A 288,358-nucleotide genomic window follows, 5' to 3' on the forward strand; every position below is an offset into this window, starting at 1 on the left:
GGCTGAGAATAGGGTCATGGGCATTATACTATGTACCAGAACCCTTTAGAAGAGATTTTTTGCCATTGCTTACTAATCTTATTTCCAGATCCTCCCAGCCACGATTCACTCAACCCCTGTAGCTGGCTTAGTTTTCCTAAGCATATCTCTGATCAGATTTCTCTTTTTTTCTGCAAAACTTCAACAACTCCCCATTCCTTCAGTGTCCTCCAGAGCATGGCTTGATTTCTTCCGCTGTCATCTATGCTTAATCAAATCAGATATGTTTCTGTATTTTAGCCAGTGAGGCCTCATTTATTAAAAACATGGTATGTGTTTGTTTTGTTTTTGAGACAAGGTCTCCTTATGTAATCCCTGGCTGGCCTAGTTCTTGCTATGTAGACCAGGATGGCCTCTAACTTACATTTCTGCTAAGATTACAAGCCTGGATATAGATTAGATTCTTATTGTGGAATGATTTATAGTTTCTTAGTGGAATTCGTCATTAGAGCAAAAGACGGAGACAAAAATGTGCTCTCTCATAGAGGAAGAATTCTGTACTATCTAATGTAGAACAAACTTCCTGGTAAATAAAAGCCCTGGGACTGTTGGTCATGAGCATCTGTAAGTGGGGTTTTCCTGTTCTGTCAACCAGTTTCCAAATAGCCACACAGAAACTTAATACTAGTTATAAATACTCGTCTGCTAGCCCCTGCTTATTACTATCTAGCTCTTACAACTTAACCATTTATATTAACCTACATTCTGCCACATGACATTACTTCACTTTCATCCTGCACCTCCTGGTTCCTTTCTGTGTCTTGCTGGTGACTCCTCTGATTCCCCCCTTTTTCCCAGTGTCCTTAGTCTAGTTCTCCTGCCTAACCCTATCCTGCCCAGTTTTTGGCCTGTCAACTTCTTTACTAAATCAATCACAGTGACGTATAGTCACACAGTGTAAAGGAGCAGTCCACAAGCATCCTTCCTCCTGATTGTTCCATTCTCCCTCTACCTCACTGACTGCCACCCGACCTGAGACTCAGTCCTGACTCCCATGCCCAGTCCCTCTGTTACCCTTTCTTCCCATGACAGACTCCCACTAATGCTTTGGATTCTTGTTCTCTCTGAGTAATTTTTCCATCTCAAACAGTGGCCAGAAGGATCCTCCTTCAACTCCACTTGGATCCTGTAATGGCAACCATGAAGCTGTTGCCATAGGGCCAGGCAGTGGTGGCACACACCTTTAATGCCAGCACTTGGGAGGCAGAGGCAGGTGGATCTCTGAGTTTGAGACCAGCCTGGTCTACAAGAGTTAGTTCCAGGACAGTCAGGACTGTTATACAGAAAAACCCTGTCTTGAAAAAACAAGCAAGCAAGCAAACAATCAAACAGAGATTTGTCTATATCGGACAGTATGTTACTGCTGTGCCAGGCCTGTCGCTACCACAGCCTGCTTTGATTCTGGTGCCCCTGTGTCCCTTCACCCTGGATTTTGGCAGTGTCTCATCTTGGCCTGCTGGGGTGTAGCCAGCCTGAGGAGCCATATTGGTATCTCCCTTAGGCCATGCAGTGGTCCAGAGAAGGTGGAGGTTTCTCTGGAGCCCTGCTGTACTTAGCCCAGGAAACACAAAGGAAGTCAGCTCCAGGGTTGACTATGGGTTTTCGTGCCTGGCTTTTCCTAGTTCTTTTCTGGGGTCTTTTTTTTTTTTTTCCGGTTTGGGACCCTCTCCTTGTCACTTGGCCCAGCTTATCTACCTTGTTTAAACTCGACAATGGAGCACCTGACATGCCCTTTCAGCTGTCTGCAGGTGTTGCACCAGGAAGTGCCCATGAAGCACAGTTTGAATACGGGTCCTTCTCCATAAAATCCATAAGGCTTTAGGAAGTAGCAAGAGGCAGGAACTTCTGGAGTAAATTAATCTACACATGCAATGAACAGGTTAATGGACTACCGAGGCTGTGAGTTGCTAGGCTCCCTGGATGTGTCTTGCTATGGATGCTCCATACCTCCTCCCAACCCTGCAGCAAGTGAGCCACCACCAGATGTGGTCCTTAACCTGGACCAACCAACTACCAAAGTTGGTCTCTCTCCTTTGCAACTTGCCTAGCCTGTGCTACTGTGTCGTCAGCAACAGAGAACAGACCAAGGCAGAGAGAATCATAGCCTCTTGCTACATGCAAAAGAGCTTAGACTTTATCCCCAGCCATGAGGTTTAGGGTGGAGAGGTGCAGGTGGGCAGGAGGGGAGCAGTATTTTGGTGGGGGATGTAAAAAAAACAATTAGGTTTGTCAGAAGCTGTGGGTGTGAGACTGAGGACCGAGGTGAGGGAGGGCAGTCGGAACTGAGTCCGTGACCTTCGCGTCACAGGTGAGCAGAGCTGAGTCCTGGCCTTCAAGTCACAGGTGGGCAGATAAGAGATGTAAGAAGATCCAGGGCCGGAGAGACGGCTCAGTGGTTAAGAGCACTGACTGCTCTTCCAGAAGTCCTGAGTTCAATTCCCAGAAACCACACAGTGGCTCACAACCATCTGTATGAGATCTGGTGCCCTCTTCTGGCCTGCAGGCATCCATGCAGATAGAACACTGTATACATAATAAATGAGTCTTAAAAAAAAGAAGAAGATTGGGTTTTGGGACTACACAACCAAAGCTCACCGACACTTGTGGGACTGTGGACTGGGGGGGGGTGTGTGTGTCTCAAACCTGGCTCCCCACAAATCCCCAGCAGTGGCCTCATGCAAATAGGTGTCCTTCTCTTCCCGTTCTCATCCTGAGGTGGCCATGGAGAGAGCACTGTTTTGTGCTGCCTTAAGCCCAGCATTTTCATAAGCCCGGCTGCGTATGTAAAATAAAAGGCCAGAGGACATGGCCGTTCCTGAAGAAGGTCGCCATTTATCTGTGGAAGGAGCTGTCTTCAGATAATGTGCGGCTGGAGAGGCTGACATCACACCTCGCCGCATCCTGAAGCAGACACAGCCCAGCACACAGGGAGACGCTGCCTTAGCTTTGCTCACACTGGAACCTGTCGGCCTCTGAGCTGCAGCCTGTAGCTCTGCCGGTGCGAGGTCAGGCCAGGCACTTTCTCTGCCAGTCTGGAGAGTGCTCTTCCATCTTTTAGGAGGTGACAGGAAGTGCAGTTAATTGGTGTTTGTGGAGTGCTAGGAAGCCCCCAGACAAAAGCCGCTGCAAGCTAAGGGTTGCTCGTTCAGAGTGGGGCCTGGGGGAGCTGGAGAGATGGCTCAGAGGTTAAGAGCATTGCCTGCTCTTCCAAAGGTCCTGAGTTCAATTCCCAGCAACCACATGGTGGCTCACAACCATCTGGAATGAGATCTGGTGCCCTCTTCTGGCCTGCAGTCACAGAGTGGGGCCTGATGGCTGAGTGCGAGTGCTCTGTCGCAAAGCCACATGAAGATGCTCCTCTCCTGCCAGTTTCTTCTCTGGAAATATCATTTAGGAAAAGTTTAAAATATAGAGCTACACAGAGAATAAAACAATGAACAGTCATGGTACCTTCAACCAAAAATGAACAAATACCAACAATTTCATAATTAACATCTTACTAGAATTTTAGAGAGAAAGAGAAGGGAGTGCGGAGAGAGTGAGCAGTGGGTTAAACCCAGGGCCCTGCAACTTTTGGGCAAAGGCTCCAACCCTGGCTCTTAAAATATCTTAAAATATCTTCTCCATTCCACCTATGTGTTTGGATTTAAAAGCTAATTCTTTTTTTCTTTTCTTTTTATTGATAATTTTTTTTTAAAAAAAGCATTTATTTACTTATTTACTGGTTTTTCGAGACAGAATTTCTCTGTGGCTTTGGATCCTGTCCTGGAACTAGCTCTGTAGTCCAGGCTGGTCTCGAACTCACAGAGATCTGCCTGCCTCTGCCTCCCGAGTGCTGGGATTAAAGGCGTGCGCCACCATCGCCCGGAGGATTTATTTATTTTATGTGTATTTTATGTACATGCTCTATCTGCATGTACACCTTTATGCCAGAAGAGGGCATCAAATTTCACTAGAGATGGTTGTGAGCCACCCTATGGTTGCTGGGAATTGAAGCAACCTAAGGACCTCTGGAAAAACAGCCAGTGTGCTCTTAACTACTGAGCCATCTCTCCAGCACCCTAAAAAGTAATTCTTTTTATGATTAAATTTCAGTGTGTGTGTGTGTGTGTGTGTGTGTGTGTGTGTGTGTGTGTGTGCTGGTACCTGCACAGGCTAAAGGAGAATGTGGGATTCCCTGGAAATGTAGGTACAGGAGGCTGTGAGCCAGCCAGTGTGGGAGAAGCCCATTCTGGTCTTCTGAAAGACTAGCAAGCCACTCTCAGTGGCTGAACCATTTCTCCAGCCCTGACCCTTGTTTGTTTTTTTAAAGAAAAGAGACAAAGCATTTGCACATTCCTATCCTGCTCTCCCCTGCTACCCACCTATCCCATTCTACCCTGCTACCCATCTGGTCCACTCACCAGCCAGCCCCTCACCCTCAGGGTGACCACTGTCATAGCTGTGTATCCCCTGTGTCCACCTTCCATGTGTATAACAGGATAATGTGAGTGGATGGTGCAGGGTTGGAGTCAGTTAGCCAGGTCTGGAGACCCGGGGGCTTCTGCTTTTAGCTGTGTTCTTTGGTCTCTGTGAACCTAGGTCTTCCCCATCTTTCCTGGGGCAGTTTTGGGCCAATAACATTGCTGTTCTTCTTGGAGATACTGGCAAATTGCTGGGCTCAATAAATGTTAGCATTTCCCTTCTCTCTTTTTTTCCTATATGGAAAGGTCGTGGAGAACTTTCTGTAACCTGTAGTTCCAGGGGTTCCCAGGCTACTGCAAGGCTGAGTGACTGTCCCTTAAGGAATGTTTGGACACCTCCATGCTTCAGGTCAGGCTCACCTAGGTTTAGCGCAGAAGCTAATTCTGCTTTGGGGGCACCCCTAGAACGGTTGGGGTGTCCTGAGAGGAGTGGCTGCCATGAGAAGAGGTTTGGAGTCTTCCTCCCTCCCAGGTCCTGCTCCGTTTCAAGCATCAGGTGAGCTGTGCCGTGGCATGGGAGGCAGAGAGTCAGAGCTACGTCGTTCACTTTGCTTTCCTGAATTCTACTGTTGAGGGTTCAGGTGCTTTTCTGGAGCTTGCTCTAACCTGGCAGCCTCCAGCCCTGAACCTCCAGGGAACGGATGTCTGTCTCCAGAAAGAGACAGTAGGGGGCGCCAAACCCGCACAATTTGGCCCGCGGACCATGCCTGGCAGTGGCTGGGCCCCAAGGCACCCCGTTTTCTTTCCGATATCTGGACACTCGTCATAGATTCCCACAGCGGCGCAGCAGAGAACACACTTTGTGCCAGCGACAAACAGCCCTCTTGTCCCAGCCGTTGCCTTACAGAGTCACAGAGGCCTTCACCCCACAGACAGAACCATCATTGTTAGCTCTTAGGGCAGGTCCAGCGCCCAGGACCACGGGGATGATGAACCAGAACGCGGGCATGCTTGTCCAACCCCTACAGTTGTTTCAAAGGCTTTGCAATGTTTTCATTTGTACACAAGCTGGGAAAAGCTGTGGAGTTTTGGCCCCAAGCGTTTAAGGCCATCTAGTCCAGGCTGTCCTTGGTCAAACACATTTCCAGTTCATCTCCCCAGGAGTTGACACACAAATCTACTTGCCAACCATACTATGTTTGCTTAGTAATTTATCTCCCAGGCTTGCAAAAGTTATATAAAGACGCCCACTACCCCGGGTGAGACTTTTATGTTTTTGGAAAAAAATATATATATATAAAATATTTTTTATTAGCATTGGGACAGAAGAGACGGTTTAGCTTTAAGTGCCAGCATTTAAGAGTTCTTGCAAGCATAGGACCCAGTACTCACAAGGGGAGTTCACAGCTGCCTGTAACTCCAGCTTTGGGGTTATCTGAATTCCTTTGATCGTCACAGGCACCTGAGCTCATATGCACGTGCCTACCCCTCTCTACACATAATGTAAACAAATCTTTAAGAAAAGAATCAGCATCAACATAGAAGCCCCCACCTCATCCCCCTCCTCTGTACTGCTTTCTACAGCTTTGCTTTTCTCCTGTGGGGCAGAGGCCGGAGGACTGAGGCGGAGGACTGAGGCGGAGGACGGAGGCGGAGGACGGAGGTGGAGGACTGATGTGTCTCTAGTTCTCTCATGGTTCACATTTCAGTGAGTCACAGATCTGAGATCTGGCTGGAGTCCTTATGACTCCAGCAGGATCAAAGTCCAGTTGGACAGGCAGGGTTTTGACAGTTCTGAAGTAGCCATTGCCCAGACTTTGCCCCCTTTTGCAGTGTTGGCGGTAACTGTTTGGACAGATAATAATTGTTCCTCTTTATGGGAAGAGTTTGATCTCCCAGGATATTTATGTTCCTTATGATATCCATTCTTTTTTTTTGATATCCATTCTTTTTGTGAAAAGAAATTCAAAATATCTCTAGCTATTTTGAATCCTATAGTAGAATACTGCTCTCCTGCCATGTGTGACTCGATTCCAGAACCTTTTTCTTTTTCTTCTGCATTCTCGGCTCATGCTGTATTGCTAAAAACACATCCGTACAGGTGCAGAAACTCTCACATCAGGTTTCTTTCCCAAAGAGTCAGATTTCTTCCAAACTCCCAAGAATGCAGAGATTAAGAAGCTGCCTTTTGCAGCGCTTCAAACACTCAGTGCGGCTCTTTTCACATTGCCTCACACTCCAGGGGAACGGAAGGTTCATGGAAAAGCGGGTGAACAGCAGCAACTGTGCTTGAAGGGCAGAGGAACCACTTTCTGGTAGATCACTTGCGTATTCTTAGTCCTTTTTAATTATAGGGATGGGTGGGTTTAAGGTTAATGCCCAGACTAGTCATGTTTAAAGACTGATAACGTGCTGACGAAGAATCAGTCTGACCCTCGGGACAGGGTATCAGTGCTGAGGACTGGCCCCAGGGCCTAACTACATGTTCAAGAGCTATATCCAAAGGAAAATAAAACATTTAAATTAAGTACACAGCACACCATTACCAAAGGTATCAAAATGTTTTGGAAATCATCAGTAATCATAACCATATCCTGACTTTAAAGGTGTTTATAAGTCTGAGCTCTACCAAATACATATTTAATTTTCCTGTGTGATGTTTTAATTGACTTCAGGAGACTATTAGGAAGAGTGTGAGGATGAAGAACTCTGACCTTACGTCTTTATTGGCCAGCAGAGATGTCGGTAAGTGGCAAAGAATGTTTCTATTTGGGACACATCACAACCTTTTTCTTTTCTTTTATGGGGCTGAGACTGTATCCACTAGCCAGTCTCTTTTTATCTCCCCCAGTCCCTTCCTGACCTCTGGACCACTATTCTGTTTTCTGCTTCTGTGAGCTCAGCGCTTTCAGAGGTGTGAAGAATGCAGCATTTATCTTTTCGTACTTGGCTTAGTTCACTGAATATTATGATCTCCAGGTCCACCTGTAGCCCGGGTCACAGGATTTTATTCCTTTATTACAGCTGGATAGTTATCCCTTCCTGTGCGTGTATGCAGATGTGTGCATGTGGGCCTTGTTGTTCATTGATTTGTTATTAGACAATTCAGTTGATTCCAGGCCTTTGCTGTTGCGAATAGAGTTACGGTAATGCAGGTGTTTCAGGTATTTTTCTAGAGCGATTCATAGCTCTCAGCTATAAATCTTATCGTGGAAATGCTGCACCATGCGGTACTTCTATTATTAATATTTTTTTTTAAGCAGGATCTCACTGTGTAGCCATGGGTGGTTTGTAACTCACTATGTAGACCAGGTTGGTCCCAAACTCACAGAGATATGCCTGTCTCTGCCTCCCGAGTGCTGGGGTGTTTTTAATATTTTGAGCAACCTCCTTGTTTTTGTAGTGGCTGTACTGGTTTATCTCTTTCTCCACATTTTTACTAACATTTGTTGCCTGATTAGATCCATTCTAAGTGGGGGGAATGATATCTTATTGTAGTTTCAATTTGTATTTCTATGATGATTAATGGTAAATTTTTTAAAAATCTTGGCCATTTGCATGTTTTCTTTGAGAAATTTCCATTCAGATAATTATCTATCTATCTATCTATCTATCTATCTATCTATCTATCTATCTATCTATCTGGTGGTATTAGGGATTGAACCCAGGCCTTGTGAGTGTTAGGCAAGCAGTCTGCCACAGAGCGCTATTCCCAGCTCTTGGGCCCACTTTTATTGATTGATCGTGCTTTGTGACTGTTTTTGAATCTTTGCACTCTGGTGCGGTCTGGATAGCTCACAGATCTCCGTCTCCAAGTTGCCTCTTCACTCTGTCTATTGTCTCTTTGCTGTGCAGACGCTTTCACTGTGATGATGTCATCCCATTCGTCTATTTTGTTTTTTGTTGCCTGCACTTTTATTTTCCTGCCTAACAAAAATACTTGCCCAGACTACTGCCATGGGGCCTTTGCCATTTTTTTTTTTTTTTTTCGAGACAGGGCTTCTCTGTGGTTTTGGAGCCTGTCCTGGAACTAGCTCTTGTAGACCAGGCTGGTCTCGAACTCACAGAGATCCGCCTGCCTCTGCCTCCTAAGTGCTGGGATTAAAGGCATGCGCCACCACCGCCCAGCTGCCATATTTTTTTTTTATTGGTTTCTATGATTTGGGGGTTTTTACATTTAAGCCTTGACAACACTTTAAGTTCTTCTATCTTATGCTGGGGGGTGGAACCCAGGGCTTTGCCCATGTTAGGCAAACATTTTACCACTGAGCTACACCCCCAGCCTATTGGTTAGATTTTTGTATGTAGGGGTCTAGTTTCATCTTTGTAGCACTATTAATAAAAACCCAGAGACAGATATTGGGGTTCAACCTGAAGGTCAGAAAAGCAAAACAGTTGGTCACTGGCTCTTACCTCTACCTCAGTCCCAAATGGTGATCCCGCCTCCAGGAATCTCAGATGAGACTGTGTGAGCTGTCTCCTCCCATTTTATATTCCTCTCTAGGGCTGAGATTACTACAGGCATGCACCACTACCACCCTGTTTCTATGGCAAACTAGTGTGGCTACTGGGATTAAAGGTGTGTGTCACCATTGCCTGGTTTTTAAGGCAGCTGTTTCATTCTCTGATCTTCAGGCAAGCTGTATCTATTAAAATACGAATGAAATATCACTACAATCATGGCACCATTTATTTAAATATGTTATTGCGAAGGGAGTGTCTGGGCACCTTTGTTTTGTTTTTTTTTTTTTTTTTTTTTTTTTTGGTTTTTTGAGACAGGGTTTCTCTGTGGTTTTGGAGCCTGTCCTGGAACTAGCTCTTGTAGACCAGGCTGGCCTCGAACTCACAGAGATCCGCCTGCTTCTGCCTCCCGAGTGCTAGGATTAAAGGCGTGCGCCACCACCGCCCGGCTTTCTGGGCACCTTTGTTAGAAATATTTGGCTGTGTGTTTTTTCTTTCTGGGTCCTCCCTTACATTTCATTTGACAGTGTATGGATATACTAATGTCAGGATGTTTAGATCACTGTAGTTTAGGAATTCAGGTCATAAAATTCCTCTATCTGTATGTTGCTTTGCAAGCTCCTCCTTTTTTTCCAACTTCCAAAGCTTTTTTTTTTTTTTTTTTTTTTTTAAATAACAGTAAGATCCAGGGTTAGTTTTTGTAGTTGCAGCTGGCCCTTCTGCCTCTGGCACGTTCAAACTTCAGGCCATTGGAGCAGACATAGAGTTTGTTATGGCTGCGTAGAGTTCCTGGGGCCTTGCCAAAATCCGGTACACAAAATCCGCTACACATCTCGGGGGCTCTTCCAAGGTCCAGACAGTAGCATAGTGCCAAGGCCCTTAGGAGACTCGAAGGTCAGCTGGTCAAAGGTGAGGATCTTACCCCTAGCCTTGAGGATGTGACTTTGGGCCCGGCTGCTCACCCGCAATGCACACACCTTCTGTTTGGGCACTTCAAGAATCCTCATATCATCTGTGACCGTCCCCACAACCACATCTCTCTTGTTTCCTTGGCCAGGAAGCTTCATCTTTCGGATTATCCGGGATAGGGACAGAGATGGCCAGTTAATACACTCATAAATAACCTTTTCAGCACAATCTGATTGAAGATGGAGTTGGTTCGCCTGGCCAGAAACCTGTATAGCTTGGCTAGCAGATGCAGGTAGATGTCTTGGCTCTTGGGCTCCTTGCGCCGAACCTTTTGGTCCTTGTTGTGGCGAATGTCAAAACCCATGATGGCGTCACCTGCCCAGCCAGTCCGGAAAGACAGAACTCCGCTGGAGTGGGCAGGGAAAGGGCTCTCAGCGAGACTCACTTGTGACACAACACTGCAAGCTCCTCTTTTAAATAATTTTCTTCCTGTTGCTCAAGATGGCAAAAAGGTTCCTGGCAAGAATGGGAGGGTTTGGCTGGGCAGTGGTGGTGTGTGCCTTTAATCCTAGCACTGGTAAGGAAGAGGCAGGCGGATCTCTTTGAGTTCAAGGGCAATCTGGTTTTCGTTTAGGGGTGGCCCCATGAGATTTCCCCCTTCCGTGTGAACACGTGTTGTCATTGTTTGGATCTTGTTTAGGAGGCCATATTGTTATGGTGTCATAGATGTAGCTGCCCTGTCATTTCTAGGAGGCAAGATCAGCTAACAGACTCCCCGTTCCTCTGGGCCTTACAATCTTTCTGCTCCCTCTTCCTTGATGTGCGCTGAGCCTTAGGTGTAGGAGTTAGCTGTGCTGTAGGCGTACCTGTTGGGTTGGACACTCTGTGACTGATTGTTCTCTGTGTTTTGACCAGTGTGGCTTTCTGAGATGGTCTCTATCTCTTGCAAAGAGAAGCTTTTTGGATGAGCTGTGAGAGCTACATCAATCAAGAAAAGGAGGCTCATAGACAAGAAGAAATCTTTTAGGATTTCCCCGTTAGTATAATTTGGCTTTAGTTTCCTGGTATACAGTCCTACCATGTTGAGGTCTGTTCTTTGTATCCCTAGTTTCTATCATGAAGGGATAATGAACTTTGTCAAGAACCTTTTCTCTGTTCATAGAGATGATTTTGTGATTTCTGCCCTTGAGTTTATATATGTGCTAGATTACATTTATTGATTGTGCACAAACTGAAATGAAACCAACTTGGCCATGGTATATTATCTTTTTAATAAGTAGCTGAATTCATTTTGCCAGCATTTTATTGATTTTTTTATTTATATGTGTGCTCATCAGGGGAATTGGTTTATAGTTTTCTAATTTTTTTTTGTGTGCTATATCCTTATCCAATTTTGTTATCAGGTAATATTGATTTCATGAGGTGGGTTTTGTGTTGTTCTTATCCTTTCTGTTTAGTCTGGCAGCAAGTCCATGTGATCCGGGCTTTTTTTTGCTGGGTGACTGGTTACTGCAGATTTGTTCTTGTTGCTCACTGTAGGCCTTAGGTTGTTAACGTCCTCTTGATTTACTTTTGGTTGGTCATAATGTATAGAGGAGCTTACCTGTTTCTTCTGAATTTTTTTTTTTTTTTTTTTTTTTTTTTGGTTTTTCGAGACAGGGTTTCTCTGTAGCTTTAGAGGCAGTCCTGGAACTAGCTCTTGTAGACCAGGCTGGCCTTGAACTCACAGAGATCCACCTACCTCTGCCTCCTGCATGCTGGGATTAAAGGCATGCGCCATCACCTCCTGGCCTCTTCTGAATCTTCAGCTTTTTAGAACACACAGTTTTGATCTTCTGGATTTCAATGGTATTTACTGTAACACAACTCCTAATTTATTAAATTGGTTTTTCCTCTCTTTTATTTGGTTAGAATGGTTAAGACTTCATTAATCTTGTGTATTGTCACCAAGAGTTACCTATTTCGTTTTATTTTGATTCTTTGTATTATTGTTTTAGTCTTCATTTAACGAATTTTTGCCCTGATCTTCATTATCTCTTTACAGTCACTGAGTTTGGGTTTGACTCATTCCTGTTTTTCTCAGACCTTGAGTTGCATCTTTCAGTTACTCACTTGCGTTTCCTCTGATTTTCTTCAGTGTTAGTATTCCTATCCATGAACCCTCCCCTCAGAACTGCCTTTATTGCATCCCAGACATTCTAGCTACACTTTCATTTCCATTTGGTTCTAGGAATTTTTAATTTCCTCCCGATTTCTTCAATGACCCATTGATCATTTAAGAGTGTTTGTTCAATTTATATGTGTATTAGTCAGGGCTCTCTAGAGGAACAGAACCAATAGGATGAATTTATGTAAAAGGAGATTTATTAAATTGGCTTATACAGAGTGATCTGGGTAGATAAGTAATGGCGGTCTCACCCTGGAGAAGTTGAGAACATAGCACTTGCTCAGTCCACAAGGCTGGATGTCTCTGCAGTTCCAATCTCAAACCAAAGACCTCTAGGGTTCCTGGAAGAGATTCTGGGTTTGAGTCTATGCTGCAAACTTAAACACGCTGTTTCTAATGTCAGAGAAGGAACAGTGACAGAAACAATAAACTTGCCAGCAAGAGTGTGAGCAATCAGGAAGAAAACAGCTTTCCTTCTGCGTCCTTTTAGCTGGACTGTCAGCAGAAAGTGCTACCCACGCTTGGGCTGGGTCTTTCCACTTCAAATAGCATGACAGAGAAAGTCTCTTATAGGAGTGCCCAACAGCTTGGTTGTATCGATCCCAGATGCACTCAAATTGACTAACATTAGCCATCACATTGTGTGTTTGTACAGTTTCTTCTGCTATTAGTTTATCCCACCGTGATCTATTTGATAAGATACAAGAAGCGATTTTGTCAGGCTTAGTGGTCACACCTTTAGTCTTATGCTTGGGAGGCTGAGGCAGGCAAAGTTTCTCGACTTTGAGGGCAGCCTGAGCTATGTAGTGAGTTTCAGCCCAGTCAAGCTACACAGTGAGACCCTGTGTCAAAAAGAAAAGAAAAAATGTTGAGTCTTTTGTATTTGTTAAGATTTGCTAGCTTGATTTAGAGGCCCAGAAATTAGTCCTAGTTACTTGGGAGGCTGAGAAAAGAGGCTTGCAAGTGCACACCTTTCTGGGCTACAAAGAGAGTTCAAGGCTAACCTGGGAAAGTTAGTAAGGACTTGTCTCAAAATGAACAGTAAAAAATGCTCTGTGGAGTTGGGCGGTGGTGGCACACTCCTTTAATTCTAGCACTCAGGAGGCAGAGGCAGGTGGATATCTGTGAGTTCGAGGCTAGCCTGGTTCTATAGAGTGAGTTCCAGGACAGCCTGGGCTGTTGCACAGAGAAACCTGTCTCTAAAAACCAAAAAAAGAAAAAAGAAAATTCTGTGGGTATAGCTGAGGTCTACAGTGTCTTCACACACACACACACACACACACACACACACACACACACACACACTGAGTGAAGTGAGAAAGAGAGAGGAGAGAGAGAGAGAGAGAGAGAGAGAGAGAGAGAGAGACTCGTGGCTCAAGGTGTGGCCTGTTTTAAAGAAGCTCAGTGGGCTTCTGGGAAGGATGTGCTGTCCAGCTGTCGATGGGCATGTTTTACAGATTCCTGTTGTCTGTTTGGTCTCTGTTGTAGTCAAACTCCGAAGCTTGTAGATTCTTTGGTTTGGATGATCTAGCTGTTGATGAATGTGGTTTATTTATTTAATATTCTTGAAGGCGTAAGTCATAAACAATGCCACACCAGTTTGGAATTATGATTAATAGGGTGGTATTTATTTAAAGGGGAAAAAACTTACAGATCACCGTCAGCCCTCTGAGCAACCAGGAAGGGAGTCTAGTCGCCGGTGGAGCAGGAAGTGAAGAGAGAGAGGAGAGGGAAGTGGCCGCTTTTTTAAAGAGAGAGACCACGCCCCAGTGGGCTGGTATCTCTGCAGCTATAGGGTGGAGGAACGGGAGGACCTCCCACAACATATTCTGAAGGTAGAGTTTATTGATCTAGTATTAGTTAATGAAGATAAGCATGAAATTTAATATAATTTCTTCCAGACCCAAGGCTTATTTCCTACCTTCCATGCTTAGAAAGATACAAAATGAAATTCTGAAGGCACAGAAGGGGGGAAGAGCATCCCTGACACCTGTGTGCTACAGCAGATCAGGCTGATTCTGTGGTGTGGCGCTTTCTCCTGGGAAGAGGAGTTTTTATTTATTTTTATTAAAAACATTTATTTTTAGTTTTTGCATTTAGATGCTTTGCCTGAATATATGTCTATATGCAGTGCCTGAGGAGGCCAGAAAAGGGTGTTAGATCCTCTGCAACTGGAGTTACAGATGAATGTGAGCTGCTCTGTGGGTGCTGGGAACTAAACCCCAGTCCTCTACAAGGGCTGGAGAGATGGCTCAGCGGTTAAGAGCATTGCCTGTTCTTCCAAAGGTCCTGAGTTCAATACCCAGCAACCACATGGTGTCTCACAACCATCTGTAACGAGATCTGATGCCCTCTTCTGGCCTGCAGGCAGACACACAGACAGAATATTGTATACATAATTAATAAACAAACAATTAAAAAAAGAGCAGCTAGTGCTCTTACCACTGAGACATCTCATTTGTTCCCAGATTTTGCTTCTTTTTATTTTATTTTAAAAAATTTTTTGAGACAGTGTTTCCCGTGTAGCCTTGGTTGTCCTGAAACTCACTTTATAGACCGGGCTGGCCCTGACCTCATAGAGATCTGTCTACTGCTGCCTCCCAAGTGCTGGGATTAAAGGCGAGCACCATTACCGCCTGGCAGGTTTTGCTTCTTAATCTAGTCAGATAGTATCTTTTAGCTGGTGTACTAACCCTATTTACATGTAGGGCTGTGATTGACAAGGGCTTGCTGATCCTGGAATTTTGGTTAGTTATTTCCTGATTCATATATGGTTATTTTATTTCTCTTTTATTCATATTATGAATTTTATTTACTGAGTTAGACATAATTATTCCTGTCTAGTTCTTATTTATTCACATATTCCTTTCATGACATTTATTCTTTCCTGTGCTCTCATAATTGAGACGTTTCTTTCCTCCTCTGTGTGTAGGATTCCTCCTAGTATCTTCTGTAATGCTGGTTTGGTGGCCATGAATTCCTTTAGTTTATTCTGTCTTGATATGTCTTTGCTTTTCAATATATATATTTTTTATGGCTAGTCTTTCTGTGTATCCCTGAATGGCTTCTATCTCAATATGATGCCCAGAAGGAAGTGCTTTTAATCACTGAGCCATCTCTCCAACCCTAAAGTCTTTGATCATTTTTAAAGTAGTCTTTTGAATTCTTTGTTTGGCATGCCATCCCCTTCAGTATATCTGTTTCAGTATTTGGGGATCTGAGCTTTGTAAGGTATAGTGTTGGGGTCTGAGCTTCGGAAGGCATAGTGTTGGGATCTGAGCTTCGGAAGGTATAGTGTTGGGGTCTGAGCTTTGTAAGGTATAGTGTTGGGGTCTGAGCTTTGTAAGGTATAGTGTTGGGGTCTGAGCTTCGGAAGGCATAGTGTTGGGATCTGAGCTTCGGAAGGTATAGTGTTGGGGTCTGAGCTTTGTAAGGTATAGTGTTGGGGTCTGAGCTTTGTAAGGTATAGTGTTGGGGTCTGAGCTTTGTAAGGTATAGTGTTGGGGTCTGAGTTTGTAAGGTATAGTGTTGGGGTCTGAGCTTTGTAAGGTATAGTGTTGGGGTCTGAGCTTTGTAAGGTATAGTGTTGGGGTCTGAGCTTTGTAAGGTATAGTGTTGGGGTCTGAGCTTTGTAAGGTATAGTGTTGGCATCTGAGCTTCGGAAGGCATAGTGTTGCCTTATTCTTTCATGTTTCTTCAGTTTCTGTTTGTGATTTGTGTATCTGTTGGCATAGCCATTTTTTTCTAGTTTATTTGAGGATATTTTCAGTGGGAAGACTTCTCGTTTTTGTTTAGAACTAAGTTAAATTCTTTTTTAAATTAATTTTTAAATTCTCTCATACATGACACCCCATCACAGTTTCCCCTCCCTCCGCTCTTCTCAGCTCCTCCCCCACCTTCTTCCTCCCCCAGATCTGCTCTTTCCATTTCCCTTAAAGAAAAAAGCAGGCCTCCAGGGATAGCCACTAAATGTAGCATACCACATTACGATAAGACTAGGCACAAACTCTCATATCAAGGCTAGATGAGGCAACCAGTAGGAGGAAAACTGTCCCTAGTGCAGGCAAAGAGTCAGAGACATGTCCCACTCCTATTGTTGGGAGTCCCACAAGAATACCAAGCTACACAACCATAAGTATATACAGAGGATGAGCAGGCTTTTCTTGGGGGTCAACTCATAATACAAGTTATAAAGAAGAAAACAGCTCATCCAGCTGAGCATGATGCTCCAAGGAAAGAAGGTCAAGGGGAAAAGGTCCCCGCCATTGTGAAGAAACAGGAGGCCAAAAAGGTGGTAAATCCTTTGTTTGAGAAAAGGCCTAAGAACTTTGGCATTGGGGAGGACATTCAGCGCCAAAGAGATCTCATGTGCTTTGTCAGATGACCCTGCTACATTAGGCTGCAGCGGCAAAGGGCCATCCTCTATAAGCGGCTCAAAGTTCCTCCTGCCACTAACCAGTTCACCCAGGCCCTGGACTGGCAAACAGCTACTCAGCTGCTTAAGCCTGCCCGCAAGTACAGGCCAGAGACAAAGCAGGGGAGGCAGAGGCTGCTGGCAAAGGGGATGTCCCAACTAGGAGACCACTTGTCCTTCAAGTGGGGGTCAATACAATCACCATCTTGGTGGAGAACAAGAAGGCTCAGTTGGTGGCGATTGCCCACAATGCAGACCCCATTGAGCCGGTGGTCTTCCTGCCTGGTCTGTGTCAGAAGAGGGGGTTCCCCTAGTGCATAATCAAGGGGAAGGCCAGGCTGGGCAGCTGGTCCACAGGAAGACCTGCAGTGCTGCTGCCTTCACAAAGGTTGACTTGGAAGACAAGGGTGTGGCTGCCTAAGCTGGTGGAAACTGTTTTAGGACCAATTACAAGGGCAGATATGATGAGATCCACCCAGCTAGGCAACGTCCTGGATCCTAAATCTGCGGCTCAAAATGCCAAGCTGAAAAAGGCAAAAGTCAAAAGACTCACCACTAAACCGCTAAGTTTTCTGTACATTAATTATAATTACAAACTTGAAAAAAAAAGAAAGAAGAAAGATAAGCAGTGGTTACAGCAATAACACCAAATAGATAAAAAGTTCTGATGGTGCAATAAAGAAGAAAAATACACAAACATTAGATAAAATTTAAGATGATTAAAAGCAAAGTCTTTTAAAAAAGCAAATAAAAATAACAACCAAAGTTTACTAAAGGGGAAAGGGGGAAACACAAAGGCAAAAAAAAAAAAAAAAGGAAAATAAAAATAAGACAGAGTATCTTCTTAGGTCTTCCAGGTGGATGGGGAGTGGGCTTCAGTGGAAGTTGAAGTCTCTTGTCTTTCCTACCATTTAGGTTGGTGCTCAGCCAAGCTTGGCTAAGTACCAAAAGTCCTTAAGGGCTGTGTTTCCTCTAGCGACTTCCCTTCTTTTCACCCCAGGAGCCTCTGTTGGCCACACTTAGCTTTGCATCCTATGATGAGGTGGGTTCTCCCATGCTCCCATGCTCTAGAGTCACCCCCCCACATCAGTTCATATGCACCAGGTTGGCTAATGGTGTCTCTGAGTGCTTTGGGGACCGGGGAAATGAACTAAAGTGTTGAGATCCATACAGGAGAACTAACTGCAAGTGATTTCCAACCCCAGGCATCGTTAGGCATCCATGGGAGGAAGAAGACTGCAGAAGTCAAGGGCTCTGGGGGAGTGTCAGGTTCTCAGTCTAGCTGGAAGTGAGCCGCAGTGGGCGGTGGCTCCAAGTGTGGAGTACCTGCTAAGCTCATGCTGGGGCTTACCAGGTTACCCAGCCACAAAGGGCAAGGTTTCTGGTCAGCAGCCTTCTGTCTACGTGTAACCTGCTACCTGAACTTCTTGGCATGTTTGCATCCAGCCTTCCTCTCCACAATTGTCTGCTCAGCTGTCTCACCCAGAGGCTGTGTCAGTTTGTTCCTAGGCCCCCAGGTTTATGATTGATTAGATCTTCTGATCCATTAGATCTTGTGATCCATTAGATTTTGTGATCAGGCCCCCTCTCAGGATGTTCTCTAAGTATAGCTACCTGAGACACCGCAGGTGGAAAGCGACCTCGCAGGAGGTGCTCTGTCTCCCCAAATCCCTCCATGGAATTAGAGGGTTGTGAGAGCCATGGCTTTGTCCTATGAGTAGGACTGCCAGTTTCTGTTCACCAGGGACTCTTGGTTTGCTTTTATTCCTGCTGGGGAGCCATGGCCGGGGCGGATGCTGTCCACTCCTCTGCTGCACCTGTGTGTTCATCCTTCCACACTCCCCAGCTGTCTTACCAGCTCCTTTGTGGTTTCCGATGCTCTTCCAGTCTTGCATAGGAACAACCTAAGCTCTCTGCAACACATGAAGCAACTTCCAATCTGCACATCAGCCTGGAATTTCCTAGACTGAACTGTCTAATTTGTTTTTTTCCTCTTAAAAGAGTTTTTCCTTAATGAAACAAAACACAAAAATATGGAACGCTTCATGAATTTCCGTGTTATCCTCGTGCAGGGGCCACGTTAATCTCTGTGTCATTCTAATTTTAGTATATGTGCTGCTGAAGTGAGCACTGAACTATCTAATTTGTTACGCATTTAGTTGCATAGAAATACATAATTTTTAAAAAAAAATTATCTAGGGCTGGAGAGATGGCTCAGAGGTTAAGAGAACTGACTGCTGTTCTGGAGGTCCTGAGTTCAATTCCCAGCAACCACATAATGGCTCACACCGATCTATAATGAGATCTGGTGCCCAAAATGCTATATACATAATAAATAAAATTAAAAAAATTATTTATTTTTATCTTATGTGCATGGGTGTCAGGTCCCCTGGAACTGGAGTCACAGACAGCTGTGAGCCACTATGTGGGTGCTGGGTATTGAACTCAGATCCTTTGGAAGCACAATCAGTGCTCTTAACCACTGAGCCGTCTCTCCAGCCCAGAAATACAGAAATTTTAATGTTTTCTTCCTATGTGTCTGGATCAAGTGTAACCATCAAAATAGAAGCCATGGATGAAGAGATCTGTCCTAAGCCCTTTGGCTTGGTGTGCGAGGCCCTTCACAGTCTAGCCTCAGTTTGCCTTTCTAACTTCATAGTCAACTACATTTGGTCAATCTGTGGGCTTCCCATGAGACTGTGAACTTGGGGAGCACAGGACTGGAGACTGGAACCCTGAGATCTCAGCATGAAAGTGCTAACGTGTAGGTCAACGGGCATTCTGCCTTTGGGTTGGATTGTGCCAGGTCAGTGAGACCCCAGACAGCGAGACTGACCCTCCTTCTATCTATAGACTTTTCCAGACAGCCTGGTCTCCACATGGGTCTGTTTGGCAAGGGCAGACAAGCCGTTCAGTACTTGCACGGATGGAGCAGCACAGAGCAGATGGGGGCGGATTGCAAACTTTGCGGTACGTTTCCCTACCCTCTGCACTGTGTCTTCACTGCCAGACACTCTGTCTCCAGGCGGTGCCATCACGAGGCCTCCCTGGGCCTTGTCTCATTTACTCAGGAGTCATTGGCATAAAACAGAATGGCGCTCTCCCCGCCCCCAGCCGTGCTTCTTCCTCATTGTTGAGAGAGTGAAGGATAATTTCGGGTGGTGTGGGGATGCTTCAGAGGACCTGTGTGTAGTGACAGCCAGGCTGTACTGGCTGCAGGATGTTTGATTTCTCTATTTCATAGTCTCTAATGCTGCCCCCCATCTCTGTCTAGTCTGCTCTCCTGACCTGATGGAGGTTGGTGTGCTGGTGGAACATCCATGAGCCCTGCAGACATGAGCTGCTGTGGAGAAGTGTGCTGCTGTGTGGATCTCAGAGAAAGGCTGCCCGCAGGGTGTTGGCTCTGGTACAGGAGTTGTGGACTTGGGTGCAGGAGTCGTGGACTTGGGAGCTTCGTGCTGAGTGGTCTCATAAACCAGGCCACTTCTACATAGTGTGTGCAGTGTTTCTGTGGACAAACCAGGGCTTGTCTTGTCTCACCAGGCTTATTTACCCCTCCCTGTAGACTGACATTCAGTGCCTTGTCTCTCTCAACCGTTTTCTCTAAGGGAAAGTGGATGTCTGCTCAGCAAGTCTTTGCTGTGGATGATGAACACTGTGGACATCACTGAGAAGATAAACCTGGACCATGGGTCTGGGGAGTGGGTTCAGAGAAAAGCGCTGCTTAGTTGTTACTATGAGAATGGGCTGGTCAGCTTGATTACGGATCCCTACTGCACTTGCAGTCTGGACAGCTCAGGGATGCTTGCTTGTGAGCGGTACTTGGGGGTGTAAGGTTTGTTCACCCAGGAAATGAATGCACAAGCTAGCTGTGGGGAGCTTTACAGCAGAGTTGGCTCTGACCATCACCTCCCCTGGCCCTTGGGGCTTCTCAGCCTCCACAATCATTGTTTCGTGTTACCAGTCTAACGGTGAGCGACAAGGGTGACAGAGTCCGAAGCGGGAAGACCATCCAGGTTTGTGCCCTTTCTTAGGCCTGTGGGACGGTGGAGGGTCAGATGTGCTTGCCTTAGCAAAGGAAGATGGACAGAGCGCAGACTGTTTCTCGCTTGCTGCTCTCTGTGAGGAGACGTGTGTTTGTGGAGAACGGCTGTCGAAGAGGTAGGGTGTGTCCAGATGAAAGAAACAGACATCCAGTGGATAAGCAAGGGCAGAGCTGCTTGTGTTGTTTGATTTTGCCAGAATTCTAAGCTAACGTCTTTTGCCGTTATCTCGGCTTTCCCCACACTGCTCATAAAATGGCGGCAGCTCCAACCTTTGCATCGCATACGTCTAAACCCAGGCACAAGAACTGGGAGCGAGTTCAGAGTTGTCTGGGCAGCAGCAGGCTTTGTACACTTTCCTTGCTCTTAGTAAAGAAAATCACCTCCCCAGACTTCTCCTCCATCTAATAGCCTGGGACCTGTTATGAATCTACCAAGGAAATAATCTGGAGGATGGAAAGGATGACTGGGTGAGATAAGTAAGGACCAGGTAAGCAGCTAAGCACACAAAGGTGAGATTCTGTCAAGAGTCACGAGGAGGAGAAAGGGATGGGCAGAGAGTGGTGTACAAATTCTTGAGATGCTTCTGAGTCATCAATGACTGTTGAGACATCTTTGGTTTCTACCTGCCCACCTGCCATACCTTCTTCAGAAGTAGACTTTGTGTTCCTTTGGGCGTGGAGGGGACTCTATCTTCATCGTTCCAAGGTAGACAAATGACATGAGTCAGACCCATGGGATCAATTTCAGGGCTCCTGTTTGAAATACCGGGAATAAGTTCTCCTTACTCCATGGTGTCTGAGGAGATGACTGGCCAGCCTGGAGCTCTGGTGCTCTAGTTTGCCTGCCTGGATGAATAAATGATCAGATGAAACCAGCAGAAAGGAAAGAACCACGAGCGAATGAGAAACATGGGTCCAGATGAAGACCCAGGAGCCCGAAGGCAGCGGTGGCAGACAGACTCATGCCAGGTGGTCCAGTGGTCTGATGTGGCGTAGCTGCAGCCTCTTTGCTTCCTGCTAGGAATCAGAAACAAGTAGGGAGATGTAACAGATTCTAAAATCGGAACTGGTTGACTCAAGGAATTCCATCCTGGGCTAAGAAGACCGCAGCCATGTTATATTCTTATAAAGCAGCTAGTTAAGTCATTTCCTGTCCCATCCTGGGCTCTTCAGCCAGGGTAGACTAAGGTAGGATTGCTGAAGTGCTTGGTGGAACTTTCCAGGCTGTGCAGAACACGAGCTACTTCCTGAAACTCAGGTTCTGGGGGCAAGAGTCTAGCTTCTGTCAAAACGGGGCTACCTGGAAAAATGTTTGCATGTAAGAGGCCCACCCCCTTTGCCTTTGGGTGCTGAAGTCAGGTGATGCTGTGCCTTGAAGGGCTAGAGCACATGAGTTCCTTGTCAGGTGATGTGACTGGTAAGAAAGATTGGAGTGAAATCAGAGAGGGGTGTGGGTTAGACTTGCATTCCTGCAGGGTGGGAGGTAGCAAGCTTCTTCTGGGCAAGGAAGGTATTCCTGCAGCAGAATAAGATCACTAGGCCGGGTGGTGGTGGTGCACACCTTTAATCCTAGCAGAGGCAGAGGCAGGCAGATCTCTGTGAGTTCAAGGTCAGTCTGGTCTACAAGAGCTAGTTCCAGGACAGGCTCCAAAACCACAGAGAAACCCTGTCTCAAAAAAAAAAAAAAAAAAGATCATTAGCCACCGGTGGAGATACATAGACACACAGCACCTATGCACAAGGACTGGCTCGGAACCAGATGATGCAAAGAATTATAGGTAATAAGTCATAACTAAAAGACAGTGGATCTGGTTGAAGGCAGCATGATAATATTGCTCTGTCTTCTCACTCTCGTGTGCCAGGTGTGTTGGTGACGCTCACATTCATCATTTAGCGTGTAGGCTGTCCAGCTATGAAGTTGTATACATAGAGCTCACTGAGAGGTCCCTCATCTTGGGACTGGGTGTAAAACAAGACATCGTTATGGGCTACCTGTGACTGAAGAGGAAAGGAACAGACTCTGAGATGTGTGTGTGTGTGTGTGTGTGTGTTATATGGTGGCGGAGGCCACGGAGATTGTGTGGCTCAAAAGAAGGAGGTATGCAGAAGAGACACTGCAGCGCCCGGCTTTGGGGGCACAATTGTTATCTTCCCCTTTGCCAGTCAGCATCTTCCTCTTTGGAAACAGCACCCTTGTTATCATTTGAGGGAACAGCTTCTCACTGACTAAGCTCAGACTCTGAGGTGAGGCCTTTCCCGCAGGCACGGGAGCCAGTTCACAGCAGGCAAAAAGCCCAAGCCCAGCATCTATGTAAATGGATTTCAGTTCCTGAAGGATTGAAACCCGCTGAGAGAGAAAAACCTTGTTCTCTAGATACTGTTGTCATGAGGCATGGGGTAGGGTCACTGGGACTTCCTTCCCAGTGTGGGGGAAGTGAGGAGCTGCAGGGAAGCATTTGCCTATGTTTAGCCAAGAAAAGTGGAAATGGGGAGAGGGATGGAAAGAGGTGAAGTGGGGTGCCTCATTCAAGCTCTGGAGATGACGATACCCCTGAACTTGTTAGTTACATGAGCCAAAAAACTTCATATATATATATATATATATATATATATATATATATATATACACACATATATATGTATATATATATATATTCTGCGAGCATCTGGGATTTGTAATTGAGAACCCCGTGGCCACAGGTAAATATGATTCCTTGTGCTTGAGTCTGTTGGACACTCTGTGGTTCTCCAACAAGCAACCAATCAAGGAAAGATGGATTCCTTCACGTGTGATAGGAGGAACCAAAGCAAGAAAGTGTAAAACTCAGAGTCAGGAGACAGAGAAGCTTGCAGGAGGCCCTGGGGAGCCTGCCAAATCTCCTGGGAGGGGCGTGTGCTGTTCAAGGCTATTTTGAAGGATTGTCCAAGCCACCTTCTGCCCTAAAGCAGCACCCAGTGTCTGGGGAGTGCTATATTCTCCGTCTTCTGCTCCTACATGGTCTGGGTTTGACACACACAGGGCTGTGGGTCAGAGACCAGGGTGGGCATAGTAGATTGATATAGCTGCAGCTGTGTTTATCGCTGTGGTTTTGCTATGAGGAATTGTATGCTGTCTTAGGGTTTCCATTGCTGTGAAGAGACACCATGGCCAGGGCAACTCTTTTAAAAGAAAACATTTAATTGAGGGCTTGCTTGCTTGCAGTTTCAGAGGTTAGTCCATTATCCTCAGGGTAGGGAGCGTGGCAGTAGGCAGGCATGGTGCTGGAGAAATAGCTGAGAGCTACATCCTGATCTGCAGGACTAGAAAGACTCTGGACTTGGCATTGGCTTTTGAAGCCGCAAAGCCCACCCCCTGTGACCCACTTCCTCCAACAAGGCCACACCTCCTAACTCTTCTAATCCTTTCAAATAGTGCCACTCCCTGGTGACTAACTAAGCATTTGAAAATATGAGCCTCGGGGGGCCGTTCTGATTCAAACCACCACACATGCTTTTTATCTTCCCATAATATTTGATTTCGGAACTCCTGAGCAGGTGTCACATATAGACAGACCCAGAGTAGGTGCTAGTTATGGTTTTGTGTCTTCAAAATTGATGTGTTGAAACAATCCCCAGTGTGATGGTATTACTAGCTTATGGTGGGGCCATTTCACAAGAGAGCTCTATCTTCATGAATAGACTAATGTCCAAATGAGGTTGGAGGAAGTGGGCTTCCCCTTCCATCAAATGGGAACATCAAGAAGGCACCATCTTTGAAGCAGGGTGCCTCACGAGACACTGCATCTCCTGACACTGTGGCTTGGTCTTCCAAGAACCATGGGTGATATATTTTTGGTGTTTGTAAGCTCACTCTGGTTATGGTCTTTGGTTGTATCAGCACAAATGGGCCAAGACAGTGCTAAAAAGGGTCAATGAACTTGGGTACTCACTGAAGGCACAGACATACGGGGGCTGATACCTGCTGGACAGAAAGATGAAATCTGCAGATCTCATTGGTGGCTTCTACTGCTCAGGAAAGGCACAGCAGGGAGGAATCTGAATTTGAATAGCACTAGCCTGCTGTCATTCCTGTCTGAATGACACTGTAAACAACCATGTTTATTTATCAACCATCTGTTCAAGGAATGGCATAAACCACCAAGAAAATTCTAATCTCAAACAAGAAAGATGTTTCTTTCCACAGGAGCCCATACCTTCTGCATTTTACAGAAGCCCCAGCGAAGTGCCTGTTGGATCCATTGGGAACTTTGCCTGGGGGTTGTCACTGAGGCAGCAAAGGCTGAAATGGGCTGGCACATGCTCATGCCAGGCCCTGTTTAAGGAACACACTGTTACCAGGAGCCCCATTCTGTATTTATAGCACAGGACTTTACTAAAAGCCTAGGATGAAACATTATGCAGAATTTCATGCAAAATGTTTCTAAAAGGACTTAGTTATGGAAACTTGACACTGATAAAATGACAGGCAATAAAAACAGGCTGCAACACATAGAAATATTTTCACACAAACATGTACACATGTCTGTGTTTGTGTCTTTACACGCAAGACTAAAAGTCTGGCAACTTTTGGATCATAGACTTGTAGGTAACTTGGTGTTCAGGACTCTAAGTCTGGCTCCCAGGAAAGTTGGACATGCAACACCTAGGAAGCTTCTGGAAGCAGTAGCCCAGACCATTACTCTGACATTCCACATGTCTTTCTCTTTTTAAAGATTTCTTTATTATGTATACAGTGTTTTGACTGCATGTATGCCTGCATGCCAGAAGAGGGCACCAGATCTCATTACTGATGGTTGTAAGCCACCATGTGGTTGCTGGGAATTGAACTCAGGACCTCTGGAAGAGCAGCCAGTCTTAACTGCTGAGCCATCTCTCCAGTCCCATCCCATGTCTTTTGAGTCTTGATCTGTCATTCTTCTTCCAAGACCCTGCCTCAAGCACAGGTCACCATGTCTCTTTCTCTCAGTTTGCCCCACACCTGACTCTCCAACGCGCCTTTACTTCCTTTATTTCCCAACAGTCTCCACTTCCACTTCCTCCGGGAAGTTTCTGGCGCTGCTGCTTTTTGCACCCAGGCTTTTTATTCATTTGTATTTCATACTTTTTTACCATGATCATGTAGTGGTTCTCTGTGTCACTGTATCTTATAATCAGAATATAAAGGCATAATCACCTTTAAAATGACTTCTTTCTGTCCCCAACTTACTGCGGGATCATAGTAAGGTGCCACTGTGCCTGCCTATGCTGTATCTGATCATATGTCACCTGTGGGGTTTGTCACAAAAATGCCACCTTTTAGAGATTATCCAGTTTGTTAGTGGTCACCCAGAGACCTGATTGTAGAACTAAGAACCAGACTTTTGGTTTGAAAGGGGAAGGTGGGTGAGCGTGGTAGTCAGAGGGCCTTCTGGATTTGGGGTGCCAGTGTGTCTTGGTTCTGAGCAGTTCTGCTTTGTTCTGGCTTCCTTTGTGGTACCCTGCGATCCTCCAGGCACTAGCAGAGAAGCCCTCCTTTTGATGCAATCGAGTCAACCCGGCAGTGTGCTTATTTATCAGGACGCTGTCAAGAAAGGGTGGAGCCAGGAGTGAGAAGTGGGGAAAAGCATAGCATAATTATTTTTCTTTTTCTTTTTTTTTTTTTTTTTTTTGGATTTTCAAGACAGGGTTTCTCCGTAGCTTTTTGGTTCCTGTCCTGGAACTAGCTCTTGTAGACTAGGCTGGCCTCGAACTCACAGAGATCCACCTGTCTCTGCCTCCCAAGTGCTGGGATTAAAGGCGTGCACCACCACCGCCCGGCTGCATAATTATTTTTCTTGTGCCATACTGGCTAGAGTGGGATCAAAGGGTACATACCAGCAAGAAGCAAAGGTTGTCCGAGGGACAGGAAAAGACGGAGTTTCCGTCAGGTTCACACAGAGCCTCTACTGACATAGTCAGTCTAAGTGAGGCTCGCATACTACACAGAGTGCAATTCCTGGGGGACGGTAGACGGCACTAGAGGTCACAGGTGGGAGGGAGGCAGAGAAGAGAGATCCCTTTTCAGCGCTCACATCAGTGGGACCAATAGGGTCTCCATAGCAAAGGAAAGGCACACTTTGCTTAGTTCTTTGAACTCTGCAGTTTGGCCTCCCCAGCTGAAGGTAGGATATTCTTTCTGATGTTGGACTATCTTCATGGCAAAGGCATTGGGAAGATTAGAAGGCATCATGGCAAACAGGAAGTCCTCCCCCAGCCTCATGGGTTTGCTCATTTGGTCCTAGCCAGTGGCACAGTTGTGGGGCCTCTAGGGTGGGAGGCATAGCTGGTGGAGTGGTGGAGGGAGATCACAAGGGGTGAGCCTGAGAGGGTTAGAGCTTGGCCTGCTTCCTGGCCAGGCTGGCTATTTCCTAATCAACACCATGTGAGAACCTGCTGCTGGAGACTCAGTGACTATAGCCACCATGCTTTCTACACCATATTGGATCATATCATTTGAAGCCTGAGCCCAAAACAATGTCTCATTCTTTAAGAAATAATGGGCTGGAGAGATGGCTCAGTGGTTAAGAGCACTGGCTGCTCTTCCAGAGGTCCTGAGTTCGATGATGGCTCACAACCATCTGTAATAAGATCTGGAACCCTCCTTTGGCATGCAAACATACGTGAAAGCAGAACACTATATATAATAAATAAATAAATTTCTAAAAAAGAAAAAAACAAAACCAAACAAACCAAGAACTAACAAGAAAATCTAACACAGGCACGTCATCCTAAATCCCTAGAGGATGATATAGGTATGGCAACCAAGACTGCTTCAGGTAAAGTAGACATCCACTGGCCATATTGTGCCATATGGAAAGACATGGAAAGCAGTCTGTCTTCTGGGGTGGGAAAGGGTTATACTTCACTAAGGGTAAGTTGGGGTAAGTAAGTCCTTTTAAGGATGCATCCCCCAAAGTTTTCCAGAGCCAAGAGTAAGGCTCCTTGTAGGCCAGAGGATAGGTTAGAAGGTCATGTTTGGGTAACTTAATTATGCAACAGTATGTTTTGATTGTTATGATTCTATGTGATTTTTTTTCCTGAAGTGATTATTCAGTTACTTATTGTTTATTGAGTAAATGAGTTTTCACAGGTCAAGTTTCAAATTGCTTTTGACTGTTTAAATGTAACTATTATAAAAAATTGTTATTGCTGGGTGGTGGTGGTGCCTAGGAGAGGCAGGCGGATCTCTGTGAGTTCGAGGCCAGCCTGGTCTACAGAGTGAATTCCAGGACAGCCAGAGATACACAAAGAAACCCTATCTCAATGCCCCCCCCCCAAAAAAAAGAAAAAAATTGTTATCAATATCAGTTAGCATTCTTATGTTACAGCTATTGAGCACTCGGGCCATTTTCACTGTAAGGATCACATTTACTGTGATATCAGAATTTTCTCCCCATACTGACGGATGACAAGAATGAGGTGAGACACATCCAAAGCTACACAGCCACCAAGGTGCAGGACTGGGACCTTTTTTTATTTGAAAGTTAATTTTCTTAGCATGCAAAATAATGGGGTTTATTAGGACATTTACACACATAGACCGTTCTAGCGTATTCCTGTTTGCACCCCACTATCCTCGCCCACATGTCTTTGCTCTGGGCCGGCACCCTCCTCTCACGGCCGCTCCTCCTTTTGCTCTCTTGTCACATGTGTTCTAATCCAGTGTCTGTCCGTGGATGAAAACCAAGATGCTTTGTCTCTTGTGGAATTAGACTTTTAAAAATGTGCATTTAATTAATAACTCATTTAGTATGTATGTTGTTTGTGTGAGTCTATGTGTACCGTGTGCATGCAGGGGCCCTTGGAGGCTGGAAGAGGTTATCAGGTCTCCCGGAACTGGTAGTTGTGGGCTATTGTGTGGATGCTGAGAGCCAGTCAGGTCCTCTATGAGAGCAGCCAGTGTTCTTAACCCCTGGACCACCTTTTCTCCCTGGGGTGGTTTGAATAAGAATGGCCCCAATATGAGGAAAGGAGACAGAGACAGAGACCCACATGGGAGCACCGGACAGAAATCTCAAGGTCCAAATCAGGAGCAGAAGGAGAGAGAGCACGAGCAAGGAACTCAGGACTGCGAGGGGTGCACCCACACACTGAGACAATGGGGATGTTCTATTGGGAACTCACCAAGGCCAGCTGGCCTGGGTCTTAAAAAGCCTGGGATAAAACCGGACTCGCTGAACATAGCGGACAATGAGGACTACTGAGAACTCAAGAACAATGGCAGTGGGTTTTTGATCCTACTGCACGTACTGGCTTTGTGGGAGCCTAGGCAGTTTGGATGCTCACCTTACTAGACCTGGATGGAGGTGGGTGGTCCTTAGACTTCCCACAGGGCAGGGAACCCTGATTGCTCTTTGGGCTGACGAGGGAGGGGGACTTGATTGGGGGAAGGGGAGGGAAAGGAGAGGCGGTGGAGAGGCGGTGGCGGGGAAGAGACAGAAATCTTAAATAAATAAATAAATAAATAAATAGGGGGAAAAAAGAATGGCCCCAATAGGCTGATATATTTGAATGCTTGGTTCCTAGTTAGTGGAACTGTTTATGAAGGATTAGGAGGTGTGGCCTTGTTGGAGGAGTTATGTCAGTGGAGTTGGACTTGGAGGTTTCGAAAGAGCACACCTGGCCCAGACTCTCTCTAACTTAGGGATCAGATGTGAGTTCTCATCTGCTTCTCTAACTTAGGGATCAGATGTGAGTTCTCATCTGCTTCTCTAGTACCATACTTGCCTGCCTGCCTGCTGCCACGTTCCCTGCCTGCATGCTGCCATGCTCCCTGCCTGCATGCTGCCACATTCCCTGCCTGCATGCTGCCACGCTCCCTGCCTGCATGCTGCCACGCTCCCTGCCTGCATGCTGCCACGCTCCCTGCCATGATAATAGACTCACCCTCTGAAACTGTAAGCACGCCCTCAGTTAAATACTTTCTCATCTGCCGGGCGGTGGTGGCTCACGCCTTTAGTCCCAGCACTCGGGAGGCAGAGGCAGGCGGATCTCTGTGAGTTCGAGGCCAGCCTGGTCTACAAGAGCTAGTTCCAGGACAGGAACCAAAAGCTACGGAGAAACCCTGTCTCGAAAAATCCAAAAAAAAAAAAAATACTTTCTCATCAAAGTTTGCTTGGCTGTGGTATTTCCTCAGAGCAACAGAACAGTAACTAAGGCTTTTTTTATTCACTTCTTTTACTCCTTGGGATGAAATGGTTTCCTCCCTGGGGAGCCAGAGAGGGCAAAACTTCTACTGATGGAGTCAACACGGAGTTTACAGTATCTGTGCAGATTCTACTTCCTCCTTCTTATCACTGATTCTTAATGACCCTAAAGGGCAAGATCCAGGACTGCATGAATGGAGCCTTGAGCACAGTGTTCCCTGCCTGAAGACACATTGGTCTCTTCATTCATTTAATAGATGCTTACTACATACCTGCTGCGTGCTGAGTGTGAGCCAGGCACTGGGGTCCAGGGGACCATGAGATTGGAGTGGACCCTGTTGTCACAAAGCCCATAGAGGAGACAGGTCGGGGGTCAGTGAGTCATGACTGATTTCGGTGATGAGGTTTGGTGTGTACCTTTAGACAACATGAACATCTAAACCAGAAACTCAACCTGGGGGATTCTGGAGTTGTTTTCTGGAGAGAGTCATGTTAGGACCGAGAGTAGAATAAGCCAAGCGAGCTTTAAGTCCCATGAAACATGAACTTCCGGAGAGCTAAGAGGCCTGGATACCCTGCATGAATGAAAGGGAGGAGGCTGCACTGATGAAAGTGATTGGGGATGGATGATGCAGGGAAGATGAGGGCTTCTATCTTTAGACTAAGAGTGAGAAAAACACCAACTGAAAAAGGAGGTAAATGATGTCATTTATAGAACAATATTATAATAAATATATTGGTCTGTTCAGGAGAGGTTACGTGGGCTGGAGTCTTTCAGGGAATGTGAAGGAACAGAAGCCCCATTTAGCCTGTGAGCAAAGGCTAGATTTGGCTGATTCATACAAACAGAAGGGACTGAAGAGGGCATTCCAAATAGGAAAAGGTAGCGTTCCAGCCAGAACTCGCACAGAAGTGAGCTGAGACATTTTGCCCTACAGACCCAAAGCAGCCGCACTAGGAAGCCTCACCCAGAATGAGGTGATGGCTTCTCACAGCTGCATAGCTGAAGGTCTCTGTCTCCCACTTCTCTCTAGTTACTCTTCCCTAGCCTGTGGATGCTAGCACCCTCAGAGACCGTGTGCGTTTTCTTCGTCATGTGACATGTCTTTCCATGTGATATTGGCCAGATAGTTTTGCTTTCTCAAAACCTCTGGCCAATGTACCTGGTCCACTTCCTTGTTCTGACTTTAAGGCTCTCTAGGACTTGGTCCTAAGCACCTTTCGCCTTTCTCATGCGCAGTGCCCATTTCTGCTCACACATTTTCTACATCCTCCCCTGATCAGGCCACCTCTAAGGCCATCTGTGGAAAGTAATCCTGACGGCTCAGCCCACCTCTTCTTCTGGCTTCTCTGACCCATTCCCACTTCAACCATTCTACTTACTTCTCCACTACAATGGTTCTCCCCACTCACCAGTCGATGGCCTTCATCAGGGCGACCACTGGATGCTGTCCCCTCCCACATCCCTGCCTTGCAGCCTCCGCCACACAGGGTTTCTTTCATAGTAGCCTCTGGATTGCTGTCTGCAAATGAGTGGAGACTATTCAGATCACACAGTGTGGGTAATTTGGAAGTTGGCTGGGAAGTCTGCGGTAAGAGTTCCAGAACATCTGATCTTTTTCACTGCCACAAGTTCAAACCAAGGTGATCGGGAGGCTGGGGAAGCAGTCTGCGGGAAGTCTGAACAGAAATACAGCATCTCTCTCTCTCTCTCTCTCTCTCTCTCTCTCTCTCTCTCGTTCCCTTTTGTGCCTGTGATTTTTGTCTCATGGCCTTGAGTTGAAATTTCTCGGAGACTTGAAACACAACCAAAATAGCTTCTTCTGTGCCGCCCAGTAATAAGGCTTTCCAAACCCTTCATTTTCCTGCAAACGTCTCCCTTGAAAGTCAGCTCCGTGCAAAGTGGGGCTAATTCAGCTGCCACCCATGCGGATGCCGTTGTGAGCAGGAGTTTAAATGGGACATTTTTAGCCTTTCCAATATGTCAACAAGCTAAGAGTTTCATTCATTTAAAAAATGTAAATAAATGCAGCTGCATCTGGCCGCGTGGACGATAAAAGCGAGGCAGCAGCGCTAAGCTAAGTACGAAGGGCGTACCCCGACAGAAGTGCCTGGCTTTGTGGAGACCTAGGGAACATTAGGGCGTACCCCGACAGAAGCGCCTGGCTTTGTGGAGACCTAAGGAACATTAATAAATATATTCAGAAAACTCACGTGGTAAAACGCATATCTCTAGCTCATCTTTTCATTCGCGGTGGGAGCTAGCAGAGTTCATAATGCTTGCTTAAGAAAAACAAAGAGTTGGCCACTTACCAAAACCAAGGAACAGCGACAAAAGGAAACTCCTATATATCAAACTGGCACATTCTAAGTCTCCATCACTATGCTCGAAATAAATAAATAATCTCGAGTTTCTCATTGGAATACTTTTATTAAGTGTATTAGCTCGAAATAAATAAATAATCGCAAGTTTCTCATTGGAATACTTTTATTAAGTGTATTAGTTAAAGTTCTTGAGAGTAAAAGAACTTATAGACAAATCTATACATATAGAAAGGGGATTTATTAGAATGGTTTACAGACTGGTCCAACTAATCCAGAAATGGCTATGAATGGAAAGCCCAAGAATCCAGTAGTTTCTCAGACCTCAAGGTTAGATGTCTCAGGAGACGACACTGGGATCCTGAAGAGGTAGGCTGTAATGCCAGGGAAGGAATGGGCATGCTCGCAAGGTGAGGGCAGGCAGGCAGGCAAAGAGAGCAAGCTTCCTTCTTCCATGTCCCTATATAGGCTTTCAGCAGAGGGTGTGGCCCAGATTGGAGCTGTATCTTCCTACCTCAGGATCTATATTAAATGTGTCTTTTCTCAGCTCAAAAGACCCAGATTAAAGGTATGTCTTCCTGCCTCAAAGACCCGCATTAGAGGTGGCTCTTCCTATTTCAAATTAAGCAAAACCCCTCACAGGTATGCTCTCCATGTTTGGGTTTTAGTTTCACACGTAGTCAAGCTGACAACCAAGAATAGCGAATGCACTAAGTTAAGCAGTGTTTGAGTTTCAAAAACTAGATTACCAGAAATCAGCTTCAAAGTCTGTTTGTTTGAAGACATAATACAATTTTTCATAAAAGTGTCGTTGGACTAGAAAGATGCCTTTGGCTGGGCGGTGGTGGCGCACGCCTTTAATCCCAGCACTCGGGAGGCAGAGGCAGGCGGATCTCTGTGAGTTCGAGACCAGCCTGGTCTACAAGAGCTAGTTCCAGGACAGGCTCCAAAACCACAGAGAAACCCTGTCTCGAAAAACCAAAAAAAAAAAAAAAGAAAAAAAAAAGAAAGAAAGAAAGAATGATGCCTTTGTAGGTAGAGGTACCTGCCATCCTGATTACCTGAGTTCCATCCCTCGGAACCACATGGCAAGAAGAGAAAACCAACTCCTGCAAGCTGTCCTCTGATCTCCATGCATAAGCCCGCCACAATAAATAGGTAAACAAACAAACAAATAATAAGGTGTTTTTTTTTAATTATTTATTATGTACACAGTTTTCAGCCTCCATGCCTGCAGGCCAGAAGAGGGCACCAGATCTCATTACAGATGGTTGTGAGCCACCATGTGGTTGCCGGGAATTGAACTCAGGACCTTTGGAAGAGCAGGCAATGCTCTTAACCACTGAGCCATCTCTCCAGCCCCAATAAGGTGTTTTTTAAAGAATGCTGTGTAGCCGTGTAGAGCTGACCCACTACAATTGTTTATACTCATAATATTAATTCCATATTGTGTATTTACAGTAAGAGAACATTTTCATTGGCATATTTGCATTTATATAAGTAATTTGATCTCCTGTTGCTGAAATATATTGACAAAGGTTTTTATTTTTACTGAAAGATAGTATCTGTGGAAAAGTAGACTTATTAAAGGCTGAGACACACGTGGGTATGGTGGTGGAAATTTTAAGGGAAAATTTATGCCCTTTCCAAGTCTTGCTAATATGTTGTTATATCTTCCTGTTTGTTTTTTATGACCAATACTAAGTCACACTTCGAAATATAAAGTATCCCTTTCCTTCTACGGATGTGTCATTGAAACTACTTTATACATATCATTCGTGATAAGGTCATTTTTTGCTTTGGCTTGTAAGTAGGGGAGATCAGGGATAAAAAGGTGGGACAGTGTACTGAAATAATTGAGCAAAAATGAGATGAGAGGAAAGAGGCCTTAAAAGGGGCAGGCAGCACAGGAAGATTCCAGAATTGCCTGGAAACTGAGCCGGGTCAGCAAAAATGCATGAAGAAACAGCTTTTGGTTAGATCCCAGAGACTCCTGCAGACACAGCCCACACCGTTGCCCCGACGGGCATGGTCGACAGAGGAACAAGTATGGACAGCCCGCAGGTGGTGCAGACTCACAAGCTGGGTGTTTCCAGATTGCTGACTCCGTGGCATCCTCACCAAGAAGTTTGAATTTTGTGAGTGTAATTTTGATTTTTTTTCTTTTTCATCTTCACACTCACTGCTCATCCTATCCAGGAAACCTTTTTAGGTTTTCCTAACCTTCTCCCTACTTCGTGCTCTAAAATGCTTGGCACCTTCCTTCTGACTTGATGCCTTTGTTTGATGAAAGATCATCAGAACTTGCCCACCATCAAAACCCAGTGGTTCCCAGTTTCTCTACACATGGAAGCTTCCTTCCTGTGTTTGGGACTTCCTAGTCCATTCCCCTACTTCCTGCCAATCCTTCACCTCTTTCCCCAGGGGCTGCCTAGAACCCTTCCGAGGGTCCAGAACACCATAGCCACCTCAGGGTCTGTGCATCCTCAGCTAATGTTTGCCTTCTTGGCAACCGTGGTTTTCCTTCCTGCGTGTTTAATTCCATTTATTTGTGGGGGACAACTTTTGAGGATTCTATTTTTAAATTGTCTTAGATTTGTGCAGCCCTGGCCACCACACTATGGTTCAGTGTCATTGTCCCAGATACATGGTGTTGGACTGACAGAGGGTGTGCAGCACCAAGTGGGAAGATGAGATTTTTTCTTTCTTTCTTGGGAATTCAGAAATGGAACTGAAAACCAGTGTGGGCTGAATACATCACTTAGGAACTCAGGTCAGCCACAATCCATTTTATGGAAACTAAGGGATACAAAGGAAATAAGAAAGCAAGCCAGTTCTTGGTAGAAAACAGAGAAACCAATTCTAGATAACTTAAACAAAAAAGAAAACCCAAAAACAATAGCAAAGACAAAAATAACATTGTCCAGCCTTGATATAAGTTTTGTGTCTACTTTTACTGCATCTTGCTATGCCATGTTTGTTTGATATCTCCAGGAGGCCTGCTCTTTTCTGAAGGGAAATGGAGGCGCAGTGGTTCTGGGGGAGAGGGGATGCAGTGGGGTGGGGGGTGGCACTGGGAGAAGTGAAGGGAGGGGAGGCCAAGATAGGAATGTATTGTATGAAAGAAGAGAAACAACAACAACAACAACAACATATTTTACAGCAAAACCAGACTCGGAAAAGGCAGAGACCAGATTTAGGAAAGGGACCAGGGGAGAGGAGGCAGGAAGGCTTTAGTCAAGGCTTCTATCTCCCTAGCGGCGGTTCACTAGGAGACACCTAAGGTGGCATCCGTGGGTCCTCCTGTGGCCACCTCTCCATAGAGTAGCTCCAGCAATCCTCTGGCCGCTGTGTTGTAAAGAACCCAGTCTTGTCTTGGGGTCCTGGCGTGAAGTTTGTGAAACTACTGCAGTTTTCCCAGAGATCCCCAACCCTGCCGTGTATGCTAATGAGATGACTAAGCACTTAAATCCAAAGAGAGCCATCTGTGATTGGAGGGCTGGGGCGAGTTGACCTCAGGGAAGGGGAAATTTATCTTCCCTGAGGTCAGTCAGCAGAAGCCTGGGTGCCGACTACCCGACTGTGTCTGAGGCTGTAACGCCCACTGTCCTCCAGTGGTTCTCACAGATGAGTTAAATCCGGCACAGGGCACAGCAGGGTTCTGGATAGAGAACATATTTTTAGCAAAAAGCCCGTGACAATCATATTTGAGAAATGAGACATTCAAGCACTTAATGAGAACTTTGGAAGCAGCGGCAGGAAGACCAGGGAATCGCCAGCGGGTCCACCTGCATTCCGGCCTGCCAGCTTGTCTCCACACTGGACTCTAAGTGAATGAAAGGACTTTGGTCCCTGAGGGTGAAAGATTTTCTAATGACGGGAGAGGTTTGAGAAATGACTGGGAGAGAACAGAAAGGGCCTCACCACCCTGGGCTTGTCTAGAAGCAATGGCCGCTTTTTCCGATGTTAAGAAGCTCTGTCCTCTTCCTTCCCTTGCTTTGCCTGCTAGCTTTATCATAAATGCAACTTGGCAAAGTATTCTAAAGGAATTGATGCTGAGAGCAAAACAACTCTATAATCCAGAGGGGTTTCAGGGCACAGCGAGCGGGGTCCCTTAGCCTGAATTTCATACTGAATTTTTGGGGGTTTAGATTAGTTGTTCATGGTCATTTTTAATTTTGATTTCCATTGATCTCTTATTAATTACTGGTTATTCAGAGCTCCCATTCACCCTGTGTATATTGTTAGCACTCTTAGAAGGCAAAAATCCTTTGTTGGTACATGCCAGTGGTTACCAGAAGTCCCTTAGTTCTTTCTCAGAATACCTTAGCAAGATTCAATGGAGCTTCATCCATCTATTTGCCCATATGTTCGTTCGTCCGTCCATCCATCCATCCATCCATCCATCCATCCGTCCGTCCATCCAGGATTATGTTCTAAGATCTGTTCACTCACTTAATCTGTCCAGAGAACTGTGATAGGCACTGTGCCAGAATAGGAAGATAGTCATTTAAAAGAAGACAGATGGGATGTCTGTAGATAGTGCTACGGTAGTTTGAATGTAATTGGCCCCCATAATCTCATAGGGAGTGACGCTATTAGGAGGTGTGGCTTTGTTGGAGGAAGTGTGTCACTGAGGGGGGCGGGTTTTGAGATTTCCTATGTTCAGGATACCTAACCCAGTGAGTCAGTCGACTTCCTGTTGTCTGTAAGATGTGGCACTCTCAGCTCCAGCACCACCCCTGTCTTCATGTCACATGGCACCATGTTTCCATCACGATAATGAACCTCTGACACTGGAAGCGTGCCACCCCAATTAAATGTTTTCTTTGTATGGGTGGCCATGGTCATGGTGTCTCTTCACAGCAATAAAAACTTAAACTAAGACAAGAGCAATCAATGCATTGATGGGAGCTGATGAAGGCTAGAGGTGATTAATCACCAATTAAAAGCCAAGGGTAAAGCTGCAGCCAGATGGCAGGAAGACTGGAGGATCAGACCCAGAATGTAATTACAAGAATAGCTATGTCCCAGAGGAGGCTGATCCTCAGTTTGAGTGAGTTTTGCTGTTTTGAGGTCAAGGCCTTGAGTCGGGCAGAATTGAATCTTGAGATTTCCAGACTGCTGGCATCATTTGAGTAAACAGAGAATTTCTCAATCTCTCCAAGTCCTCACAGGCCTGTTGGAGGCTCCTAGGAGAGGCTGGTAGCCTCTCTTGCTTTGAGACAAGGTCACTGGGCCAGTGAGTAGGATTGAACCGTAATACTGTGATCTGGCTGGGAAGTTCTCGGGCTGCTACTGGGGGAAAGGGAATGGGGAGGGGGCAGAATCAACAACTTGCCAATGGAGCTGGGAGAGAACACACAACAGGATTCTGAGGGAGCCACATCAAGAGAGCGCACAAAGTTGGATAACTGAAGTTTATCAGTAGGGACTGCTTTGCCACAGTGTAGAATTAACAACTTGGCAGAGACTCTGGCAAGTGGATCTACTATGTATGGTGTAGAAACAAAATGGCTCATTTTAAGTGAGGTAGAAATGTCAGAAATGCTGTTGCCAAGAGTGGAAGAATATCAAAGCACCCAGGGAAGTTGGACATGCAAGAGGGAAGACTGTCCAGAGCTGGGATGCTCACCAAGCACTACATTTGTGGCAAGTCTGTGATTATATTTAGTGGTAGATCTATGGCCATATTCAATGGCAGTTATGTGTCTATATTTGGTGGCAGGTCTGTGGTTATATTTGGTGGCAGGTCTGTGGTTATATTTGGTAGCAGGTCTGTAGCTGTGTTTGGTGTAAGTCTGTGGACAGATTTGGTAATCAAGTCCATGACTATTTCTTCCTTACTATGTTTGGAGGGCAGATCTCCATCTGCTTACCAAACTAATATAGAGTATGCTAGAGAGGGGAGTCATCGAGAAGCTCAGTGTGACTTTACTCTCCAGGTTGGGCTGAGGTTAGGTGCTAGCTTAGAACTGGGTTTTCTTATAGCCATGATACGATGAGACCCCACAGTCATAGGGGCCAGATGCTGGCACCTAACAGAAGCCAGATGGAACAAAATTATTACTATAATGAGAAAGTCGGAGTGGTACCCATGGAAACCTGATGTTTATGGGATGTGGATGGTTAAAGGAGCATACTGTTTCTAGAGACATTTGGCTCAGGTTATACAGAGAGAATCAAAGCTGAAGGCTACTGTCCTTATATATAAAGTCACAATGTTTTGGCTCTGGGGAGACAGCTCAATGTTAAGAACACTGGCTGCTTTTCTAGAGGACTTGGATTCGATTCCTAGCACCTATACAGTGTCTAAACAATCATCTATAACTCCAGTTCCAGGGGATTCAGCACCCTCTCTAGCTTCAGAGGGCATTGCATGTGGACAGTGCACAGACACACATGAAAACAAAATACCTATACACCCAAAATAAAAATAAATACCCCCCCCATCAGAATCTTGTCCAGTTTTCTAGATGAGCCAGTTTTCAGACGTAAACTTGAGTAAAGGAAAGGCAAGGTACCCACGGTCTGTGTCAGGGAAAGACCCCGAAGTGCCATGGCAACAGGAGATGGTTGCAATTCTCACAGTTCCTCAAGAGACCCGATTTCATGTACTTACTTGGGCTCCTGTTTCCTGGGAAAGGAATCCTGACATTTCAAGGAACACTTCATGTTATGTTTAAATGTAAATGTTTCTCACTGGCTCACCCATTTGAACACATGGTCCCCAGCTGGTGGCACAGTTCTTGAGGGTTGTGGAATCTTTAAGAAGTCATGGTTCGTGGAAACAGATCTCTGGTGGTGGCCTGTGTGTATTATTGTCTGGTTTGGGCTCCTACCTGAGTCTTTTTCTGCTTCCTGTCTGTTGACATGATGTGACCAGCTGCAATGCTAAGGCCAGAGCCCCAGCTGCCACACCTCCCACCTTGGCACTGTGCACAGAAGAAATCCTTCCCTCTTGAGTTACTTCCTGTCAAACATTTGGTCACAGAGTCAAGCAAAGTAACTAATGCATTCTGCATATGGGAGAGCAGACATTTGTTCTTGGGAATCCAAAGTGTAATCAGGGCTCTGTGTTAGGTCAAGGGTCACTTGTTAGGTCAGCGGGTCAAATGGGAGCCAGCAGCATCTACTGTAGGAGAGGCACTAAGTACCATGTTGAGTAGGGTGATTGGCAGGTGACTTAAGCTAGCCTCTTTGACTGACTTCCCCAGTGCTGGCACAGTGGAGTAGCCGCGATGGCATGATGAAGACCTATTAGAGCAATAGGATGGCTTTTTAGAGGTAGCTGGGACATACTGCCATGGAGATGACACACTGGGAGGGCAGGATGCCCTGCTACAAGGAATATACCCTAAACGAGTACGTGATCTAGCACCTTGTAGGACACATGGCCTTGGGAACTGTGAGTCAGGCAGGACTGGCACCATTTATGTCTCAGGCTGTGCTTTCAGACCATCTGCAGTGAACATAGCACCATTAAATGCTTGTTTTTAAATTGCATAGCTCTTCTCTGAATATTTGTGATGATTTCATCACTATTTTAAAACATGATTTTATTATTATATTTATTTATCTGTATGTGTGTGTCTGTCGGTCTCATGTGTGGGTGACCATGCAAGCCAGGAGATGGTGTCCGCTCCTCTGGAACTCTAATTACAGGCAGTTGTAAACAGCCATATGGGTCCTGGGAATTAAACTCGGTCCCTCTGGAAGAGCAGCAAATGCTCTTAACCACCGAGCCATCTCTTCAGCCTCAATTTCATCATGTTTTATATTACAATTACCAGTTAAGTTTTTTTTGTTGAATTAAATTTGTATTAATAACCATCTTAAAAACCTATGCCCCAGGGGCTGGAGACGGCTGAAGGGTAAGAGCACTTGTTGCCCTGGCAGAGGACCAGGCTTGGCTCCCAGAACTCACACAGTAGCTCACAACCCAGCACCCCCATAGTCTCACAACCCAGCACCCCATAGTCTCACAACCCAGCACCCCATAGTCTCACAACTCAGCACCTCCATAGTCTCACAACTCAGCACCTCCATAGTCTCACAACCCAGCACCCCATAGTCTCACAACCCAGCACCCCATAGTCTCACAACCCAGCACCCCATAGTCTCACAACCCAGCACCCCATAGTCTCACAACCCAGTACCCCATATTCTCACAACCCAGCACCCCCACAGTGGTCCACAACTGTCTGCGGCTTGCTCCAGGGGATCTGATATCCTCTTCTGGGTGCTCCACGCATGTTGTGTACGACAAACAAGCAGGCATATGCACATGCACATATACAGACATAAGAATCAATAATTAAAAAGCAAAAGCCATGCCTCAGCTTCTCTATCCATGATCTGATGAATTTTCTTCTTTTCATTGCACCATCCACTGTCGAGGTCAGTATGGCCTTGGTGAGCTTGACTTACCCCATAACCGCAGCTTCCTAGGCGCAGCCCACCCAGAAACAGTTTCTCCAGTGCCTCACTTTTGGGGAATTTCTAAGGACTACACGTTGCTATTTAGTTAATATATCATGAAAAAATGTGACCACCTTCAAGGCCAAATACTTACATTTTCTAGTTAGCATGTGGTGTCCGTAAAGGGAAATCTACACGTGTAGCTGACAGCTTCTGTTCTTGAGAGCTCACAACAAGCTAGGCGACATTCCCCAGATCTGTGAAGATGCCAGTGCAGCCTCATCCCCTGGTAGAGCCGCCCCTGTGCTGTGCCACAGGGTCCTTTCTGCCCCTTCCTGGACATCCCAGGTAGATCCTGTGTCACAGGGTCTGTGCCACCCCTTCCTGGACATCCCGAGTAGATGCTGCCCATAGTTTCCAATTGTTTCGTATTTGCATTCTAAACTGGATCCTCCCTATGTCAATGCAGAATCTTACCCACTTCAGCATTGGGTTTGTGACAACAGAGCCAGGACTTTTTGTTTGCCTAGTGTTTGGCCCTAGAAATGTTTATTTTTCATTTTTTTGTGAGGGAGGGGAGACTGAAGGGGTTGAACCTAGGGCTTCATACATGCTAGGTAAGCACTGTATCTACACACGCACACACACACACAGGTGCATGCGCACGCATGCACACATGCGTACACACACACACACACACACACACACACACACACACATTCTTTTGAGATCTAGTCTCACTAAGTTGCCCAGGTTGGCCCTGAGCATATCCTGTGTTATCAGACCCGGCTGTCTTTGATCTTTTATGCATGTCAGACTCACCATTTCAAAGATAGCTTTACTCCTTCAGTGTAGGAGGGACTTTGCAGTCACCCCCTGACATGGATCCCTCCTGTCTCAGCCTTGCTCTGCTTGCTTCTTTTTGTAGGAGTGGCCTCATTGTCTCTCACTGCTGGTATTGTGAGATGTCCCAGGTACAGGTACATTCTACTTGGTGTTCATCAAAGCACTTTATACATGCAGTAGGTACTTGCTAACGGACACAAATCTCTGTTCTCCTTTGTCACCTAGCTGCCAGGACCCAAGCTCCTGCCTGTGTATTGTCAAAAAGAAGGGTTTAGGAGCCCGTTTGAGTCTGCTCAGCATCAGGAAGTATGAATGGCTCAAGCTACTGCAAAGGGCATCGGTGGGAAAGGAATGGCTGTGTTAAAGGAGAAAGATCCGTTTCAGGACATGTTTAATGAGTGGATCAAATATGATGGCTGTTTTAGAGCCTAGCTGAGCACTAGTTTTCATGACAAATGAAGACTCACAGACAGCAGAACTCTGCTAGTTTGGCTGCCTGTAGCTTCTCAGAAGAGCTGGACGGCAGCCACTATCAGAGACTAATCGTTTGCGCCCGAGTCCCCATCACAGATTTCTGTGCCGAAGCATTGTGAGGTCATGTCCATCCTTGTGTATGATAGAGAGATTGGTCCTCAGGAGTAGTGGCTACAGGACCGTCGGGTGTGTGGACATTTATCTGGGCTCATCCATCCAGCCCAGCTGTTCCCCTCCTCAACCATTTTCAGCTTACAGCTCCGCTCAGAGCTATTGCCCTTGATTCTCCTTCTCTGCTTCCTTTAGCTGGAGGCTGGAACCTATAGAATAGTGACTGTCTTTCCGTCTTTGTCCCTCCCAAGATCAGTGAGCCCCTCAAGGGTAGAGATTCTGTGTCTTCAAACATGGTATTGAAGGCTCGATGCACGCATGCGCGCGCGCGCACACACACACACACACACACACACACGACTGGGACAGACAGTGGCATGTGACCCTGATTGCCTGGCGGCACATCGCTGACTCCATCTTGGTGACAGGATGCTTTAGGGCTTTATCTGGCCCTCAGATGTGTCACAGCAGGTCACAGCTGGTTGGCGTGCAGACTTCGCTGACATTTTTGCCACCGCAGCTACTCAGGCAGAGAGAAATATGAAGGCATGTTTGCCTCCCAGGAACTCTCATAAATTGGCATGGTCTCTAGCAACTGACTTATTTCTGGACCTCTTTGCTTGGCGATGCTACTAAATGTGTAGGATGCAGACCAGTTCTCTTCTTCCCAGTGAGAATTCCTTGCTGCTCGCTCTCATGACCCAGTGTGTTTGAGAGGCCTTGAGGGGAGCAGTCCCTGGTTATGGCATTTCTCCAGGCTGTTAATACCCTCTGCCTCCTACTGCCCTGCTTTGGCTCCTTACACAAACCCGCTGTCCCATTAGAGGCAGGTGTCAATCCCTTGATGACCACCTTCCTTCTTATGAATTTACACATGTAAACATGTGATAGCAGACATGGGGTTTTCTTACTTTTTTTATTCAAATAAGATTTTATTCCAGAGTCTTTGTCTCTGCATTTCTTCCTTCCATCCCTTTCTTCCTTCCTTTACTATGCACACTCCACCAACATCTTTATAAAGAGACCTTGGTCCTCTGAGCCTGTGAACCTCTAGGTTTCCGTTCAAGTACTTCACTCATTCCTAGGAAGTGTACACTTGCCGCAGCTCGACAATTCAGTTTGTGGAGGAATTAATCATCCAGTTTTACAAACATTCTCTATGTCTATATCTATGGGCATCAACCGTCTAGAGCAGTGGTTCTCAACCTTCCTAATGATGCGACCCTTTCATACCGTTCCTCAGGTTGTAGCGATCCCCAACCATAAAATGATTTCACTTCTATCTCATAACCATAATTTTGCTAGTTATGAATCATGATGTAACTATCTGATATGTAGTATATCTGACATATGACCCCTGGAAAAGAGTCCTTAAAAAGGACTCATAGGGTCATGGCCCACAGGTTGAGAACCACTGGTCTACAGAAAGCCGTGCTAGACCACTATTTTAGGACTTACACAGACAAGAAACTTCTCTCTGATAGTGCTTTTGCCCATGCCCAGCATGCCCAGCTCTTTACCTACTATTGCCTGTGCAGTGATATTTCATTTGTATTTTGATAAATATAAATTTTACATATTTTAATAAATACAAATCAGAGAGTAAAACAGCCGCACTGGTCAACCTTACAGACCAGGCGGTGGTGACACAAACCTTTAATCCCAGTAGCCACACTAGTTGCCATAGAAACCAAGCAGTAGTGGTGCATGCCTTTAATCTCAGCACTAGAGAGGAATATAAGACAGGAGGAGACAGCTCTCACACACAGTCTCTTTCTGAGATTCCTGGAGGCAGGGTCTCCAGTTCGGACTGAGGTAGAGGTAAGAGCCAGTGGCCGGCTGTTTGTTTTTCTGACCTTCAGGTTGAACCCCAATATCTGTCTCTGGGTTTTTAATTAATCGAGCTACATGCCTGCCTCTCACTTTACACCCTTCTCATGAGTCTTTTGCCTGGCAGATGCACCTTAGCCATGATCCAGGGAGGGCTGGTTGAAGCAATACCTCTGTTTCTGTACACACTCGCATTAGAAAGATGAAACTAGTGATGATGGCCCAGTAGTGAGGGTGTGGGATGATGTTCACTTGGCAGATCTGTTTCCACAAACATGCTAATGTCATCCTCTGTACCAGACACCGTGTATGAGCCTTAGATGTATCAGTTTGGTTAATTCTCTCAAGCTTCTCACGTGGCTTCGGTTAATGTTTTCATGTTACAGATGTTGAAAACAAGGTTCAGAAAGGTTGGGACACTTGCTTCAGAACACATAGTTAAGTATAGGATAGGCCTTGAGTGGGGTGGTCCTACCCTGTATCCTCTGCTCATGGGCACAAAAAGCTTCCTTCTCAAAGTAGTTAAGAGTTGGTAAGGACCAAAATTCCAGTGCGTGCCTGCGCGCGTGTGTGCGTGTGTGTGTGTGTGTGTGTGTGTGTGTGTGTGTGTGTGTACTAGGAATCAAACTCAGGGCCTTGAGCTTGCTAGTCAAGTGCTCTACCCCTAAGCCACATCTCTGGCATGTTCAACAGGGCATCGTTCATGACCTTGGATGCATCAGTACTTTTCACCCCCTCTCCCTCCTTTGCTTATTCAACATTAGCTGGTCTGTTCACAGATTCTAGGAGCAGTTCTTTTTGAAAGCCCCCACCCTATCTGGCTAAAAAAAAGTTCCACATTAAATATAACTTTCTTTACTGTAAATATTTTGGAAGACTTTTTAAAAATAATCTTGCCTTTGCAGTGATCTAGCTATGAAGAACTTATTTAATTCACAATTTACTGTGATTTCTCATTCACACTTGGAAATTCTTGTGAAGTAATTACAAAACCTAAAATACAGATTGTTTCCAAATGTAATGGAATTCCTGTGAGTAATAATTTAACAAATGAGGTTGTCACGTCACTTTGTAGGCATTTAATTAAACATTTATTGATTACGAATTTGCCATATTCTTTTTATAGTTTTGAGCTAGACATACACACAGATGCACACACAGCTTCTCTCTCTCTCTCTCTCTCTCTCTCTCTCTCTCTCTCTCTCTCTCTCCAAGTCTCAAACCCTTCCCTTTCTCTTGAATGACTTTTGGTGCATGGCTGGGCTTTGTAGGGACTTACTGGAACGGCCATGTAGCTATATGGAGTCACAGTTGATTCTCTAGAAGCAGAATGTGGACTCTCTCACTAGGTAGGAGGTTGTGAGACTCCTCTTGCCCCAGATGACTTTATTCATTGGTTTCTGTGGGTGTTAACTGGAATCAGTTGAGTAGGTGTGATGTGTTAGGGCTATGGTGAGGGGTCCCCTATTCAGAGGCTGTCCTCTGAATACTGCCTGTCCTCATGGGCTGTCAACTTCCTTCCTGGGATGAGGGAGACCCTGACATGTCTCCTTCCCTCACTGTTGTATGTTTTTAATGTTTTCTTCCTCTTTATCCTTTCGACAGTACCTTGCTATATACCCAAGATTGGCCTTAAACCTGCAATCCTCCTGCCTCCACTTCCTGAGTTCTGGGATAACAGATATAAGCTACACTGCCTGGCTTATACGTTAGCATTTTGGCCTCTGTGTCATCTGGTCTCCATCTTGTGTGGCTGTTTGTGTCTTTCACTATGCAGGCTACCAGCAACCGGAAAGAACCTGGAGGTGAAGAATCCATCTGGGAGTCACCCGTGTTGGCGTTCTCATCCCAACTGGGGCGCTTAGTGCAGTTTGACTTTAGGCAAACCAGTCAAGCTCCCCGGGTGTTCGTTTCTAGTCTGTAAATGATAATAGCAGCATCCACCTCACGGGTACTAGTCTGGGCTGGCTGGCTTTGTGCTCTGTGGAGCCTACAGCTATTTAAACCCATTTTTTATGATATTCCCTCAAATGCCCCTTGGGAGGCAGGATCTCTGGTGTGGAGCAGCTCTCTCTCAGGACCTCCAGCTGCCATAGGCCCCATTCCTTACTTCTGGGGTATCCTTTCCACCTGGAGATGAAGTCACCTTCCTTATACTGGGCAGAAGCTGAAACAATTCCAGGCCAGCCGTCATTGTCTTCACACGCTTTCTGCTTCATTTAGAGAGGACGGGCTTTAAGGCCCAGTACAGCCCCGCCCTCTGCTACCCTTGCTGGCTTTCTTAGGCACCAGTGAGATGTAGGGACAACCTGGAGTGTGCACACTGGTGCTGAGAAGGTCTGGCCCCAGCAGGTGTGAGGAGAGAGGGATCACTGCCCCTCCCCTGCACAGTGAAGTTCAGGCAGTGCTTTTGTGTGAGACATCTCTTCATAGAAACTCTTCTCTCCACCCTTTGGGTAGTGTAGAAGGAGCTGCGGGCAGGCCTGCTTTTCGTCCCACCCGGCTCCCACATGGTTAGCTTATGCCCCGAAATAACAACACACAAAGTGTTCTTTTAAACACTGCCTGGCCCATTATATCTAGCCTCTTCTTGGCTAACTCTCATATCTTGACTAACTAACCCATTTCTAATAATCTGTGTAGCACCACGAGGTGGTGGCTTACCGGGAAGATTCTAGTGTACGTCCATCTTGGGCTGGAGCTTCATCGCGTCTGCCTTGGAGAGGAGAGGCATGGCATCTGCCTCACTTCCTTTCTTCCCAGCATTCTGTTCTGTCTACTCCACACCTAAGGGCTGTCCTATCAAATGGGCCAAGGCAGTTTCTTTATTAACCAATGAAATCACCTACATCAGGGTCGGGTCCTCAACCAATTCTCAGCTGTCTACTGGAGTTTAGCAGGACTGGTATCTTTCCATCTGAACAGTTGTATCCCATACATGGTGGCCATAATCCCACCCAATCCTTGCCGTAGTCAGCATGGAAAAGTGCTGCCATGATCCCCACTCTTTATCTTAGGAAAGGGACTCAGGACTGGATGGTCTCACCGCAAAGCGGCAGGGTTAGAATGAGAACTGCTCATATGGATGAAGTCATCTGACGGTCACCCATGTCTGGTAGCAGCTGCTGATGGTCAGGGGAACCCTCTCTGTGTGTTCTTCCATCTTCTAGGAGCCTGGGCGAGCTTCCCAGTGTGATAGTCACAGATTCTGAAAGCACCAGGGCAAAGCCCACAAGCTCTAGGACTGGAAGCCCCCAGTTCTCCTTTTACATCGTAGTGGTTGGAGCAACGGACAGGCACACCCAGATTCTAGAAGGGGCACAGCTCCAGTTAACGGAAAGTATCACGTGGTTGGGAAACCTAAACCATGCTCTGAAGTGCTTGTCCCTGATGGAGTGTGCTCTCCCCCTGGAAAGGCCCTGGTGAGAATGACACCCCTCTCTTATGACAGTGGCAGGTGGAGAGAGGTTGAACTATGACAGCGCTCTGATGTCCTTACTAACTTACTGGCTGTTGCAGTTTCTCCAGGAGGCTGGTATCATTTTCAGCTGTTAAAAGTCAGTTAATTATACTGCTGCGAACGAGTAAAATAATTAATAAATGTTAACATTTGCATGTTGTTTTAATTAAGAAATAAATGTCTCTGAATGAAAAAGTGCCTGCTGGCTTACCCGGTAATTATCAGCGTGCTAAAAGCACCCTTTAGAAGGCAGTCTCGAAAGAGCCCTGGCACCAAGGCCGCTGCCTAGGTGAGTCACAGTGACACCTTTCTTTGTAATCCCCAGTGCCCAGCAGGTGAGGAGGTGGGGTGGGGGTGGGGAGGAGAGGCAGCCTTCACCTCCCCTCTTGGGGCAGTAATGTTACCATTATGTAAGATGGAGTTCTAGGTAGACAGTTCTGCTTCAAAGCCTGTCTCTAACAATTCTTTAGATGTCTAGTTCATTTTAAAAAAGATAAACATGGCTTTCATGTTATGAAATTAACCTGTTTGTGACTGACCACCTATTATCTGTGTTGGAACGTGAACTCTTATGGCCAGGAGCCAAATCTTCTGTCTGCCTACCTCCCCCTCTGGTTTCCTTGTTCTCTCTCTCCCTCCCTCCCTCCCTTCCTCCCTCCCTCCTCTCTTCCCTTTCCCCCTTAAAGTTGTAAAACATATCACAGTTGAGAAAAGTGTACCAAGTATAATGAGAAGGTTTTTGACATTATTGTAAGATAAACAGAACAAAACCAGACTCTTGGACTCGGTAACAGAGCATATGACTATAGTGCCTGAGGCCCTGGCTTCAGTCCCCAGCACCACAGACACCCAGACTCTGCCAGCATCCTGAGCATCGCCCCCCTAAAATTCGCAAATATCCTATCTTAAATGATCACCATATGGTTATGATTTTCCCCAGTAGTCCCACCACTTAAGTGCACCTCCCTAAACATCACAGTTTTTGTTCCATCTGGTTTTGAACTTTGGTTACAGTACTGTAGGGTATTGTGAAATCCAACCACCTGTCAGGTCACCCTTAGTTCACCCATTGTCACTGTTGTGTGCCAGGGAAGGAACACACAAGTGTCTCTCTCGGTTGTCCTCTTAAGAGCGGTGATGGATCACCGATGGTGGCGTTCTTGCACACATCTTTCCTGGCTGTTAGAGGTTACATACCTCTCAGTACCGCCACACCCAGGAGGAGGATTTTCCGCTACAGGCGGGGAGGAGGTATTCAGCTTAGTAGCTGATACTGCGAGCAGTTTCCTGACTCTTGGCACACTCTTCATTTGCACGTGGAAACTACTGTTGCGCTCTTGAGGCATTTTGTGGCATGGGTGTTTGATGTCAGCCCTGCAGGGAGTGTGCAGTGCACTCTCACTGTGGCTTGAGTGTGTGTCTTCCCAGCCACAGATGGCGCTCAGCTCCTCCTTATGTTTAGTGGTCATTTGTGTGTGTTCTCCTGAGGAACATCTCTTCAACTCTCTTGCCATTTTTGATATTGGGTTCCCTCTCGTTTCAAAGTTTTAACTGGCATCTATTGGATTTTTAAATGTGGGCTTGTTGTGAGCCTCTTTGAGTTATATGTCTTAAAATCAGCTCTTGAACTTTTAATTATCTTTTTCTCTCCCTTATGCTGATTGAAATAGGTTTTTCTAAAATAAAATATTTATTTTTATTTTGTCTATGAGTATGTGTGTGTCTGTGCCTTGTATACGCTGGTTCCCAGCAAGGCCAGGAGAGAGCATCAGATCTTTCAAACTCAGAGTTTCGGGCAGTTGTAAACCACTTGTGGGTGCAGGGGATTGAACTCAGGTCCTCTGGAAGAACAGCAGCTACTCTTAACCACTGAGTCGACTCTCCAGTTCCCAAACAGAGGTTCTTAATGTTGTTCAATAAAAAAAACCTTAATTTGAATATATTCTAGAACATTTCTCTCTTCTTTGTGGCAGTAGGATTTGTTTTCCATCATGAACTCTCCTGTGTTGTCGGAAGACTTTACAGTCTTTGGCTCTCACTTTTGGGCTATAGTCTAGCTGGATCTGGTTTTGGGGAATGGCATGGGCAGGAGCCAAGCTTTGATTTCTTCCTTTGTCTCTTTGACCCAGGATCTATGTTGCAAAATCTGTTTCTCCATTATTCTGGAGGCTATGCTTCCCCCAGACTGTCTCTGTCCCACCCACTTCTGCAGGCCATGGGACTCTCTTGGATCCTTCCCATCAACCCACCGACTGCCCAGAATGGAGAGTGGCCCCAGGCTCTTCGGAACCAGCATCTCTCCTTTCCTTCCACAGGGCACACCAGTGAGGTCTGAGGACTCCCCCTGCCTTCTCAGGCTCTCCTCCCCATGTCTTCATGTCATAGCACCCAAAGAGCACCAGGCATGTCTGATCCTATCTGGCTCCAGAGTGACAGAGTGGGCAGGTCTTAGGATGAGAGAGCGACAAAGGGTTGAGCTGACTTCATGGCAGGCATAAGGGAACCCATGAAGAGAATGGCTGAAGGATGCTCTTAAAGGAGAGGAGCAGACACTTGTGTTGAACATGGTGGGGGCAGGTGGTGACTCCAAGACTAGACTTAGTGGCTGTGCCAGTGGGGTTCCTCATTTGGCAGCATCACTGGGGACATTATTTCTATGAATCTAGGGTGTACACTTACTTGGTAGAGACACTATTTTGTAACGCTTAGGTGACTGCATAGGGTGAATGATTGATATTTTATGGATCACAGATGATTGTGTCAGTGTCAGAGCGAGAGAAGGGAGGCTGCTGGTCAGTGGGGAGATGTAGGACATTTTAGAACATGCGTATGGCATGTGTGTATGCTCCTGCATGTGTGGTATCCCCAGACTTCAAACAGAGTGAGGAGAAGAACAACAAGAGACGAGTCAGAACGAAAGGGTTGCCAAGACCTCTGAGACCTTTGGGAACTATTGGTGTGGATTCTTAACCATTGCTAAGCCCCTCCTCGGCCACAGGGCACTAAGGATGGCCCAGATGCTGCACTTGGCGGGGAGAGGAGCCAGACTCTAAGTCCCTCCCCTTCTGGGATTGGACAGACAGGTGTTTATGTTAAAAAACCAGATGGTTCAAGAGAATTTCTAAATTTACACCGTCGGGCACCAGGTTTCAAACTAAATTTGGTCTCTGCCTTCCAGCCTTCCTGTTGCCCTGGTTGAGAATAGTCTCCATTTCACCAGCCATATGCTCCCTTCACGTCTCTGAGACAAGCGGCATCTCCAGTGTCTTCCCACAGATCGGACAGAATCTTTAACAAAGCCTGTGGCGTGACTGCGTGCCTTCTGGCTAGGGGCTCCCAGGTGGACCCCAACGTGAAGAAAGTAGTCATATTTACACTTGGTCTGATAGAATGGGAGCCCCAGACACTCATATGTTGAGCTGTGCCTTCTTCTGGACCGGCCAGGCCTGTGCATCTAGGGATTTGACTTCTTGGAACTCCCTTTCCAAACAAGCAAGCTCTGATGATAGTCAGCTGTGCCTCACCATCAATCAAGGCTTCCAAAGCACTCTGTGCCCTAGCTACAACTGGCAGAGTGTGGTAGAAGAAACCATCTTGACCATGTAGAGATATGTCTTTGCTAGTCATCTTTCTTACTGTAATGAATATCCAATTTATGAAGAAGGAAGAGAGGGAAGGTTAATTTTGCCTCACAGCTTTAGCGGGGGCTCAGTCGGTGGTTGTTGGCTCTTGAACCTGTGGTAATGTAACACATTGTGGCAAAGAAAGCTTTTTAGAGCAAAGTTGCTCGCCTATAGTCAGGGTATGAAAAAAAGAAAGGAAAAGAAAAAAAAATAAAGGGCTAGGGTTCCCCTCCCCATCTTTTTCAAAGACATGCCCTTAGTGATCTGAAGGCCTCCCACAGGGCCCTCCTCTTAAAGACTCCAGCTCTTGCTACCCTGGAGCCAAACCTTAGAACATGGGTCTTTGAGTGACATCCCAGACTCCACATCATAGCAGTATCTCTTATTGTTTTTGTTTTTGAGATAGAGTCTCATATTGTCTAGATTAGCCTTGGATTGACCATCCCTGCTTCAGCTTCCCAAGTGCTTGGATTACTCTGTCTCATACAGCATCTTATAAATCTCTCTTTCTCTCTCTCTCTCTCTCTCTCTCTCTCTCCCTCCCTCCCTTCTCTCCCTCCCTCCCTCTCTCTCCCTCTCTCTCTCTGCATGTGTGTACATACATATTCACAGATGTATGTGAGTGTGTAGGTGTGTACACATATAGCAAGCTCATAGAGACTAGGGGACAACCATGAATTTAAGTTCTCATTTTCCACCTTATTTGAGACAGGGCCTCTTATTGTTTGCCTGACTCACACCTTCCAGGGTGACTCACACCTTCCCGCTCTGCCTGCCTCCCATCTCCTGCGGGCGGGTTGGGGTTGCGATGGCGCTAGTCCTCCTGCTTGGATGGGAAGAGTCTTTTCCACCGGGTGTTTCTCTGGACCTCTTTTTCTTTCTCTAAAGACGACAAAAATAGAGAATGAGTCTGCTGCAGCTGCAGCTTTGGTACTAGTCTTTTGATGAAAAGACTCCATTATTGTTTCTGCAGCACTGCCCCTGAGCCGGATAGGTGAGGTTGAGACCATCACCAGGGCTTGTCGAGGCCCCGAGGCAAATCACTCTGTACACTTTCTTGGCTTCCCACTCCTCGCTTCCCTTTGACAGCCCAGCATTTTTATCCTGGTGAGATCAGGTTAGAAGAGAACTTTAAGACCAATTTGAAGAGAGGAAGAAGGCACACAATGGACCCACGTGACCAGAGGCGCTGAATAGAGTTGTGTAGGCGTTGCCATTTGGTTTGCCTTGGTAAAGTCATATTCAAGGTTGGAGGGTATATTGTGAGTCCCAAGCCTTGTGTCTAAGCAGCAGATGGCAGGGCCACCTCACTGTTCCCCACTAGCCGCTTAGCTCGTGTGCTAGGTGGGATTGCCCTACTTTGCTTGACACCAGCCTGGGTTCTGGCTGCATGAAGGAATAATTATAGTTGAAATGAATGTGTAACAATGCCTAGATAGATGCAGTTCTGTTGGCTCCCGACAGATTCTGTTAAGAGAGCCAGAGCAGCCGTCACAGGAGCAGACACCCCTCTGCCAGCCCTGTCCCCGTCCCTCTAGCCTTATGTTATAAATGACCCTGAGACCCCGTGTGAGCAGATTTGGAAATCTAAAAAGTCCAGCTGATTCATCTCATCAGAGGTTTTCTCCATAATGGTCAGGCAATAAAACAGGCCATGTTTCCCCAAAATAGTCTGCCACGCTTGGGGGTACTCCTTAATCTGTCATAGTGGGTTTGTAGGGGTGGAAATATGGGATGTGGAGCAGGTCTTTCCCTGGTGTATTTCTTCTTGTAAGGAATATTGTAATGGGGGTTTAAGTTTTTGCTGTCTGATTGTGTGCCCAGAGCCACCACCCTATTAGTGCCAGACCTCACAACCTGAACGGCACTGGAAGGGTGCAATGCACTATGGAAAATGATTGAGGTGGGTACATCTTTAATTTTGTTTCAAAGGAAGGAGGCTGCACATTTATTGGGTTTGTTCGCTGGGCCTTAAGTCAGGCAGCTATGAATCCCAAACTGACTGTTTTTGCAATCTGTGTGTCGGGCCTTCTGTTCTAGCTGTCTTCCTAGGACTGTGAGCACCAAGCCTCTGAATCTGCCATTGTCAAGTCTAGATTTTCTCCCCTTGCTGTCAACACTTCCTAGTGTGGGGTAGACAATGCTTCCCTTGGAAGGTTTTCTTGAGCTCTTGTGGCAGCTCCTGCTTCTCTCTCACATCAGGCAGCACCAGGGTGCACTTTGCTTTTCCTTATTAAGATGCATTTCTCCAAGCCTGACACACAGTAGCTGCTTATTCACTGAGCTGTAGAAGGTGCTGTCCTGTGCCTCATCCTCCTGCGCCACTGCCACCGTCACCGGGGTCAAGCCAGCACCTTTCCTTTCTCTTCTTTCTCTTGTCATTCATCAGTTTAGCAGAATGCCAGCAGCAACCTAGTGCTTGCCTAACCTTCTGCCTTTAAGAAAAGAAAGTAATTTCAACTGACTTAGGAATTGACTGACTGCCACTTCTCTGAAGTCTTCTCAGGTGAAATAATACAACTCTGGATGGTTTGCTTATCCTTCTGTCTTCCAAGCATCTTCAAGAAAGAGAGAGAAACACTGCAGATAGATCAGAGCCAGACCCCCATGGCCACAGTGCCAGCCCTGCCGTGATACTCTTTGGTTTGTGACTCTTTTTGTGACAGATGTTTTCAAGTTGGTTTGGGGTTGTATTTTATCGGACCCAGCACATCCTCTAAGAGTGGACACTGAGACGATCCCGTCTCGCTCCTTTCTTGCCTGCTATGTGGCATAGTCGGTTACGCGTTATATGCACAACCATGACCAGGCAGAATATGCTACATTGCAAAACCCACCCCTGCCCCTGCCCCATTGCTAGTCCTTTCTGCATAGACTTCCATTTGTCCCAAGGTTTTCACAAAACTTTCTAGTTAGAGGCAGAATCCCACAAGTGATCTGTCGGAGGGAGGGAGCAACATCCAGAAGTCTCTTTTTAGCTGTGTTGGTCTAATGAACCTGGTAGCAACCAGGAGTGGGGACCTTGCCTGTCCTTGACCTTGAACAGACCTTGAATCCTATCCTGTGGTGATATTCTCCAGCCTATCAACTATCATTTGATTTGCAAGAAAACCACGACTAGCTTTTGCTCAAATTTATTTTAAAATATTTATAGGGAAACAAGAGTTAGAAGAACGAGCAGCTGAGGCATGCCAGTCACCATATGTGTTTCCCTTAGTCACCATCCCTTTTAACCGCTTTGATGAGATATTCACAAAGAACAGTCATAAAATGCAGTATGTGTGGATTTCAAACGGAGGAGACCAGCGCTGGGCTTTCCCCTCTGTCCCCGTGTCCTTCAGAACTCTGTCTTCTTCTCAGATACTGCCAGTCTCCTGAATTTTGACTTCACTGTTCACTCCCTTCCCAAACACCACTTTTTTTTTGCTATATTCCTGAAATAATCTGTGACTTGGCTTTGTGTGTCTTTGGACTGTGCAAGGTAGAATCATAAGGTCTGTGCTTTCTGTGACTTACCTTTTCCACTCAAATGTTCTACCTTGGGATTTATCTGGTTGTTGTGTGTCACTGTCACAAATTCCTGTTCATCACGATGTGGTCTTAGAGCATGTGAATATACCATAGTGTTTTTATTCATTTCTGTATTATTTCTATTGAAAAATAATTACAGATAAGACTTTTGTGGCTGTTTTATATGTGCCCTCTCCTTAACATGTACTAAAATTATATTGGTTTTTTGGGGGGTACATTCTAGTAGCATGTTTGACAATATTATTAGTCTCTCTCTGGGATTCATGATTGGGAACAGCTAGCCTGTGGGTTCCTGGCCATGGCAAAAGGAATCACCACTTTGTTCTTTAGAAACAGAGTGATTTCTGATCTCCTGACTTTCCAAGTCTAAATCAGATAGGAATCCCTTTCATTGTATTAGTATCTTGAAGTTGTGATTAGAAACCAGTCATTTCTATAGCCAGAACTGTCTAATATCATAACGCTGTCCAAGGAGTTTCTGAGGAAAATTATGGGTATATAATAGGGTAGCGTATGGAACAGGGGTGGGACCTGCCACCAATCTTATCTCTACTGTTTTACAAGTGTACAAATACGGAACTTTGTGGAAAGCACACATCTTCCACAGGGCATGTTTGCTAGTTAAGTTAGTGCACACAAAAGGTACCTAATCAGAAGAATATTAGTTACTTTTCTATTGTTGTGAAGAGAGGCCATGGTCAAGGCACCAGATAGAAGAGAGAGTTTAATGGGGCTTACTGTTGTAATATGAGCGGCGGGGCTGTGTCCCCAGCACCCTGGCCGCCTGCTAGCTTATGCCGCGAAATGATTACACAGACGCTGTATTCTTTTAAACACTGCTTGGCCCATTCTGCTTGGCCCATTAGCTCTAGCCCTTACTGGCTAATTCTGATATCCTGATCAACCCATCTCTAATAAACTGTGTAGCACCGGTCTTACTGGGAAAGATTCAGCATGTCTGACCTGGCGGCTTGCTTCATCGTGCGTGTCTGCCTGGGAGAGCAGAGCATGGCTTCTCTGAGCTCACTTCCTCTTCCTCCCAGCATTCTGTTTTGTTTACTCCACCCACCTATGTTCTAACCTATGAGGGCCAGCCAAGCAGTTTCTTTATTACTTAACCAATGAAACAACAGATAGAAAGATGACCCTCCTCCATCAGCTTACAGTTCCAAGGGTTAGCATTTAGGGTCATCATGGCAGGGAGTATGGCAGCAGGCAGACAGTAGCTGAGATCCTGAGAACTTACATATTATCTGCAGGTAGAGGAGAGGGAGGAAAGGAGGGAGGGAGGGAGGGAGGGAGGGAGGGAGAGAGAGAGAGAGCGAGCGAGCTGGAGTTAACTCAGAATTGGGGTTTTCCACAATGATAACTATGCAAACTTGACTAAAGCCTTAAAATCACTTCCCCAGGGATTGGGAAGTTATTTATTTATTTATTTTTTTTGAGACAGGGTTTCTCTGTAGCTTTGGTGCCTGTTCTGGAACTAGCTCTTGTAGACCAGGCTGGCCTGGAACTCACAGAGATCTGCCTGCTTCTGCCTCTCAAGTGCTGGGATTAAAGGTGTGCCTGGTGATTGAGAAGTTATTAGACATTATGATCCCTAGTTTAGTCACATAATTTTTTTCCTTTCGAAGTTAATGTTTGCCTTTTCTGTTTGGTTGGTTTTCTATCTTCCTTCCTTCCTTGCTTTCTTTCAAAAACACATTATTCTTTCATTTATTTTTTATTACTAATTATGGGTATGCATGTGTGTCTGTGTAGGTATGGGCTCATGAGTGTAGGTACTTATAGAATCCAGAAGAGGGCATCAGATCCCCAGAGCTGGAGTTACAGGTAGCTGTGAGCCACTGAGATGGATGCTGGGAACTGCATTTATCTCTCCAGCCCTACGATTAGCTTTTTTTCTTTGTTTTTGATTTTGTTTTTCGATACAAGGTTTCTCTTTGGGGCTTATCCTGCAAATTGCTCTGTAGACCAGGATGGTCTTGAACTCCCAGAGATCCAACTGCCTCTGCCTCCCAAGTGCTGAGATTAAAGACACACACCACCACCACCCAGCAAGATTTATTTATTATAAATACAGTGTTTCTGTCCGAATACATGCCTGTATGACAGAAGAGGGCACCAGATCTCATTATAAATGGCTGTGAGCCACCATGTGGTTGCTGGGAATTGAACTCAGGTCCTCTGGAAGAACAGTCAGTGCTCTTAACCCCTGAGCCATCTCTCCAGCCCCATGATTGCCTCCCTCCCTCCCTCCTTCTCTCCCTCCTTCCCTCCCTCCCTCCCTCCCTTCCTCCCTCCCTTCTTTCTTCTCTCTTTTCCCCCTCTCTCTCCCCCCTCACTCCCTCCCTCCTCCTTCCCCCTCCCTCCCTCTCTCCTTTCTCTTTCTTTCTTTTTCATGATTAGCTTTCTTTATGCTTTCCACTAATTCACCCCTTAATGCCTGTCTTGGTTTGGGTTTTTACTGAGGAGGAAAGGGTTTATTTTTGTTTACATGTTCTAGTTCATTACTGGGAGGCAAGGGAGGGAGGCAGAAACTCAAAACACGGACATGGCTAGTTTAACCTTCTTTCTTATATCATCTAAGATCCCCTGCCCAGGGGTAACACACCATTGCCAGTAGGTAGGCTTTCCCACCAATTATTAATCAAGGAAATGTCCCATAGACCTTCCTACAGGCCTGTCTTATGGAAGCCTTTTCTCAGTTAAGATTCCCTCTTCTGGGCTGGAGAGATGGCTCAGTGGTGGGCTGGAGAGATGGCTCAGTGGTTAAGAGCATTGCCTGCTCTTCCAAAGGTCCTGAGTTCAATTCCCAGCAACCACATGGTGGCTCACAACCATCTGGAATGAGGTCTGGTGCCCTCTTCTGGCCTGCAGGCATACACACAAACAGAATATTGTATACATAATAAGTAAATAAATAAATATTAAAAAAAAAGATTCCCTCTTCTGAGAAGTGTCTAGGTTTGTGTCAAAGGTGACGAAAGCCAACCAGGACCCTGTCTGAACTGCTCTTAGTGCCGAAACGCATTGCACATTTCTATTAATTTTATCTTAATGATCCCAGAGCCTCTTGACCAGCTCTAGCCTGGGCAAGTGACAGAGCACTGTGTTAGTCAACTTTCCATCTCCGTAGAAACCACGCAGGGCGATCAGCCTCTGCTGGGAAAGAGCTTACTTGGGCTCACAGTTTTGGTGGTTCTAGTTCACGTGTGCATGGACTTGTTGTTTCTAGACCTCTGGTCTGGGGCGGATCATGGTGAGCGTGTGTGACAGAGCAAAACTGTTCAGATCATGTGTGAAACCCGGAGGAGGAAGGGGCTGGGGTCCCGCTATCCCTCTGAGGGCCCCCAATGACCTGCAGACCTCTCCTTAGGCCCCACCTCTTAGAACCTCTACCATCTCCCAATAGCACTGACCTGAGGAACAAAACTTTGGCATGGGGGCCTTTAAGAACATTCTAGACCTAGGCTCCAGTAAGCTTCCCCCACCATCCCTCAGTCAGTCCCTTCCTCCCTCTTGTGCTCGGCTCCCTGTCTCCTGGATTCAGAATCTTTTTCGTTGCCAGTTCTCTTATTTTGGTGGGACACATCCTTTAATACTTAGCACCGCCTTCAGAGAGGTTGCATAGGAAGTGTTTTGAGATCTTACATGTCTATAAATGTCTTTGTTCTACCCACACACTTTATTTTAGTTTGACTATATAAAGTTCGGATTACAAAACATTTTTCATGCTTCATTATTTTCTAGTCCCCAGTGCTGCAATTGAGAAATCCCAGTGTTTCTGATTTGTTTGTTTTGAGGTAGGGTTTTGCTATGTTGTTCAGGCTAGTCCAGGCTTCTGGACTCAAGGGGTCTTTAGCCCCACCCTCTCAAGATTCTGGGTCACAGGTCGGTGCCACCAGACATTGCTCTTCTCTCTGGGTTGAAGCTTGCTGACCCCCCCCCCCCCCCTCTGTGGCGTTCTCCCTTGTTCACAGTGGAGTAGAATTTCACAGTATATGTTTCTATTTTCATCGCTGTGCTGGGTTCTCACGGGGCTCACCCAGTGTTCAACCCCATGTCTGCTATCCCGGGACCTCTCAGCGATGCCTTTTCTGCACAAAATGAGGAGGGGAACAAACCCACTATTCCAAGTCTTCAGATGGCGGAGTTTGGGAACAGTTTTGTTTTTGTTTTCTTGTCTTTTTTCCCCTTCTCCAGTTTTCCATAAATTCTTTGGCTGTGTTTTTGAGAGTTTTTTTTTAATGTTAACTTGTTACTATTGAGATTTTCTGTCTGCCATCTTATTTTAAATTCCTAAGCACATGGGATTGTTTTAGAATGTATTTTTATCTTCCCATGAGTCCTGTTCCCTCTTGGTTGCTGTTTTCTGCTTGTTTGTTTTAACCATTATTTCCCTCACCTTACCCAGCGATCCCGGCCTCTTTTGACATGTCTGAGAAGGGGTTTTGACATGTACAGTTAGTGGGGATTTTTTTTTTTTGAGACAAGATTTCTCTGTAGCTTTGGAGCCTGTCCTGGAACTAGCTCTCAGAGATCCGCCTGCCTCTGCCTACTGAATACTGGAATTAAAGGCATGTGCCACTACCGCCCGGCAGTTAGTGGGGATTCATGTGCGTTGGAGGAGGCTTGTTGAAGGTGACCTCACTGAGGTGATCTGGTGGCAGCAGCTCTGTGGGGACCTTCTGTTGTCAGTATCCTTAGGTCATTTTCCCCCTTTGGACAAGCTTCTATGGTGAATATGTTTCCCATGGCCCACAGGATACTATCTAACAGTGTGTCAAAATGAGTGGGAGTAGGAAAGGTAGTGGGCTCTCGGGGGTCGCCTGTGGCCCCCTAGTAACCTCCCTAATAGACCTGATTTGCATGTTTTAATATGCTGTCCCTCTCTATCACACCAAGTGCCCCGATGTCTTACCCCCAGATCAGCAGCTAGCCTTCAGCAGAGGCAACTGAGGGGCGGTCCTGAGAAAAGGAAGGACTGGGATCCAGCTGTAGCTTAGGCTTCCACCTGCACCCCCGTGCTTGTCCTGCGTTCAGCCTCCTCCCAGGACCTTGCTGAGGTTTCAGCTTTCTTAGGTCATCCTCCTGCCTCCCAGTCTGTCTCTGCCCTGTTCTAGCTTCTTCATGGTTGTGTGGGGCTTACAGGGAGGAAAGGAGCTGATTTTAGTCTGCCTTTGCTTGTTGGGTCTTTCTATAAACCCAAAGGGGGTTTGAGACTCACAGTCCTCCTATCTCAGCACTGGAGTTACAGATAAACTAGTAAACATAAAAACATACCACTAGTATGTCATCTTCAACCATACCCCCAAATTTCCTTTGTTCTCCATTTAAAAATGAAGGTAGCATATGAAGTAATAGATTTCATTGTGACATTTCATACATATATATTATTTTACTTTGCTCATCTCTACTCCCCACTTTCTTCCCCATCCCTCCTCCTGCTTCCGATGATCCCCTCATCCCCAAATGGTCCTCCTTCTGTTTTCATGAATGCAAGAGAAAATGTGATATTTGGCCTTTCTGACACCACGATCCCCACTTTACCCCACCTCCAGCTCTCCTAATACCCTTCCCCTCTTCTCTACTTCCACATCATATCCAGATTTGTTGACATTAAAAAAAAGCTTTTTAAAATGTATTCATGATGGAGAAAATACCACAAACCATCACTCCCTTCAGCCCCCACTTTTTGCTCTGCTGCATGGGTCTCTTTTTCTGCCAATTAGCCTGGCTGTGTATTTAGACTAACTGACTGGTCACACCCTACCCAAACACATACGAGCTCAGTGCTCTTGAGAAGGGATATGAAGAGCCACACTCACATGCTCCCTTTAAGGCAAGAAAATGATGGCTCTTTGGAAGGTGGTGTTATGGCTTACATCATGGTGGAACAAAGGAACTGTCGTTCTGTGTGTTCAGTATCTTTTGTTGTCCGGCTGGCTTTCTCGAGGCGGCAGACATCGTTTTTCTCGGGGGATGATTTGGGAAGGCCGTGGTTAGTGAGTGCATTTGCTAAGGACTTCTAGGGTGGCATCTAGGTCACCCATACGTTGAGAATTTGAGGCATGGAATGTTCGTATCCAGTTTTGAATAGGTTGAGGAGGACTCTGGGAAACTGAAAGGAGCTGGCTGAAGATGCTTTTCCTGGGTCCCTTTTCACATGTTTGGACTCAGGTAGCAGTGTGTGCCTGTAATATTAAATATTTATCTCTATAAAGGATGGATGAACATGCATCATATAGAGTCGATGACCAAAAACAGTAAATATAAAAAAAATCAGAATACTGTGGAGGCCAGGGAAGGCAGTTTTTATTTCAGGCATCTTTGCTTTATCATTCTAAAGTTAACCAAATTTGACCATTTGGTTTTGGCATTCTGAGACCTTGAGATACCCACTGTCCTGTCTGTGAACCTCTTCTACCTGATCCCAAGTTTATTTACTTCTTTTAACTTCCAGGAGGCCAGGCCTTCAAGTCTTTTAGTGTATTAAGGAGTTTACAGTGAACATTTTCTTATAATGTGTAGACAGTGGTGGTGGTGAACATTGTCTTATAATGTGTAGACAGATGTGGTTGGGATTGTTCTTTTGCAGGGTTTGTTTATGGCAAGCATATTGTATAAAGACGGAGAACAACAGAAGCAGCAGCAGCAGCAGTAATCTCTCTCTCTCTCTCTCTCTCTCTCTCACACACACACACACACACACACACATACACACACACACTTTCTATTCCTAATATACCAACTTGTTTTTAATCCATCTCTAATGAGTCTTCTCTTGATGTCACACAGTCATGTGACTTCAACTGATGTGTTTCTGAGGTTTGCAAGTGTTAAAGGTGACAGCTTCAGACCCCACACGGCACACCTCCCTGGAGCATCCGTGGGCTCTATAAACAGATTATAGAGAATCAAAATCCATTTTTAAAAGCCTTACACTCTATAGAAATTACTCAAACCACTTGAGTGAGTCCATGCAGGCATTCTCTATATCTTCATGTTACATATGTAGCATCAGTATTGTTTTTCTCTATATCTTCATCTTACATATTTAGCATGGGTATTGTTTTTCTCTATGTCTTCATGTTACATATGTAGCATCGGTATTGTTTTTCTCTATGTCTTCAGGTTACATATTTACTATCGATATTGTTTTTTTGCTGTGATAAAATATGTTGACCAGAAGCCACTTATGGAAGGATTTATTTTGGCTTAAAGTTCTAGATCCTGAGAATCCACCATGGTGAGCAGCAGGCCTGGTGACAGGAGCAGGAAACTGAGAGCTCACATCCTCAGCTGTAAGCATGAGGCAGAAAGAGTAGGCCGGAAGTGGTATAAGGCTTCTTATCTCAGAGCCTGCTCCCAGGGACAGTACTTCCTCCAGAAAGGCCATACCATCTAAACATTCCCAAACAGTACCACAGCTGGGGAACCAAGGGTTTGAGTCTTGAGACTCTAGGGGACAGTTTCCGTTCAATTTGCCACACCATCCCAGGTACCCAACTCAGAGTTTGGGAAACACTTCTGGCAGTGACCAGAGTCACAGTTGACCAGAGAAGGCAGGGTATGAGCAGGATATGAGTTTTAGAAGATCTCAAGTGTATGTCACAGAGGAATATGTGTTTGGGGAGGTTCCGGGGGAGAAGATGACATCAAGCCTGGCTGGTGGATGATTGAGGACTAGAGGGTCAGCTAGAGAATGGGCCAAGGATGCAGACTTTGGTGGAGGTTGAGCTTAGAGACTGGGTTGTTTGGTTCAGGGATGCCTGATAAGAGCGTTTTTAAGCTACCTTTGTTGGGATTCCACCTCTGGAGATTCTGGCTCAAGAAGTCTGGTGTGGTGTCTAAGGATTCTGTGCTTGGGAAAAGCTCTTCAGCTAATTTCATTGCTTTCAGTGCTTAAATCCCCCAGAAATAGGAGGCGATCACAACAGCTCATTTTGAAAGTGATGGAACTGGGATAAAAAGAGTTAAGCGTGAGAGAGATTATGTAAAGCAAGAACAGAAGAACATCAATAGGGCACAGCTCTCTACTCCAGCATGCCTTCAGACTGGACATGCTGGGTGTCCACCCTACTGGCAGCCGCATCTGCTTCTCTTCCCAGTCCACCCCAGGAAACAGTATCACTCACTCCATGTTTCTTTGAGAAACTTGTAATAGTTTTTGAAAAGAGATGTTTTATGCACATTATTATTGCTGATGTTATTTTTGTTTGCAATGCTAGAAAAGCTATTATAATTTATCTTCTTTATCTATATTCAATTATTCCCTTTAAGAGAGAGTTATAATACACAGAGAAAAGACATTAGGAAAAGAATCTTCAAGTTTCTGTTGCATAGAGATGGACAATCCCCATAAACAACACAGCTCTAACTTGTCCTTGAACGTCTTCAGAGTAATGGGAGATTCAGAGATATTATTATGCTCATCATATTTAAGACAGCTAGGTACTTCTTAAGTGCATTTAAGTCTTGTTTGGAGACTAGAAAAAAAATAATGGGTTCCATCACAAATCCTTTATGTCGCAGCACAATGTTTCATTAAAGGCAGAGAAAAGAGCTGATGTAGGGCCTTCCTTTTTGGGGAGGCTGATTCTTTTTGTGATTCTTTTTGTCAGTTTAACAAAGACTGACTTGTGGAAATATTCACATATGCAGCCATCAGGATAGCAAAACTTGAATTTGATGAACAAACATATTTATCATTTGCTATATTTTATTTTGTCTCCATGACTCAGCATCAGTAATTTTCCTTGAAAAACTGAAAACAAAGTTTTCTTCCTTGTGAAATACTTTGTTCTTTGGAACAGTCCTAGTATGTGGCTTGTTGAGTTACTTTTCTATTGCCCTGAAGAGACACCATGAGCAAGACAACTTATAAGACAAAGTATTTAATTGGGGGCTTGCTTACAGTTTCAGAGGGTTAGAGTCCATGTTCACCATAGTGGGGAGCATGGCAGGCAGGCAGGCAGGCATGGCAGGCAGGCAGGCATGGCGCTATAGAAGGAGTTGAGATTACATCTGATCTACAAATAAAAGGCAGAGGTGGGTGGTGGTGGTGGTGGTGGTGGTGGTGGTGGTAGTGGTGGTGACTGGTAGTAGCTTGGGCTTCTGAAACCTCAAAACCCACCCTCCAGTGACATCCCTCCTTCAATAAGGCCACACCTCCTAATCCTTCCCAAACAGTCCACCAGCTGTGGTCTAAGCATTCAAATATATGGGCTAGTGGGGGTCATTCTTGTTCAATCCACCATATGGCATAATTAACTCTGTGACATTTTCTTCACTTAGTGTAAGACCATGGAGGTCTCAGAAATGCCATGTAGCCTGGCTCTGTACTGGTCCTATGAAGCTAGGGTCAAGGAATGTCACAGAGAACATGGCTTATGGGCTGTAAGATACAAGACAATTAGGAAGCCCACAGAAGACTTGTCTTTCAAATACGCTTGGTTTATTCACACAAACATTCCTTATAATATCGTGTTAGCATACAAGTTAAACAGCCATCTTACCAAGTGGGGAACAGCTGCTTGTTGTTCTTCAGTGAGGACTTTGGAAGTGTTCAGGCTCAGCCCACATCCACCGTGAAGTCCTTTAGCTATGGCAAGCCTGGGAGGACGGTACTGATTGAGGTGCCAGGGGACCCTTGAGAATTAGACGGACAGCTAGGTTAACGCTGACAGGTGGCCCCGTGTGGGCTCAGCCACAGTGCCATTGAAGCCAGGGCCACCCGCACAGCCTCAAGTCCTCTTGTAGATCGGTATCAACACCAAGGCCACAGAAGCCCTGTCTCAGGAGCTTGGCAGCATGATCCTAGAGACCATTACCAAAGTTTCAGTTTTCCTGTCATTTTACTGGGCGGTAGCTTTGCCTATCAGGACTGACAGCTTGGTGCTGGCTCACTGATCAGCTTCGCCTAGGGGTTAGCTCATTAGCATATCAAGGCCTGTCCTGGCTAGGCTCCTAGCTGCACTGCCAGGTGGCCTGCCAGGGGCTTGCTTCTGAGGCCCATCTCTTATCAGAGCTACTTGGTGGTTATTTCAAGTCACACAAAATGGCCTTTGAGATATAGAAAATGATTTTTAAGTTCTGTTCCTAATCGGTGTGTTTAGGAGTGGGAGTGTTACCAATCAGATGGCTGGTGTCCTTATTCTCCACCGGGCTAAGAATCGCCAGGAAACAAGGAACAGCTAGCTCTTCAAGGACCTGGCTTTGGGGGTTTCTGTATTCTCTGGCATTTGGCAGCAGAGAACATGGCGGCAGGCCAGCAAGAGCTGCAGCAGGTGGCGCCCTCTAGTGTCACAGCCCTCGGGCTGACCTAGGGTACTGGGACCCTGAGCTCTCCAAATTTTACTGCACAGGGCCAGGCCTGGGAAACTGGGATTCCTCAGCTCTCAGCAGAGTCTGGTGTTAGAGCTTCAGGTGGGCCCGTGATGACAGCTCTCGTGGTGGGGTGTCCATGGTCCTTGATCTCAGAGATCTGACAGCTCTTTAGGGTTCTCCTGGTGACTGGGGTATGCAATTTCTCTTCTCTGGCCCCTTGCAACTTCCCATCCCTCTTACGCCTCTGTCTGCTTCTGCGATCCTTGTTTCTTTCCCGGCACTCTCTCAGAATGTCCGGTTGTCTCTTGTTGCTATGGCTGCTCTCTTGGTTGGTGCCATTTGGGAAGCTGCTACCAACACTCCTTTTGCCGCTGTGAAGTCTGCTATTCTTAGCAGCTGGTCTTGTGGCTCCCTCTCTTTTACATCTGCCCAGGAAGCCGGCTGACTGTTCTGCCACTTTTGCAGCTTGATTTGCTGTCCACTCAATGCTCCCTCTGCTCGGATGTCAAGCCGTGGGCTGCTCCACTGCCACAGGCATGCTGACTGCTCTGGCATTGCGGCCACACCACAGTTTCTGCTGATTTTGCCGTGTGCGGTCCTCTAATGTTACAGCTCTTATACCCGGCGGCTGTTAAGAGGCCACTCATTAGAGAAACCATTGATTCGGCCCATTATGGCAATGCTAAGGAATGCCACACAGGAGGGTGCTCCCCAGTGAGGATAGAGAGGGGGTATTTGGATCAATAATAGGAAACTCTCATGCGAAAGAAAGTTTGTATTTCTGTCAATCACACTATTGTCTCTTCTGCATCAGTCACAGCTGTCTCTCTCTCAGAAGTATTCCTCCCCTCTGGCCTGGGTGGAAATGGATAGAGCTTGGGATAGAGGAAGGTCGGGTACAAACTGTCAGTCCTGGCTGGGGCTACATCTCCAGCTAGAGCAAGCAGCTGTAGTTGTTGTGTGGCTTCCTTAAGACACTCATGGAGTGATCAGAATGGCTGGTGCTGGCATAGGGATACTCCATTGACTCCTTGGCTGACAATCCTTTTGTTCAAGGCAGCCAGGGCACCAAGGGAGAATCTTACAGCTGACAGAGGTCAAATTGCTCCATCCCTCATCCCTCAGAGTTTTTATTTATTTACGGGCATATTTACCGTAAGAGCTTAAAGAACTTATCCTTATCACTGGGGGTGAGTTTATCAGTGTGCTAACAGTCTGCTCAGGACCCAGGGGAGAGATGGGGCTTCCTTATCTGGCACAGGAAGTCTGCCACTAGCCTCCAGAGGGCAGGTGTGAGCCCTAGACATGCTGTCCTCTATCGTGACAGAGAATAAAGCATGCATTTACGTGAGGCACTCTTGAGGCATTTTGTGTTTTAGTCTGAATCACAGCGTTCCCTTTCTCTTCCACGGAGATCCTGGAGGATCTCTCACAGCCTTTAGGGATTACTCAGCTCCTGCTCCCACTGTTGCCCAGCACTTAACTCCTCAGCAGTTTTGAAATTCGTGTCTCTTTCCCCTTCACTCCCTTCCTAGCTCAGGACGGCCTCAAACTTGATATCCTCAGGCTTCCACTGCTCCGGTGCCAGAATTATAGGCATTCTGCCACACCTCCCCCGCTTTAAATCACACTTGTTTGGCCCACTTCCCTTAGTTACTGTTCTATTGCTGTGAAGAGACCACATGACCAAGGCAACACTTTGAAAACATTTAATAGGGGGCATGCTTACAATTTCAGAGGTTAGTCCATAATCATCATAGTAGGAAGTATGGCATCAGACAGATAGGCATGGCACTGAAACAGCAGCTGAGAGTTTTATATCGAGAGAGAGAGAGAGAGAGAGAGAGAGAGAGAGAGAGAGAGACTAGGTTTTGAAACCTCAAAGCACACCCCCAGATATCACCTTATCCAACAAGGACACACCTCCTAATTCTTCCAAACAGTTCATCAGCTGTTGGCCAAACAAACAAATCCATTCTCATTCAAACCATCACGCCCCTTTATCAAAATCCCAGACATTTATTTTTCAAAGATTCATCATGAAGGCTGACAGATACCTAGCCATTCAACAATCGTGTAATGAACATCGACTCTATGTTGTATTGAAGCCATGACTCAAGATAGTCAGAACACAGTGCCTGAGGGGTCACACACGCACTTCCATAGTCCACATATAAGTATCCCCGGCAGTGTTCAACTACAACCCATTCCTTTACTCTGAACCCCCAGTTCTTGGTTGTTCTGCAGCTGTGCAGCTGCGTAGGGAAGGTGGAGATAGCCTGGGTCATTCAAGCTAGATTAGATTGAAAAAAAAAAAAAAACAGGCTATCTTAGTCTTGAAAGACAGTCTTTCCAGAGACTTGCGGCTTACATAATAAGAGCAGAGCTGGGTCTTCACAGTTTATAGAATTTCTACTGTGTGTATAAGTGGTAACTCTGGGTATGACGCAGGAAAAAAGAGAGCCACCTTCTCCAAGAACTGGGGGAGAAAGAGGCAGAAAGGGACATCTTCAAGGGGATGACCTATCTTTTCAGTGGCATCTGGGTGCCAAATGAAGCATGATTAATAAAAGCGCAGATCTCTACAGGGTCCAGTAGCATTGCTGAGGATGCTGGGAACTCTAGGGTGTACTCTCTGCTTCCCTGGGAAGAAAGTGACAGCAAGTGTGTGCTGTGGGTTAAATAGAGACTCTCAGCACACATTCACCTGGAGCTCTGAATGTGGTCTTCTTTGGGAGCAGTTAACACTTGGTTAAGGATCTTGAGTTGTATTCACCCTGGATTTTGGGTAGATCTAAACCCAGTGATAGTGCATTCATTTGAAAAGAGGGGAAGCAGAGACACTGGAAAGGGGCCATATACGGATGGTGACAGAGATTGGCTCGATGCTACTGAGGAAAGCTAAGAGCTTGAAAAACAGAAAGAGTCCCAGAATGACCACCACTATAGACTCTGGCAAAGGTGTGCCCCTCCTAACCTTGACTTTGGATTTCTAGCTACCAGAACAACGAGAGAATAAGCATTTGTCAGGTGGCACCGTGTTTGCAGCACTGGCATGAGAACGCGGTGTGGGAACAAAGGCCATGCTTTTGGTGGTCTAGGCCTAGGACTGTGTATAGAATCTACACAACCCTCCTAGGAATGTGCGTGTCGAAGGGATGAATTCTGGAGAAGAGTCTGAGACTGGATAAGACCAGCAAAAGCCATGAAGGAGGGCCAGAAACCCAGGATTTCAGCCCCAGGGGCCAACACAGTATCACAGACATTAAGGGGCAGCACACACCGGTGTGCAGATGTGATCATGAGTATCTCAGAAAGATCCTCAGACAAGCTTTATCTGTTAAAATGCAAATGAAATGCTACTACATCCCCCCTTTTTGTATAAAATAAAAAAGAAGGCTATAACTAATATAAGAAAAACTATATACAATAAGTACAATAACTATATACAATATATACAGGCAATAAATGCATCAACAGCCGGGCGGTGGTGGCGCACGCCTTTAATCCCAGCACTTGGGAGGCAGAGGCAGGCGGATCTCTGTGAGTTCGAGACCAGGCTGGTCTACAAGAGCTAGTTCCAGGACAGGCTCCAAAACCACAGAGAAACCCTGTCTCGAAAAACCAAAAAAAAAAAAATGCATCAACAATGTCGAGTCCATTTGCATTTGATAAATTCAGAGAAGATAATCTATATCTGTCGTACCTTGGTGACTCCAAAGTCTTGTACCTGACTTGGAGTGTGGTTCCAGGGCTCATGCTCAGTGCCGGCAGCATGGGAAGGCCCCTGCCAGAGGTGCCGTCTCGAGAAGTAAGAGTTGTGGCCACAGAAGCTCTGAAAAAAGAAGCAGAAAAAAAAAGAAAGTAGGAGATTTACATTAAAAAAAAATGGGTCTAGCTTAGTAGAGCCTGCTTTTTAAAAAAATAAAACTCTTTAAGCTTTGTGTGTGTGTTTTCAAGATAAGAATAGTTACAGAAAAAATATAGTTTTTGTCCACATCAATTATCATATATAAATTCCGTGCCATTCCCGTATTTCCTATGCTCAGCTGGGGACTTCTGTAGATAGGGATGATGGCATCCGTCTTGAGCACATCTTTGGATATTGGTGTCCCCAAGATCTGGTGGGGTGGCCCTGACTCAGCCTGTGGTCTCACTGAGTGTTTTCTGGGAGAGTGAAAAGCCTTAAATGTTTAACTAATATTATTTTTTGTTTTTTTTCTTTTTGTAAAAATATTTTTTAGTGGGGCTTGGGAGATGGCTAGGTGGTTGGGAGCACTGACTGCTCTTCCAGAGGACTGGGGCTCAGTTCCCAGCACCCACATGGCAGCTCACAACTGTCTGTAACTCCAGTTTCAGCAGATCTGACATCTTCATACACACACACACACACACACACACACACACACACACATATACAAAACCACTAATGCACATGAAGTAAAAATAAATAAATTAAAAACTGTTTTTAGCTGAAATAGAATTACATTACTTTGTTCTTCCTTTTCTCTCTCCAGCTCCTCCCAGCTATTCTCCCTTGAGTATCTCCCATGCTCCTCCACTCTTGAGTTGATAGCCTCTTTTGCTTTGATTATATTTGTTACATGGTGTGTGTGTGTGTGTGTGTGTGTGTGTGTGTGTATGCACAAATATATACAAATAGAATCTTCTGAGTCCAGTTTCTGTTGTCTGTGTATATGGTCTCAAGGATGCCCACTCTGGGCAACCTGTAAAATGACTCATCCCTAGAAGGGGCTAATTCTCCTCCTGGCAGTCAGAAGTTTCCTGTAGTGTTTTGTCTATAGGTGGGACCTCACGCAATTTTCCTCCTTCTACACGAACACGGCTCTGGGATGGAGAAATTGGAAGAGCCAGGAAGTCTTTCTCAGAAATGGTTGAAGAGCTGAACAACGACAAGATCAATGACATGTTAATGTGGAAGGGGGAATATTCTTGGGATCCCACTCCTAGATAAAGAATTATAGGCAGCCTTTTGTTTTTTCCTTGGGTATCTTTATTTCAAGTTTGATAGAGTCCTGGATTTTTCTTTTTAGGGCTTCTGTCGCAGACTAGTACGCTGCGAGGATGTAGGCAAAAGGCAGGTTCATTGTGGTTCACTGTGGGGAGCCAGGAGGTGGCAGTGGCCCCAGTTATGAGTCTAGTGCAAATTCCCAGTCCCAGTTAAGAACTTTCTAAGTTCAAGTATTCTGGCTCCATGACAAAGTCTCCTTCCTGAGCCTGTGAAGATATGAGAGGTTAAGGCGTGATGCTTAGGAAACAATATAATATTTGCTAGGATCTTTGCTTCTCTTTAAGACAAAAAAAAAAAAAATTCAGACACCCACAGTGTAAATTAATTCAGTTGTAAATAACCCTCGAGACGCCCAGGAATCTGACGCAGAGGTGTCTGACAGCACGTCCTGAGTAATTAGCCAGGTTTCTGCACAGTTTTTGGTCTGTAGCAACACAAGGCGACACGCTCTTATTTCTTCTCTCTGACTTCATGGTGCTGAGTTGTGGAGCTGGAAAACAGCTTTGGACTTGGGCGGCCAAGGTGTTGAGCTTTCGACACCTACAGCAGGAGGAGGGATAGTCCTGGAGGACCCCTGCTCTCTGCTTCAAAGGTGACTTAGCATCCAGCGTGAGATAAGACACAAGCTGAGCTCTGACCCTTTAAATAGTTAGATTCATTTTTTACCAGGGATCATAATATCCAATGATTTTCCAATGCCTGGGGAACTGATTTTAAGAATTGAGCCAAGTTTGCATAGTTTTTGCTGTGATGAAAATCCCAGATGTGAGAGTTGGTTGCTGAGTTTGAGCCTGTTGGAAGAGCTCACCATACCCCAGCACCCCCTTGATCAGTTTCCAAACCCATGTTATGTGTGCATTGCTGTGATGAGTGCCTGACACAATTTAAGGGAGGAAAGACTTATTTTGGTCCACGGCTTCAGCCCACCATGGCGGGAAAGGTTCAGTCTGTGGCAGCAGCAATGTGTGTGGAGGCTGTTCACATTGGAGTGGACCAGGAAGAGAAAGGGGCGAGGCCAGCACCAGGGTCTGAATTCTAATCTTCTAAAGCTTCCCATTGAATGACCTACTTCCACAGGTTAGCCCTATCCCCTTAAATTCCTGTTTCCCCGAATTGTTCACCAACTGGAAAATGGGTATTCAGAACACCTGCCTATGGGAGACATTTCAGGTTCAAGGCATAACTCCGTGGGGATGATGTAACCCACTATAGGAACACAGGTATCACTGTTGTAAGTATATGAGCTGAAACAACAACACTTGAATCTCTTTGGTGATGTTAACTATCTGGGGTTAGATGAAGGCAAGCCACACATCTTTCTCTGGGCAAGCAAACCAGTTCTGTTCTGTGTGAGCTGTGAGCTTCAGCCTCTTTCAGGGCCAGTTTCTGGGGTATTTGGTCAGGGCTGCTTGCCAGGTCATTGACAGCATCTGGACACCTTTGTCTCTAATCACTGCTTTGTGTTGGAGTCTTTTTGTGCTATTCTGTTTTCTTTTTAATTTTTCCTGTTGTAACTGAATGTCTGAGAGCAGGTAATTTATTTTTTATTTTTAGATTTTATTGCTGGTGACCAGCAAGATGGCTCAGCAGTAAAGGTATTTGTCACCAAGCCAGATGATGTTGGGTCCCTGGGACCCACATGGTGGAGGAAGAACCGACTGATTCCTGCACGCTGTCCTCTGGCCTCCACACATGGTGGAGGAAGAACCGACTGATTCCTGCATGCTGTCCTCTGACCGACTGGTTCCTGCACGCTGTCCTCTGGCCTCCGCACATGGTGGAGGAAGAGAACCGACTGATTCCTGCACACTGTCCTCTGGCCTACTGATTCCTGCACGCTGTCCTCTGACCGACTGATTCCTGCACGCTGTCCTCTGACCTACTGATTCCTGCACGCTGTCCTCTGACCGACTGGTTCCTGCACGCTGTCCTCTGACATACTGGTTCCTGCATGCTATCCTCTGACCTACTGGTTCCTGCACGCTGTCCTCTGACCTACTGATTCCTGCACGCTGTCCTCTGACCGACTGATTCCTGCACGCTGTCCTCTGACTGACTGATTCCTGCACGCTGTCCTCTGACCTACTGATTCCTGCACGCTGTCCTCTGACCTACTGATTCCTGCACGCTGTCCTCTGACCTACTGATTCCTGCACGCTGTCCTCTGACCTACTGGTTCCTGCACGCTGTCCTCTGACTGACTGATTCCTGCACGCTGTCCTCTGGCCTCCACACATATATGCATGTGCACGCACACATGCAAAATAAACAAAATGTAATGAACTTTACTTATTTGTGTATTTTAAAATTAGAATGAGAAATGGCAGGTTTCCTTATTGCTGCTCATGCACCCACGGTTTTGGCTGACTCTCCCACCTCCTCTTTCACACTGCCCTGTCCTCCCAATCCTACTGTACACCTCCATCCCCAATATCCCTCCTTCCAGTTTCATATCATATGCATTCTATTACCCTCTCTGCTTCCCTCCCTAGGAGTCTCCCCACCATGAGCCCCTTTCTAGATTTTTTTAGCCTGTACCCACACTCTCTTCAGCATACTTATAAATACATATATGTGACAATTAGAATCCAGCATCTGCCTATGAGAGAGAACATGTGGCATTTGTTATTCGCCTGGGTTACTCAGTTAATACAATTTCATTTTTTGTTATGGCTGAAAAATATCCCATTGTGTACCTGTACCACAATTTCATCATCTGTTGATTCAATTTCCTTCCGACACGAAGAGTATCAATAAACATGAATGGCCAAGCGTCTTGGTGGTGGAGATAGAGCTCTTGGGGTGTGCCCTGGAGTGGTGTGGTGAGGTCGTACATAGTCCTAGCTCTAGCTTTTCGTGATGCCTCCGTACCAATTTCTGTAGCGGTTGCCCTAGTTCTCATTCTTACCAACGGTGGATGAGAAGAGCCAGAATTAGGTGCTGTTTATTTCCTTGATGATGACCACTCTGCCAGGGCTGAGATGGAATCTCAGGGCAGTTTTCATTTCCCCATGGGCTAAGGGTATTCATGCTTTTTAAAAAATAACTTATCAGCTGCCTGTCTTTCTTCTTTTGAGAAATATTTATTCAGTTCATCCATTTATTCACTTCTTGGCAGCTTTGTGTTTTGGGTAGGTATATCCCATCCCAGGTAACCCTCTCTGGAAATGCTCTCTCTCTCTCTCTCTCTCTCTCTCTCTCTCTCTCTCTCTTTCTCTCTCTCTCTCTCTCTCTCTCTCTCTCTCTCTCTCTCACACACACACACACACACACAGAGCTGTGTCTCCTAGGTTATTCCAGTTGTAGTCAAGTTCACCATGATGATGGATCATCAGAGTTCAAGGGCAGCTACTTCAGGGGTCTTGGAAAGGGGCTATCATACTCCTGGGCTCTAGACACAAGGGGACTGTTACAAAGGGCCACAGGGCAAAGCACCAATACCAGCAGGCAGAAGGAGTTGGGGGGAGGGGAGTCTGCATTTAATGGAGTTTGCAGGGTTAGTCTGAATGATACATGGGGCTTTGGATGGATTGGTTCCTGACTGGCCTGTGATCACGTCTGTGAGAGCTTGTCTTGATTGACGATTGATGTGGGAGGTGCCACTATGGGTGGTACTAGCCCAAGGAAGGTGGGTCTGGGCTGTCTGAGAGAGATGACCATGAGCCAGAGAGCGAGCCGGTGTGAGCAGCCATCTTCCATTGCTTCTGCTTCGGTTCCTGCTTGAGTCCCCACTCCGACTTCCCTCAGTGATGGGTTGTGACTTGGAAGAGTAAGAGAAAATAAACCCCTTTCTCCCCATGTTGTTTTTGGTCTTGGTGTTGATACAGCAGCAGAAAGAAAAGTAGAAGCCCGAGTGAGGGAACCCAGGCCCAGAAAGATAAGTGTCACAAGTTCTCACTCACTCGTGGATCCTAGCACTGAATCTTGGGATTGGTGTAGTTAACTGGGAGTAACAGTAGAACTGAGGAAACTAGAAAGGGACCCTTGGTTTGGAGGGGAACGAAAGACTTTAAGGGTGTGGAAAGCTCCACCTGAGCCCCACTTCTTTCATTCCAGACCCTGCCCCTGAGATAGCCCGCCATTAGCGGCTCCACCTCTTAGGGTATTTAGAGCCCCTCTTGTGGCTCACCGTCGTGGTTTCACTTCTTCACTGGGACTGCCCAGGAATGCTTTGATCAGATTAAACCTAGGCTTATTAATTGGGCTTGGTTTGATTGGTTGTGTTGGTGGAGAGGCCTAATATTGGGTACAGAAATTTTCAAAGAGGGAGGTAGACCACAGGTGATATGAAGAGGGGAAGGGAGTAGTGGAGAGAGAGGTCTAGGTAGGAAGAGTGATGGGGGTAGGGTAGCGGAGCAAAGGGAGGCTAACTAATATGGACCATGTTTGAGACAGTCATCTGGATGCCTACTACTTCATAACCCTCACATCTATTTAGCATAGTTTATTTGGGGTTACCTTACATGGGGGTAATACTCCTCCAACATGCCATAGGTTGCTAAATAAAAAGCCTAGTGCCACATGAAGGATATCTCACTTGATTGTTTGGTTGGGTGTCCCGGAGACCTCCTCACCAATGCAGGTAATTGCTATTGCTCCTGGTTGCCCTCCAGAACACAGTGATAAGACCTGATTGTTGAAGACACCACACAATTTGGTCACAGAACATGGAGAAATTAAATTGGTCCTGACCAGAAAGCTCCCCACCTCCTGGCTAGCTTTCATAGTACAGAAGGTGCTATGTAGGCAGCTGGTGGGGGTGGGGTGGGGAGGTCATTAATAGTCAGTCCTACCCAGCTGTGAACCCTGTCATATATACACACACATATATATACATATGATGTAGAGTTATAGTTAAATTTATATATTATAGTGACCCACTTCCTCCAACTAGGGTCCACACTTCAAGGGTTTCACAGTCTCCAAAAACAGCACAGTGAATTCAAGACTAAGTGTCCAAATGCTGAGCCTGTGGGGGCTACTTCTCTCTCACGCTGTAGCTGTGGATTTCTGGTTGACCAGATGGCTTTGGTCTAAGAGCTGACTTATTTCTGGCTCACTGTGACTCATACAGGACAGTCTTGTCTAACCCATGCCAAAGAAGGGGCTTCCAGAGCACTAAGTCTGGTGATTCGAGGGTTCAGATTTGGCCCTCAACCCTGTTTCTAGTTCACGCCTGCTCCAGCCCAGGCTCACACACGTCAGGGAAATGGCCAGTGCATAAAGGGGAATGTTTTGAATACATGGCAGCTTAGTTCAGTGGGGGTGTATGTCTCCTTCCCCCATTAGAAACCCCATTCCATGCACAGGGAAACCTGACCAGACACATCCTTTAGCTTGGAATGCAAGCCTGTTCCCTGAGTGGCATTAACTCAGTTTTTGGTGCAGATCAGATACGTTCAATTCTTCCCTTGCTTCCCTGTCAAGCCTCGTGGGAGTGCCAGCAACTCTCTAGCCTTCAGCTTAAATCCACACACTACATTCTCCAGTTCCACCACTACTGGTTCTCAGCAGCCATCCAACCATTCCCCGAGTCCCAACCGTAGACTCTGTCTAGGTAAGACCTTCCCGAAGTCTGTTTCTCTCTCCTGGTGAGTTCAGATATGTGGAGTGTCTTAAGAACTGAGCCTTTAAAAGTGACTATTCATAAAAATTCAAGCAATGCAAAACAGCATCAGAGTTTTGCAGACGTTCCTCTGTTCCTTATCAGACTCAACAGCAGGTAGTGTCTTGCCATGAGTGCTTTCCAGTTGTTCTTATTTGATAACTGCTTCCTAACAGCCTGGATTTACAGGTTTCCCCCTTCATCCCTTGATGCTCTACAGGACACTTTATCCCCTTCTCTTGCACACAGTTGATTCAATAATAACTTTTCTAAAGTTGGGAGCCTGACACCTCCAGCTCCATGCAGAGCTGGTGCCTTTAATTCACTATAACCTGAGTGCTCTGCTTGCTCTCTTCTGCCAGGCTGGCATTGGTTGGGTTCGGATACTGTTTCTTTAGCCTGCTCAGCCCCCATTCATATGTGGAAAGTCTGCAAAGTGCTGGTTCACATGAGCCATACACATAACCTCATGACTTTCTTTAAAAGACTTTAAATCTGAGTCCGAGCCCCCTTGATGCTCGACTGAAAGGAAGTTTGTTATTGGGAATGCAGGAGGATCCTCACAACTTTGGGCAAAGATTCTGGGGGATGGTACCACACTGAAGCACCAGGAGCTTCTGCTTCTGCCGCTGGGTACAGGTCCTCACAGGGTCTTCCCAGTCTTGATCCTTTTACTTCTGAACTTCTCTTTGCTAGCTGGAGATCCTTGGATGCTTAGGCCTGGCCTCTGCCTCCCTGGCATCACACAGCCACAGCTGTATCTTCTACAGCACTGGCTTGATGTAATATGTACATCCTCTTTTTTCTAAACTCTTGGCCTTAGCCTCTCCAGGCTGTAGAAAATTGCTTCTTGCTTCCCCCTGGATGTTGACAGAATCATTTTGTCTCCTCTCCCAACTCCAGGCACCCCCCGATGTCTTCAGAGAGACAAACCTTTCCACCTGATACTTTATTCAGCCACCATTCATTAGCATAACTGCCTCAGCTCTTAACTAATGAAAGATTTCTGTTCTGATTGGTAAACAGTATGGTGGCAGAACATGGTAGAAAAAGAATCAATTAATAATTAAATTCTAAATTAAACCCATCAATTCAGGCTAACCATGATAGGATGTCACAAGGGCCATTGATAGATGGGCCTCCCATGTACTTATTTATTACAAAGCTCCCCCTGCAGTGTGCCTCTCAGTGATACCACTATATTGAAATCGTGATTGTCCCCTGATGCTAATAATCACTACTTTAGATGTATTGCATATACACTGAAATTCTTGCATACATTGTAAACACAGTGTTTCACTACTTACAAGTTTAAGAATTTTTCAATAAAGCAGGAAAATCTACACTTATTAGCATTCTATTAACAGCCGTATACCTGTGTCATCTGCATCTGTGGAGGACACAGCGATGATGTGGGATTCCCCTCTGTATGCTGTGAATACCATCGACTAATAAAGAAACTGTCTTAGGCCTGTGCAAGGCAGAACTTGGGTAGGTGGGAAAAACTAAACTGAATGCTGGGAGAAAGGAGACAGAATCAAGGAGAAGCCATGTAGCCCTGCCAGAGACAGACGCTGGAACTTTACCTGATAAGCCACAGTCTCATGGCAATACACAGATTAGTAGAGTAAGAGTTAGCCAATAAGAAGCTAGAGCTAATGGACCAAGAAGTGATTTAAATAATATAGTTTCTGAGTGATTATTTCCAGGCTGAGCAGCCGGGAACAAACAAGCAGCCTCCTACAACAAATTGGTGTGCCAATGTGGGGCTGACTATATCCACATAAAACCCGAGAAAGGTTGGAAAGGAATTCTAGACACAGAAAAACAAAGTTTAGCCACATTTTTTTTTTTGTGTGTGTGGGGGGCTGGTAGTGTGTGGCAGCTCCCTTAAGAGAATTTTTCTGATTCAGCAGTAGCAGAAAAAAAAAAAGCTGTGTGGTTTTGAAACGGGCCATGTTGCCAGTGTGAACTCTGGCTCTTTCAGGAGGCTGAGCATTTAAATGGGGTTTCTGTCCAGAGTGCTACAAGTTACTTGTTAGCAGCATGGGCCAATTTTTTTTTTTTATCAGAATTGAGGTAGTAAGGATGGCTCCCACCCAGCAGTCTCAGAGTCAGTGAACAGACTTCCACCATGTTGGACTTGGCAGAGCAAGCAGGCAGGGCCGTATTTACTCTAGTAATGCTGCCGCTTGGGTTTTTAAGAAGTGCTTAGCATATTAAGAAGTCAGCCTGGTCAGAAAAGGATTACAGATGTACAATAAAGACAGACTCAGATAAAGAAGACCTCTAAATGAGTCACAATGTTGGATAAATGTATGTAGGCTTGGGAGAGAAAAGAAAAAGAATATAGACAGTTATAGAAAGAAGCAAATGGGCCGGGCGGTGGTAGCACACACCCTTAATCTCAGCACTTGGGAGGCAGAGGCAGGAAGATCTCTGTGAGTTCGAAGCCAGCCTGGTCTAGAAGAGCTAGTTCCAGGACAGGAACCAAAAAGCTACAGAGAAACCCTGTCTCGAAAATCAAAAAAAAAAAAGAAAAAAAAAGAAGCAAATGGTTTTTTTTTTAAAAAAAGTAAAGTTTTTGTTTTAAAGTGACTGAGTACAGACAGTTATAGATTAAAAGGAATAAAGAAAAATAAGCCACATAAAGATGGAATATACACAGAGAGTCTGGATTATGTATACTATTGTGTTTTCTTTGAATTTTTTTGACTGCAGAGAGACATTCGATTCTGGGAACTTCTAAGCTAAGCCAAGCCAACATATATACTTTAAATGTATCTTGATTTCAAAATATGGGTCTAAGGATATGTTGCTTTGGAAAAGAGGTGCTTTCTTTGTTTCCACAGAGGATGAGGACCTGTGGAATCCTTCCAGACTAACATGGTTTGATGGACCAAGACCCCTCCCTGAAAGGTCACCGTGAACACCCCCCAAAATACTTTGCCCAACAAAAAGCAGGAAGCAGTTTGAAGAGAACTATGCCCAAATTCCCAAATACTGTTTATAAATGTTTTTTTCACATTTAAAGGGAGATATGCTATAGATGCTTGCTTTGGTATGGATCTTGCTTTATTGATACAAATTTAAGGTCAATTTTGTTATATGTATATTTTTACTCTTGATTAAGATATTGTGATTTGTGCAGCTCATTTAAAAATGTAATGTATAATTAAGAAATATAGGTTAACAGATAATCATCTATAAAAGTCAAGCATGTAGTCATGTTAGTTAGATTTTCTAGATATACAGAGATGTATTTCAGATGAGTAGGATTCTTCAAACCTTTCAAAGACTACAGAATATGGCATTTAAAATGTTTTAATAACTTAGGACTTTTCATGACAGTGAGACACATCTGTTCCCATAAGAACCAATTACTTTAAGAGGAAGATGGGCATTGAAGAGGCTCCTTATGGAGTCTGTAAGCCATTTGGGCAAGAAATTGCTCTTGCATGGACTGCTTGATGTTATGCTGTGTGAGCTGGACATGCAGGATCCATAGAGAGATAACTGCTAAACTTGCCTAAGGGTGAGATGGTCCTTTGGGGTTCCTGCTTCATAAAAGAATCTGCCAGACATTCTATAGGACACAGAAAAAAAGTGACTGACAAACTGCCAAGATAGGCAGACTGTCTTTGAGATTTCCTGATTTATGGGAAAGTCTTCTGGATTCTATGGACCAGTAGGCTGAAGATGGGTTCCCCAATGATACAGAAGAACTTTGGGTGAATGTCTAGGCAGCAAGATGTCTGTCATTTCTAGAGTTTTGGAAGTTGCTTACAATGCACTTTTTGTTTACTTAGGTAATATTATATCCTTCTGGAGTCTTTGATGAAGTTGAAGAATAGATAGTTATAATTAGTTTTCCATAGTTATGATAAAAGATAAAGTAGATATAAATATTGTAACTTTAATTCTTCCTTGATACCTGTTTTGTTATATGTAATTTTACTATGTTAAAGTTAAAGCCTTTTTATTTAAACAGAAAAGGGGAGGTGATGTGGGATTTCCCTCTGTATGCTGTGAATACCATTGGTTAATAAAGAAACTGGCTTGGCCTGATAGCATTGAGTAGAGCTAGGTGGGGAAAACTAAACTGAATGCTGGGAGAAAGGAGGCAGAGTCAAAGAGAAGCCATGTAGCCCTGCCAGAGACAGATTCCGGAACTTGACCTGGTAAGCCACAGCCTCGTGGCTGTGCACAGATTAATGGAGATGGGTTAATTTAAGATATGAGTTAGCCAGATATACACTTAAGCTATGGGCCAAGCAGTGATTTAATTAATACAGTTTCTGTGTGGTTATTTTTGGGAGTCTGGGCGACCAGGAAATGAACAAGCAGCCAAGCAGCCTCCTACAACACAATGAAGTTTATAATACACTGCATCAGGGAGGGTCTGTCACATGCCCCGAATGCCCTCTGAGGCATTACACCGAGAGAACAAGGACAGGAAAACACACTTCCCATGTCTTCAATACAAAATAATTTGATGATTTTTTACAAAAACATGGTTTTCCCGCCATTGCTACTGACATAAATGCATGACACTTGAAATTAATTCTTAAAAGTTTGTGTGGGAGACCCAAATATGTCACCCCCAAACAAATGATTGCTGAGCCAAAAGCAGTGAAGATGGGGTACATGCAGGAGAGCTCTGCCCTCCCTCCACCTGCCTAAAGACAGGATACACTCAGAAAGACAGAAGACTCCCCCCCAACCAACGTGAACAAGCTCACATTCTCCTATCATGAGAACAGGTTGACCACATATTGCAAGTTTGGACCTTAGGCCCATCTACCCAAACTGCCTCATTCTGCCTGTTATTTGCTCTCCTTCAAGTCACCACACCTGGATACTCCTCCTCCATTGCCTAGCCACTTCTCAAGATGTGATTCAAAGCTGGAATTCAAAGCCACTTTTTTTTTTTTTTTTTTGGTTTTTCGAGACAGGGTTTCATTGTGGTTTTGGAGCCTGTCCTGGAACTAGCTCTTGTAGACCAGGCTGGTCTCGAACTCACAGAGATCCGCCTGCCTCTGCCTCCCGAGTGCTGGGATTAAAGGCATGTGCCACCACCGCCCGGCTCAAAGCCACTTTTTTGAGAGCTCCTCATTCTCTGTGTGTCTCCCATGAGTATATGAGATATACATGTTAGTAAATTTCTATTTGTCTTTGCTTGTAAATCTCTCTTTTGTCATACGTGTCTCTTGCAAACTAAGAATCTACAATGGTTGAGAAAACGCTATTAATCCTTATAACTCACATACACATTCACCAACATGTCAAGCACAGTATATCGAAGCTTAGGGTTTAATTTCTTAAATTATAATTATTAATCAAAAGATAGATTAAAAATCAGAGGATAAATTTTTATACAATAACACCCTTGAAAAAAATTCTGAATTAAGATGTTGATATAAAACAATTTAAAATTCTAAGAAAATATACTTCAAATGTTAAAACTGCCCAACATGTACTTAAGCATAATCAAGCATTTTCAGACATGAAGTATTCAATAGTCATTAAAAAAATAATGGTATCTACATAAGCATACATTCATCCTAAATTCATGGTTTTGCTTATTGGAAAACATTCCTACTTAAGTGAGAAAGCAGCTTATTTGACAAGTTATAAATCAAGACAGTAAAATATTTATTTTCTAGGGAACTTTCACATACAGCTTCTTAATAATTTATTTAAAATGAGAAATCTAAGCCTTTTTGATCTTGTTCAGTTGAGAATAACACCTTAGCCAATAGACTAGCTTTATTGTTCATACTTTAGAAAAATGGTATCAGTGAGAAACATGTCATAGAAATCCCCTCTGCAGACTGTCCTTACATCTACTAGAAAGTCCGGCATTGCAGCCAAAACTTTAAAAACATCTGGAAATGCTTTCTGTTTTTTGTTTTTTCTTTCTTGTGTGTGTGTGTGTGTGTGTGTGTGTGTGTCTGTGCGCGTGCGCGCGCATGTGTGTATTAAGTGTTTAGAGTAAGGGGTTTCCAGACACAGAAAGACAAACATTGCATGTTTGCACTCCTAGCGAGTCCTAATATTTTTAGATTTCTGTGTCTAACTTGGAGGGTCTGTGGAATTTAGGGGTGTCTCAAAGAATCCCAAAGAAATGTAGGATACTGTCTTTTGCTCTTGGTTGCCTACTGGAACTTGATGATAAGACTCTGTTGCTGAAGAATCTTGGGTCACAAGACATGGAGAAATCAAGTAGGCACTGACTAGGGAGGTTCCTCCTTGCTGCCTGTCTTTCATAATGCTAGAAGTTGCTATGCAGGCTTCTGGGGTGTCTGTCACTCATCAACAGCAGTGAACCCAGTGAGCTACTGTATCGAGTGCCACGGTGAGATGTGCCCACGGATGCAACAGCAGCATGAAGGTTTTGGGAGCAACCAGCTGCTTTCTGCTTTGTTTTAAGGCTTGAAACAGGAGAAAACTCATGCCTGCTACAGTAAACCTGGCTAAGAATCCATGGTTGGGGAATTGTTAATGCCCAGAGGACGACTTACTACAATCATTTTGCTAAATGGAAATAGTATCAGATTGCCCTCTAACTTTGTATCTCTATACCTAGATTAGTGCAGTTCTTAGATCTCCTGAGGAAAGTTTCTTTGTGCAGTGGAGGACAGCTAATGAGGAAACACACAACCTGTCAGTGTGCAGTGGAGTGTTCAACCAGCCCCAGGTGTGACAACTATTATCACACCCTTGCCAGTCATCTTCCAGGACATTTCTTTTTGCCTTCTGGACTGACTCACCTGAAATTCAAGTTCTATCTGCAGGATTGGAACATTTTTCATTGAGTGATTATGATACAAACGTTTAAGATGCTTAAGCCCTGTGGTGGAGTGTGCAGTCCCTACAGTTTACGGATTGACTGGGTACCAAGTGCTCCCTGCTAGGTCCTGTTTAGTTTGAAGGTACTCATTGCTACTTTTCTGATAAGGAAAGCAGGTTTTATTTGAGGCTAAGAAAGTTGGAGGTATGAGGGAGTCTGCCTCCAACAGTACAAGCTCGAGACAATGCCATAGAGCAACATGGAAACACTTGCTACTGCCTTATCTATGGCACCAGGTTCCTTCAACCCCAAAGTCAGCTGGAATGAGATCGTGTAGCATGCCAGGGGTGGGCTCTAATGCAGGATTCTGCCCGGTGGGGGAAATGCGGGGGGGGGGGGTAGGGGGTACGGTGCTCAGGTTGGGTTGAAAAGGCACTTCCAGATCAAGAGTACCTTACAATCTGAGAAATCTGCCATGGCTGGACCCATCCAACAGGAGCCAAGCCACTCCCGTGTCTAAGTCCCCTCACTTCCCGCTCTAAATGTGCACAAAACTGCTGGAAGCCTAGGGGCGGCGGGCGCGTCATCGCCATAGCCTTCCGCCTTCCCACTCGCTCTGGGCGCACGTGCTTAAAGAGTCCCTGCCCCTCCCGCCTCCGCGCGCGGGGCCGCAAGTTTCCTCCGAGAGGCGGGCGCGCACCGCGTCTCTTCGCCACCGCCTCCCCGGCCCCCAGCGCTGCAGTCTCCGCCCGCGGGGAGGGCGCGCTCCGGAGCCGGCAGGGTGGGGCGCCTCGAGGGAGGGGTCCCAGCGCCGCAGTCTTCGCGGCGCCCGCGACAGCAGCAGCAGGTGGAGCCCCGCTCAGTCGCGAGCAGCACTTGGCCGGAAACCCGCGCCACGGCCGCCCGGCCGGGAGCTGGCCCGCTAGGCTAGAGCCCACGCCGCCCCGGTCCGACCCAGTTTCCCAGGCACCGGGTTACGGAAGCCGGCGGCCGGGGGACCGCGGTTGGGGCCGGGGCCGGATGCATCTCCGTGCGCACAGCTGCGTTGGAAGACCCCAGCCCAGGGTGCAGGACTAACGGGACCTGGCTCACCTCGGCCGCCACCTAAAGACTTGTGTTGGGGGACAGATCGGCTGTGGGATTGAGGACCTTGGAGCCCCCGCATCTGGTCGGACGCTCCCGGAGTCTGGGTGGTGCGCTCGCTTCACCGCTCTAGAGCGGACAGAGAGGCTCTTTCCAGGGGACCGGACCTCCTTGACTGGTCCTCTCTGAAGTCCTCGCACCCGATGCCTGTTGGTCTCAAGAGCCTCCCTAGTTGACACAGGTCTGCAGGTGTTCTCTACTGGTTAGATTTCCTCTTTGGCTAGGGGAACAGTTGCCGCCAGCGACATTCTGTGCCAGTGGCCGCTCCACGTCCTGGGTCTCCCGTCCTGCCCGTATCTTGCCGGCTTCACTGACCCTCAACTCTGCCTTTGCTTGTTGTGCGTGCTCCTAGCCTTTGGTTTTACTGGGAGTGTGCAGACGTTTTCCTGGCTCCCATTTGGGAGGGCACTGGTCTCCAGGGATCGGCTTTGTGTGTGGTGGGATCGGGGTCCTCAATCATGGCCTTCACTTTCGCTGCTTTCTGCTACATGCTGTCCCTGGTGCTCTGCGCTGCGCTCATCTTCTTCGCTATCTGGCACGTGAGTAACCTGCTACCGGCTTTTAACTCTTTTGCCCCAAAGACCCCCTCAACCCCACCCAGGCCCACTTCGGTTCCTCATTTCACCTGCCTTCTACACATCGCAGGCGTGGGCGGACTGTGAGGCCAGATAGAAGCATTTGTTGAGCAGACCTGTCTATCTCCCTTGTCCCGGGGCAGGAGACACAATTCTTGGCATCCCCGAGGCCAGGCAGTACAGGTACTGGGCGGGCGCACCTTTGCCCTGGCTGGAGCTTGTGACTTGCGGATCCTCTGCTCGGGGCACTCTCCTGGGCGTGGCAAGGTGTCCCGGGCCGGTTCCAAGTAGTGGCTTAAAACCCTATCTGCCGGGCTGCCCCCTCCCCACCCCCTCCTGCAGAAAAGAAGAAGCGCTGCTGGTGGCCCAGGCAATTAGTCAAGTAACTATAACAACTAAACATTTAAAATGTCAGCATCTGTGGTGGGTTGCGTTCAGACATAATTGGAGACAAAGTGGAAACACAACCAGAGTGCCTTGTAAGAGGAAGGAGGGAGAAGCCAGGCGGGAGGGGAGGGAAATCAAGAGGGATGGGAGTTAAGAAGAGAGAGGGAGGAAGACCAGGATAAATAAGGTTCCAGTGTGATCTGGTCAGGCCCATCATCCCTGGGACCCTGGCTTCCTTCCAGTATGGAGAGCAGATGGGTCGTAGGTCATCAAGTGTGGTGTGGCGTAGAGCCCAGGACTCCGGAAGAGGAGTAGGTCTCCTGTGGACTGAGCCACATTTCACAAGCCCTTGACCCCTTAGCTTCCTTCTGAGGCTGGTTAAGGTCCCCATTCTCATCCTGGGGAGGATGATCAGAAGGGGCCAAGGTCCTAGTGACTGATAACCGCTGTTGGCAGCCTTGCCCTTCCAGCAAGGTGGGGCAATAGGAGGGACCCTGAGACCAACTCCTGGAGGCTCTGGGGAACCTTGGAGAGCTTGTGTACAATAGATGACCCAGAAGGGAGAAGACTGGGGAGTAGTTGAGATGCTGGTGTTTTGTCTGAGTGGTTTCTAGTGTGAGAGGGTTTGTCTTAAAATAGAACCCTGCATCTCCTGCCATAAGGGCTGTGGCAAGGAACAGAAAGAGAGTGTCTGGGGAGGAGGAAGGGGCTTCTAACCCCTGGACTCTGAGAAGACCCTGAAGAGCACATCTAAATGTCCACCTCTTTCTAAGATTGTGTAATCACTTATCAGTGGTTTAGGAATGGATTCCGATGCAGGAACTTGGGGGCTGATATAAAAAGTCCTGTTAGATGTAATAGGATTTGTCCTTTCTGCCCTGGAATGCTGGGTCTATTCTACTGCAGACAGGGGGATTTGAGGCTGTTGGCAATTGCTAAGAAAAAAATGAAACCGTATCAGGTTTAGGATAAAAAGGGGTTCAGGGTAGCAAGTGCCTAAGTGTGCAGCAGAGATCTGCTTCCATGTTCTAAAGGAACTTCCTCGGCTTCTTTGGATATGGAGAGGGAGCCACTTTCTTGAAGGCTAATACTTAATTTGCTGTTTCTTTCTGGTTTTGCTTTGTCTGGAGGGTAGCAGATCCTGAGAGCATCCCAAACTCCTTCAGACTTGGCACTCACTGCTTTGGCCCCTGAAGCAGGGTGGGTCCCAAGAAAGAATTCTCTCCTCTCCCTCAGGGTGCATGTGGGTGAGGTTGGGGAGGGGAACAAACACTTCAAGAACAAGTTAATTAAGTGGATGATTTGTGCAGCTAAGTTGACCAAGTGACGTCTGAATGTCCTAGCGATCCTGCGCTGGCCTCTACCCCCAACCCTCATGGCCCAAACTGAGGGAGTACAATGTAGTCAAATCCCAAGTCAGGTCCTGTTGGCACAGTTAGAGGAAGTGACATGGTGACAACAGGCACAGTCCCTATTCCCTAGTCCTTTCCTTCTCTCTCTGAGTCAAGCAATCCCATCCCCACCGGTGATTTGATTCCTGAACACCGAAAGGAGCACTCAGATATGGTCTGATTTCCTCATGCACACACTGTGTGTTTGTGGGTATTGGTTGAATGGTGGTAACTATATCAACCTAATATTTAGGAGAGTTAGTAGATGGTGCATTTGCCTTCTTTCCAGCATCTTATATTTCTATACATTTCCTGGTCTGATGAGTCATATTGATTGCTTAGCATATATTGGCATCCCAAACAATGAATCCGCATTTAATACGCAGTGGTTAAGATGCCTGCACCCCCTGGGCCAGAAGAGATGCAGGCTGTAGGTTTTCCCCCTTCTGTTTATCTGTACACGCACATGCCTATTTAAGGGAAATAACGGAAGTTCCTGTTTACCCAGTAGGTAGTCCTCCACCCTCGGACCTGTGTAGTTTGGAGAAGACCTCTCAGGAGTACCTCCAGTTACCCCCACCTCCCCTCCTCGGCCTCCCTGGATATCTAGAAGCAAAGATGGATGTGGCTCGTCATAAGCACATTTAAACATTGATTTTTGCCTTGGAAATCTCTCTGCACTGTTTTCACATGAAACTATTTCCCATCAGCCACTGCATTTGGGTACATTTGTCATGGTTTGCAGAAGCCGAGTGAGACTGAGCTCTTTGTTCGTTTGTTGGAAACCATGGCTTTGTGTTCTTCGTGGATATTGCCTCTCACATGCCAGGGCATCGTTTAGTCCCCACAGATGACTTTTTTGCACGGGAAGAAACTATAGTTCTGAAACTTCCCAAGCGTGTGCAACTTGGCTTGTGTTGGACCTGGGATTTGATTTGAGTCTGTGAGCGTCTTACGCCCAAGCCCTTTCCCCAACTGTAATCACTGGCTTTGAATTATTGATTTAATAGTCATTTCTACCCAAAACATTACCTTCTATGTCAGTAAGATATTTAGAATTGGAACTTCTGATTGGAGTACAGTAAAGTTCAAAACAGTACACATCTTCCCCGTCCCTTCTCCCTTTTGTTTTGCTTTGTTTGCAGTCAGAGTATTGATATGTAGTCCAGGTTGGCCCAGAATTCACCCTCATCCCACCTCTGTCCCCGAAGTGCTAGGATTACAATTGTCTACTACACACCCAGCTCTGTGCATTCTTCTTTAAAAGAAGAAATTCTACTCCACCTTCTTAAAAAGTAGACTTGCTTATGAAAGTCAAAGGGTAGAGGTTCAATTCCAGAAAGTTTGAAAATACAGCCATATGCAAGGGAACAATAGTCAAGTCACCCGCACCTTTCCATCCAGAGAAGACTGGGTGTTTTTAAATGCATTTAAAAGGCTGCATGTGGATGCAGCCCACAAGAGTCTTGAAAGGTTTGCTCCATGGAGCGATGTCTGTTTCCAGCCAGCCTGAGATGAACAGTGTTTACTCACAATTCAGAATCTTCTCTGCTCCAGCTTGGCCGAGCCTGTTTGCAGACGGTCTCATTACATAAACACAGATGAAGCTGTTCTGTGAAAAGATCAAAGATGCATTACCGCTTATTTCAGGCTTTTAGTTTTCCAGGTTTTTAATGTCTAGAGTCCCCCTGAACTTCCGCAGTTAACAAATAAAATTAGTCCCCAGTGACGCTCTCTAGAAAGGCTTGATGTATCGCCCCGTTTCGAAATGGCTTTGGGCTTATGCCGGCATTTACCCTTAGAGTTTGAGTATGCCTCACGGGTGATAATGAGTTCTAGTCGGCTGAAGGGAAGTTTTACTAGACAGTCTTCATGGCTGGACCTTTCGGCCAGTTCTAACCTGTCAGACCCGGCCACTAGGAACACGTCTCACTTTCCCCAGTTATCCATCTATAAGAAGAAAGGCGGGAGTGTTTTGTGGGACTCATTGTAACCTTTTTCTTGGACATCTTTTTTGACCTGCTCTGAGCCAGGGGCAGCACAGCCCCTGCCAGCCCTTCCCTGGCCTCCACTGCTGGTCTGTTTAGATCAAGCCATCCTCTAGTGTTCAGAGCCAGCCACCTGCAGCTGCTGCCTGTCCACTCTGTCCCCGGCCACCCCACAGACTCTCTCCACCCACATAGAAAGAGAAGGGCCTTTACTGCCCATCCCTGTTGTCTGCAGCTGAGGATGATCCCGGGGCACGGAGGAGCTTCATAAGCTTTATACTGGATTCTCCTGCCCTTCTGCCTGGCCCATTTCTGACTGCCCTTGGGGACCACACCCTAGGTAGCCAGGGGCACACATCCTATTCTGGACTTTGGTGCTTTGGAACCTGGAGAACTACAACTGATGCCAAAAATGACCAACCATTCCGGGAGACTCAGAGTCCTTGATACCAGTGGCAGTTCTCCTGCAAGGGCAGTGGAGGAGGGGGGAAGGGAGAAGACAATGGTGAATCTGGTGGGCTCCCTCTGTCCAATGTGATGTTTCCTCTTGCCAGGGGCTTGGGAGCACTGGTGAACCCGGAGGGCTCCCCCTGTCGGTTGTGATATTCACTTCTCATTTCAGCTTGTGTTGAGTGTTGGCTGGCCACCTCCCAAAGCCAGTCTTGTCATCATCGTATCTCCATCAGTCATGCTGTAAGAGCAGCGGAGGGAATAGAACTCAGAGGCTCTGGAAACAAGCCAGTGCTGGCTGGCAGAGCCTCATCAGTTACTGATGTTTCTAGGCTTCCTAAGCTTGGATGTGGCAGAGGCCCCAAGGCAGGTTTTCTCTAACTCTCCCGTCTCCAAACAAAGGCAGGTGAAGCCGTGTGGCCTTGCCATGCAGGTTTCTACCTGTCCCAACCCTGAGAGCACATCTGACTTCACTTTCCTCCTGTCCCCTCCACTCACTGCTCTCTGTTGTCTGCTGTGTGTTCATGTGACTCTGCCCTTCATTCTCGGGGCCAGTTTTCTGCTATTGACTTTCTTCCCACAAGGTGAGAAGTGCCTAATGTCCCCGTCAACGTGCTGTCTGATGGTGCCTTCTCTATTCTTTTCTGTCACTGTCTTTTACCTCTGTGGGCCACTCCCTGCAAGATCCACCAAGGATTTGGGTCTAGTTGTGGTCACATCCTCACGGACCTGTGTAGTGCCTGGTACTGAACTGACCTAATGCCCTCAGTGAATACTGAGCACTCGCTGCCCTGCACTGATCAGGAGTACTCACTGCCCCGCACTGATCAGGAGCACTCACTGCCCTGCACTGATCAGGAGCACTCACTGCCCTGCATTTATCAGGAGCACTCACTGCCCCACATTGATCAGGAGCACTCACTGTCCCGCACTGATCAGTAGCACTCACTGCCCCACATTGATCAGGAGCACTCACTGCCCCGCACTGATCAGGAGCACTGACTGCCCCGCACTGATCAGGAGCACTCACTGCCCCCCACTGATCAGGAGCACTCACTGCTCCGCACTGATCAGGAGCACTCACTGCCCCGCACTGATCAGGAGCACTCACTGCCCTGCACTGATGTGACAGAGGCCGTTGTCAGGAGCACTCACTGCCCTGCTGTCTTGGTCTTTCCTGTTGCTGTAACAGAACATGGTGCATCATTTAGCAGGAACAAGAGAAATTTATTTGACTCACAGTTAAGGGTTCTCACAGGTCCCGGATCTAAGGGCTACACCTGGCAAGGCCTTTCTTATTGCTTCACAACATGATGGAAGGCACCACACGGCATGAGAGCGTGTGTTCCGGAGAGGGAAGGGAGGCTCCACACCCCACCTTTAGAGCTAATTCTTCCTATGATAACAGCTTTAATCCATTCATAAAGGTGGTATCCCGTGACCTCGTTGTCTCTTAAAGGCAGTTTTTCTCTTCATACTATCACAATTGCAATTAAATTTCAACATGGTTTTTGATGAGACAGTCAGACCATAGTACCCGCCCTCCATGAGTTTCTCCACGTATGCTCTGGCAAATCCATTTCTTCCCTGGCTCAGGTCATGATCTCCCTTTTGTTGAAGCTGATTTCTTCCTTGAATATTGATTAGATGTGTTTCCCTGTATCCTTAGTGCCTCACCCCACAACCATGTCTCAGGTCTCCAAGTCTCTTCTCTTTGCAGACTGGTTTTGCCCCCTTTCTCTTTAAGTTCTTCTCTCAGACACATAGTATGCCAAACGCTCTGCATCCGTTATCTAGGCCTGGACAAGGTCGGTGTTCTCCAGAGGCATTTCTTCCCTGATTTTAAGATATTTGTTGACCGCCTTTGACCCATGCTCTATGCCCACAGTGCTTCTTCGCTCAGTGCCTGCCAAGGACACTGGCAGACCTCTGCTGGGCCATCTCTGGGTACCAGTTAGTGCTATGGAGGCCTTTCTGTGGTCTTGCCATCGCTGCGCATGTCTTCCTTGTGGCTGTATTCTCGTTATTCCTTGGACCTTTTAATTTTTTTTTCTCTTTCTACCCTGGATGCTTTCCCATGTTTCTAGCTGGTTGTTTTCTTTCTGCCTCTTAGTCCTGCCCTTAGGCCAGGCCTGCATCTGCCCCTGTGGACTGCCTGCCTCATGCCCATTTGGTTCCACACTGAACCCATGTGCCTTCATCACTCAAGGCTTCAGCGGACCTGGTCCCCACCTAGGGACCGTTCCACTCCCCCTTTTTTAGTTACCGTTAGGTGTTAGTTTTCTGTCACGAAGAGAGTGAACTATAAAAGATTCTCTTGGGCTCATAGATCTGAAGTTCTAGTTCATGATCCTGCGGCCTGATGGTGTTGGGTCTCTACTGAGGTAGTCCATCATGGGTATGAAGCAGAGAAAAATCATAAATCATATGAACCAGGAAGCAACAAGAAAAGAGAATGAAGAGATTGGGGTCCCTTAATCTCCTGTAAGGGCACACCTTAAGTGATGGAATTATGTCCTAAAGGTACTGCCTCCAACTGTGTGGCTCCAAGACTAAGCCTTTCATCTGTGCCCCTGGGAACATGCACCCTCCCAACCTGGTCACACACACACCTGCACCAGCTACCTTGCCTCATGACCCTGCTTTGGGCCAGGCTTCATTTGTTCTTCCTTAGAGTATAATATCCCTTCCATGTTGTAATATGAGCAGCGGTGCTGCTTCCCTGGTCTTCCTCCATCACTTCCATATTGGCCTCCTGAGTTTTCATCTCACTTGAATGAATCCACCTGCTGCAACCCCCACTCCCCCAGAAAGGTAGTTCCAGCATCGGAAAGAATCTCTGCATGTCATCCGCATACTAAAACCCCTTCTGGCTTTTACTTACATACCTTAGAGGACTTCCATGACTAGGTCCAGTTAGCAGTTTCCTCTCACTTGACACCTTCTGTGCTTCAGCTAGTTCCCACGTGGGCCCTCCTACATCCGTGAAATGCTGTCTGCTCCCCTCCGTTCCTTATTGGGCTGGCTGAGTTCCAGCCTCTGCCCACCCTATCCATTTCTCCCGTCCCTTGCCTTACATCCCATGGTTCCACTGGTCATGCAGCCCTAGGCTCCTGGTTCACGGGGATTGGAACTGCTGCTGTCTGCTTTGTCCTCCGTATCCAGTGCATGGTGGTGCAATGATTAGAGCCGCTACAGCAGAATAAGTCCAGCATCCGGCTAATGTGCTGGATCAACCAAGCTTGACAAATTCTTCCTTGATGAATAGCTTTCTAGACTTACAATTGTCATAGGGAGGGTTTCTAAAATTAGACATTTCTGGATCTGCAGGAGGCCTGCAGCATCCCAGACATGGTGGCTCTGTGAGGGAAGGTTGTCCACTGTTCTATTCTGTGAAGAGACACTATGACCAAGGCAGCTCATAAATGAAGGTGTTTAATTGGGGGCTGGCTTACAGTTTCAGAGGGTTAGTGCACGTACATCATGTCAGGAAGCATGGCAGCAGCAGGCTCTGTGCCGGGGCAATAACTGAGAGCTTGCGTCTGGTCCACAAGTACATAGGAAGTGAGTAGAGAGTGACACTGGGCCTGGCAGGAGACCTTGAAATCTCAAAGCCACCCCAGTGACACACCTCCTCCAACAAGGACCAAACATTCAAATACATGAGCCTATGGGGTCATGCTTGTTCAAACCACCACAGCAGTGAGTTTTATAGTCCAGCATCTCTAGGCAGAGGGGAGATGCTCAAAGGGACAAGTCAAGGGGGGAGGTCCTTGTACTTGCAGAACAAACATTCTTACTCATTGAGCCATCTCATCAGCATCTGTGATACCCATGAGAATTTTATTACATTTATTATGTGTGTTTCTGTGTCTGTGTGTGAGCACACGCGCACACTCATGCACAGCCATGGTGCAGGTGTGGAGGTCATTGTTCTCTCCACCGTGTGGGTCCGGGAGATCATGCTCATGCAGTCAGGCTTGGTGGCCAGTGCCTTTTCCTGCTAAGCCATCTCCCCAGGCCCCGTGAGACCCATTTTTTGGTCATAATTGTGAAATACACCATTCTCTCACACCACTTGGCAACCATGTAGATAGTCTCCTTGTGGCTCAGAAGACACAAAATATTAAATTCTAGCTCATATGTTTGCAATTCAGGTCGCTTCTTCTTACGGTGACTGAAGGGACCTCAGAAAGGAAGCTGAATTGTGCAGCTTGGAGGAGAGGCACCAAGTGAGTCCTGCTACAGACAGGGAAGCTGTGCCTATGCATTCCAACCTCAGATCTGGGGGGCTAGGGTGGCTGCTGCTGGGGGGGTCATTTATGTCCGGTGTCTGAATCTTCATGGGTGACTGAGATTTTGTATGCTTGATAGCGCTGGGATTCTGATTAAATCTCTTAAAGGTCATGAAGACTCCCAAGTGCACAATTAAGTCCTGAGTTGGTCTGTGAATAAGTAATGTAGAACTTAATAATGAGGCTGGCAAATATTTTTAATTTAGCATAGGGTGAGAGGCAAACATGAGACTTTCTTACATATGCCAAAATAAAGCCAAACAAAGAGAAAGGTGTCTAAACCGAGGGTAGGCTCGAGTGGAGCCACTGGCATTTCTGTGTACACCGTATGGTACCTGGGATAGGGAGCTTAAAGCCGACTTGGTGAGAACTAGAATTACCTAAGTGTGTTGTCAACCTTGGGTTGGCCTGTGGGCGTGTCTGTGAGGGCTTGTCTTAATTCAGTTAAAGAATGTGGGAAGATCCCACCCACTGTGGGCAGCACTATTCTTTAGCCAAGGTTCCTGAACTGTTAAGAGTGGAGAAGTAGAACCTACCACAAGCAAGCAAGCAAGCAAGCAAGCAAGCAAGGGACAGGCAAGCTTTATTTGTTAAAACACAGACAGAATATCACTGCAGTGAGCATGAATACATACATACAGTTTCTCACTATAGTGGAAGTAATGTGACTGGCTGTTTGAAATTCTTGCCTTGACTTCCTCACGAGGAATGGTCAACTGGAGTTGTAAGTTGTCACAAACACTTTCCCCTGCAAGTTGCTTCACGTCAGGGTGTTTGATCACAGCCACAGAGATGAAACTCAGCACCCTAGACACTAAAGCATGTGACAGGCTTGAGGAGTTGCCCCTACAGCAGGGTGGAAGACTAAAGACTCTGCTTAGGATCCCGGGGTGGATGAAGATGCTGTAGGAAGATGTTCGAAGTCCTGCCTGCCTTTGCACCCCGTCTCCCACCAGCCACCATCTCAGGCCCCCAGCACCACACTTAGACTGCATCGGCCTTTGGGTGTGTTTGTTCGTTACTCTGGCCACAAAGGAAAAATGTCTCTCCCGAATCTAAATTCCCCGTGTTCTTTCCCACGGGAGGCCTCTGTTCTTATCTCAGCTCTTCTGTGCTTCAGTCTGTTGCCAGCTCCCACGACACTGACAGACTCAGGTGGTTCATTGGGACCTCTGTGTCCATGCGCACGCCCATGTCCTCACACACTTTAACATGTGAACACATGCTGTGGCTGGTGGGTGGTGGCTCTCCGACTATTGACAGGGATAAGTCATCTCTGGCAGCTTCATTTGGTCTGTGAAGCCAGAAGTTTACATGTTTCATCATTGGGAGAAGAGGGAGTCTGTGGCTTTGGGGATAGTGGTGACCCCTGTAGAGCGGGGTCTAGCAATTGGCCCTGCTGGGTGGCGTACTGCAGATGCTGAGCACAGCATCCACTAGGATGCTTCTGTGTCTTCTCTGTGGCTACAAGAAGGACCAGTGTGGTATAAAGGCCTGTTTGGTACAAGGTTCAAGTGCCCAGGAAAGTGTAGTCTCGGTAGAGTGCCTCTGTGGCATTTGCCAGGCCCTGAGTTCAACTCTGGGCACCAGAGAGCAATCACAAACACAACACAACTGTGCCTCTGTAGCTGCTATGGCCTTCCTTGCAGGCACAGGAAGGGCAGGCGCTGGCTGCTTCCGTCTGTCTCCAGAACTTGTGCAGATGCTAATCAAGTGTGTGTGGAACTGGATTGTTTTCTGTCCAGCTGTCAGCTAATTGGTCTCGTGCACAACTAAACTTAGACTGGCTCCCCTGTTGCCTGGTTCCTCTAGTTTGGTCCTGCTCCTAGCCTTAGCTACATCTCCTCCGACTACCTGGGAGCTACTACTCTGGGGGTCTGTGTAGGTTCTCTAACATTTTTTAAAATTTGATTTTTTTAAAAAAATATACAGAAGATATTGTCTTAACTATTTTAATTCCCCTTTAAACACACCATGGGTACATTGAGTGTGTTCATGTTTTTGCATCCATCCACCACCTATCTCCAGAGCTTCACCTCTAAACTGAAATCCACCCTATCAAATAGTAACTTCCTGATCCCTTTAGTCCTGGCATCTGCTCTTCTACTTTCTATGAATTTCACAATTCTAGGTACTTTATTTATATAAATCGAGAAAACAGCATTTTTTTTTTCTTTCTTCCTGGCTTGTTTCACTTGATGTCATGCCTGCAAGTTTCACCCATGTGATGGCATAGATGACAGTTGGGTTCCTTGTTAAACTGAGTACCGTTCTATTAGGTGTTTATGCCACGTGCCACATAGCCACCCGTCTGTCAATGAGTGCGCAGTCGGATGCCGAATCTTGGTTGTTGATTGGATTGGGAGATGCCTAGTGAACTGTCAAGGTGCGTTCTGGGTGTGGCTGTGAGGTCATTTCCAGAGATGACTCATTCACGGGTAGGCAAACCCTAAAGACTCACCCTGAATGTGTGTGGCCTCATCGAGTAGCATGGGACATGGATGGAACTAAAAGCAAGAGGAAGAGGAAAGAGGGAAAGAGTGTACACCTGCGTTCTCGATTCTTCTAGAGTGAGCATATATCCCATTTGTTTTTTTCTGTGGTCCCGATCTTGGCTCAGCACTAAGATGATTCCGGGGCCTTTGAATATCAACTTACAGTGAGTCTCTAGGGCATTTTATGCCTCTAACCTCGGTCTCTAGGGCATTTCATGGTTGGTTTTTCTTACTGAATACTGCCAGCCTCTTGGATGGAGAAGCTGCTGGCTTTCCCAGCTGGTGTAGAAGGTCCTTCTGTATTTGTGTTGCTTTCATTGGTTATTAAAGAAACTGTCTTGGCCTAGTTGATAGGGCGGAATTCAGGTAGGTGGGGAAGACAGAACAGAATTCTGGGAAGAAGGGCAGAGTGGCAGACACCATGAATCTCCGGCCTGAGATGGACTTAAGTTAGAATCTTGCTGGTAAGCCACAGTCACGTGGTGATACACAGATTTAATAGAAATGGGTTAATCAAGATGTGAGAGTTAGCCAATAAGAGCCTAGAGCTAATGGGCCAGGCAGTAATTTAATTAAAACAATTTCTATGTTGATGGAGGAAGGTCATTGGCTAATAAAGGAACTGCCCTGGCCCATTTTATTGGTTAGAAGATAGGTGGGAGGAGAAAACAGGACAGAACACTGGGAGGAAGAGGAAGTGAGGTCAGAGTCTCGACAGCTTTCCTCTCAGGAGCAGACGCCTGAGAGAGACGCCATGCCCCACTCCCGGGATGAAGCTCCGACCCAGGATGGACTAGGCTAGAATCTCCCCGGTAAGCGCACCTTGGGGTGCTACACACAGATGATTAGGAATGGGCTAAATTAATATGTGAGAATTAGCCTAGAAGAGAATGGGCCAAACGGTGTTTAAAAGAATACAGTGTCCGTGTAATTATTTCGGGGCATAAGCTAGCTGGGCAGGCGGCTGGGGTGTTGGGGACGCAGCCCCGCCGCCACCCTTATTACTTCACTATGTGGTTATTTTAGGGGTTAAACTAGCAGGGTGGCCGGATGTGGCCCGAGCCTCATACTACACCCAGCTCTCTGAGCCGCTGAGGCCATTGTGGGGCTAATCAGCCTCTGATTGTGTGAGTCAACCTAATGAATGCCCTCTTGTAATTATGCATATTCTCTTGGTTTAGGTCCTCTGGAGAACCCCGACTAATCCTCTTGACTTATTTCTGTCTTGTCATTGTGAATGACACTACAGTGAGCACCATACACAAATGCCTACCCAAGACCAGCTACCAGTTCTGTGAAAATAGTAAAAGTAGAATACCCAGATCACATGATCATTTTGTGACTCCTCTAATCTTACACAGAGAAACTCTCTGGGTCTCTCATCTCTCTTCTCTGTCTGCTCTTCCTTGTCCCTTTGGCCCCTGGCAGGTACCGTTCAAATTAACCATACTTCTCTTTCTGTGATCAAATGACCGAGAGAAATAGTTTAAGGAAGCAAAGCATTATTGCCCCCTTTCAGCCTGCCATGGCACAGGGGGTGTGGTGGAGCAGAATGGCTCACATCGTGGCAGCCAGGGAAGCATGAAGAAGGGAGAGGGACCCAACACAAGCATATCTCATAAGAAGCAACTTCCTTCTGCTAGGCCCCAACTTCCTAGAGTTTCCAGAACTTTCCAGAATAGTATCACTAGGGATCAGGCTTCCAATAGCAGACCTCTGGGACATCCCAGATATGTGCACTGAAATACCTGGCACGCTGGGTGGTGGTGGTGGCACAACCTTTAATCCCAGGACTCTGGAGGCTGAGACAAGCAGATCTCTGAGTTCGAGGCCAGCCTCATCTACAGAGAGAGAGTTCCAGGGCTGCACAGGGAAACCCTGTCTCAGAGGCTGAAGGGGGTGGTGGTGAAGAAGAAGAAATTCCTGGCCAGGTTTATTGCATTATTTCTATTCTATAAACAATTATAAGATCCTTACTTAAATCTTATTAAGCTTTAGTTGCCAGAAATTATAAATGGTCCCATAATTTTAGGGTGGAGAAAGTTCAAGGCTGTCTGTGAACTGACAATTGCACCTGCTATTAGGAGATAAAAAGGGTATCTTGCCAAAAACATTTTGTACTTCATTAAAACCTGATTTGCATTTCTCATCTCAAGTCAGTGGAGAGGTGCAGGAGACCCTTAGGCAGTCCTGGGGTGAGAGGAGGGGGAGGGGTGGGCCAGGCAGGCAGCCTTGCATGTTTTCTAATGGGGGGGGGGCAGAGACAGGACTCGCACACTCACTGCTGCGCTATGTTGGGCGCTGCTGTGGGCACAGACATGGAACATCTGCCAGTTCACTGGGAGATAATTTGGAGGCTTACTTCATTTTTTTATTCGTTTTAATCCTGCCTTGAGTCATTTGAGTCATGAAAGTTGGTGTGTGTGTGTTTTCAGTCAGATTCTTTAAAAGATAAAATTATGGGCTGGAGAGATGGCTCAGTGGTTAAGAGCGCTTGCTGCTCTTGCAGGGGACGTGGGTTTAATTCTAGGCACCTACATGGTGGCTTGCAGCATCTATTATTCCAGTTCCCAGGGATCTGACACCTGACCTGTAGGCATCAGGCATTCATGTGGTGCACAGACATACATGCGGGCAAAGCATCCATTCAGATGAGAGAGAGAGAGAGAGAGAGAGAGAGAGAGAGAGAGAGAGAGGAAAAAGAAATGGTAAGACCAATCGCTGACCACCACTACTAAAAATGTCATAGCAATGTAAGCCTGTGCTTACCCAGACACCTGTCTTGTGTGGATAGTTTGTTCTTTCCTCCTGTGGCAGAGTGAGGTGAGGAGCAGGTGGAGAGACTTATGTACCCTCTGGTGTAACTGGTAGAGTATGGGTCGAATGTCCCAGTGGAACAGCAGCATCGTGATGCCGGGGTGGAGGACTCCCATCCTTGTATGCTTACTCTCCTCCAGGGTGTGAGCAGCTTCACTTCCCTGAGACTGTCTGACCAGAGGGAGCAGAGCTGATTATCTATCCTTTGAATATCCACACTATCCACAGATAGTGTGCTTAAGATGGGCTTTCATTGACCCATTGGTTCCCATTCTCTGTGTCTTTTTCCCTCTCACAAGGCAAAACCACAGACAGGTACTACACATGTCTCCTCTCTCATTTCACCAGCTATCCATTCCTAGCCTTTCCAGGCATAGCTCCCACTTACATTGTTTACATTGTATCCAGTGATAGATTAGGTAGAATTCATATTGTTTACATTGTATCCAGTGGCAGATGAGGTAGAATTTAGCTCTCTACCACTGTCCTGGAGCAGCTCTGGGCTGGCTGATTTAGCTGTCTGTGGTTGTTGTATGGTCCTAGAATTAGGGACTCTGGTTCCCTCCCCCTCTTCCTTTCCTTTCTTGTTTTATTTGTTCTGTCTGCTTCCCTCTCTGCTCCTTTCTCCATTGCTCCCAGGCTCCTTTTATTTCTTCTCTGTGTGTGTCTCCGATCTATTGGAGGCTGCACAGTATCACTTAGCCCAGCTGGTAGGTTCCAGGGCTGGGAAGTAAGCTGCCACCACCTCCCACCGCCATGATGTCTAGAACCGTGGGCTGACATTTCCAGCGCATCAGTTTTCAGCATCTGTGTTCACATGGTCCATTTGGACTCTGGGATCAGCTTCTCCTGCTGGGGAAAAGTGCAGGGGAGGAGATGGAGTCTTGGCACCAGCTCTTTTTTTCTTCCTTATTGGCAACTGATTCATGAACTCTAAAAAAAGAGTTGATAGCAACATGGCTGGCTAGCCGTGGCAGCCCAGATGGCCCCCTATATAATAGAGACATTTGTATCTTGGATTAAAAACTATTTAAATGTGTTCTGCAAACCTTATCAGGAAAAGGAATTAGTAGCTTCTCTGAAGGAGTGTCAGTATGGAAAGGGTTAAATGATGAGCTAGTTCTTTGGGGTGGTAAGATGAAAATAGGATTGGGAAGTTTAGAGCCTGGATATGGGGTGGATTCTGAGGGTACTACTCTAGTTCATGGGGAGCCTTAGATATAAGAAGAGAGGTCCAATACAAACCTTGCATATATGGACTTTGTGCTACATGTTTGGCTGTTGTGCCTGTAAGCAGAAATTTCTGTCCTGCCTAGTCCTGCAGCCATTCAGTCCCACATAAACACACAGATGCTTATAATAATTATAAACTGTTTGGCCTATTAGCTTAGGCTTATTATTAACTAGCTCTTACAACTTAAATTAACCCATAATTCTCTTCTATGTTTAGCCATGTGACTTGGTACCTTTTTTTGTGCAGCATTTTCATCTTGCTTCCTCTGCATCTGGGTAGCGACTATAGACTGAGCCTTTCTTCTTCCCAGAATCCTTCTAGTCTGGTCACACTGCATATACTTCTTGCCTGGCTACTGGCCAATCAGCATTTTGTTAAACCAGTAAGAGTGACAAATCTTTACAGGGTACAAGAGCATTTTTCCACAGCAGTGCCTGTGTTGCAAACTGCTTCACACTGTTCACAGACAGACCAGGACCCAAAAGGACCAGTTTGGGAGTTGATGTGTCCATTCCCCAGCTCTGTGTCACTGGGAAACAACCATGATGGCCATTCTATTACAGTGATTCTGTGGGACTGCCTGAAATCTGGAACAGACTTTCATTGTCCTTATTGTCATGGGTCATTGGTAGGACACTGGGTGGAGCAGGGAACCTTCATTTGATGGGGATTCTAGATTGCCAGGGCAACAAACTGTTTCTGTGGACTCACAAGGGTTGGAGTGGAAGGTAAGGCTGGAAACAATTTTTTTTTCTGTTTTCTTTCTGTCTGTCTTTCTTTCCTTTTTTTTTTTTTTATTTTCGAGACAGGGTTTCTCCGTAGCTTTTGGTTCCTGTCCTGGAACTAGCTCTTCTAGACCAGGCTAGCCTCGAACTCACAGAGATCCACCTGCCTCTGCCTCCCAAGTGCTGGGATTAAAGGCATGCACCACCACTACCCGGCATCTTTCCTTCTTTTTAAAGAAGGTATTAGTACTGTAGCCCTGGCTGTCCTGGAACTTGCTCTGTAGACCAGGCTGGCCCCATACTCATAGAGAACCACCTGCCTCTGCTCTCTGAGTCCTGGGATTAAAGGCGTGTGTCACCACTCCCAGTTTGGGAACAAATTCTTTTTTTTTTTTTTTTTTTTTTGGTTTTTTTCGAGACAGGGTTTCTCTGTGGCTTTGGAGCCTGTCCTGGAACTAGCTCTTGTAGACCAGGCTGGTCTCGAACTCACAGAGATCTGCCTGCCTCTGCCTCCCGAGTGCTGGGATTAAAGGCGTGCGCCACCACCGCCCGGCTTGGGAACAAATTCTTAAGAGCTATGGAGATGAAGTGTGTTGAATGGTGGATGGGGAGAGATGGTCTCTTAGAGTATGGAACCATTATCTGAAGACAGGACAGGACTTGAAGCAGATATCGTGTCCCCCGAATTCACTCCATCATCGCTGGACTGAACCATTATCTGAAGACAGGACAGGACTTGAAGCAGATGTAGTGTCCCCCGAATTCACTCCATCATCGCTGGACTGAACCATTATCTGAAGACAGGACAGGACTTGAAGCAGATGTAGTGTCCCCTGAATTCACTCCATCATCGCTGGACTGAACCATTATCTGAAGACAGGACAGGATTTGAAGCAGATATGGTGTTCCCTGAATTCACTCCATCATTGCTGGACTGAGACTGAGCCTGGAATACTTTTTCTCAGAGGTGACAGGAGGCTCTAGAGACCAACTGGGAAGTGAGCAGAAGCCAGCACCACATATGTGCTGACTGGAGAAAATTCTGCTGTTTGGTCCTGACACGGTTCTCTCCCATTGGTTGGCAGTTTTAAACATATAAAATCGTGGCCTAGAAAGGGACCGGCAGCTGACAGACTGTGCACTCTCAGCAAACCTCCTCCTGACCTTAGGCAGGCCCTGCACCCCCAGAGTTTCTATTTCTTTGTATGTGGGGTGCAGGTCCTGGAGGAAGCAGCCTGAGACCTGGTTCTGGGTCCCACACGCTGCCTGCTTCCTTTCTTTTCTCCTCTTCAGTTTTCCTTCTCCCTTTTATAGCCTCAGTTCTCTGTCGGGTGTGGATCATTACGGTTCTAGGAAGTCAGTCTAAAGAGGGATTTCTGGAAAGGAGCCAGATTACTGAATGGAGGAAGAATAAGGAAAACCAGCTTTTGCTCTCTGCTCCACAGTCACTCTCTCTCTAGGATATTGTGAGCATGGTTACCTTAGGCCAAGTGTGACAGGTTCTCAGGCATAGGGGAAGGACCAGGGTCACCGTCCCACCAGGACTGCGCTAAGGGGGCAGAAACAGAGAATTCTGCAAAGTTCAGACTGTAGGACAGTGGTGTAAGTGTGGGTGACCAGAAAATGCCAACGTTCACTGCCTGGTCACCTAGGTTTTGTCTTTCAGCCTGTCATATTACCCATATTTGAGAAAAGCAAACATTTCTCTAAAACAAGGGATCCACAGATCCCTGAATGTGTTGCCTTCCCATGGAGCTGTGGGCAAAGAGCATATTTAGCTTCATTTTCAGCTTGATGAGTCTGGGGTCTGGCTAGCAGGACTGATTTCCTGGGCTGATAGCCCTGAATGTATTCCTCCCCCAGGTGATGACTGTCCACTGGCTCTTAGCAAAGGGCTTAGCTTCTCATCATCAACACTTCCAAGGCCTTGGAGGCAGCAGCATGCTTCTGTGACAGGCATCATCCCCCACCCCTGCAGCTCCCCAGCAGCACAGCTCATAGCTACCTAGATGGGAAGAACAGCCATTGTGTAAATCAAGAGTAAGAGTAAGATCTGGGCTTAGAGAGATCTACTCAAGCGCAAGGACCGGAGATGGATTCCCACAGCCCACATAAAACAGTTAGGTATGGTGTCACGTGTTTGTAACCCCGGAGCAGTGGAGGCAGAGGCAGGCAGATCCCTGGGGCTCATTGGCCATGACCTCATCCACCTGTGCTGAGAAGTACCCTGCTACACACAGCCAGGCAGGAAGGATCTCTTCAGCCCTGTCTGTGCCACTTACTATGACCCCCACATCTCCGCCGGCCCACTGGCTTGCAGAATTGCAGAGTCAGCCACTTTTGTCATTGTCTGGAGTTAAGTGATTTTACTTCGTGAATGGGAAGGAGGCAACCTCATTTACCTCTTAAGGGGGGCTGTGATATTGTGCCCCAGAGCTTTGGATTGCCTGGCTCTTCTGATAAAACCAGTTCTGCTCTCCATTCTGGGATGGTTGCCTAGAGGTCAGAGGAAGTTAAAGCCACAAGAGAATAGGCTCTGGATGCACGGTGCTGATTAGAAGTAAATTCTACAAGGAAGAGAGTGAGTTCAGGGGTCTGGAATGCACATTGATTCAGATGCCTTGGGGCAGCCCAGCTGGCTATTGTTCGCACTCATGAGTGCCCCACTCAAGCCTGTTCACACCCCACCCAAACCTGCTCACACCTATGAGTGCCCCACCCCAAACCTGTTCACACCCCACCCAAACCTGATCACACCCATGAGTGCCCCACACAAGCCTGTTCACACCCACGAGTGCCCCACCCCAAGCCTGTTCACATCCCACCCAAACCTGATCACACCCATGAGTGCTGTACCCAAGCATGTTCACCCCCATGAGTGCCCCACCCAATCCTGTTCACACCTACTAGTACCCCACCCAAGCTCATTCACACCCATGAGCTCCCCACCCACCCAAGTCACGTGAAAAGCTGAGCTGCAGAGTCCGGCTTCTTGATCCGTTTCCTTATTTAAATTTTCCCTTCTCCTATCAACACACTAATCAGCGCTTCTGTGTTAGGGGAGAAAACATAACCTCCAAACCCCAGGTAGTGAGAGGCTTGGGGTTGGGGCTGAGCCAGGAGCAGGGTGAGTGTGCTGCTGCTGGACGTGCAGAGCCCTGCGGGCACTCCATCCCGGCTGTGTCCTGTGTTGGGCATTGTTGGGTAACTAGGGTGTCTTCTCCACTGCTCTGAATCTAGCCTTCTGGAACCATCTGGTATGGTCTTCTCATTTGAAACAGAGTCCTTTAACCCGAGTGGCCAGGTGATGTGGTTGAAGCCACAGTTATGGGAAACAGCCTTGTGGGAGCTCAGAGTTTCCTATGTGCCAGATTCCTGTTCCTTTTTCATACATGCTTTGTAGCTATGCAAGTCAAGAGTATGGACACGTGTCTTTGGTCCTTTCAGTTGTATGTGCCAAGTAGTCACACCTCCTTCACTACTCACAACTGGATTCGGTAAGTTAGGTTGTTTTCTAGATGGGATAATGAGAAATGTGTTAATTAGATTAAGACGTACATAGTGGTGTGCACCTGTAATCCCAGAACTCAAGATTATGGTCAATTCATGTAACATGGAGGGCTGGCTTGCTGGGGTTTCTGTCCCTCCCGGTATCCCACAGCCGGCAAGTCCCAAAGAAAACCACACAGAGATCTTCATAAGTTATAAAACTGATTGGCCCATTAGCTCAGGTTACTTATTAGCTCTTGTAGCTTATATTAACCCATTATTCTTATCTACCTTAGCCACGTGGCTCAGTACCTTTCAGCTAGGCAGGTTACATCTTGCTTCTTGGTGGTCTGGGCTGGAATGGGAGGAATGGGCTTCCTCCTTCCCAGCATTCTCCTGTTCTCATCGCCCCGCCTCTACTTCCTGTCTGGTTGACTCACCTATACTTTCTGCCTGGCCAATCAGCATTTATTTAAAACATGATTGACAGAATACAGACAATTCTCCCGCACCAAATTCAAGGCTGGCCTGAACTACATAGTAAGACCCTGTCTCCAAACAAAAACAGAACCCAAAAGACAAAAAACAGAACAAGGGCGGGGGCGGGTGGTGCTGGGGAGATGACTTTGTGGGCAAAGTGCTTGCTGTGTAAACGTTAGGAACTGAGTTCAGATCCTCAGAGTCCATGTGAAAATCTGGGTACGGTGGTGCACACCTGTAATCCCAGTGCTGGTGGTAGAGACAGGTGGATCCGTAAGGCTTCCTGGGCAGCCAGGCCACCAGGCTAGCGAGCTCGCTCCAGGTTTAGTGAGATGTCCTGTCTCAAAAAATGGAGTGGAGAACAACGACAGAGAAAGATACCTGACGTTGACCTCTTGTCTAAACACACACACACACACACACACACACACACACACACACACGCATGCACACACACACACAGATACTATATAACAAATATAATATTAAGCTAATCCCCATATTTAAGAGATTACGTAGCCAAGAGGAAGATGTTAGAGGGTTTTGAATATTTCATTTATATATCATCATCTCCCTTTATCAACCCTTGACCTATCAATCAGCCTGTTAAAAATCACATATCTATCATCTATTCATCTATCCATCTTTCTATCATCTATCATTCATTTATCTTCATCAGTCTACCTCTCTATCCACCTTTTAGCTACCTAGCCACCTACTAACTTTTCACCTGTCCTTAGGTGAGATCTTCTCCCCTGAGGAGCAGGCTTGCAATCAAGAGGCAGATGTATGATCTCCAACTCTAACCCAGTCATGCCGCAGCTGGGGGCCTGGCTCAGAACCACTCCTGAAAAGCAGCCCCCCTCCCTCTGGCTTGTTTGGTCTTTAATAATCAAAGACAAGACGATTGCTTCGGTTTCCTGTGTTCTGAGCTGGTTCTCATCTGCTTCTCTGCTTTGTGTGTGGTGTAGAAACTGTGTTTTCAGGAGTGGGTCACCCTGGTGTGAAGGCCATGTGTTTTCAGGAGTGGGTCGTCCCTGGCCCTATACACCATCAAAGAAGCCACACCCTTTTCCTCTTTGGCAGTGTCATTTGATTTCATATAACCTTACATGCTACAAGGCTGAGCCAGGTTGTGACAGAGTGTCCGCAAGTGGTAACTGAGGTGTCATTGCTCACACTGTCAGCTTACCATCTCTGCCATCTCACACAATAGGGACAAAACACCATGATGTTGTGTTGTGATCTCTGAGGCCCCTCCTCACCTCTCTGTCGTCCTGATACCTGCCCTGTGTCCCTTCAGCTGTCCCCACTTTGCCAGTGGTAGCTGCCACCCTTGCCTGCAGATGGATGAGTAAGAAAGAAATAAAAATTAAGCTAGCAGCATTTCCTGTTTAAAGTCTCCAGGATGGAAACCCTGCTTAGCTTGTTTTCAACGTAACGATACAGGAGAGAAAAGTCTCACAGCGTGAGGTTCAGAAACATGGCCATGGGAAGGCATGGTCAGCCTGCAGAGGGCAGGGAATCCTGCACTTTAGACCCCACACTTCTGAGTGTCAGAGCAGACTTTGAGGGGCTTAACAGCCTGTATGGCCCCCGAGAGACCTCCCAGGTGAGATGCTGCAGTGGGTAGGCAAAGGATTCTGGTCAAGAGTTAAGAACAGTCAGAGATCCCCAGGCTCAGAGGACTTGGGCAGACTTTGACACAGGCCCTGTCCCCCGCCCCAATCCTCCCCTGATTTGTCTTTTCTGACTCTGCTAGATTATCCCCATCTGACTGAGTCTCAGTTTCCTGCTCTGTAAGGGTGAGGTTGCAGGGTTAGTGGTTTGCTCTTCCCCTTCTCCCGCCCCTAGCATCCTTTCTCAGAAGGCTTTGGTGTGTTCAGGACTCCAAGTCTGGCTCTCAGGAAAAGTCAGACGTGTAGCACTTAGGTAGCTTCTGGAAACACTAGGCCAGAACATCACTCTGACAACCCATGTCTCTTTGAGTCTTTCTTATTCTGTCATTCTCCTTCCAAGGCCCCCGCATCAAGCACAGGTCACCATGCCCCTTCCTCTCAGTTTGCCCCCACACCTGACCTCCAATATGCCATTATTTCCTTTATTTCCCAACAGTCTCCACTTCTACTTTCCTTCCTCCAAGAAGTCTCTGACGCTGCTGCTTCTTGCGTCTAGGATTCCTGTTTGCCTTGGGGTCCACAGAAGGTGCTGTGTACCCCTCTCAACAGGCAGGGAGCCTTTCTGATCAGCTGATCGGTGAATTCTTTCTTCTTTAAGGAGGGGACTTCTGTATAGTTCCTCACATCCCTTTCCCAGCAGGAGTGCAGGGGGCTGGGGGCTCCTGAGGCCTGCCCTTCCAGTAGTCCTGCTTGGGAACTTGGCAGCTGCTGCCCTGACGGTTCCATTTAAGCTTCCTCCATGATGATGATGATGAGGAGGAGGAGGAGGAGGAGGGGGAGGAAGAGCAGGAGATGATTTAAGGATCCCCATCTTCCTTCTGCAGCAACGTCCAGTGCCTGTCCCAGGACCTTTCATTCGCTCCTCCTGCACTTGAGCGTGCAAGTGTGTGAGCAAACCCTAGGCTCATTGCAGTGTGTACTCTCTGCCCAGCTTCCTGCACTTGTCTAGACCAGGCCATCCTCTTCTAGAAGGCAGGGCTGAGAAGCCCAGACTTCCTGGGAGCTCTGAGTTGAAGAGTGCTCCTTAGAAAGTCCTTTCTTTGCAAAGGATGCTGGTGTCATTTGTCGGGAGAAGCCACGTGTACTCCAGGGTGACTCAGAGCTCCCTAGACTCTATGTCTCCCCTGATCCTGTGATCACTGAATAATTTATTTACCCCTCAGCAGCCCCCACTTGCCTTTCTAGCCATTCTCTGCTCATTAGTGCCGCACCCAGAGTGGGCAGGGGAGGAAGAGACCTGATGGTAGGGGTCCATGCTGAACTCTGGCACAAGGAGCTGGGTGGTGCTGGGGGACTTTGCCACCATCGGCTGAGATAGCTTTGTGTGTGTCACCACCCTGCAAGTGGCTGAGTGATTGGATGATATGGGTCGGGGCAGTTTGAGGTTGCTGAACGCAGCCACTGGTCCTTTCCTAAACAGCAGATCTGAAGGTGAAGGGGGAAGGAGCATTTGACCAGGAGCAAGAGTGAAGGTGCTTGCAATTCTGGGGAAGAGCTGACATTCAACAAAGATGAGTTTTTTTTTTTAAAAATCATGTTTATAAATACTTATTATGTATATGCATGTACATAAAATAATATGTATTTATAGATACATATTCCCTAATGGGGCATATGGTATTCTCTAGGACACTGAATTTTATTTTCTGTATAATTGGTGTGTGAAGATGCTGTGGTCAGTCTCCCAGGCTTCATGTGTAGAAGTGTGGGTGTTGCAGAGATAAAAAGGGAAGGCAGCTAGGCTGAGCCTCCCAGGCAGTGCATCCATTGGGTGGCAAGTGGTCCAGCCCTAGCACAGGAGGCAGGAGCCCAGAGCGGGGACTCTCTGATGAGATGTGCATCTCTTCACCCACTGATTATCTCCCTGGCTGTGCCTAGTAGAACTGGGAGCCCTTCTCATCTTCCCTGCTGAGCCCTCTGGACTCTCTGCTTGCGTCCATGACTGCTTTCCTGTCCCCTACACCCTGGTACGATGTTCTGGGCATTTCCAGAGAGCTCTTCTGGTGCAGAGTCAGCTCTTGTCTTTGCCTTCCTTCCTACCTTTGCTTCCCAGTCCTGCCATGAGCCCAGGCTCTGAAGGAAGCTGTGATTAATCACTACTGTCCTTATCAGTGTCATGATAAGTAGCAGGGACTGTTGCTGAGAACACAAATTCTGCAGGCAGGAAGAAACTCTTCTCAGCACCAAGTACCTTCCATCAGAGAAGAACAGCAAACTCTTCCCCTCCCTCCCTGGCTTTCCCCATGACACACATGCTTTTCTTCCTGTTCTTTATCAAGGCCCTGCTCCTCATCCTCTCCTGTCATTGGATGGGGATGAAAGCCGCATTCCTGAGTCCTCTCAATTACCCAGTCATCCATCTTCCCATTGGCTGTTAGCAGAGAAGGAAACTGGTTGTCTATCAGAAGACTGATTCTTGGGTCAAGAAAGATGAGACTTGATGTGTCAAGAATGATAAAGAAAATGTGATGTCTGAGTCCCTTGTGTATCACATATGACAAAAATGTGACCTTCTCTCCATTATTCCTCTCCTTTCTGGTGCTGGTATCACTACTGGTGAGTGACAGACACGTGGGTTGCCTTTGTGAAGTTGGTGAAAGCTGAAGTTTTCTTCCTTGCTAATCTTAAAACTCCTTGCAGGAATTCATCGGCTGGATGCTTGCTCATTTCAGTGCGCATGAGAACGATGAGGAATCAGTTGCAGCATCGGGGTTACTGGTCCTACCTTGGATCTCTTGCTTAGAAGGTCTGGCAGGCACAGTGTTGGTGTGGAGAGAGCTGCTAGCCAATACTGCCTCATTTACACTGATGCTCTCTTTGGAGGCACGAGGAACTGGCACCCTCATAGCGACGGCTGGTGTCGGCAGATCACAGACTCCAGCAAGCTCTGTTCTAATGAGAGCAACTCACCAAATCTTAGCCTAATCTGCTGATGCCAATTCCAGGGTTATGCCCATCTTTCAGAAAGGGAAGCACAGACAGGGAGTGATCGAACCTGGCGTCATGCCTGGTGAATCAAAGAATGGCACCAACCACAGGTCGACCTTACTCTGCCAGGCTCCCTTCCTTCTGTGGAATCCCCAGAGCTTTTTTCCAGGATCTGTTCAGTAGTCATGATTTCTCAGTCTTAGGACCATGTTTATCAGTGTAGTTCTGATGACAGAAGAAAGCCTGTGATGACTGGGTCTGCCATTTGGGGGTAGGAAGCCCCACCATCCTGATGTCGGAGACTAGTGATCTGGACAGAAGGAAGAGATGGGCCACTGTGAGCCGATGACATCTGAGCTGGGAGCACCCCACGAGCTCCTTAGTGAAGCCTATAGTATTGTGGAAGTCTGTTATGCTTAAGAAAATGGAAGGAAACCCATTGAAAACCTAACCAGAACCACACTGGTCCTGTGTAGACCATGAAGGTCAGTTAGCTTGACTGGAATGACCTGGTGGGTGGGGCACCTAGGGTGGCTTGGTGAGTGAGTGCTTGCCATAGCGAAGGCTGGCATCTCCGTATAGTGGCCCTGGAATCTAGGAGAGAGACTGGTGCAGGCGGGGGCTCTGGTGAAGTTCCTGGGGCATCTGAGTGAAGCTGGCATCCCTTCAGACTGAGGGGTTCACGAAGCAGGCATTCAACAATGCCAAAGAGATTTGAGGTATCTCTGGTGGATGGGCTAGCACTTAAGGTGGTCGCTATGGAAATGGGCTATAGAGTGTCAGAGAGCGTGGCAGCACTAGATCGTGTGTGAGGGGTCTTTCTGTTCTCAGGAAAAGCACCTGCCAGGAATGCTCACCTTGCTTTGCCCTCACGCATCTTACTGCTGTAATGAGTGTCTTGTATCTGGCTATGCAGCCTTCTTTCTCTTTGGGATAGTTTTCTCCTCCAGAATACTGTAATGCTCATCCCTTGCCACTAGAGGGCTGAGGTTTTTGCACAATGACAGGACACTTTCAAGTTCACGGGTCTTCAGAGGATGGAAGAGACCAAGCAAGGAAGACTCTGAAAATCGACTTAAGCAATAGATACGGTAGCAAGATGTCTGAGTAGGGGTGTGGGAGGAAGATGGCTTCTGTTGCTTCCACACCCCTCTGTGGACAGTGGCTGAGGTCTGTGCGGCTTATGCGGGCAGTGGAAGTGTTAGATCATGGCAGGGTGGTTGTAGTTGGTGGTGGAGCAGGAGGCATATAAACCTGCACTCTTTTTTCTCTTTTCAGGAATGGCTTGCTTAATTTTAGTTTTAAAAGCAGACATTGTTAGGGAGAGAGAGGTCTCCACCAAGGAAAATTGGTTTCTCTTTCCCTGCTCCATCTTTCTCCTGTCTTCACCCCCAGCTTCCCTTTGGGCTGTTTGTTTGGGTCTTGCTTGGCATCTGGTCACTTCTTGATGTTGCAGTGGGTTCTCAGGATCCCAAGGTAGACAGCCCACTTCTAGAAGGCCAATCCGAAAGAGTGACAGAGAGGCTTGTGTTGTGCCTCCTCAGGCCATGCTCTTGTCCAGCACTGTACTGGGTCATGTCCTGCTGCAGAGCCTGCTGTGACAGACAAAGATGGAATTTCCATGGTCCAGGACCCTGTAGTTTCCCCATGATGGCGTGGTCTTAGTGTCCCTCAGTGTATGGAGGCTGATGAGATTTAGGTCCCGTTCTGGTTTAAGGTATGTGTTAGCTGACTCTCCTTCACTGTGACAAAGGACCTAGGACAACTGGCTTAAGGAGGAAGAGGTTAATGGGGTTATGGTTTCAGAACTTTCAGTCCATTGCCACTTGGTCCTCGTGCTTTTGGGTCTGGGTGGCAGAGAACACTGTGGTGGGAGCATGTGGCAGAAGAAACCCATGTGCCTCATGGAACAAGAAGTGCAGGTGGACACAGGAAAGAACTGGGGTCTCAGTATCCCCTTCAAGGGTGTGTCTCCAGTGACCTAAGTCCACTGTCGTGAGATGTGCAGAGAGGTGAGGGTGGGGGATGGAGGGGATGGAGGGGATGGAGGGGATGGGGGGATGGGGGGATGGAGGGGATGGGGGATGGAGGGGATGGAGGGGATGGAGGGGATGTTGGATGGAGGGGATGGGGGGATGGAGGGGATGGAGGGGATGGGGATGGAGGGGATGGGGGATGGAGGGGATGGGGGGATGGAGGGGATGGGGGGATGGAGGGGATGGGGGATGGAGGGGATGGAGGGGATGGGGGGATGGGGGGATGGAGGGGATGGAGGGGATGGGGGATGGGGGGATGGGGGGATGGAGGGGATGGGGGGATGGAGGGGATGGGGGATGGAGGGGATGGAGGGGATGGAGGGGATGGAGGGGATGGAGGGGATGGGGGGATGGAGGGGATGGGGGGATGGAGGGGATGGAGGGGATGGGGGATGGGGGGATGGAGGGGATGGAGGGGATGGGGGGATGGAGGGGATGGAGGGGATGGGGGATGGGGGATGGAGGGGATGGAGGGGATGGAGGGGATGGAGGGGATGGGGGGATGGAGGGGATGGAGGGGATGAAGGGGAAGGAGGAGATGGAGGGGATGGAGGGGATGGAGGGGATGGAGGGGATGGGGGATGGAGGGGATGAGGGGATGGAGGGGATGGCTTTATGGAATAAAAATAAACTCGCAGCCTTTGAACTCACAAAGCACAGCCAGTCTCACTTAGCAGTCACGGTCAGGGGCACTCACAGGCTGTTTTACCCCCATATTAATTATTCTCAGGTCATCCATCACACTTTACACAATGATATATACGCGTGGGTTACAGAATGGCCAGGAAAGAATTAAAAGACTCTGGCAGATTCAAAGAGGCTGCAGTGAAGGCACAGGCAGAGAGCTGGTTTAGACCGGGAAGGATCTCCATGGGGATTCAATAGTTTCATGAACCTTAGGAGTGGAGCTGCTCAGGCACCAAGTTGTCAAATGGAGGTTGGGATGAGGGCAGTTCCAGTAGACTGTGTCGAGCAGGGAACCGAGCCGAGCCCCTGGGCTCAGAGTCAGGGGTTTATCGCCTGTTGGTTCCGTGACACAGGTCCTGATGATCTGATGCCAGGCTGCTGACTGTGCTCCCATGTGAGGTGTTGCTCCTCACACCTAATTCACTTGAGGGCGTTGCGTTTTTTTCCTTGGTTTGGTGTGTCTGATAAGTTCATGAGTCAGGTTTTTTAAAATACAGTTTGGATATGCCCATGTGTTCCCAATTTAATACTTCTGTTATATAAATAAGTTATTAGTCTGTGTCTCACAGACAGGGGACGGCTGTTTCCTCCCATAAACACGGTGCAGAGCGGATCATCTCGGCATTTGCATGCAGAGTGGAGCTCTGGTGAGGCTCTTCCATGGAATGGGGAGTCAGTCTGAGCAGGCCACAACCTGGTCTCCACACCCCTAAAGTTTCCAGCGCCTCCCAACACTTCACAGACTAGGGCCAAGTGTCTAACAGATGGGCATCGAGACTCACCCGGATCCCAACCCCAGCTGAGTGGAACGTGTGAAGCGAGCGCAGGCTTGGAAGGCATGCGTGGTGGCAGGCACAGCTGTCTCTGTGGCTAGTGCAGGTTTCCATCTGTCGTCGTCTAGAAAGCTAAAGACAAGCATGTCTCAAACACAGTCACTTTCCCCAGTCCCCCACACCAGGTTCCCGGCCCCAGTGGGGGAGTCTAGGCTGCAGAAAGTTCTCTCTGTAGCCTCCTTTCCCCGGAGGAATGAATCAGGACTGAAATGGCCAAAGGGCAAGAAGCGCCAGGGAGAATGAGAAAGGAAGCATGGGCCATGTTTAATTCATAAATCAAATGATCTCTCACCTTGGCAGTGTGCAGGATTCTTCTCAGCCTGTGCTCGGCAGCCCTTTGGGGAAAACAAACTGTGTTTAATTGCATCTATATTTACTGAGCACCCATTTGTCAGCCACTGTGTTGGGGATTATAGAGCCTATAAAGACTAAGATAAAGGCCTAACCTTCAGGGATCTTACAGTATAAGATGCTCTTGAATATAAGACAGCAGGGCCCAGCAGCGCAGGTTCAAAGCAAGGTCACTTTTTTTTTCATTGTTGGGGATATAGGCATTCCACTACTGAGCTGCATCTCCAGCCCCAAGGACACATTTGAGGGGGGCAACCCACCAGGGGGCTTAGGCTTGTCTGTGGAGTGTGAACTTTAGGAAATGTGAAGGTTTTCTGAGCTCCGAGGCTAGCCCCCTGCTTGGGCTGACAGGGGACTTTCTCAGGTGAATACTGAGAAAGCTGTTGCTGGTAGGGACTGGGGTCTTCGTGTCCCAGGGAGTGGCAGGAAATCCTCACCCAAGACCAGAGATTATGATATGAGTTGAAACAGTGAAGTAACTGGGCCTGCGCCCCGAGGAGAAAGTGATCACACAACTCGCGTAAATATGTTTAATCCTACTCACGGGGACAGAGCCGGAGCGGGGAAGGACTGGAGGAGCAGGAATCAGTATCTAGGCGGCACAGAGGTGAAAACAGAAGTGGATTGGGAACAACTGAGGTGCTAGAGAGAAGAGGACGTGCCCCAAGTGTGTCAGAATAGCCTGTGGCTCCATGTTTGCGTAACAAGTGGCAAAACCGGGATGTGGCTTCACAGGTTGGCTGCGCGGAGGCGGGGCAGAGGTCACAGCTAAGAGGGCGTTGGGTTCTGCAGGTGGAGGTGTTTGTGGGAGTCTGTTGATAGGTTCTGCTCTGAGTGTCTGAGATTGAGCCTATGCAGGGACTGGGGAGGGGGCCATAGGTGCAGCGGGTTGGAAGAGGAGAGCATGGGGGCTTAGCCTATTACCAGACTTCCTGTCCACAGGAAGGTTGGCCCAGCATGCCCCCAGCCCTCTCTTCTCTAATGTGCCTAAGGCAGTGTGGGTGGGAGAGGGTCTCGTCAGCCTTGTTATATGGGTACTGAGAAGGCTAAGACGGTGGGAAGGAGGTAGAAATTGGGCTCCCCTGAAATTTCAATATTTCTCTAATAAATCTCTCACACACATATACATATATATACATATATATACATATATATACGTATATACATATATATATATATATATATATATATATATATATATATACACACATACTGTGTGTGTAAGTTCTTATATGTGAATCTGTGTGCCAGAGGTCAACCTTGGGTGTCATTCCTCAGTTTTTTGATACTGGGTCTCTCACTAGGACCTGGGTTTTGTTGATTAGGCTGGGTTAGGCTCACAAACCCCTCTGCCTCTCCAGTGCTGGGATAACTAGCATTTGCCGCCATTCCTGGCTTTTTGTGTAAGTACCCGCGGATCAAATTCAGTCCTTTCTCTGTATTGATGAATCACCTTTCCCCATTCTTTCAGGAGCGAATCTTTTAAGGAAGCATGGCTTTGCCATCTCGCTCCTATTCGCCCTATAGGCTGTGGGGCTTCCCAGTGACTGATGCCTAGGATCCAGCTCACACTGGGTACCACACTGATGATCTGCACCCAGTCCTGGCTGCTGTCCTCTGACATTCCTGCTAGAACCAGTCTGCTGTCCCAGTGGGTCAGCTGTGCTGCCCTGACAAATGAGGGCAGAGGTGTCGCCTTTCAAACCCAAGCTTTCAGATTCCAAATGACTTTGGGATGATGCCTGAGAGTTTATTTTGGTTTGGTCTGATTTGAATAAGCTGGTTTTATTTTTTTTATACATTGACTATACAGGGTTCTTTCCTTTTTATCTTAAAAGAAGGAGGAGCCTCAAGAGACAGTTATTTTAGACTCTGTGTGAAACCTGGTTCTAAAATAAGAATCCGCCAATGTCCTGCAAAATTTAATTGGTTAAGCCCAATAACTCTATCCAGCACGGCAGGCCACTTCCTGTAGTTACACTTGGGGTCTCTCGTCAGACAATTCATTCTGCAGAATTCATTAGTAAGCACTGTTGTTCAAACCTAGATATTCTGCAGGTGCATTGCTGAGATTTATTTTTCTGTTAATACCTCTGCCAAACGACCATGTTGCAACAAAAAGCATTGTTTGGAAGTTTTCTAGGCCAAGCTAATTCCATTCGTGCGGTCAGTCAAACACCGAGACTTGATCCACCAGCCATCTCTCTTCATGGGCTAGGTTGTATCCACAGTATTTAGGGATGGTAACTTGAGCCCAGCCTTTAGTCCCTTATGGGCTTGGGACCTAGGAGAAAATGGGTACCACACACAGAGGAGTAACTGGGGATTGCGTGGTGATGGACTATTTAGAAAAGAGCTAGGAAACTGTTGTCATCCTGGTTGCCTTCGTCTAGGAACAAATACCCTATAATCTCAGGGAGGAAGGATTCCTTTCGTTCACAGCTTTAGAGGGTTCAGTCCATTGTCACAGGGAAGCCAGGGTGACTCAGAGTGATTCACATCATGGTGGTCAGGAAACAGAGAGAAAGGTTTTCTGTGTGGTGGCACCTTCTGTTTCCAAGCTTAGGGAATGGTGCTGCCCACATTCAGGATGGGTCTTAGTGGATCTTCTCTGGAAAGGTAGCCATAGACACACCTAGCATCTGTTTTCATTACTTGTCTCATTGCTATGACAAAATGCCCAATAAATGCAGCCTAAGGAAGCGAGGGTTTGTTTGGGCTCCCAGTTTGAGTGTGCAGTCTGTCATGGTGGAGGGGTCAAGGTCTCAGTAGCTTGAGGTGGCCGTCATGTGGTTCACAGTCAGGAAGCAGAGGAAGGTGAGTGCTAGTTTGCTTTCTTCTTTTTATTCAGGTCGTACCCTGGCTGGTGGGAAGAGCTGATCACACTTAGAATGGGTCTTCTCACCTCGATTAACCTAGTCTAGAAATCCCTCACCGGCATGCCTAGAGATTTGTCTTTTAGGTGACCTCAGATTCAAACTGACAGTAGTAGTCATCACAGAGTCTTAACCCAGTCATTCTGACAATCAGGGTTAGCTGACATACCCTCATAGGTGAAAGAGTTGTCACAGAACTAATTTAGTGTGTGTTGTGTAGGGGAGTCATCTCCTGAAGGAGCCATAACTTCATCTGAGGGGCAGATACTGGAGTCCACAGCCCAGAAACAGGCCACCTCAGGAGACCCTCCTGTCCACTGACCTAACCTGATGAGATGCACAGGGCATGAATGGCCACTGGGTGCATTCTCAGCAGTGGTGAACAGGGACCTCGAGGTCCCAGAGGGGAGATTTTTCACATCTGAAGGATTTTTGCATTGAATGTTTATTCCACATTTGGGTTTGATGATCCCAGTGTTATAGCCAAAAAACTGAAGCCCTTGTACAAACTCTAGACTGGAAGGGAAGCATTCGGAGGATGACATCTGGGCCCTTGGGCTGCCCTAAAGCTTGCACCATGCCTACTGAGATACTTTCCATGGAGAACTTCATTCCTTACACCCCAGGCTGCCCTTTCCCAACTCCTATTACCCCAGACACAGAGTCCTTGCTCTACTCCCCTCACCACCCAGGAGCTTTGTCTTATCACGGCCGCTCTGAGCAGCGAGCCAGCACATGTAAGTGCTCACTCAGCACACAGAGGAACAAGTGACGTCTGGAGGTGACATAGCGTGGCTGCGATGCCTACATTTGAGGACAGGGAGGGCTAAGTGATGTCTTCCAACTTCAAAGCAAAGTAGAAACTCGTGTGTAAGAGGGTCTCTTCATGACCCAGGGCCGAGGAAGCCAAATTTACCCAGAATGTACAGAACATGAGGCAAAATGAAAGAGTCTGATTTTTGTTCTGTGAAAGACACCCAGGTGACAGGTGAGAGAAGGCATTTAAAATGTCCAAGACTGAAACCGGACCCACACCCACAACACACAGCCCTGAAACACAAACAGAGAAAAGGGGCGGCCATTGCAGAATGTCCTAGTGTAACTGTTATCACCGTCTTCTCTGAGATGCTGTGACGGCTCATGAGAGACCCTGAGGTTGGCCTGTTGACATCCCCTCATAAAAAGGAAGGGGTAGGAAGGTCATCAGACCCTCACCTGAGATCTCAGTCACTCTCTCCCATGTCCCCCTCCCCAAGTTCTACATAATTTTTGCCTTAAGTATATGTGATCTTGTGGTCCCCAGAGGTGCCAGAGTCGTGTTGAGTGTGGAAGATTAACAGAAGTGGAAGCTATGGAAAGTTATTGTTCATGTTGAAGAGAGACTTTCCAGTGATGAAACTGTTTTGGGGTTGCCCACACTCCTCTCAGTGACCCCTCACCTGTGTTCTGAAGGTCCAATAAGCTTGTCAGTTCACCAGGTTGGACCTGTGTGGGATGGTTTGCGGTCTGTTGGTGATGCCATATCTGGGGTGAGTAAGCACTGGTTCACAACTTCCTGGGAGAGCACTTGCAACTGCAGTCTTCCTGTTGGAAACCTACAGAGGGTCTGAGCAGGAAGTTTATGGAGAAGATCCCCAAAGGCTAGCTGCTGCCCCAAGGAGCTACAGACTAAAGCAGCAAATGGTTAGGGGGACTGTGGTAGGGGAACTGGTCAGTGTTGATAGAGACATGGACACAGGTCCTGTGGAGAAGGCAGCTGGCCACCATGTGTGGCAGCTAAGGACTTTTTGTAGTCAGAGGCCAACAGCTCCATTCCTAGATAGATGTCCCAAAGAGATTGCCAGCATATCCTTCTGTGGGACAATGGTCTTGTATCCTGTAAAGATTTGTCATTTGTATTGGTTTAATATAATGCTGGTTGGCCAATAGCCAGGCAGGAAGTAGAGGTGGGGCAACCAGAACAGGAGAATTCTGGGAAGAGGGAAGACACAATCTGCAGTCATCACCCAGACATAGAGGAAGCAAGATGAGAATGTCTTGCTGATTAAAGGTACCAAGCCATGTGGCTAACACAGAATTATGGGTTAATGTAAGTTATAAGAGTTAATAAGAAGCCTGAGCTAATAGGCCAACCAGTTTATGATTAATGTAGACATCTGTGTGTTTCCTTGGGACTGAACGACTGTGGGACCAGACAGGATAGAAACTTCTGTAAACAGTATCTCTCAGGTGGCATCTAAAGTGACAAATGTTGAGTATTTTTCTTGTTGGGAGCATGGATAGTGTAGCATTCACTCCTAGGATAGCTCTGCTACTAAGGACAATGAGTAAGAAAGGGTGAGAAGCAAGGATAGATATGGATGCAGACACACAGTGCTTAAGAACACCCTGAGCAAAAATGTTAATCACTGATTGCCTGGATTGCCAGGGAGAGCTAGCAGCATGAAAAGCATTGAATGGGCACTCACATAAAGAATGTAAAAGAGAGCCTTGCTCAGATCAGTGATGATAATGTGTTGTGAACACAGGACAGTAGTAATGCCTTGTCAACCAGGGTCTCAGATCAGCCCAAAGCAATCCACTACCAATGGCTTGCAAATGGCAGTCCTGGCCACAGTGGGCTGTACACTCTCTGCCACACCTCATCTTCAATTTTGATGGAAGACTCCTATTCAGGTGGTGAACTGAAGCCTGGAGCAGTGGGTTCCCACCCCCAGAGGTCACTGTCGTTCCAGGTCACTGCAGAATGATTAGGTCAGTAAAGGTTGGCTTCTGTCCACCTTGCTTCTAGCACTGTCCCTGGTGCATGGTCACGGCTCAGCAAGTACCTGCAGGAGTAAACAGTGCAGATTCTTCATGGATGACTGGTGCTACAGGTTGGGGTATTGGAGAGGGACTTGCTTAGCCAAATAACAGAGCCCGCAGAAACCAAGAGAGGAGCAGATATTTGCCCTTCTCCAGTGGAGAGAGCTCTAGGTACCAGAAAATGCATGAGCCCGATTAGACAGAGGGTCATCTGGGTTGGGGACAGTTACCCAGAGCCCAGCCTCTGGCTGTAGTGTTGGGGTTGGATGGAGAGAGGCTTCTTAGCCTGGCAGCATGGTAGAGAGGCTCAGAGTGCTACAGGATGTTGTCCCTTCCCCCACTCCTGCTGTGCAGTGACCAAGTCACCTCTATTAACAAGTCAGTGTGCACAGCTACTCTCATTATCTGCATCTCTCTGGACTTTCTCTGACCTGGTTGCTGCTGGCTGGAGGCAGGACAGCTCTGCAGAATGTCAGCAAATCAGCCAGGCTGGGCACAGGCCATGGTCCTGCTCCCTTGGCGTCTATCCTGGACATGTAGGCTATGAGCTGTCATTGTCTGCTAGTCCCTGGATGACCAGAACACAGCCTTAGAACTAGCTGCACCTGCAGATTCTGGCCCGGACAGTGCTTGAAGATGCCAATGTGTTCTGTTTGCGGTTTATGTTCGCCATGTGGGTCCAGGACAGGGCAGCTCAGGCCGCCTTTGCAAGTGTGCCTGCTGATTCCAGTCCTCACCTGTGACAGGGTGGGCAGTCTCTCTCGCTCACTTGCTTTCCATCCATGCCTTTGCCACAGAGACCTCTTCTACTGAATTCATATTAAATAGCTGATGACTCTGCCCAAGACCAGGGAGGAAGGAGACATGGTCAGGGGCATGGAACAAACATCTGTGTGACAGTAACTAGTTAAAAAAGTGGCATCATTACCTACTGAGCACAGGCCCTGGGTCTCTTGCTTTATGTAATTCTTTTTTCCCGTGTGTGTGTGTGTGTGTGTGTGTTATCATGTATATATGTGTGTATATGTGGGTGGGTGTGCATGGGTGCACATGTAGACATTTTAAGTGTGCCCTCAGGCTTGCACGCAAGCACTTCAGTATGGCAAGCACTTCAATATGGCGAGCACGTTATTGACCCAACCATCTCTCTAGGCCCCACTGTTTCTTTTACTGTTTGCAATGGTCGTGAAGTAGGAACCATTATTGTCCTTTCTTTATATTTGAGGTAACAGAGGTCTGGAAAGGTTAATAAAACTTGTCTGCGGGGTCACACAGATCAGGGAGGCAGAGATTGATTTCCAGCAGGGACCCTGTGACTCACATAGTGTGCCTGAGCTCCCTGTGGAGTTGTCCCTCAGTGTGGTCGCAGTGGGAGTCTGCGCTCCCGTCCTGCTGAGTCCTCCTTTCTACACTCTGTGCCACAGGCTATGCCACCTCATCACACTCCCCACAGCCAGTTGAGGGGGGAGCATCAACCGTCCTAGTTTATAAAGAGAGAAGTCACAGTCTGGGGAGGTGAAGGGTGTTTCAAGGTCACAGAGCTAGTGAAGGGCAGGTGGAGACGTAAGGAGGACACTTCTTTGGGCCGGCAGTGCCTGTGGAAATGGGAGACACAGGGGTTGAGTGTAGCTCAGCTTGTAATGACACGAGGGGCGAGAGGGGCGTTTGGGAGGTGTGTCTGAGAGAATGGTAGATGAGGGGACCGTAGGATGACGGTGGCTGTGGCAGCTGTCTTTTGCTGTGATACGATGCTTGGCAAGGTTGGCTTCAAGGAGGCGAGTTTTTGACACACAGTTTGGAAGTTTCAGTCAGTGGTTAGTGGCGTTGTTGTTCGGGACCTGAGGATGTACGAGGTCATTATAGGGAGGGTGTGGGAAAGCAAAGCTGCTTGCCTTGTAGGAAAAGAGAGGAAGAAGAAGAGGGATAGGGCGAGAGAGGGAGGAAAGAGAGAATATAAAGGGTTGGAGTCCCAACCAATATATTCATAATGACTTTAACTTCCTCTCACTAGGCCCCACCTCCTCAAGGTCTACCACCTTCCAATGGCACCACAGCCTTTAACAAAGGGGCCTTTGGGGCCATTTAAAATCTATACTGTTTTGGTAGCATAAGGAGATCAGGGGATCATGGGCTGAATAAGGGGTATTGGTGGGGGTCTGATATAGAGGAACAAGAGATAGAAGTGTGGGTTCCATTTTCTTCCCAATCATTGCCCCATTCCTGCCATGTCCAAGTGCCCCCACCTCTTCAGAGTCTGCAATGGAATTGACCTGGCCCCATCTTCTTGGCAGGCCACAGCACAGGGATCCCTGGTCATGATGAGAGTGGGTGCTGCACCGTGACAGTAGTAATAAGATGTCCCATGTGCGCTGCCCAGGAGACACAACTCTTGATTTTGCTGTTCCAAAGGGCCCCAACTAGATGAGATCCAGTGGAGTTAGGATAAGACTCAGCTCCCTGTGTTGGTTCTCAGCTGCCTTCTTTGGTATCATTTGTTCTCGGTCATGTAGGGCTAAGCAGACACATTGTTTGGGAATCCTTAGATGACAGTGCTGGAGTCCAGCCTGCTGGGTCAGCCCCTTGGTGATGCCCAAGGGTGTATTATGAAGTATTCCTTGTTCCCTCTATAATGGGAAGGGAAACCCACTAGCAAAGGTCAAAGATGACAAAGGGAGAGGGTTAATTCTGGACTCCAGATCTGCCTCTTCCATGGGTGGCCCTGGGCATTCTGACTGACCTCTAGTTCTTCTCCGTGCTTCTTGTAGGAAAAAAGGTACCACATCTGTTACCTGTCGATCTGAAGCACCGGCTTCCCGGTGATGGTAGGAAAGGTGTGAGCTGCGTCCAGGCATGAGAGAGAGCTGCTTTGATATGTTTCATTGTCCTTGATGGCTGAGCGAGAACCTGGAAAAATGCTCTGCACCCGCATACAGCCCCAAAGCAGCCGAGTTTGGAGCGGCTGCTCCACTCTTCCCAGGAACGCATGAGACACTCCCAGAGCAGTTTAGAACCAGTGAAGAAAGAGATGGTGCGTGCAAGCTGCGCTCATTTCAGACAGAAAACTCTGTACCCTAATCAACCAAAAGCTTCCACAGCCCACCTTCCTCCAAAATGTTGGAAATCTTGCATCTGACCCAAAGTTTAGGGTTTTCTTGAAGGAACTGATTTTGCATGGAGAGGAAACGAGGCACTGCGGTCTGTGTCTGGATTGTCTGTGCACAGGTGTGGGAACTTACCAGAAGAAAGCTGCTTTCCTGGGGAAGTGTTTTGGGTCAAGAATATCCTGACTTGTTCCTTTTCTACATTCTCAGGCAGCACTCACGGCCATTTTTCTGGGACACAGAATCAGATTACGGAACAACACTTTTGGTCCTTTGAAAACAGGTTCATTAGTTCCTTAATGCTGCCTAGCAAAGCACTACTTCCTCATGCGTAATAGTAGGGTGTAGTCTCAGCTCTGGAAGCTCAATGTATGAAGACAAGGTGGTGCAGGGCCATAGCGCTAGGGGAGAGCCCTTCTTGGCTAGTGGCGACTTCTAGCCATCCTTGGTGTCCCTTGGTTGACAGGTGTACCATTTTGATGACTATATTTGCCATTGCATGGCCTTTATGTGTTCACTTCTGTCTCTCATAAGGATACTCTTATTTGGCTTAGGGCTTCTGCTCTAATATGACGTCATCTTTTCTAATTAAATGTATAATGACACTAAGTAAGGTCCTATATTGAAATTCCAGGAGGACATGAATTTTTGGGGTGAGGATTAAGTCCATAACATGGAAATCAAGGGTGTGTTCTTGATGACACCCAATGTACATAGAGTTCAGTTCTTCTGGGCCAAGTGTCTAGAGGTGTAGGACCCAATTGTGTAGGCAGAGTTTTCCCATCCTGGGAGCCTGCTCCCTACCCTGGCAGCTGTTTCTAAATTACTACACAGAGGCTTAGTATTATTTGTAAATGCGTGGCGAATAGCTCAGGCTTATTACTAACTAGCTCTTACATTTACATTAGCTCATTTCTATTCATCTATGTTTTCCCATATGGCTCATGGCTTAACCTGTCCTTTGGTTTGTCTTGTTCCCCTGGTGGCTGACTGGCATCTCCTTCTCTGCCCTTCTTTCCCCCAACATTGTCAGTCTGATCGCCCCACCTATACCTTTCATCTGGCTCTCAGACAGTCAGCATTTTATTAACAGTGAGCATAATCCACAGCCCAGGTGCATGTGTCAGAACTCTTTGGCTGTCGTTTCCCAGTGCCCAGTTGCCCTCTGAGGTGGGCTAGTCCAAATCTGTGCTCTGGTTTCCTGAATCTGACTTGCTGGGGTCATGATGTCCTTTCTGTGTGGTCTCGGTTCATCGACTTTCCATTTAGGTAAAAAGATCTAAAAGGTCACTGCTCACCTCTGCATAACCTGTCCTGGTTTCATTCTTGCTGACCTGTTCTCAGGGCTTCCCCTGCCCTTTTTCCCCAGGTTCTATTTGTGCAATTCCTTTTCAAATGAGGCAGTGTGAGCAGTCAACATAACCAGCCCTGCAAGTCACCTGAGGGCCACATCCCACAGTGGTCTGTGTGAGGGCTGCAGTAAGGCCCCTTCCTGGTTTGTTTCTGCACCAGGCTGTGGTTTTGATTTCTCATCACAGCCCATCTTGTTCCCTGCTGGCCCTTCTTTGTCTCCCACTGCTAAGCTTTGGCCCCCTTTGCAGCAGAACTTACTTCTCTGGAAAATTCTTCCTCATTGTCAACTTGACACAACCTAGAGTCTTTAAAATTTAGTTGGTTTTTTGAAGATGTATTTATTATTTCTATTGTATGTGTATGAATGTTTTGCCTACATGTATATCTGTGTACCAGCTGTGTACTAGTCCTGTAGAGGTCAGAAGAGGGCATTGGGTACCCTGGAACTTGAGATACAGATGATTGTGAGCCACCACAGGTGCGTCCCCTGGAAGAGCCACAAGTGATCTTAATGACTGAGCCATCTCTTTAGCCCATAGCCTAGACTCTAGGTCCTAGAGTCCTCTGAGGGATCACTTAGATCAGGTTGGCCTGTGGTCTTGATTGTTGTTGTGGGAAGACCCAGCACACTGAGAGGGGTACCATTCCCTAGGCAGGGGTCCAGAACTATATTAAGAGAGGAGAAGGCTACATAAATAGCCAGCAAACAAGGATCCATGTGTGTATTCTCCCTCTGCTTTTGACTGTGGACGTGGGGCTTCAAGTTCCTGCCTTGAATTCCCTACAACCATGGATTATAAGCTGCAACTGTGAGCCAAATAAACACTTCCTTGCTTATGTTACCTTTTTTGGATAACACACACAGCCACAGGAGTGAAACCAGATCACCAGCCCTTTCCATGGCTGACTTCCTGGCTGCTCAGTTCTCTTTCTTGGCACAAGTGATGCTTCCTCAGAGAACCCTCCTTGACCCACCCACCCCACTCAGATTTCTTCATATCAACTGTTTCATGGTTGTCACCTAACCGACCATTTTCTGGTATCTTCTTATCTATTTGTTAATTATCTCCCTGCCCCGGATGATGATCTTGGTGCCCACGAAGGGTCTCATCTTCATCAGCGCCACTTTTCAGAGCCAAATAATGGTGCCAGAGAATCCTGGGCATCCAGTCAAGAATTCTTTTTTTCGTCTCTAGTAACTCAACACTTTCTTTTACCCTTTCAAGTCACAGAGTGGGCATGGTGTGGCAGATAGAGCGCTGGCTGGCTCAGAGCTCATGTCTAGGCATGTGCCGACTGTGCCTTACTCATCCTGTGATAGCAAGAATGTCATTAAAACTCTCACTGGGCCTGTATTTCCTCCATTAGATCCCAGAGGAAGTCCTTGTCACATCTCCAGAGTTTTCCTGCAGATTAAACTGTGTCAGTAAGATGAATGCAAGGTAGGGTAGCTTCAACCAGAATAAGGGACATCACAGTAAACACAGGGGAGAGAATATTCCAGACTCATCCTCCAGATGCCAACCTCTAATGGGCAGCATGGGAAATCATCAGATTATGGAGGGTGAGATGCTGGTCACTTCGCCACCTTCTTGCAAGGCTTTGTACTGGTACACCGTGACTATGTTCAGCAGATTGCCTGTTTCACGAGGTATGTTCTAAAGGGATTGTGTTTTCCCACCTCACAAGCTGCTTCTGAGATGCCTGCCTCCTGAGGCTGGACTGGATGGAGGACAGCTAGACTTAGGGTAGACATAAACAGGGACTGAGAGTGTGCTGTGGTTTCTGGAGAGGCTCCTCACATGGGTGCCATCTGGCAGCCATCTTTGTTTGATCATTATCAGTGTGTTGGGGGCACTTGGAGAAGAGCTAACCTGACTGGGGTGGTGGGGTCTGGGTCCAGCCCTGAAGAAAGGGCTCCAGGGTCAGTGTAGTACCCCTTCCTCCCTGTGATTGTACTTCTGTCCTTCTCCATGCTTGCCCTGGACTGCAGCTGTGATTCTTCTAGAGCTCAGAACTGCACCAAGTCCCAACATCTACTTTTCTCTCCTCCCTCATCGGTAGCTCTGGAGAGGCCTTTGCTTGCCTACCCCAGAGCCTTGCTTAATCTTGTGCTCTGAGTCAGAGGTCAGTCTCAGGGAGTCTTACACAACTTAGCCATCTTGGATCTTGGGGACTTGTTTCTCTTCTCGGTTCCCACTGTTGGCCCTTCCTGTCTTTTCGTATACTCACCCAAATCCCCATTTCAAATGTCTTATGAGAAAAAAGTAGGGGTTGGTAGTGGCTGGATAGTAACAATTGAAGTTGGCTTGAACAGGCTAAATTTAACAACTTGGATGAAACAGGCCAGTTCCTGAAGCAGGAAGTACACAGAGTTCACATAATAGAGGAAATACTGCCAGAGTAATCTTAAACACATTTTGAAATTAAACTTGAGTTTAAACTGCCCCACAGGCAAGGAAAATCTTTGTGGTCTCAAGGGTTTTGATCCATGTGAGTCTTAAGTCCAGGACCAAAAGTGCGATACACAAAAAAAAAATAATTGCCAAGTGTCACAAGAAAAAGCTTTTGCTCTGGTCATTCAAAGTCAGCCTAGGAAACATAGCAAAACCCTATCTCAAATGTTTTAAAAAAGGAAAGGAAAAAAAAATGGGCTAGGAATGGACTCATTAGTAGAGTGCTTGCTTAGCGTGTGAGAGGCCCTGGGCTCAGTCCCCAGTGCTGAAAAAAAAAAAAAACCCATCAATATGAAAACAGATTCTTATTTTTATTTTTACAAAGGGGGCCAATGATTTAAACACATGCTTCACCAAAGAAGACACACAGATGGTGACTGAACCGTGCAAAGATTCCCAGTGTCATTACTCACTGGAGAAACGAACATTGAAACCACAGTGGCTTCATCCACACACCTATTGAAACAGCTAGACAGAACCAACCATAGTAATTTTTGACTTGGATGTGGTGTTTGGCACAGTGTTACAGATACTTTGGAAGTTTATCAGTTTCTTACACGCCTAGACATACACTTATCAACTCATCCAGCAATCTCTCCCCTGTCACCCAGGGAAGACTGATGTCTCTATGCAAGTGCTGACAAATGTCAGAATCTAGGCACAACCCAAGCATCTTCAGCAGGTGAACTGGATAGGGGAACTTTAGTGTATCTTTGACCTGAATACATCTCAGCAGTGAAAAGGTGCATGTTATTGGTATGAGCAACAACGTGACTAATTTCGAACACATTGTCACATGAAAGGAAGCCTCCCGAAAAGTCCACATGCTTCGTGGTTCCATTTCTGTGATGTTTGGACAAAGGCGAAGCTTTAGAGATGAGGCAGACATTGGTGATTGCTGGGCAGGAAGCGGCGATAGGGGTGGGAGAGCAGTTGACTGCCGGAGTCAGGAGGAGGGGGTGGGGTAGCACTAGATACAGTGTATCATCAACATAGCGCTGGTGTGCAATTAAAAACAATGTATCACCCCCACGGCACACAGCACAACTCCGAAGGACTGTGCATTATTGAGATTTAAGGAATTTTCACTATAAGAGTGAGCTTTACTATATTACATTTTGAGAAATGAGTGTGAGGTTCGATGTGTGTCTCTGGGCCAGGAGTTCAAGTTCACCTAGTACTTACTGTTTGGTGCTGGGCTACACTGTTCAGTGGATTAGTGGGATTCATAGGAATCTCAAGTGTGCGTAACTGAATCTCAGCCATTTGTCTTGCCACCTTCAATCATAGTGGCATCCTTGTGCCTCTCACACTCAGGTTCGGAGCCTAAGGATTGCCCTCTGCCACGCTACCCCTATTCCCAGAAACAAGCAGGAGGCAGGACCGAGGAGTCTGCTTGCGATCTGGACAGGCAGAGGATGACCCAAATCTGTCCCCTGGGAGACTGCACTCTGTTTCCCTGGCAAGTTGCTCATCCTTCCCTGTAACTTAGAGTCCCCACTTCCTCCTCCATATGTATTCTGTGGAACAGCCTGTGGGTACTTCCTGGATTTGTGTCTTGGTGTCTAATCTGGCACTAGCGTCATCAACGACATTTGGCTTCGCTCTCCATCTCTTCGATGGGGGCAATAACAGGCCTCTTTCATGATGAGTCCAAGGACTAAATGACGCAAGTTTGTGCAGTACGTGGCCTAGCACCTGACATGGTGACCCTATGAGGAATATAGTGATTGTCTTGGTCCTGGCCCTGACTACACTGGTAATACATTGATCTGTTTGTGTGCATGTCCCCTCCTGCTGCAGGCAGGCACATCATGAGGTCAGGAGCTGTGTCTTGTGGAGTTTAGTATCTCCACGTGACCGTCACAGGACCTGAGTATAAAAGATGCCTCCCGAAGCTTTCCGACTGAGTAGACAGTTCAGCTGTGACACTGGAATGGTGGGGATGCTGAAGACCCTGACTGTCACAGGAAGCAGCCAGGTCATAGCTCACATGGGGTGGAGCTCACTGGCATGAACTGCACCCACAACCTTCCCGCCGCCACCACCCTCCTCTGGGTTGGAGCCCAGGCACGGGATGAGTGTCTCAAGATCCCCAGCAGCTCATCTGTCTTGCTTTAACACTGGCCGCTCCTGCTCCAGTAAGCCCAGGCTCGCCTGCCTGTGCTCTCTTGTATAGGGACAGAGATTCAGGCATGGGGCTGGGTGGGAACAGGATCTTTCTAGCAGGATAAATATCAGGCCCAGGAAGCACTAAAGTTAGCCTCCCTGGTGCTGGAGAATGACAGGGGGTGGTGGGGCGGGGGAGAAGGAAGGAGGATTTCTCTGTCCATGGTCCTGTTCTGAGTACACAGTGGGTGGTACAGATGGGGATACTGAGGACATCACATTTATCAGGATGTACAGTTGGGAGACAGGCTGTGTCTCAAAAGATTGGACTGGGGAATTAAGGAAGAGTGAATGGGGACAAAGGTCACTGTCTGCTCTCAGGCTCCCAAAGCCAACCATACTCATGTAGAATGCGGTGGACTGAGTTTAACTGGAGCACAAGGAGATCCAGGACTGGTACAGCTGAAATGCATTTACAGAGGTGTGGGGGGCAGAGCAGAGATGGTGACCAATGCTCTTGCTCTGTGCCAACCAACCTCACCTTGGATACAGTGTTCAGTTCTGACAGGCGCACTTTAGGGTGGACATGTCCAGCCAGTCATTCAGTGGATGGTAATCAGGATGATTAGGTGACCTAGCACTGGTTTGTGTAAACACTGGGTGGAGAGATTTTGTGTAGGGAACAGAGATGTGCTAAGGTCACACTAGTGGCAGCCCCTAACAGACTCTGTGTAGGGGAGACTGAACTCGTTCTATGTGTCTCTCCTGTAGCACTGCCCTGTAGAAATTCCTGCAGGAATTGAACTTTTTTTATACATGAGCTGTGTGATATATAACAGACTTATGTGGCTGTGTGTACCAACGTGCATGTGTGTGTGTGTGTGTGTAGTGGCGGTGCATGATCATGTGTGTATATACATTTGTGTCTGCATGTGTACAGATATATTTTTAGTTGTTCTCCACTTTGCTTTATGAGACAAGCTCCCTCACTGAAATTGGAGCTCACAGATTTGTACAGTTTGGTTGGCTAGTCAGCCCCCGGGATCCTCCTGTTTCTGCCTTCCCCGTTCTGGCATTACCATGTTCCTCAGCTGTTACAGGGATACTGGGCATTAACTTCAGCCCCACCCCCATGCTTGTGTGGTAAACATGTTACCACCTGAGCCATCTCCCCAGAGCCCTGGTAGTTTTATTGTTTTAACAATTAACCAATAACTACAGATTGAATTTTAGACAGCACAACTGAAGTATTGGCCCACATGGTCAGTGGCTGTTACATGGGATACCAACCCTGGAGCAGTGGTTCTCAACCTGTGGGATGCATCCTTTGGCAAACCTCTGTCACCAAAAATGTTTACATCATGATTCATCACAGTAGCAAAATTGTGTTATGAAGTAGCAACGACAATAATCTTATGGTTGGGAGGGTCACCACTACATGAGGGCTGTATTAAAGGGCTGCAGCATTAGGAAGGTGGAGAGTCACTCCTCCAGAGGACACATGCAAGAACAGACCAGGGGTCAACAATTTTCTCTAAGACACATATTAGCAGATATATTTGTCTCACCCCTGCCTTAGAATTTTCAAAAGTAGCATACAGCAAGAGAATTGAACATGGCCAAGCACCAGTAAAACTCTCTGTCTGTAGACACCAAGGTTTGAATTTAGCATATTTTTTACATGTCACAAAAACAGTATTTTTCTTTTGATGATATTTTTCAACTCTTTAAAAAAATGTGAGAGTCATTTTTAGCCGACAGGTTATGAGAGAGTGGGTGGGTGGCAGGCTGGCCTGGCCTGCAGGCTGCAGCTCAGTGCTCTGACCTTGGCTGTGGGTGGATGCTTTAGGGGGAATCAGATGATGCTCAGTTTGATGGAGCCAGCAGCACAATGATCACCCCGAGAAGTCCTGGCTAGATAGACCAATTGTCCATCAGAGGTGGTGTGGGGATATTCTCTTGGCTCAGGTTATGCTGTGTGTTCCCCAATTCTGCAGAGATGTTGAAGTTAAGGGGACATCTCCATGCTGTAAATACAGTCGCCCACCCTCACTTGGCTCTTAGTCTTGGCCACATAGGACTGGGTTAGGAGCTGCTCGGGTGCTAACCTGGTTTCCTTGCTTCATAATTTCTGCCACATATTCAGGCTTCCCCAAAGTGTACCTTAGTGGACAGTAAGTTCATTTATGCTCAGTAGGTATGGCAATTATCTTTCTCTTACTGTGGCAGAATACTTGGGATAGACAATTTACAAGGAAGAGGGTTTGGGTTAACGCTTGGCGTCATCAGATGATTCAGCTTGTGGTTTACTGGCATGATTTTGAACCTGTGGTCATACAGAACATGATGGAAAGGGAGCCATGTGGTAGAGGAGGCCTGTTCACCTCTGCACTGTCAAGTGGTCAGGAAGAAAAACAAAAAACAAAAACAGCCCAATAAAACTTAAAAAAAAAGTCTTACGTCACTACGCCCTAATTCTTAAAGGTTTTCACTACCCAATATGTCAATGGTCTGGGCCATAGCTCAGTTAGTAGAGTGCTTGCTCTCAGTTAGTAGAGCCTGGAGCTCTGAGTTACATCCCCAGCATTGTATGAATCAAGTGTGGGACTACACATACGCATTCTCAGCATTTAGGAGATACAGGCAGGAGAATCAGAAGTTCAAAGTCTCCCCAGATATATAGAAAGTTGGAAGTCAGTCCAGGATACATGGACCTCTGTCTCAAACATACAAAAAAATCTCATCTCACCCACACACTCGGCCACCCACCCACCTAACCAACCAATCAAACAACCTAACAAAAACCAAACCAAGAATGCCACGGGCTGGGTCCTAATCCCTAACACATGGACGAACCTTCAGATAACATTCAAGATCCAAACTACAGCTCCGAAGAGACTTTGCTTTGCTGAGAATACCCAAAGCCTGTCCCCAAGAAAGGAGAGCCCCTGGGTCAAACAGCTCTGCATTCTGCCACTTAGCCCCCTGTAGGGGTACGGATGGCTGGGTTAGGATGAGGCCTCGAGAGCCTTTACCCTCATCTGGCTCCTGCTGCGGAGGGGACATGCCTCATCCTGTGATAGCAGAAGGTCCCCTCCCTATCCTCCTCCTCTGACAAATGGGGAACCATAGCTCCCTAGGGAGCTTGGAGCGTATGCCCAGATGAGCCTCCAGAGACCGCAGTAGTGGGCCTGGCCTGCCTGGGGCTGCTGATTCAGTCTTTGGACATTTAGAGATGGGATTGTTTCTCCTTGTGACAGTTTAGCTTCCCTTTTCTTCCCTTCCTTTCCCCTGACTTTTTTTGACTGACAGTTGGCATTTCTGCCAAATAGAATACAAACAAGCAAAGAGACAAACAACCCGGCTGCAGTGCCTGTCAGGGACGATGCTAAAAGTGCTGGTTGGAAGTTTTACATTTTTATGCCTTTACCAAACTTAGCTCCATCAGAATAGTTTTTCCACATCTTTGTACAGGCTGCATAAGGAAAATAAAATGTTAAAAAATAGTTACTTGGGAAGTTTCAAATCAAGCATCATAGACAGAAGACAAAAAATGTATGTGCCCATTGCCAGTTTTGACAGTGGCCAGCTCCTGGCCAGCTTTGTGTGGCCTCCACCCCGTCCTCTCCTCCTAGGGTGTCTGGCGGCAGAGCCGCAGATAGGTTTTGGTAGTGGCACTGACCGCATGTGCACAGTATCCTGATTGTATGTGTTTTCTTTCAGATAATCGCCTTTGACGAGTTAAGGACGGATTTTAAGAGTCCCATAGACCAGTGCAACCCTGTCCATGCGGTAAGTAGTGGTGCCAGTGGTGGGCAGGGAGTGTCCCCACATGTCCCCGGGTTTGTGAAAGATGGGGGGAGGGTTAAAGAGCAGAATATACTGTCCTGGTCCTGCCTATACTCCTTGCTGATAGTTACTCCAGGGTCTCCTTGCTGAGGTCTGTTGAGCTCTTGCAATACATTGCTAGTCAAGTGTGGCAGTTCCTGTAGCCTGGTGGGGGGTGGGGGGATCTGCTGGATGGTGGTGCTGAGTCCTCAAAGCCTGATGCCAGTGATTTTTGGTTCCTTATCTATGACCATAGACAAAGGCTCTGTGTTGGCCAGCATGTCTATAGGGTGTGCAAGTATCGTGTATGAACCTTGCTCTGCGGGAGGTGGGCAATAGTTGGATTTCTCATGGAAGGTAAATGGATGGGTGCAGCACTAGGTACAGTCCCATTATCTGGTGGACTTTCATCTCTCATGCCTGAGTCTTCGGGTCAGCTCAGGCACCAGGGAATCTGGTGCAGTCTGGTTTAGGAACTCTGGGTTCTGCTTCTGGGTCTCAGGTCTGGAACTCCACTCTACTCAACTCCAAAGCCTGTCTCCTGACCACCAACTCAAGATGGTTTTGGAAATGACTTGACTTTATATCTAAGCCCTGCTTTGGCATCACAGCCTATGATTCTATAAAGTAAAGCCGAACTCTTTCAAAGTCAGCTATAAAAAGCAAACTGGGTTAGTTGAAAGTACCCTTAAGAACCACTTGAAAGCTTAGTGTACTTCATAAAAGTTGTAATTTTTAAAACCCACTTTATTCTCCTCTACCAGCCTCACCACCCACCTGTGATAACTTGACTCTGGCAGGCCTGATGGTTTTTGCCCAGGGTCTCATGTCTTTCTGGACACTGAGCTTGGCATCAACAGCACACACCTGCTCATCAGTACCCATAGGTTCTCAGACTGGCTTGAAGCCAAGCATGTTCATTTCTCAACGCCAGGAAGTTAGGAGCCTGAGCCCTCCTCCAGCTTGTCTAGAGTTTTTCTGGTAGGATTCCCAAGAAGAATAAGTGGGGAGATCTTCCCAGCCCCCTTTTTCCATCATGCCAGTTTCGTGCCAGGTTGTGGACACCTGGTGAAACCTGGAGATGCTTTTGTGGAGTCTGCTTTTGGCTCATCAGGACAACTCCTTTATTTCGGCACTATGTTAAGACTTGCATACCTGCCGCCCCTTAGGGAGTGTGTGTGTGTGTGTGTGTGTGTGTGTTTACCTGCCGCTCCTTAGGGAGTGTGTGTGTGTGTGTGTGTGTGCGCATACCTGCTGCTCCTTAGGGAGTGTGTGTGTGTGTGTGTGTGTGTGTGTATGTGTGTGTGCATACCTGCCGCCCCTTAGGGAATAGGGGGGCTTGCTTCTGGAAAGACAGTGCAGAAAAGCAGTCACTAGGAGCATCCAGAACTACTTGCCAGAAACAGAAATGGGTACCACAGGATGAAGGTATGGACCTCTACCCCTTTCTCTTCCTGTGGTTCTGGGATGAGCCCAAGCCTTTGCATATTCACAAGACAAATGCTTCACCACTGAACTACGTTCCAGCTCTGTTTATTTTTTTTTTGTAAACTCCTATTATGGCAACATTTCTAATTAGTTATCAGATTAATTTAGGAGTGGAGTTCTGTGAAGCCCAGACATGGACAGACCAAAGCCTGAGGTGTCCCTGGGGGAGAGGGATTAAAAACAAAACCGAAAAATCTTGAAAGCTGTAATTAGGCGAGCATGTAGACACGTTACGATTCTCCCTGTTGTTGGGACATTATTTCCCAGCAGGGAATGGAATGCTCCAGCCACTTCATTGAGCTGTCGCCAGCCCTCTGGCCTCCTGGAGGCCCCCAGAGGAGAGCAGCATTCAGTCTCTGAGACTTACAGACCTCAGATCTTTGGGCATTCCAGGGAAGTCCTCTACCACTGAGCTACAATCCATGTTCCTTTGATTTAAGGTGCTCTAAATCTTCTAGTATTGGCGGAAGTTTTGTTGGACCTCTTCCAGGGGCACGGAGGCGGGGGGAGTTCCCTTTCCATCTTCCACCCCCACTAGGAAGTCTCTATCACAGGAGGGTTGGTGTTTTCCTTCAGGGCTCTGACTTGCTGGAGTATGTATAACTCTTGGTTGTGTGTGCATCTGTATGAACTCTCTCACGTGTGTAGCTTGTCTTCCCCGACATGTGGGCAATAGCTCGTCTTGATGTGGCTCCTTCCTCTAGGTTTACGGGCTACACAGAGATCACTGTATTATGATTCAATTAGGGAAACTGAAGTGTCCCAGCCACCTGTCCTCTCCTGATCCACAAGGAAACTCATTACCGTTATGTCTACAGCAGCCAAATTGCTTCAGTAATGAAGCACCAGAGATGCCACAGCTGTGCTCAGCGTGGCTCAGAAATCTTGACAGAGCAGAGAAAAGAAGCTGGAGCATTGAACGTCTGCTGTGGGCAGCATCCTCTGTTCAGCTTCATAACATCTTCCCCTGGGAATGAGCCAGTTCTTGGAGACAGATGGACTTGATATCTAGAAAACTCATAGCCTGGGGCACAGTTGGTAGCCTGACTCTAGGGAGGGCTTGCTTCCTCCAAGTGCACTCACATGGAAAAAGTGAAGCCAGGGAGCATCCCCTAATGAAGATACAAGCTTGCTGCTCTTTGAGATCCAGGAAGGTGTCCTGCGCCTGAGATACATAGTAGCATATGGTGCCCACCCTGAATGCAGATCATCTGTGTGTGCATGAAGACTTGAATGCTGGATGGGAAAGAAGAATGCATGCTTTTGCCACGAGTGTTTTTTTTAAAGATAGAGGTATACTGTGTGTATACATGTTCATGTGTGTGCCCATGTGTGCAAGTACATTTGCACATATATGTTGAGGCCAGAGGTTGATGTCATATGTCTTCCTCTGTTTCTCTGCACAGTTTTGTTTGTTTGCTTTGTTTTTGATTTTTTTTTTGTTTTGTTTTTTTGAGACAGAATTTCTCTGTACCTTTGGAGTCTGTCCTGGACTAGCTATTGTAGACCAGGCTGGCCTTGAACTTACAGAGGCCTCCCAAGTGCTGGGACTAAAGGCGTGTGCCACACTTGTTTTTCCTTTTTAAGGTGGGCTCTGTTATAGGACTGGAAAAGTGGCTCAGTGGTTAAGGGTCTGTCCTGCTCTTGCAGAGGACCTGAGTTTGGTTCCCAGAGCTCACATAGGTTGGAACTCTAGCTACAGGGGATCTGATGCCCTCTTCTGGGCTCTGTAGATACCTGCACTCAAGTGCATACACCCGTACTTTCACACACTCATGCACACACACACATCACACAATTAAGTCATCATCATAATAAATGACAGGGTCTCTCAATGAATCTGGAAGTCTTAGATTTGGCTAGACTGTCTGGTGAGCAAGTCCCAGGGATCCTCTTGTCTGTGCCTCCCTGGCACTGAGATTACAGGTTCATGCCATTACAACTGGCTCATTACATGGGTTCTGGGACCTGAACTCAGGTCCTCAGGCTGCAGTGGACACTACCCCCTGAATCATCTCCCCAGCCCGCCAGCAGAGTTCTTTTAAGAGCAAATTTCTACCAGGTAAGGTGGCTCATGCCTGTAAAGCCAGCACTTGGGAGACTGGCACAGGAGGAGTGTCACGAGTTTGAGGCCAATTGAGGTGACACAGTGAGCTCCAGCATAGCCTGCGCTGTAGCCCTGTCTCCAAAAACAACAACAAAACAAAACAGAATAAAAGAGCGAAAAGCAAGTGGCTCTGAAAGGGTAAAGTAAGAGGCTCAGACTCTGCCGGGGAGAGCCGCTAGCCTGTGCTTGGGATGTGTCTTCCTCTGCTGGGGTAGGCTATGCGCGCTCACACTCTCAAGTCACCCTTAACCTCCTGTTTCCTTTCTTTCCTGTGCCTCCTTAGAGGGAGCGACTGAGGAACATCGAACGCATCTGCTTTCTCCTGAGAAAGGTCAGAGGGGTCCTCCAGGTGGATGGAGGGAGGGTCATGGCATGGCGCGAGGGGACATTGGGTGAACGGCAGCAGGGAGGGCAGGGTGGGAGCAGGCTCAGCTCTTTGAAACCCTCAGAGGCAAATAGGAACTAATTGCAGGAAGTTGTTCAGCTGGTGTCAGCAAGACACTGGCCATGTCGGGGGCTCTCTGGTTGCAGTTGAAGGGTGTCCCTTTTCCGTATGATGGTGGCTGACATTTAAAGCTCCTGGCACTCCCCAGTCTTTGTTCCTGTCTGTGCTGGGCTCTGGATTTTAATGGCACCTCCTGACATAAGGAAGATTTTAACTAGACGCCTTGTGTCTTGAGGTTTGAACCTGTCACTCAGCTTTGCAGTCTGGCCTTTTGACAGGATCACTGAGTACAGTGGAGGGGTAGGCCAGGAACGTGCTGTCAAAGGGGGACAGTAGACCACAGCTGTCCCAAGCTTCTTCTGGAAGCACGTGTGCACACATGCCACCCAGGCTGGGAGTTTGGCATTGTTCAATTCCGCCCTCCTCCAATCAGGAAAGTCAGTCAGCAAAGCTTAGAGAAGAGGGGCTCATGGGTGAAGTAACCAAGGTCCATGGCCTTGAGCCAATGGCTGTCCCCAACCTCAGTACAGAGTGGAGGGTAACTGTCCACAGGGAAGCCATTGTCTTCCCAAATACAGCCTTTTGCAAAACGAAGAGCCCTACCAACACTGGCACTAGTTGAAGACTTTTACAAAGTTGTGAAGTTCTCCATCTTTTGTTGGAGGGAGCTGAATCTAGAAGCCCATCATTTCTCTAGCTAATAACTTGCCCTTTAATGTTAGCTAAGAAACCCAGTATGTTAGAATCCTGCCTCTTATTTGTCTCAGCAGGGATGCATGCTCAGATAAGAGCATGCATTTGGAAATACTAGTGATCCAAGGAATAAAGAATGATTAAGAAAATAGCATATAATTTGCATTAAAAATGTGCAAATTACTTCCTAGATAATATCACAGACACCAGCAGCAGACTCCAGCCATCAGCTCCGTGTCCTCTGCTGTGCTCGTTAAGATAATGCCTAAGTGACACAGGCCTGAGGGAGACAAAAATCAAACTGCTGTCTCTCAGGCGCCCTCCCATCCTGAGTGCGTCACCCCTTGTTCTCTATCACATGATCACTTCCAGTCACATCCCTTAGCCTTGCTCAACCTTCTGCTGCCTGGCTGCAGACTGACCACAGGAGGCAATGGCCACCCGTTGCCCCATCGAGGTCCTGCTGCCTACAGTCTTATGCTCTAGGCATTTCCAAGGTCAGAGCGAGGATGTGATGCAAGCTATCCATGGCTTAGCTTTGACATAGGCAAATCTGCATGTGGTTTGCATCTGCCCCGCTAAGCAGCAGAGGAAAGTGGTTTACATGGCAAATACTGTATTCCAAGTGCCTTTTCCTTGCTCCTTCCTTTCTCGCTGCTGCCTCCAATGCTAGTTAGACACAACTGCTGCTCGCTGCAGTGGGCAACACCAGGGAAGACAGTCCAAGCTAGCTAGTCATCAGAGAGCTGATGGACTCAGGTGCAGTAGCTATGCAAGATCATTCCCCTGCGGCCTCATGGTTCTCTGGTTCCATGGAGTGGCCAGCACTATGTGGCTAACAAGGCAGGTACCAGTCAAGTGCCCACCATGTTATTCCTTCCAGGAGTCTCCCTTTTGCTCCATACTCTTGCCCCAAGCCTGGCTTTTAGCTTAAGATGCTACTGTGTATCCTTTGCCATTGTGTCTGCCTGCCCTGGGTACCCAAGACCATTTTCATTAATGTCAGCAGAACACAGTTTCTTTCTGGGTGCAGTTTGAGTTGTTGAGACTTCTGCACCTAGCCTTTGGGAATCTTCTTTAGCTTAACGTGGTAACTTTATAGGCTATTCCCACAGATGTGTGCAAGTGTTCTAGGCATGAGGTCTGTTTCTGCTACTGGAATGTTTGGAAAGGTCGGAGATGTTGAGTTGACCATCGGATATGGTGACAGTGAATGCTTGGGAAGGTCGGGTGATGTTGAGTTGACAGTCAGATATGGTGATAATGACTGAAAGGTGGTATGCAGCCTATTGAAGATGCTCACTCTGTGTTTACTAAGTGAATGAATAATAGATGGTTTGTCCCTCTTGTTAGGAGTGCTGCCACAGTCTTCATTTGGGGATGCTAGGACCAACTATCTATGATGTACTGCTCTTGCCCCTTAAAGATGGCATTTATTCTCTCTCTCTCTCTCTCTCTCTTCTCTCTCTCTCTCTCTCTCTCTCTCTCTCTCTCTCTCTCTCTCTGTGTGTGTGTGTGTGTGTGTCTGTGTGACAGGGTGACAGGGTCTCATGATGGAGCTTAGGCTAGTCTTGAGCTCACAATGTAGCAAAGGCTGGCCTTGAACTCCTCATCCTCCTGCCTCCACATTCATATTACTAGTGCTGGGATTACAGGTGTGTGCCACAATGCCCATTGCTAATGACATACTTTCTCCATCAGGGACACACCTTTTAATCCTTCTAATCCTTTCAAATAGTGCCACTCCTTGGTAACTAAGCATTCAAATATATGAGCCTCTGGGGCGGGGGATTCCTATTCAGACTACCACAGTGACGTGCAAACATCACCTCCCAATCCTGTCCCTACCATTAGCATTTCTGTGACCTGTGGGGTATGACCCAGGATGACCCTCTTTTCTTTCAGGAGGGTGACATTGAGTATTGAATGTCATGAGTATTGTGCCTCAGGCATGCAAGGCAAGTGTTCTACCACTGAGTTACATCCCCAGGCCTCAGGGTGACTCGTAAGTAAGAGAACAATAGCACTTCATCCTCATGGCGTTATCCTGAGGATTCATTAAATTACACACACATGCAGTTCACATGTACTTAACACTACTAAATGTCATTGTTAGTGACCTGCCCTTCATTCCTCCTAAAATCCTATGACATCTCCATGGGCACACAGGCTGAGAAGAGGCTTTGCCTGATGACATTCTCCCATCATCTTAGGTAAGTAACGTTCAATGTTTTGGAGACAAGGTTGTGAACAAAAGTGGTATAGCCTGGGCTGCTCCCTGCTATTTGTTCATGTTTCAAACAGGCTACATCCAGATTCCCAAGCTGCGAGCCCATGCTAGGGATAGCGTGAAGGCCCTGTGGATCTAGTTAGCATCACCACCTTCTGGGAATTGTACCTTCCAAGAAATTCCTTGGAACCAGCTTCCCAAACAGCTCACAATGGATGCGTCTCTGCGCTGATCGCTGCTAAGCCACCTCCTCGGCCTTCTTGCAAGAAAGGAAAGGGGTGCAAAGTGGCTCCATTTTTAGCTCTAGAATTATCGGAAAATGTGTTCCTTGGGTAGTTGTCTGAACTGCAGGGTGCTGGTGTTGACTGTGCGTGTGATTCATGCTTTGTGGGTGCTCGTACAACTCTCTCCACCCGGCGTGTAGTAGGCTCCGTGGGCTGTGACACACTCTGTTTGGGAGAGACATCGTGGAAGGTTTGGTGGCTGTTCCCAGGTACACATAGGCTTCTTGTGGCAGGCAGACTTGGGAGGGGCAGCCTGCTGCACCTGTGAGTTCAGAGTGGTCTCAGGGAAGAGCTTAAGTGGGAACCAAAGAGTTGGGATGAGAATAAAGAGGAACTTGCTTTATCGGCAGTGATCCCCAGGCCTCGGATTTGGTAGTCCTGAGGTTCCTTTGGCTAGTAGAAGAGCCAAGGCCACGATAATTGTGTGTTTGGCTGATCTTGCCCAAGGTGAGGGATTTAACTGCTTAGTTTGGGACGTCTCTCTGGGATCCTTCTTCATGTCCTAGTTTCTCCAAGAGTGTGTCTGGTTCCACGGCTGGTTTTCTGGTGTCAGTGGATGGAATCCCCTCTTGTGTGTAGACAACTTCAGTCTCCTCTTGAGGATTCTCACTGAGAGGGATAGGAGTGGGCGGGGCTTGTGGAGGTAGTGGAGCTGATTTCAGGGGGATAATGGGAGAGATGGGTGTTCTGGGTTCAACACTGGGGCAATCACAGAGACAGTGAGAATACAGGTACTCCCCCAAATGCTCCCCGTCCCAAGCTTCCCAGATGGCACCTCTGTCACAGGGAAGAGCCCAGGTATGAAACAAAGCTGCCAGTATCAGTTGAATCTTTTGTAGAAACTCCATAATGTGGCTTCAGTGGAAGTCACTTCTGTTAAATGAGAAGTCCCCGAAGTCTCAATTTGCCACACACGTGGATGCACAAACACTTATACACTGTGTCCCAGGGCTGACTTCAAAGTCTTCAGGGTCCAGTGAAAAATGACAACATAAGACTTTATGTAAAAAAAAATGAGAATTTCAAGAATTAGATAACAGAACATTCAAAGAGGTTCTTTTCTGAGCCCAGTGTCCTGTGCCACCACATGGGCCACATGTCCCTGCAGTGGGCTCCACCTGTGTCCATGGTCTATAATTCTTTCTGTTATAATAGAATATGTCTGCTCTCTGTTGAAGATGGGCTTTATCACAGGACCAGATTTGTGCACCGGGATATGGCTAGATGTTTGCACATATTGAAGCTAAGAGAGTTGCTGGGAAATACCCTCTCCCTCTGTAAGTTCTGATGCCTCCAAGGCCAGCCCAGTGTGTGAGGAGACTGTGACCCCGAGGAAGTCACCTGAGCTATCTGAAGTTCAGAGTCAAGCCTACTAGGTCTCACACACCTACCTACCTATTAGATGCAGGAGCAAATGTAAATTACTCTTGTTTTGCCACCTGAATTTTAGAATGATTTATTGTATAATACTATGTGGCAATAGCTGTATTAGTCAGCTTTCTGTCGCTGTAATGAAATACCTGAGGCAGTTCATGCATAAAGAGGTGACGGTTATTTTGGCTCACATTTTCTGGAGGCTCCAGTCAGGTGGCCTCATGTAACCTTTAGCATCATGGTTAGCGCATCATGGTAGCAGTACATGGCAGGGAGAACTGCTCACCTCATGAACTATGAAACCAAGAGGAAGAAGAGGAGGCTGGGGTCCCTCAGCTCTTTTTGAGGAGCATCCCCAGTGACCTGAGAGCCTCCCCCTGAGCTCTGTCTCTTTGGAGCTCCACCACCTCCAATGGCACCACTCAGATGACAGGCGGGTCCTTCAGGGACAGTGAGGATCCACATGAGAGCACTGACCAGTGGACACCATGTGTATGTGTCCTTTGTAGTGGGGAAATCTTTTCATTGCTTACTATTATTGCTGTTGTTGTTATTTGAGTATGATGTGTATGTGGGCATGCCATAGCACACATGTGGGGTCCAGAGCATGCCATAGCACACATGTGGGGTCCAGAGCATGCCATAACACACATGTGGGGTCCAGAGGACAGCTTTGGGGTGTCATTCTTTCCTTTCCCCTTCATATTGTTCTGGGGCTTGATCTCAGGTCATCAGATTTGTGTGACAAGTTCTTTACCCTCTGAGTAATTTCACCATCCCACCTTTCTTTCTTTCTTTCTTTCTTTCTTTCTTTCTTATCTTTCTTTTGAAAGTGGTTCTTTTCTGTGCCAGAGTTCTAATTTGCTAATTCTACAAAGTTTCAGATAGAGGGTTTCAAAGTCCATCCAATTTCTCTTCCTAAAGTCAGTGGCTAAACACTCAGTGAGATCACAAGCCAGAACCCTGAGAAAGACCCACGTTGTTTTGGTGCATAATACCTGCTGTGCACTGACTAGTCGGGAGAATGGAGAGGATGCGACCCCCTCTGATCAGGGACTCTCTTTGCTACAGGGGCTGCCTTGGCTTCAAGTTTTTTTTTAGCTATCAATGCTATCTTCTTGCAGGGCCCTAGGGTGCGGTAGGCTGGTGACTAGATATTTTAATTGTGGACATAAAGCAGTGAACAGGGACACAATAAACTCAGAGGCTATTGTGTGAAATGTCTCAGATTTCCAGACCAGAAATACCCATGGCTTGGGGACTTCTAAGGTAGAACAATAGCATAGTTACTCTGTCTTTGAATCCCCAGGGCAACCCTGCAAAGTAGGCACTATGGCCCCACTGGGCAGATAGAGAGATTGAGGCCTATGGGTCTCATAGTCCCTAAGTGAAACCAAAAGGCAAGTCCATTTGAACAGACGCCATAGTTTGAACCTCTACACTGTAGGGCAAAGTCATTAATTTGCTTCAAAATGTAGCCCATAAGGGCCACCTCTACAGTAATACAGCTCATCTATTCTAAAGGGAAGATGCCAATCCTGAGAGCCACACAGGGCCTGAGGGATCCTTCCTAATACCATTTAACTTCGCGGTGGGGTAGTTCACCCTGAAGGGAATGCTTGAAGAAAAGTAAAAATATCCTGGAACAAAACCTGCAAGTAGTGCCGACACCATGTCTCATGAATAATTCATCTTCAGGGACTCTCTGTGGCAAACTCCTTGTGAGTCAGAGGGAGAGACAGAACATTTTACTCACCATGTAAATAGTGCTGTCATGAGGTCCCTGAACCAGAAGCTGGAGGCACAAGGAATGGGCCTGTCCTTATCTCACTCCTGCTAGAGAGCTGCAGGGTTACACAAGGGCCCGATAGCCATGTCCATGACAAATGTGTTGACACTGGCTTTTCAGGGGATTCTAGGCAGCTGCCTAATGCTTATGGATCGGTTCTCCATGGCCATCATCATGAAGAACCAAGCCAGTATACTGTGGCTGCCATTTGTATTGCTCATGACTTCATGGGGCATGTGCTGGCCTCTGTGGCCTTGGTGGGGCATGGCAGGGAGGGAGCATTTGTCTTCATGAGGCTTCTGGCAGCTCACAGGTCATTCACTCCTCATTGTCAGTCACCCCTGGAATGGTTGACTCTGCTCCACATCTCATCTCCCCATAACTACCAGGGTTCATCCTCGCGATGGCATTCTATTTCCTGGAACGCATCTTGGGGCCAAGTCAAGGACAGACTTGGAGGGACAAAATCACAGGGCAAAGGGTCAGTGCTCTCCAATGATCCCTTGGTGCCCTTATGTAGAAATCGTATGCTGGTATAGGCCTGGAAGGAGCAAATGCCTGAGTCTGTTGTCTCTATTGTTAGTGCAACTGGAGGTTTCCAAAGTCCCCAGTGGAGACATTTTGACACACATCTTTCTGGATGAACTGCATCCAGAAAGTTTTCCTCCAGTAGGTCTTGAGAGGGTCCCGCTGCCTGCATTCTTTTCCGAGCCCTCTGGGTGTCCAGAGTAGAGAGGCATGGTGGGGGCTACCTGGTGATTAGAACGGAGGGAGTCACCAAGGTAGTACCTGGGGCACGTGGGGGAGGTTACTGAAGAATAAGGGACAGAGAGAACATCACCAGCCTAGAGAAGCAGATAGTCAACAGGTGTGGCTCACTGCCAACTCCAGCAGAAACGGTCTAGGATGAGGAAGAGTCCCATGCTCAGCTGGGTCAGGTGTCTCCAAGCCTGCTCTGTCTTGGCTGTGTATGGACAGAACGTCTTCCTCGCTCAACAGACAGTTGCACTGCAGACTTCACGCAGGGAAGGAGTCTAGCAGCTCCCAAAGACTAGGGTGGGGGTCAGTGGCCTTAGGATGCCTCACTGAGGGTAGTCACAGCCCCTGACTGTGCCTTGACATCAGGCAAGTTTAGTACATCGCTAAACAGAGAGATCTCCGCTCCACCCGTGATGCTTAATTGTATATATCAACTAGGCTAGACCATGGTGCCCAGTTGGTGGTCCTACATGATCGTGGATGTTTCTGCAAGGCTAGATTTTGGGTGGGATTCACCTTGAAGTGAGAAAACTTGAGAAAAGCTGATTGCTTTTGGTCTTAATTTATTTTCTGTTGCTATAACAGAACACTAGAGACTGGATACTTCATAGAGAACAGGAGCATTTGAGCTCATGGTTATGGAGGTTATGAAATCCAGGAGCTCAGCAAACATATGTAGAAGAGTGGACAGTCTTGCTTTATAATAACCCACTCTCTGGGTCACTAATGCAGTCCTGGAGGTTCTATAGCAGTTCATGAGGACTGAAGCCCATGATCCAAACACTCCTTAAATGTCCCAATTTATGTGTGCCAATTCTGTAAAGTCAGCCCTTTCTCTTCCTGTTTATCTTCATATATGCCATTCATGCAAGAGCTTGTGTGTGCGCACATGCGCGCGCGCGCACACACACACACACACACACACACACACATCTACATCTGCACAGGTTTCCAAGGAAAGTCCTAGTACTCTCCCTAATCCTGGCAAGTCAGGTCTACTAGGTATGTTGAAGGGCATTCTTTGATCTGTGCTGAATCTTCAGAGTGGCTGTCGTATTGGCTAAGTCTCTGCTCACTGAAGCAAGCCACCTGGTTGGCACATTTGCCTCCAGAGTCCCTACTCCTCCCATACCCAGCTGTTTCATGAGTGTCCCTCCAGGGGAGCTGTTATTTCCCAAATCTTTATGGTACTTCCTTCCTCTACCCTAGTTCCAGGCTTTGGGGACCAATGAAAATAACTATGCTCAATCAAGTGCCTTAATAAGGAAGGAGTCAGCTGGCCAGTGTGTCGCCGTCATGAGGAAGCAGATCCCCTCAGGCTGGCCCACAGACTGTGAAGATTTACAGACTCTTGCTCCCTGTGCTGTGAGAATCACTACATCACTGACCAGTCTGCTAGAAATAATTGGGGTTTTTTAATAGCTTATCCTTCTCATTAGTGTGCAGAGGAACTCCAGGTATTTATTGCAGGACACGTGGGACATGGAGACATGGATGGGGTGTAAAGGACTCAATATAGCTGGACCTGGGACATAGTGGACCTCATTCTGAAGGAAGCCCATCCAGGTCCCCGGAGTCCTCTGCCGAAGACGATTAGGGACCTGGATTCCTCCCAGCTCTTGGTTTCTGCAATGATGTTTCCTTGTCCATGTGGCCCGGGAGTGGGGGTGTCTCTCCATGACCTTCTTCAAGCAGCAGGATGGAGAGAAGAAGCGAGGTGGGCCATTTCCTTCAAGGACACAGCACAGAAGTTAGCACTTTGCTTCTCCTTGATTCATTGGCCACATCATCTTTATTTGGGGAGACTGCATTCTTAGCAGAAATGGGGAGTGGGTATTGGGAGATAGCTTCTGGCCTCAGTCTCGGGGTGGGGGACTTCCCCTTCACAGCTGCTGAGGAGCTGCAAGGGCAGTGGGCAGGTGAGATAAAGTGCCACGGGTTGAGAAAAGTTGGAGGGTACCAGATGGAATCTGGGCCTGGGGGGAGTGGGAAGGAGGGAGCCAATAGGGCCCAGAGATGGACCTGATGGAGCTAGTGAGCACCAGGCTGGATTTCTCCGTCCAGGTGTAATTCATCCAGAGCCTACCCAGTTTATGGTCCTGAACTGTGTACTGAGGTTGGTAAGTGCACGTGGAGCCCCGTGTGTGTGTGTGTGTGTGTGTGTGTGTGTGTGTGTGTGTGTTTGTGTAAGGGAAGGGTGCTGTTGTGAAGACCTGTTTAAGCTAGCCAAAAGAGAGCTCACTTTTTTTTCCATCCCTTCCCAGAGTCCCTCAAAGCCTTGATCACACAAGACCTTATATCATGGTGCCTTGCACATGTATTTTACACACTTACATCCTTCAATGCAAGGATCACGGCTCCTCTTTCTGCACCTCCTGCAGCGCCCAGCAGGGATTCTGTTTATGTTAATTAGCTGAATGGATTAGTTAATTATCTGAATGGGTAGGGAGGGCAGCCACCACACACTGCCACGATAACGATTTCCATAATTCATGAGGCAAAGAGCTCACCAGGAAGCATGAGAGTGAGACACGTGGTGGAGCCCAAAGAGTCCAAGGGCAGGTTAGACATGCTTTGTTAGGAGAGCATCTCCCACCGCCCAGTGGGTGAGCATTGTAAGGGATGCTTTGGTACTCTGGCATTCCACCTCGCCTACACTCAAATGGACCAGGAAGCTGAAGAAAATAGGCTGCCGCGTCCCACTCCATGGTTTCTGGTTTAGTTGGTCCGGAGCCCAGCTTAAGCCTTGGGTTGTTAGCAGCTTCCTGGATTACTCTAATGGGCAGTCAGGCTGTGAGCCCTTGAATTGGGAGGGAAGCCACGCTTTGGCAATGCAGGTGGGCGGACATTTCCACTCCCTGGGTCCCCAGGTATGATTTAGAGAGCCACAATTTTCTAAATGGCACTAGAATAAAAGCAATAATTTGCCAACGGGTGCCCAAGTAGATTGAAGGCGTTGGGCTCCTAACTTCCAAGTGACGGCAGCCCCGCAGGGTGACTCATCTCAAATAGTCCAGGGACAACTTGTTTTTTTTTTCTCGGTACAAACTTTGTAGATGTTCCCCTTTCCAAAATGTGGCAAGAGTTAAACATTCTGCTTTTCAACTCCTGAAATGCTCACCCTTCTAGGCCCTCATTCCAGCCCTTTTCCAAATCGCTGAAGGAGCAGGAAACATTTATGAGCTGTGTTTCTAGGTCACAAAATGGGCCAGCGTAACCAAATCTAATGACCTCTTGTTCTCAGTAGCACTGTCTCCCCAACGTAAACCCAGCAGCATTTCTACCTAGGCAGGGGCAACAGGGAGCCCATGGCTACAGATGGAAATTCCCGGGGGCTCCCAGCTTGAGGAAGCTGACTGGCTGGCTCCAGGTGTGTCTTTTCCCCAGGGAGAAGCCACATCTCTGAGCTGCCATGCTGGCTCCCTTTGCAACTTCTGTGCGGCTTGGGATCTTGAAGCAATTTGGATCCTTGGTCCTCCTCCAGCTCCCAGTTTCATTGGCTCTCATCCCTAAGCTGTCTCTACGGCACAGACAATTATACAACACATGGAGTTTTGTTTGACTGGGATAAGACTCTGCAGTAGACTAGGAAAATGCCCTGGATAAGTTAAATGTGAAATACCAATGCAAAATGCCATTATTACAAGGGGACAAAAAACCCACACGGTCTCCTTTCTGTATCTGCCAAGCGGTCAAAGCAGTGATGGAATTCTGGACAATGTGCGGCAATTACAGCATAGAGAGGTAGGCGGGGAGCACACAGCAAGCACAACTTCCCTGTGATAGCCTTTTCATGGTGACATCTCTGCCATTGCGATCCGGTGCACCAACGGAAGGTAGTGCCAGCACCACCGTGTCCTGGTGGGAACCAAATAAAAGAGCCGGTCAGGATAGTTCCTGCTATGGGGACACACAGTTCCAGTCCTCCCAGTGGGATGCACATGAGATAGCATCTGAGAGACTCTGCAAGATCCTTTAATAGTGGCCATTGTGGTACCGCATGGGGGTTCCGATTGCGGCCATGCCAGCTGCTTACAGAATGCCAAGAGTAAGGGACACTAAGCTGTTTACAGCCACTGATAAAGGATTTCAAACATAGATATTCCAGGCCTTGGTGTGGAAGGAGGTCAGAAGGTATAAAGTGGGTCAGTGTTGTAGTTAGGCATTGTGTAGTGGCCAAAGTTACCTGACAGAAACCACATAAGGGAGGAAAGATTAATTTTGTTCATGGTTCCAGAGGCTTCAGTCCATCGTGGCCGGGAGGACATGGCAAAGCAGCTCTCATCATGATGGCTAGGAAGTCAGGGCGAGTCCCAGCAGAAAATGGTCAAGAGTAATGTGTAACCTCTAAGGACACGCCCTTAGCGGCTCTGCTTTCTCCAACCAGCCTTCCTTTCCACAGCCCTACCACCTCGCCAGTCTCCCCTCATTGTGTATTGGTCAGTAGTCTAGCTGATTCGATGTGAGCCCTCACGACACATTGGCTTCTGGAATCACCCTTGTAGACCTAGCCAGGAGTCTCCCTTACTACTCCTTTAGGTGTCTTTCGCTCCAATCAAGATGAAAATCAAAATTAACCATCACAGTTGGTGAGCAAAGTGGACGTACAGTGCCCACTGTCTGATGCAGCACACAGCCAGTATGGTTTTAGCATCTGCGTGACTGACTGACACTGACTGGCAAAGGAAACAAACTCAGTGGTAACCAGACCAGATCTGCTGTCGTTTTCTTTCCTTGTTTGCTCCGTGAGGTAGAGATTGGGAACTGGGGCTCATGGGCTTTTCTGGGTCCTTTAGTGAGTGGTCACCGGATGTCAGTTCAGACTTGCCCTGGCTCCCCACCTCAGCAGACCTTAGTTTACACACACAGATTAAAGACAATATATTACATTTTGGAGACACTTCCTCACCTTCCAGTCTTGCAAAGCGTGCTTGGAGCCCTTCACATTTTTTTTTTTTTTTTTTTTTTTTTGTCCACGGGATACACCATTAGCCACAGGCCCCTGTGGCCTTCTCTCCCCTGTGTGGCCATACCCCTCAGCTGACTTCTGTCCTCAATGTCCAATCTAGGCTATGGGACTTTGAACCAAGAAGTCCTTTCAGTTCTGAGGGACTGTTGGGAAATTGGTGGCTTGGGAGAAAGCCTTCTGAGGGTGCAATGGTCCTTACCTGCCCCCCTCAGGAACTAGTGGAGTCAGCCAGGGCTACCATGATGCATTAGACATGTACTGGAGCCAATAAGCATCCGGCCAGGGTAACTGAAAGTTGGTTCCTCTGGAGGGCCCTCTCCTGAACCTGCAGATGGCTCCCCACTTCCTGTGTCTTGTGGTGGAATCTCCATTGTGTGCTCTGTGTCCTAAAACCCCCTTCTTATAACGCTTACAACCATGCTAGGCTAAGGCCCATGTTAGTGATGTCATAACTTTAATTCCTCTTTAAAGACCTTGTCAGCAAATGCTTATCACAATAGGACCTCAACATGAGTTTGGGAAGGGTAATGAATAGTCAACCCATAACACGTCAGGGAAGAGATGTATGAAAACAAGCAACCCTCGATGAGAGGGCAAGCGATTGGTTGCATCCCTTGGCGACTAGCCGGTAGCGAGTCCCCGGGCTTTGCTTTTCTAGCATTTGCCCATCATCACGGGGGAGATCTGGAAAAAGAAGTGGTCTTATCTTTGTCCGAATGAAAAGTCAACTTACTGTGAGCAGAACTTGTGACATAAACGAGTTGTCTCAAAGGGACCTGGCCTCATCCCTCCAGGTAGCCATGCTTCTCACAGGAAGCAGAGTTCAGATCTGTCACCGAAGCCTCGACTATTAATCACGCACATAGGGCATGGGTCCTTTATCTTTCCAATTAGCTCTCGTTCCTGCCTGCCCAGAAGATACGGGTCAGAAGCTGATCTATATAAATGATGCCCACACCCTATAGACGTGATTGCTGAGTGGGGCTGGAGTTGTGTAATTACCCTATTTTTGTTTATAGAACACTCCTTCCCAGGAGACCCAGGCATGTTCCTGGCCAGAAGCTGTCACTTGGTAGAAAGCCAGCTTGAGCCATTCTGGGGCTGAAGGAGATAATAAGGATGTCAGACCACTTATGGTCATCTGCAGGCTGTGCCAAGAGGTAGTTACAGGCACCAGCTTCAGGGAGGCCGGTGTGAGCTCGTTGCTCTCTGCTTAGTCTACAGAGGATACATAGCTTGTTTCCTTTGCTGGAGGAATTGAGGTTGCCCAGATGTGAAAGATGAGCCCATACTGGCTGTCTTGGCCTATGTGTTCTGCTGTAATAAACCACTACAGCCCAGGTGGTGTCTATGTTCACATTTCTGGGGCTGAAGAGTCTAAAATCCAGGGATCAATAGATTGAGAACCTGATGAGAGTGGGCTTCACGACCCACAGGGAGCTGTCTTCTTGATGTGTCTTCATCGTGGAAAAAACGTGCTGGCTGTGGAATGTCCAGTCGTAACATCTCCACTTTCTTTAGCTCGGCTAATCCTAATCATTTCTCAAAAACCCACCGTCCGGCACCACTGCACTGGGGCAGTGTCTTCAGTATGTGACCTGGGGGAGAAGTAGGACAAGCCGTCACCACGCCACTGTGGCTCAAGTGATGTTTTCTTCGTGGTGGCCTTCACTAAGTTATCCTGTCTTCTATCTGTCATGCAGGCATTGTCTTCTGTGTATAGCTGGACTGTCTAACCTGAGGCAACAATTCTGACGTCAGTGTGGGTTCCTCTATATGAAAGAGGAAAGATCACTTAGGTCTACACAATAGCCCATAGCGAACACTCTTTAGTCTTTTCCATATTTCTGCTTCTGGTTTTATTTGTTGTCAATAACCGAACCATAATTTGTGAGCTTCTATCAGAAGGGAGATTGGAAGGCCAGGTAATTTGGATATGTACTTCAAACAAATCCTGCCAGGTTACTTTTCCCAAAAGGTTGAAGCACTCTGTATCCTACTCAGTGGTGGCAGAGGGCTTCTGGGAGCTGGACATGATGGTGTTTAATCCCCCTGTGCTGAGCTGAACTGAACAAGTGCTTAAAGCCCTGCACTTGGCAGGCAGAGGCAGATGGATCTCTGTGAGTTCCAGGATAGCAGAGTGACACAGTGATACCCTGTCTCAATGCCCCAAGCCCCACTAAGAGGGTATCTGTTTCTCTAGGCCAGTATTGCCTTGACTCAGTGGCCTTGGGGACCCTCGGGCCAGCTTGTCCCAAAGGGACCCATCCCATCATCTGCTCCCTAGGGAGATGCACAGCTCAGCAGTCAGGATTGTAGCCAGCATTTCTGAACCTCAGGGACACAGTGGAAACCCCTAGGGGTTTAAATCCCAGGGCTCCAAATGACTCCAATCCAAAAAGTTGCACTTCATTTTCCCAGGCTTAGCTCAGACTACAGTGTTTTCTAAAGACTCCCTGGGGGCTGCTTGTCCTGCCTGGGTGGGAACTGTGCCAACATGGACCTCAGTCCTTTTCCTCCCTCTCTCCCTTGCTCCCCCCCTCCTCCCTAGCCCAAGCCTGTTCTGGAAATCAGCAAAAACTTGACTGCACAGCTTCCTCTCAGCAAGCAGCCTTTCCCTGCGCTGTTCTGGGCCTGTAGAAACAACCCTGTCAGGGTTGGCTTTTAATTTCCGCTCCCAAACCTCTTCACAGAACTGAGAACTCGGGCCTGAACGCAGTATTTTGAGATGCTGCCAGCTGGCTCTGAGGAGCAGATTGGCAGAGTTGGACCCCCACTCCCTAACCTGAGGGCCCCCGACTGTACCAGGTCAGCACCTCTGCTTGTTGGAGGGGCAGGAGATTTTTATGAGACAATGATCTAGTGTCCACACATCCCATTTGGCTGTGCACTTGGGAGGGGAGAGGGCTCACCAAGGTTAAGCATGCTAGCCGCCCAGATGAACCACCCCGGGAAGTGTTTAATGAGAGTAAATTATGGGACTGGCCTAGCAGAGGGCCTCCGACCTTGCAGTATATTTGGGTCATCTGGGAGAAAATAAAAAATAAAAAATCCTGATGACCAAAATTTTACCCAAACCCACAAAGTCAAAATTTCTGAGGATGGGACCCAGCATGAATAATTTTAAAGCTCTCCAAATGATTGCCGTGTGCAGCCATGTTTGCAGAAAAACACCCCAGAGGGCCCCTGGCTCTCACGTCTCACCACGGTTACTAACTATGTGGGCCTGGCAGTGGCTGCACCAAGTCGTTCCCTGAGTTTCTCTGTGCCTACCCAGTTCTGAGCTTAGAATCATTTCTGAAGCAATTTGTGCTCTGAAAGATGGGGATTACTGCCTTTTTATTTTATTCAGAGGCAAAAAAGTATAGTCTCATTATTTTATACATAGAATTGTTCTCACCTTCCTAGATATGGACGGAGGTGGGAGGTCCTAGGTCTTACCACAGGGCAGAAAACCCTGACTGCTCTTTGGACTGGAGAGGGAGGGGGAAAGGAGTGGGGGGAGGGGGAGAACGGTGGGAGGAGGGGGCGTAGGGTGGGAGGAGGGGAGGGAAATGGGAGGCTGGGAAGAGGTGGAAACTTGTTTTTTTTTTTCTCCTTTTCTCAATAAAAAAAGAAAAAAAAAAAAGAATTGTTCCCTGGTTTTTTAGGACCCCAGTATTATGTGGCCAGCTAACCCGGCACACAGTGAGGGTTTAAACAGAACAGGTGAGCGCCTGCATGGTGCTCCCCTCAGCTCACCTGGGTGCTGCTCTGGGCTTCCCCACATCAGCCCCCAACACATGCTAGTCAGAGCGAAGAAAGGGTGGCGATAGATGACAGGGTGCCATTGAGGTTGTGGAGAAGGCCACTGTCCATGGATTGGCCAATGTCCACAACTCCTGTGCTTTCCAGGGTTTCCTGAAGTGGGGTGAGGGCTTGGACTGCTAGTCAGAAGGCAGTCGGATGGGCCACACCTAGAGTGCTCAATGGGTAGAAAGGGGACAAGGTGGCAGATGGAAGGGTGGATGCTGGTGTATAAGAGTTCTCAAGAAGAACTGAATCTCTCTCTCTCTCTCTCTCTCTCTCTCTCTCTCTCTCTCACACACACACACACACACACACACACTATTATATTGTTTTATGATGATAGGGGCTGGGTGGTTCAACAATGGCCATCTGCCTGTTGGGAAAGCAGAGAACCTAATTGCCTCTCAGGCCAAGAACCTGGATACCTTAGCAGCCCTGACCTGGTGCAGAAAGGCCACACGCTCCCTGGACAGTCGCTGGTGTGTCAATGCTCAGATGATGAAAGAGGCTGAAGCTTTGATGCCAGCAGAGGGGCAGCTGTAGTGTTAGATGGATTTACTCAGAAAGAAAAAGGGAGGGAAAGGCAGGGGCACACAGTTTTACCCTGGACCTCTTTATATCTGAGCCACTCACTGGAAGTTTGACACCCACATGGAGGACAGGTCATTATCCCTCAATTCTGTCTGGAAATACCTTCACAAACACATCAAGAAATGTGTTTTCTAGATGATACCGTTGACAGTCACGACCAGCTTTTATAGATAAGTCAGCTGACGTCACCCACAGGATACGGCTGGGACTCCTACAAGACCTTGGAGAGGAGCAAGTGTAGAGCCCCATTGTAACCTAGAAGTGGCAGCTTGGGGGACAAGAGTTGCTCTGTCAAGGACAGTAGAGGGCTGAACACACTCCCCCCAATCTCTCCAGCAAGCAAAGGCTCTAAAAGCTGACCAGAGGCTTTCTTCAGGGGCTGAGGTCTGCAGTGGATGATAGGATATAGGGCTATATGTACTTGAACCCTGAGAGCCTCTCCTAACTTTTGCTCTTGAAGAAATATCAGGCAATGTTGAAAGGGTGTAATGATGAAGTTTGGTACTGCTTCACCAGGAGACCTCGCTCCTTAGCAACAGCCACACCTGCTTCGTGGCTCTCCCCTGCTCTGACACCCTATATGTTCAGCACACATTTTTTTTTCAATTTTTGTTGGTTCATTTCATTGTACTGGTGATGGTTTTTTATCCTGACATGCCTTCTCCAGGATAACAGAAATATCATGATCACACTGAAGAAGTTAAATTAAAATGTCACCAAATTATGCCTCTTAATTCATAGTCTACTATTTTTCCTGATAATTTTCTTTCTAGTTTGTTTAATTGACGGTTCAATCAAGAACCGCGCATGGCATCGAGCTGTCGTATTTCCGTGGTCTCCTTTAATGTAGAACAGTACATGCCTCTTCTTGACGTGCCTTTCCAGCCTGTTCTACCCCAGCTCACAGGCACTGATGGAGAGCGCCTCAGTCCACTGGGCTTCCACTCTCTGACTGAAGCAGGGTCTTCATGTAGCTCTTCTCTGTCCCATCCCACCCACCTCTGTCCCTGTGCCTCCCTTTGCTGACTCCCTCTGCCTTCTGAGGCTTCTCAGCAGTTCTGTGTCTCCCATCACCCAGTGTCTCAGTACTAGAGCTGTGGGTAAGTGAGGTGGTGCCAAGTCCCCCATCTCTTTCCCCTCCTGCATGTTCCTCCTCTCCAGACATTCTCAGGGCCCCTTTTATCCCATTCTAGTGGCTGTCATTCTGACTCTCTGGGAGCCAGACCACCAACCCCTGTCTAGAGCCTCTCTCCCCCGCTTCTCTAGCACCTAGCACGTCCCTCCTCACCTTCACACCCCACCTAGCTTTCTGTTGTAAGAGGGGGATCTCTTTGACCTGGTAACCAACCCCTCATGCACTCTCCCACATTTTCCTTCTGCTGTGGGCTGCTGAGTTCGGGAAAGTCATTTACAATCCTTGCCAGCTGCTCTTCCTCCTCATCCGGGGATCTCTGCAACTGAGTGGGTCTCCCTCTCATTCTGTTGAAAACAAAGCTCTAAAGGTCACCAACAGTGTTCTAATCACCACAACCAAGGGGCTGTCTTCTTCGTTTAATGCTCTTTTGACTTGGGGATGTGACTCTAGCTACCGCGTTCATTTTGACTTCCCAGGTACGAGGAATTTGGTTTCCTTTCTGACTTGTGTTCATTTAGCTTTCATCTCTGTCCTTTGCCTCACTCCCCAGTTATTCCTCTCTCTCTCTCTCTCTCTCTCTCTCTCTCTCTCCCTCCCTCTCTCTCTCTCTCTCTCTTCCGGTGCTAACAGTTGCAACTGATGGACTATTGGTCAGGTGTGACCTGAGAATTTGTTTTGTTGAACCCTTTTAATATTTTTAAGACTGAAAATATTGCAGAAAATTCTGAATTTCAAGATTTTTTTGAAAAACAAACAAACAAACAAACCAGCATTGGATTTTACAGTCGCCAATTCCTGTTCCCCAAGACAGCAATCAGCTGGGGTTTCTTAAAGATAGGACGTTTGTCCTTCAGATCACCTCTGTTGTGTTGCTCTTTGTCTGCTCAGCACATGTAATGTACTGCGCATCTCCGGGCTCCAGATCACATCACCGCACCAGTGGCTCTTCAGTCACCACCATCTCCAGGCTGTACCCAAATCTCTGCTGCTTGCTCTGCTCTCTCTGCAACCCCAGGGATGTGGTTCTTCACCATTAATGGAGCATCTTAGCCTCCCTACTTCCTGTCCGTCAAACTCAGTACCAGGGTGAGGGGTGCCAGGGAACCATACTACTCCACGGTTGAGTTTTAGCCCAGTTGAGGACAGGAAGAGTTTAGAATATGGTATCACATTCACTTCACTGCATGGAGGGGGATGGTGGGGAGCTGGCATCTTTGGGTACAAGGGAAAGAGTGGCTCTAGGCTGGTGTTGCCACAGAGGCAGGTCTGGACCCTTACTGCACATTCACCTACTGGCTGGGGTGGGACTGGGGAGGTGATGCTTGCTTCGCATGCCCTCATGTGTATGGAGGATACATGCTGAAGGGTTTACCCACTTCTTGTTTAAATCCATGCACCACCGGCCTGCAGGAGTGGAGGGGATGTATGCATGTAGTAGGAGAGGGGCCAGACCACAGGCGCCCTCCTTATCATTTCCCAGGATGTGGGAAAGCTGGTGGCCATTGCTTTTTGGAGGGTTGGAAACAGGATTGAAGAGAGGATGAGAAGGGCCTGGGTCCTCCCTTCGCTCCGAGGTCGGAGCTCACCCCTGTTTCATAACTGCGCTCTTCTGCTCACTGGTTGGGTGAGAGCATCTCCCATGTTGCCGGTGTTTAATTCCATACCCTCTGGACTCTGTGCTCTGCATATGACAGTCCCTCTCTTCCAAATCATTGCCGAAAGGACGCAGGCTCTCATTTCTTTCATCTAGAGTTTTATAGTCATTTCTCGTGTTTTGTTTGCTGTCTATTTTGTCCCCTGGCTTTGGGTCTGTACCTTTGTCCTCCTTCTCCATTCCCCCTGCCCAGTGGTGTCAGATGCATGCCAACCTTATGTGCAATTTTCTTATCCATAATCTCTAGATTCCAGTTTTGGAGAAAGGGCTATTGATAAAGGACGTGCATCTCCTCTAAGACCTTCTGTGACTCCCGGTTTTAAACCTCACTGGTGTCTGCTTGCTTGTAGACATGCATTTTCTCACACAGCATTTATTGAGCACCTGCTGCATACCAGCCACACAAGAAAGACACACAGGATGCAGTCTTGCCTCCATGATTCCTATTCTTTGCACAGTTTCTTACTCGATTCTGTTCTCTGGAATGTTCTTCTTGGCTAAAATATTGCTTTTAAGTTCTTCCGGGGTTCGGATCAGAGCCTTGCGTGTATGATTTCTGTGCTGCACCCCCAGCCTTTGCTGTCCCTTCTTACACAAAGCCTTCTCTCTTCCATCACTGAAGAAATGCTTCTGGCCCTCTTTCTCCTTTGCTGGGTTTTTAAAAGCAGTCCTCCTATAAGATGACGTCTTGTTTACCGGTTTGATCTCCTGTGTCTGGCTATATTCTTCTTGAAGCCCATGGCTGCATCTCCTTCAACCTTGCTCCCCATAGTGCTGTGAAGTCCTGGCTCAAATGAAGAGCTTTCTAGGTGCCTGTCTATAAACCTTCATCTTCTTTGAAGTAAAAATTGAGAAAAATCCAGAGACAAAATTTTTAAAGCACAAATAAATTGAGTATGATCCCGTCTTGCTAAATATAGCTGCACAGGGACAAATATGTCATAATTAATTAACTGCACATCGTGAGCCTCCTACAATCTGCTTTAAAACAAAACACTATTTGATAGTTTTAAGAAAACATTTCTTCACATCCTCCTTCTTCATTTCTGTTACTCTCAGGAACCAGTTGTTTTTTTTTCTTATTGATTTTTCTTTTCTTTTTTTCTCTTTCTTCTTTTTAACGATGGCAAGAAAACACCTAAAGCCAGAGCTTCTGAAAGAGCCATTTGTTCTCACCCACTTAGATTGCTCTTCAAACTTGACCTTGGCTTCTCAGCTAACCTTGGATTTCAGAGCCGAGTCTCTAAAGACAACCTTGTTGATGATGGTTTTGTTGAAGGGAATGTCCACAGAGGACCTTGTGGGCATGAGGAGATTGTAATGACAAACTTTCACAGAAGGCTTGGTCTTTGGTCTCTTGGCGATCAGATCTGTAGTGACTACTGTCATCCTGTAGAAACAGTGATCAATTCCGGCCACCAGAGCATGGCTATAGGGCTGGTTTGAGGTGCCACCGTCACGATGACAGCTTTGCATTCAGAATGGAGATCAACCAGGACCATCATCACTTTTCTGGGTTTCCTGAGCTTGCCCATTTCGACCGCAACCAGCAGGAACACAACAGACTTTGTTCAGATGCCCACTTTTTGCCCATGCATCCATCATAGTCCTACTGAATTACTGTTGTAAAGACTGCTGTATGTTATTCCCAGGCCCACAGGGCTCTGATAATTGCATCAAGTCTCTCTCTGGTCCTCTAGTGACCTTCATAGTCTTCTCCAGTGACCTCTCTCTCCCAGGCGATGCATGGTTCTGCCTCCCCTCAGCATAAATCCAGATCAGTTGGACAATGCCCTCACTCTAGCTGAGGGGCTGTCCATTCTCTAGGTGGGAAAGCATCTTTGAAAGCCTCCACTCCAACTCCTTGCATGGATTTGTTAACCACCTTTTCAGAATGAGATCTTTCCCTCACCCCTAGCATGCTCCATGTGCACAGCCCCAGGCACCCAACTTTCTGGACATGGAGGTGATGTTTGGAAATCTGCATTTTGATAATGATCTACCAAAGGACCCACATATGCAACAGCCTATTAAATAATGTCTGCAGGAGACTCTACAATCATATGGTGCGGTCTCATGATGCTGGGTGGTTATGTTTGTCTTCTATGTCCATCCTCTAGTCTGTACTTTGCCTAAGGGCAGGGCTATATCATTAGTCCATCTCCATTGGGGTTCAACCAGCAGGGCATCTTATACAGTAATAAGGTGAATTATTTAGCAAGTGTTCGTAGAGTAGATGAACGCTCATATGCCTTCCTGCAGGGGTGACTTTTGAGGAGATGAGACTCAAAAGGTCACAGGAGCCTGTCATGCAGGCTGAGAAGAAATTCATATGGAAAAAGCAGCTTTTAATTCCAGCATTTTGTGAAAGATACGGGCGATAATCAGACCTCTGTGGAGTCATTTTGCTTCCAGGGTCAAAATATTCCTCTTAGAGTGAACTGTTTCCAGTCTGAGAAAATGCTCATTTTTATATAAGATATTATAAGAATTCTCAGTACCTTATTATTTGGTTGTTTCCTTCTGGCTCCGATGATCAACTGGGTGTTTCTAAAATAGAACGCTTCAGTTCTTCCAGAGACTAGTCCCTGAGGTTGCTCTGGCAACCACCTCAAAAACTCTGGAGTTTTAGCCCAAGTCCCCCAACTTCTCAGGTTCTGGCTGCCGTGTTGTTTGCTGGCAGAGCTCTGATTGAAAGGCTACCATTAAGTCACATTAATTACCACGCCACATCACCTAAATTGCTTTCAGAAAAGCCCCAGCACGCTTAGCACCTTTGTTACATATGCTCTCCTTGACCATACTGGTGTGAGGTTCAGACACAGGCAAATGCCATCTTTTGAGTGGTCAGGACTCATACACATCACCTGGGAGGCCTTCCTTGTTCTGGTCATTGATTTAAACTATAATCACCGTACACATTACTTCTAGAAAGTGTCCCTGGCTTTATTGAAAACCCAAATAGAGGAAACAGCACACATCTTTTGGGAAGTGTGTATAGTTTTGACTGTCACAGACAAATCTTTGCACAGATCCTATTTTTGTTACTGACCTCTGGCCTTGCCTTGATTGTTGGGTATCCTGTCCATGTATATGTGATGAGTGCCAGCCCAAGAACTGATTAAATCATTCTGTGTAGGCTATGGGCCCAGCAGACCATTCTGACCAAGTCAGTGGGCTATGTGACCTTGGGAACGAGACGTCAACTTCCCTGAACTTCATCTCCTAGAACATGACGTGGGGGGCATAAAGCACCTGTTTAATTATTGCAAGGAATAGACAACAGAGAAAACCACTCAGCAGCGAAAGGTACCGAACATAATCACTACTATTATTATCAGCATAATACACACTTAACCCAGTTTTATTGAAAGGAATGAGAAGAGCTTTAGTATTGTTTTCTTTTATCGGCACTGGGTGCTGAATCCAGAGCCCAACACATGCTAAGCCAAAACTCTACCACTGAGCTATTTCTCCTCACTTGTGAAATGTTTTTGTTTGGAGACAGGGTCTCACTAAGTAACCCAGGGTGGCCTTGAACTCACTCTAACAGGCCTTCTGGGGGCATTATCTATTTTATAGTCAGTGTGAAATATGTCTGTTTTTGTTACTATGGTCTCTCTGGGTTCTGTTCCTCTAATTAAATGCAATTTTGAAAAAATGGGTCTATAGCATATAGACTGCATGATACGTCTCCTACGAAACCTCAGCCTGACCTGGTCTCCCTGAAGCAAAAGCTCCAGACACCAGCTGAGAAGTCACATAGAAATCACATGAGCTGCTCTCATCACCGATATCCTTACTACTTCTGGAGGTGTCTATAGGAAGAATGTCACAAAAGCAGACTTTACTTGGACTCCTTAAATTCCTGAGAATCAGCTTCTTAAGGGACAAAATTTCCTTGGGCACCAGGGAAGGTATGGAGCATGGTGAGAGACTGTGGGGGTTAAATGACCAAGGACAGGTACTGGCAGATTCTCTTCATCCACTTCCCAAGCTGGGGTGGGCTGGGGTGTTGCCTGCTTTTGCGCCCCGGTATGTATGGAGGATACGTGCCAAAGGACTTGCCTGTTTCTTGTATACATTTCCAGGGTGTGGACTCAGGTCGCATGAATTCCTCCTGGTCCAGGATTCTGGCATCTGTGGGTAACTGAGAAACATTTGGAGGAGTTTGCAGATCATAGGATGACCTGGGCATGATTGATATTCCATGGAGAAGTGATTACTTGGATGTCGGGTCATCCCATGAATCACTTGGTTGATTATTATTGGACACCCACCCTCTGACTGTGACAGCGTTGACCCCGAGGGCTGTGGGTGCCACAGGAGTCTCACAGACTGTCGCTAACTTCTGATTACACTGTTAGCATGCTGACATTTCGCTTGTAAGCGGGTCACGTCAAGTGCAGACCTAATTTTCACCCAGCATGATGTCACCTAGACAGTGACAGTGGGCCAGGTAGTCCAGAGCATGCCTTCACACACTGCTGCTTGTCTTGCATGCATCCAGCAAGGGACTCCCTGGCTCCCATGCACCTTTCCAACCACTGCCTCCCACCAGCCTGTGTCCCAGCATTCCTTGAGACAGTGTGGGAAGTGAAAGCAACTCTGGTGTCATAGAAAACATGACGTTTTGGTTCCCTATGTTTCTTGCCTCCTTTGCAGCTTCTGCCTGGCCACATCTTCTTTGTCTTAAGCACAAGGCCTGGCACACACCCTCTGTTTTCCTTCTGCCTGTGTGGCTGGTCTTTTCCCGGTGTCTTTTCCTGTTTTACTTTTTCCCTTGTTTCTCCAGTACTGGCCACACTGAGGACATAGCCCTGGGCTTGTTCTCAGCCTTCTTGCTCTCCACTCCCCCAGACATCAGCTCTAAGCCCAAGATCTAAGACTTCATTTTTATGACTCCCCCACAACCTCCAAAGCTCTCTTCTAGAACCGGCTTCTGCATCCCACTGTTCTGTGTGTCTTCCACGCACTTCAGACCCTGGCCTGTGCTGAGTGCATACATTTCTGTAAAAGTGTTTTTCCTCCTAATATTGCTCAAGTTTCATGAAGCTAACCAGGCATCTGCCCCGACCAGGCAGGCTTCAGGCTGCTGAGTGAAATCCTGAATGCTCCTCCCCAGTTCTTCCCCCCTCTTCCTCTCCGGTAATCAAGGAAGATTTCTTAAATGTCTTCCACTCTATCGGCGTGTGTCCAGCTACCTGTCCTGACCATTGCTATCTCTTGCCTGAACTTCTGTGAATGACAAGTGAGGTCAGAGCATTAATCTTCTCAAGCTTTGATTTTGGGGGCAGCATTTCCAGAGAATACCAACCTCCCAGCCCCCAAGTCCCCCAGATCCTCAGCTTTCCAGTCTCCCAGTTCCCCAGCCCCCCAACCTCCCAGGTTTCAACTCCCTAGCCCCCCCCAGTCCCCTAGCTCCTCAGTCCCCCAGTCTCCCAATCATCTATTTATTCCTTATGGCACCACCTCAAGCATGCCTTCCACACTGGGACATATGCCACACACAGGCAGGATGGCGTGTCTTTGTAGCACACAGCTTGCAGACCTGGAGCAACAGTAAATCCTGCGTGAGTGGGTGAGGTGGTGAACCTGTGTCCTGAGCTTTGCTTGGGATCAAGATGGCTTCTGTCCTCTGTATTGAGACCTCCAAGAAAAGCCAGTATCACTAGCTCCAAGAGTGGGGGGGGGGTGTTGGTGACTGAGGAAGACATAGAGGGGACGGGCTTCTTGGGGTAAGTAGCAGGATGAAAACCCTGGGAAGAACACAGTTGCCTGAGAACTCTCCAGGGTTGATACCTGCAGGCGAGTGGGACAGTACAATGACTTCGGGGATTTGAAGAGCTTCCTGGGGAGTTAAGAAGGGGATTCTGAGAGTCAAGTTTAAGCTTGAGTTGTGGAGGCAGGAGGGAAGACTCCAGGTAGCCTCCCTCTGCTATTGCAGTTGATGCCCCCGTGAGAAGTGGAGATGGAAGAGGAGAGGGATGGTTCTTTCCTGAAACACTTCAACATGGGTCACTGCTGGCTCCCTTTGGCGTGGCTGTTTCTGCCACAGGAGTGATGCTGGCTTTAGGACACTGGTTTATTCACAAGAGCGCCACCATCATGACCTAGTTACTCCCAAAAACTCCCCCTCTGAATATGGGCTCATTGGCCGTTAGGATTTCAGTGCATGGAATTGGGGATGGACACACTCCATCACAGTGGGTTTTCTGGCCAATGCCCACGTTAGGCCTTTCTTCTTCGAAGCTGCCATGCTTGTACTGTCTTGCACTTTATCACATTCTTCCTTGGATGGTATGTTACTTGTGTGCTCAGCTAACCTTCCTGATCAATTGTAAGGACTCAGGTCATGTGTGTGCCTGGCTTCCTGCTACATCTCTGCCAGTGCTTTAGGTGCCCAGAGCTTGAAGTCTTGAGCCAAGGCTCATTGAATCTACTCATATTCTTCCTTGTCCAATGACACATGTCTGGAAAGGACCAGCCAGGCTAGGGCTACAACAGTCTGTGGATATAGGACAGATAGGCATTAAAATAGGACCGGGCCTACTGACCCCGAGACTCACCAGCTTAGTCTTGGATTGGCCTCAGGCTTCAGACTGATGAAAGAGCTGGTAGGATTTTTCACGCTTCTTGACCATGAGAGGTACGTTTGGGAAATGACCTAAATATCTCGCTGTTTTCTACTCTTAAGATGGAGAAAAAGCTCTCAGTTACTGTTCCAGGGCCATGCCTGCCTGCCAGACACCTGCTCCCCGTAATGATGGTCAAGGACCCCAACCCTCTGGAGCTATAAAATAATAAGTTCCCTTGGTCATAATGTTTTGTCCCAGCAATAGAAAAGTAGCTAAGACAGGGCTCTTAGCCTAGTGTTAGGACCTGATCAGTTCCCAAAGGCTCCAAATAGTGGAGTGGGTTGTGGTTCCACCCTCTGGATGCCATTAACAAGACTCCAGAGACTAAATTCTTGCAAAAATTCGAGGGAACAATCTGTCTTCAAACCAAAGCGGCATAGCTATTGCCGACACCCAGATGATCAGATTCCCCTAAACTCACGGCAGTTTTGAGGACAGGAAGTGGTGGAGGAAGAAGGCGTAGATAACTCGCAAGCCCTGGGAATAGGTTAGAGAGGGAAGATACATTGGCTTTATTTTTAAAGAGAGTTCACTTGCTATTTTTTTACAAGGCGGCTGGAATATTTGAGCTGGAAAGTTCTGTGGAGATTGTGTGGGTCAAATGGCTCGTCTTCTAGGCTCATCATCTGTGACTTATGGAGACACCGTGTGGCACACGCCGCTCTAAGGGTCACACACACATTTACGCTAAATACTCGTTATACTCGCATGAAACGGTTCCAGCCATTTTCACAAAGAGGCTGCCAGTCCTGCTCATTGCGGAAGCAATAGTTACAATATTATGTGTTTTCCTCGAAGTGTGAACTTAACAAATCAGACTCCCAATAAAGCCCGCTCTCACAGTTTACATGCACAGGGCCAGATTTCGAGTCAACACTTAGGGAGGCGCTCAGTCTTGGACCACCTGCTCTACCCAGGCTCTGGGGGCGCTGGCTCATCGGCCTTGTCTTTGTATTTCAGTGAAGGGTAAGAAGGCTTTCCTGGATGTAAACCATTAGGTCAGTTCATAAATATTCAATGTCTTGGGTATCTTGGCATTACCTGAAATTCTAGTTCTTGGGAGCTAAAGCTAGCAGAGTTGGAGGTCAGCCTGGGCTACAGCCTTGTCTCAAAACAAGACTGAAGGACCGGCAACTGGTTCAGTGATAGATGGGACCTGGCACGATCAAGGTCCTGGGTTTGATTCCTGGCACTGGGGAAAACAGACAAACAAAGCACTAATTGATGAACAACAACCGCCTGTGTTTTCCTGTCCCAGATGTCCATTCTCCCTGCTTTGTACTCTCTACCCTCTTTCGTTTGTTTTGAGCAAAGTTCTACCAACCTGCTGAATCTAACAGGTAATTAACACTGTTTAATAGCTGTTAAGGGGGACAGTTGGCTGTCTTTATCCTAGAAGAGCTCTCCTTTGGAAGGCAATGATGCTATTGAAGGCCAGGCTGGCTTTGTGAAGGCACATACTTGAAGCATGTGCCCATGCTGGCCCTCTTTCAGAAGCCTCATTTGGAGGAAGACTGGGAAGCACTGGGCAGGGAGGGTAGGGACAGGGTTTGATGCCTGCTTTCCTCATGCTGGGATGCATCCTTTGTGGACTAGGAGGCAGCTGGGAAGGGGGAGGATGGCGGGTGTGTCCCGGGAATCTCACCATCGTCTACCGTGTAGTGTAAATGCAGGTGGAAGCAGGGAGGCTGACAAGATGGCTCAGTGTGTCAAGCTGCTTGCTGTACAGGCCTGACAGCCTAAATTCAATCCCCAGAATCCACCGAAAGGTGGAAAAGGAGACGCAACATCACAAAGTTGTTCTCTGCCCTCCACATGCATTCAGTGGAATAATACATAAACGAACGAACGGAAACCGAGGCGGGAGAGAACGGCTTCCCGCCCGTGGTTCTGTCCTGTCACCGAGGGTTCCCCTGGTCAGATGCAATAGTTGGATTGAATCCTTGGAAGTCTACTGTGTTTGAGAAGAGGTCAGCTGAAGGGTTTTCAGTTTCTACCATGGAGGATTTGTAGATGAAAACCTGCACAGTGGAGCAGAGTTCCTCTCCGGGACCCAGAAACGCGTGCTTATCTCTCCCATCTCCATGGAAAGACACCCTCTACTTCCATAAGGAAACCAGCCCCGTAACCCTGTCTCATGCTGTCTCCTCCAAGTGCCCAGCTTCGTTTCTCCAGTCACCATGAGTGGTTTTTTGCTCTTCTTTCCCGTCATGCTGTTTTTGGGTCACTTGTTTGTTTCTGAGTTTCCATTTTTCATAATTGTGGACAATGTTGTCTTCATAGTGCCCTGTCCCTGATGGCATGCCGTAGTATGAGCGGGTCAGGACCAAGCTAGTAAAGTCCTTTGTTCCACTGCTTTCTAGAACATTCCCTTTGGTTCCTGCCTTTCCCTTCACACAGACACATTTACCAGTGGTTTCTTCTAGTCTGAACACAATTCCTCTTCCTCTCATTACCAGCTTAGATTAAAAAAAAAAAAAAGAGTGGGTAGCTAGCTAGCTACAAGTGCTAACTTCAGCTGTCTGAATTGCCAGCGAGTTGTAGGAGAATTCTGTTCCTCTGGAAATGTGGCAGTGTGTGAGGGACTGCTCCAGATCTCACCTCCCCCTGCATGGTTCTGAGGTGGGCCAGTCTCTCAGCAAGTGTGTGAGGGAGCTGGCAGGAGGGTTATTGAATTTAAAGTGTGCCTTGTCGCCTCGTGCAAAAAGTCAGACGCAGCAGGCTTAAAGGAGGGAGCAAGGGCTGGCCAGAGTCTAAAGTTTGGTCTTCAAAGGAACCAGTCACCTATCTTGCCTAGCAAGTATCCAGTGAAACACGAAGACAGATGGATGTTGCTTGAGAGGGTGAGGAAGAGAAGAGATGGACTTCAGAGCACAGAAAAAATGCAATGGGAATCTGAGGGAGACTCTGGAGACAGGGGAAGCCAGAACACTTACTTCCATACCAAACAGATGCCACCAGCCTTGGGCTTGGGAAGCCTTGGACTGGGGAAGCCTTGGACTGGGGAAGCCTTGGAATGGGGAAGCCTTGGATTGGGAAGCCTTGGACTGGGGAAGCCTTGGACTGGGGAAGCCTTGGATTGGGGAAGCCTTGGACTTGGGGAAGCCTTGGATTGGGGAAGCCTTGGATTGGGGAAGCCTTGGGCTGGGGAAGCCTTGGACTGGGGAAGCCTTGGATTGGGGAAGCCTTGGACTGGGGAAGCCTTGGACTTGGGGAAGCCTTGGATTGGGGAAGCCTTGGACTTGGGGAGCCGGAGCCTTGGGCTGAGGAAGCCTTGGGGTCTTCTCTCACAGAAGTGCTAGCCAGCCTGGGGCTAGACTCACTTGCTCCTGACTGTACACGCTCCCCACCAAATCCCAGTCCTCAAGCAGTGGTGTGAGGGTTCTGAGCTTTCAGTCTGCCCAGTGAAGTACTGGAAGAACCTTTGACCACATTAGAGGGCTGGGAGTCTGGTGAGACCTTTGAGGGGTAACCTTGGCTTAAACATTCTGACAGAATCACCCCAGAAGTGTCTAAAACTATAGCCTCTGCCTGTCCAGTGTCTGTTCTGGCGTCTAGGGTGGGACCCAGAGACCTGCACTTCTAACAAGTCTGTGAGCTATTCCCAGGCGGCTCAAAGCTATTTTGAGAATCAGTGTTAAGAAGTTTTTCAAACCTTGATGTGCATATCAACCACCTGGGACCCTTCCAAGGCAGGTTCTGCTCTAGCAGATCTGGGCTGGGACCCAAATTCTACGTTCCTAACAAGCTGCCAAGTGCCAGGGGCTGTGCTGGTCCAGGGCACACACTCGGAGGAGCACCTTCCTCATGTCGCACAGGGAACTTGTTAGTCAGAGCTCAGCATCCCTGCCCCCAGAACTGCTGGATCTGAAGCTCAGGTGTGTGTGTTGGGGGGCAGGAGGCAGCCCAGCAACACCAGCACCCTATTTTAGCAAAACCTCCAGATGATTCTGAAACACATAAAACCTGGGAACCGCTGAGTGCTGCTGGAGCTCACGGAAATGTGACCCATTTTGTCAGGGAGGATCAGGCGTGCCTGACACTGAGACTGTCTTCCCATCGCCTCACCCCCCCCCCCATTACTTTCCACTAACAACCAAGTCAACCCCACTTCACCTGAGCACCTCATGGTGTCGTGTGTGCTTTATCTCACGGGTCAGAACAAGAGAACTTCCTCGGTTGGCAGCCTGAGGAAAACCATTTTATAAAGATAGTTGGGCAGTATGCTCAGTGCATGGCAACAGCAGTGGCGAGGGTCCCAAGAGAGATGGCAGTGGGACCGGAGGTGCCCAAGTCAGTCATAGACATTAAGCCAGGATGCAGAACCCAAAGAGCAGGGAATACCAGAAGGGACAGGCCATACCCAGGGCGCTGGGCGGTGGAGGAATAGAGACCTCAGGAAGAGGAGGACCCTGTAGGCCCAAAGAACATCTGGAACCTTCAGACCTGTGATGACCATTGGGCATCCATGGAGGAGGAGAGATAATTCTTGCTTTTAGTTCCTGAACCACTCAGGCAGGCAGCATCTTTCCTTGCCTTTGTGCCAAATTCCTCCTCATGTTCCAGGTTCAGAGGGACAGCGGGGAAATGACCTATCTGCTTTCCTTGAAGACTGTCCCTATCTTCAGAGGTCAGTCATGTGGGTCTGGTTTTGGCCAACACCAAAACAATACTCGATGTGGGCATTCAGGAGAATTCCTGGAAGTGATGGGCCCTGAACCACACCTGTATTCATGGGTACAGATAAAATTGGCAGTTATAATTCTCGACTGTAGCTCTGTGCTGGTTTGCTTAGAGACACTGGCTTGCCATTAAAAATAGCTGGCAAACCTTCATGCAGATTACAGGGGGTCAAAACATTTAACAATCCCATGCCCTCTAATAAATAGACAAGACTCAAGTCAGCTCAAGCTCAGGTCTCAGCAATTGGTCCCTCAACACCACCTGAGGCTGGGATCCTAGTTCCTTAGGTGACAGGGATAAAGGCTGGAACGACCTCTCCAGGGTCAAACGCCTTCCCCAAGGCAGTTGTCACTCAGAGTAACCACATAGACATGGCCTCTTCAGAGCAGACAGCTTCAGAGCATAGCTTCTTGACAATGCTCAGAGACACTTTTATCTCCTCTTGTAGTTTAGCAAAATCCTAGTTCCCTAACCACATGGGCCATTCTCACTTAGCTCTCCCCACTGTGATGAAACACTTGTGATGATCGACATTTGAGGAAGAGAGGTTATTCTGGCCCACGGACTAGAAGTTTCTGGTCCTTCATTGGTTGTCCCTGTCAACTTTGGGTCTATAATGAGGCAACACACCACAGCAGGTATGTGACAGAGCAAAACCGTTCACCTCACGGCCAGGAAGCAAAAGAGAGATCAAGGAAGGAGCAGGGCGGGGGTCCCATGCCCCCCTTCAAGAGCACACCTCCTGTCATATAAAGACCTCCGTCGAGGCTCCACCTCTTCCAATAGTGCCACCCTGGACATCAGGCCTTAACACAGTCCTCTGGGGGACGTTCAGACCGTAGCATCATCCTGCTGTCCCCTTGCTCAGATAAGACAACGAGAGCCCTGGGCTTCTGTAAATAACAGCTTATTTGAGCACACACAGGGATGGACTCCATGCCACAGGTGTGTAGGAGTAGTGTCACTTCACTTCTGGATAGCCCAGAAGGACATTGTCCTGGGGTCACATGCGCTGGTAGACACACAGGATCTGGATCACCGGGGACACAAAGGACCAGCACTCTGTGGCTTGAGAAGCAGGCCACTAAGCAGCCCATGGTTTGTCTGCCTTCCCACCTGGGGATGTTGGAAGGTGACATGGGTCGGAGAAGATCGAGGAGTCTAGATTGAGAGCTAGGAAACCAGATCTGGTTGTGGGCTGTGTCATCAACTCTCAGAAAAGAAGGGCAAGTTACTTCCCAAGTAGGGAATCTGCCAAAATGTGAAGAGCATACTTGCCGTCCGTAGTGGCATCGTCCTCTAGTTGGTGCTGGCTCACCTCTGTAAGCACTGGCCTTCAGAGTCCGGCCAGCATCGCTCACCAGCAGGTGTGGTGCCTTAGAGATAAGGGAAGTAGAGCCTGTGGTTAGCGGCTGTTCTTCACGTCACATGGTTGGTCCTTATATAACAGGGAGGGATTTACATAATGCTTTTCATTTGAGTCCAATGTGATTATAGCTGGGAAGCTTGTTGTCTGAGCTGACAGGACACATTCGGAGCTGGGGGAGATGAGTCTTGCAGCTTGCACAGTCTTCGAGCTAAACTCAGGCCCAGCTCTTCTGTGGCCATGGGCCTTCTGTGGCGGTGGACTTCCCATGGCTGTGGCCTTCCGTAACTGCGGGCTGTGTTTTTTCCTCTTAGAGATCTGGTCCTCAGGCTGGGGCAATGACTCGGTGGATGAGAGTGTTTGCCTCAGTGAGGGCCTGAGTTCAGATCTTCAGCAAGCACAGAAAAAGTTGGGGGTGGCTATATACAATCGTAACCCCAGCACTGATAAGGCAGAGACAGGAGAATTGCTGTGTGTTACTGCCTGCCAGCCAAGCTGGAAGAAAGGTGACTCAGAGTTGGATGAGAGACTTTGTTTCAAGCGAGAGAGCGATAGAGGACGCCAGTGTCCCCATCGCGCCTCTGTATGCATACATGCGCGCACACACACACACACACACACACACACACACACACACGTATACACCTCCTCCCAGGAATCCTACCCTCTGGAGGCTCATGGCCAATTGGTTACCTCTCACCATTTGCCCCATTCCCTAGCTTTAGGGACCCCGCCCCCATCCTAAACACATCATTCCTGCACTTTCAATACAGGACATAGCCATGTCCTCTCTACTTCCTCTTCCTGTGAGGCTAAGAAAAGTCTCTCCTCGCAGACCCACTTCCCGTCTCTACAACCATCGAAGAGAATCCCAAAGACATTATTCTCCCAAGACACACGAGGTTACTTACAACCTGTATCCTGGCAACAAATGGATGAATGGATGAATGAGTGAGAAACTGAGTGACAGAAAATATTTAGGTCACAAAAACAAATTTAAATCTTGTTTAAAAAGGAATTTAATCGGAGACAGTGATTCCTTCCCTTCCAGAATCTAACACCATGTACATGTGTGGAATTATCTAAGAATGAATTTAATCAAGGAAAAAACCAGACAACAAAGACTTTTAAATTCTGGATTATACTTCTAGTATGTTTTGGTATTAATTTTTATGCAATATATTTTAAAAGTTTGGAACTGCTAAAACCAAGTATTCAATACTTTATTTTAATTACCAATAAAATTACACACATTTAGGCATACAAAAAATGAATTTAATTAAAAAAAATTCCTGGGAAAACAAGATTGTGGATGGATGAAGGCTTAGAGCTGAGCCATACATGGAAGATGCCAGGGAAAGGAGATGTCACTCTTCTGGGCAGAGGGATCCCGTCCCTGGGATAGAACTCTGCTAGAAGGTTCTTGTGGTAGCTTTTGGGGGTGTACAGGTAGATACCCAGGTCTGCAGGGGGCAGTAGAAATAAAAAAACAAGAGCAGATCAAAGTGCTGCTGTAGAAAATGAATGATAGCAGATTTGGAAAGAGTCCCCATGAGGGCTGAGAGAAAGAGATAGCAAAGAGGCCGGGACAAACTAGAGGCTCAGGACAGAATGTTGGCAGGGAGGATGTGAGGATTTAGTTCAGAGTGGCCCAGGTACATCCAGATGGGAATATTTGCCAGCAGATGGAAACTGGCTACTAGAATCTGGGCAGGAAGTCAGGAGCAGAACGGGTTTGGCAGGTACTCCAGGCTCAGCCTGGCATCAGGCCAACCTAGACACCACAAAATAAGCAGCTCTTTTGGCGGCTGTGAAAGAGCGACCCAGAGCAGTGGTTCTTTGCTTTGTTGTTGTTGATCTTTCTTTTTCCATCGTGTGTGTGTGTGTGTGTGTGTGTGTATGTGCTTACACATATGTGAAAGAATGTGAGTGTATGTGTGTGCATGTGTCTATGTGTGTGTGCGTATGTAGAGAGCCAAGACTGATGGTAGAAATCGTCCCCAATCTTTTTTCTTAGTCACTTGATGTGGGAGTGTCATCTATCTGTTGCTTTCATTGGTTAATTAATAAAGAAACTGCTTGGCCTTTGATAGGACAGAAACTTAGGTAGTCGGAGTAAACAGAACAGAATGCTGGGAGAAAGAAAGCCAAGTCAGGCAGTCACCATGATTCTCCCACCCAACACAGACGCAGGTTAAGATCTTCCCTGGTAAGCCACCTCCTGGTGCACCACACATTATTAGAAATGGGTTAAAACAAGATGTGAGAATTAGCCAATAAGAGGCTAGAACTAATGGGCCAGGCAGTGTTTAAAAGAATACAATTTGTGTGTTGTTATTTCGGGTAAAGCTAGTAGTGTGGGAGCTGGGCGGCGGGAAGTGGCCCACAGCTCCTTCTACAGTCACTGAGGCAGGATTTTTCAATCAAGCCAGGAGCTTGTCTCTTATGGCTGGTCTTGTTAGCTAGCTTGCTCTGAAGATCCCTTGTTCCTTCCTTCTGAGACAGAAATTACAGGTGGGCCACCATGACTACCTGATACGCATGTGGGGTTCTGTGGATCTAAGCTCTAGTTCTCACATATGTGGCAAGCTACCTACCAAGTCCCTATCCTTGGTGTTGCTAGCTCTGACTTCTAGAATGCTGACCTATGGTTTCCATGCACAGTTAGGTCTATTCTGTCTTTCAACAGTGTTTGGTCCTGCAGTGATCACACAGCCTCAGCATTCCTAAGTTGGCATGCATTGCTCTCTTTTGCTTGTTAGATTTTTTTTGAGACCAGATCTCACTATGTAGCCTGCCCCTTTAGCCTGGGATCATAGATGTGTACAGGAAAGCCCAGCTTTGGCTGCCATCTTTATAGCAACCCTGCAATATCTATAGTGAGACCAGTTTTACTATTTATAACTACAGAAAGCAGGGCATGGGGTCTCAGCAGACTGTGGCCTGCATGAAGTGGTTTCTATTTATAATTCATTCAGTGAATCACAGCGATTGGTGCCATTCAACAATCCTGTTACAGAAAACAGTATCTGCCAATGCTAAGGGATGATACTGGCTGGGGGTATGGTCAGTTTCAATCAACTTTTTTGTACTTTCTCTGGTAGGTTAGGGTTGGGGCATCTTTCTCTAACCATTATTCTCTTTGAGCTGGGAGGGAGCCACCCAACTAGCTGCTCACTGGGATGAATAAGCATTATGCCTGCCTGGTGGCCTTTTGCCTGGTGCTCAACATGCCCAGTGACAAGAGCATGTCACACCATCCCCAGTGGCTTATTAAACAAAGGTCTAGAAGGATGCTCAGGGAGGATGAAGAGGGAAGAAGAGTACAGCTTCGGTTTTCTCATCGATTTCTCATTCTGGGGCTCTGACTACATCAGACACGAAGGATCAAAGTGTGTCATAGTGAGAAGCAACAGATGACTCTCAGTAGCTCAGAACAACAAAAGTTTATGTCTTGTTCTCAGTCTGCCCATCACAGGTTGCCTTGGGGCCCCTCTCCTTGTTTACAGTGTCAGGATGATGGAGTATACCCATTGTCGTAACTGTTCTTTACTTTGTCAAGAGAGAACAAAATAGGACTTTGGGACATTTTTCATTGGCTGTTAAGTGTTCCAGGCTTCTCGTATAGTTTCCACTCACAGCCCATGGGGCCTCTTCCAACTGCTGGGATCTGGGACACAATGTCTTATGCTCCAAAGGCCAAGGAGTAACAAGGAGGGGTGGTGCAGAGGCCCATGGTGCAGACCAGTGCAGGTGGTCTGGTTAAGCTCCAGCTGGTCTGGAAGGAATAAGATCCTTACATCGTCCATATCAGTGTGACAAGGGGTACTGGAGAGGCAGGAGGGATAGTAAGTACACCACAAGGGCATTGCTGCTGCGTGAAGTCTCCTAGGGCTAAGGGGAGGAGCCTGCTCAGTGTTTTAGATACTCAGAGGCGGTTGGAAGAACAATGCAGAATACTGAAAGGATTTGCTAGCTTTTCTCCTTACTTCTAAAAGGTGAGCTGGCCTTTATTAAGCAGTTTCCTTCACACAGGGACTAGTGACAGATCCTTCCTGCTTGTCACAGCTTCTGCTATCAATGAAGTCCCAAAGAAAGAGGAGCCATGTGATTGATAGAGGGACATGAATTCTGAACTGTCACCATTCATAGGTTTGTCATTGGCCTTGGAGATGGGAATAGAGCTGTAATGGATGATTCAGCCCAGAGTAGCTGACTCTAAACATGCTAATTACTTGGCATAAGTGCTTGGAAGTGACGGTTACAAAATTTAGAGATGTATATGGCAGAGCAGGACTGGCATGGTAGCTCCAAGAACGTGGGCTTTCTCTATGCGTGGGAGGCAGCTGGGTGATGCCCTGCTGGGTACAGATAAAGCTGGTAAGGACAACTTTGAGGTTCTCTAAGGAGAAATGAGGAGACATGCCTCCCACCACACTATTGAGATTCATAGGTGCAGGGTGTGCCTGGTTCACCCCCTGAAGTCATGACTCTGGAGGAACAGTGCTTGTGTCTGAGTCTAAGCTCACAACCGAGTAACTTCAGGTTAATGTGCTTCACTCTCCACCAGATAACAAAGATGGCCCCCAATTACAAAATACGTTTCTCACACGTGTGCCTGTATGTACATTTGTTTTAATGTGTGAATATGTCCTCATTTTCCACAGGAGCCAGACTGGTCAGGTAGCTCATCTCTCTACAGTGAAAGGCTAAAGTCAAGTTCTGTACCCAAGGAGAGTGATCTGAAGCAGCTGTTCCCACCCACAGAGATCTAGGTCTGTAACCACAGACTGCATCTCATGGGTCACCTCGCCGTGCTATAGAAGTATGGGACAGGTCAGGCCAGTACATTTGGTCACATGTGTTGGAAGACATGCAAAGCACATTGCAAAGGGAGACTGGAATAGAATAGACCCTGGCCGAGTCAGACTGTGGAGTGTGTCAGGCATGGGAGAGAACCCATGTAGACAGATCATGGGACGGTCTCTAAGGCTGGGTCAGAAAGCATGTCATGACAGGGTTGGAGAGATGACAGCAGGTAAAGACATTTGCCACCAAGCCTGATAACCTGAGCTCTATCTACGGAACCCACGTGGTGGAGGGAGAGAACTGTTTCCCACAAACTGTCTTCTGACCTGCATGCACGTACTATGGCACAGATGCGAGTGTGCAAATGTAATATTCTTTTTCACCTCCTAGACAATAGTCGGTGAATTGAAACTTGAGTATTTCTCCTCTTCTGTAAGTTTATGAAAGGGATCAGGTATGCGGATGAGTGGTGCAGGAGAGGATGGGCAGGGCTTCCTTTAGAAACAAATTTGAGATGGCCCTTGAAAGAGAGTGTTTGTTGGCAGACCAGAGCATTCGTGATGATGCATAGGCCATGCACATGCGTGTTTGTGTGTGTGTATGCATTCTGCCTGCATGAGTGTGTTTGTATACCTATAGCTTTCCTTACTGGAAGGGGTTGAATTTCCACCTCCCAGTCATCTTTAGCTTACAGTTTTCATTTATGTCACATGTACCCACCCAGAAGAGATGCCCCTCTTCCAGTTGGCTGCTCTTCCATCTGGCCCCTCTGAGTCTGAGCTCATCTCTCTCCTTTCACATAGAGGTGACCTATCTTCACCATTGCTACTTGGCATTACTCTCAGGGTCTTCTTGATCTGCCTATCGTCAGCCATTGCTATTCTGTATTAGGAACTCCTCACCTTCCTGTATTGGGAATAAACACACCTATTAGCTAGAGAAGGGCACAGAGGAGCTGGAAACACAGGTAGCAGGTAATACAGAACACTATTCGCTTTTCCAGACAGCCCAGGTACTGGGTAAGCTCCTCCCTGTTCCCAGGCAAGGACAGAGGGCCTGTGTCCACTTGGGATTGGGTCCCAAACACGGAGCATTTTCCCAATGTGGTCAGTCACAGGAAGTGGCTGTGCTATAGGCCGACCTTCGCCTGGGAGGCAGTGAATGGGTGCCGAGCTTCCTCGCTCTGACCAGGCCTGTGTGTGTCTCTGCTTCCCCTCCAGCTGGTGCTGCCGGAGTACTCCATCCACAGCCTCTTCTGCATCATGTTCCTATGTGCGCAGGAGTGGCTCACCCTGGGGCTGAACGTTCCCCTGCTTTTCTATCATTTTTGGAGGTAGGTCTTTGGGGACTGGTCCCCCTCCTTCACCTTTCCACCCAATGGCAGTGTGCCCAGATAGATCAGCCACTAGCCTGCCTTTCATCTCGTTCTTTTAGAAACCTTGTTATGAACTCTCTGACCTAAGGACTTTAGAGAAGAAACAGGCTAGAGGTCACAGCCCATTATTGAGGGGCAGGAACTCAAGCAGAAGCTTGAAGGCAGAAACGACGGAAGACTTTCTTGCTGGCTCACTGGAAGACTCCTGTTCACTAACTTTCTTACGTAACTCAGGGCCACCTGACCAGGGAATGGCACCACTTACTTACAGTGGGGTGGGTCCTCCTACATCAGTCAGCAGTCAAGACAATCCCTCATAGACATGCCCATAGGTCAGTGTGATCCAGGTAGTTCCTCAGTTTAGGGTCCCCTGTGAGATGACTATAGGTTATGTCAGACTGACAAACAAAGTCACCTAGAACAAACTTACTCTCCAGAGCTGGAAGTAAGTCCTCTTGACTCTGTTAATCAACCCCAACCCTGCAGGTAAGTGTGAGAAGCAGCTGCAACATTAGTCACTGTATCCAACACATGGAAACAACATTGAAGCCTCTTAGCTGATGAATGGGTAGAGAAAATGTATATCCATACCATGGAACATTATTGTACCACACCCAATGAATACACATTATATGAGTCTGTTGATAGGAGATTTCCAGAATTTTCAAATCTATAGAGACTTAAAGTAAACTAGTACTTTTTAAGTGCTGAGGGGAAATAGGAAATGACTCCCAGTGGGTAATTTTTTTGAAGGTAAGGGTAATGAAAATGCTCTGAAGGTTGATAGTGGCGACAGATGTACAACTCTATAAATATACTAAAATTCATCGAATTGTATATACACATTAAAAGGGCAAACTTTATGATGTTTAAGTTTTCTCCTTTTTAAAAAAGCACCTACTAGTTGTGCCAGATTTCCTGGGACAGTTATGTTGTTAAATATTCTCTTCTAAGACTGGGCTTTGGATCACACGGTGTAGGTTTTCTGTAGGACGAATATGGAGCAGAAGTGGGCACCAGAGAAGTGGAGATTGTAGTTGTGTGAATCAGGTTCCTGCCTTGAACTCTTTAGTCCCAGAGCTCTGGAACCCCAAGCCAGTTGGTCCATCATTGCTGCTTTCCCATAAAATACAGCCTTGAATTGGCCATACCTAGAACTGTCCACTCTGTCGCTAAGAAAGGTATGGAGCACACACCACTTGCTAGGCATTGAAGAGAACTCCTAGATGGAAATACGTATGAATCTTCATCCTAGGTCCATCTTAGCAGCAGAAGGAATTGCATTTTTAGCAGACATCTGAGGATGATGTGTAGGAATGCAGGGAAAGAAACACTTAAGTTATTCTGAAGAGTGCAGAAAAATCCAGAGACGCATGCGTGAAGGTCCAGACATGAGAGAGCCCTTGGCAGGCTCGGGGGACAATTTTATCTTTCCACATGGTTGGAGAGGGGCTCTTGGAGGGTGCAGTTGATGAACAGCTGGAAATCTCATGTGGGGAGTCCAAGAGGATTTGATGGAGAGCTCGGGGTCTGTAGGGGCTGGAAAGCCATGAGAAGTTCTGGAGGAGGAAAATGACTTTGCTTTAGAGCTCAGGAGCTGATCCTGGCAGAGTGTGAAGGATGGACCAGCAGAGATGCGTCGAAGTCAAAATCATAACTAGGAACACAACAGAACTCCAGGTGAAGACATAAGGAGCTGAGATAACGGAGACGGGTCCTGGCCAGGGAAAGTTGTCACGGCCTGGATATCTCCAGTGCTGAAATTAAACCTCACATCACCACGCCCAGCATTAACATGAGCTTTGGATGCTGGACTGAGGTCCTCCGCTTGCAGCACTTCACAGACTAAGCTAACACCCCTGGCCTGTCTGCCTCCTTTCTGTCAGGTCGATGCCACGGCATTTCTCTTGCAGACAGGTCTACCCTGGCATTCACTTTGCTTCAGTCAAAATGGCCTGGCCACTGCCTTTTAGTGGCTGTTTGGGAGGCTGTTTGAATACTCACCTTACATCAGCATCACAATTTGCATCTCCATTTTCTGGCTGAGCCCAGGATGGGTTCCTGATAGATCCAGGGAAGGACAGTCTGGTGAGCAGCAAGCAAAAGAGTCGGTCCTTCCCACCCAGCCATTTGGTCACCCTGATGCTCTGCTTCCATTTAATGAGGTCACCTGGGAACAAAGCCACAGTGACAGCAAATAGGTTTGAAATCTGCTCTGGAGAAGAGGAGACGCGAGTGGCCCAGGGGCTATGAGCTGGCAGTTGTCATTGAATCTGGCTTCTGATGTCCTCTTAGCATAGTGTTGATGACAGATAATGTCGATGCAATTCTCTGAAGGGGAAGGACGAGGTGACTGAGATGCCAGCTCTGCAGGTATGTGCTATCATGGCAGCCTTCAGGTCAGGGCCGTGCCTGGTGCTTCAGGATGGAGAATCACTACTATTCCAGGCCTGACAGGAGAGGCAGCTTGGGCCCCTGCCTCCCAAGATCCATCCCCGCTGTGATCAAAGAGCAGCACTGGGCCATTCCAGCTGCACTGGGGTCTTGGGCTCCACAGGGAAGATATGCCCTGCAGATGTCGGTGGGACATGAACTGAGAGATGCAGACATGGACAAGGGCCCCATTTGTTGTACGAGCTCTCTGGGCCTTGGTTTGCAGCTGTGGAGTTGATGTGGCTGTGACCTTTGGTGAGGACTCTTCCAATTACAGTTCTCTTTCCCAGCTTCCCCAGAGATGGTAGATGTTCAGTTTGCTCTTCCGGCCCCTCTATCAAACAACAACAACAAAACTCCCATAGCCTTTGAAATGACTCTATAATGTTTCCCTGTAGTATTTAGGGGTTTAAATGAGAATCTGGGGAGGGGGAAATAGCCCAAGGCACTATGTAGACAGATTGTAGACACCGAGGAGGTGGTGATACAATTCTTCCACCATGTCTTGACCCAAAGGGAGCTCTTGGAGCTTCCCAGGCTATCAGAGTCATCCTCAAACAGAACGGCGTTGTTTGGGCTCATAGTTAAGGGAATACAGCCTGCCACAGTGAAGTTGTGGTGGCTGGGACTCTGTCTGCGACAGCAGGAACTTGCAGTGTTATTTGTTACATCTCAGAAGATGGAAGCAGGGAGCTGGGAAGTGGGGCTGTCCTATAACTTTCTTTACTTCCTCCAGTGAAGCCCTACCTCCTAAGAGTTCCATACCCTCCACACACACAGGACAACTAGCTTGGTACCAAGAGTGCCCACACATGAGCCTCTGGGGGAGAGTTCACATCCAGACCATAATACTGGGTGACATGTTTCCTTCTGTCAGAGCCCCATCATATGATACCAGGGATCCGTTGGAGGACTTAAACACCCACCGAGTTGTGCTATGGCAATGGTTGGAATCTGACTTTGGCAGGAAGTACAGATTTTCAGGGACAAGTCTGATGCTAGGGGGCCTTGGTCTGACAGCATGAGAAGTCCCAAGCCTCAGAAACATCACTGTCGTGTCCTCTTTCCTGCAGGTATTTCCACTGTCCAGCAGACAGCTCAGAACTAGCCTATGACCCACCGGTCGTCATGAACGCGGACACCTTGAGCTACTGCCAGAAGGAGGCCTGGTGTAAGCTAGCCTTCTACCTCCTGTCCTTCTTCTACTACCTGTACTGGTGAGTCCTGTCTCCTTCTGGCTTTGGTCTCAGCAGCAAAGGGAAGGGATTTCAGTCTGGCCTTGGAGAGGCAGCTTTTGGGGAAGTGGCCCTTAACAGCAGATCCTGGCCAGTTGAGACTGGTCCCACTTGTCTAACCTTGACTCAGGAGCAAGGGTTTCTGGGGAAGGAAGATGCCTCCGCTCACATCTTAGCAACTCAGGGAAGCATCTAATAACATCTCTTAGGAGGCAGCGGAAGGGAAGGTCTGTCAAGGGCTTCTTCCCAGCAGGGCTTCCTGCCCTTCAGAGCCCAGCAGCTCAGCCCATTGGGGTGTCAGTGAACTGAGGAGCCAGCCTCATTATCCTTTGCCCTCCGCTTGTTTGTGAAGGTTCTTGGGTACTGTAACAGTGGGCTTTCTCCCTCCAGTGGCAGGCACACCCCGCAGAGTGGCACATTGGGTCATTAAGTGCTTAGGCTGCAATTCTTCCGTGTTTCATAACACCGTCCTAATTGAGCAAATCCTGCCGACTTTGCAGCTCCACTTCCGGGTCCCTCTCTTCACCTCATCCCTTGAACACCCTAGCTCAGCAGAGAGCCATGAGCTGTCATCCTGTGGTCTGGACTCCTGAGGCTCCTCGTTCTGGAAATATCTCCTGCTCCCTTTTGTATTCATTTCTGGGGCCTTTCCCTGATCACCTTGCTATCCTGTTCCTCCTTTTGCAGGGTCATGGATGTCACCAAACACCCCAGTGCTATTCTGCAGAGGCAGAAGAGGGTGGGGGTGCTAAATTCACAGCCAACCCTGGGTTCAGATTGGGTGTTGCAGGCTGGGGAGTTACATTGCCCAACATTCCAAAACAAACTCCATATACATTGGCACATTTATCAGAAACATTCCATCCTTACCCACATATGTAAAAGGAGGAAGCTGGATCTGTGATGGGATGGTAGAAACATTTCCCAAGGTCACAGATCATGGTCACACACTAAGTATGACTCTGAGACTGAACTTCAAGCTGAGCCTAGACCCCTAGATGAGTCTTTATCAAAGTGAGGGACAGGACAGAGATAGGCAGGGGATAGAGATGGTACAGTTGGCTGATGTTCCCAGGCCTTTCAGTAGGAATAGATCTACTATCCAGACTCCTACACTTGGCATGTGTGCTACAAGTGTGTGCTACACTTCTCTGTTACATGTGTCTGAGGTGGAACCTGACACTCTGGAAGGCTGGCTTGCTCCTGCTTCCGCCCTCGATCCCAGGGTCAGCAGATGGAGAGGCCTGGGAAGTGTAGCCTCATGGTTAACCTCAGCTGTGAGGATTTGGGGAGTCAAAGAATTATTCTAGGGCTTTCTTCATTAAGTCAAGGGTTACTCCAGCCTCAGGATTTTATCCTTCATGAAGGGTCCAGATGCTTCCTGCTCCAAGCTGTGGAAACCTGAGGGGTCTCTCATGTGGAAAGCTGTGCTTCTTCCTCTTCTAAATAGATAGAGTAGTAGACCGTAGTTCTGATGACCTCATCGGCCTTGTAGAGTTAGCCTGAAGACCTTGTCAGGCCACAGGAATGCAGGTCTCCCTGCTTGCTTACTGTTTATCCTCTAAAGTGGGGAGTTTGGGAATCTATGCCAAGTTAAGATTCCCCTATGCTATTTGCCCTGAAGATTGTTCATGCACGCACACTAGCATCGGTGACAGTGATCTTCATCCTGACCCTTGGGACTGACACATTCTATAGTATCACCTGGGGACCCTTGGGCACAGTCGTCATGTGAGCATGTGGCAGCAGCGGTGGTAGGAAGAATCTGCTGTGCCATCACCACATAGGCACCTGGCCCATGATGCAGTGTGGCCAGCCACAGTCGTCATCCCAGTGAGTGTGCTCCCAGGCATCCTGAGACAACACACCTTTCATGGGGGGACACGGGATGCTATCTCAACAGACCAACATTTCTGCATTTTGTGTGTGTGGAGGGGGGAGCAAAGCCTCAGTAGGAGAGTTGGAAACCACCTACGAGATAGGAATGGGGTGAAGCCATGCGCTCCAGCCTCGAAAGGGGACTGTTGAGAGCTGTAGGCTCCTGCTGACATCTGTTTTCCCATTTCTGTCTGCATCCAGCATGATCTACACCTTAGTGAGCTCCTAACTCAGACCCTGCTGATGGAGAGGCCGAGGCTGGGGACCACTGCGGCTGTGGCTGGAGGAGACGCCCAGCTTGACAGAGACTGATCGGAAGGAACTGGAGTCACACGGCAGACAGGGCCATGTTACCCATGTGCATCAGTTGCTGCTGTGTGTGTTGCTGCCTTCGCTGTTCACATTCCACATGGATGGCAGAGCCCCTCTGAACGTTGGGGGTGCCAGCTTGTAGCTGATGAAACCCGCAACCTCTGGAGCTACAGTTGCTGCTTCTCTTCATCCACTTCACTGAGCATTGGTGCCCTGCAAGTTCACATGGACTGCCTGTCTGGATGGCAGGAATGAGGCTGGAAGCTAGACGCCACCAACGAAGGGACAGAATGACTCGGGGCCAAGGCCAGGTCTTCAGAGATGATCGAGACCCTCATGGATACTAAGGATACCAAGACTCTTTTTTTCCAGAGCTGTGGCCTCCAGATTTGCTCATTGCACGGCCCAAATCTGGGGTCTGCCCCAAACCTGCTGCCATGTCATTTTAGGCTCTGTTTATGTCCAAGATCCTAAGCAGTGACCTCCTGAGCTGGGTGTGGGGCAGCATGCTGGCAGCAAGTTATGTCCAGTGCAAACTGGGGAGGAGTGTGAGAAAATGGATTTTTAAAATGTTTGCAACATGTCCCAGGTGTGAATTCTTCACCATCCCCAAGATGTATTCTGCCTCTGCACCAAAATTCCATCAGTCATGACATGCCAATCAGCTGGCTGGCATGAGCCAAAGCCTAAAAAAAAAAAAAACTCCTCAAAACAGTGTGAAGCCCAGAACAGAGAGCAGAGCTCCTGTGGTGTGGACAGCCAGGAAGCGAGACAACATAATTATCACTTCAATTGATGCTGCACAGCCTTCATGCTGCTCAGTTCAACGTGGGGACATCCGCTTATTTGAATTTTCCACTTGGCTTTTGCTCCTTTTTTGGGTGGGAGTTGTATGAGGGGGTGTAAATAGTGACGAGGCTGAGATTTTTGTGATGTTTAAATTAGGCACAATGATTTTGACCTGATTTCCCAAACTTCCTTGCTTTTCTACCATTACTCACACAGTCACACACGCACACACACGCACACACACGCACACACGCGCACACACACACACACACACACACACACACCCCACACTATTTATATACGCTCCCATCTGAATCCTGTGACTCAGGTTTTTGAATGGTGTTTGTGTAACACAGTGTGTGCTATGTTTAAAATGCAGCAACAACTTCAGTGGCTCACCTCACCGGCTCCTTCATTCCATCCCATCCTGGGTTGGCTGTGTCTCCATATGGTTGGCAAACTAGTAGGTAGGAGAAACAGTTTCAAAATGACACCGTGTTTCTAAAAATTTTTACAGAAAACAAAATAGAGAGGGAAAAAATAAAACTCACAAAAAAGAACAAAACCAAAATGCAGCTTCCCTGAGGGGCCGGTAGCATAAAAGCCTCTGCAACCACATTTGGGGGGAATGCCTTCCCCGTACCTGGTAACTTGTTGAGGCTGCATGGCCTCAGATGGGTACCATTCCCAGGATGGTATGGCCAGCAAGTGCTGGGGTCTGGGTAGCAGGTGCAAAGCTAACTCCATCACCACCCTGCACAAAAGTAGCTGACATGGAGAATGTAAGGAAGGGGTCTGTGGGCTCCTCAAGATGAGTGTTTCATACTTCACCTTCTTCCAAAAGGGCTTGAAGTAGCTTTTGACAGGGGGCACCAATATGAAAAATTGTCAACGTGGAACTGGGAAATTCATGCTCCAAGGCTTTGCATGTTGTAGACGACTTTCCCAGCACAACCCTCCACAAAACCCAGCTGTTTTCTCAGTATTAAAGAGAGGGAACTTTGAAGATTTGCCTTTGAACCTGATGTCTGACTTAGAGAACATGCCCTTTCTGTCGCCCCCGTAGCTTGAGGTCCTGCTAAAGTTCAGCGGCTAGCACTGACTTTTATGAGAAAAGATTTTAAGGCGTACAGCGGCAGAGGGAGTGCTTGGGGGCATGGATTCAAGGGAGGTGAGCGATTCTTCCCTCGGTCCTTTAAAATCATTCAAAGCTGCCAGTGCCTCTTGGGCAGTTCTTACCTATTTATGAAGAAAAAGCATTCCAAACTCCCCCCCCCGCCCCCACCATCAGCTGCGATTGGGAAACAAGTCCAGTGATCTCATGGGAATTACAGTTAATTTCCAGTCCCCCAGGAGAAGCTCATTTTCCTGATGGTAAAAATAAGTTTGATGGGCTACTACCGATGGAACGCAGGTGTGTGCCAGGTGCCTCGGTAAATGAGAAGAGCCGTGTGCAGGCCGCGTGCAGATACACACAGCTGCTGGGGGGTGTGGCCTTAGAACCATGCAGGCTTCTTCCCCGGAATTTTGCTTGCGTGGCTAACTTTGTCTCTCTCATTGTATGCCCCATGAAAGGAAGGAGTGAGCAAGACAGGAAAAATGCCTCAAATTTCCCAGGGCCTCAAGTATTCATTTGTTGAGCAAGCTAGAACTCATGTACCACACACAGGTCAGGGTGCTTCAGGGGCATAGCCTGTGCCTGGACTGGCCTGGAGTATGGGCCTGTTTCCCTGCTGTAGCCCTGTGTGGCTGTGCGGTGTGACCTGGATGGACGGTGGAGAGTCACATAAGGTCACCCTGTGCTGAGGCGAGAGGAGAATGTCAGGCTCCACTCTGGCTTGATGACGTCACATCTGCTATGCCTGATAACGGTGAGTACTCTATATAGGAAATTCTGCCCTGCCCTCTACCTGCTCACAATGCCTCAGCTTCCTGCCGGCCATTCGATATACATCTCATTCAGTCCTCACAATGACACCATGACGGAGGAACTGCGACTGTCTTCATAGTCATAGCTGGAAGCTATGGAACACAATCTACAGAGGTCAAGGACCCAAGCCAAGGTCGCACTTGCCGAGTTGCCAACCTCGAGTCTTTTTGCTTCCAGGGCCTTGGTATTTTTGCTTTCCCAAAAGAGTGACGTAGTATACGAAGGGTGATGGATAGGATGTGGGAAAGAAAGAGGAAAGCGACTGATGATGGCCAGGACAGCAGCAGGCCTCACGTGTCTAGGGTGCCTGTCTGCTCTGGGTAGGATGGGGTGACGATCTTAGTGGTGCTTCTCTGAGATCCCGCTTCCTCATCTGTCACAGGAGGGGCATGCCGCCTCCCATGGCTGTCATAAGTCAACTGTGTCTAGAGAGCTCATAGCACAGAGCCTGTCTCTACCAGCTTGGCCCAGGAAATCTCATTCTCTGGTCTTCCCCCCCCCACTGCCCCTCTCTCCTCCCCACACTGCCCCTTCCTCCTCCCCACACTGTCCTTCCCTCCTCCCACTGTCCCTCCCTCCTCCCCACACTGCTCCTCCCTCCTCCCACACTGCTCCTCCTCCTCCCACACTGCCCCTTCCTCCTCCCCACACTGCCCCTCCCTCCTCCCCACACTGTCCCTCCCTCCTTCCCCCACTGCCCCTCCCTTCTCCCCCACTGCCCCTCCCTCTTCCCCCCACTGCCCCTCCCTCCTCTCCACACTGCCCCTCCCTCCTCTCATAGCAGCAATGCTCAGCGAGTCTCAGCTTTCTTCCTGTCCTCTCTCCTTCCTGGGGGTGGGGGTGGCAGTCCCAGCCATGCGACAAGGGTAACAGCTCAGCCTCAAGAAAAATATCCCCCTGCTCCCTATTTTTAGGCTCGGTAATTGCACCAATGTTGAATAAAATTGTCATCGTTATGACAGTTTTATTCTCCACGTAAGCGATGAATGCAGCCAGCAAAATGCTTTGACAACAATTAATTGCCCTCACACAGCGTTATCACGCAGCTCTGTTTTATATCCTGTTCTTTTGGGGGGACTTGGGCTGCTCACTTCCACACTGTGTGGCATGTGACTCTGTGTAGAGCCTTCCCCTGTTCTTTAGAGCCAAACAGGCCATCTGCCCGGCCGCTTCTCCTCCAAGGCTGAACCCCCAAATGAAGCATGGAAGGTGAGTAAGGAGGAATGGATTCCAGATCACTCTTACAGCAGGACTCTCCCTGGGAGATGGAGCTAAGCAAGGAGAGCTTCTTGAGGACACAGTCTGGCGGGTGATCCCGGGGAAAGTGAGGTACCTGACAGGAAGAACATTCCTTCCTCACGGGGAACTGTATGTGATGACATGGGAATGTCCAGCACGTTCCTCACAGCTCTGCTAGGACAGGAAAACCTCAGTCAGAACTGGGGTGTGGTTCTAGTTGCTGCTCATGATCCCAAAACAGCCTCAACAAAATGACAACGTCCAGACTTTGACCACGATGTGGTCATTCCTGCCACCTCCCACACCCCATGTAGTTCTTCTCCAACATCCCTGGATGCCCCGAGAAACTTTTCTAGGTCTTGAATTTGGGCCCTTGACCACCACGTGGCAACCATGTTTTCTCCTTTCCAGTGAACTGTGTATTCGAAGTGGCTCATGGGGCTTACAGGAACCAAGTGTTCTGTTCTTTAGGGAATTCGCCAGCAGTTCAGTGTGGCCACTCTTAACACCAAAGTTATGTAAGCTTAGATTAAGTATGCGGAAGACAAAGATGTCTAGTTGCAGGCCTGCTTCCTAACACGCAGTTAATATTCTGTGGGCTCTTGGAGTTCTAGCTCTCATGTCTGTGGCAGAACTGTGACTGCCATGTGATTGTGTGTTCCTGTTCGTTCTTCCCAGCCGCGAGTTTGCTGATGTCATTAGTACGTGGAAATTGCCCGTGATGAAAGTGTTCACACCGCAGAACTCGGCAAATGGACATGTTAGACATCCTGCTCTCTCTCCCTCTCCCCCACCCCCATCTGAGTGCGAGCTGAGCACTTACTTATTAGCACACCCTGGTCTTTACTCTGGCACAGTTGTGTGACCATATCACGGGAGCCAGTAACCAAGGTGACAATAGCTGTATTGTCAACACAGCAGTAGATACACAGTGGCTGGTGGGTTCTGGGTCTAAGCACTTGGTGGCACTGCCTTCATGACTGGCCTCTCGTCCATTCTGGCTGTGACACCGGTGATGCTGTTCCTGTTGTTCACTTGAAATCATGTGGGGCTCATTCAGCTTTCTGTGAACTTGACAGATCGCTACCACCTTATAAAGAGAAAGTTATTTTTGTCTCCTGGGTGTAGAGGTTTCTGTCCCTGGTTATTTGGCCCCATCCATGACTTTGGGCTTCTGGTGGCACATCATGGTGGGAAGAAAGAGACTGGGGTCTTAGAGCCTCTTCTAAAGATTTTACAGCTTCCCAGTGGTGCCAACTCTGGGGACCTTTTTGGAGACGTTAGTGTCCAAGCTTCAAGGCAGGTGTGATGGCACATGCTTAGAATCCCAGCCTTCTGAGGCTGGAGTAGGAGAATCATGAGTTCAAGGCAACCTGGGCTATACAGCGAGAGCCTGTCTTAAAAGGAATCAAGTTCAGCAGCAGGAGGGCAACCCTTTAATATGCCCAGCACTGCCAGGAATGGGGCTTGGGGCAGAGCTAAGATCAGCCACACCCACTCTGCAAAGCATGACAAAATGCTGTTATCCTCAAACCCTAGTCCCACTTTTCTTTGCTAACTTGGGGCCTTTGTTCTTCTTTTGAGGTGTCACTTCAGGTCCCCATTCAAGGGGGTCCCACACCTCCTCCTGCAGTACTGGGGTGAATAGAATCCATATTCTGCTATGTAACTTTGCCAAGATTCCTCCTCAGGGGCGGATGTAAGCTGCATCCACCCTCCTCCTAAGAGTCAACCGGAGTTTTCTCCAGGGAACCAATGAATTTATTGGGCTTCTTTACAGAGCATGGGTGAAGGGTTACTTACAGGAGTGTGGGTGCTCCGCCCCCAGAATGCCACACCTGGAAAGTCTTCATCCATCAGGGGCGAAGCTTCCTTCCCCATAGCTATAGATGAGAACCCCCCTTGCCGCCACCACTGCACCCCATCTCACCTACACTAACCTGTCCAGTTCCTGTCAGAGAGCAGCTGGATACGGAGGTGAGAGTCTCTCGACTCTCCCGTGTCCAGGAAGGGATGTAAACAGCTCAGCTGGGATATTCCTGTTGCAAGGTGCTCAGCTGACATCCCCAAGATGGCAGTTGCTCGGCTGGGGTGCGGGGCAGTCACTCCTAATAGACGTCCACCCACTTCACTGGGTGGTCCAAACCAGCAGAAAGAGAGCTTCGTAAGGTACCCGCTCTTGTACTTGGTACATAAAATAAGCCCCGTTTCTGCAGCTGTTCCTCTTTCTCAGCTGATTCTGGGGCTTTGCTCTCCCTGCACAGCCTCTTTCATTCAGTCTCCATACTGTACCCCCAGGCACCTCAGGGAAGACACCTGCCTCGTGATTTCAAGACACAGTGGTCTCAGACCTTATTATCCTCTCTGGAATTTGACTACCTGAGAAGCCAGCAAGAGGGACTTAAATGCCAGCTCTGAGTCTCTGTTCAAACATCACCAGAAGTGTGAACAGTAGGCCCTTGTCCTTTTCAGAAATGCTTGGCACATCACAAAAAAAGCATCACCTTTCTGGCAGGATGATGTGTGTCTATATCAGAACAAGAGAAGGAAAGAGAAAGAGAGCCCAGTTAAATGTCAGGCCCACCACAGTAAGCCATAATGAGACAACCATTGGCCCATGCCTAGAATTGTGGGTTTGGATCCTGCAGTGAAGACAGCCTGCAAACCCAGTGCAAACATTACTGATAAGACTCAGCAGCAGCCCTAGCTCTAACCCTGTCTGATTATAAGGAAAAGAGCACAGATTGTATTTCACATTTAAGACATGTGTCACCGTGTTCTGGGTTCATTACTGGGAACCTCAACATTGACTTTCAGTTCCACAGGAAAGGAGGATCCATCCATGCCGGACTCAGACCCTGTAGCATATGGATGCTAGCGTAGTCGAGGATGCTCAACTAGGCGTCTCAACTGTCTCATGGAGCAGTGTCACCCTAAGACGATGGTCCTCTTGAGTGGGCATCCTTGGGCCTTGCACTTGACCTGTTTCATACAGTTTGCATTCAAAGACAGCAATCAACACAGGACAAGAGTTAAATCAGGCAAAGGAAAAGGGATTGGAGAAAAAGTCAGCTATTCAGACACCCTGGAAGAAACACATCAGCAGAAGGTCTGAAAACTGGGCTTAAAGGTAGCTGTGAAATTCAAAGGGATGAGGGCTGAAGGACTTGAGGGCTGACCAGATTGAGTGGTGGGTGTTTACTAGACTCATGGCTCATGCAGTTAAGAGCGCAATCTGCCTTCCTCACAGGACAGCAGAGTCGGGCCCAGTGATCGAAAGGCTGGAGAGAGGCCCTGGCGTCCTTGGCTTCCCTGGCTCACTGTGAGGAGCTTGTTCAACCCACAGTTCTGCACTTGAGAAGATTCACTGAGAATGTAGTGGAGTAGTTGCTGCTTTCTGGAGCTCAGAACACAGAATTGTGAACATATTCAGAGCATGGTATCTCTAGTCAGAGAAGCTTCTGGAAGAGGAATGCTTCAACTATGTGAGAACCTGCCATGCCTGTACCGCAGAACATTCTTGAGTTCAGTAGCAGATAGTCAGAGGTACATGGAGGTACATCTAGAATCTTCTAATCACTGACACATGGACTCAGACCTAAGGGAGCAGACAGCTGCTCCTCCAGACGCAGAGTGACTGATGGAATTCTGTCGTTATCTTTCAGGTACAGAACAATTTAGGGAACCCTTACCCAAGAAGAGCAAAGGGCTGGCCTTTGAATGTTGTTTATCGGCTTGAGAGAGTCTTGGCTGGTAGTCAAAACAGCGTTATTTGAGGAGTGACATACAGGAAACTCATGCCTAATTCCGCAGGTGCCATCAAGTGGCTTGAAGTCTCTTGCAGAGCTGGCTGTTGGGGTGTACCTCAGGAAATAACAAGCTCAGTATCTCCTACTCTGTCCACAGGGAGTTCTCTGATACGGTGGGATTCTAGAAGGGAAGAGAGTGTCGGGCACCTCTAGAGAATGACTTTAGCCTCCTCTCCTGCCCTTCTTTGTGCAAGTTCAATTGTGTGTGTGAGATTGGTCAGCTTGGCCCCAAGGGAAGTAGGAGAGAGAAGACTTGAGGTGTGTAATGAGATTCAGCCTGTGTTTATTCAAACACCACCTCTCTCCACCTACAGAGCTCTAGAGCAGCTAGAGGGGAGTAGAATCTGAGGATTCAGAGTTGACACTGGGGTGTAAGGCATTCAGGAATGATGGGGATCCTGGCTCCATCACCAAATACTTTCTTTATGCTTAGTTTTCAGCCAGGGCTGTGTGGTTGACCAGCCAACGTACGCACTCTTACAGTGCGTCATCGAATGAGCACCGGTCTTGAGGTGGGAAGGACCTGATTCCATTTCTTGTTGACTGTGTGGTGTCGGTCACATTTCGTAGCCTTTCGGAGTCTCAGTTCCCTCAGCTGTGAGGGAGGAACACTAATGAATGGTTTTGCAAGGATGACATGAACACTGAGTAAAAATATTTTCACGAAATCAACTTACAGTGTGGAATATGCAGCACAGATATGAGAGATTATTAACATAGTCACAGCAGTTTCTCTACAGTAATTTACAATAATAACTCTAAGGGCCGGAGATGTGCCCCAGCAGTAGCATGCTTGCCTAGCATGTGCGAGGTTTTAGCTTCATCTCCAGTGCTGGAAAAAAAAATTAATGCATAAATTAAATTTTTATGGGCACTTTTTGTTGGAGCAAAGAGAGGTCAGAGTCAGTACAAGGGAGGGCCAAAATGTCCAAATGTGACTGAACCATTAGAAGAAGGTCGGAAACGTGGTAGATTTCTGTGCTTAATAGTGCACTCTGGCGTTAGCGTGTCAGCTGGGTTGGGAGAATTTTTCAAGTCTAGCAGAGACTCAGGTGAGAGGCACACTACAAAGGCTTATAGAGCAATAAATTAAATATATAAATAATAAATAGATTATTAGAGGGAAAGGCTGAGAGGAAAACAAATTGCTGCTCCTTAAACGTTTGTCCTTGGCATGCGGAATACCCATCCTCTGTAAGACTGCTGACTGGTAGCGCATAGACATCTCTGATGCTGTAGTTTGATGTTACCCTCAAGGTTAGTATTTCACCCGTGTCTAGAGCTCTGAGTCCCTAAAGGAGAACCTTGTCCATGCTGGTGACTTTACTGAGGAAGCTATTTCTGTAGTGCACTGTGCTCAGCCAGTTTAATTCATAGCTTCATTAAATCAGCTCCAAATCTTTCCATTATCATTTTTCTAAAACTATTTTCACTGAGATCAATTATCTTCCATGAAAAATTCATGAAGATTAGTCAGGTTTCTAAAATTATAGCTTCTGCCCCTGTGAGTTTTCCGTGGAACCACTAATTTTACTAGGTCCAAATTTCCCGAGTCAGGTTTTGCAATATCAAATTCTTACAGCAATGTGTAGACACTAACAGATTTATTATAGGGTGCATTTTCAGCCTGCTGAACTTTTATCCAAGGGTGAAATCCTTACCAATTCTAATTTTGGTAGAACTTTCTAGTTTCCACGATTATCAATCAAAAGGAATTCTTCAGTAAATCCACAATTGCATGCCTTATCATTGGAGATAGAGTTTTTAAGCATTGTCAAGATTATTATATTCTGGATAGTTCTGCCAGGAATATCACTCCTCATCGGATTCAGGGATGACCATTTACTTTGATACTTAACGTGTGTGGATAGCATTAGCTGTTGTGGATGAATGGCACCAGCAATTGCGTTTGGGTATTTATCAGTGACTGCTAGGCTGGAGTTGGATGTATCTCTGGCTGGTTATTCTACTGGGCCCCTGTTGTTGGGGTAAATTAGAGATGTCAGAGTTAGTATAAGAGAGGGCCCAAATGGCCCTATATGACTGAGAATTAAGAAAAAAGTCAGAAACATGGTAGATTTGTATGGTGTTAGTTAGGGTTTTAGTTAGGGTTTCTATTGCTGTTAAGAGATACCATGACTATGGTAACTTTAATAAAGGAGGACATTTAGATGGGGCTGGCTTACAGTTTCAGGGGTTTAATCCATTATCATCATGGTAAAAAGTATGGCGACATGCAGGCAGACATTGTGCTAGAGAAGCTGAGAGTTCTACATCTTGATCTGCAGACCACAGGAAGTAAACTGTGTCCCACACGGGATATAGCTTGAGCATATAAGACCTCAAAACCTACCCCCACAGTGACATACTTCCCCCAACAAATCCACACCTACTCCAACAAAGTCAGATGGGTTGGGAGATGGATGTATAGCAGAGATTCAGGTGAGAGACACATTACAAAGGTGTCTGGATCTAGCATTCACAGAACACTTACTGAGTGCCAAGCAATAGCCTGAACATTCTATGAACACAGTCACGGCAAGGGGTAGGTACTATCACTAATTCTTACTTGGCAAATGAGGAGACTGAAGTGACAGAGACTTAACATATTCTCAGAGATGACAAATGAGCCGTTGGTAGACTTGTGTCCAGGACTCAACCCCAGGGAGTGGGCTTCAGGCTTGAACCCCTTGTTCTTGGGATGTTCAATTCGCCCAGGGAAGAAGAGATACAAAGGATAATTGTGAAGACTGCTATGAAGAGGTGGAAACTGTGGGGCTTGACGGAAAGGGGATGTTTTGGCAGGTTTGGGGGCTATTCCTTTTTTAAATAATATTTTTTAGTTTTGAAAACGTACATTTATACTGATTATTCTGATTGTATTCGCCTGCTGTTACCTCCCTCTAGCTCCCCCTAGTGTCCGTCACTCCTCCTTCCTCCCAACTTCATGTCCTATTTTTGGTTACTAACCTAACACAAAGCTGGAGTAGTGTGGGAAGAGGGCACCTCAACGGAAGAATTACCTATATTAGACTGGCCTGTACCCTTGTCTCTGAGGCATTTTTCTGAAGTCCCAGCCTACTGTGGGTGGTGACATTCCTAGGCAGTTAGGTCTGGGTTATGTAAGAAAAGCAGTTGAGTAAGTCAGAGAGAAGCAAACCAGTACACATGCTTTCTCCACGGCCTCTGCGTCAGATCATGCCTTCAGTTCCTGCCTGGCATCCCTTGGTGATGGAGTATGACCAGGGAATTGTAAGATTAAATAAACCTTTTCCTCCCCAAGCTGCTTTTGGACCTGGTGTTTATATCGTAACAACAGAAAGCAAACTAGAACACTCCCTGAGTTCAATTAGTGATACCCACACATGCATGGGTGTTGGGCCGTCCACTAGGATATGGGCAACCCATTAATGGTCATGTGTTGGGCTATTTCTTGAGGAAGATAAATTGTTTAGGGGGAAATAATGGGTTCAATTTGGTGTTGACTATGGCAGTCCTAGCTACAGAGTAATAGAGAGTTTGGCTTCATGTTTGGTGATTGACAGCTTCCATGCCCATCACTCTCACTACCTTTTCTCTCCTTTCTCTTACACCACCCAGAAGCCCAAACCACAGAAAACTGACTATGTGTGGGGATCCATGCCTGGATCTACCCCCGTAAGTACAACAAAAGCAGACTCCAGCATCGTCTTTGCCCTCTGAGCCATCTTTACGCCTGTCTGAGGGCCTACCCTGCCCTCCTGGAAGTTTTCTCTGTGTGAGCAGAGAGCCTCTTTCACACACCCCTATGGTGCAGGTGTAGCCTCCTCAGCCTCAGCGTAGAAACCAGAACATAGACCAGGGTTGGTTCAGCCTCCATACTGTGGAGGCCAAGCATGGGACAAGGCAAACGCCAGACTCGGTAGAGGTTTACCTGTGGCTTCCACCTGAGTTTCCAGTCCAGGCTCCTTCCATCTCACAGCCTCTACGGCCCCAAGGTCTACAGAATTCTTTCTGCTCAGCAACAGGAGGGAGCAATCTTAGGAGATCCTGTGGCACAGCTTGGATGAACTGGGCCTGGAAATGGTATTTCAGCTCTCCCTCTTTCTTCTTTTGACCAGAATTCAGTTGTGTGCCCCTGATCACCCACACAGGAGGCAGGGCTTGCTTGGTGAATGCGTGGCAGCTCCTGCCACTGGTACATTGGGCTAGAAAGTCGTTTTGTTGCTGAGATGTTTAGAAGGTAGGGAGGGTTTTAAGAAGAAGGCTAGAGTCACACATTTCTAAATCACCTACCACATAATCAATGGAAAGAGCAGGGAAGACCAAGAATAACCCTAGTGTCATGGTAGCTTCTTTGTCTGGTTTTCAAGGATTGGTTTCCACATTGTCACCCTCGGTAGTGAGCATTGAAAGGGGGAGAGACTGAGAAGGATGTTGAATACCATCCCATTTGAACTGAAAAGCAGCTTGTTAGCTGAGCTGTAGAGGCTCATTCCTTAAACCCCAGCATGTGGGAGGCAGAGGCAGGAAGACTGCGTGGGTTTCAGGTCAGCCTGAGCTACACAGTAAGTTCCAAGCCAGCCTGGAATAAAAAATAAAATTCTGTTTTAACCCCCTTATCCTCCTAAAATCCAGAATGAGTAGTTTTTATAGTTATACACATATGTCTAAACACACACACACACACACACACACATACACACTTGCATGTGCACATATACATGTTTACTGTTATGGGTCACACTTGAAATGTCCCCCATAGGCGCGTGTGTTTAAATACTTACTCCCCAGCTGATTGTACTTTCTGAGAGGTCGTGGAACCTTTAGGAGTTGGGACATGGCTGGCAGAAGCAGTCACTGATGGGGGTGGGACTTTGAAGGGTATGCCCTCCCTGGCCTGTTGCTTCTGCTTCCTTCTCAGCTACCTTTGAAGATCTCTGTCATGCACCATCATGGGCTGAGTCCATCCTGCGGCCAGGCCTCTCTGCTATGATAAATTCCCTACCAACCTCTGAGCCAAAATAAAGTTTTGAGTCTCCCTTAAGTTGTGAGATATCTTGTCACAATGATAAAAAAGAAATTAGTGCAATATATGTGCATGTACACACATACATACATATGTACATACCCACAAGTATGTATGCTCATAAACATACATGTGCACATCTATCTGTACACACAAATACATGCACATATACACACATGTGCATATAATGCACGCATACATAAACATATGAATGTATACACAAGCACACATACACACGGGCACACAAGTACACATACACATGTACACATACATATATACATTATACACATACATATGCACACATACTCATACATGTATGTGTGTATACTCATAAAAATATGCACACTTTCTAAAGGTATGGCTCCTCAAGTCCAGTGCATGTACGTACATGCTTGTATATTACACAATGCACATTTATTAGCATGTACATACTCTAATGAGGTGGTTCCTTTAGTTCGCTCTCCTTCTGAGACATCAGTGAGAAGAGGGGGAGGCGGTGGTCTAGCTGGAGAAAGGAGTAGGTCTGCTATTTAAGGGTGCGAGGATCTTTGCCTAATGGCCTTGCAGGCTAATTTCATTTTGAATGTAGTTGAAAAGGAATCTGATAGCTTTCATTATCTCTGCAAATAATTCATAAATTCAGACGGATTCAGCACTGTGGCGTGGACTGCAGGAGGATTTCGAGATCTGACAAGGTGGTAATTACCAGGACCGCACCGGAGCTGACAGCTGCCGTTGGAATGATCTCCTTTTTATTGGAATTCTCCATGTGATTAGGAAGAAAGACAGTGGGCTTGAGCTAATCTGCAGCAGCCGGTGCCCTGCAGCAGAGCTGCTGTGTGGGGGATGTAGTCTGTGTGGCTGATGGGGAACTTCACGGGTGGAAGACTCAAACACCCCACCTGTGACAGTGTACTTCAGATAGGCAGAGCAGAGTGGCATGGTTGGTTCCAGAACCTTAAAGCAATGTTGGAAGGGAATTGCAAAGCATTAATCTCGCAAGCGAGATCCTTTGTAGCCTCTGAGCTCTGCTTCCTGCAGGCTGACCCATGCATTGGTTTGTGGTGTCCATTCTGCAACCGACTGCCCCTAGATGGACTTCAGAAAGCGAGAACAGAATGCAAACGTTTTTCTGGTGGGCCAGGAGGAGAGATCATGTCTTTTGTAAGCCATGATGCATTATGTTATAGACAGTGTGTAAGTCGATAGATATCTCTGTAATGATAAATTGTGTAAGCTCACAAAGCAAAGGCAGATGTTTTAGGCCCGCTGTAGCCCTGCGTGAATAGCTTGAGTGGATAGCTAGAGTACTTACATCGGATTGTTACTTGCAGGTTAATTGATCAGTTTATTTGTTTGTGTATTGTTTATTCACTTGCTCATTCATTTATTCCATAAATAATTACAAAATTTCTGCCACGGAGAAGTTTGACTATACAATGATAAGGAGGAGGTTCCTAGGAGAGCTCATCTGTTTCTATGCACCCTTCTCCCCTTTCTTCCGTCTCTTCCTCCCTCCTTCTCATCCTTCCAGACATTTCATTGATGCAGGATGTCCACGGGGATCCCAAAGGCCCTCCCTCCCTGTATTACAGTTCGGGGAAATGCCATCGCGCCTCTGGTCTCCTACACTCTGTGCTTTAGAGCTGCTGAGCATCTTGATTCCAAGACAGGTGTTGATGCAAAGGCTCAGCCCTTCCTCCATTCCAATTCACGATGCACGCATCTCACCTATCATACAGGGCTAGCAGTTATTTAAGGTAGCAGAGACGGGGCAGAAGGAACAAAAAAGAATCATTAACATGGGGGCCTTTGGCCTTTAACCCTCTTCTCCTCTTGGCTCTTGTCTTCACACTTGCTGTGTTTCCTCTCCCGGGGCACAAACATTCATGGATGTTCACTCTCCTCCCCTCACACTTGTGCCCTAGACCTTGAACTGAATAAAACAGGCCCTGGAGGCTCACCTCTTGCCCCTCGTTAGTGAGTTAAGAAGTTTTCTGAGACTACATTCCCAGAAGGAGTTGTGAGAAGGAAAAGTCCAGTCTTTGCCTTTGCCTAACTCACCTGTGCTAAAGCTTGTGTCTTCAGACACTTGTGGAGAGATGGGAGCGTGACGGACAGAGGACACTGTAGAACCCTTGGGGCCAGTCTCTATGTCCCTGAGGAAAATGAAGGAAATGCTTCAAAAGTTTGCATTTCTTTCCTTTGCCTTTGTATGGATGTGGGACATGGTAATACATGTGTAGTGCTGGGGACAGAACCCTGGGCCTGGCAAATGCTAGGTAAGCATCCTACCCCTGAGCCCCATCTCCTCACCTCAGCCCTTTTGTGACTTTTATCTTGAAACAGCACCTTGCTAAGTTGCCAATGCCTACCACAAACTTTCTGTAGCCCTTGTAATCCTTCTGCCTCAGTCTCCTAGTAACTAGAATTGCATGTTTGGGTCTCCTTTCTCTATCTTATGCTAATGTTCTTAGAGTAAGTACTCAGGCCTTCTTGTGTGCACTGAAGAATGCATTAGAATCTATTGCTGTGCAATAAGTTACATTGCAAACCAGTTGTATGCAGCAGCAAATATTCATTATACCACAGTTTTTACAAGCTACGGATCTGGAACTGCTCTGCTGGGAGGTTCTGGCACAGGTCATGTCTCGAGCCCCAAGTCCAGATGTTGGCCAGCTGTAGCCATCTGACATCTTAACTCGAATGGGATTTGCATCTATGGTGGCCCCTCCCAGGTGTCAGCTAGAGGCTTCTGTGTCCCTATTACTACCCCTCCTCATAGTGGGCACATTGCTTCCACCAGAAAGATCCAAGAGAAGGAGGGAAATATCATGATGCATTTTCTGATGTAGCCTTGGAGGTGGGGTGACTGTATGTGGACATGATGTCCAGGAAGAGAATGTCACTGAGGGGCCTCTTGGAGGGTGAAATACAAGAGGACATTGGTTTGCAGGCACCAGTCAATTCTACAAACACGGGGAAAGCAAACACCCCGAGGAACCAGGAGTGGGAAGGCAAGGATTTGTCGTTTCTTTGCTCTCTTTCCGTCCAATAGTGTTCATGGCCTAATAGAGCCATGTTGCATTTCTCCCTAACACCACGACCAGTGTACTGGAATGTGATATCTCCCACAATGATGAGCATTCGTGGAGCAGTCGTTCTAAATGCTTTATGCAAACACGTACACTCAATCGCAGCAGCATCCGTGTTTTTCTTCTTCTTCTTCTTTTTGAAAATGAGAAAACAGAAGAGGTCATGTGTTACATGGCTAGCATATCTGTGCCCGTCATTTCAGATATCGTCCAGAGCTTCATTGGTCACTGCCAAGCAGTGTTTTGGGTATGACCAACAAGAGGGATATCACAGAACAGAAGCTGCCTAGTCTGGGGATATACCACATACAGCAGATTGAGCTAGAGTCAAAAATTATGTGTGGCAGGAAAATTGATTAGCATATCTGCTGGAGTAAGCAGCAGCATTGTGAAGCCTCAGACTCCGCCTTAATTGCCACCATTAGTAAACAGAAATCTCTGTGTGCAGGGTGCAGCTCGCAGCTAAAAGCACTTAAAGTACTATGAGAGATTTTTCTCTCCGAGGGCCAACTTAAATGTATGCCTCGGGTTTTTATATTAAAATGTGCCATCCCGTGGCTTGTTTTACAGCTATTGGAGAAGCAGGGGGTGTGTGAAAAGAGATGCACGTAAAAGCCCAAGTGCATGGGTGTTTGGGATGCGTGTTCCAAGTATGTGCCTCCATTCCTGCCAGCAAAGGAGAGGACCAGGAGCCAGGAATCCCCCTAGGGAGGGGAGCTATCTCTAACTACCAAATGAAGTCATCCACTTCGTTACATTTTTGTTTCATTCTATCTTTTTATATTTTTTATTGTCTCTCAGAAAACCACGGTAGCAAATGCGAGGACTGCAGTAATAAAGTAGGAGATGCGGGGGAGGGCGTTCGTTCCTTCATGCATTCCTCATCCAGCCAAAGTGTTGAGCCTTGGGTGCAAGCTTCGTGCTGGATGATAGCCCGCTCCGAAACCATTCATTGTCCTCTGATGGTATTTATTGAGTGTCTTTAGCTCTCTGACACCCTAACAGCTGTTGTGAGGCATTTAAAAAAAATGTAAGACAGGCTTCTTGTTCCTAAAAAGATCTGTAAGTGTTTTTAGGAAAGGAAAATTCACACATACAAAGGAACAAGAGAGCCACGAGGTGTAAAATTTTGTGCTGTGATCGTTGAATATGCCAGGAGCTGTTGGTGAGGCACACGAGAGGGCTGGGAAGGCTTCTCAGGGGAGCCTGGCTCTGATACATGCAGCCTCAGGGGTGGTGCTCAAGAAGCCCTAATGGGGGGTTATAAGAAGAAGGGAACTCTTCATGAAGTCCCCCAACCTAGCTTTGCTCCCTGCTGGATGTTGTTCTGCTGTCCATCCCACCTTCCACCCCTTGGGTAGCCTAGAGTTAAACTGGGTGTGTATGATGAGTGCTTGGGCTCTAGCAAGGTCAGACGAGAACCTTGCGGCTCTGGCCCCAAATACCACTCCCCTACCTGGACTGTCAAGACAGAAACTTGACACCTGGCAGAGGAATAAAAACCCCTGGAGTCTCTTGTCCTCGGGCTCCAAACTGGGGCCAGAGGATCCAAGCAGAACAGAGACTGTGGCATGCAGGTGGGGCTCAGAGGCGGGGCGAGCGTGTGACCTGCAGAAAACAGGGCATGATGAAAGGATCCTAGTGTACATCAAAGCCCTACACAACCACGGGCTTTAAGCAAAGGGCTGGAGAGAACATGGTTGGGCTTTTCTTTACCCCTGACTTTGCCTGGTACCTCTGCCCAGATACCACCTCTGAGGGGACCAGCAGGCTTCCCCAGGGGCAGCATGGTTGCTGCTAAGACGGTGGGTTCCCTGGAAAAACAGGGACCGAGAAGACCTTGTTGAAGACTTGCCCATCTTGGTTTCAAGGGTCATTCTAGCCCTGATACAGATGTGTCTCCTGCATCACTACCCCGATAAGGGTCTATAACCTCAGCTAGGGCCAGTCTTAGAAATGAGTAGACCCAAGAGGGTGTATCCAGAGGTCACATAATGTGTTTGGTTTGAAGAGAATCCTACCATAGCTGTATCGCTGTACCACCAGCCTTGAGGCAATAAAGAGAGGGAGGCTGAAAGGTGTAAACCTGGGGCGTGAGGACAAGAAGGCAACAGAGTAGCAAGGAAGCAATGCTTACATCTGGGTGCCCCAGGAAGCCACTGATAATACCCGCAGCCAAATCCCATCTTGTCCATCTTCACTCAAGGAGACTTACAATTGGCCCTTTGAATCCACTGATTCTGCATCCCTGTGTTCAACAGGGATATTCAACAGAAAATATTTAGGAAAAAAAATTGTACATAGCATATGCAAGCTTCTTTTTTTAAAAAGTTTATTTATTTATTAAAGATTTCTGCCTCCTCCCTGCCACCACCTCCCATTTCCCTCCCCCTCCCCAAATCAACTCCTCCTCCCTCATCAGCCGGAAGAACAGTCAGGGTTCCCTGCCCTGTGGGAAGTCCAAGGACCTCCCACCTCTTTCCAGGTCTAGTAAGGTGAGCATCCAAACAGCCTAGGCTCCCACAAAGCCAGTACGTGCAGTAGGATCAAAACCCAGTGCCATTGTTCTTGACTTAATAGTCCTCATTGTACGCTATGTTCAGCGAGTCCGATTTTGTCCCATGTTTTTTCAGACCCAGTCCAGCTGGTCTTGGTGAGTTCCCGATAGAACATCCCCATTGTCTCAGTGTGTGGGTGCACCCCTCGAAGTCCTGAGTTCCTTCATATGCAAGCTTCTTGTTATGATTCCCTAAGCAATACAGTGTAACAACTACTAACATGACATTTACATTATGTCAGGGTTTATAAGTCATCTTGAAGTGTGTGTGTGTGTGTGTGTGTGTGTGTGTGCATGAGTGCACATGTGTGTGCTTGTGTGTATGTGTGTGCAGATGTGGTTATAAGCAATACTTAGCTATTGCATTTTTTATTTGCACTTTTATGGTTCTGGGGATTCTATGTATACTTGGGCATCCAAGATTTGGGTATCTGCTGGGGTTCTGGAACACTCCCCACCCCCATCCCAGAGAGGTCCATATTTACACACTTCTCTACCTCAGGATGCAGAAGTGAATCTCTTGAAAGTAATTTTTTTTAAATTGAATGGTTCTAATTACATTTACACATTTCTGCCTGTTTGACACCAGGCCGAGTACCTCACTTGGATTATTTTACTAAACCTCATGATAATCCCACAGACAAACTGGCAACACACTCTATGGCTGCAGGCAAGGAAGTGCAGGGCAGGGGAATGAGCCACGTGACTGGTGAGTCTGGCTGTTGGGCATGCTTGAGCCCTGGGACTGGGTTAATGCATCAGCAGGAATTAGGTCTATTATCTGTCTATCTATCTATCTATCTATCTATCTATCTATCTATCTATCTATTGTGTGTCTATCCTCTACCTATCTATTTAAATTTTTTTGTTTTCTGTGTGTGTGTGTATGTATGTTCATTTATGTGCAGGTGTGGGTGTGGGTGCATGTGCACATGGATATGCATGCATGTGGAGACCAGATGTCAGCGTCATGTGCACACGGATATGCATGCATGTGGAGACCGGATGTCAGCGTCATGTGCACACAGATATGCATGCATGTGGAGACCGGATGTCAGCGTCATGTGCACACGAATATGCATGCATGTGGAGACCGGATGTCAGCGTCATGTGTACATGGATATGCATGCATGTGGAGACCAGATGTCAGCGTCATGTGCACACGGATATGCATGCATGTGGAGACCAGATGTCAGCGTCAGGTGTCTTTCTTTACTATTCTTTGCTGTATCCTTTTAGACAGAAATCTCTCACTCAACCTAGTACACATCAGTTTGATAAAACGATTTGGCCAATGCATCCTCTTATCTCTGCCTGGTTTTCCATGGGTGCTGGGAATCCAAACGCAGGTCAGCATGCTGGCACTAGTACTTTCCTGGCTCTGGCATCTCCTCAGCCTTTATTTATTTATTTAGAGGAATTGGGGGCATGAAATAGAGTCAGTTTCACGTAGCTCAATCTGACCTCAAACTTGCTATGTTGCCAGAGATAGTCTTAAACTCTAATCCTCTTGTCTCTACTTTCCAAGTGCTGGGATGATATGCATTTGCTGCCAACCCTGGCTTGAAATGAGTTTTAGGGACTCTGAATTTTTGCTGGTATTGAGCCCTGTCCATTTCTTCTAGTTGTCACAGGTAGCTGGGCTAATTACAAAATAGTATTTATATTTCATTAATTTTGCTAGAAATTATTGAAAAAAGTACAGCTGGTGGAGTTGTTGGTCCTTATTATTATTATTAGGTCCTTATTTTTTTTTTAAGATAAGGACATGATGGCAGAGGCAGACCTGTGCCTCTATTTATAGGATTATCATTCTGGTTTGAATAATTCACAGCTACACTGGGGTGAGCATCTACCCCATCTACCCCTTTGAGGAAAGGAAGCAGGCTCAGGCAGTCACAAGGATCAGAGCAGTTTGTGACCTGAGCCTCTCATTTCAGGAAACTCATGGTTTCTATATCAAAACTTTGGGTTTCCAGAGAGTCCTGGGGAGAATGACTCTGACCTATTCATAGCTTTATATGACATTTTGAAGTGGTCTGAGCCAATCAAGGTACCCCAGGTGACACTGCAGTTGATCAAATGACCGGATTGCCCAAAGCCAGCAGGGCTGGAAGACTACAGCTGGAACTCAGGTGTCAGTACAGGATGGCGAGATGAGTCCACGGGTGTCGTGTGAGCGTATATACGGCGTGAGGGTGTCTGGGACCTGGAGATGGCTTATTTGGTGAGGTGCTTGCCACACAAGCGCAAGTCCCTGAGTTCAGATCTGAGAAATCATAAAAAGCTGAGTGTGCACACCTATAACTGAAGTGAGTGTGCCTGCACACACCTGTAACTGCACCTGTAACTACAATGTGTCTGTGCACACCTGTAATTACAGTGAGTGTGTCTGTGCACACCTGTAACTGCAGTGAGTGTGCCTGCTCACACCTGTAACTGCAGTGAGTGTTCCTGCTCACACCTGTAACTGCAGTGAGTGTGCCTGCTCACACCTGTAACTGCAGTGAGTGTTCCTGCTCACACCTGTAACTGCAGTGAGTATGTCTGTGCACGCCTGTAACTGCAATGAGTATGTCTGTGCACACCTGTAACTGCAGTGAATGTGTCTGTGCACGCCTGTAACTGCAGTGAGTGCGTCTGTGCACACCTGTAACTGCAGTGACTGTGCCTGATCACACTTACAACTGCAGTGTGCCTGCTCACACCTGTAACTGCAGTGAGTGTGCCTGCTCACACCTGTAACTACAGTATGTCTGTGCACGCCTGTAACTGCAGTGAGTGTGTCTGTGCACGCCTGTAACTGCAGTGAGTGTGTCTGTGCACACCTGTAACTGCAGTGAGTGTGTCTGTGCACACCTGTAACTGCAGTGAGTGTGTCTGTGCACACCTGTAACTGCAGTGAGTGTGTCTGTGCACACCTGTAACTGCAGTGAGTGTGCCTGCTCACACCTGTAACGGCAGTGAGTGTGCCTGCTCACACCTGTTACTGCAGTGTACCTGCACACACCTGTAATGGCAGTGATTGTGCCTGCTCACACCTGTAACTGCAGTGAGTGTGGCTGCTCACACCTGTAACTGCAGTGAGTGTGCCTGCTCACACCTGTAACTGCAGTGAGTATGTCTGTGCACACCTGTAATTGCAGTGAGTGTGCCTGCTCACACCTGTAACTGCAGTGAGTGTGCCTGCTCACACCTGTAACTGCAGTGTGTCTGTGAATGGCTGTAACTGCAGGTCTGGGAGGTGGAGCCAGGAGGATCCCTGGGGCTTGTTGACCAGGACTATCTAAATTTATAAGCTGCAAAATAAGGTAGAGAATGATTGAGGGAGATCTCTGGTGTCAACTCTGGCCTCTAGAGCTGAGGGTTCAGTCTTGGCTCTGCCACAGGCTAGCTGTGTGATGTAGGTGAGACCCTTACCCTTCTCAAGTTCTCTTTGGGTTTCAGCAGAGTTACTCTCCTAAGGCTCTTGTAGTTAAGGCTTGGTCCCTAGGGGGGAGATACAGTGGACCTTCAGAAGGTGAGGCACTATGGGAGGTCCTCAGGTGTGAACTAATGGAACCCCGGTCTCTTCCTCTTCCGTATTGCTTCCTGCCGTATGGTGTGAGCAGTTTTGAGCTACTATGTGCTCCTGCCATGACAACTTCCATTCTCAGAGGCCCAACAAGAAATGATTCCCCCCCCCCCCCCACCAACACACACAATGCTGGTCTGGAACTTAAAGAAAGGAATCCTTTTCTCTTGAGAAGTCGGTATCCTTTGGGTATTTTGTTATGGCAATGCAAGGTTAGACAACAGTTTCTTTAGCCATAAAATGGGCAAAAGCTATGCCAGTTTTCATAGGAGTTTTGGAAAAAATTTTTAAAAATCTTAGAATTTAACAAATCTCCCTTTGTGGCTTCAAGCCATCGGGACATAGGATCACCTAGCACCCTTGCCTTTTTCCTCAGTGTTTCTGCTGAGGAATCTGTTCCTCACTACAACAGACATCTTAAGGAGTTTCCAGCTGTAGCACATCAATAATGGGGGCGCATCCAGTTTTATTTTGGGCAACGTTCAGGTGTGTCTGTTTACTGGCTAGAGCCCACAGTTGGTGAAAGTGGTCAGTTGGGCAGAATCCCTGATTCATCCTGAAGTGGTACAGCCTCTTACTAACTTCCCCGCAGTGACCTGGGAGATAATGTGTCCAAGCTGTTCCTGCAGAGAGATGCATGCCACCAGGATAGCCTGGGTGTCCCGGGTGCTTTGGTGCTTGGAGGATACAGCCATGTCTCTGCTTTATGTGGCCCTGAAATTTCCAGGTCTTCTTCAGTGTGAATTACATGTTGGCAGTCAAAAAAAAAATGAAAGAAGTATTGGGCAAATTGAAGCAATGCACTGGACAGCACTCAGTGGATAACATTATTATTGTTCTTTTTTTTTTTTTTTTTTTTTTTTTTTTGGTTTTTCGAGACAGGGTTTCTCTGTGGTTTTGGAGCCTGTCCTGGAACTAGCTCTTGTAGACCAGGCTGGTCTCGAACTCACAGAGATCCGCCTGCCTCTGCCTCCCGAGTGCTGGGATTAAAGGCGTATTGTTCTTATGCAGTGGTTCTCAACTTTCCTAAAGCTGTGACCCTTTAATAGAGCTCCTCATGTCATGGTGACCCACAACTATAAAATTATTCTGTTGCTACTTCATAATTGTAATGTTGCCACTGTTATGAATTGCTTATGCAGGAGATCTGATATGCAACCCCCAAAGGGGTCACTAGTCACAGGTTGAGAACCACTGTTCTGTTGGCTAGTCTGTCCAAGGATCCCATCTTAAGCTCATGCAATGTGATCCAGAAGGCAAGGGCTACAGGGTGTTTATGTGTGTGCGAGGTCAGTGTCCATTTCCTGCCTGGTGATTAAACTACAATTTCACAAAAGTCAGGGCTACCACACCACAGTCCTTGTGAGCACCTGGGCCTCTCACCTCTGCGTGCCATCAGCACAGGTCAGAGGCATCCATTTCACAGGTCATGAGCATCAACCCTAAATCATTTGGGAAGATTCCAGCAAAGAAATCAACTGTAGGCTTCTCCCTTGGAGCAGCAGCAGGGGTGATGAGCAGAAAAAGCCAAAAGATGTAGCCACAATCTTGGTCCTAGGTGTTCATCCTGGCGTGCGGCTTGTTGCAGTGTGGCTTTGGGAGGAGTTAGGGTCAGAGGAGCTCAGAGTCACTCACTGGGTGACCAAAACAGTCTTTCCTCTACGATACACTAACCCTTGGTCCTGAGATCCTACAGACTAGCCTCTCAGGTGGGAGCGAAGTCAAGGACCCTGTTCATCCCATTCTGTCCTTAGGCCAAGCTCATTTCTGTGTTTTCAAAGCTGGAGCCCAGGGTTGTCAGGACACACGGGGGAAGATGGTGACAGAGTAGATAAAGCTTCTACTGCTAATACAACCCTGAAGGAGACGGTGATGAAGGGGCTGGAAAGGAGGTGGGTTCCTCTGATAGGAGAAGCCGTGAGCATTGATTTCTCCGATGCATGTGATATTTTCTCTTTGCATTCCCTCTACTTGGACTAAAGCATATTCTTTAACTATTGGCCTTGCTGTCCTACAGTGAACTCTGCTTAAATGGTCAACAAATCCAAATTCACAACTGGACAAAGGAGATTTCATTTATAGAGTGGTACTCCCCCAGTGACAGCCTAGCCCTGACTATACCACAGTCTCAGCTGGTTCCTTACCCTGGCCTCAGGTCTTAGGTAGAGCCCTGCCTCCTCCTTCATTGGGAGCCAAGTGCCTCACACTCTTTGAGGTCAAGTGAAGTTATGTAATTCCCACAATGTGGGTGAGCAGAGGCCAGACAGGAAGGGTTGGTCTGTATCAAATCAGCAACATCTCAAATGCAAACATGGCGGATAAAAATAATCTGTGCTTGTTAGCTGGCTCCCTGCCTCATATAGCTGCTGAAACTGACATCGTATCTTGCTCAAGAGTAAACAGTCTCTCCATTTAGAACTGGCGCAGTGGCAAGCGACCGAAATCAGCTACCAGGAGACCAGTCATAACTCGTCACATCAAGAAGCTTAATGGTTGAGAGCCAGGCTGTGCGCTAGGAGCTTTACATACATTAGCTTACTAAATCCTCGCACCAGCTCTGCGAGGGGCTACTGCTGCTTTACAGGTGGGGAGGGAGGCTCAGCAAAGTGATGTGGCTTCGCGGGGTCACACAGGTAGTGGTACAGAAGATGGGACTCAAGCATTGGTCACTCTTGCCCCAAAGGCCAAGTTCTTCGGCCTAGTCTTCACTGTCAAGGGCCACGAGGAAGAAGAGGTCATCAGATGTGTGTGTGTGTGTGTGTGTGTGTGTGTGTGTGTGAAGACTTTGTCCCTCGTTATTGTTCAGTGACTCTGGGTCTGTCCTTAGCTGAGAGGTGCCTTTCAGAGAGACCACTGAGGAAAGAAGGTGCTGAAGTATTTCTCTTCTGGCAGTGACTGAGCCCGCCCTTGCTCCTCTGACTTCATCCCCTGACAGGGTCCTGTGCTAATTTACTTGATGTTAGAGTGCCTTCCCCAGATTTCCTCATCAGAAGAACTATTGGGGTTTCAAATCTCTCCAATAAATGGTGCCCCATCTCTTGTCAGTATTCCGAGTCTGAGCTAAGGCAGAGCTAGGAAGGTGTGGACCAGTGTCATCCTAGCTCCAGACAGAGCTCCAGACTGGATATGGTCACTTTGTGTGGGAGGGGAACAGAGTTTCACAGCAGGCCGCTGGGCAGCAAGCCCAGAGTGGAGCTCCCGCTCACAGCTTCCTTGGAGGCTCTTTGAGCATCTGCACCAGCAGGAGGGGGTGGAGAGAAGCATGCTGTTGGTAGAGGGAGGAGATAAACATGATGTGGCCTTTTCAAAGATTCCAAGGCGCATGCTGTGTCCTCAGACCACTGTCCCTACTGAAGTGGTCATGGCTTTGGGAGGCAGCGAGCTTCCATCCAAAGAAGTTCCTGGAGAGGGCGGAAGGCTCAGAACCTCATTCCAACCTGCGGTCCCCAGGGAGTCTTGTTGGCTCGCCTACTCACTATCAAAGCACCAACATGGGTAAAGGGGTTTGGGGAGGCCAGGCTTCTCTGATCCCCATTAGTCTATGGGTCCTCCCTTCAACTGATGGTCAGTGTCTCTTCCCTTGCCAAAATGGTGGCTCTGTTTCTTGCTGTGTTTCTTGGTGCCAGCTCCACATGTTATGGCAGCATCTACATCTTCAACAATCCTTTAGTTGCATCCTCTGGTGGGAATATTCCACATCTGAACCTGGTTTGTAGATCTAAAAAGCCCGGGATAAATGCATGAGAAGCACAAGGTTCCCACGGATCTCTGGCCACAACAACAAATAGCTTCCTACTGAATCTGAATTTGATGCCACCATTTGGCCAGTCCCAGAGTCGGGGTGGGTGAGAGTGACACCATCTTCCTCCTACACTGACCCCACCTGTATCTTCTTGTGAGAGGGAGTGGGATCCTGAGGAGCAGTGATGAATTACGCTTTGTGGGGTGGCTCCGTTCCTTAGAGGAAAAGGAAGCAACAGGCATTTGCTCTTCCCCATCCATCAGGGAAGTGCCATTCCTGCTCAGGTTGTGGGAGATGCTGGGGGTAGGCATGGGCAGTGGCTTCGATGGAGCACTTTCCTCTTCAGAAGCTGCTTTGCAGCTTGTTCCATGCTGACCTCTTATTCTATGCCGGTCTCCACGCTTCCCGCTTGTCTTCTGTTACCCTCAACAGTCTCTTGAGAAAGAGACCATTTTCTCTCTCAGTGTATTGTGGATGAAGGGAAGCGCAGAGAAACAAACGAGGACTTTAAAACCCAGTCAGTCTCTAAGCGAGTCAGTTTTCCTGGATTGGAACAAAACACCCCAGATAAACAACTTGTAAAGAGTTAGCCAACAGTGGTGGTGCATGCCTTTAATCCTAGCACTCAGGAGGCAGAGGCAGGTGGATCTCTGTGAGTCTGAGGCCAGTCTGGTCTGCAGAGTGAGTTCCAGGACAGCCAGGACTACACAGAGAAACCCTATCATGAAAAACCAAAAACAAAACAAAACAAAAGCAAACAAATAAGCAACAGAGACTTAATTTGGATTATTGTCCAGATATTTCAGTTCAGAATCAAGTCGCCATTGCTTGGAACTGTGGTAAGATATCATGTCAAATCAGAAGCGTGCGATAAAACAAACCTACTTACCTCATGAGCTAGGGAGCAGAGAGCAAGAAAAGTAGGGGTTAGGGTCCTATAGCCCCTTCAAGGCTACACCCTAAGGGACATGAGGCCTCCTTAGCCTGTGGCTCTACTCGCTCCTGGTAGTGCTATGTTGAAGACCGAGTCTTCAACACAGGGGCTTTTGGGGCATCCAAGATGCAGGCTGTAGCAGTCCAAAGGTCCAGGAGCTCATGAGCGAATGTGCATTTCAGCTCATTAGAACTCTAGTCCCAGAGCCGCCCTCGGAGTCTCTGATTGGAGTGGAGACTGCGGTATTATTTTAAGCACATATTTTTAGTTGGTATACAAAACAGCGGGTTCCATGTTCATATGTGTCAATCAGTGTACCTTGCTCATGTTGGTTCCCTGTTACTCCCCTCCCTCTTCTCTCTCTTTTGTTCCCTTTCCTTTCACAAAATAGAAATCATGGAATCTAATTTTTAACTGGTTCTCACTGCCTGCCAGTAGAATATCAACCTTCGAGAGGTACTTCAGGATATGGCTTCTTTCACATTCATGAAGACCAGTGCCCACAAATGAATGAATAGTAGCTGTGAACGGGACATCTCTCTGTTCTTGCTGCTGGGGTCAGATGAAATTTTGAGGAGCATGTGTGACAACCATGTTCATCTTGGAATATAAGTCACCAGAGAGCTCATACTACTGACTCTGATGTAAACTGAGTGGCTCAGATTTTGGAGTCATTGAGCTTAGAAATTGGCTTTCCTACCATGTCTAGGTAGCTGTGAGAAAACACAACAGGCTGAGGTAGTAAGGAGAGGGCAGGGAGAGCTGCCAAGGAGAGGAGTTTGGTCACAGAGCTACCTGAAAAAGTATGCTAAGAAGGCAGGGAAAGCTGCAGGCCCGTGACTATGGCAAAAGAAGAGATCACAGAGCAGCTGCATGCCAGGGGGTCAGCAATGGGAAGCCTGGGTCTCTAAACCCCACAAAAAGAATCCACAGGGAGCTCAAAAAACAATGGGCACCAAGCAAGAACAGTGGCTTCCAAGAAAGAAGGAAAGGAGAAGGTGCTCTGAGAACCGAAACAGATGCTTCTTTCCAGGCCCCAGGGGATGCTGGAAGGGCTAGGCCAACCATCTAGGAGGCTGGAAAGGCCCTGGAGCGCAGGAGCAGCAGACACAAATGTTCACCCAGAGCAGCGGTTCTCAGCCTTCCTGACGCTGCGACCCCTTAATCCAGTTCCTCACACTGTGGCGGTCCCCAACCATAAAATTATTTTAGTTGCTACTTCATAGCTATGTTTTTGCTATTGTTATGAATTGTAATATAAATATCAGATATGCAGATATCTTAGGTGATCCTTCTGAAAAGGTCATTCTAAGCCCAAAGGAGTTGTGAACCCCAGGTCGGAAACCCCTGAAAGGAAGGGCTATGGCCTCGCTAACAGCGCAATCAGCACACATTTCCCACCCTCCTGCCCCTTCAGCTCACTGAGAGGCCAAGCTTGAGCTCAGAGGGGGCGGCTCTGCAGAAGTGACAGGGTTATTTTATATTTCTTTCTCACCTCGTCTCATTTGAAAGAGAGGGAACAAATCTCCAGAAAAAATTGTCAGTAAAGGGGGCTTAGTTCACCCCATGGACAATGGGGCTGCCTGAGGAGGATGATGGGTAGGCAGTTGCTTAGTAAACATTAGCAGAGGAACAGGGACTCTGCTGCCCTGGAGACCTTTGGTGAGCTTGGCAGAGTAGGTAGCCTGGAAATACTTTAGAGACTATTAAACATGGATTGTTTTCAGATTAATTACTCAGAAGAAGAAAGTGAGTGGACCCTTAATATGATGGGAGGCTGGAGGATATTGTGAGTAGAATTAATTAGACCTCTCTGGTAAATTTATAAGCACCCTTAGCAAATAATTGCATGTAATTATAATGGCTATGATGGCTGGAGGGAGCTCCAAGTGAGCTTAACACAGGCAAGCCTCGGCTCCCAGGAGGCGGAGTTGGCATTTCTCAGATCACAGGGTGGGCTAAGGAGGAGGGCGAGGCAGGTCAGAAAGGCTGTAAGCCAGGACGGAAGACAGAGGCGTGGCACCACCCTTTCCTCTACCGCCTGGAATTCGGGAGAGCCACATAAAATCCCAAGCCAGCTTGCAAGGCTGAACAGACAGGGTAAGACCACAGCCCCAACAGCTTGAGCAAAGCTTTCATCACCACGGACTGGTCCCAACTGCAGAGTTCACCTCAGTTAAAGGAGCCAAGTTGGTGTTTACTGCACCACTGTGGGATGATGCACAGCCACTTTATTGTGCTGGTCTCAGGATTTCAGAAATCTTGCCTCTGCTGATTTCAGAGGATTACAGTTTGCACGTTGACATTTGAGAGAGAAGGTCTTCAGCAGGATGCTAGCGACAGTCGGGAGCTGCTAAGTGTCCTTTCAATAAGACATCTCATTTAAGGCTGCACGGATGCTGAGGACAAGGACTGATAAACCACCACACACAGTTGTAAACTACTCTACTGTCTCCAGCACGGGTATTATGATGCGTTAATACCGATAATTTATGAGGCGTTTCTCCCTAGGAAGGTTTGCAGGGCCGGTGGTTTTTCCCTCAGACTCTCCCGTGGAGTTTAGAAGCCACCAGTGCTCCACAGCCCCATCCCTCGAAGATTTTGATGAACTGATCTAGTGTGGGCCGTGGACATGGGTGCTTTCTAATTTCCCCGGGTGATTCTTCTTACACAGTGGAAGGAGAGCAGATCTGCAGTTTGCCTGACTGCAGTTCCTTCCTGTGGGTGCTAGCTTCATCCTTGGGCTTTCATTTTCAATAAATCTGGGGCACACTCCAAGCATTGGTTCTCAGGGGTCACCAGTTAGGCATCAGGACCCTACTCTGAGGGCCATCTGCCCTATAGCATCATTTATAGCTCTGACCCATCGACTTTCTGGTGGTTAGCCACAGCTGTATCCTAGCTTTAGACAGGATCTTCTTCCATTTTTAGAAATGGATCTTCTTCCATTTTTCTATGCTAGCATCTTTTCTGTTCTGGATTCTTCTTGGCTCTTGACCTACTCCTTCCTTTCTCATCCACCAGTGGCATTTGGCCCTGGCTTTGGGCCCCAGCTTCCTACCAGGCTTCCCTGGCTCTGATACTTGGCCCATTCTCAGTTCTTGGCATGGCCTTGTCCTTCTGACTCTTCATACTCCTGGACAGCAGGAGCAGATACCTAGCCCAAGCCTCTCCTCTGACACTGCACTCCAGCAAGCCCCCTCTGAGGCTATCTAAGTGTTAAGAGGAGAAACATGGTATAGGCAGCAAGGGTGCCGGAGCCTTTCCCAGCAACCTTTACTAACAACAACACATGTGACAACTGTCAGCTAATGCTCTTCAAATCTGTACCGTGACAGGTATTCGCTCTCCTAGATACTTGTGGGAATAATCTCTTGTGTTTTTCTTGCTTGTCCAACTCTGCTGGAAGGCACGTGGGGCCCAGAATCATGTCTTACCCAGGTTGCCAATCTGATGAGCTAGGAGTCTTGTGTGGGTTTTTCTCAGCTCTGGGACTTTATGATAAGTAGTGCTTCTCTGGTTGATTTGAGAACTGAGGGCAAAGGTTGAGCTAGGCAAGCTTTGCAGTGGGAGCAGCTGCTTGTTGCTGCTGTGAATGACCACACTGAGCGGTGGCCATCTTGCTGACCCTTAGTCCTGACATGGAGTTGATGCATGGTGTGATGTTGGATTGGGTGGCTTCTCTTGTGTGGTGGGCACACTCTCCTCTCAGCAGGGACAGGGTATCAGTGTCACATGAAGACTTCCTGTCTTCATCTGGGGACATCTGAAACACAAAGGAAGTCCAGGAGTAGTAGCAGCCATGTGGAATCTCTGATCAGCAAAGACTCCTAGGTTGTAGGCAGTCAAGGGTTCAGGATCACCAGCTCTTAAAGGAGCATATGGTTAAAAAATTAATTTTAAAACTGTGTTTCTGTATTTGACATCAAATTCCTTCTTATAATGAGTTCAGAGTCTTTGCAAGAGTGGCTTCTGAAGGTTTTTTAAAAATAGAACTATTTTTATTAAATTTAAAGAGAAAATCACAATGCAAGTTAGTAAGTTTTAATTAAAACTGAGAAAGGAGTACATGTACAGACAAAGGAGGAGTTTATGTAGGGACAATATTTGATTGAAGCAGAAATGACTCTTTAGGCTAAAGAATAATTGGCTTAATATGTGTAGGGAGGACTTTGGTTAATTCCCTGATCACTTTTATTCTATCCCACTAAGAGATAAAGTAGGAGGCTACGTGTGGTAGGGCACACCATTAATCCCAGCACTTGGGAGGCAGAGACAGGTTGATCTCTGAGTTCAAGGCCAGCCTGGTCTACACATTGAGTTCCAGGCCAGCCGTAACTACACAGTAAATTCCTACCAAAACAAACAAAAATAAAAGCAAAAAACCCAAGGAGACAAAGTAGGGGAATCCTAGCATAGACAGTCTTGGTGACTTGGCCCAGGTTGACCCAGAGTCCTAGAAAGAGATGGTGTTTCCTATCGTTGGCCCCTTTTCTCAGGCTAGCCAGCATGACCCATCTCCTAAGCATGGGCTGCCAACCAACAGCCTGGGCAGGAGTTCACAGCAAACTGTGTCCTGGGCACCCTGGGAGCTGGAGTCTAAGGGAGGGGTGGGCATGGGTTAGAAAGGATCGGTTTTTAAATCAGTTTTAATAGTTAATGTTGGTGGGGATAAGTGGATATACAGAACAGGAAATGAAGTAGCATAATTTCTAGACTCTCTCTATGAGGCTTTCTCAAATATTGCTTAATGTTTACTTGCCCAACCACATTAGGTCTCCATGATGCTAAACACTTTTTTAAAGGCTTAGCATTTGTTTTCAGTCCTTCAAGTCCCAGGTGACCTCATGCTATTCCAGTTTCTCTGAGCTACAGAGCCATAGACTGCAAAGTCCAAACTACATCATAAGGCAAAAGCAAAGATAACAGAGAATATAGTAGCTGCCTTACTCCTGAAGGTAGCTGAAGTCATTATCAGACTGACTGACTGCCACCCGAGAACCTATCACACAGTGGGGTGGCCCAGGCAGAACAGTTAATATCCACAAGCATATTAACAGAGCTGCAGCTGGGTTGAGGGGTACACGAGACCAAAGTTTTGTGGAAAGTGTTCTAACATGGGATTGCATTGCTGCTGAGTGAGGAGGAGATTAAAGCCAGGCAGGGGTGGAAGCTGGGAGTGTCTTGGGAGACATGACAAGCAATGGCCTGCTAAAGAAGCCATTAACTTTTAGGGAGTGCAGAAATGCTATTTCACATGACCATGAGGAATTAAGTCGTAGACAGGGCTGTCATTGTTCGTCAGCTGTCCATGAGATGGATAAATAGTTCTGACTATCCAAGGGGACTGAGGTCATCACAAGAGTTCTTTAAGGGAAGGAAAAGAAGGAGGCAAGGCAAGGGGAACAGGTAAAAAGGCCTTCACAGTTCCTGTGGGCTTGGAGATGGAGGAGGCAGGCAGTGCATGGAGACAGGAGAAGACAGGAAGTGGATTTTTCTCTGGAGAGTCCAGAAGGAACCAGCCCTGCTTGCTAACTCCTTGGTTTTAGCTCAGTGAGATCCAGGTTTGAAGATTAGTAAGATATTGGTGTTGATTCAAGCCATCAGGTGTTGACAGTCTTTTACAAAGTGTATAAGAAACTATGGGTTTGTCATGGCAACAGTCCGCGAGAATTGGTCATGGCTTGGACTGGAGTGGTAGCAGTGGACATATCCGGAGGTGACTGAGACAAAGTCAACACAATGTGTAAGTAAAGAGAGAACAGGGCTTGAGAGAGCAGGGAAGCAAGCTGAAGAGACTCGGAGTTTCCGTGGAGAGGTGGACAGGCTTGGAAAGCTGCCCTGAAGAATGACAGCTTGGGTCTCCGGCTCCCTAGCACCTCTTGCCTTCACGCCCCACATCCCAGGTCTGCACTAAACTGTGCCTGAGGGATTCGAGAGCTCACTTTTTTTATAGTTATGTTCATTTTTTATAGTTATATCTTGACTAAATGTTCTACATTCATGGTAAGTCATAAAAGAATTAAAATTGAGATTTATGACCTCTTCCACATTCCCTGACCATGAAGGAGAGCCCCAAGCTTCCCCCATGATTCCCTCTTCCCAGACAGTGCATAGGAGAGACCAGAACATTTTCATCAGAGAGGAAAATGAATGTGAAGTAAGTAAGAAAAAAAATGTTTCTAGGCGTGGGGATGGAAAGGTCTTCAGGACAAGGGCAGCTTCTCAGAGGAGCGCTGGCTACAAGCTGGAAGTAAGACAGACAGGCTTGGGCAACAAGAGGCACGATAAAGGTAGGGAAGAAAGGGAAAGAGGAGCTTCAGACATGTTGCTATGGTTTAGAGCTGTGCCTTCTGTAATATTCTTTGAGAACATGAGTATAAAATAGAATTGCTTGTAAGTACAGAGATGAAAAACATCTCACGCCCTACAACTCATTAATTGCACACTATTCTTTCCCTCCCCAGATTGCAAGTCTTCAGATTCTAGCCTATTCTATTTCCCTAGATGCTGAAAAGTGAAATTATGTTGCTAAGTTGGGAAACAATGAAGCCTGTCAATTGCTGGTGTAAATAATCTCAGCAGGATAAAAATCAGTTCTACTTTCTCAATGGTATTCTGAATTATAAAGCTATAGTTTTAGATAGGGCCTCCAAAAGCAAGATACTTGTAAGGAAAAAGTTCTGTGGTTATCACTGTTTTCCTCCTGAATCATTAGTTGTCCTAGTAATAAACTAAATTCGAATTTAATCTGTTTTCTAAAAGATGTCATGGTTGGCACTTTCTTTAAGCCAGAAAGAAAAGCTTATACTTCCTTATTCCACAGAAGTAGATACTAGAAGTTTGAAAGATCTTTCTTTTTTCTGATCCCAAGGATAGAACCCAGGACCTTACACATGCCAGGCCCTGCACACGCCAGCACTTTGCACACACCAGGGCCTTGTACATGCCAGGGTCTTGTACACAACAGGGTCTTGTACATGCTAGGGCCTTGTACATGCCAGGGCCTTACACACGCCAGGTCCTATACACGCCAGGACCCTGTACACACCAGGGCCCTGTACATGCCAGAGCCCTGTACACGCCAGGGCCCTGTACACGTCAGGATCCTGTACACGCCAGTAGAATGTTTGTTGGGGCTTCTGGCAAGAGCCCCCAGCCCTGCCTTCCCATTTGGCTATGGGGGGAAACTCTTCCATATGTTGGACACTGATTCAAAGGCGATACCACCTTCTGGAAACCCCTGCCTCAGCCCTCCAGCTGTTGCCATCTAATTGGTGCTGTAACCGTGTCTTCGAAAGGCCATTACATTTTTCTATCAGACCAGCTGCTTCAGTTGGTAGCAGTGGGAAACATAGTAAGATCAGTGCATTCTGTGTTCATGGACCCAGTATAGCACTTCTCTCTGTGGATACCATGATGGTGGATAAGGTGTTCTGTAGGTACAATGATGGATGTTTTGGCAGTAACATTGCATGCATGAAAGGCAAATCCATAACTAGAGTAAGTATCTACTCCAGTAGGGACAAAGCATTGTCTTTTCCATGGAGGAAGTGGTCCAATGTCATCAACCTGCCACCACGTCACTGGCTGGTCACCTTGGAGAATGGTGCCTTATTTGGGGCTCAGTGTTGATCTCTGTTATTGGCAGATTTAGCACTCAGCAGCAGCTATATCCAGACCAGCCTTTGTGGGCAGCAGTCCATGTTGTCAAGCCCTTGCATAACCTCCATCCCTGCCACCATGGCCACTTGGTTCATGGCCGCATTGTACAGTAACAGAATGGCCAGGGAAAGAGGCTGACTTCAGGTGGGTCATCCTAACTACTAGATTACTGAAGTCCTTCTCATCTGAAGTCACCTTTTGGTGAGCATTTACACGGGACACAAGTATCTTCACATCCTTTGCCCATTAGGAGAGATCTATCCACATACTTCTTCCCCAGACATCTTTCTCACCATTTTCCAATCATACTCTTTCTAAGTCCTTGCCCATCCAGCCAATCCATTGGCTATAGACATGAATCAGTGAAAAATAGCACATCTGAGCATTTCTCCTTCCAAAAAGTCGTATGACAATGTGCACCACCCAAAGTTCTGCCCACTGTGAAGATTTCTCTTTGTTGGTATCTTTCAGCGTTATCCCAGAAAGGGGTTGTGATGCTGCAGCTGTCCACTTCTGGGTGGTACCTGCATAATGCACAGAACCACCAGTAAAGCAGGCCCTGGTCTTCTCTTCCCCAGTCAACTGATCACAGTGTACACCTGTTGAAGCTAAAGGTACATGCTCAGTGGCAGATGGCTTTGTAATGGGAGTAGAAACCATAGGCATTTGGGTAGCATCTTCATGTAGCTCTCATGTGCCGTCAGGACGTATTTGGGCCTGATCATGTATCTACCATTTCCATTTTATAATAGATGGTTGCTGTACATATCCTTCTTTATGACTTAGTGGGTCAGTTAACACCCAGCTCATAATGGGCAGCTCAGGTCACATGGTAACTTGACAGCACATTGTCAAATGTTCAGTGTCCACTAAGGCCCAACAGCAAGCCAAGAGCTGCCTCTCAAAAGGAGAATGTCCACAGATGATGGTGGAGCCTCGTTCCAACACTCCAAATGTCTCTTCTGTGAGTCACCTCTAGGGGTCTGCCAAAGGCTCCAAATAGCATCCCTGGCTGCCACTGACACCTCAGGTTCCACTGGGTCTGCTGGATCAGACGGTCCAAGTGGTAGAGCAGCCTTGACAGCAGCCTGGATCTGTTGAAGAGATTTCTCCTGCTCCAGGCCCACACAATGCTAGCAGCTTTCTGAGTCACTTGGTGTGTAGGCTGGAGTAACACACCCAAGTGAGGAGTATGCTGTCTTAAGAATCCAAACAGGCCTGCTAAATGTTGTGTGGATGGTGCCAGGTACAATACCATACCCTTCACCTTAAAAGGAATATGTCTGCGTGCCCCACACCACTGGACCTCTAAGGATTTCACTGAGGTAGAAGGGCCCTGAATTTTAACTGAATTCATTTCTCATCCTCCGGGGCATATATGTGTTACCAAGAAGACCAAAGTGGTTGCTGCCTCCTACTTACTTGGTCCAATCAACATAATGTCATCAATATAATGGACCAATGTGATGTTTTATGGAACAGACAGGCGATCAAGACCCCTTCGAGCCATGTGATGACACAGGGCTGGAGAGTTAATGCATCTTCAAAATTGAGGTGAAATTGAGCTGGCCTTGCCAACTGAAAGCCAATTGCTTCAGGTGGTCCTCATGGGCAGGTACTGAGAAAAAGATATTCGCTGGATCAATAGCTGCATGTCATGTACAAGATGTCCTGACTTGAGCAGATTAACACACTGTGTCTGGGACAGCAGCTGCAATTGGAGTCACTACTTGATTGATAGTCGACTGTCACTCTCCATGATCCATCTGTCTTCTGTGCTGACCAGATAGGAGCATTAAAGGGAGATGTGGTGGGACCACCACCCCTGCGTCTTTCAAGTCCTTGATGGTGGCACTAGTTTCTGAAGTTCCTTCTGGGATACAATAATGTTTTTTGAGTCACTATTTTCCTTGGCAGAGACGACTCTAAAGGCTTTCATTTAGCCTTTCCAACCATAATAGCCCTCACTCTGTAGGTCAGGGAATCAATGCAAGAATTCTGCCGACTCCTTAGCTTATTTATCCCAATTATACATTCTAAGACTGGGGAATAGCCATCGGATGAGTTCTAGGACCCATTGAATCTACTATTAGTTGGACTTTAGCCAAAATCTCCTTAATCATTTGACCTCCCTAAGTCCCTACTTTAATTGGAGGACCACAATTTTTCTTGGGGTCTCCTGGACTCAGTGTCAATTCAGAACCAGTTGAAAGACCTCAGGATTTCTGATGGTTTTCTTTGCCCTGGTGTACAGTTACCCTTGTAAAAGACTATAGGTCCCTATGGAGAAGGACTGGAGAAATGCTAATAGTAAAATGTTCAGGTATTTATCAAGGTCCTTTCTCAGGGGAACCTGGCCATCCCTTCACTCAAGGGGTTCTGGGCCTGTAAACTGGCTTAGATCTGGAAATTGGTTCATGAACTGAGATTCTCTTTCAGCACTATCCAGCGGAGTCTTTCTTTCATTTGTTTGAGAATTTTTCTGCTTATACACATCAAACAAAAATACAGTAGGCCTCTTATCTATTTTATGCTGGGAAACACCATCATTGATTAGCCAGTACCAAAGATCCATATGAGTCATGCCACCATAAAATCACTTTGCCTGTGCTTGTCCATTGTGGACCAGGCCATTATGGACACTGCTTTGCCTACGCTGACCATTATGATAACTACAGCCAGCAGGCCTTTGGTGATTCTGTGCTTGCTTTGGGACCCAATTAAATTTATCCAACAGAGCATCACTGTCTCCAACTCTAAGATCTGCGCCAAGGAAAAGAGTGGTAACAAAGCTCTCCCAATGAGTTGGCTCCCCTCACCATTTTGTATCTTATAGGATTAGTGAAGGGTGTGTCTTCTGGGCCTTCCCATTGGGGAGGAGTAGGTTTACACAGTGTACACACTCCAGCATTGCAATTTCCCTGAGCCTTAAAAATCCCTTCATCAACAACTAAGCCAAGGGCTATCAGGCGTCTCCACCTCCTCAGTAGGCCATCTTTCGACAAATGCTTTAGCCAACCATTCAAACAAACCTTTGACACCTTGTTTAACTGTGAGAGCTTCCATATTAAATCTAGAATCTCCACTCAGTGGGCCCCTATCAATAAGTTCAGCCTGATCCAGGTTTATGCTTTTTCTGCCATTGTCCCTCACCTTTAAAACCCTTCTAACACACACTCCCCAGACTTCTGCTTGAAAGAATTAGCAAACTCATTATGCTCTTTAGTGGGGTAGCATGCCTCCTCATAGGCTACACTTCTACCTGCCCTCTAGGAACCTGCTTAGACTTATATCTGGTTATAGGTCCAGAGGCAACTATTGGTGGGCCCCAAGGGGGACATCACTATTGTTTTGCCTAGTGTCTTCTTCGGTGAAAGTTACTGCTGGTTTAGCAGACAAGGCTTAATTTGCCAGATCAAAACCAGAAAAGGCAACTATTTTAGGGGATGGGGTGGGAGCCCATCTTCTGCTAAGGGCAGAGAGACTACTTCCTTGGGTGAGGTAACCCCTTGAGAATCTGAGGTTCAAAGTTTTCAGCCTCAATAGGGTCCTCCCACACATCTCCACCCCAAGTACAGGGATTGCATTCTTTGCTAATTAATGCCTATCCTTTAACTGCCAACACCCTCCCTGGGACTTGAGCTTCCTTTGTAATTCAGCCAATGTTATAATGAGGGCTTCAGTCTGGCTTTCCTCAACTTGAGCTCTGTGGCTCCTGGAGAGAAGATTCTCTTCCAAAGCTGTGCTGGAAAGTTTTATGTCAACTTGACACAAGCTAGAGTCATCTGAGAGGAAAGAACTTCAATTAAGAAAAAAAAAAAAAACCCACAAGATCAGACTGTAGGCAAGGCTAAGGCTGTAGGGCATTTTCTTAATTAACAATTGGTGGTGAAGGGTCTAGACCATTGTAGGTGGTGCCACCCCTGGGCGGGTGGTCCTGGGTTCTATAAGAAAGCAGACTAGATAAGCCATGAGGAGCAAGTTGGTAAGAAGCACCTCTCCACGGCCTCTGCATCAGCTCCTGCCTCCAGGAGCCTGCCCTGTTAGCTCCTGTCCTGACTATAGACTACAAAGTGGAAGTGTTAGCCAAATAAATACTTTCCTCCACAAGTTGCTCTTGGCCATTGAGTTTCATCATAGCAAATGTAACCCTAACCCAGGCACTTAGAAACCCTTGTTATGCACATCTGGAGCCAGTCAGTTTAATCACTGAGGTCATTGTTGTCCTTCACTGTGTTCTGCGATGTTGGAAGTTTGCTAATTTTATCATGGAGAGCATTCTTTTTCCTTTGTCAGTTTATCTAGAGATGCTAGTAGTGTACAACCTGCATCATCATCCTTATCTTTCCACAAAGTGAAAGTTTTATATACAGATTACCAAATCCATTGCCTCCCACAATTAGTGAATCAGGATATATAAAGAGGATTTATTAAAATGGCTTACAGGTCTTTAGCTAGTCCAACAATAGCTGTCTACCAACAGAAGGTCTGAAAATCCTGTAGTCCATCAAGGCTGGCTATCCCAGCTGGTCTCCAGCATACAGCAGAATCCAGAAGTAGTAGGCTCTAAGGCCAGTGAAGGGATGGACTTGTCAGCGAGTGTGAGAGCAAACAGGCAAAGAGAAGCATCAGATGTCTGCCTCCATCACTTCCTGCCTGTTCCTTTGAGGCAGGGTCTCTCTCCACACCTATGGTTTCCATCTTCTTGGCTAGTATGAGAGCCAGCCCCAGTGATCCTTTTGTTCCTGTCCTACCAGGAGCTGGGGATGCAGGCGTTTGCAGTGAGGCCTGGCTTGTCACGTGGGTGCTGAGCTCTGGACTCTGCTCCCTCTGATTGTGGAGCAAACGTCTAAACTCCTGAGCTCTTCCAGCCCCCATCTCTGGAGTCTGAAACTCTGTTTCTGTTCTTCCTCTCCATGGCTGCTGGATGCTAGCAGGGCACAGGCGATGTTGCAGCACTGAAAAGAAAGAACCGGTAAACAGCAGGACCAAATGTGGCCAGTGCGGCTGCTAATAACCTTAAGGAGTAATGACCGCATTATGTAAGAGATTAAGGAGACACATATGGGATTGCAGGAATGATCAAGTTCAACATCTGTTCCTAATAAAAAACTCTTTAAAAATCAGGACTAGATGGCAAGTTTCTTAACCTGATTAAAAAATATCATGCTTAAACATGAGCCAACCTCAGATGCAATGTGATGGTAATGAAGACCTTTTCATCAAGCCAGGTGCAGCCAGGTGCTCACAACCGCATTGTCATTTAGTTTCCTAACATTCTGCCCAACTTTATAAAAATAGAATAGAAAGAAGCAAAGATAATGCCACAGAGAAGAAAGCTACTGTTTTGTGCAGATGAGATTATAGCTGCCGAAAACTCTAAGAAATAACATAGAAAAAAATATATAAGAATTAATGAGCTCAATAGAGTAACTGAATGCCTAAATACTTACATAAAGATCAATAGCCTGCTTTTCTAACATTAAAAACAAGTTATAAAATACAATAAAACCCGAGGCCAGATCACAATTGCAGTAGTTATGAAATGGCTACAAATAACCTTAACAATGAAGACTGAACAATGTATTTGCAGAAAACTGCAAAATTGTTAGTTATAAAAAAGACTGAGAGTTACAGAATATGTCAAAGACTTTGCTTTCCCCACTTGTGTGTGTGTGTGTGTGTGTGTGTGTGAGAGAGAGAGAGAGAGAGAGAGAGAGAGAGAGAGAGAGAGATTTTGGGAGTTTGAGACAGATCTGTTTAGCCCAGGCTTACCTTAAACTCAAGAGCCTCTCAACCTCTGCGGTGCTAGGCTAGGTATGAGACCTCACATTCAGCTGAGTTCATCGCTTCTTTATATTTCAGTTGTTTTATTTAATTGAGTAATATGGTGTGTTATTTCTTAAGGCAATAAACATCATTTATCTTTTCACCAGGGCTATGAACCTTCGTAACCCTTTCTGTCTCCTCCATAGTAGTTAGGAATATTATAATTTAAAAATATTGATTCAGCTGTTTGTTTAGTAAGTTTGTTAGCTTCCACCATTTTTTCCAGACACTTGGATATGAGTATCTAGCATTATAGATGGTTGTGAGCCACCATGTGGTTGCTGGGAATTGAACTCAGGACCTCTGGAAGAGCAGGCAGTGCTCTTAACCGCCGAGCCATCTCCCCAGTCCAGATGGAAAAATGCCACACACATAAATAAAAGCCCAGAAGGGAAAGAATGTTGCCAGTGGCTGTGTTTGTGAAGCCTGCTCTGGGCTTATCTCTAACACTATCTTCTCTGTCTTCAGTGTTTGGAAATGCAGTATGGGATATTTAAAAAAAAAAAAGAACAAAAATTTAGTGAAGGAAAAAGAAGGGAAGCCTGGGTCTTTTGTAATTTGAAAATGCTTTAGTGACTGATTTTCGGCCATATTTCCAAAGCTATGGCATCTCCCAGCATCTGGGAACCTTTTCAAAAGAGGAAAAAATCACTTAGGTTCTAAAACCAAAGGCTTGACTTGCAACTTCCTATTGTTAGACTCTCTGAGAATTCAGATGGGAGCCCCCTCCCCACCCCCAGTTTGTCAGATTTCTATCACTATTGAGTTGGCTGATATAATTGATGAAGAGCAGTTTTATTTGCCTCAGAGTTCTGAAGGTTCATGATGGAGCAGTATCACAGATTTTGCTCTCTGAAGATGCAATGCATCATGGGTGAGTACACGCTGAAAGAAAATTGCTCTCATCAACCAGGAAGAGAACAAGAGGAAGAGACTGCAATCCCACAAGCCCCTTGGAGGGTAGGGCCACATTGACCTAAGAACTGCCATTTATGGTCCCCTTCCACTTGAAACCTCTATCCCACCTCCTAGTAGCACCATTCTAGAGCACCAAGCCTTTGGCACAAGGGCCTTCAGGGCACATTTATTCTAACTCAGGCAGTCACAGTGGAAGACTCAGAAACACTGATTAGCGGGCATCTGTGCCCGGAAACCAAATGAATAAAACTGGCCAGCACCTTCACTGACGAGTGCTTGAAGAGAAACAAGGTTCAGGGTTCATCATGCGTAGTTCAGCTGTGTGCTGTCTACCCAACATTTCTGTCTCATCCTCCTTTTCCCCATCCTACCCGTCTCTCTATTATCGTATACCTCTCTGTGCTCTCTATGTAGCTTGTAAAATAGTTCAGTGCTTCCAGAGGGCAGCTTAGCAATCTACCCTCTAATTTAATAATCTTGCTGCTGTCAATTAGTCATAATGAAACAGAGGTATGCAGAAAGAAGTGTGAAATGAATGCTGGTCACAGAGTTACGTATCACAGTGAAAATCAAAACCATAGGATAAGAAGGGTTGGGCAAGCAAATTGCTATATATATATTTATCATTTATATATATATATATCATATATATATATGATAAATGAATATGTGGCTATTAAAAGTGCTTTTGTATTATTATAAACAATGTCCAGTGGCAAAACATCAGTAAATTAAGTTCCCATAAACACCAAGACTGAAGTTAAGTAAAAGAGAGAAACGCAAAGTTCCCACACATATGTTGTAACTATAAGTTCACTTAACAAGAAAACCCAGAAAGTTAGCAGTGATTTTGTCTGGGTGGCATAATGATGGTCCAACTATGCTAGCATCACCAAAACACATACCTGTGATGATCAGCTTTAAAAAATAAAGGAGGCATTTTGGTCATAGTTTGGAAGGTTCCAAGGCATAATCGATTGGCCTTGTTTTGGGGCCCATGGCAAGGAAGCACAACATGGCAAGAGAACATGATTGGTCAAATAGCTCACATCATACCAGGAAGCAGAAAATATATATTAAAAAGACTATGATACTACAGTTGCCTTTGGAGACACGCCTCCAGTGACCCAAAGTCTTTCCAGTAGGTCTGTCTTAGTCACTTTCTGCTTTCTGATAGAACACCATGACCAAGGCAGCTTAGGGAAGGGATGGAAGGAAGGGTTTATTTGGGCTTCCTGTTCCAGAGGGAGAGAGTCCATCACCATTACAATGGAGATGCTGTGATCACTATTGTTGGTGCTGGAGCACCAATGGGGAGCTCATATCTTAAAACCACAAGGAGGTAGTGAGAGAGGTGGAGCTGGCAATGGCCAAAGCAGCCCCCGACCGCCTCACCCCCAGCCTTGGCCACCAGTGATGTACTTCTTCCAGAAAAGTCACACCCCCTAAGCCTACCCAAACAGTTGTACTTTCTGGAGATCAAGTTTCAAATGCCCCAAAATATGGGGGACATCTGATTCAAACTACAAGGATATATATGTATATATGAATGAAACTGGGCTTTTGCTGTGTAGCCCTCAAACTGACTCATGATCCTCTGCCCTTACCTCCTGAATCCTGGGATTACTGGCATGTGCTACCTCACCCGGCTATTGGGTTCCACCTCCCTTTGGTGGTGACAAAAATGATCTGTGAAGGCCAGTCACCCAAACCATAGCAGTGATTAACTCTTTTAAAAATGTTTGCATGAGTTCAAACAATTTTATAGTAAATATATGCCATTTTAATATGTAGCAAAACATTCAATATTGTTTAGTAAAGAAGCAGACTTAATTGTTGTCATGGGAATGGAAAAGTCTTTGTGCCTGAGATCATCCATCTCCCAAGGAGCCATCTTCAGGCCCTCACATCCTTAGCTCCACATGGCATCTGCTACTTACTTGAAAGATTCCTCCAGTGGGGACCAGAGACTCTGATGATTTCGTCTTCGGTCAGTGGATTAATTTTGAATGAGCACATAAATGAGGAGACATGTGTTTAATGAAGGCAGAGAAAACAAACAAGGTTGGTGTATTACTATCTCATTATGGTTTGGGAATCAAGACAGTCTCTGGGTCTCTCAGTTTTTATTCACATATGGGTCTTGATGGCTAGTTTACTTAAATCCATTTATGTTCAAGCCAGGCAGGACAGGAGAAAGCCAGATTTCCCTCTGCTTAGGAAGACTTCTTTACCTTTCAGAGTGATGATGACTATAGCTCTCTTGGAGGGAGGATGGCAAGTTCCCAGAGGTGTTCTTACAACAAACATATCAGAGGGGTTATATCCATGCTGCGTACAAACGTCCTCAGAGGGGTTACATCCATGCTGCGAGGTGTCTCCCTTTGTTGTTCCCCTCTGTTACCTCTTCTCCACCATGGGCCTGGGAGAATAAGAGGATTGTTGGTGGAGGCTGCTCATTCATTCCTGGCCACTTAGACCCAAAATAATCACTCAGAAACTATATTATTTGCAATACTGTTTGGCCAGTAGCTTAAGTGTATTGCTAGCTAGCTATTCTATCCTAAACTAACTCATCTCCATTAATCTGTGCATCACCATGAGGTCGTGGTCTACAGGCAAAGTTCTGGCAGGCTCGGGTGGAAGCCTCTGTCTCTGGCGGTGGCTACATGGCCTTCTCTCTCCTCTATCTCTGCTTGGAATTCCCACCCTACTCTACTCTTCTAAGCCACTGGCCCAAATAGCTTTATTCAGTAACCAATAAAAGCAACCCATATATAGAAGGACTTCCCACAGAGGATCAGATGCCATACAGATTACACACACTGTTGTACTGTAGCAGCCTCTGACTCCTTGGGACTCACGTTCTCCTTACTGGTAAGGTCTGTGAAATGGGGACAGGCCACCCAACTAAGGCCACTTGCTTACCTGTTGTGCGTTGTCAAACCCATTGTGTTTTGTATGACATCCACAACCAAGGCAAAAAAGAGAAGTTTATGGATGTAGTTTGAGTGTGCTTTCACGTTTGACGGACATCTACTACGGGATGGCATATTTTAATATCCCTTAGCCTCTTATTTCCATATTGGTAAAATGGCATGGTAAAAATTTAACATCAAACACTTAACCTAATGACAGGCACACGGTCTTACAAAAACCAATTTACCTCTATCTCTTCAAGCTCAGAAATCAAATGCTATCAGTTACTTAGCCCTAATAAAATCCTTTTTGGCAGCTTTTATGCTATCTATTTAAAACAAAAGCTCTTTGTAACAAAATAATTTCATTTAAGATTCTTATTAAAATTATTATAGGTGCTTTTTCATAGCAGTATTTAGAAGGCTTGCATAAAATAGTTTTTAATATGTAAGATTATACCAATATATGCAAGCTAGCTTATTGCACAAATAGGAATCTTATTTAGCTTAACTCCATAGAGGGAAGACGGGGAACATCTATTAAACAACAATTTGCCTGCTACTTTACATGCATTATCTTATTTAACTTTGAGCAATTTTATTATTTTGCAAATGAGAGACTAGAGGCTGGGAAATATTAAGTAACTGATATGAGATTTAGAGGGAAAGGACCAAAACATGTACCCCAAAACTGTGTACCCCGTGTGCTCTTTAATAGGGTTTCTATTGTTGTGAAGAGACACCATGACCGCGGCAACTCTTATAAAGGAAAACATTTAATTGGGGTGGCTTACAGTTCAGAGGCTCAGTCCATTATCATCATGGTGGCACACGGCAGCATGCAGGCAGACGTGGTTCTGGAGAGGGAGATGAGAGTTCTACATCTTGTAGGCAGCAGGAAGTGGTCTGAAACACTGGGCAGTATCTTAAGTATATATGAGACCTCAACACTCACCTCCACAGTGACATACTTCCTCCAACAAGGCCATCCCTACTCCAACAAAGTCACACCTCCAAGTAGTGCCACTCCCTCTGCGAGGACACTTTCTTTCCAACCACCACACTGAGTCTATTTGACTTTAAACGTGAACTTTCCCTCTTCCAGATTCTAGGAACCCAATGGTGGAAGGGTGAACTCTGCATCTTCTGGCCTTGAGCCCTAACTTTCAAAATGGTAAGATTTCCTGGAAATAACTAGAGTTCATTCTTGGAGTCCCCTGGTGTGTGTGGTTTCCTCCAAGTTTTTACTGCACAATTTAATATGCAAATTAAATTTTAATTTTTATTTTTTTCAATTTTATTCTCAAAAGGACACAGCAGAAGAGCTAGAGCTGAGGGTAAGAAAAACCATAAGTGGCTACATGGTGTTTTGATGGACATTTAATTTATTACATTTTTATAAATCCATCTTCTGAAACCTCTCAATTCAGAGGGACACTCAAGTGTTAGCTCAGAAGCCCTGACACCCTGACAGTCACTCTCCCGGACTTCTTGCCCTCTGGCATGGCACCTGACCAAAATAAAGCAACAGGACAATTCCTATGGGGACTCTGACTGTGGAGTTAATCTGTGGCATGTCAGAGCCAGAAAATAGACTAACTGGTCCCTCACAGGCTGTGTCACTGGCTGAGAGCCCAGCATCCCTTTAAGTCAGTCTGTGCTTGGCTTTCTGGTTCTGCTTTATCACCAGGCTCTGCCTCTCTGCAGGGAAGAAGGGTGTGTCTCCCAGGGTGGTCTAGCATCTTCCTCTAGGCACTGAAGGCAGAGGGTGTGAAAGTTTCCCTGAGGAAACTGAAACAGAAAACTTGCACAGAATTCTTTCTAATCACAGGCAGGGCAAAATTTCTGGGTGTGGAGGTTGGATGGGCAGAGGCCAGTTATCCCTCACCGGTGCCTCAGGCAGGACTTCCTTAGTTGGCACTGAGAAAGTGGCAGGCATCAAGTGACATAACCAGTGACCACACATGCCATGTATTGAAGCCTTGGTCTCTAGACCATAGACCTAAGAGAAGCAAGGGACCTTTTAAAGATGTCACTGGGAGGAGGGGAGGCTTGCAGAGGGCAGAGGGACTTCAGCTTCTTCCTTATCCTGTCTCAGTCTTCAGAGTACATTTCTTGTGCCTTGTGCTTCCTCCATGATGCAAGCTGGCTGAAAAGCAATGGGGCTAAGGCATTACAGATTACAGCCTCCGAAACCGTGAGCCACATCAGCCCCTTTCTCTTCCTAAATTGCTTGTCTTGGTTATTTGTTACAGTACCAGAGATTCCACAGAGCAGTAAAGCATTAATCTCCTTCTCCTTCCCTCTTTAATATCCCGGTAGTAATTCTGCCTGAGTAATTTCTGGCTGAGAAGTGTTTGACAACACAGAGTGGGCATCTGGTTTTGGTTTTGAGTTTCTGTAAAATGTTGCTTTGAGAATGGTATTCATTGTCTCATCAGGGAAATTGCTCAAGGAATGTATTTAGTCTGACGGGACTGCTCCTGTCAGCACTGTGGGCTCCACTCTTCCGCATCTGTTCTAGAACAAACACCCCGCCCAGGGCAGGGGCTACTGGCACCACGGACAATGATGGCATGATGTCATCTTAGGAAAATGGACAGTGTTCTTGCTCACTGATGTCCTCCTCACCGCCATCCTCTCTGCCTTGCTCAGTGATTGCTACAACGTTGCCTTCCCTCTTTGTTTTTTTAAATAACTCTTCCTGTTTACCCTAGAGCTTAGAAAACAAAACAACAAAAATTCTTAACAAACAGATTTAAATTAAGTTATGGTAGAAAAAAAGGCTATGTAAAAGTAAAACCAAAAATTTGCTTTTGAGTTGAGAGAGGGTTGTTTCAGGTGAATGGTAACGGGAACTGCCAACCCCCCCCCCTTCTCTTGCAGCAGGGAGGGGGAGAATGAGGAAGTGGTCTCCCAGCAGCTCTGTAAGAGAAGCACAAGGATGCAGTGAGATAACAGTTCAATTGTTCTGCCTAACGAGATGACAGAAATTACTAGATGACAGGAAGCTAAGCAGTATGGTGGGAGACTGGAACTTACAGAGAAAGAAGCCACAGAATTCTAAGAGCGAAGAGCATGTGTTCAATATGGAGTAGCTTGGGTTGTTTCAATGTAAGCCCAGAATTCATTTTTCTTGGAGGGTGTCTGCCTCATGTTTATTGTATGTTTGGATGGGTCTGTGTGTATGTTGTATGAGAGCTCACAGTTAGGGAAAGGGGCTTAGGGTCTGGCTGGCTGGTATAGAACATAGATATGGAAAAGGCGGAGCAAGAAGATCCCTAACCCCTGGAGTAGAGGAGGCGCCTTCACCTCTCAAGAGGTTTGCCCCAGTGTGGCTTCACTGTCATCTTGGTACTTCCGCTAACATCTGGCTTGCACGCCTGCACAATCACAGCTAACATCTGGCTTGCACGCCTGCACATTCACAGCTAACATCTGGCTTGCATGCCTGCGTAGTCACAGCTAACATCTGGCTTGCATGCCTGCACATTCACAGCTAACATCTGGCTTGCATGCCTGCGTAGTCACAGCTAACATCATCTGGCTTGCACGCCTGTATATTCACAGTCAGCACATGTATGTTTTGATGGTGCAAGAAGGAAGTGGGAAAGCAAGCGGGGAAAACCTTTACTCTCCTAGAGCAGAGCTGGGTAAACTGGCTGTTCCTGTAAACAGAATCTTACTGTAGCATGCGTGCCCCGTCCCTTATGTTTCCATGGCTGTTTTCCTCGTGGGGTGGAACGGTAGTTTTCCTCGTGGGGTGGAACGGTACGCTGTAGAACCCACAGGAAGCACTGGGCTTTGTATTTGTATTTCCCAGGCCTTCAGGAAAAAGACTGCCTGTCTCAGCTCCGGAGGCCGGAAGCAGCCTGTCAGTAGTGTATAAAATCAGCCCTGCTGCTCAAGGCACAAAGGACAAAGGCCCACAGTTACCTCAGACTCGAGGAGAACTCATGCTTATTCCACGAGAAAAGGAGTGAGGTCTAGCGTGTTCCTCCTTTCAAAACAGTACCGCAGAGGGACAGACCTGGGTTGGCGCTGTGGCAACTCCTCTTGCCCATGGCTTCCCTGCCTGCTTTTTTGATTTTCTATGATCAACTTCAGTCCAAAATCAAATGGAAAATTCTGGAAAGAAATAACTCATATGTCTTACGTGTCTGTGGAGCATGGTGAAATCTCGTACCATGTTAGCATCACAAATGTGCCTTGCCCAATGTCTCTGTGTTGTACATCCTACCAACCTGTTCCCCACTCACTAGCTGTCTAGGGTTCAGATGGACAGTGGCACGTGACAGCGTTGGTGCTAAAGTGGCCCTGATGTAGTCATTTCCCCATTTCATCTCATCACGAAAATGTTCTATCACCTCATCAGCGGGTGATAATAATACGATGAGACATAATGAATACTCTATAGAAATACCACATAGACGTAGAAATACTGCATTTATAAAGCTGGGGGGGGGAGAAATTATCAAGAGTAGGTTTTGTTTTTACTGTCTAATGGACATCAGCAATGTTAAATGATAAGACACATTGAAAAGTGAAGTCCCCTTTTAATCCGATTTTAAACAAATCCACTTACATATCAATAAAGCTGAAAACTCTAGAAAGTTACTTTAAAATTTTCATTACCAATAATTTCTGAGAACCATAAAGCCAACCACATTTTTCCATGCAGGAGCCTTGCCAAACAAAATACGTGACCATTCTCCTGGACCACAGTTCAACAAATGCAAGGATACAACCCTCTCAGCAAACAGCAAAGCCCTACAGTTTAAAATATGACTCCTAGCTGTTTCAAATGGGAAAAAAATACATAGAACATATGAATTATATATCTCACTTCGTGACTAAAAAGTACATATTAAGAAAAAAATAAGTGTGGTTGAACTAAAATACATGTTGCCAATGAGCAATCTGAGAATTTCAAATGCTGCTATAAAAATGTGTGACACAACTCTTTAAAAAGTCTTCCAAGCCAGGTGTTGTTGGCACACGCCCTTAATCCTAGCACTCGGGAGGCAAGAAGATCTCTGTGAGTTCGAGGCCAGCCTGGTCTACAGAGCAAGTTTCAGGAAGGCTCCAAAGCTACAAAGAGACCCTGTCTCAAAAAAAAAAAAAACAAACAAAAAAACAAAACAAAAAAAAACAAAAACAAACAAAAACAATTTTTAAAAAAAGTTTTCCAAATGTTCTAAATCTTTGGAACCCACAACAGCCCAGGTGGGCAGAGGGCCTGGATGTGGACCTCAGACTAGGAGCACAACCGGATATTGCGACAACTGCCCGTCATGAAAGCGCAATTCCATTCTCCATGACAGATGCTTTGATTACAGATTACCTCCAGTGCTCAGATTCCTTAGTCAGTTATGGTAGCTGTTACTTTTAATTTGTTCTTTGATTTGGGGCTCAGCAAGGTCTTTGAAGCGTGCTCTTCCTTGAGGCATGGATTATGACCACGGAGGCGCTCACGTGCTGCCTGCAGCCGCTGCCGCCCTCTGATCAAGGCCTCTAGATACCACTGCTCCTCCTTCAGAAGCTGCTGCCGCTTCTCTAAGCGGATTCTCACAGCCTCCACCTTGCGGTACTCCTGACTCAGCTGCTGAAGCTCCTTCCGTAGCTGCTGGTTCTCTCTGTGGAGGCGGCCATAGAACTCCAAATGAGCCTGCTTGCAAGCCAGCGCCAAGGCCCTGTACTCTCTCCTAGGCCCCTTGGTGCTGCTCTGTCCCAGCTCCATCAAGCGCAACTCTTCCAGCTCCTTCTCCATCCGGGCCTTTTCCTGCAGAAACTGGATGTGTGCTTCCCTGTCCTTGGCCGCCGTCTCACCTCGGATTTTCTCTTTCTCCTTCTCCAAGGTCTGTATCTTCCTGTCCTGCCACTCCTTTATGGTGTAAACAGTCTTCAGTGCCTGCAGCTGCTGCTGTAAATCCTGCTGGGTCTTTCTGCCCTGCAGGAGCTGGGCTTGAAGGGCTGCGTTTCTCTGGGCATATATGGACGCCAGTTCCTGTCTCCTTTGTTCTATTTCGCCACATTCTTGGGCCTCCTGCTTCCGCAGGGCCTCCTGCTTCTTTTCACACTGCTCCTTGTTCTTACACAGGTATTCCAGGAAAAGCTGGTTTTCAGCCTGCACATGGTATTTCTCCTCCAGTAGCTGTCTGCTGTCCTCCAGCAGCCTTTCCCGCCGGCATTTAGTTTCATGGGTTTGCTGGCTCAGCTCCTTCAGCGCCACCACTGTCTTCCTTTTCACCCGTTTCTCCAACCTCGTTAGCAACTTCGGCTTGAGAAATGTAGTTAAAACAGTAAGGTGTGGTGTGAGCAGAGGGCTACTTCGAGGGCTCTGGGCAAGCATGCTCCGGAATCCCCAGGTCAGGGAGGGTAAAGGCAAGGGAGCAAGCCCAGGTGGTAGGTATCACTCCAGGACCCAGCGGCACAGCGTCCTAAGCAGCCGTTTCCAAGGTTTCTCCCTCTGGTGGTCAAGGCGACCAGGCTACACACCCAGCCTGCCAGGAAGTTGCAAGGCTCACTCGGAGCAGCCAGCTTTGGAGGCTGTCCAGGGCTGGCCTTGATCTCCGGGGATTCATTAGGAGCCCAGAGCTCCTGGCTCCAAGCTGGCCAACTGTGTACTGAGAGCCCCTCTGGCATTGCCCTCCTGGGGACCACCGCTCCTCCCTCTCATATCCTCTCCTTGCTACACTTGCTTTGAGTTAGAGAACCTGGCAGGTTGGCCTCAGCCATCTGCCCTGGCATGCCCTTCTCTGGCACCCCAGCTTCAGGGTGGAAGGGATAGATTCTTCACACATTAGCAGGGCCGTAGCCAGGTTCATCTCTGCAGTGCTGGAGATGGGTCTGCAGAATAAATGGCAGGATCTAGAGCTGGGGCTGGTTGAGTTTTCTTGAGTTCCCTGTGTATTGTTGAGAAAGGCAGCACACAGGAAACGGGACATCCGGAGCAAGCGCAGGAGAGACTGACTGTGGCACGTGGAAATGACCAGGAGGAGAGGAAGAAGGTTCCCGAAGAACTGGAGAGTCCAGACTGGGGCATTGCCATTAATTTCAATTCCTTCAAGATGCTGGTGCCTTCTGGGCTGTCTTGTGTGCATTCTCAGGAAATGCTTGGTACTACTGACTCTGTAACTGATGATCATGTGTTGAAGATGAAATTGCTGGGTTCTTGAAGCCTGGGGCCTATGAATAACTCTAGAAACCAAAAAAATGTATCTTCTACCATTAAAGAAGTGGGGACTATGGTAAATGCCTACGTCTTATCTCTTGTACACATGGTTTGTGACTTTGAGCAACTTGTTTACTGAGGGATATACTTCCCCCGATACTTGTGATTGTGACCTGTTGGCTGCACAATGCTATCATACATTAATTCATCTGATCTTTTAAGAAATTTTAGGAAGAGAGTGAACATTATTTCTCCCACTTTAGCCATGAAACAAACCCCACAAACATAGAAGCTAAGAAATCCCCAGAGGCCACAGTCAAGGGGGAGGAAAGACTAAAGAACCAAGATTTTTGGGTTCAGGATAAGTAAGTTTTAGTCTACCTTCATGTCTCAAAATAGTTACTGAATAAGCTCCGCCCCTCTTTTTCTTATTTGAAATACTTTTAATTTTACAAGACTTTAAGTTAGACATTATTGTCATAATTTGTGAAACAATTTGTCCAAGGTTCTACAGGGTTATTAGAACACAGGCCTGTTTTCTTGTCCATCAAGGGGGCAGGTAGACTAACTCCCATTTTGGGGTCAGTTCTGGAGGTTAAAGGCCAGTTTGCCTAGAGTTTTGAAGATTGGCATCACCCTTTCCAGCCAGCTCGCCATTGTGCTGTGGCTGGACAGTGGGTTTATACTTGGCCCCATGTGCTTTTCTGCTTCTCTTTCTGTTAAAAAGTCTCACTGCTTGTTGTCCAAACCAGTACCAGCAGGTTCAGACAGATGGTGGGGACAGTGTTTGTCCTCTGTTGTTCCAAGTGGGGTGGAAAACAGCACCGCCTGATTTTACAGTTTGCCAGCACACTGAGCCCAGATTCCGAGTCCAGACTTCACTGCACAAGGAGGGAGGTGGCCGAAGTTAATAGGGGTTCTGGGCCAGGCCTGAACAAACATCAGTGGCCCAGGACCAGTAAAGTCCACATAGAACATATAAGATGATTTAGGACAAACAGTGCCCCTCGAGATTTCTGAACCGGGTTTAAGATTCTAGAGAATTAGTTTCTGTGGGTATACAGGCGCATCTTTAAGGGACTACTCTCTAATTACCTCCCCTCCCCCCACAAAGAACTTCCTATTGCTTAGGAAGTTCTTCATGTGGAGTGAGAAGAAACCCTTGGCTGAAACCCTAACCTGCTAACGTGGCTACAAAGTCTGCCCAGCCTCTCACAATTTACCATGCAGGGAATGTCTGTGTCTTCTGCCCTGTTTCTCCATGAGCTGGGAGCATACAGTCCATACCAGGAGGGCTCTTTCTGCAAACCCAGTTCCCAGTGGCGTCAAAGTTAAGGGAGACTTCAGAGTCTCAAAGTCTCCATCCTTCACTACAAGTAAGACCACTTTGAGTCTTGAAAACCATCATCACAGTAAAGCTGATGGTCAGTGTTGGCCTAGTTTGCACTAAGCACCATGTGTCTTCATGTACATGTATTTGCAGTCTTCAGCATGTGCTGGAGAAGTGAGACCTATTATTCCCATTTTACAGACAAGGATATTGAGGTTCTAAGAAGTAACATCCTTATCCAGAACCATAGGGAGTTATGTCTGCCCATCTCCATAGCCACTGACCACTGACCCCGTTGGCTCCCTTGGCAAGACTGTTACACCCTTACAAGAGCTGGATCGATAATTCCCCAACTGCCCCAGGATTGGGTGTGGTTTCCCAGACTGCTCCCATGAGGTTGTGATTTGGGTGTGCTAGACAGGAAAGAGGAACCTGCAGCCGATTCAATGACATCAGGGAGTTTGAGACACACAGTGGTCGTATCCCCTCCTCCCATAATCCCGAGTCCCGAGTCACGACTCTGCCTGTGGCAGATGCGTTGGAAATGTGAAGCCACACTGCTTCTAGAGTCACTGTCCCCGTGAAATCTAAATATAAGAAGACACAAAGCCCCGATTGGGTAATAGCTCTGCTTCCTTCTTGATTTCCTGGAGATTCAGGATGTGAGACCCAGACTAACGCCGGTAACTGGGATAATTGTGGTAAATCATCTGTCGGAGACTGGCTTTAGCAGATGCCAGCTGTGAACAACAGCCCAGATCAACCGTAAGAAGCGTCAGCGTGACGACACAAGCCAATTTCTCTGGCCGTGAGACGAACACACTGCTGATTGGCTGTACGTGGTTACAGAGAAGGCGCTAAGGTCACCAGCCAGGAGACAGCCTGGGAAAGTGATGGGTGCATAGGCTGCTTCCCTTAGAGCCGCTCCCAGCCCTGAGGAACAGAAAGGACACTGATGCCACACAGAGCGTGGAGACCCAGGATTAAAAACGTCTTTAATTTAATTTAGATTGAAAACATGAGAAGTCCTTCATGCTGAGGCAATTACAAGGACCCAAAGGAAACTGTGAAACATGTCCATCCCCAGGCACAAAGCAAAACTTTTTCAGAAATAAAGTAGAACGAAAGGGGGTTTTGTCTACTGTGTTCTGAATGGGCACACAAGATTGAAAGCCTATTTCCTGGGTATCTGGAATGAAAACATCTGGTCCTGCAGTCACCCCGAGAGTCCTTTCTGTTGGCGTTGGCTTGCTTTAATCATTCTTTCTAATGGTTCCAATCTTTCTTGTTTAGAAGATGTGTCTGTTGGAAGAATTAGGTTCCGATGTGTGTGATGAAGAGGCAGTAAAATGGGCTTACAGAAGGAAGACATCCTGGGCTGGGGAGCTGGATCGGTGGGAGTGTGAGGGTTTTGAGTTGGGACCCCAGTACCTACATAAAAGCTAGGGACAACAGCACACATCTGTGGTCTTAGTGCTGGGCTACATGGGACAGGTGCGGATGGAGACAGGCAGCTCTGGGAGCCTGTTGACCCCACCTAGCTGAAGTGGTGAGTTCCATGTTCAGTGAGAGGCTGTGTCCTGAGATCAACAAGATGCACAAAAATAGAGGGAAGCGCCTGATGTCAACTTCTGGTCTCCATACTTGTACACACGTATGTGCGTGTGCACACACACACATGCACACGCATACACACAATGTTCTGAGGAATGATCCAGTGCAAACAAGGCTGTTCCTAGTCTCAAGGGCTCAGGTTTCTATGCTGCTTCCATCCCCCTGTTCTCCCACCGCCATGCTCACCTACTCCAGAAGAGTGAGAAAGGGTGGCAAGATCTACCTGTCTGCCATCTTTTAAAGACATTGCCTGGAAGTTGCTATATGGTACTTCTGACCCCCTCTGTTTGTCCAGCGTAGTACTTGGCCATATGACAAGGAAAGACGGACACACATGTACGTTGAGAAAGAGTGCTGATTTTGACAAGACTATGACTTTAGTTCCATCCCTGAATCACATGATGGAAGGAGATAATCAGCTCCTACAAGCTGTCCTCTGACAGCCACACATGCGTCATGGTATATATGTGCGCTCTCTCTCTCTCTCTCTCTCTCTCTCTCACACACACACACACACACACACACACACACACACACACACATTTTATCAATGACGTAGAAGGGAGGAATGGCTAGTAACATCAGCAAACAGTCATTTTTCCATAAATCTTTGTTTCCCAAAGAAACAGGTCATATATGATTATATAGGAATGATACTGTGTAAGGTAAGACTGGGTGACCATGGCATCTTGGGGTAAGTCTTTCTTTTCTGTCTCCTCTGCCTCGGGGCACATCAGGATAAAATGCTCTTCCCCATCTTCTTTCAGTCATCGCACCCCCAATACCACTTCCCACCAGGTGTCTTGGAAAAGCTTATGCCAAGTGCTCGCCAAAACTACCTGCATCTTATAAGTTCTTCTGGATCCCATGAACGTGTTAGTTGCGGGTTCAGAAAGGAAGTGCCCACTCTGTACATTGCCAGGAACATTCTGGGAGGTAGATGTTTCCTGGTATTCCAACCAGCAGCTCCATTGGTAATTCCACTACTGGCTCCACCCACATGGAGGCTTCCCATCATGCTACGGATCTTGCACACCTACAGATGTTGTTCTGCCCATCATCTTTGATCCAGAGTTCAGATTTGATCATCTCGTGGGTCTAAGGAGGTATTATGATGGGACAGCTTTGGGGAGAGGTTGCCCAGATCAAAATGAGTTTACTTTCAGTAGGGATTTGCTCTTTGCCATTTGTGAGGGAGAAGGACTTGTCAAACCCGTTTTGCAGATGAGGAAACAAAGGCAGCAGCAGCTGGCTCAATGTGAACCCAGCTCATAAGTAAGTGATATAATCAGGTTTTAGGTATCCATCTCTTCCCACTCCAGAGAGAGCTCACACTCCCCACCTGTTGTCTGAAGTTTCTGTCCCGCCAGTTCCTGCAGCTGTTAAGTTCCAAAGAATCACACAGAGGTCTGCATTAATTATAAACTGATTGGCCCATTAGCTCAGGCTTCTTATTAATTAATTCTTATAACTTTTATTAGCCCATAATTCTTGTCTGTGTTAGCCATGTGGCTTGGTACTTTTTCAGCGAGGCAGTCACATCTTGCTTCCTCTGCATCTGGGTGACAACTGCAGACTGATTGTTTCCTCTTCCCCGAATTCTCATTGCCCCACCCCTATTTCCTGCCTGGTTGCCCCACCTATACTTCCTGCCTGGCTACTGGCCAACAGCGTTTATTTAAAATACAAGTGACAGGGTACAGACCATTGTCTCACAGCACCTACCCTGTGCCCTCCCACCATAGAAAGCACTTCCCAGACACACTCATTAGGCCAACACACTTCTTGATGCTGTTCACAACTAGACAAACCCAGAGCAGAAGTACGTGGCTGTGCCTACTGCAAGAGCAGGGTGCTTCCTGAGCAAGGCAGAGGACGTCCACGCTGCATGGATCCTGGCTAATTGCTCCAAAGCAGAGTCTGCCCAGTGTCAGCCTGCAAGTGGCAAGTCTGTTTTCGGTGGGTGTTCATTTCCCTTTAGAATTCCTCCTCTCTAGGTGCCTTTGAACAGTGCTGCTAAGGAGCCAGCAAGGGTGTTGAGTAAGGGATAATTTATTCCCTCCTCCTGAAGCCAAGGCTAGCATCTCCTTGATGACGGATAATCTTTTCCCACAGGGACAAAGAGTCAAACTCAGCATCCTAATGATTGGCCTGCCCGGGTGTCATGACTAATGCTTGTCTTGTGAAGTGAAGAGAAAGGCCTTATTTCCAGACACACTCTGCGCCTTCTGAAAGATGTTGACTCCAGGCTGGGTCCCTGGGGATACCAGCTAGCTCTGAATATGTTTCTGGGGCCGATGGCTTAGAAAACCACATGGGGCTTTGTTTGTTGCTTCCTCTTCACCTTGTTTTAACTTTTGACGTTTGGGTAATGTAGCCATTTTGCTTATTGCCTCAGTACCAAGTTTGTGGCGGCTCTACCAAATTTAGACTGGGGAGTGGGGGTAGACTTTATCAGAACAACAACTTCTAGTGGCAGTTCTTCAATCTAGATCAGTCTCTCTGCATGGTTCAGACTGTTTAGAAGGGGGGAAAATTCAATGTTTGATAGATAATATACAACCTCATGGAAATAAGACTCTAAAGAAATTTCTCCCTTGTTTACAAAGTGGTCTCTGTAAGACAGTAAACAAAACAGCTAGTGACATAAATCCCTATGATTTATGGGTGTCAGGTTGAACAACTAAAAATACACAACACTAAATTTGAATTTCAGCTCAACATTTATCTTTCTAATAAAACCACATCACATTCAATGTTTGGAGTACAACCTACTTAAAAATTACTTGATGTTCATGAAATTCAAGGTTCAGTCATATACTGCATGGCTCAGTAACAGAGTACTTGCTTAGTAGGTGTGAAACCCTAGGTTCCATCAGAGACACACACATACACACACACACACACACACACAGAGCGCTCAAATTCAACTGAAATTTTTGTATTTTATCTAGCACTATGACTTATGATTAAAAACAACACTAAAACACATATAGCTGTGTTTGTTTGCTTTAACAGGTATTTTTAGCCATGTATATACGCATAAAACTGAGGTAGTCAGATAGTTCCCTGTTTAGCCAGGCATGGAGGCACACACCTTTAATCCCAACACTTGGGAAGCAGAGGCAGGCAGATCTCTGAGTTTGAACCTAGCCTGGTCTACAGAGAAAGTGATTTCTAAGACAGCCAAGGCTAAACACAGGGAAATCCTGTCTCAAAAAATTAAAAACAAACAAACAAAAACCAAAAACATGGCAACAACAAAAACAAACTCTCCTTCTGTAATTCCTTTGCTTCACTTCCCAGTCCTAAAGCAACCAACTTTTGCTCCTCTAACTTTTTTTTTTTTTTTCAAACTGGCTAGGGGATGTTTAACTAGCTATTTCTAAATGTCACACTTGTATCATGACGTCTTGATTGTCAGCTTCAGATAGTACGTCTCGACTTCCTTTGGAGGGCGGGTGAAAATCCAAGCCTTTGTCGATTGTCCCTCAGGTTCCCCTCCCTCCTCTACAACCTCTCAATACATTTATGAAATATTGATCTGCTCTGTACCTCAGGCTTAAACTGTTGTTATGGATACCATGTTCACAGCTTAGCTGTTTCCATTTCCTTTGTAATGTAACTTTTCATAGCTTTTGTTTATAAGGCGAACAGCTGCCTGTTTTGCTTGCTTTTCAAAGGGTTTCTTACTACCATGTCTATAAACTCTCTCCCAGTGATACATGTCACTGAATATTCAAAACACATAGACACCTCTTTCTTCCAGTCTCCAGTTTCAATTGGTTGATCTTTTGGCCGCCTGGGAATCTCCCTTCTTCACCCATCTGCCAGCTTTCTGTTACTGTAACAAATACCCGAGACAAACTTAAAGAGAGGAAAGGTTCCTTTCGGTTCACAGTTGGATAAGTTTTTAAGTCCCTGTTGATTGGCCCTGTTCCTTTGCAGGTATGCCAGCCCCACATATCACAGTGGGGAAGCAGAGATGACTTATTTCATAGTTCAGTGGGAAAGAAGACGAAGATTCCAAAGTCCAGTGGCTCCATTTGAGGGTACAGTCCCAGTGACCTAAAGACCTCCCATTAGATCCCGCACTCAAAGACCCCTACCTCCCAGCAGCGTCTCAGGTTGGGGATCAAGCCTTTAACACAAGAGCCTTTAGGAGCCTTTAAGGTCCACACTGTAACAACCATCATTTGGGGCACTCTCTCGTTCTCTCTGTCCTTGATCACCTCTTCCCTGGGGTGAAGTTCCCATTTTTGGCTCTCACTCTAATCTTGATGTAGTATATCTTTCAATAAGCCCTTGATAACTACGTGTAGATGTTAAGAGTGAAAGTGTCAATGAAGACCAGCAGTGTGTGGACCATGGCTGTCGTCCCTTGCTCTGCACTTCCCCAACCCTGGCTTGTCTCCCACACATGGTGTCAAGTCAGGATGCCATCCCTCCCTCCCTCCCTCCCTTTCTTTCTTCCTTTCCCTCCCTCCCTCCCTCCCTCCCTTCCTTTCTTCCTTTTCCTCCCTCCCTCCCTTCCTTCCTTCTCTACTGAGACAGGGTTTCTCTGTGTAACCCTGGCTGTCCTGGAACTTATTTGGGCAGTGGTAGCTCACACACACCTTTAGTCCCAGCACTCACGGGTCAGAGGCAAGCAGATCTGAGTTCAAGGTCAGCCATCATTTTCTCTATGCAATGACGGAGCAAACAGCACTGATGAGTTATCAATGGAGGACACTGGATTGGAAACAGCAGGCCCAGCTCTGGAGAGACCCCTCAGCCCCTCACATCCTCTGAGACCCAGTTACAGAACCGGATTGTCTGAACCCAACTGACTCCCATTCTTCCAAGCAAAACTGTCTGAATGGAGAGCCATTAAAATGTTATAAGCAGCGGAAGCTGGGTGTAGACATTTAGAGAGCTGCTCCAGTCGTGATGAGTAATGGAGGTAAGAAGACGCTTGCTTTTGAAATTTGTTTTTCTATCGTCTCCTGCAACAGTGATTAAATAAAGCACTTAGTGGTTAAATGGCTTGATTCATTCTAATGAGTGTGGATCACTGTGAAGACGGATCCGTTCTCTCTGTCTGGATTGTAGCTTGACAGAGGAGGTTCCTGCTTCCTGAACCAAAGCCTCAATTATTTGTTCATTCATTTTTCTGTACCCAAGAGAATAACCTGGTACATGTGGGAATCTGAGTAGCACTTTTTCTGGCACACCAGAAGGTAGCATAACCCGGACATCACCAGGTCTGGCCAGAGCTATCTGACGCAGCTAAGAGTCACATGGCTTGGCTCCAAGCTGAGTCAGTCTCTCTCTTTCTGTGTGTCTGTCTTTCTGTCTTTATATCTTTCTGTCTGTCTTTCTCTAATTCCCTTCCTTTACTTAAAAAATTCATTATTCTGTACTTTCCTCAGAGGGGTGAGGATTGGCTCAGCCTGTTTTGTGAATGGAGAGAATGACACAGAGAATTCACACCTGGCCTGAGGAGAACATAAACATGGAGAATTTCTGCTGAACAACATGGCTGACATGAACCTGAGGTTGCACAACCAAGAAACTCTGAGCATGGAGCTGAAGACACACGGTCAGGATGGATACCAAAAGAGTCATCTAGTTAGGAGAAACCAAGTTGCTATTGTGGATTTTTAGAAAAAGATTCTAAAATGTATTTATATGTATGTGTGTGCCTGCCTGGGTTTGTGCACACACATGCAAGTGCCTGAGGAGGCCTGAGAGGTTGTTGGATTCCTGGGAACTGGAGTTAACGAGTGGTGTTTAGCCTCCTGATATAGGTTCTGGGAACTGAACCTGGATCCTCTGCAGTAAGTGCTCTTAACTGCTGAGCCATCTCTCCAGACCTGAAAATAATAATAAAAAAATGTAATATAGTTGCTTGTATGGTATATCTCTCTGTCCTACTTTGAGGTAAGAATTTTATATGAAATTACTTTTATTAAAGAAAGCACAATTTGGTAAGCTCCGATCTGGGTTGATAACAGAAATTTTGAAGGTGAAAACTTGCTGTTTCTACCCTGAACAACCAGATAGAATAGTTCTAATTTCTGATGAAGAGAAGCGGAAATTGAAAATCAAAGCAGGAAAGAAGTGAAGGAAAGATATATGATACCCAATGTTAGGTGACAAAGAATATTTAGCCACATATTCTTCAAAACGGCTGCAAATCCAATAAAGACCGAGACGCTGAGAATGATGGATGTGGGCACACATGGGCAAAGATGGATAGGCCAGCTATCAGGAAGTCACTTGGGAATCTCAGGCGCTCGCCGGCTTGCTCTCTGTCTGGTCAGGCACAGCCTTGCCCCATTCCATCGTATGTGATAACACCCATCCTCGGAGGCCTGTCTGAAATACCCGGCTCTCCTGGGGGAATCGCCTCTCTGATGAGTGCTTGTGACACCCATAGCCGGTTCCCTGATGCTGCAATGGTTTGCATAGCCTGTTCGTAGAGCACTGCTTAAGAAACCACGGTGTTTGTTTTTATAGCCCTTGCAAATGCCACAGATGCTTCAAGATGGCACATATTTTGCAAATAATTGTTGGATGGCTTAGTAAGTGGCTCTCATTGTTGTTTAACGCTCCTACCATCTTGCTTTTGGGTTGTAATTTCTAAAGAGCATGCACACACTTATCTAGTTTGCTTGATGGATCCTATTGTAAGCAGGCAGGGCGAGTGATAGCATTCAGTAGAGCTGGGAAAGTTCAATCACTTTCTTCCAAGGCTCTACAGGAGGAGTGATGTAGCTCAGTAGCACTGGCTGTTGTGCAACAAGAAAAAAGTAGTCGGAGATTTTGTGAGATTTTAGAAACACTTCTAGGTCACATCTATAGTCCTCCTAATTACCTTTAATTATGAGCAGATGGCCTTGCTTACTGAGCCAGAAACTATGAAGCCCACATACCTATAGATGGGACTATCTCTCAATGTTATAAACTCACTAATAATAACCTGATAGCACAAAACCACTAAGAGTAACATGAAACTGGAAAATCCATCCGTGTTCTTGTCCCTGCTGTGGGCAATTGACATCGTCAAGATAAACTCCCATTCTGTCACTATCCTCTGAGACAATATAAGGACCATGTTAGAAAAGGGTGGGTACTGGGCCCTAAAGTTGCTGTCTTTGCTTTGGGGTGTGCGAAGCTGCCACAAACTGAAATTTCAAGAAGGAAGTGGAGAAAAAGGGACTAGCAGTTAAAATTGGGAGCTGCTGCTTTTCAGTGTCTACTCTTATCCCTGCCTTCTGATAAGAGGTCTGGCACTTTGTCTAGGAGCACTCGCTTGCTCCACATAGTTTGTCCCCGGGGAGATGGACCTCCTGGAGATAGGCAGTCATGCTGGACAAGTTCCCAGGTATCCATGTGACCACTGCCTGGCCAGGGAGTATCTCTGTCTCTCCAGCCACAGTGATCGGCTTGGTGCTGCATATGAGATCAATGTTCCTCTAATGAACTGTTGGGGCAGAAAGGCATTCCCTCTAGTAGGGATGCTACTAGAAGGTGGATTTAAGCCAGACTTGATCGGAGGTCACTGTGGATTGGTTCTGTCTGAGATAAGCCTTGGGGTTGATGAGTAAGAAGTCGGCCATGGTCTTGGTCTGGTGACCTACTTTGTGTCCCCAGATACAGTTGTATCTAACATCAGTTCTACTTCCTTGGGACTATTCCAGTTTTATAAGCCAATGCTTCTGCAATAAGCTAGCAATCCTCTCTTTCAAGTCAATTGGAGTTATATTTCTGTTTCTTGTTGGCTTTCATGACTCAGAATCCTGACCAAAGCACACAACTTGGGGTGGTGTGGGAGAAGGTGATCTGGAACTTGGGAAAGCATGGCTGAAAAGTTGTTTTGATGGGGTTCTGTACGTCCCAGCATCGAGGTGGGAAAGAGGGAAGGGAGAAAGATTAGAATTCACACACGTCTTAAGAGGATGACGTGGGCGGCAAGTGCGGAGGCAGCAGCGATTGATACAGCTAAACAATCCATGGAAACATCACTTGCTGCCTCTGCAGGTGGGCACGGTGCTGCGAGCGCCGCCGTGCAGGAATGGTTTGCGGAGATGTGCGGCTGATGCTGTCAATTGGAAATTAGAGACAAGGCTAATCGCTGCTGCTTTGCTTGTATCCGAGGAACATTTTGCTACAATCGGAGTGAGACGTGCCCCTGGGATACGAACCCAGGTTTACGTTGTGCAAATATGCACGACTCACTTCCCTGTACCTTTAACATCTAAGAGAGGCGAAGAGAAGGGAGCTACCAAACAACACAGCAAAACTAAATGACTCTGCCAACCAGAGATTCTTCACCTGAGGCCCCTGCTGATGCTTTAGACTCCCCGGCCCCTTGGAATTATGTACAAAAACTGCACCTAAATGAATCTTTCTGAGGAGAGGTTCTGAGGAGGAGAACAAAGGGAATTTATTGAACCTGAACCATGCTGACCAATCAGCTGCTGCCCTGGGTAGATTAAGGCTCGAGAACGAACAACTCCCCTCCAGTCTCCGAGTGAGAAAGCTCTGGGGAGTGGAGCCCCAGGAGCTGAGGCTGCCATAAGGAGGGGGGCAGACATGGCACCATCCGCCTGGCAGGAGGAAGGCGGGACAAACAAGGCATGAAGACACATGGCCCTAGGGACAGACTATGCCGTGTCCTCTGAGTCATGGCCTCTTACCAGTGCCAGGTTCAGGTGGTATGTGACGCTGTGATTCCTTGCTGTGTCCCCTCTTACCATCTATGATAGGCTTCTGGTGTTTGCAGGGCCCTGTGTCCTCTGTTTTGTTTTTCAGAAATAAACTGTAGTTGGTGTCAATTATAATGAACGAATCCAGAAGGAATTACAGAAAAAGAAAATTTGGGCTAATTGTTCTGGGTCCCTTTCAGCAATAAGCACCATTGATTCTTTGATTGACAGGAGCATTTTATGGCTTATCATTAACAGTTTTGGTTTTTTTTTTTTTTAATGTCAAAATGGTGCAGGGTAAAGCACACTATACCCCGGCTCTAAAGCCATGTGATGCTTGTCAACTTAGAAATTGCATTGCCGCCGTTTGAATGGAATTTTCTTAAAGGTGCCTTCATTAGTGTGACCCACTAATGCTCATGTTACGCTTTACAACTCTTTTGTGATAATTTCAGACTTAAATAGCAGCACAAAGAGCTCTCTCAGGTGCCCTTCACTTAGACGTCTGCCTTTGTTCCCTCGTCCCCTCTGGACCCCCGTGCTCGCCTCACCTGTCTGCACACACGCAGTCACTTCTAAAACGCTTGAGAATGAGTATCGGCCTCAGCTGAATTCGAGCCCACACCGCGCCCCAACAGACCCCAGGGTCCACGCCAGTCTCGCTTGCCCTTTACTTTAGCAGCTACGGAGACCTGACACCCCGGTTTCCTGAAACACGCAGCGCTATCTGGTCAGTCTCAGAATCCACCAAGGGCAGTGTGGACACTGGAAAACCTGTACCACTTTAGAAACGCGGTCTCGGCCTGTAGTTTGTTACCTGTCTGCTGTTCTTCCAGACAGACCCTCTTGTCTGCTTTGCGGCCCTGCTCTTTTGAGTGCAGTCATTCTTTTATTTGCTAGAACCACTTGTCTCTGTTGACCACTCATCTTGAATACTAACCCCCCAACGGGCGCTAGCCCCTGATGATTTTCCTTACTATTCTTTGGAGTGTGTAAAATGCTCTGAAATTCCCAACAGCACCAACAATACACTCAGCAGAGCGTCCTTCTTCCTTTACCCTCTTTCTGTCCTACCCCACCCATCCAGGTATTCCACACCAACATGCCCACCACATCACACGTGTCTTTTTCAGCTGTCCTTCCCACGGTCTCACTTGCACAGAAGAAGCCAGCATGTCTGGGGCCTTTCTCTTGGCCTCTGCTTTTATTCTCCCAGCACCATGATCCGGGCAGTACCCCATTCCATTCTGTAAGCTCTTCCCTCCTCTTTTTGTTGGAACTGCGCGCTGTTCCATTGTCATGTTTGTGTGGCCATAGTCTAATACCAGGGCAGAGAGGTGACTGCTAAGCTCTACTGCTCACTGCTGGGGTTTCCAGTCCACCTGATAGCTACGCTCACCTCTCAGTCTGATCTTACCCTGAAAGCTCTCAGCACAAAGATGGGCCAAGGCCTTGCCTGCCAGAATAACAACACTCTTGATACCTATTGGCTCTGGGAGGGCTGGCTTTAGGACTTGCTAGCCTAGGGAAGGCCAAGCCAAGAGTGCCGATGTAAGATAACACAGAAGGTGGAAAAGCAGAGGTCAGAGAGAAAGACAGAAGGGGTGGGGGGAGAAGGGAGAAAGGGAAGGGAAGCTAGAGACTCAGCATGCTTGAGATGACGGAAGCAGATAGGGACCTGAGACTGTGCTGTGGGATCTCTCTGTGCACCTGGCAGCACGTGCTCAGATCACCTAAATTGTATGAACACCTACAGCTCTGCCTCTGTACCCGTAGGAACACCACGGTCTGCTGGTTTCTGGTGACTGTTGCCTGTTGTGACCGGTGTCTGTGGACGTAGCAGGCCTCCCCAATCCCCTTCTGGAATGAGAAGTGCCCTTGTTGTGTCTGTCGCATTCCAGAGAGCTGGCCTGTCCCCATAGTGATGTTCTGCATGACCTGATGCTGAGCAGGGCAGCAAGTTCCCACATCCTATTCCCGCTGGCTGAGGGGCAAGCAGGGCAGCTGTGTGCACGGGAGGCAGGTGCATGCAAAGGCTGTGTAGCTTGCTCCAGGTCAGCTCGCTGGGTTGTGGTAGGAGGAGGATTTAGCTTTCAGCTGCTGTAGCTGTAGTGACTACAGTCCACGATGCTTTTTGAGGACCACAGAGACGTTTTCACTTTCACTTCCTCTAAAATCGAAAGGAAAGATCGGGTGTGGCGGGTGCACGATTGCAATCTCAGCACCAGGGAGGTGGAGCCAGAAGGGCAATTCTCAGTGTGTAGACTGCCTTGGCGGGTCACTCAGTCTAGGGGTGTAACCCGCCTGGCAGGGTCAGTAATTCCAGGGTCCCGGAGAGGCGCTATCTGGAAGATATGGGCGGGTGAAAAGAAGGACGCCAAGCAGGGTTCTTGTCAAAGTCTCCGTTTATTAGAGTATGGTTACAGCTTATATAGGATGAGGAAGTTGGGGGTGGGGGGGCAGGAGCCTGGGCTCTTGCCGCGTGGTCCACGTCAGTCACGTAGGCCAGGAGGTTACGATAGGTCACCATTCCTCGGCCAGGAGTTCACAAGTTGACACACCTAGTTCTCTATATAGTTTGGAATGTGGGGCGGGTTCCGCTAACAGATAGCTCTCTATTAACAGATAATTGGGTATGGGGTAGGCTCTGCCAATAAAACAATTCTAATTATTGTTAGGGGTGAGTGGGGTTCTCTGCTAACTCTTCATGGCAATGGTTCCTGTAATAATTTTGGGGGAAACGGCTCCTGACATCAGTGAGACCCTGTCTCAGAATTAAATAAGAGAAGGCAACTCCAGTATAATAATAACAAATTATTATACTGAGCTGTGTTTATCTCCGTGTCACTGCAGTGGTAAAGTGTAGCTGCTAGTGTGTTTGAAAGGAGGCAGGCAGAGACAAAACACTATGGTGACATGGCTGGGACTGGGGAGTCTTCCTGTGTGCAGCGTTCTCCTAAGCCAGGGAAAATCGAGATGCTGGAGCCAGAGATGGCTCAGTGGTTAAGAGCATAATATTCTCTTCCCCCCCTCTCTCATCTCTATATTTGTGTGTCTATCTCTCCTCTCCTTGCTCCCTCTCTTCCTCCCTGTTGTCCTTTCTCCATCTCTCCCTCTGTCATCTCTGTCTCTCCCTTTCCCTCTCTGTCTCTTTCTCTTTCCCTCTCTTCTCTCCGCTCTTCCCCTCTCCATTACCATTTCTCCATCTCCCCCTCTCTCCTTCTATTTCCATCTCTGCCTTCCCCCTCTTGCCCTCTCTCCCTCTTTTCCTCTCCTCCTCTCTCCCTCTACCACTTTAGCCCCCTCCCTTCCCTTGGTCGCTCCATCCTGTCTCTAGAAGTATCTATGTTGAAACTGTACTGCTTTGGCAAGTAGAATTTGAGAACACTGAAGGGCTCATTTTAGATTATAAAGAGGGTTCACTGGAAGAATGTTTTTTAAGTTGTTTTTCCCCCAGCGGTTTGTTATTGAAACATCCATTCTTGACAATAGCAAACACAGCCTGAAGAATGAGCAATCATTTGCTGCAAAGAACCCAAATCACCATGTCAGGTAGGGGATGAAGACGTGACTCCGGCGCTAATCAGCCCTGTTGTGTGGTGGAGCATGAAGGGCAATTATGAATATGACTCCACGTGGCTTGATGCTGCAGTTCTCCACATCTCTTTTATTTCCACGAGTTTGTGTGACAAAGGAAACCTGAAGTTAGCTCTACTTAGAGAGGGTCCATCCCCCTGCCTCCATGCCTATGTAAACAGGATATGATAGCTGCCTTGGGCTGGCCTACATGGGGCTTAGTCAGACATGCCATTTTCTCATGTTCCTCCTGGGTGGTTCCCACACATGGGGTGCTGTTTTAGGCTCTTTGGAGATGGGATTTCAGAGTTTCCTGGCCCTCTGAAAAACCAGGGTTTGGGAGGAGTATTTGCACTGAATATTCTACAAGGCTGAATTGCTGATTAGAATTTTCCCTCCTGATTGTAGAAGGTCAGAACACTGCAGATCCAGAGCAGATTATCTTGGGCTGTGCTTAGTTCCCTTATAGTCATCCCTGTCTGACCTCACGTCTCTTTATCAGTCCAACTTTGTAATGTATTCTTACCAATTTCCGCCAATCCCAAAGCTAAGAAAGGCACTGGATGGCATCTGAGGTTTGTAGCAGATATTTCTCCCAGTTGAGTCGTAACTTCCCCACCTATGGCCCCCACCAATGCAAGTGGTAGCTGCGCTCATTTATGGCTTCCTTTTCTTCTGTAACCAGTGACAGCTCATGGAATCACTCTCTTTGAGGAATATGTAATCATCACCCCAAATGTATGCCCCACAACACAGTCGTCACATTCGGCTCAGAATAAACTATCTACTCTCTTTGCAGTGAGAGCTGTGTTTTCCACTTACACCTCTCAATATTAAATCAGTGTGTGTGTGGGGGTTCCCCCAAAGAATAACCCTCCTTTTCACTGAGATTATGATGAACTGTAGCATTTAAGAGACGCTTAAATTGAAAACATTTTACTTCTAGAAACTTCTCAGAGTAAGACCCAAACTTAGTGGAGAGTGAATATAAGAATTCTCTCTGGAATTCTGAGATCTAGTAATAAGCTTAAGGAACTCAACTGAGTTAGAGACTTGTACTCCTCGGAAATATGCCAAACACTTTCTGGGAATACATGGAGGACAGGCTGATTGAATTGAATTGCTGTACATTGCTGGGTCTGCAGCGTAAATGGGTTGGGTCCTATGGACCAGCAAAAAAGGAAATGGTCATGTTTATAGCGTGCTTGTAAATCCATAGGGACCGGATTCCCTGCCCTGTGGGAAGTCCAAGGACCTCCCACCACCTTCCAGGTCTAGTAAGGTGAACATCCAAACAGCCTAGGCTCCCACAAAGCCAGTACATGCAGTAGGATCAAAACCCAGTGCCATTGTTCTTGAGTTCTCTAGTCCTCATTGTCCGCTATGTTCAGTGAGTCCGGTTTTATCCCATGTTTTTTCAGACCCAGGCCAGCTGGCCTTGGTGAGTTCCCGAAAGAACATCCCCATTGTCTGAGGGGGAGTTGATTGGGGGAGGGGAAGGGATATGGGAGGCGGTGGCAGGGAAGAGACAGAAATCTTAAATAAATAAATAAATAAAAATATATATGAAGGTAATCTAAATTAAATTGCCAAATAAATGAGGGAGATAGAACCAGTCCCAACTGGACATCTCTTGTCACCAAATGAAAAAAAAATCCATAGGGAAGGGGGCCAAAGGGACACAAGCATTAAATGGTCCCCAAGGGCACACATAATAAATCCTAATGTGTTCATGGGAAGGAGGGTGTTACCCCTCCTTTCCCTTCCCAGTAATTTTCCACTTAATGGCCATCTCTTCCATACGGGCGTTAAAGTCCAGGGGGAGGGTTGGGTCAGAGCTCCTCCTTCCCTTGGCTCATATGGATTTTTAAAAGATTTATTTTTAAGTGTGTGTGGGGTCTTAGTGTGTGTGCTCACACGCACATGCAAGTGTGGATGCCTGAGGAGTTCAGAGGTCGGGAATCTCCTGGAGTTGGAGTTGGAGGCAGTTGTAAGCTGCCAGTAAGGAACTAGGAACAGAACTCGGGTTTTCAGCAAGAGCAGCAAGCGTTCTTAAGGGCGCTGCCACCTCTCTAGACCCTCATGGGAAATGACTTATAGAAAGGTAATGTGTTTGTCTGACAAGAAAATGCAGATGTGGTCATATGAGATGACAATCTGGAAAGTTCTGAGCTCCCATGAGCATTTCCCACCCGGTGTCTCTCTGTAACTCTTGTAACCCTGAATACCCTGCACTCTGAGATGGAGCTTTGAAACAGGAAAGTCTCTATTATCTAAATGGCTGCCTTCAGTAAACATATTCCCTCCCCATTTCTGTGTCAATTTAGTTCACCGACTGGAGCGGGCACCCAGCGCTACTGTACACAGTCTGACGGGAGAGGAGGGAGCCCACCAAACTCACTCCTTAACGGAAAGTCTTGGTCATATGTATGCTTTGCTCGGTGAGTTTTAAAAATCTATTTTGCATTAACTTTAGACTCATAAAAGATTGCAAAAATAGTGTCTGCCATATCCCTCACCCAGCATTCCCCAAATAAATCTTCATGGCACACTTACTAAAACCAGGATGCTAAGATCAGCTTGACACTATTAATCCATCTATGGGACTCATTCATATTTTGCAAATTGCAGCACGTGTGTCTTCATGATAGTCTAGGATTGCACATGCATTTGTTGCTCTGGCTTCTTGGTCTCATCCAGTCAGCATCCAAGGCATGTTGGAATGGCCAGTTGGTAGTAGCCAGGAAGGCCTGCTTCTCAGAGCCTCACAAAGGCATGTTTCCCTCTAGGATGTCTCTGCTGTGACATATAGACAAATACTATTCATACCGGGAGCACTGTGCTTTCTGAATAGCTAATATTTATCAGAAGCTATCTCTGTGGAAGATGCTTTTAAACAGTATAGCATTTTCAACCCATTTGTCACAGATCTTATCGTACTTTTTAAATTATGTGTATTTGTGAGTTTGGGTGCAGGTTTATGCATGTGAGTGCAGGTGCCCATGGAGACCAAGGGCATTACATCACCCTGGAACTGGAGTTGCGGGTGTTTATGGGTTGCCTGACATAGGTGCTGGAACTGAATTCTGGTCCTCTACAAGAGCAGCGTGCACATACTCTAACTGCAGAGCCTTCTCTCAGCCCTCAACCCATTTTTTTTATATTTATTTTATTTATTATGTATACAATATTCTGTCTGTGTGTATGCCTGCAGGCCAGAAGAGGGCACCAGACCTCTTTACAGATGGTTTTGAGCCACCATGTGGTTGCTGGGAATTGAACTCAGGACCTTTGGAAGAGGAAGCAATGCTCTTAACCACTGAGCCATCTCTCCAGCCCCCCTCAACCCATTTTTAAACCTCACGAAATCCTCTTGAGTTAGGTTTAAGTGTCAGAACCCTTCAGGAGGGGAAAATGGAGTCTAAGACATTCAATTGAGGTTATATCGTTGCTTAGTGTTGTAGTATTTGATGTCTATCTCCAGACCCAAGCAAGGTTTGGGCGAGGTGTGCAGTTGTGGGGGTAGACTCCAGTCTAGGGCATACCATTTCCCAGCTAGCATATCCCCAGCATTGGCACCAGACCTTCCCTGTGCCTTATACTTCCTCTGATGGGCACAGTCTCTCCCCTAAGGTAACAAACACAGTCTGTAAAATATGAGACATAAGGAATCACAGTTCAGCAGTGATGGAGCTGTGTTCACAGAAGAGAAAGTCCTTCCTCTGACCTCCAGGCACTAGCAGATGCTTTTTCTCAGTGCTCCAACAAGAGGTGTTTGCCTTCTCCTGGATGAAGGATGTGGGAGAAGGCCCTTCAGGCAGGAATGAAAGCGCAGAGGGGTGGAAGACAAGGAGCCTCTTTGCCCCACAAAGACCAGGGATGCGATGGAGGGAAATGCATAGGGCAGAGTAGGAGGGAGCCTGGCCTGTGTCCCACAGGTGCAGCAGGGGTGAGCCAAGGTTGAGAGCTTTGTAGAAATCAATCTTTAGGGGAGAGAAACTCTATTTAAAAAGTGGTTATTGAGAGCCCTGCCATCTGGATTATCTGTCAAAAATAAAGTCCGGGGGAGGGGGGCAAGGCCAGAGATGGAGAAGGTCCAGAATGAAGCAGACACTCACACTGCTCATCTTGAGAAAGACAGGGGAATCTGTCTTCATATCCCTCCCTCCCAGGATTCACGGCCTCAGGAGATGAACTGTGGCTCTGAAGGGTAAGTCCTAGCTCTGGTCCGCTCTGGAGTGGACCCAGTGGTTGATGGGAGGAGCAGAAAGCTTCCAAAGGGGGAGGGTAGGGAAAGCGTGGACTAGGGAAGAGAAAAGCCCACTACCTCTGGGGGCCCTGAAGCTCCATTCCCTGGTAATTCTGGTCACTACCTAAGTCACACTAAGACTGAACTCATCTGAGGACTTAGTGGCTGGCTGAAGACTGCCCCACAGCTGTGTTAGTTCACCACTGATGCTCAACCCCTGGGCAAAGGGATGAACATCTATCTGGTCCAGGAATTTGATAGAGTCTCCCCTGAAGGGAGAGAGCCAAGGAATGAATGGATAAGGCCATGCAAAAAGTATCCAAAACTAGGCCAGTTTAGTAAAGGTGTCATGGTGAGTGAAAAAGAGATATACGAGAAAGGACCAAATACATATTAAGAAATGGTTTACTAAAATCAAATGTTTTAACAATCTTATTCATAAAAGCTGAACTTGTTAGTCATAGACTATAATAAAAACGAATAAGGGCTGCCTTCCAGAACTGTTCCTACAAACTCCTTTTGGATCCTGAATGCAGGAGAGAGTGGGCCTGAGAGCCAAGGGATGGGAACCTTAGAACAGATTGCACTGGCTCACCCAGAGATAAGCTCTGGTGAGTAGACCCCAGGTCTGCTGAGGATACAGAATGTGGCCCAGGATTAAAGAGGGTTGGGACCCCTTTAAGGCAGTAGTTCTCAACCTTCCTAATCCTGCAACCCTTGATTACAGTTCCAACCAGAAAATTATTTTCCTTGCTACTTCATAACTGTAATTTTGCTACTATTATGAATCATCATATAAATATCTAATATGCAGGATATCTGTTATGCAACTCCTATGAAAGGGGGTCGTGTCACACAGGTTGGGAATCACCGCTTTGAGGCAAGCTGGAAGTCGGGAGGCAACATGATCCAAGCGGTAGGAGTGAAACCAAATTGGAGGTTGAGACTCGGAAGGACTCTCCAGCCCCCAGGGAGGCTGTGTGGATAAGTGAGGACAGTCAGGGTCACCTACAGCTCCCGAGAAGGGAGGACACTCACACGGTGGCACTGTTGTGACTCTGAGCTGCCGTGTTTTGGTCAGGTGAGTTTGACATGAGAGACGCTGAAGATCAGAGCGTCTCACAGAAGCTCAGGCTGACAGACAGCAGAGCTGGGAAGTGGCCGTGGGTGGGGAAAGGATGCAGTTTTAAACAGGTGCGGAGAGCCGCAAAGATGAGCAGGAAGGAGCAGGGCTGCAGGAGAAGGCGGTGCTGTGACACGGGAAGAAAGTGGCTTCGTTAACAGAACGAGGATGCCAAACTGACAGATCCGGAGGAGGGCGAATAAACACGTATGTGATCACAGTTGGAACTGAGCCCTAGCTGTCACATGTGGCCCAGATGCTTTGTCGGCTTCAAAAGTAGATCAGCTATGGCGGTACACAGCTTCATCCCAGAGCTCAGAGGCAGAGGCAGGTGCATCTCTGTGATCCTGAAGCCATCCTGGTCTACACAGCGACGTCTAGGACCACAGCTACACAGCGAGACTCCATCTCAAAAAAATAAATAAATAAACAATAAAAAGATAAATCATGCATATGCCCTCTATCTATGTGGAAATTCCTGGTCTTATGAGAAAATTAGGACAACTTTAAGTAGCGGTCCAAGGCAGAAAATGGAAGCTGGAGTCATGAGAGGGGCAACGACGTCTTCTGAGAGTGTAGAGCAGGGATAAGTCCCCATCAGCCACAGGGATTAGGGAGGCCGCATGGAGCAATTGAGTTAGAACCCAAAAAATAGGTAGGATTTGGAGCGATCAGCAGGAGGGTGCTCCGGAGGCTTTGTTAGAAGATCTCATTGACTTATTTTTAGGAAAGTTTACAGGAAGGGAAGAAACAGGAGAGGATGCTAGTCTAGGCCGTAACTCACAGCCGTTGAAGGCTCTTGAGCGGAGACCGTCACCTTCAGAGGGCAGGGCAGAAGGAGAAGGCAAAGTCCAGTGGGTTGATATCACGTGGCAGAGCAGGAGGCCTCGCCAGGGTGGAGGCTGGAGAGAGTGGAGCAGGGGCTGAAGGTTAAGGAAAGGGAATGCTCACGAGATGAGTTAGGAAGCTGAGGACAGCCGCAAGAGCCCAACAGCCCTCTTCCAATCCCCAGTGAACCTTTGAGGAACGGAGAAAGGTTCAGCTGTCCTCTTTAGGGCAAATTCAACGGTGCTGAACATGTCATTTAGGCTAATTAGCTTGGGTTTCCTTGCCATCCAAAATGTTCTTTCCATTCATGGGAATGGAACCCAGGGCCAACCACAGGCAAAGCAAGGTCTCAGAGCCCCCTACGCCCTCGCTGAGTCCAAGCTTCCCTGTTCCTCAGTGCAGCTATGAGCCCTGATAAAATGCAATTCCTTTTCTCTGCACACAGCTAGCTGGAGAGCCTAGAAACCCATCCAATTATTTTGTCATTTTTATCCAGCGAAAACCTTTGCCATGATACAACAAAATTTGGCTTCCAATGACTTCAAAGAAGGCTGGGCCACCACCTTGTCCACCACAAATGGATGTGAGTACAGACAGCAAGAGAAGGATGTATTTAGCAAGCCCTTGAAAAAGTACAAGTCTCACGAGTCACAGATCATGTTCACCTGTGACACAAATAATAAGAAAATAATTTTATCCCCAGCAAGTAATGATCATGTGCTCTCTTTTCTGAATATAATTGAGAGCTTCTTTTATTTTAATTTTGAACATATAGGTCAAAGAGCAAGGAAAGCGAGGCTTGGGACTTGCGCTAGTTTTGTTTATTACCCTGACAAGGAGAGAGAGAAAGAAGAAAATATCCATTTCAAGAGGTCACAGCATCACAAGCATCCCCATGGCTGGATGTATTGTTCCCTTATGCCAGAAACAAAAGGGGCTCCTAGTCATCCCCGCTCCCTAACTGCCTAATCGAGAGACTAGTCTATGTTCCCTCCTGCTGCAACTGGGGACTAGGTCACATCACAGTTACCTTCGCTAGTCGGGTGTCATAGACAGGACTCAGGAACTTCCCAGGCTGGCGAGTCCTGCACCCAGCTCACTCGTTACTGACAGAAGGAAAGTGTGTGTCTCTGGACTGATAGGCAGGAGACACCACGGCAGGGCTGGTCTCCAGAGTGCCTGGTGGGGACCTCAGGCTGCACTGTCTCCTATAGCAGCATATGCTAAGAGCACATCGCAAGGGGAGGGGAGGGGGGATGTCACAAGGTGAGAAAGAAGCCAGAGACTGAGCTAAAGAAGCCAGACTTGCCATGTAATAACCATCATAAGTATTCAGCCTGGAGAGACCTAACCCACCCCTCAGGACTCACACTGGCCTCCTGCAAGGGTGACATGCCTAATGACCTAATTACCTCCCACTAGGACCTACTTCTTAGAGGTTCCATCACTCCTAACAGGGGACCCAGCTTCTAGTATGTAAACCTTTAGGTCACAAAGCATACCCAAGCTGTACCCAGGAATAAAGGCAGAGGACCCATGTAGACTCGCAGCACAGACACTCAAGCTACTGCAGCCAGCAGCAGCCCTTCTGGAAGAGAATGTTTGGGAAGGAACCGGCGAAGAGAGAAACTGTCTGAGTTGGAAGCCAGGTGACCTTCGTCAAACAGTTCATCTTCTCTCGGGGTCTCAGTTTCCTCAGGTGTGGATGGAGGATATTGACTTGCAGTTTACTGAGTTCCGTGTCTTGTATGTTCCATCTTCACTATCTCGAGTTGGATCATCACAAACTGACCCCCTGAAGACAGACATGTGTCTTTCATCTGAGCGCTAGGTTGGCTTGCCACAAAGAGCATGTCTTCTTCTTCTTTCCGTTGGCACACTCACCCCATGCTCCCTAAGGGCCATTGTGCCATCCAAGGTCAGTCACTTTTGCCTACCTATCGTGTTAGTGTTAAGCTCATCTCAACAGATCTCGTTTGACTAAAAAGCTGTGAAGCTAGAATGTTGGGTATTTGGTGACTGCAGGATCTTTTAAGCTAAAAAGTCTTTCTAGGCTTCCCCCAAGCCCCCCTGAAGAGGTTGTATTGTATTCATATAGATAGTGTGCCCCAGAGGGTCATTGTTGTGTTTCCAGAAAAGAGATGAACTTTTTTTCTAACTTGAGTCTTAATTTAAAAACACTAAACAATGATCTTGAGCCTGGGTCTTCCTTCTGCTTCCCAACAACCCCACTTACATACTCAAGGTCCAGAAGGATGAAACCAAGGCCATCGTGGGGATAAACCAAACATGGTTTCTAGTGTCTAGGTGTTTCACCTGTCTATATTTGTGGCCCTTCCTCACAGAACCAGAATCTACAGACAGGATGCGAAAGAGCAAAAGGCCAGAGGACAAATATTTGAATCGTGAATGGCCATGGGTTCAGTGAGGTTGGCTTACCTAAGGAAAATTCATGTAGCCTCTTGGCAACAATCAAGGCTATAAGAGCAGTACACATGTGACAGACGGACATCCTGGTCTTTGGGCTCTTGATGTCTTGCTGTCTCCTGGGTCAAAATGCACTTTGAAACACAAAACTATTCAAGCCAATGTTTATCTTCCAAATAAAGAACTGACCGATGATGTTGAAAAACTAGTATTACTGAGAGAACTTTCCTCCCCAATTCTTATCTAAAACACAGTGTTTATATACATTGAGTCAGCTGACAGGGTGACAGCTCCCACGTGCTCCTGACCCATGACTGCCGCAGGATGCCATCGCCATGGCTCAGTTAACAGCCATTGCAATGTCTACTCTTGTGTGTCCCTCTTCCCGCATCCCCACCCCACCCTCTTCTATTTCACATAGGACACAGGAATCTTGATCATTAGGCGTAGCCATGAATGGGACCGTGACATTTGCTACTACATAATTCATGCAGATGGCAAGGTCACCAGAGCTTTGAGAGGTTATTTTGGGAGAGTGGCTTTCTGCAATTCAAATGCAGGAGTAAATGTCAATTCTGATATAGTAAAAATTCGTATAGCAGAGATTGCTTCTAACTACAAACCGGGAGGCGGGGTAGGCTGGCTTCTCTGAGATCATTGTGTTTTACTTCCTGTATAATGAAGGGTTCAGTTCCTTCTTAAAAGCAAATACACACTGAGATAAAAGGAACAGATAGGTAAGCAATCAGGAGAAGTAACTTAGAAGAGGACAGAGTCTGTCTCAGTGAAACAAGTAGGTTTCAGGTTTGTCTTGTAACATATACTAGTGATACTGAGGGCCACATGACCGTAGTATGTTGGTCACATATTGGTCAGGGGTTACATAAAGCATCCCGTTGCTCCGATGTCACTCGTTCGGTTGGCACAGAAAATCAGTGTGTAGAGGGAGTCCTGGGAATATTCTACCTCATTTGGACTTCACTGAAGCTAGTCTTTGAAATATGAGTGGGTTCTTCCTTCATAGCTGAGCTCAATGTTATGAGAGCCCTAAGCCATGCACACCATTAGACGGACCATTACCTCTCTGTGAGAGTGGGGTTCCCTGTTGGCTTTGTACCAAGGCTGCATCAGGAGAAAGTAGTTTAACCTCGCGCTTCCAGCTCTGAAGTGTGTCTCAGAAGGAAGCACAGTGGACTCTGCAGTCATGTTGGTGATGGGAAGGAATCAGAACCCAAGGCTTCCACTGTAGGGTGGAGACCTGGGCACAGGTGGCACAGGTTGGTGATGATCAGAAAGAGGGAGAATGAGTGGGATGGTGTAGGCAGTGTGAGGGGCACTACTGAGGCCCTCTGCGTATCCAAATGGAGCTATGATATGAGCTAGCAATCCTACTACTGAGTGGCTGGGGTAGGTTTGCGGAAGAGGCCTTGCCCTCCATGTTTGCTGCAGCTCTATTCAAGAGTCGAGCTTTACAATCAACCTACAGGTGAACAGCTAGGGGAAAATGCACTTTGTATGCACAAGGGGATACTAGTCACTCTTTTTTTGTTTTGTTTTGTTTTTTGGTTTTCTCGAGACAGGATTTCTTTGTAGTTTTTGGAGCCTGTCTTGGAACTAGCTCTTGTAGACCAGGCTGACCTCAAACTCTTCCGAGTGCTGGGATTAAAGGCATGCGCCACCACCGCCCGGCCCTACTATTCACTCTTAAGATGGAGATTCTGTCATTTATGACAACATGGATGAATCTGGAAAGGACATTTATGCTGAGAGAATTTAGCTAGACTCAGACAGATACATGCTATAAGATCTTACTTATAAATCTAAATAAAATGTAGAATCTAAAATGTGATGGTTTCAAAAACAGTAAAAGGGCAGTTTACTAGTGACTTGGGACATGGTGGCTGAAGAGACAAACTTTCCATCAGCAGGAAAAAGGTAGGGACACCTGCTCTACATCGTGGTGACAACAGATAGTACCAAAGGGTTTAATATTTCAAAATTATTAAGAGCAGATTTTTAAATGTTACTATCCCCTAAAGAAGTATGTGAGGGTAGCACAGAGGTTAAACACCCCAATTTTAGGGACCACGCAGCGTGTGCTCCTGTCCACACATCCTGATGCCACACTTGCTTTTGTCAGTTAGAAAACAAATCAGGCTGGAGAGACAGCTCTGAGGTTAAGAGCACCGACTGTTCTTCAGAGGACCCGGGTTCCCAACACCCACATGGCAGCTCACAACTGCCTGTAATCCCAGCTCCAGGGGATCCAACAGACACACATGCAAGACAAAACACCAGTGCACATAAAATAAAAAGAAAATCAATTTTTAAAAAAGAAAACAAATCAGTAGGACTAATGGTCACTATCTGACGAGAGCTTCTGATTGTTTTTTTCCTTCAGTGAGTGACAACATGGGAGTATACAGGTCAATCCTACAAACCAATGTCTGGTCAATGCAGTGTGGCGCTGGAAGGTGAATCCCAGTGCATTTATCTGTGCTGCCTTCTTTCCTCCCTCCCTCCCTTCCTTCCTTCCTCCCTCCCTCCCTCCCTCCCTCCCTTCTTTCCTTCCTCCTCCCTTCCTTTTTTTGGGGTGGTGGGGGAGGGCAGGAATGACAAATTTACTTAACATGCTTTTTCATGGCCATAGTCTTCAGATTTGTTGCCAGGAGGTGGTAGAAGATGTCTTTAATCCCAGTACTTGAGAGGCAGAGCAGGCAGATCTCTGAGTTTGAGGTCAGCCTGGTCTACAGAGCAAGTTCCAGGACAGCCAAGACTACACAGAGAAACACTGACTACCACTCCCCAAAAGAGAGTCTTCTGATTTAATGCCCAAAGGTTTATAATAAGCCTAAACCCGATTTTACCATTGGTTTTAGTGATGTATGGGCAACCATACAGATACAAGGTTGAAGGAAAAGGATACAATCTAACAGTGATAGGCTGAGGTGGGATAGTTCAGGGAGGTGGTCTGTGGAGGCCATCCATGACCTCTTTGGACAGTGTTTCCTTTGGAGTGGGTGACTGGACTATTCTGGAATGGGAGGTCTTGGAACCTACAATCAAGCATGGTATATCAGAGAATTGTATCACAGGTGACTCAGAAATCCAGAGAAAATGAGGGTAATATCCCATGTTTAATCTTTCATTCTCATTTATATTCTCTCTCTCTCTCTCTCTCTCTCTCTCTCTCTCTCTCTCTCTCTGTGTGTGTGTGTGTGTGTGTGTGTGTGTGTGATTGTGTGTACTTGAATGAACCAGTTCTCTCCTTTAACTATGTGGGTCCCAGGGACTGAATTCTGGTGGTCAGGCCAAGCAAAGAGCGCATTTTACCTATTGGTTCTTCCCGCCTATTAGTTTTATAGGTATCATTGAAGAGAACAGGTTTTGTTTCTGCTCCCTGAGTTGGTGTCTGTAGGCCTTTCTGAGGATCACCTTCCCAGCCAGTCACGGAGTAAAAAGTAAAGAAAGGTATACAGAAATACAGAAAGATAAAAGCCCAGGTGGTCAGTATAATTTAAGATAAAAATAGCTGGCTAGAAACAAGTCATGTGAAGGCTGGTCATTCAGAAGTAATAAGCCTCCATGTGATTTATTTGGGAGCTAGGTAGAGGGTCCCTCAAAAAGCCAAAAGAGTAAAAATATCCCCCAACAGCTACTGGCCCTGGTTTCCTCAGATCCCCAGTGTCAATACTGTGCTGTTTCTTATGCCCAGAGTCTCTGGTCATCTGAAGATCAGAATCTGAGAAAGCAGGCCTTTCCCGAGGCTCGCAGGAGATTTGAATTCGAAGCATCATCATCGCATACACACAGTCGGTGCCTAAAACTGCTTGCTGATGCTGGCCATATGGTCACATCTACACCCTTCCTAGAAATGTGGGCCAATTCGGCCAACTCAGAATGTCCATTAGGCCCATAGTTACCTACAGTCTTCTTTTTGTTTTTAACACTTTACGTTTTGCTTATCTATTTATTTTTGACTCATGAATAATTATAGATATTGGTTGTGTGCAGAACAGTGTTTTGGCATGTGTCTACAGTATGCAATGACCATGTCTAGCCAGTTCATATAGCTACCCATACTCATTTTCCTGGTGAGAGTCCCGAAAGGTCTAATCTCCCTGCAATTTGCAAATGACAATATACCATTATTAATCTTGGTTACTGTGTTGTGGGATAGAACTATTGTGTCAAGAGGTAATGATACCATAGGTATCAGAAAATGCAATAAAATGATTTCAAGGCATTAAAACAGTTTCAGCCTAAATTGTTTCAACACATCACTTCGCATCCTTGGATTTGGGTTTTCCTCTGGGAAAGCTGACAGCGGCAGGATTGCTCTATGTGGGGGATCACATATCAGCAGTCCAATACAGGTAACTCTCTGCTAACACGGACCCCATCTGCTTCATCGGTTCTGCGTTAACATGCCTTCCTGCGGCTGGGATCGGTGGCCTGGTTTATAAACCAATTTCTTCATCTGAGTGTTGCTTTCTCTAGGAACGCATTAGCGCTTCATCTTCCCGTTGCAATATCGCCACCTAGTGTCCATAAGTACCAACTGCAAGGCCATGAATCCCTTTCTCACCACCAGGTGTGGGGTGAGGAGATGGGATGGGGTTCAATGTTCGAGGTTTAAGTGGGGTCTTGATGAGAGATGGCAAACAAAGAAGGAGGGTTATTGGGTGAGAGGTGCCCCCTCTTTTCACACACTCTGCCCCGAGGAGATAAGGTTAGCACTCAGATTGAGAAACCGGGGGAGGGGCAGGTCTCTACTCAGAAGTTGCTGAGTAACTCAATTTAGGGCCCTAGAATGGTAGCAGGAGAGTTCAGTATCAGCAAGGTGTTTTCTAGGACATCGAGTATCTCTGGCATAAGCACAGGTGGAGACTATTCATAGTTACAGTCCTAAAGGTACCACGAACACCCCCTTGTCTGTGGCCTATAGCGACAGGAGTTCCCATCCGTGGCTCTCCTGGGTAGTCTCCTCATCTCTCTCGAGTTTGTTATGGATCCTTCTACAGTAGGATCCATATGCATGGGGCTCCCATGAAGAAGGAAGTGGAGAGCTTTATCAGGATGCTGGGTATCCTATCTGCCCAACCCAAGAGACCGTGGTGGTGGAAAGGGCCTCCTTACTGGGGGGGGGGGGGACTGTCTACATGATGAGCTTGATATAAGGCCCTTGTGGCAGGAAGAGGCTGGGACAGCAGTGAGTGGCGTGGGCAAGGCACTGTACACAATCAATTGGGGACTCATTGTACACAAAAATATCTGAGAATTTCATAAAAGCAGTCACACCCAGGGGCTTTTTCTGTCCTTTGCCTCTGCTCCAGATTCCATAACTAACCTGGAAAGGCCATGGTGGGGCAGAGAGTAAGCATCCACCACTACTTACCAGGTCAAGGTCACCTGATCTGACCATGAGGAATGAAACCAGGCTCGGGTTGGAGGAGCCACAGCAAGACTGAGGCTGTGACAATTTTATTGAGAACAATCAGATTTTTTTTATACCTTTATCAGAAACAGAATATAATGGCAATTTCCAGGATCAATACAGTTGTAGTTACCAAGATACAATTAACTTTGCAAGCTAAACCGGGTATGCAAGATTAATGTCTAAGACCAATTGTCCTGTCAAGTTTCCACGCTTCCTTGACTCCTAAGGGAACACACAGAGAGACACAAGTGGTCTGAACGCTTCACTGCCTGAAGGTACATGAGTCTCTCAGGAACTGGAAGGAACATGTACCCCAGGAGCCATGGACTCTGTGGTAGTTTGAATGTCATTAAATTTCATAGGGAGTGGGACTCTTAGGAGGTGTGACTTTGTTGGAGTGGATATGGCCTTATTGTAGGAACGGTGTCACTGTGGGGGCGGGCTTTGAAATTTCCTATGCTCAGGATACTGCCCAGTGTCTCAGTCAACTTCCTGTTACCTGCAAGATGTAGCACTCTCAGCTCCAGCACCATGTCTGCCTGCTCACCACCATGCTCCCATCATGATGATAATGAACTGAACCTCTGAGACTGTAAGTGAGCTACCCCAATTAAATGTTTTCTTTATAAGAGTTGCCAAGGTCATGATGTTTCTTCATCACAGTAAAAACCCTAAGATAGACTCTAACCTGCAAAACCTATCTAACATGCCTCTCAAGGCAGCTAGGCCACCAACACCATGTTCCCTCTAATAGAAAATTAGCAAACAGGAGTCTACTACTGAGCAAGGCCCAGAATGGAGAAATTGAGGATGGGAGACTGGAGTGTTGATGCTAGATTGGATATTTTATTCCCAGAAAGGTATCTGAGTCTAATGGTACTTTATAGAATGAGGAAACTGTTTATAAGTTATTTCCAATGGCTGTTGTATAAAATATTAACACAAGGTAGAGCTGTTTAACATCTCTTATGGAAGAACTGATTTTTTGGAGTTGATCTTGTATCCTGCCACATTACCAAAGGTGTTTATCAGCTGTAGGAGTTCTTTGGTAGAGCTTTTGGGGTCGCTTATGTATACTATCATATCATCTGCAAATAACGAAAGCTTAACTTCTTCCTTTCCAATACGAATCCCCTTGATCCCCTTATGTTGTCTTATTGCTATTGCTAGAACTTCAAGCACTATATTGAAGAGGTATGGAGAGAGTGGACAGCCTTGTCGTGTTCCTGATTTTAGTGGGATGGCTTTGAGTTTTTCTCCGTTTAATTTAATGTTAGCTGTCGGCTTGCTGTAAATAGCTTTTATTAGATTTAGGTATGACCCTTGTATCCCTAATCTCTCCAAGACCTTTATCATAAAGGGGTGTTGAATTTTGTCAAATGCTTTTTTCAGCATCTAATGAAATGATCATATGGTTTTTTTTCTTTCAGTTTATTTATATGGTGGATTACATTGATAGATTTGCGTATGTTGAACCAGCCCTGCATCTCTGGGATGAAGCCTACTTGATCATAATGGATAATTTTTCTAATGTGTTCTTGGATTCGGTTTGCCAGTATTTTATTGAGAATTTTTGCATCGATGTTCATGAGTGATATAGGCCTGCAATTCTCTTTCTTGGTTGGGTCTTTGTGTGGTTTTGGTATCAGGGTAACTGTAGCTTCATAAAAGGAATTTGGCAATGACTCTTCTGTTTCTATATTGTGAAATACATTAAGGAGTATAGGTATTAGCTCTTCTTGGAAGTTCTGGTAGAATTCTGCATTGAAACCATCTGGTCCTGGGCTTTTTTTGGAAGGGAGATTTTTGATAACAGTTTCTAGTTCTTTGCAACTAACAGGTCTATTTAGATCATTCACCTGGTCTTGGTTTAGCTTTGGTATATGGTACTTATCTAAAAAAATGTCCATTTCTTTTGCATTTTCCAGTTTTGTGGCATACAGGCTATTGTAGTAAGATCTAATGAGTCTCTGAATTTCCTCTGTGTCTGTGGTTATGTCCCCCTTTTCATTTCTGATCTTATTTATTTGCATGTTCTCTCTCTGTTGTTTAATTAGTTTGGATAGGGGTTTGTCGATCTTGTTGATTTTCTCCAAGAACCAGCTTTTTGTTTCATTGATTCTTTGGACTGTTTTCTGTGTTTCTATTTTGTTGATTTCAGCCCTCAGTTTGATTATTTCCAGTCTTCTACTCCTCCTGGGCGCGTCTGCTTCTTTTTTTTTCTAGAGCTTTCAGGTGTGCTGTTAAGTCCCCAATGTATACTTTCTCTGTTTTCTTTAGGTGGGCACTTAGTGCTATGAACTTTCCTCTTAGCACTGCTTTCATTGTGTCCCGTAGGTTTGAGTATGTTGTCTCTTTATTTTCATTAAATTCAAGGAAGACTTTTATTTCTTTCTTGACCCAGGTGTGGTTCAATAGTTGACTGTTCAGTTTCCATGAGTTTGTCGGCTTTCTGGGGGTAGCATTGTTGTTGCCTTCTAACTTTAATCCGTGGTGATCTGATAAGACACAGGTGGACACTGATATTGTTTTGTATCTGTGGAGGTTTCCTTTGTTACCGAATATGTGGTCAATTTTCGAGAAGGTTCCATGAGCTGCAGAGAAGAAGGTATATTCTTTCCTATTTGGGTGGAGTGTTCTATAGATGTCTGTTAAGTCCATTTGCTTCATTACCTCCAATAATTCTCTTAATTCTCTAGTAGGTTTCTATCTGATTGACCTGTCCATTGGAGAGAGAGGTGTGTTGAAGTCTCCTACTACTAGTGTGTGTGGTTTGATGTCTGCCTTGAGTTCTAGTAAAATTTCTTTTTTTTTTCCCACACACTATGAATTTCTTTAATGGTGGTATCTGTACAAATGATGTCAGGACAGGACAGCAAATTCACAGTGGACATGGCTAGCAGACAGATGTGAATGAATAAAGAGTTCACACTGCTCCCATGCTGTAGCTGCTTCCCACAGCTCTAGGTCACCTCCTCCTCCAACTCACCCTCCTCCTCAGCTGTGGCACCCTGGTACTGCTGGTACTCAGACACCAGGTCGTTCACGTTGCTCTCAGCCTGGGTGAACTCCATCTCATCCATGCCCTCACCCGTGTACCAGTGCAGGAAGGCCTTGCGTGGGAACATGGCTGTGAACAGCTCCTAGATGGCAGTGCTGTTGCCGATGAAGGTGGCGGACGTTTTTAGACCCTGAGGTGGAATGTCGCAGACAGCTGTTTTCACGTTGTTGGGGATCCACTCAACAAAGTAGCTGCTGTTCTTGTTCTGGACGTTAAGCATCTGTTCGTCCACCTCCTTCATAGACATGCGGCCCCTGAAGACGGCAGCCACCGTCAAGTAGCGCCCATGGCGGGGATCACAGGCGGTCATCATGTTCTTGGCATCATGTTCTTGGCATCTGCTGAGTGAGCTCAGGAACTGTCAGGGCCCGGTACTGCTGGCTGCCCAGGCTGGTCAAGGGGGCAAAGCCAGGCATGAAGAAGTGCAGGCCAGGGAAGGGCACCATATTTACAGCCAGCTTCCGCAGGTCAGCATTTAGCTGGCCAGGGAATCGCAGGCATGTGGTGACCTCACTCATGGTGGCGGACACTAGATGGTTCAGGTCACCATAAGTAGGTGTGGTCAGCTTTAGGGTTCTGAAGCAGATGTCATAGAGTGCTTCGTTATCAATGCAATAGGTCTCATCAGTGTTTTCAACGAGCTGGTGCACTGAAAGGGTGGCATTGTAAGGTTCAACCACTGTGTCCGACACCTTGGGGGAAGGGACCACACTGAAGGTGTTCATGATTCTGTCCGGGTTCTCCTCCCGGATCTTGCTGATAAGGAGCGTACCCATCCCAGAACCAGTCCCCCCGCCCAGGGAGTGGGTTAGCTGGAAGCCCTGCAGGCAATCACAGCTCTCGGCTTCCTTTCTCACAACGTCCAACACCGAGTCAACCAGCTCTGTGCCTTCTGTGTAGTGCCCCTTGGCCCAGTTGTTCCCAGCCCCACTCTGACCAAAGACGAAGTTATCAGGTCTGAAGATCTGCCCGAAGGGCCCGGAGCACATTGAGTCCATGGTGCCGGGCTCCAAGTCCACAAGCACGGCAGGGGGCACATACTTGCCACCGGTGGCCTCGTTGTAGTACATGTTGATATGCTCCAGCTGGAGGTCGCTATCTCCGTGGTATGTGCCGGTGGGATCAATGCCATGCTCGTTGTTGATCACCTCCCAGAACTTGGCGCCAATCTGGTTGCCGTACTGCCCAGCCTGCAGGTGCACAATCTCCCTCATGGTGGCGGCGACTGCGGAGCGACTGTAGAGCACGAACAAACAGGGAGGAGCAGGCGCACAGAGTGCTCTAGTAATATTTCTTTTACGTAAGTGGGTGCTTTTATATTAGGGGCGTAGATATTCAGGATTGAGACTTCATCCTGATGAATTGTTCCTGTTATGAGTATAAAGTGTCCATCTCAATCTCTTCTGATTGATTTTAGTTTGAAGTCAGTTTTGTTAGAAATTAGTATGGCCACACCTGCTTTTTGCTTAGGACCATTTGCTTGAAACACCTTTTCCCAACCTTTAACTCTGAGTAGATGCCTGTCTTTGTGGTTGAGATATGTTTCTTGCAAACAGCAGAATGTTGGATCCTGTTTTCGTATCCAATCTCTTAGCCTGTGCCTTTTTATAGGTGAATTGAGACCATTAATATTAAGTGATATTAATGACCAGTGGTTGTTTACTCCGGTTATTCTTATTGTTTTTGGTAGTAGAGTTTGTGTGTCTCCCTTCTTTGAGTTGTGCTGGTGAAGTATCGCTAGATGCCCGAGTTATTGTAGGCAGTTTTGGCAATGTTGGATTCCTTGGGTGGTGATTTTCCTTCTATTACTTTCTGTAAGGCTGTATTTGTGGCTACGTATTGTTTGAATTTATTCTTATCTTGGAATGTCTTGTTTTCTCCATTGATAGTGAACAATAGCTTGGCTGGGTATAGTAGTTTGGGTTTGCATCCATGGTCTCTTAGCTTCTGAAGTACTTCTATCCAGGACCTTCTGGCTTTCATGGTTTCCATAGAGAAGTCAGGTGTAAGTCTGATTGGTTTACCTTTATAAGTTACTTGCCCTTTTTCCTTTGCAGCTCTTAATATTCTTTCTTTAACCTGTATATTTTGTGTTTTGATTATTATATGGCAAGGGGATGCTTTTCTTTGATCCAGTCTGTTTGATGTTCTGTATGCTTCTTGAATATTCAAAGGAATATCTTTCTTTATGTTGGGAAAGTTTTCTTCCATGATTTTGTTAAAAATATTTTCTGGGCCTTTGAGCTGTGACTCTTCTCCTTCTTCTATTCCTATTATTCTTAGGTTTGGTCTTTTTATTGTGTCCCATATTTCCTGAATGTTTTGTGATGAGAATTTGTTGGCTTTGCTGTTTTCTTTGATCAGTGCATTTATTTTCTCTATGGTGTCTTCAGAATCTGAGATTCTTTCTTCTATCTCTTGTATTCTATTGATTATCCTTGTTTCTGTAGGCTCTGCTCTTTGACCTAGATTTTCCATATCCAGCTGTTCCTCAGTTTGTGTTTTTTTCCTTGCTTCCCTTTCAGTTTTCAATTCTTGAACTGTTTCCATTACCTGTTTGATCGTTTTTTTCTTGTTTTCCCAGGGTATCATGAACGTATTTATTCATTTCTTCAAACTTTTTGTTATACTTCTCATCCATTTCTATAAGGGCATTTTCACATGTTGTTTAAGGGACTCTATTGCTTTCATAAAGTCAATTTTTTTTCCACTTCTTCTGTGTTAGGGTGTTCAAGTCCTTCAGTTGTAAGATCATTGGGTTCTGGTGTTTCCATGTTGTTTTTCAGATTGTTGGGTGAATTCTTGCCTTGGCGCCTGCCCATCTCCTCCTATCGATGCTATCTAAGGGGTCTTTTAAAACAGGATCAGGTTTTCCTGCTGGCCAGGGGCTCCGCTTACAAAATGCCCTCGCTCCGTTTCCTGGCTCCTGCCGGGCCAAGATCCCTTTCACCGCTCAGAAGGGTCTTCAGGACCAGGACCAGGCTCCCCGTTCGCCAGGGACCTCGCCAACAAAAGGCCTACCTCTTTGATTTAATCGTTGTGGGGCGATCTGCTCTCGGTGTTGCACGCCCTTCGAGCACAGTCACCCACTTGCTTCATTTTCCTGTTGCAATGGCTTTGGGACTCCTCACTTGGAGTTCTATGGTAACTTATAAAAACAAGGATCACCCGTTCCAAGGGGTAAGAGTTCCTCAAGGTGGGAAACATGGCCGCAAGCAACAGACATGGCTGCCGGAGTGGAAGTTCAGCAACTGTTCTTGATAATACATTTTGATTTTTCTCAGAAGCATTCTTTACTTTATGGTTTGTTTCTGAGATTAGAGGGATGTTCATTTGTGTTTTCCATTGCTGTAACAAATCACGTCCCCATAAACTCATTGCCATTAGTCACATATGGCCTTAATTTCCCTATCTGTCCTTCTGGCCCTATACACTAGACCGACCCATCTTGTACTTTATTTTTACCTGAGATAAAGTTCCAATACCTAGAAGCTGATATTTACATCCTGAAGAAGTCAGCCTTGATGCCAAGATTTTTGTTGAAATTATTGTTACACCCATGCCCGTGCCTAGTTTAACAGTAGAGAAATCGAGCTACACATAAGCAAGCAAGCAAGTGACCGTGCAAGCATTCCTTTTTCAAACTCTTGACTGTGAGTGTGGGGCTCTTGAAGTTCCTGCCTTGATTTTCCCACAATAATAGACTGTAGAATTATAAACTGAAATAAAACTTCTTTCTCCCCCAAGTTGCTTTTATCCAGGGTGTTTTATCACAGCAATAAAAGTTGAACCAGGACAGTAGACTGACCCCAGGGGCAGCCTCCCCCATCTCTCCATAGCACAAAGCCTGCTCTATGCACTACGGTATGGTTCGCGAGTCAGGCAAGTGGCTGAAGATTGAAACACACACACACACACACACACAGACATGGGTAACGCTAAGAATGCTCCAAGAATGTCTACTTTATTGTGTTCCAGGGCAGCTTATATAGGGTCTCTTTGACAAATGGACATGCCCTAACTCTCAGCTGCAAGTCTACCAGAAACCACTCCCCTGCCATCAGGAACTCCTGAGGGTCTCGTGTTCAGAGCAGCTGCAAAACAAGCTGTTTGCTTAGATCAGCTGCAAGCATAGGAAAACAAGTTGTTTACTCTGGCAGACAGGGGGTCACAGAAAATTCAGAGTCTGGGGGTCCACTGTTCCCAACACCCCCAATTATCTGGTCAACACACTAGTTGGGTTAGGGAGTAGTATAAATCCATTCTTTGCTCAGTAGTATATATCTGTGGCTTTGAGTATAAAAACCATGCTGTACAAGAAGGATCAGAAAGATGCAAAGAATCTTTACATGTTAGAATAGGCTCCTGCTTGGTTTATTCACTGACTGCTCCCTCAGTGTTGAGTGCTTGGCAAACAAAATAAGCAATGTAAACAAACGAAGCATTGTCTCACTTCATCTATTTTACAATAGTGAGCCAGAGAGGACTAAGGAATTAAAGCAACTCTAGGGTTGACAACACTCATGTGGATGAGATGGGATCATCTGGGACTGTCTGAAGAGCGGCCCTGTATAAGCAAGGTTTCTACTGCAGTAGTCCAGGTGCTGTTTGAACAGGCACATTGGTCTCTAACGACAGTGTGATATCTCCCAACATTCCTCAAAGAGCAGGCAGACTGAAACTTAGGTCCAGTGTGTCTGAGTCTGCTTTCCTAAGTATCCCCTCACCACGTCTGAGGGCAGAAGGTAAGAGACAGACAGGAGGAGAACCAGGAAAAGAATATGCTAGAAAAGAGGCAGAAGGGGAATGATGCAGAAGGAGAGCGAGGAAGAGCCTCCAGCTTCCCAGGGAGCTGGGGATCGGCAGGTGAGAGGATGTGTACAGTGTCTGTCGGTGACCTTCAAGGTGTAAACAGCAGGTCCTCTCAGCTCACACGCGTCACTTAACCGTGCGTCTTTTCCTTCTCTTTCTTGCAGGTTTACAAAACCCTTCATTTTCATATGTATATCATTGAGATGTATGTTAAAAATAAATCTCGGCAGCTGTTTGGTGATATAATTATCCCCATGACATCAGTGGTACATCCAGTCCCAGCTTCTTCTGTTGTCACTCACCAAATGCCACCAAGAATCGCACACTGTTCCACGATGACAGCTGCTTTGTGGGCATTTAAGTATAGAACTGTGGTCTCCACAGACGGCTTCTTCAGTCCACATCCACAGCCTGAGTGTTGTCTGTGCAGCGTATTCAGCTGACAGGTAACACTGTCGGAGTCACCCAGAGAGGTGCAGTCACGTTCTATTTTATACAGGGTGGGATGGATTTTATGTCCCCCCCCAAAAAAAATGTTTTTACTCTCCTAAATTTGTTATCATAACTCAAGGGGAAGCTGCTCTTCTGATTGTAGAGGATCTGTGGCAGCTGATCAACAACCCCAGAAACCAAAGTTTTGAAAGGTAGTTTTGAAAAAGGCTGGAGTTTGGAAGCTGAGGTGGAAGGGGACACGAGGCCTATCAGAGAATTCCCTGGGACCTTCCTCTTCACCTGTTGTCTCAGTCCATTTCCCAGGGCCGGAAGGGATGACCTGAGACTGGGGGGATTCATAAAGAGCAGGGGTTTGTGTGAATTCATGGTTCCCGAGAGCACAGCACCGACCAGAGCCTCGTGCCCTTCCAACATGCAGACAGCAGTAAGGCCAGTCAACACACGTGAGGCAAGTCAGTCATGAAGCACGATCTCACTTAATGTTCCCTAGAGGAGGAAAGCATTCCTACTGTTTACATCTTAAGTCCCCGTGGCTCATGTGTTAAACCTTGATCGTCAGCTATGATGCTGTCTAAGGCAGAGGTGCTTTGGGAGGGGGAGCCTGATGGGAGGAAGTTAGTTCTCTGGGGCCATGTTCCTGATGGGGACTTGGAGACCACAGTCTTGCCTCTTCTGTTTTTACTCCCTCGCTATCCTGGGGTGAACAGCTTAACATACTACATGTTCCCAGCATGGTGTGTTATCCGGCTCCAGGCCCCCAAATAATGAAATAAAGGGATCGTGGAGTAAGAATCCAAACAGACCCTGGCGGCTTTAGCATAAGTTGTTCCTGTCAGGCACCTGTTGCAGTAACAGGATGCTGACCTCCACAGGCATTGACCCTTCTTACACTCCCAGGGCTGCAGCTTTACCTCCCAGTGCTGCCCTGGTGGCTAGCTTATCTCAGCAGGGGACTTGGAGAGAACAAACCACACTCAACCCTTGGCTCCTACCATCTCCCCTCTGACTCCTGGCTGCCCCACCGCTGCATGACCACCCTGTCCAGCAACTTCGCTTGTGCCTTTGGGAAGGGGAGTTGTTATTACAGCAGAAGTAAAGGCATGGAAGACAAAAGCCAAAGTCGCCAGGGGTTTGATGTCCAAGGAGCAGGGGAGGATCAACATGGGGAGATCACACCTAGGTAGCAGCAGAAGCCACTTGCTTTCTCCCGGGGTCTGGCAAAAGAGCTGGGTCTATCCATGGCCAAGGGTGAACCCAGTGGGAATGAAGGCTCTCCACACCTGACACACTGCTTCCTCTCTAAAGTTGGCATTCATATTCTCCGCCCTTAGGACAGTGGCCTCGGCTGTCAGGCTCAGGACGTCCTCATGGTCACTGCTGTTGGAGGTGAGTCTGACGGTTACATCTGGCTGCCTTTTCCTCCTGGCACATTCTTTTGCTGGACCACGGTACTATCATAGGAGAACTGGGTTAAATTGTGGGGAAGGCCTTCCAGGCGACATTCAAGGCCATCAGAAACCTCCCCCTTTCTAATCCAGTTCTGTGGCAGCTCTGAGGACAGAGGTGGGAATTCAGTTCCCAGAAGGGCACTGCTCTTCCAGTTGAACTAAGGGAGAAACAGGACACTTGCATCTGAGGGACTGTGTAAGGAGGGACAGCCTAGTTAGCTGCCAGAGCAGCCAAGAGGGGACAGCTAACGCTGATTAATAGATACCAAAGAGTAAAATGCTGTCATAATTAAATCTAAACTGTGTGGCCTTGGCCTTGGGAGACTGCCAATGTGGCAATCTAGGTTGGGCTATCCATTGGGCTGTGCCTGGACTTATAGGGGGGCTCACCCTTAAAGAAAACTGACTCTGCCTTCCCCCGCAGCCAGCAACTACCAGTAGCTCCCCGGTAAGGGCAGAGTCTCACCAGCCGCGGCTTTTGGTTCGTTTGGTTTGGGTTTTAGTTTTGTGTGGGAAGATGGCCTCTAGGACCCAACATGCTAGGTAAGCACCTTTTCACTGAGCTGCATCTGAGCTGAACGCCTGCCTTGAGATCAAACAGGTACCAGGAGAGCTCCAGGGTGACTGATGTCCTCTGAGCATGCGCTGTAGCTTCAGCCTCTTTGCTCTCCAGTGGGGATGATACTCACTTGAGACTGCTGATAACAAAGGGTGGGGTGTGTAAATTCATCTGACAACATACTTAGGCGGCCACACCCCTAGAGAGAGAAGGAAAGAAGGCATTTGGGTGAGCTGAGACGGTAGAAGGAAGGAGAAAAACATTGGGTTTCCATCAAGTAAATTGTCCTGAAACTGAATAGTTTGAAACACACAGCTTTCCTAGCTTCTGCAGCTCATCACCCAGCATTCCTGGCTCCTGCAGCTCATCACCCAGCATTCCTGGCTTCTGCAGCTCATCACCCAGCATCGCTACCTTCTGCAGCTCATCACCCAGCATTCCTGGCTTATGCAGCTCATCACCCAGCATTCCTGGCTTCTGTAGCTCATCACCCAGCATCCCTAGCTTCTGCAGCTCATCAAACTGGCAGTCAGGCTGCAGTCAATGAACTGTTCAGTGGGACCCAAGAGCCACTCCAGGCCTAAAGTGTGGCTGTTGCAGGTCTCAGAAGACTCACTTCCAGGGCTATTTGCTTCCCTTTTTATATTGAAAATAGATTTTTTTCAAACAATATATTCTAATCATGATTTCCCTCCTCCAATTCCTTCCAGATCTTCCTTATCCACAAAATCCACACCTTTTATCTTCCTCATTTAAAAATAAACATCTAAAAATAATAAAATAAGATTTAAAACAAAACAGAACAAAACAAACATTAAAAAAAGCACAAGAAACATGTACAGATACAGAGACATGTACACACAGAAATCCCATAAAAATACAAACTAGGAAACCATAATCTGTGAGTAAAAGATCTGTAGTTTTTTTTTTAAAAAAAAATGCCCAGACGAAGCATTATGAGACAAAAATGCAACAAAACAAAACAACCCCCCCACCACACACACACAAAAAGCCCTCCAAAAATCCCATTGAGTTCATTTTGTGTTGGCCATCTACTGCTACTACATGGGACCTGCCCTTAAAAGTGGTTTGTGCACACAGTGAGACTCTGTTGGAGAAAACTAACCTCATTTTCAAAGACTTGTCAATTGTACATAGCTTCTGGGTTCAGGATGGGGTCTACTGCCCTTCTCACCTGGCTTAGACCTGTGTAGGCTCTGTCTATGCTGCCCAGTCTGTGAGTTCATATGTCCATCAGTCTGTTATATCGAGAAGGCCTTGTTCCCTTGACGCTTTCCATCCCCACTGGCTCTTAGAATCTTTTCACTTCCTCTTCTGAAGTGTTCCCTGAGCCCCGAAGGGAAAGATTTGATGGAGACAAACCATTTAGGATCGGGCGTTCCACATTTCTTAATGGCTGAATAATATCCTGCTGTGTAGCTATATCACATTTTCGTTACCCGTTTATCATCAGTTGATGAACGTCTAGGCTGCTTCCATGCCCTTTCTATTGTGAACAGAACAGCTATGAACAAAGATGCACAGGCGTCTCTATAGTCGGAAGTAGTCTTTAGGGGATACGCCCAGAGCCCTATAGCTGGGTCATAGGGTGGCCCTATTTCTAGCTTTTTGCACACCTTCCATACTGATTTCCATAGTGGGGGTGTGTGGGGCTTGGCTTCCATTCCCAGTGCTGAATACATTGTATACATGTATAAAAGTTTCAACAAGGAACTTAAAAGCATTGCTTTAAAACGGCATGATGACTGTCTTTTGGAGGGTTTGAGGTTTTTAACATAAAAATATTCAACAAAATTTAAAGTACAAATTGAGTAACTGGGGGCAACTTCCACACATTTAGCTCGTAGTAGAAATGATACAGATGAGCAAGGTGGTTAATATACCTACAGTCCCAGCTGCTTGGGAGACAGACAGGAGAATGGCTTGAGTCCACTAGTTCAAGACCAGCAACACATCTGAACAAGACCCTCCTCTGAGCACAACAACAAACAGAATGATCTAAATGACGAAGGAATGATCTGTGTGTTGCCGTATGTATGTGGCAATATATTTACTAATATTGAATATAGTGAATCAAATCATAGTGATTATCTTTTCCTTTTGTAGTGCTTTTTCTCTCACAGTAAGTAGCAAGTGACCCCTTCCCCAGGCTGGATAACTGGGAGTAAGCTGGGTAAACAGATGCTTGCCCTCCTGCTCCCTTGCCTGGGCTTCTGGATGACATGCCTAGCTGTAAGCCGGGGGAAGGCAGACAATGACTGTGGTCCAGGCTGGGCTCATCTGAAGATGCCTGTTCATTGCGGAGACAGTTTAGGGTCTAAGACTCCCTACCTGTTACAGGGATGACCAACCTTCTGGGTGGCTCAGTCTGGTTTGTAGTGTGGGCTAGAAAACTAGACCTAAACAGGGTCCACGATGAGACTTGGGCAGATAGAACAAGATGACAGGACCCCGCCCACTGGCCATTCACAGTAGAACAAGCTGGGAGCATTTGTTCTAAGTCTATGAAAATGTTAATTACTTTGGCAAGGGGTTCATTTTATGCCCCATAAAGGCAACTGTAAATGGGTTATGAATAAGTAATGGTTCATAATTCATGAAAAGCAAGTAGATATGAACATTTTAAAGGAAGCTTAAGTTTTAAGGAAATCCTTCACAATTCCAGGTGTGTCACAGAGGACCAAATGTCTTAAGTTCCAGGCTAGACCTTGCAGGAATTGACTTAAAGAAAAAAAAAAAAACTATTGCAAGCCTGGGAAGAGTATAATGGAGCCATGCATTCAAGGTTCCAGGCCAGTTTTTCTTTCCTTTTTTTTAAATTGATTTTTATTAAGCTTTACATTTTTCTCCGCTCTCCTCCCTGCCTCTCCCCTCCCCTTTCAACCCTCCCCCAAGGTCCCCATGCTCCCAATTTACTCAGGAAATCTTGTCTTTTTCTACTTTCTACTTCCCATGTAGATTAGATCTATGTAAGTCTCTCTTAGTGTCCTCATTGTTGTCTAAATTCTCTGGGGTTGTGGTTTGCAGGCTGGTTTTCTTTGCTTTATGTTTAAAAACCACCTATGAGTGAGTACATGTGATAATTGTCTTTCTGTGTCAGGGTTACATCACTCAAAATAATGTTTCTAGCTCCATCCATTTTCCTGCAAAATTCAAGCTGTCATTTTTTTTTCTGCTGTGTAGTACTCTATTGTGTAAATGTACCACATTTTCCTTATCCATTCTTCAGTCGAGGAGCATTTAGGTTGTTTCCAGGTTCTGGCTATGACAAACAAAGCTGCTATGAACATTGTTGAACACATGGCCTTGTGGCACAATTGAGCATCCTTTGGATATACACCCAAAAGTGGTATTACTGGGTCTTGAGGAAGGTTGTTTCCTAATTTTCTGAGAAATCACCACACTGACATCCAAAGGGGTTGTACCAGCTTGCATTCCCACCAGCAATGCAGGAGTGTTCCCTTTACCCCACAACCTCCTCAGCATAAGTTGTTTTTGATCTTGGCCACTCTTACAGGTGTAAGATGGAATCTCAGAGTTGTTTTGATTTGCATTTCTCTAATGACTAAGGATGTTGACCATTTCCTTAAGTGTCTTTCAGCCATTTTAGATTCCTCTGTTGAGAGTTCTCTGCTTAGGTCTGTAATCCATTTTTTTATTTGATTATGTGTTCTTTTGATGTCCAATTTCTTGAGTTCTTTGTATATTTTAGAGATCAGCTCTATGTCTGATGTGGGATTAGTGAAGATCTTTTCCCATTCTGTAGGCTGTCATTTTGTCTTGTTGACTGTGTCCTTTGCTTTACAGAAGCTTTTCAGTTTCAAGAGGTCCCATTTACTAATTGTTTCTCTCAGTGTCTGTGCTGCTGGGGTTATATTTAGGAAGTGGTTCCCTATGCCAATGCATTCAAGTGTATTTCCCACTTTCTCTTCTATAAGGTTCAGTGTGGCTGGCTTTATGTTGAGGTCTTTGATCCATTTGGACTTGAGTTTTGTGCATGGTGATATATATGGGTCTATTTTCATTCTTCTACACGTTGATATCCAGTTATGCCAGCACCACTTGTTACATATGCTTTGTTTTTTCCATTTGATATTTTTTGCTTCTTTGTCAAAAATCAGGTGTTCGAAGATGTGTGGATTGATATCCGGGTCTTCTATTTGGTCCCATTGGTCCTCCTGTCTGTTTTTATACCAATACCAGTCTGTTTTCAGTACTGTAGCTCTGCAGTTAAGTTTGAAGTCAGGGATTGTGATGCCTCTAGAAGTTCTTTTATTGTACAGGATTGTCCTGGGTCTTTTGTTTTTCCATATGAAGTTGAGTACCTTTCTTTTGAGGTTTGAGAAGAATTTTACTGGGATTTTGATGGGCATTGTGTTGAATCTGTAGATTGCTTTTGGTAAACTTACTCAGGCCAGCTTTTATAAGGAGATTTTATGTTTTAATAATTCATTAAAACTATCCACTAAAATAGTCCACCAGGCACTTTGGAGGCAGTCAGGATGGCAAGTGCAAGCCCCGCCCCCACGTTATGTGATGAGAACCTGTCTCAACAACAACCTTGGTTATATATCCAGCATTTCCAGCTATGCTCTTTTATAGAGAATGAGTTTTTATTGATGATATGCAAAGAATTATACTGCCATAATATAAGAACCTCACATAAATCTCAGCAGCTGCCTGGAGAAGGAAGACAGCAGAGAGAGAGTCGTGCCGTGGAGGTCGGACACACGGTGAACAAGCATCCACATGGTTTGGAGAAAGAGGGAAACTCTAAGTGTTAGGAAGAGCATGCTTAGAACAGAGGTGCAAAGAAGAAAAGGAAAAATAAAACTAGACGTTTCTGAGTAATTCAGAAAAGCAGCCTAGGGAACTGCACGGCTGCAGCTCTGGGAACCACTAACACTGTAGCTACACCTGGACGGCTGTTACCTAGAGATTCACAGTGTTTAGTAGGTAAGCAGGCAGTGTGAGCAGCAGTCTGGGTGGGTTCTAATATTAACCAGGACCAAGCTGTAAGGAATTAGTCACATGGTATTACAGTAGCCTCCATGCGAGCTCTGTGGAGGCCCGTTAAAGAATGTTATTTCTCTGGCCAGGGTAGAGACCTAGCATTCTAAACTATCCAAAACACGAGTCAATCTAGTCTGTGTGTGGTCTCTGCAAACGCCAAGACGACCAGGGTAACAATACACGTTGAGGTAAGAAGGAAGTCCAGTTCAACAAGCCTCAGTAGCCCGTGTTGGCTCAAACTTCTAGAATCTGACACTGGGAAGTTTATTTTTAGTCTCGTTTAAATAAAGTACAATAGGGAAAAACTTTCCTAGTGTAACATAATCCCATGTGCACGAGACAGCACGATTGCGTGGAAACTCTTCTCAAAGTACGTGTCACTTCTGTGAAGATGGGTTCTAGAGCTAGAGCGAGGCTGCAGGTGTTATCTTCAGGCCTAAGGGAAGATCTGGTGTGGTCATACAGACAGCATAGAGGTCACCGAGGCTATTAACCATCTCTGTTTCCAGCTTCTGGGTGGAAAACAGGTTATGCATCTCTCTGAAGAGGCAACCATGCTTGCTTGGCCTTCCCGCTTTCTCTAGCACTTATCTGTGGGTGCAAGGACCTCTGTGCTAGTTGGGTTGGTGTCTAGTGTCATGAACTGAATACAGTAATTGTTAGACTACTTGGACTACAGCTGGGAACCATGCTAATAAATCCCATACACACATGCATGCACACAGACATCTATAAATTGCAATCACGCAGTTGCCTAAGTCTGTTTTTCTGAATTACTCAGAAAAGTATAGTTTTTTTTCTTTTCATATGTGTGTGTGTGGTGTGTGTGTGTGTGTGTGTGTGTTGTTCCTTTTAGACCCTGACTAACACAGGCATATCAATGGGCTACTGGTGGTAAAACACCCCCCTTCTCAGCCACCTGCTGAGGAACCAGAGAGCCTAGCTCTAGCGGTGAAACTTTCCCCTTCCTCAAAGGGACCTTGTCTCTGCCACATTGGCTTGATACCTCTTCAGAGGCCCCACCCTGCTATCTCCGGTACTCAGGTCTGAATTATCAGAGGCCCTGCCTTGATGTTGTCTGTCTATCTGCCTGCCTGATTGTTCATTCATGGCACTAATAACTCTTCTAGCAAGTTGCTTACCCTGAAACAACCTGTCTCTCTTGTACCCCACATCTGAGACTTGTCAGTCAGCGGCTTATGAACCTATCCAGTGTCTTCATCGGGCTTTCCTAATTTCTCACACAGTCCACCGGCATCATCTTTGTTTGTCCCCGCCCTGTCATGTTGGAGTCCTCCTTGTGAATGGCTTTGGTTCTGAGAACACCGGATGATAAGTGAACTAAAAAGGCTCTTATGAAAACATCAGAGTAAAGCAATAGCTGTCATGCAGGCAAAGATTTTCAGTGATCACATTAAACATCTGATGACAGTTCACTGTCATCAGCAATTGATAAGAAAAGTTGGCCATTTCTGTGTCATATGGAATGCTAACACAGTTGCAGACACTGAGACAAAGGCGACATCAGATGTCTAAGAGCGTCATATGATTTTCAGGACACAGCTGGGTAACATATATGTACAAGTGTGTTACAGTGGATAAATGCATTCCCTGCTTGACAACATGCTTCCCACATATAATTGAAGCATGCTGAGACCAATTTGTTTAATGTCCCTCTTTTGCAGGTCTGTTTGGATGTTTTAGGGACCTTCTGGAATATCCTAAAAGTTAATTTTAAGTCCAAAAAACATAATTCAGACTCTCTTTTGGGAAAGTTTATTTAAAAACATCAAAAGGCATAACACTCAGGGGAAATCATTTGCCACTGTAAAACTAGGCCAACTGGGTGGTTGGTGGTGGCACATGTTTTTAATCCCAGCACTCAGGAGGCAGAGGCAGGCAGATCTCTTTGAGTTCGAGGCCAGCCTGGTATACAGAGTGAGTTCCAGAACAGGCTCCAAAACTATAGAGAAACCCTGTCTTGAAAAACCAAAAACAGAAAACAAAACAAAACAACAACAACAACAACAAAAACCTTTAACAATAAGGCTTAGTTTTCTGAAGTAATCAAATGACCTATAAAAGACATTATAAAGCACAGGAAATTCTCTTACTAAAACACAGAATCAAAATAAAATGCCTTTTCGTTATTTCCTTTTTCCTTTTTCTCTGTCTCTAGGAAAGTCCCTTAAAGGGTTATGAAAGCCTTGCATAGCCTACCTTCAGTTCTGCAAGGGAAATTCAGGGATATTATTTTGCTTTCATTTCTTGAAAGAGGTACTTGCAATGTAGCTCAGGCTAGCCTTGATCTTTCTCTCCCTAAAGAGCTGGGGCAATGAAGTGGATCACTGTCTGTCTGGCTCAGTATTTCTTCCTGCTCTAGAGAGAGCCCTGGGAGCTGGGGTCTTTGCAACAAATACCATGCTAGAAATGGAAATGGCTCAATTGAGGAGAAGGACCGTGTCCAAGTTAGCGGAACAGGGACACAGGTAACCTAGAGTATGTGTGTTTCCTGCCTCTCTTCTTTCCTGTATGCTGTTAGCATTGCTAATAGGCAAGGGCTGAGACAGGCTGGGAATGTCTCTTCACCTACTTTTGATCAAATCTATAAGTAAATTCATTTTTAATTTATACAATATGTCACTTTTGCTTGATGTAGGCAAGCATTTGGACCCAAAGCCAGGCTTTATGACCTGGGGTTTGGTGACAAGACATGCTTTCTGTTTTGCTTTCCCTCTTTAAATTAATTGGTATGAGCAGCTAGATTTAATTCAAGTAATTAAATATATGTGCTTCTTGGGAATCATTTCAGATTTTGCAAGTGCTATGCAGTTTTCAAAATCCATGGAGATGGAATTTCCAGCTGTCTCTGGATTTATAGTCTTCTCGGTTTAGAGCTTTGCTACTGGCAATTTTACTGAGCTGGCACACTCTCTAGAGAACAACATTTCATCTTCTAAAAACAAAGATGATTATAACCATTACCACTGTGACTTCTTAGACACAGAGGGCCCATGAACGTAGATGCTGGGCATGCAGATCAGCGCTCCAGGGCTCCGGGGCTCCAGGGCTCCAGCCACCCCACCAAACAGCTTTCTCTTCCTGGGATCCACCTCAGAGAAGCTCTGGGCTTGGCCAGAGCCCTGGCAGTGGATCTCCCACTAAAGATCCAGACAAGGCCATTTTCTCTGTTTTTTACAGAGAGGTCCCCAATTCCATAGCTGGGTTTGAATCCTGCTGTATGTTAGAATCACCCAGAAAGTTCTGAAAACTTCTTGTCCCTCAGCTGTACCTGGGAGAGGAATCCCAGAGGCAGGACCAGGCATTAGTGTTCTTCGAGGCTGACCTTGGAGGGAGAAGCAGACTAAGTCTCAGCAGCTGCTCAGAGGAAGAGAACAGAGGAGAGAAGGGGGAAAGCCATACCATTTAACCCAGCATGGCGGGCAGCAGACACACTGTGGACAAGCATCAACATGGTGGGGGTCAGGGGAGGGGAATTTGAGAGAGAGAGTAAGGAAACCCTGGGTATCAGAGAAGGGATGGTTAGGTTCTAACTAGCGTCTGAAAAATGAGACGGAAAAAAGAAAACGGAAGGAAACTTTGTGCCGTTCTCACTTAGACCTCAAAAAGGTGGGAAGAAGGCCGGCAGAACCTCAAGGTGGGGCACAGGGATTGTTCTGGGCAGTGGGAATTCTGGGAAGGGAAAGTACAGCACTTCATTAAAGGAACAATTATTCTGCCTATCTTTTTCGTGTGGCTTAAGGTGAGCCTGTCTTCCTAGGGATGTGGTTTCTTGGCCAGAGGTTAACTCAGCCAACTGTAATATTAGTTAACTGTAATCTCACCCAGATCAGAGATTCTATTCTCTTTACTGTTGGGAATTTTTTTTTCTTTATCGGTCTTTATGGCTATCCTAACAGGGCTGTGGGAAATGCAGGGAGTGCGGTTGTTACTGAACCCACCAATTGGATGTTTGCCCTATTTGCAATATTTGTCAGTCGCTGGATACCAATGTTCTGAGTTGTGAAAAATAAATCAAGAAGGTTCTAACCCAGAAGACAGGGGTGTTCCTTAAACCCACCTCACCAGCAAGCATGGTTATGAGTTATATACAAGAAATGATACCAAAGGGTCTGAGTGAAATTGGTATTTTCCCAAAGTTTAATTTAAAAGATCACAGTTTTCAGACTTCTCAGGGCTAGTAGACATCTGGCAGACCACTGAGCAAATTATATTCTGCCAGGCACTGCGCACTGAAGTGGGTCAGGTCAGTAACTCTGTAGCCACAGAAACGGCAACAGGGACTCTGTTTGGCTTGACCAGAGGAAGGGAAGCATGTACTCCTGCAGCCACCCTGGCTGTGGCTGGAGAGCCAAGGATGACGATGTGCTTTCTAAGAGATACTATGTTCCTCCCTTTGACTCTCAGATGATTGGGACAGTGGTCCCCAAGAAATTTGAATTTCCCCAGGAATCTCATGCTGAGGGAAGGAACAGGCTGAAGCCTGGTGCCAGCCAGAGGTAGATGTGGTCTCCCAGGAGACCTACAACATGCTGGACACCTTCGAGGGAGAAACTGGAGGGAGACATGATGGTGGGACCACACCTCTCCAGGCACTCTCATTCTCAAAGCAATCTTGGTTTTGTTGTTGTTAATTTTTTTAGTACTACAAAACAGTTGATTTCAACTTGACATTTTCATACACACACACACACACACACACACACACACACACACACACGGGAGAGAGAGACAGAAATTTATAGAGAAATCTAAATCCTGAATATGACAGAAAAGAGGCAATAGTCTGCCCCTTTCTTCCATTTTTCTTTCCATTTCTTCCTCGCCCTTCTTTTACATCTCCCACAACCATCTCTGCTACTTCCAGGTGATCTCTCTATATAAATCTGTACGCCACAGATGAGGGATGTATGCCATCTTTATACTTCTGAGTTTGGCTTTTTTTTAGGTAACATGATGATTTCCTGTTCCATTCATTTTCCTAAAAAATGACACAGTTTCATTCTTTTTTTTAAAAAACTGAATGTCCTGTATTAGTGGCACAACATGGCAGATCCTCCTTACCAGCTCCCATAGGGTCTTAGCAAAGGGTTGCCAGACAAGCTGAGGTATTCTTAGTGCTGCTTTCTAAGTGTCCGCTGTGGGTTTTTTTCTGCTCTACCTAATCTCAATATTTGATATTTTCTAGCAAGCCAGTAATATACTATGTGGCCCAACAAGAATCCAAGCATATGCCAGCTCTTGGACATCTAGAACTATAATTTAAATTTTTAAAGAAAATTATTTTATGTGTATAGATGGTTCATTTGCATGGAGGCCAAAAGAGGGCATTGGATTCCCAGAACTGGATATACAGATGATTGTAATCTGAAATGTGGGTGCTGGGAATTGAACCTGCGTCCTCTGGAAGAGCACCCAGTGCTCTCAATCACTGAGCCATCTCTTTAATCCAGTTATATTCTAAAAAAAATAAATAAAGGAAAAAAGTATTGAAGGAACTCTAGTCAGTCCAGGCCTGACACATGGTTCTGGCAGGCTTTGCCCTTTTCTCCCTACACCCCCTCCCCAATTTCCACTGCCTTGCTAAAAACTGTTCCCTTATTTGAGCACTTACTCCTCCTGAGCCTGACTACCAAGGTCCAGTTATCAAAGTACTGAAGTCTAGCAATCAGAAGCTCTCTTTTGTTCACCTAATTAAAATGCCCAATTAAAATTAAATACCTCATAGCAGCATGGGGTTTCCCCTTGTACCTTTATAAATTGCCAGTTTCTTGCATGTCTTCTCTCTGCCCAGAGGCAGTCCTTTGTCCCTATGAGACAAATACCCCTGCTCCCCTTTCCCTCCTCCCCCATCCACTATCTCCTGTCTTTGTCTCTAATTCCTGAGCTTTGTCCCTCTGGGGCAAATATATCTCCTTCTGCTGAGAACTTGGCTTTGGGGTGTCCTGAGCTGACACTGATTCTTTCAAAAATGGATTTTTTGGTTTTTTTTGGGGGGGGGTCCTCAAATTGTGATGCAAGGCTACAAAATCTTATTTACCAATCTCATGATGTAGCAAGAAGAGTTTTTCTGGTTTTGTTGAGCCAGTGGTTCCTACAGTGAAGGCCACCTCAAACTTAAGCCTGGCCTTGAAACTACTTATCCTGTTGCCTCCACCTCCCAAGGGCTAGGATTGTAGGTGTGTGTCCCTGCGAGCATCACAAAAAGTTGTTTCCGTCACCTGTTTTCTAGACACACAGCCTCAGAGAATGTCTTCGGTTGGTTTAGTGTCTGCTGTTTGAGGTGTAGAAAATGTATCAGGAGAGTCCCTTTAACCATGCAGAGGAGCTGCAGGGGCCTCCCTATTTCTTGACCCTGATATCAAGTTAGAACAACCTCAGCCTTGTAGTTATGTGCAGTTCCAAGACCACTATTTGCCATAGATCCATTAACCATCCTGTCTTTCCCCTTGTGTCACCTCAAGGCTACGTTTACATAAAAGATTTCCAAGGGCAGGACAGCACTTTATAGTCAAAGTGGCTTCTGCCCTTCCTGTTAAACCACAAACTGTAATGGAGAAGGACAAATCCAAGAGCTCTCAGTGGCCCTGGGTAGCGGCTTCCTGGTGCGGCCACGCAGTCATTGCTTTGTGGCTGTAAGATCCTAGCTGATAGCTCTGCTGGTGAAGAGCTTGCTGTGCAAGCATTAGGGCCGGAGTTGAACCACCCCAGAAACTGCAAAATAAGAATTGGGCATGGTGACACACGTTTGCCAATTCCAGGGCAGGTAGGAGACAGATGGATCCCAGGAATTTGGGGCCCCAAAGTAGCCCGGTTGGTGAGCCTCAGACCCAGTAAGAGACCATTTCTCTACAAACAAGGTAGATGATGCTTAAGATGCCCAAGGTAATCCCCCTGACCTCCACATGCACATTCGCATGAACACACAAACACACAAAGATCCTTAATTTCACAATCTCCATGTATCACCAGCCTCCAGACTTCCTGTTGGAACAAACGTTTGCTGAAATGCAATCAGAATCACCTGAAGGGTTCTCTCCCCTTCTTCTTCCTTTCCCCTCTCTCCCCCTCCCCCTTTCCCTCCCTCTCCCTTCTAGCAAGAATCATTATATAAACCTTACTTTGGTCCTAAGGATTTGTATTCTATTTTATTTGTGTGTGCGTGTAATCCAAGTGATCAAGCCTGGGGCTTTGCACATTCCAGGTTGGCTCTCTATAGCAGTTAGTACTTTAGGGAAGGGCCCAAGATGCTTCCTTTTCTTTCTTTTGCTTTCTCTCCCCATCCTCCTCTCTCTTCTCTTCTCCTTTCTCCTTCCTTCCTTCCTTTCTTTCTTTCTTTCTTTCTTTTCTTCCTTCTTTCTTTCTTTATTTCCTTCCTTCCTCCCTTCCTTCCTGTTTTTTTTTTACTTGTGTTTGTACTTTCTTTTTTAGACAGGGTATTTCTATATAACTTAAGCTGATCCAAAACTGCTATGAAGTCCAGGTTGGTCTGGAATCTGTCCTTCCCTCCTCCTTCGCCTCGAGTGCTGGGGTTACAAACATGTACTTCCATTCCTGGCTTTCCCGGGTGCTTTTCACTGGGACCAGGCTTAGAAAGCAGCACCCACTCAACACCCCACTCTATAGTGGTGAGCAAACTATGCAAGATCTTCACCAATGGAAGGACCTCATGATGGGTCACAGATAAGATCTCAGAACCCAAGGACTTCCAAAACAGAAGCAGCTCCTCCTCGTCCTCTCAACCTTGCCCCCTTCCCTGCTCCTCCCCCATCTTTCTCCTCTTTCCCTCCTCTATGCCTCCTCTGCGGTTTTATTCTTTTTTCCCTTAGTTGGATTCACACTGCAAGAAAACTGCATCTTCTGTCTTTAGGCCATTTGAAATATTACTCTATTCCCCTGCTTTACAGCTAGGGAATAACAGAGGTGTTGAGTCAAACTGTGGAAGGAAGACAACCAACGTTTTAACAAATTCTCTGTGTGAGTTTCCAGTTTCCTTAGTTTGGGTCTCCAGAAACTTGGATCTTAAGACAAAGCATTGATTGAGGTAGGATTGGGGGAGTGGGGCAAGAGAGAGTGGGACAAAAGACACATGTCACCAAGTAGGCCATCTATGTGTGTAGCTTGGCTCAGTCTCCCTAAGCCTTTAAGGAACAACGTATAAGCACAAGTTCCTATGATAGGACCTGGACATTTGCACCTGGGTGTTAGGTGTTTTCTGTGTTTCTGTCTAAGGCCCTGATGCCATGGAAGAGAATTAGCCAAAAATGACTGACTTAGGATGTAGCCATCAAGAAAGAAGGGACAGCAGCAACCGTGATGGGGACCTTTCCTTTGGTCACAGCCATGAAAGGTGTTGAACCAGGGGACATTGGAAGGTGTTCAGGCATTGAACTGTGTGCTCTTAGGTCCTGCCTTTCCTCTCCAGGAGCAGTAGAGGAAACCAACCCCTGTCTTTCTGTGTGGAGAGCAGTATTTCCATTCTCCTGTGTCTATGGACAGCCCCTCTCCCTGGCCTGGACTCCCAGCCCCTGTGGAGAAGACTGCCTCATGCTCCGGAAAGCCACTGTCTCCCTCACCTTCTTCTTCTAAAGAACAGCGCCTAGTGTGACCCTCACCGGGCTCATACCCAGGGCTCGGTCTGGTTGCCTGTTCTGGAAGCTCAAGGGCAGGGTCCATTCTCTTGCCTTTTACAGACATCTCTGGGTATGTCAGTCCATGACTCACAAATCCCCTTTAACTAAACTAGGTTGGATTTGGTTCGCAAATAAAGAAGCCAACTCAAGCTGTCAGGAAGCGCTGGGTCTCAGACATGGGGCTGGGAAGTGGACACTGGAGAGAAGCAGCTGGTCCCTGTCTCTCACCTCTGCTTTTCTCTGTGTAGGCTTTGTTGTTCTCTATTTGGAGATGTGATTGCTGGACAGTTCAGGCTGCAGTGTAGCCCAGGCTCAAACATACGTCATCGTTGCCACTGCTGTCCAGACAGCCCCCTGTGTTGGGCCTGGCTTCACGTGAACACCTGCCTCCATTTAAAGGAAATGGCAGAATAGCTAGAGACAAGGGAAAATGGGTTTTTCTACAGTTTGGCCAGAGCTCTCAAAAGGCTCAAGTTAATCTTGATTAGCGGTTACTTGTCTGCTTCCAGAGAATTCCTTTACACCATTTAGGCTCATTGTGACCGTGTCTCTAGTGCTGCAGAAGGAAGAAGTACATTTAGGTTTAGAAAAAGCAAGAAAAGAGGTAGAACATCAGGGTAGGCCCAGGGACTCATCTCTCAAAGACTGTCTCCAGACTTAATTTCTAAAGCCATAGGGTTCTTAGTCAAGAAAGTCAGTATGGGGACTGTTGTGAACCCAACAAAAGATAGGGTTCCTGAAGGAATGTCCCATCTATGGTGCTAATATCAGTTTCCCAATGAATGGTAGGAAGGCCATCTCTACACAATGGGGGACTGACTCAAACTCCAAGAAACATTTTGAACTTGGACTAATGCCCTGACTGAATTCCACAGTGTTACTAGACAAATCTGAGGAAATATTTTATTTGTATAACATCCGTCTGTGTGTGCATGTGTGCAAACATACATCTGTATGTGTGTGGATGTGTCTACCTATGTGCTTGTATGTGTGCATGCCTATGTGCTTGTGTGTGTGCGTGCATGCGTGTGTACTTGTGTGTATGCATGCATGTGTGTATGTCCATGCATGCGTGCATGCTTTGTGTGTGTGTGTGTGTGTGTGTGTGTGTGTGTGTGTGTGTGTAGGTCAGAGGTCAATCTCAGTGTCACTTCTCAGGAACTACCTTTTTTTGAGATAAGTCCCTCTTGGAGTTCATAGGTCAGGCTAGCTTGACTGGAGAGAAAGCATCACAGCCCCTCTCATTTTTTCCTCCCTAGCACCCATCCCTCCACTCCTGCCTGTGTTCATGGGTGCTGGGCTCGAACTCGGGTTATGCTGATGTGGGGCCTTCCCCACTGAGCCTCCAACACTGGTGTTTTATTTTGGCTTAAACCTGATATTTCATAGTTGGCTGAGAGAAATGGTTAGGTTTTCTGCTAGATGGACATTAACTTTTATAACTTGATTTACACTTAGGAACGTTTAAACTTCCTGAATCAACATGTGTGTGAATCCTAATTATTGCACATTTCTACTAATTACAGTCATCTTAAACGCTTAGGGACTATTGGTGTGGGCTTTTGGGTTAATTGCTGGCATTGTCTTCTGCCACATCAAATCAGTTTCTTCCTTGTGAAAAATACCGTTATTAATCACCATTTTGCATCACAGTTTAAGATGGCAAATTACTGACCAAGTGTTTCCATTGTGATATAGAATGGGAAGAAATCATAAAAATGTACTACCTATACTAAAAAAAGGCTCAGCATTCATTATCTTTTTATATATTGATATCAAAACAAATAGCAATAATAAGTAAATTTTGTCTCTGCACACCTCTGCCCTTTCAGTTGTGTGGTGCTCATTGTCCCTCGGGAAAATATCTGAGTATATTTAGGTTATCAGCCTATATTTTATTTTAGATGAAATGTCCCTGATAAATATTTCCTGTGTCTACAAATCGCTAGGTACTCGAAGAGATGTACAGGAAATAGACACACTTTTTGTCTTTAAATGTTGAGAGCCACGTAGAGATAAAAAAACTGAAGTCAGGTCATGTGTCAGAGGTTTCCATGTATGTTCTAATTCTGGTCACCCTTTAAGATGATATAAAAGTGGAGGCCCAGAGGTTGACTTCTGAAGTCACGTGACAGCGAACAAACAACTCTGTGTGACACTGGACCTTGTCGCTGTGAGCCTGGTGCTCTTAGCGGACGGCAGACAGCAGAACAGTTGCCGCAGTGCAAAGACGGTGCAGTGGGATTTGAAGGAAGTCACATGATCAGCTCTAAACTTGCCCTTAAGTGATATGTGGGTCTCGTTTCCTTGAAATAGACCCTGCCAAGCACTTCATCCTGCCTGGTCATTCTCTGGGAGCAGAAAGAGGGTTGCCCTCTCTTCTTTGACCTGCCTTCTACCCCATTCCTTTCCCTTTTTCCCGTTTCCTCTCAGAGACTGGTTGCTGAGACCGCCACACCTTTGCTCTGTAATGTAATTTTGATCTTCAGTAGTTCTCTCACACAGATTAAAGTTCTACGATATTCTGCTTGATTTCTTTTAGTTCTTTTATTTTGCTAATTTAAGATTCTACTTACATCTTAATCTACTCTCTCCCTTTCTCCCTTTCCTCCCCTCTCTCCTCCCCCCTCTCTCTATCCCCCTTTCCCTCCCCCTCTCTCCTCTTCCCCACCCCCCCAGACCCCCAGGAGAAACCCTTTAGAGCAAGTACGCTGTGCAAGTTTGGTTAGAGAGCTGTTGGCCATTCCCAAACACAAGAGCCATTAGACCTCTTGGGATGTCCTGGATGTCGTGGTCATCGTTGTGACCCACGAACTTTACATCCGGGTGGGACTACTGATTGCTTTTCTCCCTTGGCAGCTCACACAGCACCCTTACCCCCAGGTAGGAGATTTTTGTGTCAGTCTGCAAGTCCTGTGTCTGAAACATGTGGCGTCTTCAGCAGTAGATTTGTACCTTCAAGTTCTTGGAGGCCACCAAGGACACCAGCAATAATCTCTATTGTGTGCCTCTGACTGACAACCCAAGGGAAGGTGTCCCTTGTCCGGCACTGGAGTTTTTGTTGGTCTATGGCTCTTGCTGTGGAGTCTCATCTCCCAGTGCAGCCTACGCCCCCTCTTCCGTCCTCAGTTAAGGCCCCTCCTCTTCCTACTTCCCCCTTCTTAGGACCTGTGTCCTAGTATCCCCCTCAACAGAGTTCCTTCTCTTCTCCTCCTCCTACCATCTCTTTCTACATTCCTGCTTTTGTAGCTACTTCAGGCTCCACACTCAAGATCTGAAAATCCAGCACAAGGATCCACCTATAGGAGAAGCGTATGGCATTTGGCTTTTTGAGACTGGGTGGACTCAGTACAATACTTACTAGCTCCATCCATTTGCCTGCTGATTTCCTTTTTCTTTACAGCTGAATAGAATTTCATTGCATTGCTTTTCACTGCCTAAGTTCAATTGTGCAGCCTAGAAACCTTTTCTCAATACATCCAGATCCTAGGGCCCTTTCTTTCCTGACCCTGCCCATGGTACTTCTAAGATGTAACATTGCTCTACATCCTCATCTATCTGAGCTGCTGAAGGCTCTATGATGTCACAACAGGGGCAGCCTCTGAGTGGGTCTTATGGGGACACGGAAAGAGGTCTTCAATTTGCCTGAAGCAGAAAATGATTATGGCCCAGAATGCAATGAATTGCTTGGCTTTCTTGTGAGGCTGCACTGCACAGCAAGCCCCTTCCTGACTTTGCAGCATTGCATTTCCTCTTCGGTTTTAGAAGGTGGGATGCTGTGGGGCTCAGGGAGGTGCATTTCAGCGTAAAACTCATATTCCACTGTCAGTAGAACAGTGCCGTAGAACGGTTGCAGGCAGTATTTGGTTTTTTGTTTTTTTATTTACATGTGCATGTGTATCATCTTAAATGTTATACTGAAAATTTGAGAACTTAAAAATAATTTTTTTACAAAAGCACTGGCCCTTATATTCTGTGAGACCAAAGACAGGGAGGACAGACCCAGGATCACTTAGGGTGAAGATACTGAGGGCCTCCTGACAAAACTCCATAAAGATGAAACGGATCCACAGTTTGAGCCAGAAGACAGGTGCTTATAAAGCGGTCATGGAGAGAAATGTGATTCTACGAAGCTAGCATGTAGTTGGCTTATGTTAGGATTATATTACAGGCTTTGAGCATATTATCCAGTGTGGTTTTACTTGTCTTTAGCATGCTGGGAAACCGGGTGGAAGAAACAGACCAGAGTCACTCAGGGACAGTCATGGCTACAACAGATAAAGCTGAATCCACACACAATATTCAAACCATAACAGCTAGCGAGCGAGAGAGAGAGGCAGGAAATTTAACAGAAAGAGGGTGAGGTGTGATATCACCACAGGGACTGGAGCAATGTGGCCACAAACCAAGGGACAACGGAGAGCTCTAACACTTCAGGTACTTTGGTTTTGGCTTCCTAAGCATGGCCTTCACCATTGTGTCCATAAGAATACAGTGAGAGCCCCTGTCAACCTGATGCAACGCTGTACCAATACTCTTTATCTTTTTATGATGTTATACTCAAAAGTGCTACCAGATTTCTTCCATATCAAACTGCTTTTAAAAATCTGAGTTTTTTAAATTACTTATTCCAGATATTCTATAGACTAGAGAGCCTGTCAAAAGAAAGGAGGGGGGAAGAAAGGAAACAAGAAAACAAATGCCCAAGTGGTCATTTTTTTTTTTTTGTCACAGAATTAAAGGATCCAGTCATTTTCTGGAAATCATTGAACTTTCTCTTTGGGTGATACCTTCCAGTTGAGAGATCAGTGACTCTCAACCAAAGTACCTTAGCTGAGGGGCTGAGCTAAGGGTGATAGGCAGGAGTCCCCACGAGCCTGAAGCAAAGGCTGGAAAAGAAGCTGGCTGCCTGGGCACAGCATTGTGTTCATTTGAGATGCCAGACTTCAGGGCAATGCGCTCCTATGCACTCAGACCCATTGCTCATGAATACTGTCTGTGAACGCATTCCACATTTGCATTTAAGCAATTAAGATTTAAAAACATATTCCAAGTTCAGCCATCAGTCACATTTTTGAAATTCAAATTAGAATTAACCACAAATGGATTAGTCAATTAGAAATGTCTGGGTACCTGTCAGGGTTTCGGCCATGTGTGCATTGAGATAACCTAAAATACCTACATTTTAGTTCATAATAGTGCTTTAAAGTGGCAAGGAGCCAGCAGCTAATGTGCAAAGGAGCAGAACAATACTTTTAACTTTTAGGCTCATGTTTTGAAGATTATTTCCATGAGAGAAATAATTTTTTTATATATTTATGCATCCCATCCTCCCTCCTTTCCCTTT

At 46.8% G+C, this 288,358-nt stretch overlaps 3 protein-coding genes, 1 non-coding gene and 2 pseudogenes across 6 annotated transcripts; 1 reads left to right on the plus strand and 5 right to left on the minus strand.

Annotated features, from left to right (window-relative positions):
• Positions 1–9,594: 9,594 nt before the first annotated feature.
• Positions 9,595–10,176, minus strand: LOC121435940 (annotated as a pseudogene).
• An 8,244-nt stretch (positions 10,177–18,420) lies between these two features.
• Positions 18,421–18,524, minus strand: LOC121435950. Its single transcript, XR_005972630.1, has one exon. It is a non-coding gene; the product is annotated as a U6 spliceosomal RNA (small nuclear RNA).
• A 65,022-nt stretch (positions 18,525–83,546) lies between these two features.
• On the plus strand, positions 83,547–197,625 carry Cnih3 (cornichon family AMPA receptor auxiliary protein 3). 3 transcript variants are annotated; one of them, XR_005972619.1, is made up of 7 exons: positions 83,547–83,664; positions 130,389–130,457; positions 134,372–134,419; positions 172,517–172,629; positions 176,178–176,321; positions 178,419–181,189; positions 197,597–197,625. XR_005972619.1 is itself a non-coding variant. In XM_041635292.1 (6 exons), exons 1-6 carry the CDS (start codon positions 83,584–83,586, stop codon positions 178,444–178,446), a joined length of 483 nt encoding a protein of 160 aa, XP_041491226.1. In that variant the 5' UTR covers positions 83,547–83,583; the 3' UTR covers positions 178,447–181,814. The 3 variants fall into 3 exon arrangements, 1 of the variants encoding a protein (XP_041491226.1); XR_005972618.1 differs by lacking the exon at positions 197,597–197,625 and adding an exon at positions 183,166–189,659; XM_041635292.1 differs by lacking the exon at positions 197,597–197,625 and having other exon boundaries at positions 178,419–181,814.
• Positions 155,013–155,276, minus strand: LOC121435820 (60S ribosomal protein L27-like). The gene has a single exon (XM_041635293.1). It carries the CDS (start codon positions 155,274–155,276, stop codon positions 155,013–155,015), a length of 264 nt encoding a protein of 87 aa, XP_041491227.1.
• A 30,273-nt stretch (positions 197,626–227,898) lies between the features above and the next one.
• On the minus strand, positions 227,899–228,888 carry LOC121435786 (coiled-coil domain-containing protein 121-like). Its single transcript, XM_041635245.1, has one exon. It carries the CDS (start codon positions 228,886–228,888, stop codon positions 227,899–227,901), a length of 990 nt encoding a protein of 329 aa, XP_041491179.1.
• Positions 228,889–261,197: 32,309 nt separating this feature from the next.
• LOC121435895 lies at positions 261,198–263,265 on the minus strand (annotated as a pseudogene).
• Positions 263,266–288,358: the final 25,093 nt, after the last annotated feature.

Source organism: Microtus oregoni, unplaced genomic scaffold (genome assembly GCF_018167655.1).
Source record: "Microtus oregoni isolate MIOR12 unplaced genomic scaffold, Mior012 000047F_ref0000412, whole genome shotgun sequence".
Taxonomy (NCBI): Eukaryota; Metazoa; Chordata; class Mammalia; order Rodentia; family Cricetidae; genus Microtus; species Microtus oregoni.

What these genes read in the sequence shown, in the direction of transcription:
- Cnih3 (XM_041635292.1), top strand. Translation starts at nt 83,584, where the DNA reads ATGGCCTTCACTTTCGCTGCTTTCTGCTACATGCTGTCCCTGGTGCTC. An exon ending in TCTTCTTCGCTATCTGGCAC is followed by an intron (nt 83,665 to 130,388) that starts GTGAGTAACCTG and finishes GTTTTCTTTCAG; the next exon opens with ATAATCGCCTTTGACGAGTT. An exon ending in AGTGCAACCCTGTCCATGCG is followed by an intron (nt 130,458 to 134,371) that starts GTAAGTAGTGGT and finishes GTGCCTCCTTAG; the next exon opens with AGGGAGCGACTGAGGAACAT.
- LOC121435820 (XM_041635293.1), bottom strand. Translation starts at nt 155,276, where the DNA reads ATGCAAAGCTGTCATCGTGACGGTGGCACCTCAAACCAGCCCTATAGC.
- LOC121435786 (XM_041635245.1), bottom strand. Translation starts at nt 228,888, where the DNA reads ATGCTTGCCCAGAGCCCTCGAAGTAGCCCTCTGCTCACACCACACCTT.